General features: G+C 43.2%; 2 protein-coding genes across 6 annotated transcripts in view; both read right to left on the bottom strand.

The window, feature by feature from the left end:
• Positions 1–573: 573 nt before the first annotated feature.
• On the bottom strand, positions 574–147,769 carry LOC134575561 (oocyte zinc finger protein XlCOF7.1-like). Of its 5 annotated transcripts, none has more exons than XM_063434858.1 (5): positions 147,709–147,769; positions 119,617–119,780; positions 89,763–89,951; positions 47,054–47,177; positions 574–2,491 (listed from the first exon to the last, which is right to left on the bottom strand). In XM_063434858.1, the coding sequence occupies exons 2-5, from the start codon at positions 119,698–119,700 to the stop codon at positions 1,386–1,388; spliced, it is 1,503 nt and encodes a 500-aa protein (XP_063290928.1). In that variant the 5' UTR covers positions 119,701–119,780; positions 147,709–147,769; the 3' UTR covers positions 574–1,385. The 5 variants fall into 5 exon arrangements, with proteins under 5 accessions (XP_063290928.1, XP_063290930.1, XP_063290931.1 ...); XM_063434860.1 differs by lacking the exon at positions 147,709–147,769 and adding an exon at positions 109,823–110,163 and having other exon boundaries at positions 119,617–119,689; XM_063434861.1 differs by lacking the exon at positions 89,763–89,951.
• A 46,786-nt stretch (positions 147,770–194,555) lies between these two features.
• Positions 194,556–288,358, bottom strand: part of LOC134574785 (T-box transcription factor TBX1-like) — a 129,014-nt gene continuing 35,211 nt past the window's right edge. Inside the window, exons 4-8 of the mRNA XM_063433863.1 lie at positions 277,471–277,642; positions 273,943–274,098; positions 218,435–218,502; positions 217,477–217,535; positions 194,556–195,136 (exon numbers count right to left, since the gene is read on the bottom strand). Of these exons, the coding sequence (XP_063289933.1) occupies positions 195,015–195,136; positions 217,477–217,535; positions 218,435–218,502; positions 273,943–274,098; positions 277,471–277,642 (577 nt within the window). The 3' untranslated portion in view covers positions 194,556–195,014. The remainder of the gene's footprint in view (positions 195,137–217,476; positions 217,536–218,434; positions 218,503–273,942; positions 274,099–277,470; positions 277,643–288,358) is intronic.

Raw genomic sequence — 288,358 nt, forward strand, 5'->3', positions numbered from 1 at the left:
AACTATCAAACAAGTGTATCATAGTTTAACCTTACATAAAACCTTTTCAAGATTACATACAGATGGTATCTTACCCCACATAGAATTAAAGATTTCAGGCACAATTACTCAGTTTGTTGGAGATGTTCAAGAAATATAGGAACATTATTCCATATGTTGTGGGAGTGTACAAGTCTAAATGAAATAAGTAAAATGTCTTATATACGTATTGACTTGGGAATACGGACACAAGCAATATCTCCCCAAAACTTTTTTCTTCCACTTAGATTTTTCCAAATTGTAATATTGAAATTAACATTTTACAATCTCATATTTTACTTGCAACTAAAATTATAATAGTCAGAAACTGAAAAATAGCCAAAGTAATAACAAGACCAGAAATTGCCTCACAGATTAATTACCAGCTCCAAATGGAGGAAGGCTTTTAGAAAAATGCAAGTAAAATTTAACTTCATAGGAAACTTTGGACCAAATGGAAGGACATATACCCACAGGGAAACATGGTTTAATCAGAACATTGAAAACACGTAAATACAGTGAAAACGATACAATAACAGCCGCAAGAGCCCGACACAAGGCGTACACCAAGTTTTATTACTCCCTGTACATGCTACCCTCAGGGAAAAAAGCAAGTATAGTATGTGTGAATGCAGATTGAAGTATGCAGTTATTGATACAGCTTTGATATATCAAGAAATATAATTAAACCATTATTTAAAGCAATAGAAGCTTAATTTTATAAATGTGACGATTAACCTTAAAAGTAAATTCAGAATTAACTAAGACGGTACACAAGCCATCATAAAATAGTTTGACTACTTACACTGCTAGGGCACTCCTGGCATCATAATTACTTGGAGTGTTTCTTTAAGCAAATGGCATATTGAATAAAAAAAAACCTGCAGCTACCTAAACTAAATTTATGATACATATACTTAGCACATACAGTGCCATTCAGAAAGTATTCAATTGTTGTTTACATTTTTTCATATCAAACTACACTCAATACCCCATAATAACAAACAAATTTTTGAAAGCTTTGCAAACGTATTAAAAAGAAAACATTGAAAGTGCCAGCTTATGCTAGCAGTAGCTCCCCATTTTAAAACGGTTAAGTTCTTCAGCTACATCCAGTTTCAGGCTTTCTGACTGAAGTCTCAGATATTGAGTGGAAGTGCTGGGGCAGACTGATTGAGCCTGGTAGGCCTGACAGTTTTATCAATTTAGATAAGCCTGTGCCCGGGACCTCCTCTCACCATAACAACTTCATTGTGTCCCTTTAACTTATCATGAAAAATACAAAAGTACAAATTTACTGCTTATTTTTTTTTTCTTCAGATAATCACTTGTATGACTTTTCCAATGCCTAATTACGTTTACAATGGTTACTGCACAGTGTGAATCCTGAGATGTGAAATAAGATGGGAGCTCCGAGTAAAACATTTCCCACATTCAGAACACGAAAATGGTTTTTCTCCAGTATGTATTCGGTTATGCTTAACAAGGTCTGATCTACGGCTAAAACACTTCCCACATATGGGGCAAGAAAATGGTTTTTCTCCTGTGTGAATCCTCTGATGGGTAACAAGATGGGAGCTACATGTAAAACACTTCCCACACACCGAGCAGGAGAAAGGCTTTTCTCCTGTGTGGATACGCTGATGGATAACAAGATAAGATTTGTAAGAAAAGTGCTTCCCACAAACTGAACAGGTAAGTTTTTTTTCTTTATGAACTAGCCGATGTTTAGCAAGATCTGACTTGCTAATAAAATATTGATGACACTCTGAGCAATTGTACATCCTCTGAGTAGTGTGTGTTTGCTGGTGAGATAAAAAAGCAGACACTGTAGTAAATATTTTGCCACATTCATTGCATATGATTTCCGAGAAATGCTTGCTCGTGTTTTGTGTAATGCTGTTGTTTCCTTTGACTTGTTCTGTGTAATAATAATCATCAGTATTTGAACATTCTGTTTGTGTGCAAATGTGGTTTTCACAATTTTCTTCTTTAGTGAAGGTTAAATTAACATGAGAAGACACATAGTTTGTCTGTGTATTTTCTCTTGGTGTGTATATATGAACATCTGTGAGACCTTCATGCGACAGTTTTTGCGTAGTATGTAGAGTTGTATGTTCTGTGGGTATATATGTGTTGGGGCAAGATGTATAGTGTGTCTGTGTATGTCCTATGGGATTAGGAAAGTTCATTTCATTGAGATCTAGGTCTTCATTAGAGTCTGATTCCTCTTTAATATAAACAGTTCTATAATTCACGTGTGAATATTCTGTGTCCGTATAAACGTTGGTGTCTGTGAGATATCTTTCTTGAGATAAAGTAGATTCCTCTGCCACATTTCTGACCTGCTCGCTTTTTGAGTCACTCTGTTTTATGCACATGGTTTCTTTAACAGGTTCAAGAACTGTATCCGTATATGCGGAAGGAGCAGGAGTGTGCAGTTCTTCTGATCCCCTACAGGTCATTGTTCGTTCTACAGGAAATAGACAGACCGATTAATGTTTCAATACATAGACTGGAAACCAACTAACAACAAATAAAATCATATGATCATTAGCAGGCAGAGAATCTAATCAATAATCATTAATAGTATTTATCTTTTCAAAACCATACTTTTTTTTAAAGCATTTACAGTTTTCATTTGTTTTTTATTATTTTATAGAATAATATTTTATAAAAAAGTACATGGTGTAATTAGAAAAACACAATTACAAAAATCTTGAGCTATAAAAAAGGTATCAAATATGTACAGATTTTGTTCCTCAATAATATAGCATACAATGTGACAATATGGTAAATCACATCACCTATATTATTATCATTATGATATTTATATAGCGCCGTCAAATTCCGCAGCGCTTTACAATGGGTGGACGCAGGGGTGTACCTAGAGCATTTGGCACCCGGGGCGGATCCTGGGCTTGGCACCCCCTCCCCCCCCCCCCCCCAAAAAAAAAACCCCCAAACAAACCTGTAACAATGTTTTCCTTTTTTTATGTATTGAACACATTTGGAAACTTTGCAAAACCGCTGTCAGCCCCCTTCTACAAAACCCTTGTGTGCCCCAGCCCCTCCTACAAAACACCTGTCCCGCCCCATCTACAAATCCTGTACTGCCCCCCGTCTACAAAACCCCTGCAACCCCCATCTACAAATCCCCTTCTAAAGACTCCTGTCCCAATACAAAACCCCTGCCCCCTTCTACAAAATCCCTGCAGCCCCACACACACATTTACAGGCAGACAGTCATGCCCACAGTTACAGGCAGACAATCACATATGCATTCACACACACACGCTCAGAGGCAGACAGTCACACACAGTAAAAGGCAGCAGCAGACAGTCACATGCACACAGTCACAGACAAATAGTCACACACGGTTACAGGCAACATCAAACAGTCACAGGCAGACAGTCACACATACATAGTCACATGCAGACAGTCACACACACAGTTACAGGTAGTCACACATAGTCATAGTCAGGCAGTCACACACATAGTTATTGGCAGACAGTCACATATACAGTCACACATAAACACACAGTCACAGGCAGAGAGTCACACACACAGTTACAGGTAGTCACACATAGTCATAGTCAGGCAGTCACACACATAGTTATTGGCAGACAGTCACATATACAGTCACACATAAACACACAGTCACAGGCAGAGAGTCACACACACACATACACAGTTACAGTCACACACACAGTTACAGGCAACATCACACAGTCACAGGCAGGCACACACACACAGTTACAGGCATGCAGTCACACACACACACAGTTACAGGCATGCAGTCACACACACACACACACACACACACACAGTTACAGTCAGGCACACACACAGTTACAGTCAGACAGACACACACACACACACATACACAGTTACAGGCAGACAGACACACACATACAGTTACAGGCAGACAGTCCCACACACACACACACACACAGTTACAGGCATGCAGTCACACACACACACACACAGTTACAGGCAGATAGTCACACACACACACAGTTACAGGCATGCAGTCACACACACGCACACAGTTAAAGGCAGACAGTCACACACACACACACACACAGTTAAAGGCAGACAGTCACACACACACACACACACAGTTAAAGGCAGACAGTCACACACACACACACAGTTACAGGCAGACAGTCACACACACACACACAGTTACAGGCAGACAGTCACACACACACACACACACACAGTTACAGGTAGACAGTCGCACACACACAGTTACAGGCATGCAGTCACACACACACAGTTACAGGCAGACAGTCTTACACACACACAGTTACAGGCATGCAGTCACACACACAGACACACACACACACACACAGTTACAGGCAGACAGACACACACACACAGTTACAGGCAGACAGACACACACACAGTTACAGGCATGCAGTCACACACACACACACAGACGATAGTTGGATGGGGAGTTAGGGTCAAGATTGGGCTTCTTTAGAATTGGGGTTACAGTTGCATGTTTGAAGGGCAATGGAAATATACAGGGAGAGAGAGATCGAGAATTTTAGTGAGAGGTGGAGAAAGAGAAGAAGACAGAGTACGGATGAGATGCGAGGGAATTGGATCTAGGGAGCAGGTGGTGGGGTGGGAGGACTGGAGCATATAACAAGAGTTTTAAAAAAAAAAAAAAGAAAAGAAAGAAAAACAATGGGTATATACTGGGAGACACAGAGTCAATGTGTATATTAGTGTAGTTGTGGATGCTTCTAATGGGCGTTTAAGTGCAGTATGATGAGAAATTAAGAAGAATTGAACTATATAAATTCCAATAAAAGGACATTTATTTTGTCATCTCAGCTACAAGTCATCATAATCTCCAATGGTGTTTAAGCCAAGCAATGTAATGACCCATCCTAATGATCTGAAGGAGTTAAAGCTTGTTTAACTCTACAAAGGTATGTTGTTGCTTTTTCTCATGAATGGTATGAAGTATACCTCAAGAGATTGCAAACTGGTATTTTCTCATTTCTATAGGCTTAATAAAGTACACTGTGATATTATCAAAGACTTCTCTCTTCATTTCCCTAAAACAGAATGTAGAAAAAGAACATGAAATAGTTAAAACACCATGTAGCATTGTAATACAACAACAAATCACATAAGACGAAAGGGTATAAATGTCTGATGTAGTCCACCCTCCTCCTCTTTCATTGCTAAAAGTATTTAGAACCCTTAATACTGTGTGAATACCTGCTTTGTGTTATTGGATACTGAATTTGCATATTTTAAAGTTATTTTTATTATATTTATTTGTGCCTTATTTTTCTTTTTACGCCTCACATTGCAGAGTTTCCCCCGCCCCTTTTCATATCGCACTTGAGGTTGTCCTTTCTAGTGCTGTCTCTTTTGCTTTTCATGTGAAGTACCACTCAACTTTCCCATCAAGTGATCATCCGAGGCCTTTGTTTGGGCTTTACATAGATATATAAAATTATGGATAAGCGCTATGTTAACCACAAAGGATTTGAAAAAGGCAGTCAACACTTGTGAAGACTAGGAACTCCCTTATCCTCACCAAGGTATAACCAAACACAATAGAGGGAAAAAAACAAAAAACACAGGTTGCGCAAAACACCATACAAAAGGGATAATAGTCCAACTTATAAAGTCCACATTATTCTTGTATTCAGAATTCCAGTGAAATGGGGCAAGGCCCACAGGCGTATATAGAAATATAAAAATAGAAATAATAGTGCAGATTGTAATATGCAAAGGGACAGTGAAAAATGCACTCATGAAAGTTCGCTCACATTTACTAGAGCTTATGGCGCTCTAGTGTTATTAGTATGCAGTTAAGTATATACAACAACAGGTGGGTATTCCTTGTATTTGCCAAACATTCAGCCACAAGCAGAAAACACAGGCCCTCTGCCATGGATGCCATGCCCACCTTCATTTCTGATTTTATTATACATGTACTATTCCAGGCACACCTAGCCTGCCACCCATGTGGTTGTCCCTCCTATTTATCCCAAGCCTAAACTTACTGGTGTAAGTAAGGCTGTAGCCAAATCTAAACATGCTTCTAGAACAGTGGACAATGCTATATCTGTCAAATATGGCAGGCAGCAACGAGCAAGATAAACCCTAGTTGGGCAGAATCAGCTAGATGATGGAAGAGAGCTAAAGCACCGATATGTCTGATTCTGAGATTAGTAACAATTAGATGGCGTTTTGAAGAGTCTTACATAGACCCTCTTAACGGCTTTAGAGCCGAATGTTGTGGACTACATCTCCCATTATGCTCTTACAGCCACAATTCTGGCAAAGCATCAATGGAGATGTAGTCCACAACATCTGGAGTGACAAAGATTGCCTACCCATGCTTTAGAGGCTCTCTCTAGTGAACCTTAAACCACCTTTTGAGGAAATAACCTCTGTGACAAACCCATCCCTAGCCAGGGTTTCTCAGGGGGAACCCCTCATTGATCCAGATGAAAAACGCCATCAGCATTTTGCAGAATGGTCACCATGAGAGCATCTCTCTCAATACCTGGCTCTGTGTATTCAAACAAGATGCAATAAGCTCAGGGCAAAATATCACATTCTTGATAATGTGAGGCAAGCCAAATTGGAAAGCTAGAGAGGGGCTAGAATTTTCAAAGAACCAGGCCTCTGAAGAAAGTATGGTTTTCAGGTATTCATTTGTAAAAGACCTAGAACTTTACTGCCTTGGACAAAGCACAGAGTAATATGCAAAAACTGTTTTTGCCCAAGCATTTTGAAAGGGCTGGAAAAGCAAGGAGCAGTCTGTCCGGTTGCAGTACATAAAGCTTGAGACATAATTAAGACTCTTTCCCTGCACAAAGGTTAACCCTGCTCTTTTCCCAATCCAGCGTTATATCCCTTGCTTGTTCCCAACAGGACAGTGGCCCCATTGCCGAGGAGATTTTATATCTGACAAACAATGAAGCGATTTGGCATAACCCAGTGTTATTTTTTTTTCTGATTTCCAACAAGGGAGGTTGATATAGTTAGCTGATCAATCTCATCACATATTCAGATGACATTCTGATTAAGTCCCAAAGTGTTCAGCTTTTTCAAATCCAATTCTCCTGAACCCTGCATCTGTTACAGAACCTGGGTTTCCTCATAAATTGGGAGAAGTCGATAAGGCTCTCATTAATTCTCATCTCATCACAGACCATGCACTTACCTTCAAGCAAACCAAACTATCAAAAAGGAGATTAGACACGTACTGTCCCATGATCATCTCACTCTCAAACACCTGGCCCAAATGATTGAATTACTGGCAGCTATCATCCATGCCATTTTCCTGGTCCAATCCAATATTGAGCTGAAAAAAAAAATCATACTTAAAAGATGTCCTTTCTTATGAAGAACAATTCACGTTAGATGTGGAACCTAAGGATAAGCTACACTCGTTGCTCCATCACACGGCAGACAAACAACACAGTTATATTCAGGGTGGTTTCAGACCTGGTCAAACAGTCAGACGAGAGCACTTACAGTTGGGAAGTACAATGCAGGAACGTTTCTACAGGCGGTGTGTGGTCCGACAAGGAGTAATCTTTTCACATCAATTGACTAGAACCATCAGCCAGGTCCTGTGCCATTTGCAGTCTTTCCCTCAAGGGATCACAATGTTTCATATTGTTGAAGATGGAGAATGTCTCTGCAATCCAAGGTTTTCATAAATCTAGTTCTAGATAATTTGCACTACTGCCTTCAAAACAGCAATTCAGTCATAGTGGAACATGTACCAGGACTGTCCAACACAACAGCAGATTAGAATCCCAAACACCTCAGGGACCGCGGAGATTGGTGGCTTAAAGGCTCAGTATTTTTTAAGATTGTCGATCTTTGGGGCCTTTGCATCTCCTTTAAATGCATGGCTCCCCAGATTTTTTTAGATGGAGATCTATAAATCTTAGCAGTAAAGACTGTTTTACAAGATGGTTTTTGGACAGACATTATGCTTTTCTGTAATTTGTTCTACTATCACATAACTTAACTAAGGTGTCATAGCTTAGCTCTTGTATTAAAGATCCCCTTTTGCCTGTTTCAGCTGTGGTTTACTCTTTTTTTTTTTTTTATAATGTTTTCCTTGATTGCTTCCATCCTTCAACACTCTCCTCTTGGATCTGGAAAGGGACCTTCATGTATTGATCTGTCATGGCCTCCTAGGATTGCTGGTTTGGTTGATATAACGGAACTCTGGACAACTTTTTAGCTTCTTGCAGTCGCATTGGCACTAGGAATAAGATGATATCTCACTGCTTGGAATGTATGGACTTGTTTGTGTGGACAGTTATAATTTATCGGTTCTTTTAGATTAGATTTTTTACTTTGATCTCACTTTTTGATTCAGGCTGTGCCTTATAACCAACATAGGGCTGCAATTTTTGCCAGACATAAGTGTTTGTACCCAGTTGGATGTCATCCTTTTGTCTGTCTTCTGCTTAAAGGTATTTCTTTTTTTAGGCATCCTAGACATAAATACATGGCCTTGTGTGATGTCAATCTTGTCCACTGTCATCTAAGTATTGATCAGATTATGCCAAACTTTGAAACAACTTTAAGTCAAACTGGTTATGCTTTTTTTGCTTAATTACCAGCAAGAAATTGTCAGATTGTTCATGCAATGGACAATGATGCTCGCTCATTTTCTCCAGAAGGTATTTGGAATAGTGTGCAAGTAACTTTTTTAATATATATAGATCCAATATAGAATGGCTGCTCACCGATCTCTTAAAATGTAGATTCTTTAATAGATAAAGTTTTTAAAAAAACGACCAACATTTCAGTCCCCCGTTCGGGACATTCCTCAGGGTCAAATAACATGACAACCATGGGTTGGTTGTCCTGTTATTTGACCCTGAGGAAGGTCCCGAGCAGGGACTGAAACGTTGGTCGTTATTTTAAAAACTTTATCTAATAAAGAATCTACATTTTAAAAGATCGGTGAGAAGTCATTCTATATTGGATCTGTCTCTTTGGAACTCAGGCTTATGCACCAGGCAGTGAAGGAGTTAAAGTGTGAGTGCAGGGGATTTTGTACTTTTTATATTTTATATATATATATATATATTTTTTTGTAGACAATGGTACAAAAACTCAATTACAAGTAAAATGCAAATCTTATACCTTCAATAATTTGTTATATATGACAACAGCCAAGCACCAGTACATAAGTATTATATTCTTTAATAAAACACGTGGGCAAAGCACCCATCAAACAGAGGTAATAAATAAATAAATGAATGAATAAATAGGATAAACAACATGGAGAGAGGAAAAGGATTCACCCCGCTTCCACACAGCAAGATAAAGAGCTATCAAACATGAGGAAAAAGGCTCAATTACCAAAGTTATTTTTCTGTGACTGCTAAACCATATGAAATTATGCCATTGTGATTTGCACGAGTCACTAAGCTATCCATGACGTAATTATCTTTCATCTTAAGAAGGACTATATCTTCTAGGGGTACAGTATCCTCCAACCAGCATTGAGCCAAAGCTCCTTTATCTGCAAGCGTAATTTTATTGAATAATTTCTGATTGGGAGAGGGAGAGAATTAGATAATAAAAAAGGACCACACATCTAGAACTTTCTTCAAAATACCTCGGATTTGTTCCCAAAAGTGTACCACTTTAGATCAAGCCTAACACTTGTAGCCATACATTCCTTTCTCCCCACACTAGGGGCGGGCAGGGAGGAAATTGCCACCCGGGGCCATCTTTTAGCATGGGGATGCAGGGCAGTTGATCTCCCCTGCCGGCCCAGCTCTCTTGCCGTGGGCCCTCTCGGGCCAGTGGGAATTTCAAAGATCACTCTCACTGGCCCAAAGGCCCTTCCAGAGAGGGGAGAGAGAGGGCGGGAGGACCCAGAGGCAGATCGCTCATCCAGTGAGCATGCTGTGTGGTGCGATGCATTAGCGCTCAGCTCGGGAGGAGTGAAGACCTCCTGCATCCAGAGAAGCTGCAGGCTATATAGAGCACCACTGGACCACCAGGGCATGCAGATTTATTTTTACGTACATTTAGAATAAAAAAAAACCAAGAAAACATTTGCTCCAGGCACCCCCCACATGCAACACACAAACACCATCCACAGCACCTCACACACCCCTCACTTACAGCACCTTCCACACACACAGCACCCCTCGTACACAACACACACATCAACCCTCGTACACATCACCCCACACACAGCACCCCTACACACAAAGACTCCACCCTCATTGCAGTCTGTGTGTATTCAGCAGTCTCTGTGTGTGCTTGTGAGTATTCAGCGGACTGTGCATGTATTTAGCAGTCGGTGTGTGGGTATTGCATTTGTTGGAGGCACCAATATAGATAAGCTTAACTTTATCGATAAGTAAAAATTTTATTGCTGTGAGTTGTTGTGTAGGCAGGGCTCAAGTGGACTGCTTTGCCTGGGGGCCCATAAAGCTGTTAAGATAGCACTGAGGCCGCCCTAAATGATGCTTGCCTGCCACAGAGGCAGAGACAGGATCTTTTGGCCAGAGGCGGCTCTCTAATTAGGCGATTTAGGCAGCCGTCGCGTTAAAAGGGGCCTTGCAGCCACCTAAATTTAGTAATGTAAAGCTGCAGTGCTTCACCAATATTAACTTACTGCCGGCAGTCTTTCCCAGTACAAAAATATAATGTAAGCCTTCCATGCCACTGCGCTACTAATACAACATGAAACCCCTCACATGGGTTCCATCCATGCTGCAGTCCCCTCCTCCTGCATGCTAAACCTTCTGGCAATCTGCCAATCCGCGTCTTGTCGCTACGCGGATAGTGCCGTTTGCCAGCTAATTGCAGAGCATACTGTAACACCGATGACGTGACACCGCAACGCAACCCCTCCCTGCGGTGCCCAGAAGAAGGAGAAAAGAAGAAAAAGAGAGAAGTAGACTAGCTGAAGTAAAGAAAAGGAGAGCAGAAGGAAAGGAGAAGAAAATGAAAGGAGAAGAAAAGGAAAGGAGAAGAAAAGAAGAGCAGAGCAAAAGGAGAGGAGAGCAGAGCAAAAGGAGAGGAGACCAGAGCAGAGCAAAAGGAGAGTAGAAGGAAAGGAGACCAGAGCAGAGCAAAAGGAAAATAAAAGTAAAGGAGACCAGAGCAGAAAGAGAGCAAAAACAGAGGAGAGCAGAGCAAAAGGAGAGCAGAGCAGAAGAGAGAAAAAAAGGAAAGGAGGGAACAGCAAAAGGAATGAAGGGGGAAGCAGAAGGAGAGCAAAAGGAGGGGAGGGGGAAGCAGAAGGAGAGCAAAAGGAAAGGAGGGAAAAGCAGAAGGAGAGCAAAGGGAAAGGAGGGGAAAGCAGGAGAGCAAAAGGAAAGGAGGGAAAAGCAGGAGAGCAAAGGGAAAGGAGGGAAAAGCAGGAGAGTAAAAGGAAAGGAGGGAAAAGCAGGAGAGCAAAAGGAAAGAAGGGGAAAGCAAAAGGTAACAGGGAAAAAGCTCAAGGAGAGCAAAATGAAAAGAGGGGGAAGCAGAAGGAGAGCAAAAAGAAAGGAGGGGAAAGCAGAGCAGTAGGAGAGAAAGAAAAGGAGGGAAGAGCAAAGCAGTAGGAGAGCAAAAGGAAAGGAGGGGAGTGCAGAAGGAGTCAACGAGGAGAAGACAGTGTAAGAAAAAAGGCAAAGAAAACAAGATTGGAGCAGAAAGGACAACTTGGAAGACAAGTGATCCCTCCACTTCATCCTGGACACTGGGCTGAGGCTCTGGTACCTGACAGGCAGACTTTGGACCCTCTCATCATCCCATGCAAAATAAAAATAAAAATAAAACAATGTATTTAATTTTTTGATTATGTGAGATGTAGACCTATTGGTTATTTTTAAAGGAACACTGTTTACCATATCAATTTAATCTAATCCTAGATCTTCAGGTCCCCCAGCAGGAACCAGCTTCTGAAACTAAGTTTCAGAAAGGTCAGAGTGCCGCTGCGTAATGGCACCGCAGATTGGGTATGGAAAAGAGCTACTGATTAGCATAACATCAATATCCGTTATAAAACCAGGAAAAGGTTTGCATGGATAGTGAGCTGACTGGATTTGCCCCCCAGGCCTAAGGATTCCAGCCCTCCCCTGCCCCCCACTACTTTACATTTTAATTATTTTTTATTCTTTTTCTACATTCTGTCTTTGCTGCTGAAGGAAATACAGAAAGTGAATGATATTATACTCACCTCAGTGTCATTAATAAAATATTTAAAAAACAAAACAAAAAAATTCAGTGATTATATAAAACCCATGGCAATAGATGTGCAAATGATTGATACTAAAAACTTGCAGAATAACTGTAATTGGTTAACTCAAGACAAGGTGCTGCAGCAACTAAAGAAAGTTAATATAAACAAAGCACCAGGGCCTGACGGTATCCATCCGCGAGTACTTAACCCTTTAAGTCCGGAGGACGTACTATTACGCCACGCAGAAACCGGCTCTAAACGCCGGCGGGCGTAATAGTACGTCCTCGCTTTTATTGCCGCCCACGTGGCCGGCGGTATTCTCCCGCTGCAGATCGCGGTCGGGGGGGATGCCTGGCCCCCCGGGCAACCCCCCCTGTGGCCGGTGACCGCGATCTGCAGTCTCTGATCGCAGTGACAGGCTGTCACTGCGACCAGTATTCAACATGTGTCAGCCGATTTCAAATCGGCTGACACATGCGGCCGGCGGCTTTCCCCTTGTGCAGATCGCGGTCGGGGGACTTACCTGGCCCCCCAGGCAGTCCCCCTGGGGTCAGTGACCGCGATCTGCTAAGTCTGATCGCAGTGACAGGCTGTCACTGCGATCTCAAAGCACTCTGATCGCAGTGACAGCCTGTCACTGCGATCAGTGTTACATGTGTCAGCCTATTGGCTGACACATGTAACTGGCACAATGATCCCCCTGCAGATTGGAAGGGGGGAGTGCTTGTACCACCCAGGCACTCCCCCCTGTGGTCAATTACCCAATGGGGTGATCCACGCACCTCCTTACCAAGGAGTGAGGAAATTGCAAATGTTCAGGCTCCACAATTCATATATTGTTGGGTGAACCCCAAACCAAACAGGCCCTCCACCCTTGACGGGTGCGGCCCACTTATACGACCGCTCATCCCGGTCGCACAGAGGGTGACCCCCTCTTCAGGCCACTCAACCCCTTGCGACCTGAGGGTCTCGGGTCAGATAACACTGGGTGACCCCCAGTCATTAGTGGAAGCCGACTGTACTACTACTCACGTACTTCAGTACCTCACGTACTCACGTACTTCAGTACCTGTCTTTCACAGAGAGGAATACTCCACTACTTCATGTTGAGTGACTCACCACAATCACCACCATCTGACTTCCAGTCAATGATAAATTCGGCGGTGGCTGCCTCAGTGGAGAAGGCTATTGCCACTGGTGCAGATCCCCAAAACAGACACCGACACCGCAACGGCCACTGATACGGAAGACACTGACTTCCTTAGAGAAGTCCCCAGAATAAAACTATCCAAACGTTATTTTCTGTGCACTTTATTATTGGGGCGACCCCCCTTACTACTGGGGTGACCCCCACACTTAAAGATGTGCATTCACCAATGGATTACTGTGCACTTTTTTATTGGGGTGACCCCTTTATAGGAGGCGACCCCCACAGGCTCAAGTGTCACAGTGCAAGCAGGCTCATCCCCTGCTATACAATTAAGAGTCACAGTACAAGCAGGCTCATCCCCTGCTAAATCATTAAGAGTCACAGTGCAAGCAGGCTCATCCCCTACTACATCATTAAGAGTCACAGTGCAAGCAGGCTCATCCCCTGCTATACAATTAAGAGTCACAGTGCAAGCAGGCTCATCCCCTGCTATACAATTAAGAGTCACAGTACAAGCAGGCTCATGCCCTGCTATATCATTAAGAGTCACAGTGCAAGCAGGCTCATCCCCTGCTATATCATTAAGAGTCGCAGTGCACGCAGGCTCACCCCCTGCTATATCATATGTATATATGACTCTATGCATGGTACCCACAATACGACTAGGGTGATCCACATACTCCTCACTGAGGAAGGGGAAACATTTTGCAGTAATCAGGCTCCAACACTCGTCTGCGGACTTCTGTGCACTTTATTATTGGGATGAACCCCTTTACTACTGGGGTTATTCCCCCACTCGCAGATGCGCATTCCACATGGAACTATGGCCGGAGGTGCTCTAGGTGTCCTAACACATTTACACATGTACCTAGTCCATATATATAGATATATATACACTCAACAGACGGAAAGGTCAACAGACGACCTCTCACTCAAGACTTTCAGCCTAGGTTAATTGCAGTGGCAACCTCAATGCAGACAACAATCCCCAATAGGCTGGGTCAGGGTCTTGCAGAGACTGTGAACCATGGTACCCCATCTGCCTATGAATTCATGAGCTACTAGGCACGGGGCCAAGCACCAATATACAAAGGTCAAGTGCAAGTATTCCATCACGGACCCTCCAAATAATTACATCAAGCCTGGGAACAGAACCTCGATGTGCCGGAAAGTTATCCAAACAACATATTAAGGAAATCTCCGGAGACTCCACGGATTTGACCGCTGCACGGTCAGACAACACACAGAGATCGACGAAATGGGGGTTGCCAGGCCTTCATCCACGATCCATACAATTGTAGCCACAAAACCTAGGACAAGGAGACTGTGTGTTCGACTCCAGGTCGCATGCCCTCACTCACTTCACCCCAACAACAGAACATTACTGAGAAACAGCTTACATTTCTCCGGTTTCAACGCTCTCATGGTGTAACCATGGGCAGCGGTCTACCTTGTTATGAAATAAGGAAGCTACTCGAGTAGGGAGGCTAGAATACTCTGGTTGGCCGAAGGATAGGACATAGGATTCCTCTATACTCCTGGGCTGAATGACCCAGTAGGGTAACTTAGCTCCATGAACTAATGCTTAATCTGGATATCTGGTCGACCATTGGGGGTCAAAGTCCACATCTTCCAGTACCACCCCTCTACAGGTACTGGAGGACCACAAATCTCACATATGAGGAAACTTACTTATTTCCAAGAAGCGCTGGGCATTCACTCCAGACGTCACTGATTAACTCGAGGATAATTTTATGCTCACAGTAGTCGGGAGACTAGCATTCTGGCACCATCCTACAGCTTCCCCACACCTAGGTGGGTTCAATCATTAGGATTGGACGGACACATACCCGTCCAGGATAGTCACACCAGGGACCCATTTGTCCATTTTGTTTTTTCATCGACGGGACCAAACGAATCAATTCACATGTCTATCATTAAGGTGCGTAATGGCACCGCAGATTGGGTATGGAAAAGAGCTACTGATTAGCATAACATCAATATCCGTTATAAAACCAGGAAAAGGTTTGCATGGATAGTGAGCTGACTGGATTTGCCCCCCAGGCCTAAGGATTCCAGCCCTCCCCTGCCCCCCACTACTTTACATTTTAATTATTTTTTATTCTTTTTCTACATTCTGTCTTTGCTGCTGAAGGAAATACAGAAAGTGAATGATATTATACTCACCTCAGTGTCATTAATAAAATATTTAAAAAACAAAACAAAAAAATTCAGTGATTATATAAAACCCATGGCAATAGATGTGCAAATGATTGATACTAAAAACTTGCAGAATAACTGTAATTGGTTAACTCAAGACATGACTTTTATAACCGGTCATGGCGCGCTTTGCCACAAGGGAATCCACTACCTCACCTATCTGGACTACAAGACGTTGCTTACTACACACGTAATCGACAATCAGTCTCTAGGGCTGGAAGGCTCGCTGCACATACCCCTACCAGAGAACCATGATCTGGAGAAGAGACGGCCGGCGTCGAGATTACCGACAACCTACAGCTAGCCTGGGACAGATCCGATAGTTGTATTCTCCTACATTTGGACAATATCTCGGCAACCGACTACACAAAACACCTAGACGGAGTCTGGTATCGGACTCTAATAATATCGGAGGACATTTACCATTTCTAAATTATACACAAGGTTACCCTAAGACTAGGGTTCCCTCAGAAGATTACCTATATTATGAACTGGGTTTCGTGACAACAACTGACAACGGGACTCCTTGGTCACCATCGCATCACGGAGATCTGGGTGACACGCACCTCGCCACTACAGCAGAATCGAAGGGGCTCCCGATCCTATTGACTCCATTCTGGGCTATCCACTGCCCTTCCACTGTCTCCCATTTAACGGACAACCCACAAGATACCATCGGAGACTTTGGCGGCTCATGTTCCACGACAGGACTTTTCGTATGCTGCGAGGCGTCATACGCTCCAGAACCAGTATCGGAATACACTCGGTTATGGGTCTTAGTTGTGGTTCTCTCTATTCCTACGGGTTTGTCCTAGGGATTTGGATATTCACTCCAACTAACCCTCGAGGAATCTCACAATCGAGACAGTCTCTCTCTCTCCCTTTGTATACTATACCTTTCACACCAGTTATGGCCACCACCTTACCGAGTGGGCACATTGACCATTGCTCATATGGTTGCGGTGATCGATTGGTTATCAGTCATTCGGGTCATGGATGCGTCTTAGACATCCACGACGCATCTTCCTTCGCCGATGTTCATTGGCCGGGTCACGAGAAGAGAAATTCAGGGTGTTCTACTTCTTTGGACTCTTCACACATCCTGTGTTGTTCAATAGCGTTAAAAATGCAAAATATGAAGCCTCCTGTCCTGTTATAAAATTGTAGATTATGCTAGCGCAGTGTACCTATAATCTTAATTTTATTAAGGACAGGAGGCGAGTATTTTCCCACCCTGTTTTTTCCCTCCCTAATTATCATTCCTTGGGTTGTACTTCAATAAAAGATTTGAATTCAGGGGGTGTGGTTATCTCTTTATTACGTGGTTTATTTCATATCACATCTTGAAATTACGACTGCTATCTGTTATGATTTCCTAATACATACAATTTGACTATATTAATGTCTCTATCATGGCTACCTATTTCGGTTAAAATATTCTTGTCTCATCTGATAAATTTCTTTTACGTAAAGTACTACGGAATAAACTGGCGTTTTATAAACAGTAATATTGATTATGCTAATAATAATAATAATAATGAGGACAAACAGTTCATTTCCAAATCCCTTTCACGTCTTTTGTTTCTTTTCAGTTTGATTCTTCTTCATGGATCAATACATGGGATCGTCTTCGCACTCTATGACAATCTTCCAGTCGGGATTTAGATAATTTACAGTCTGATTCTTCGTCGTTATCATTATTTATTGTAATAGCAGGATATGTTTATGATTATCACGCACCAAAGAAAGAGGAAATGATGCAAGAGGAAGGGCCTTTTATACCCAATGGCAATGTTTTTTTCACTAAACTTTATTGTTAAACGGGGTCCTGCTGGAGTTTTAGTAAAGAAAGATTATGCAAAATACTCGCCTCCTGTCCTTAATAAAATTAAGATTATAGGTACACTGCGCTAGCATAATCTACAATTTAATGTTGAAAAATGCAAAGTTATGCACTTCGGCATAAGAATACACAAGCAACGTATACCCTTAATGGAAGCGAATTAGGGATAACAACACACGAAAAGGACTTGGGAATTGTTATAGACAACAAACTATGCAACAATGTGCAATGTCAATCAGCAGTGGCCAAGGCCAGTAAGGTATTGTCATGTATGAAAGAGGGCATTCATTCTCGAGACAAGAATATAATTGTGCCTCTTTATAAATCACTGGTAAGACCATATATTGAATATGCTGTGCAATTTTGGGCACCTGTTCTAAAGAAGGATATTATGGCACTAGAAAAAGTGCAGAGGCGGGCTACAAAATTAATAAAAGGAATGGAACATATTGTCAGGGTTTCTTTGCTGTTTTAAACAGCAACCCTTTCTGTTTCAGTGATTGAGTTTTCAGCTGCAATTACTATGAGCTGCTTCTGCTTGTTGCCACGGTTACTCACCTGTGAGTAGTAATCAACCCTGCTGCTAATCAGTTCTGCCTATTTAAGCAGCTAAGCCCAGAACCTCCTTGCCCTTGCGTGGTTTCCTGTTTCCCAGAAGTCTCCTTGTTCCTGTGTTTCCTGTTTGCTCCTGGTTCCTGACTCCGGCCTTGTTCCTGACTCCGCTGCTCTCCGTGCTCCTGATCCTGGCTTGTCTGACTACCCGCTCTGGTGACTGACCCCTGCTTGATTCCTGGACTTTGCTTTTGTTATTTATTAGTTATTTATTAATAAAGGTGTGTTTGCATCTACTTCTTTCTCTGTCTGGTTCCTGGTTCCTGACATTACGCAAGGGCCATGAATACAGATGGTACAGGCAAGACACCTATACCTAACCTATTTACCCGGTGGGACCAGCAGAACCACCTTTTGGACCAGTATGCCCATCTGGATCCAGTACCCGTCCAGCCTGCGATTGCGGCCGCCTCTGCCTCACTTCCTGTTCTAGCACCGGTTGTAGCCTCCAAACCTGTAGCGGCTAGAGAAATGACTGGGTCTGTCCCGCTCCCTCAGTATTTTGGGGGCGACCCAGCACAGTGCAGAGAATTTATAAATCAGGTTAAAGGATACCTTGAAACCCTGCCCCAGGCATTTCCTACAGACAGTGACAAAGTTCACTTCATGATTTCTTTGCTGTCTGAAAAGGCCCTAGCTTGGGCAAAACCTCTCTGGGAGGCAGAGAAGCCTATTATTTACAATTACCCTGAATTTGTTGCATCCTTCAATAGGGTTTTTGATATTCCAGCTCGCTCCACCCCTACTGCCGAACTACTCATGTCTAATTCTCAGGGCACAAAAACTATTGTCGAGTATGCCAGTGAATTCCGTACCATGGCAGCAGAGGGTGGCTGGAACAACGAGACTCTCGTGGCTGCCTTTGCACAAGGTCTCTCCGATGTGTTTAAAAATGAGATTGCAGCCAGAGAATTACCTAAAGATCTCGAGGAACTGATATCATTTGTCACCCTCATTGACATCAGACTCCGAGAGAGATCCTCATCCAAGGAGCGCCTGCGGAGGCCTCTTGTAAATTTGGCACCGAGCTTTTCTTGCCCACCCGAACCTCCCTCACCTCCCATGCCTCCTGGTCCTGAGTCCTCTGTCTGTGTGGAGCCAAAGCAGTTAGGCTTCTCACGCCTCTCGGTCGAGGAGAGAGCCTTTAGGAGGAGGGTGGGTCTGTGCCTATACTGCGGACACCATGGTCACTTGTTAAAATTTTGCCCGATTCGTCCGGCAAAGGGCCCGCACCCAAGATACTGTCAGGGGCAGATCTTGGGTGGTCTTTCTGCAGACCCAGAGATATGTGTGCGCAAACCCTTGGTGCCTGTTATCCTCTCCTGGCCTGATTCATCCATTGAAACCCGGGCGTTACTTGATTCTGGGGCCGCAGGCTTGTTTATAGATTGTGCATTTGCAGCAAAGCACTCTATACCCTTACAGTCTCGCAACTCCCCACTAGCCTTCGAAGCCATCGATGGCAGACCAATACAGCCAACCCACGTGACCCAAGAAACCGTGCCCATATCTCTGGCTGTAGGGGCTCTACATCATGAGACGACCCAATTCCAGGTAATTTCCTCTCCATATTACCAGGTTGTTTTGGGATACCCTTGGTTACAGAAGCATAACCCCACAATTGATTGGCGCAAAGCTGAGATATTATCATGGTCCCAGCAATGCACATTGTCCTGTCTCCAGAAACCGGTCAAAGTTTTGGGCGCATGTTCTGCCTCTTCCTTACCCGCTGAGTACCAAGAATTCCAAGATGTATTTGACAAGGGTCAAGCCAGCGTTCTGCCACCACACCGTCCGTATGACTGTGGTATCGAACTCCAACCGGGTACCAATCCTCCCCGGGGCCGGATTTACCCACTGTCTGTAGCAGAGAATCGAGCCATGGAGGAGTATGTTACCGATGCACTGTCTAAGGGTTTTATTCGGAAGTCATCTTCTCCTGCCGGGGCCGGCTTTTTTTGTAAAGAAAAAAGATGGCGAGTTGAGACCCTGTATCGACTATAGGGGTCTCAATCGCATTACTATTAAGAATGCCTACCCCATTCCATTAATCACGGAATTATTTGACCGCCTCAAGGGAGCAACGGTCTTCACCAAACTTGATCTGAGAGGGGCATATAATCTCGTCCGGATAAAAAAGGACCACGAATGGAAAACCGCATTTAACACCAGGAGCGGCCATTACGAATACCTAGTAATGCCCTTTGGTCTTTGCAATGCTCCGGCGGTTTTCCAAGAATTTATAAATGACGTCCTGCGAGATATGCTGCAGCAATGTGTGGTGGTTTATCTTGATGATATTCTGATCCATTCCACATCTCTCGAGAACCATCACGCAGACGTTTCTCGTGTTCTACAGAGACTTAGAGAAAATAGTCTGTTCTGCAAATTGGAGAAATGTGAGTTTCACTGCAAACAGGTTACATTCTTCGGATATGTTATCTCAGATACTGGATTCTCTATGGATCCGGAGAAACTTTCGGCTGTACTAAAATGGCCTCGACCTACGGGTCTTCGCTCTATACAACGGTTTCTGGGCTTCGCCAATTATTATCGGAAGTTCATACGCAACTTTTCTTCCTTGGTTAAACCTCTCACGGACATGACCAGGAGAGATGCTGATCCACAGCATTGGTCACAGGAAGCCATTACTGCCTTTGAGTCTCTCAAAGTCGCCTTTGCTGCTGCTCCTATACTGGCACACCCTAACCCTGCCTTACCATTCATTCTTGAGGTCGATGCGTCTGAGACAGGAGTGGGCGCCCTCCTGTCTCAACGTCCTAACCCAGAGAGCTCCAGGCATCCGTGCGGGTATTTCTCGAGGAAATTGAACCCGGCGGAATGCAACTACCAGATTGGTGATAGAGAACTTCTAGCCATAATTTTAGCTCTCAAAGAATGGAGGCACCTTCTTGAGGGTACTTCAGTGCCAATCCTCATACTCACAGACCGCAAGAATCTAACATATCTTTCTGAAGCTAAGCGACTTTCCCCCCGGCAAGCTAGATGGGCTCTCTTCCTATCAAGATTCAATTATGTGGTTTCTTACTTGCCCGGTACAAAAAACATTCGGGCTGATGCCTTGTCTCGACAGTTCTCCCCTCCATCTAGAGAGGAGATAACCCCTACTCCTGTGATTCCTCCGGACCATATACTGGCAACCATCCGTACTAACCTCACCTCACCCCTAGGCGAGGAGATTCTGGCTGCACAAAGTAATGCTCCTCCAGAGAAACCTAATGGCCGTTGTTTTGTACCTATTAACCTCCGTACGAAACTATTGAGTACATACCACGACCCCAAAGCAGCTGGACATCCAGGCAAAAACCAGTTAATCTGGTCCGTATCCCGGCAATTTTGGTGGCCTAGTCTCCGTTCGGATGTCACCGCTTTTGTAGCTGCCTGTCCTGTGTGCGCTCAAAACAAAACCCCACGACGCCCTCCAGTGGGTCTCCTGCAAACCATACCTAATGGTGAACGACCCTGGACCCACTTGTCCATGGATTTTATCGTAGATCTTCCGGTCTCCCGTGGCAATACAGTCGTTCTCATGGTTGTTGACCGATTCTCGAAGATGTCGCATTGCATTCCCTTGAAAAAACTACCAACTTCCCAGGAACTTGCAACAATTTTTGGTCGGGAGATCTTTCGTTTGCATGGGTTACCCAAAGTGATAGTCTCAGATAGGGGTAGCCAGTTAGTGTCCAGATTTTGGAGAGCTTTTTGTACGCAAATGGGAATTCAGCTTTCCTTCTCCTCGGCCTACCACCCGCAATCCAATGGTGCAGCGGAACGAGCTAACCAAACACTGGAACAGTTTCTGCGTTGCTACATTTCTGACCACCAGAACAACTGGTCTGATCTGCTACCCTGGGCGGAGTTTGCCCACAATAGTGCGATTAATGCCTCTTCCCGGCTATCCCCGTTCCTGGCAAACTATGGGTTTCAACCGTCCATGTTGCCTGATACGTTCTTGCCACAGGAGATACCGGCATTGGAGGAACATCTCAGGGAACTCCGTTCCACTTGGGTGCAGGTTCAGAGTTCTTTGCAACGCGCAATGCAGAACTACAAACTCTAGGCCGACCACAGACGCCTTCCTGCACCTACCTATCAGGTCGGAGAGAGGGTCTGGCTGTCTTCCCACAACCTACGCCTCCGTGTTCCCGCACAAAAACTGGCACCCCGATACGTTGGGCCATTTCGTATACTTCGAAGGGTTAACCCTGTAGCTTACGCACTTGACCTTCCTGCTAACATGCGCATCTCAAATGTTTTCCATGTTTCCCTCTTGAAACCGTTGGTTTGTAATCGCTACACCACCTCAGTGCCACGTCCATGTCCTGTTCTGATTGACAATCATGAGGAATATGAAATACGCAGCATCATTGACTCACGGGTCTTCAGAGGACAGATCCAATACTTGGTGCACTGGAAAGGATACGGTCCAGAGGAACGCTCCTGGGTTCCAGCCTCTGATGTCCATGCACCATCCCTCCTTCGTTCCTATCGCGCCCGCTTCCCCATGAAGCCCGGACCCACCAACAGAGATGGGGGGAGTCGTTGAGGGGGAGGTACTGTCAGGGTTTCTTTGCTGTTTTAAACAGCAACCCTTTCTGTTTCAGTGATTGAGTTTTCAGCTGCAATTACTATGAGCTGCTTCTGCTTGTTGCCACGGTTACTCACCTGTGAGTAGTAATCAACCCTGCTGCTAATCAGTTCTGCCTATTTAAGCAGCTAAGCCCAGAACCTCCTTGCCCTTGCGTGGTTTCCTGTTTCCCAGAAGTCTCCTTGTTCCTGTGTTTCCTGTTTGCTCCTGGTTCCTGACTCCGCTGCTCTCCGTGCTCCTGATCCTGGCTTGTCTGACTACCCGCTCTGGTGACTGACCCCTGCTTGATTCCTGGACTTTGCTTTTGTTATTTATTAGTTATTTATTAATAAAGGTGTGTTTGCATCTACTTCTGTCTCTGTCTGGTTCCTGGTTCCTGACACATATCAACTATGAAGAAAGGTTAACAAATTTAAACCTATTTAGTTTAGAAAAACGTTGCCTGAGAGGGGCTATGATAACTAAGCTAAGATTTTTTTTTCCTAGCTTGTTGCAAAATTGGAAGTGCTTCAAACTGTTTTTTTTTTTGCCTTCTTTTGGATCAACAGCAAAAAAGAAATGCGAGGAAGGCTGAACTTGATGGACACAAGTCTCTTTTCAGCAAAGTAACTATGTAAAACAGATACAGTTCAAAGGCAGCTCAATCACCAAAGACAGAGTCTCTCTTATCCAAACAAAACAAAAGGTAGGTTTAGCACCTAAAATGTCCTCATGGAGGTAAATGTAACAGAATATGACGGCCGATATTCAGCACATCTAGTCTGCTCAATTTTCTAAATACTTTCATTAGGCCCAGGCCTTTTCTTAAGTCTAGGATAGCCGTATGCTTATCCCACGCTTTCTTAAACTCTCTCACTGTGTTAACCTCTACCACTTCAGCTCTAGGGCTTTTCCATGCGTCCACTACCCTCTCTGGAAAGGGTAGGCGCTACATCCTTTACCCCCCCAGTGGTACGTATTAGAATAAGCAATAAGTGCCCCAGATTCAATAACAGAACTTCTCTGGGTCCCAACACAACAGTAGCCACATAACGTTAAATTGTTGGACACAACAAAACTCATTATTACTATGGCGCAAATGGGTTTCAAAATTGGTATCGCTACCGATAGGCATGTATGCCACTTTGCAGAGTTTGCAATACTGCCCACGTGACCTGTCTCTAGGTAATTGGAGTCAGAGGGGTATAAAAAGAGTAATACAGATACTGGGGAAAGAAGGGATTCATCAATTTTCAGACCTGCAGTCTACTTATGCATTGCCAAGCAAAGAATTGTTCACATACCTTTGTATAAAACATCTTAGAGAAGGATAAACTAGTATGCCGGGTCAACTCCGTTCTGTACATTTGCGCATGTGTGACGGCACGCCGACGTGATGACACACCACCCGCTGGCGTTCGTCACGCATGTGCGTTCCTGCCTGAAACGCAAGCGAGCTTTATTGATCTAAGCATTATGGACAACAACCAGATTCATACGAAAGATCGGTTCGTGCCCCAATGCTATTATATATTGGGTGCACTTATTAAAACATATGAAAAATATGAAAAAAGAGGCAGCTAAAACAATACCTGTATTGATAATTTTCAAATATGCCATATTGTTTGTGAGTGCTATATTTTATTTTAGTTTTTACTGTTTGAATTAAAGTTTGCACTATGTTTTTTTTTTCTCTTTTTTATGTACTGACCAAAAAGAGGGTAAATATACCAACCACTAAGCTTGTGATAAGTGGCGCCCTATTTTCTGTACTAATAATTTGTTATTGTACAGTTTTGTTTCTGTGCACTGTTTAAGGAATAAAGGGAGTGTTTTACCACCTATAGTGGCTTGCCTGCACAATTGTACTACCCAGCTGTCCTACTATCTGTTCTTTTGCTATATTAGACATCAGTTTTTTATATATTAGCAGCCTAGGCCGAACGTGCATATAACAACGCTAGTTGCGCTGAGGCTTATATAGCGTTGCATTGTTGAGGAAGAAAGCTTCTATGTTTAAGGTGTGCGTTGCGCGTTGTCAACCATAAAGATATACCAGCAGCTTTACCGCTAATTTTAAACAAGCTTAAGTTGCCCCATTAGATAGGACTAGTTAATAAAATAATGCATGAGTGGTTAAAGTAAACACATGTAAGGAACTACGGCAAAAAACTCTGCGAGAGGTGAAATAATGACATATTAAAGACTGTTGCTTTACGATTAGATAATGTGCAGAGAGCAGTTCTCATGATAGAAGGCATGGTGTGGAAGTCCAGCTATAGCGTGACATGCCTGACAGACTCCGATCTCCAGCCTGTGCTCATCCGATCCCTTCTGGGCGCCAAATACAGTCCCCGGGAACCCCTGTCACCTGAAATGTCAGAGGCATGTATGTGGCTTAGTACCAGGTATCAGTCTTGTGGTGGTGAAGGTTTACTTTTTCGGGTGGTCGGCGCTGTCCTGGTGGGCAGGGTGCCTCTGGCCCAGTGCCGGGTTGCAGTGGCTTAAAGTGGGGGTGAGTGCTTGATTGGGGGCAGGCTCTTAGTTTCTGCTTGTGCCGCCAGTCCCGCTTTCGGTGCCTCTTTGGGGAGCCTCTAGCGGTTATGATTCTGCGTCCGCCCTTGGGGCATGGGAGTGCCGGGGGTGTAAATGCAGGAATAGTCCGCTTGGCTGTAGCTGTGTTCAGCGCCCTCTCTGAAATCCTGGCCCAGAATGCAGCAAGAATTATGTCCAGCTTGATCAAATAGTTATTCATCCGCTCCCCACATGCCCCCATGCTTGCCGGCTGGCGCATGGCATCCACCATTTTGGAGTTAGTGACTCCTGATATATGCAGTCTCTGGGACGTGAGTGTCAGCGGTAGGTGTGCTGCTGGTGCCTGGATATCCCCCACCGGCGGGGGGAGGAGGGTGGGAGGAAGGCCCGTGGGTGGTCATCCACAGTTTTAGTGTCTGCTTTCAGGGAGCTCCAGGCTGGGTGATCGGCCGCCTCACCCGCGCCCTTACCTCCGTTTAAGGCCGCAAACCAGGCCAGTCGTCGCTGCGGTAGGCCCCAGTGATGCAGCCCGTGTTCCCGGTGCCTCAGCGTTTCAAGAGTAGTCTCGTTGTGATCTCCCTTGCAACCCCTACGTGGGTGGTGCAATTTTGGGCGATTCTGTAGCATGAGAGCCAGGTTTATTTCACTTAAAGTAGGATTTCAGGCGGAGCTCGTGCTGCACGTGTCTGATCAGTTCCACAGCCAGGCTCCGCCCCCCCTCGCCACCGTTCTTTTTTGCTGGACGGTTGGCACCTTTATGAGATCCCATGGTACAGTGCTACGGAACTTTGCTGGCGCCATATATATTTAAAAAATAAAATAATAATCTATCCCGGAGCCAACAATAGGCAGCCCATCTTCATCCATGACACTCCAACACACTTGCTGTACAAGCAGCTGTCAAATCATGTGATCCCATGATGATTCCCTTGTACCATAGAGGATTAGAGTAAAAATAGAGCGACCATCATCGGATGCCAGCTTTCGCCATCTTTGATTAGGGTACACGGTTCAGTTAATTAACAGTGTCAGGTTTATGTAAATACGCGTTTTGTTCAATCATATTACTGCTTTAATGCTTATATAGGGGAATATTCATTAAATACCAAACATTCTTATATAGGGGACTATTCACTAAATACCAAACATTCTTATATAGGGGACTATTCACTAAATTCCAAACATTCATTTTTTTCTGCATTCAAAGTGGTTTTAATCTGGTCATATAATATCCCAACGCCCTTAATTTGTTGATCTACTCTGATTGCAATTGCCAGAGGTTCAATTACCATCAGATATAAAATAGGCGCAAGTGGGCAACCTTGCCTTGTTCCATTTATTATTTTAATCCAGTTGGAAGTAAAACCATTCCAAATGACACGTGCAGAAGGAAATGAATGTATTGCATTTAGAATGTTACCATGTAGACCAAAAGCTTCTAAAGCTTGCTTCAGATAATCCCACCTGACTCTGTTGGTGGCCTTCACTGCATCCAATGACAGTCAGGAGGGGTATCTTCTCTCTACATGCCATATTCACCACATCCATAAGTCTTCAGATGTTTAACATAGAAGATCTAGACCCTATAAAAACCTGCCTGATCATTGTGTATAATAGAAAGCATCAATGCATTTAATCTAGAGGCAAGAATAGAGGAATACATTTTAACATCTTCATTAAAGAAATTGGTCTTTAACCCCTTAAGGACACATGACATGTCTGACACGTCATGATTCCCTTTTATTCCAGAAGTTTGGTCCTTAAGGGGTTAATTTGCTGTATATTCTGGGATTTTATTCTGATTTTGGATTGGCATAATATAAGCTTGAAGCATTTCTTTGGGGATTTGACATGTTTGACAAAAATGATTAAATACCTTTGTAAGAGAGCCTTTAATATTGTCTTTGAACATGGAGTAGAAACAACTATTAAAGCCGTCTAGTCCTGTAGCTTTCTTTGCTTTAAGGTTTTTTTTATGACCTGTTCCACTTCACTATCAGCTATAGGTTCATTTAACTTGGTCAATTGATCTATTGTCACTTTTGGAAAATTATATTTTCGAAAAAAGTGCTGTAAAACTACAGGGGGTAGTCTCTCGGGAAGATTGTATAGTTCACAATAAAAACATTTAAATGCTTGACAGATTTAAAGTTGCAAACCTTAGCAAATCTATCTAAAATAGGGCCTCTATCTTGCCGATCCATATTATTATTATTATTATTGCCATTTATATAGCGCCAACAGATTCCGTAGCGCTTTACAATATTATAAGAGGGGATTTAAATATAAATAGGAAAATTACAAATAAACTTACAGGAACAATAGGTTGAAGAGGACCCTGCTCAATCGAGCTTACATTCTATAGGAGGTAGGGTGTAAAACACATTAGGACAGGAACACACATGGGACTAACAAACCACATTAATAGCATTAATAATACACAACATACAGTGCATATAAACATAAAACACAGATAAACTCCTCCCTATGGTCTCCGGGGGGGGGGGGGGGGGGGGGGAGAACAAAAAGTTTTTCCCCTTTGAAAGTATTTGCCTAAAAAAAAAAAAAAGAATAACCTCGTAGGCGGGTAAGTTGTAGGATTATGCCAGCAACAAATCAAATCAATGCATTCAATGAACTTGAACTTCCCAGCCAAACAGGGGAAGAAACTAAACAAAAAAAAACACATTTGTCCTTTTATATGGGAGGTTAAAGTGTAGGTATACACTTTATATGTTATTTATTGAATTATCAAATGATAGAGAAGCCCAGCCAGAATATTTATGTTGTTGCTTGGATTGCTCATCGTCATAAAGAGAAGTATCCAAAGAATATGTATCATACTTCCATTATCTCTCTATCATTTACTTTTTCTATTAAGACATAAAGGAGAGAGGAAAAGGATAAGAAATTTCCTGTACTTCTCATTATATTTGAAAGTTATACCAAAAAGGTAATTCATCAAAATTGATTATTATGCCTTTGATCATAGTTATATTGAAATACAATTTCTATATTCCTCTGTATTCATTCTGTGATGCCCAATCACTATCCTAACCCATCAATATATAATAACTTTAAAAGTGTTATAAAATAATTTATTTTGTGATTGTCAAGTGTAAGATGCTAATAATATGTTTTGAAATGTGCCACTTTTACATAGTTACATAGCTGAAAAGAGACTTGTCTATCAAGTTCAGCATTCCTCACATTTGTTTTTTGCTGTTGATCCAAAAGAAGGCAAAAAAAAAACAGTTTGAAGCACTTCAAATTTTGCAACAATTTTGTAGCTGTTTGAACATCTGTATGGATTCTGATAAAGCCACTTCTTCAGGCAGAGCATTCCTAGACGCAATCTACAGGCCTAACTGCCAACTCGAAGCAAGCTACCTGAAACAAAATGGCGGCGGTGTCTTGCCCTCGAGAAGATACACACGTGCAATCAGGACTGTCTCCCTGTTGCGCCGTAGAGCGATGTTTACAGCGACTTGACGAGCACTTTCAGCACTTCTGGGAAGCTCTGGAGCACCAGGTGGCACTGCTGCAGCCTCAATTGCGTGTGAGGGTGCGGAGGGGTGCGAACCGGAGAGTGCAGGAGACCCCCTTGGGCCTAGTTGCTCCGGCTACTGGCCTACCTGGGCTTAGGGACACCAAGGGCTTGATCCTGAGATATCAGTCACATCGACAGAGGGCCCACCGCTATAGGCGAAGACACACCATTGGAACCCCCCGCCGCTCCCCACCATGGAGGGATCCGGCCCATCCAGACTACCGGATCCGTGGCATGAAGATGTCGGCCTCCTCACCGGCCCGGGGTTGGAGGGTGCGATTACCTCGCTCCCAACGTGCCGCCACCTCAGGTGGTGTGAATGGGTTTTATATGGGCGGCGACTAGGGTGAGATTGGGTTAGAGCAGGAGAGAGAGAATAGAGAAATGAGTGCAGGGCTTGAGATGAGAGATGGGGGGAGTGTAGCAAAAAGGGATTAATGTAAATGTGAGTGTGTTGTTGAGGGAAGTGGGTGGAAGAGGATATTTTGATCCTGAGGGAGATGAGAGAGAAGGAGAGGAGGAGAATATAGAGCATGGCTCTGATGGGTAGGTAATTAGAGGAAAGGAGAATGAGCAGAAGTAAGGAGAAGGACTGAGTGTTAGGGGTTAAGAAGGTGGATCGTGCTCATTACTGGTAGTGTTTGCAGCTGCTATTTGAAATGATCTAAAGTTGTATGTGGGATTCTATCTATATCTGTAGTAAGGAACTTGGGGTCGGGTGGGGTTGGGGTGGTGAGGGGAGGGGTGGGGTGGTGAGGGGAGGGGTGGGGTGGGCGGGAATCTGAGCACTGTTCAGGTTTGCTAGAAGTGGTCTTTTAAAACTCAGACTGTGGAAGACAGAGATGATGGGGTCAAAACAGGACTGCAATAAAAGCTATGGAATGGAGATGCACAGAGGAGGTGAGGATTGGTCAAGCAAGGGTGGGTATCAATAAAATAAGAGGGGGGAGCAGAAATAACAGAGAAAGTCTTTAGAGATCAGCATAATGTTGAATAACATTTAAGTTAACAAACCAATGATGAGCAGGGCAGGGAGCAACTAGCTTTAGCATGCAGGACAAAACAAACTGCAGAATATATGTATGTATGAACAAACACACACACACACATATATATATATATATACATATATATATATATACACACACATACACACATATATATTAAAGAACAAGCACACCCAGTTAAGATACAATGACAAAGAAATGGTGGTTAGAGATACATAGTTTGAAAAATATGCAAGTGGTTAAAATTCAATACAATTATAGTGTCCAGTATTAAGGGTAGATAGTTTCCTCCATAGTCTACCTTGCAAAAACTCAGACATGAGTTTCCATTACATTGTTCGCTGGCTTTAACCTACACTGCCTGAATGCCTGCAACCCTATTTTGAATGCCTAGACCGCTTTAGCAGCCAACATACCCTATATACCCACTCAATCTAGGCATACTTGACTAACACGTTGACCAACAGTGCGATCATTGCTCTATGGAGCCTCCTTTATACTTCATGGCAAAACCCCTATCTTTAGGCGAAACACATATAGCCTGCACCAATCACCGTACAATCACACTATAAATGTTATGCCTACACATTAGCCTGGCAGAAGATTGCTCTAACACTGAGGCACGTTACCTCTATCCTAATGTTACCCTACATAGCACTGTAATATCTTAAAAATAATACCTTTCATCACAGACATGGCGAGGCGCACACTCTGATCTTACACATGTTTATACACACTCACCATGTCTGCGTTCTAGAATCTCCTCATGTTACTCTTGCTACTCAAACAAAAAAACAACTAATAATTGTATATGCATTAATATTGCATGTAAGGTATTGACTAATATGGCCTCTGGGGGTCTTATTGTGTTTTCTACATAAACTCTTGATGTAATAATTATTTTTTATATATAATGTAAAGCAAAGCTTGTTTCAGTGCCAGCCTATGAAGCAATGCATTTGGCAAATTTGCAAAAAAAAAAAAAATGAGTAATAGAACCCTCCCAAAGCCCCTGTGCTTCACAGGTAGTCTTAGTACCGAAGCGGGACGGTACGACCTGCTTCTGTATTGACTACCACAAACTAAACGACTGGGTAGGTTTTATTACTTATATGATTTTCTTAATATTATGAAAATATGTACTATGCATTATATTCTATTAAGCAAAGACTGTTCTTACAAATGATTTGAGATTAAGGATTAACTGCAAAGAAATAGCGATATATAAATGAGACACTTTCGGACACACCAATCAGAACAACTAGATAGGATTCACTGAGCCCTCAAGTACCCTACTCCAAGATGGAGATAAAGGCATCATGTCCTGAGGAAGCCGGCACCACCTGGTGAAACGCGTTGACGTTAAATGTGGGGTGCGGAGTTTCTGGAGCTCGTCCTGTAAGCGGAATACTGTCCGAAAACTGTGGAATTTAATTGACCGCAATATAAACACAACAGTCATTTCGACCCTACCGCCGGAACCCATAACTGGATGCACCTTACTTATCAAGCTTGCCAGTGAGTAACGGCGTATGCTGTATCTACTCACAACACTATCTTCAGTGAAATAAAACTTGTTTGTTTTGTTTCACTGAATTGTAATAAAAAATTTTTTTTTATCGATTTGCACTTTATAAAGATTAACTATTGAACTTTTTAAAACAACATGACATATCATTAAATATATTTGTATTGAGCTGTAATATATACGTTTGTGGAGCTACATATTTAAACTGTCTACACTATCAATTATTTTTTTTGCCCATACATGTAATGGGAGTTTCGTTTTGACGACATCTGCTGGTTAATAAGTCTAATCACAGTACTAGTTTATTCCAAGCTGCTTTAGCTCTTGTTGGTTCTCACCTAAACACATTATTTTTGTCACTTGGATAAACATCAATTCAGGGTCATGCCTTTTGGGATGAAGAACACTGGCTACTTTTCAAAGGATAGCCAACCGGCTCCTGGAGATATTTCAGGACTTCACAAAAAGCTAACTTTCTCTTCCTCAGACATCCCCAAGCCGACCCACTGAGGTCTAGCAGGGTATGCCAAACCACTGAACTGGGGGAGCAATGTAAAGAACCTGTACAAAAAAAAAGACAAAGATATTTCATCGTTCCAGACTATTTTCCTCCATTTTGCCCCGCTTCACAATGTTTGTCCCAGCCAGCGCCCCTTCCCTTGCCTGTTGACAGCTGTCAGAGAGTCGGAGTAATCAAACACCACCAGCAAGAGCTACCTAGTGTTTGCACTGGGACTCCGGCTCAGCTACTTTCAGTGCCTCGATCCAATCCTATTGGCCCCTTATTTTCAACCCCTTCCCAATGGACTGGGAGGGCCACCAATCCCAATGGACCATCAGGACAACCAATTTCTCCCCACAAGTAGGAGAGAGCTCCCCTGCCTCGAGCAGCTAGAGCTTCTTTTAAAAGACCTGCATGCGACACTTGCTGCATGGAACTATTTTCAGGGGTGTTAACCCTGTGGCGTTTGGACCATATCCCATGGAGCCAAGCACTTTTTTTGAAAGAATGGGCACTCAGAACAGACTTAGCCAGGTATACACAACATGTGGGGGTACAATGTTATTTTATGCATGTTTTGGAGTTTTTCTATATTGTGCTCTCTGTATCGGGGAGATAAGTTTAACCGAGAACGGACACAGTTTTCTCTCAGACACAGAGGTGCCTAGGCGGGCTTACTGTGTGTTGAATAGAGACCCCATGCTGGTGGTCTGTGTATATAAACCTGTATTTTTCCAATAAAATCAGTTGTTTTACCCTTCATCAAGTCTCGACAGAGCATGAGCAATGTTCACTATTTGCCTTGTGTGTTCTGGGAGAGATTTATAACGGGGGTAACACTATATTAATATATATATTATGTATATTATATATATATATATATATATATATATATATTATGTATTATTATGTATTAATATATAGTTAATACAATGTTAAACAAAAATCTGCACACCAGTCATGCCATAAGACTTGCCTTTCCCACAGAAATAACAAATTTGCAGTGATGTTACTACCACAAAGGATTCTTGGTGGGCAAATGCAAATTAGTTGAACAAAGAATCACATTTTAAACCTGGATTCCTTTGAGTCTGTGTTTGCTGTATACAACAGCTTTGAAGCACAACTTAGGAAAAGATGCAAAGCCAGTGAACCACTCATGGACCGCTGTTTCATTGTTAATGCAAATCATCAGCAGGAGGTTGGTTACAGTTTTGCTATTGAGGCTTGGTAGTGCTTGGGAAGCAAAAACAAAAAAGGTTATGGTGGGGAAAAAGTTGTGATTGAAAACCCCTTCCACCTGAAGTCTGTAATCGCTTCAACTAATAAGAACACATAGAAGGCTTATGATGTTATGAACAAGATATACCAAGTTAATAATGAATCCCCATATGGATGCTTGGCACCGTGCTATGAACTATACTTATGAGCATTATAGCTTTTAGCCTACGGTCAAAGACAGTGACATATACCTTTTCACAAGTGTTGGTCAATTGAAAATGTAAATGGAAAGAAAAAACAGGTTTGAGCTTGCAGAGTTTCTCCTTTGTCACACTGCAAACAGAGATTAGAATAGTTTGGTGAGTTACATAGTTACATAGCTGAAAAGAGACTTGCATCCATCAAGTTCAGCCTTCCTCACATATGCTTTTGCTGTTGATCCAAAAGAAGGCAAAAAACCCAGTCTGAAGCGCTTCCAATGTTGCAACAAACTAGGAAAAAAATCCTTCTTGACCCCAAAATAGCAGTCAGATGTCTCCTTGGATCAAGCAGCTATTACCCCACTAATTAGAAATTATATCCCTGTATGTTATGTTTTTGCAAGTATTTATCCAATTGCAGTTTAACCCCTTAAGGACCAAACTTCTGGAATAAAAGGGAATCATGACATGTCACACATGTCATGTGTCCTTAAGGGGTTAAACATCTGTATAGACTCTGACAAAACCACCTCTTCAGGCAAAGAATTCCATATCCTTATTGCTCTTACTGTAAAAAAAACCTTTTCTTTGCCTTAGATGAAATCTCCTTTCTTCAAGCCTAAATGTGTGACCTCGTGTCCTATGTATAGCCCTGTTTATGAATAGATTTCCAGATAATGGTTTTGTACTGGCCCCGAATATATTTGGATAATGTTATCATATCCCCTCTCAGGCGCCGTTTTTCCAAACTAAAGAGATTTACATTTTTTAACCTTTCTTCATAACTAAAATGCTCCATTCCTTTTATCAATTTTGTAGCTCGTCTCTGCACTTTTTCTAGTGCCATGATATCTTTCTTTGGAACAGGTGCCCAAAATTGCACAGCATATTCAAGGTGTGGTCTTACCAGCGATTTATAAAGAGGCAAAATTATATTTGCATCTCGAAAATTTATGCCCCTATTAATGCATGACAAAACCTTACTGACCTTAGCAACGGCAGATTGACATTGCATATTGCTACCTAATGTATTGTCTATAATAATTCCCAAATCCTTCTCGTGTGTGGTTATCCCTAGTTCACTACCATTTAGGGTGTAAATTGCTTGTGCATTCTTAACCCCGAAGTGCATAACTTTGCATTTTTCTACGTTAAATTTCATCTGCCATTTTAGTGCCCAGTCCCCCAATCTATCCAAATCCCTCTGCAGCAAGGCAATATCCTGCTCACATTTTATTACTTTACAAAGTTTTGTGTCATCTGCAAACACTGATACATGGCTTTCAATGCCCATTTCAAGATCATTTATAAATATGTTAAATAGAAGCGGTCCCAAAACAGAACCCTGAGGCACACCACTTACCACTTTTGTCCAGCTTCAAAATTTACCATTTATGACAACTCGTTGTACACAAGAATATTCATCTAGACCAATTTCTCTTAGTTTGACGACTAACCTATTGTGAGGAACCGTATGAAATGCCTTGGCAAAATCCAAGTAGATCACATCCACTGCAACACCCTGATCTATATTCCTACTTACTTCTTCGTAGAATGCAATTAGGTTAGTTTGACATGACCTATGTTTCATAAAACCATGCTGATTATTGCTAATAACACAGTTCTTCCCAATGAATTCCTGAATATTATCCCTTAATAGCCGTTCAAATAATTTCCCAGTCACAGAAGTTAAGCTCACAGGTCTATAATTTCCAGGCAAGGATTTTGAACCCTTTTTAAATATAGGAACAACATCTGCCTTCCTCCAATCCTCCGGTACAATACCTGAAACAAAAGAATCTTGAAAAATTAAATACAGAGGTTCACTTATTTCCCCACTTAGCTCCTTAAGTACTTGTGGGTGGATACCGTCAGGCCCCGGAAGTTTATTTACATTAACCCCTTCAGGACGGAGTCAATAGTGCACGTTCTGATCAAAACAAAATGTAAACAAAAACTGGAATTTGCGCTATGTCTGTTCAACCGTAATTCACCTCTTTCATATTAAATGCACCCACACTTATTATATATCATTTTGTTCAGGAGAAACAGGGCTTTCATTTCATATAAAATATTTATATATGAAACAATTTATTATGAATAAAATTAAAAAAAACTGAGATTTTTTTTTTTTTAATTTGTAGTTCCGCCTCACATTTTAGCTGTAAATGTCATAATACGGTTAGGTTTTACTGCAACAAAATGCACATATTTGTAATCAGCGATGTCTCACGAGTACAACAGTACCCTCCATTAACAGGTTTTATGGTGTTTTGGAAAGTTACAGGGTCAAATATAGAACGTTCCATTTTCAAATTTAAATTTGCCAGATTAGTAATGTTACCTTTGAGGCGGTGTGGTAGCCCAGGAATGAGAATTACCCCCATAATGGCATACCATTTGAAAAAGTAGACAACCCAAGGTATTGAACGTGGGGTATGTTTAGTCTTTTTTAGTAGCCACTTAGTCACAAACACTGGCCAAAGTTAGCGTTCATATTTGTTTTTGTGTAAAAAAGCAAAAAACGAATATTTGGCCAGTGTTTGTGACTAAGTGGCTACTAAAAATGACTGGACATACCCCATTTGCAATACCTTGGGTTGTCTACTTTTGCAAATGGTATGCCATCATGGGGTTAATTCTTATTCCTGGGCTACCATACGGTCTCAAAGGCAACATAACTAATCTGGCAAATTTCAATGTCAAAAAAATTAAATGCAAGCCTTATATGTGACTCTCTAACTTTCCAAAACACCATACAACCTGTACATGGGGGGTACTGTTATTCTCAGGAGATTTCACTAAACATAAATATTAGTGTTTTAAAACAGTAAAACATATTACAACAATAATATAGTCCATAAAAGTGCCGTTTGTTTGTAAAAAATGCAAAAAACGTAATTTTTACTTAAAATATCATCGTTGTAATACAATTTACCAGTTTTAAGCACTAATATTTGAGTTCAGCGAAGTCTCCCGAGTAAAACAGTACCCCCTATATACAGGTTTTATGGTGTCTTTGAGAGTTACAGGGTCAAATATAGTGCTTGCGAATTAAATTCTCTGCACTTTCTCCCTGTGTTGTCAGGCATGTCAATCAAATTTTAATTAATCAAATGACATAATTATGTTAAAAAATTACTTAACACAATCCCGGAATTTACACCCCGCACGGCCCAAGCTTCATTGTCGTCCAGAGACTTAACCTGACTCCAAGGCTGAGAATGCCGACAGGGAGACAACCTGGCTGAGAAGGCCTCTCTTTAATACGGGACATACCCAACTATACCACCGCTGTTACTTTCTACAGTCTAATGTTTATTTTAATTGTTGTTTGTTTGCTTTTTTAATTGACCATCACTTATTGACGTGCTTTATTGTTTTTGCCCAGCTACTGAGATATTTTATCTCTATGCTCACTCCTCGACTAGGCTAATCAGAGCTAACCCTCGCTGAGTCATATGACCACACACTACCGGCGACCCCGGCCATACGGTACTCCGGCAGGTACCCTGCTTAAAATCCCACCCAGATAATCAATTAGCGCCCTGGTCACCGCCAGAAATGCCCCACAGGTACTTTAATTACCCTCCCCCCCCTCCCCCAAGAAAACTTAAGCAACTCGCAAACACCCTATGGTGTCACTAACCCTCTATGGGGGATAACACTACATGGTCTGTTTCCCGACGCTCACCTTTTTTTAGCCACCCCTGTGTAACAGACCATATTTTATTTAAGCACACCCAACATGTGTCGCTCGCTTTACTGCGAATGCCGGTTCTCTTTGCTGTTGTTGACATTATGAAGCTCCCCCCGGCTACTGTTAAAATGTCTGTTCCAACCGGGCGACACACATGGGTGCTATACCTTTTATAAGTGTTCCGTATCAAATTATAAAAATGTGCAAGTTCCTCGCTAACCATAACAAAACGATGTATCACCTGTCTTTATACTGTCTATCACCGCTGTTGTGGCGATGTATACTTTTCTGTTAACCCTGGCACGCAAAAATAAAGAATTATAAAAAAAAAAAAAATTACTTAAATATACACGTAGAATTTTAATATATAGGTAGAATTTATAGGTATTTAAATTCTACGTGTATACTAATGTAATCTTTTATGTAATTATATGTATTTATCTATATATATATATATATATATATATATATATATATATTTGCGGTTATTTGTATTTTATATATAGATAGATATATATAGAATGTCATTCTAAGTGTATTCTGTTTCCAATATATATATATTAATAACAAAATACAGTTAGAATGAAATTACATATGAATATATAATTTATTTTAAATTTTGTTTCAATATTTTATTTATTTATTTTATTTATTATTGTAATTATACGTATATATATTTGTGGTCGTGGCCATATAGCCGTATATGAGATCATAACATATAATAACATAAATACCAATTAGTTGGAATTAGTCGGTTGTGGTGTGCCGAAACCGACAGAGCAGTAGGCCTGTAAAAAGTGGGCAAAAATAAAATACCATAAGACATAATACGTTGACCAAACTTTATTTAGATAAGTCACAGAAAGCTAGTCTTAATTCTTTAACAGGATTGGGTATATAGAGAGTATAAGCGGAAGATTTCCAGCGTCCCATTGTTTTGATGATGTGCGGAGGTATGTGGTTAGCAGAGGCTGTAGATGCTGCACCGATTCGAAAAGAATGACCTGAAAATTGACTAGGGTTCAAGCCGAGTCTAGTCAACAGCAATCTTACATAGAGCATAAACCTTGCTGTAGTTAGAACGTTACCGTGCAGTTCTAGCAAAGGTTGTAATGGTTGTTTGTGGAGTGATTGCAGATAATTGTCAACATTTTGTACCGGGCACCATTTGTTATGAGTAGGGTACAAAGGGATCGTAACTGTATGACCCATGGTGCTGGTTTTTGAGTGTTTAAGTATGAGTAGGTAATGGTCGTTATGTTTCTCTAAGTCCATGGTTCTTAAGTAATCAGTGGTCGTAATAGTCCTGGTTGTGAATTCGTTGGGACGGAGGAATCCATACAAAGCTAGATATATGGCTGTCTTTATGACCGTGTTTGTCCTGGGCTCAAACGGGGAGGAATCTAACAAGTTGATTAGTGCATGAAATATACGGTTATCTATAGGTAGTCGTTTTGCTGGGACATGTGTGTCTAATTTTTTAATGCCTCTAAGAACTGTCTTGATTTGATGTGATGACAGGAAACTAGTGGCTTTGGGTTGTTGAATAAGCATGTGGTGTTGAATTCCCGTGAGGTATAATTTAATAGTGTTGAATGATAGTTTTAGGTTGATGTGGCAAAAAGAAGTAAAACCCAAAATTGATTCTATCGTGAACATGTCGTGAATGTGAAAATCAGTGATAAATTTCCTGAATATGTGAAATGCTCTGTCGTAAGTGTTTCTTGTATTTACAGAAAGTGCAAGGTGAGAAATGTGACGTGCGTGATTTAACAAAGCTTTTAATCCATTATCATGTCTGTGAAAAGTGGGGCTGGTGTTGCCCGTCTGGAAGCGGTGGGCAGTGTCGTGAAGAATTCCTGAAAACGAAATCGAGACAAGTGATCAGCACTGATGTTTGTGCACCCTGGAACGTGAATACATGTTAGAAAGAATTGACAAGTGGCTGCTACCCATGTGAGTCGTCTCAAGAGCCTCATAATTACCAGTGATGATGACCGGCCTTTATTGACAATATGGCAAGTAGCCATATTGTCAGAATAGCACCAAACCGTGTGACCGGACCACTGGTGGCCCCAGGTAACGGCCGCTGCCACGATGGGGTACAACTCAAATAAAGCTGAGGTCTCTGTGAATTTTGTGAGAGCTTTCACCTCAGTTGGCCACGGCCCCCCAAGCCATTGGTCTCCCCATATGGCTGCGAAACCTGTGTTTGCTGCAGCGTCTGTCCATAGTGTAGGTGAAGTGTCTGAGTGAGGTGGTATAAACATGGCACGCCCGTTCCAAGAAGTGAGGAAAATTCTCCACATGCGCAAATCGGATGTTGCGTGGTTGTCTAATGAAATGTAAGATGTGTCTGAGGTAAATTGTGGAAATAGTGACAGCAAATGTGAAATAAATGATCTCCCCTGAGGAATGATTCTCATTGCAAAATTAAGCGATCCCAGCAATGATTGTAGATCTTTTTTTGTGCAACAACCTTGCTGTAGGTAATGGTCAATGCTCGCCAGGATACGCTCAATTTTCTCATGAGGGAGGCTAGCCTGCATGTGTACTGTGTCTAGTTGTATCCCCAGAAATTGCATCTGAGTGTCAGGCCCCAGGGTCTTGTGTGGGGAGACTGGGATAGAAAGTGACTCGAATAATGCCAATATGTGTCTTAAACTTGTGGGTGGAAGTGTGTTGTTCTCAATTGTGAGGAAATCGTCTAAATAGTGAATCACTGAGGGACATTTGCATACATTGAGTAACAACCAACATAAGGCTTCTGCAAATGTGTCGAAAATACGCGGGCTGCTTTTAGAGCCAAAAGTGAGGCGAGTGAAAAAATAGTATAACCCTTCCCATTTAATGCCGTGAAGGTGCCAAAGTGTAGGGTGCATAGGAAGTAATTTGAAGGCGTTCACTACATCCGTTTTACTTAACCATGCCCCTGTGCCTGCTTTAATGATAGCCCCAATGGCATGGTCGATAGTGGCGTAATGCAGTGAAAACTCTTCCGATGGTATGAGGGAATTTAAGCTGGGGACTGTGGAGGAATGTGGTGCGGATAAATCAATGATCAGCCTGGGTTTAAGTGAGTTTTTCCCCGTGACAATCCCAATGGGATTGGTTCTCCAAGAAGTAAAAGGTGGTGAGTGGAAAGGACCCAGCAAAAACCCTTGGTTCACCTCAATTGTGATAAGTTTATGTACCAGCTGTGGGTCATCTCGTGTGGAAAGTAAGTTGTCACATTCCAGTGTGCCTGTAGGTAAATGTATCAACCCTGTGTGAAAACCCTCCGATAGACCTGTTATGAGGTAGTCACTAAAATGTCGTGATGGGTGTAGATGTAGCAAATCGGTGAATAAGCTGAGGTTCACGCATGTGAGATAGGGTTTAGGGAAAGCTTTATTTGGGCACATTGTCTTGGAATGAGCCCTAAAACAATGTGAACAGACATGCATTAGTCTACACGAACTAAACCCACAATTGCCAGCATTAAAATTGTTGCATACTTGGGATTTCCCTAAGAAGACAATATATCTTCCTAATTTGTCTTTCAAACCTTTATTTGACCTTGAGGGGTTAGTAGTTGCTTGGTTTTGTTCTACCTCAGCTGTATTAGGGCAGAAATTAGTGCTGTGGTTTGCTGATGAGCATACTGCACAAGTTGGGGGCTTGAGGCCTGCAAAGTGCCTACAGAATAGCTCAGTGTCCAACTTATTCCACTTAATGCTTAAATTGAACTGAGCCAGAGCTGCGGCCACCTTTGCAGAGAAGGAACGGTGGTAATCGTAAAACGCTGTACCACCGTATTTGTGCCCCAAATCCACCAACTTGTGCATGTACGCATCTAGCTCGGCTCTTTTCCCTGGGTATACAGTGCAATATACGTCCCTATAGATGCCAAAACCTAACACAAATTCTGGTATATTCCATTTTTTGTTCAGGCGAGGGTCCCTAGCTTTAAGGACTACAGAAATGTCCCCACAAGCAAAGGTCCTGTTCTCAAGGACATCCTGGGAGGCAATAAGCAATGAAGCTAGGTTAACGTCCTTGCCTTCCAGAATGTCCTTTTTAAGGTGAGCTGGGACCATGTGTGAGGGATCAATAGATTCTATGTCAGCCGTGGCTGGTAGGGTATTACCGGGTAAGGTATCAGCAAGAGGCTGAGTGGTGACCGTTGTATTTGTAGTGGAGTGAGTAGCACTACCGGCCTCCAATTTGTCCAGCCTGTCGCTGATTTTCCCCATGGATGTCATAAGGGACGTCATCATTGCATGAAATGCTGGTACTTGAGACCCGCTAGGGCCTTCCCCTGCCTCGGAGTTGTCAGTGGTAGTGTTCAGTAGCCTATACAACTCCGCCTTTCTAGCTGTAGCTGGGAAAGGGATGCAGCGTCTTCTTAGTTCAGCTGTAAGACGTGGTATGGTCCACGATCTAAGGGATGCCGGGCTATTCACGTCTGTACTTGGACCAGGGGTGGCAGGCCTAGCGGGTGTGCTAGGTAGTGACAGTTCTTCAGGAATATCTGGCGTTAGTGACATAACTGAAATTATAAATATATATAGTCAGTCGTATGAATTGTTTTGTGGGTGGGTACTGGTGGGCTAACAAAATACCAAGCGGTGAAACAATTAAGCTTTTTTGAACGTGACAGATGAGGCCCTGCTAGTTGCCAAGCGGCTTGAGAGGCACTATCTATGTGTGGGACCGAGGGGACATTTTGAGGCCACCGAACGTTGTGGCAGGGTGTTGGCCTCTCGGTGTCATTTAAAGCATAAGAAAGATTGGGAGTGACAGGTGAGGCCCTCTCTTTACATTGATGCGAGGCGGCTAGCTATGATTTGGCCCGAGGGACGTATTGATGTAGAATTTTTAAAAATCTTTATTGAACCTGTATTGAATTATTGTACCAACTCCATTTTAATCTCACACTATGACAGACCCTCCATTTTGTCCACATTACCTGACAGATCCTCCATTTTAAACTACATTACATGACAGAATTTCCCAGCAACATTTAGTATAATGAACAGAGACTGTATTTTCTATAAAGACATGACTAACACCGGAATTGCTGAATCTCCTGTAATTTGCAACATAGTATAATCTGAAGGCCATGAGAACACTGTACTAATGAAATGTTCTATTCATAAAAGAACCTTGCACCTGATCACGAGACTGACATCACTAACTACGTAAAATGACGCCCAAGCCCCCCTTTCCACCGTAAACCTCATGCTCTGAAAGATGGCGCTTGAGCCATCCGTCCACACCCGTGTCCAGAACAATACCACCTCTCGGTGGGAGGACACCTAGCTAACCACTTAGTTTTTGAGCCAATTAATCATATTGATGGGTGGACACTGACACAGACACTTAACAATTAATCCAATTAATGAAGTTTATTTACTGATATCTCGATAATCAATGATGATGCAAAATTCCCCTTAAAAGGGCCTGCGAGCCCGCTCTTTCCTCAGATGCCAATAAATTTCCTCGAAGTTATTTTAACCTGAACTCCGTGTGTCAGTCTGAATTACTTCTGCGTATACGCAATTTAATCATCTCAAATTTGGACAGGAACAGATAGACATTTAAACATCTTTGTTTATTTCTAAATTATACTATAACAGTATCACCTCCGAGTGTGAGGTTAGGGATGTTGGCCTCGCGGGACCCCTAGCCTATGGATTAAGACCAGAAAATATTTATCTAATTGGCCCACCTAACATGGGACCAGTACCCCTCAAATAATATTTTTAGGAAATAGTGGGATCTGGCGTAGTACCTGAAAAGTGAGTCAGGCTTGACCTCTCAATTGAAGAGAATCTGTGATTTTGTCGGTAGGTTAACCTGTGGGTATAAGATGATATATAAATATCTGAATCTGGGGTACCTAGATGGAGAACCTACCCGATAACTGCGGAGGAGATATAACCGAGAGAAACCGGCTTCTTGCTTGTAAAAGCTACCGTTCCAATGACTAAACCTAGGAGAGTAAATTATATTTTAACTAATATCATATGTTTATACGGTCATTTACATGGGTCATATGACAATGTTACCAACCTATAACGTATAAATGATACCGATCTCAGGGTTCCCAAATATTAATATGAATTCTGGTCAGAAAACCTGTTGGAAGATATCAGAAATCAGGAATCTAATTAAATGTAACATAAATTTAATTTATTTAGGTGTAATATCGTTATTGACCGGTAGGGGGCGAGATTCCACCTAAGAAGTGGATGCAGGATCGTGTATAAATAGTGAGTAAAAATGTGAATTTAAATAGTGTGATTAAATTATAAATGAAACCGTTTCGTTTAGTAGCATAATTTTAAATATATAGACGAATGCAGTGATTGTTTAAAACGTTTCAAAGATAGGGATTATTTTGCTTAGCGGCGGAGTGATTGCCACGAAAATAGTTCCGGATGCGGTTAAATGTGAATAGGGGCTCCGCCGTGTAAGCCGTGAATGTGAAACGGTTTGCTTTACGGCGGGCCCAACTTACGGTTATTTTGGCGGCAGTGAGTACCGGAAAGCTGTGCGGACGGCGGCGGCGGCAGCGGCGGGAAATAGCACTGGAGAACCTGGACCACTCAGGAGGGCACCGGACCCGGAGACCACGATGAACAGGTAAGAGGAAATCCAAGATGGCGGTCAGAACCGGAAGTAACGTTTCTGACTCGCCAGACCATTGACGGTAATGTGAGAGTGGATTGGTAGCCCTTTTATAGGGAAACCAAGCCCCTCCCACAACTACAGGCCAAGCCTTTATATATATAATATATATATGTAGATCTATTATATATATACTATATATACATATTATATATATGTAACGTCATTCTAAGTGTATTTTAATACTAATATATATACTAATATTAATATTAAAATACATTACGTATGACGTTACATATATAGAATATGTATATATATTATATATATAATATATATACATATATTATATATATATATATATATATATATATAAATACTTTTATTTTATTTTAACATGTGTATTTAATTTTTTTTATACTTTCCTACCAGCAGGGGGACTGTCTAATATTTTAGACAGTCCCCCTGCTGGCAGATCCATAGCCAGCTATAGGGGGCCATGTGATCGCTCTTTGAGAGCGATCACATGGCCCCCGGGGGCCTCATTTGCCGGAGGGGGGCTGCCTGGGCTCTCAGGCAGCCCCCCAGAAGAGGATCGCGGCGGAGGTAAGTATAGCTTACCTCCTGGGGGCTTCAGCCGTTACGGCGTTCTATGCCGCCGCAACGGCTTTAAAGCCCTTTAAAGCCGCGACGGCATAGAACGCCGTAACGGCGTTAAGGGGTTAATTTTCTTTAATAGCTGTAGCACCTTGTCTCGAGTTATCCAATCACAAGTTATCTGCAAGTTTGTTGCAGCAATCGTTTGCATATCTCTTGCCATAAGATCCTCATTAATAAATATTGAAGAAAAAAAGTTATTTAAAATTTCTGCCTTTTCCTGGTCTTCATTGACTAACAGACCCATCTCTGTTTTCAGTGTACCTACACTTTCATTTTTTGTTTTTTTAGAATTAATGTACTTGAAAACTATTTTGGGGTTGGTTTTGCATTCTTTGGCTATCAATTTCTCATTTTCTAGTTTAGCCACTTTAATTGCCTTTTTGCAAGTATTATTGGCTTCCTTATATCTTACATAGTACATAGTACATACATAGTTAGATAGCTGAAAAGAGACTTGCGTCCATCAAGTTCAGCCTTCCTCACACCTGTTTTTTGCTGTTGATCCAAAAGAGAAAAAAAAAAAAAAAAAAAAAACCCCAGTTTGAAGCACAATTTTGCAACAAGCTAGGACAAAAAATTCCTTATTGACCCCAGAATGGCAGTCAGATTTATCCTTGAATCAAGCAGTTATTACCCTACATTGAAAGATTATATCCTTGAATATTCTGTCTTTGCAAGTATGCATCTAGTAGCTGTTTGAACATCTGTATGGACTCTGATAAAACCACTTCTTCAGGCAGAGAATTCCACATCCTGATTGTTCTTACAGTAAAAAAAACCTTTCCTTTGCCTTAGACGAAGGGCTTCCCCCTTCCCCATCTCCACCTCCTTTGTTCTGAGCTAAAGCCCATCTCCTTTCTATCCTATCTCCATTTTCTAGATTGCTTTGACCCTCCCCCCCTACTACTAGTTTAAAATCTCCTCCAACCTTCTAGCCATCTTATATAGGATGCCTCTGATTTGTCCAATTTAAATGCTTTAAAAGCCCTTTTATTATTTTTAATCTCTTGTTTTACTTCTCTACTAAGCCACATTGGTTTTAATTTGTTTCTTTTATATTTATTACCCAATGGTACATACTGTGAAAGGTACCTTTCTAATATTTGTTTGAATAGTTTCCATTTATCCTCAGTGTTTTTATCACTAAGGAGTTTATGCCAGTCGATATGTTGTAGAGCTGCCCTAATATTATTAAAATTGGCTTTTTTTAAATTATACGTTTTAATATACCCCACGTGCTTTTGCTTTTTTGAGTTTATTTCAAAAGTTACCATATTGTGATCACTATTTCCCAAATGATCCCCTACTTGAATGTTGGTTAAAAGATTAACATTGTTTGTTATAACGAGATCCAGACAAGCATCCTTTCTAGTTGGTGCTTGTACCAGTTGTGACATAAATGTGTCATTTAACACATTCAAAAAACGGATTCCCTTTGCTGAAGTACTAGTCCCTCTATCCCAATTTATGTTCGGGTGATTAAAATCTCCAATAATTAACGTGTTATCCCGATTTTCAGCTTTACCAATTTGCTCTAACAGCAGTTCTTCCTCATTAATATTTACATTTGGTGGTTTATAACATATCCCAACCAATAACGTATTTCCCTTTGTTTGCCCCAAGCAGATATCTACCCATAAAGCTTCCACATTTTCCTCGTCACACTCCACATGCCTAAGATTTGACTTTAACGCATGGCTGACATACAAACATACCCCACCACCCTTCTTGTTTTTCCTATCCTTCCTAAATAACGTGTACCCATTTAAGTTAACTGCCCAGTCATGTATCTCATCCCACCATGTTTCTGTTATGCCTATTATATCGTATTGTTTAGTTTATGCTATTGCCTCTAGTTCCCCCATTTTTTTATATAGGCTCCTTGCATTAGTAAGCATACATTTAAAATTGTCATGAGTCATTTGTACTTTTTGTGAATTTTCATCAATATTACATACCTCCTCTGTTCTGGGCTTCCCCCTTCCCCATCTCCACCTCCTTTGTTCTGAGCTAAAGCCCATCTCCTTTCTATCCTATCTCCATTTTCTAGATTGCTTTGACCCTCCCCCCCTACTACTAGTTTAAAATCTCCTCCAACCTTCTAGCCATCCTATCCCCCAGCACAGCAGACCCTCTTCCGTTTAGGTGCAATCCATTACGACTATACAGGTTGTACCCAAGCACAAAATCGGCCCAGTGCTCTAAAAACCCCAAACCCTCTTTCCTGCACCAAGATTTCAGTTGTTATGCTTAAATGGATATAAATAAATTCTAAAATACGAGCAGTTTAAAAAAAAATAAACAAACAAAAAAATAAATAAAACCTTTTTATGAAGTGAATGTGAATGCAAATACCTGTATATCTATATCGAGAGAGAGAGAGCACAAGACACACACAGACAAAAAGAGTGTCCCAAGCACAGCTTTAAATTTTAAGTCCTATACTACTAGACAGGCCCTTAAAGTCACTTGCCACTGTAAGCATGGAGAGTCCATGTCATACTCACCAGACAACATTTACACTTGCCACTGGCTAGTGGGACATGATCCAAGGATAATTACAAAGCTAAAATGAAAGTTCAAAAGTAAAAGTATAAGTAAAAAAAATAGCAATGACATTTTATTTCTTGTTTTGGAACCTTTTATGGTCTGCCTTTGTGAGAAGTCAGAACTGCATAGAGACAATGGAAAACTACCCACTAACAAAAAAGGATGTAGGCAGCTGAACAGGCCTGATTCCCTCTTTTTTTTTTTTTTTAATTATAGTCTATTAAGAAAAAAAGAAGAACAAAGATGGAGGACCAAGACAGAATCCATAAATGTCACTTTGGATTTCAGTACTAATAAAAATCCTAAAGTGAATATCTGTAACATGAGTGAAAATATAGCTCCCTCTTACCCGTTGAATGGAGAGGTTGATGAATCTCCAACTTCGCATTCTCATAAATATCTTTATGTTCTTCCAAATACTCAAACTCCTCCATGGAGAAATATACTGCAATATCCTCATCTCTTATAGCAACCTGAGACAATGACAACGTTAATTTTACATACATGAAAATGCATTAAAATTGGTTTTCAAAATAAAGTCACATTTTCAGGTACAAAAACACAAAAGGGAACGGGCAATACAGACTATACAAGCACACTTGGACCTTTGCGGATGATACTAAGATATGTAACAGGGTTGATGGTCCAGGAGGGATAAGCCAAATGGCTAATGATTTAGGTAAACTAGAAAAATGGTCAGAGTTGTGGCAACTGACATTTAATGTGGATAAGTGCAAGATAATGCATTTTGGACGTAAAAACCCAAGGGTAGAGTACAGAATATTTGAGAGAGTCCTAACCTCAACATCTGAGGAAAGGGATTTAGGGGTGATTATTTCTGATGACTTAAAGGTAGTCAGACAATGTAATAAAGCAGCAGGAAATGCTAGCAGAAAGCTTGGTTGTATAGGGAGAGGTATTAGCAGTAGAAAGAGGGAAGTGCTCATGCCATTGTACAGAACACTGGTGAGACCTCACTTGGAGTACTGTACACAGTACTGGAGACCATATCTTCAGAAGGATATTGATACCTTAGAGAGAGTTCAAAGAAGGGCTACTTAAACTGGTTCATGGATTGCAGGATAAAACTTACCAGGAAAGGCTAAAGGATCTTAACATGTATAGCTTGGAGGAAAGACGAGACAGGGGGGATATGATAGAAACATTTAAATACATAAAGGGAATCAACACAGTAAAGGAGGAGACTATATTTAAAAGAAGAAAAACTACCACAACAAGAGGACATAGTCTTAAATTAGAGGGACAAAGGTTTACTGAGAGGGTAGTGGATGCATGGAATAGCATTTCAGCTGAAGTGGTAGAGGTTAACACAGTAAAGGAGTTTAAGCATGCGTGGGATAGGCATAAGGCTATCCTAACTATAAGATAAGGCCAGGGACTAATGAAAGTATTTAGAAAACTGGGCAGACTAGATTGGCCGAATGGTTCTTATCTGCCGTCACATTCTATGTTTCTATGTTAGATTCCTATGATAAACTTAGAAACATTTAATTCCACTTCTGGAAAAGTAACTCTGGTCTCTTACAAATGTAAATTATTTCTTTATTTTAGTCTTGAGAAATCAAGACTAGGACCTTGATTAGAGATCACGTTTATCAGCAGTAAAATAGTGCTCGATAACCCATTTAATGGTTTGGATCGATTAAACTACGGTTAAAGGCTTATCAAAAGCCAATAAATATTAGTTTGAATTTAGAAAACGGTATCTGGCAGCACTAGCAGGCAATGACAAAACTCGTTCAAAGAATCCTATGTAGATCAATATGACCCCCATATAAGTTTTACATCTCACTTCTGCTGTTACCCACCATGCTTATCCCACAGTTATTGCTACCCAGTGATTAATAAAATACAGGGAGTACATGGAGGTGTGACAAATTACTGGTGGGGGCAATTTACTGAAAAGAGCAGGGTTATGGGCTATGATTAAAATAAACAGGTGGATATTAGGCTGTAGACAAGATGCAAAAAAAGGTATACTCCAATACTCTGGCATTATAAATATATATATATATTTATATTCACGCACATTATATGTATGTATACACACACATACATACACATATACAACTGCCAACAATTTCCAAAGGTAAACTACACACAAACACCCGGCCATCCACCTGACCTAAAAGAAAATGTTATTCATCAGACCAGGATACCCTTCTTCCACTGCTCCAAGATCCAATTATGATGAATTGAAGGCACTTTTTGCGGTGGACATCATGTGCAATCTGACCGCACTGCGTCTGCACACAGGGCCGCCATCAGGGGGTGACAACCATGACGGTTGTCACGGGCCCGGACTGCTCTGGCAGTCCTGGGCCCCCACTTTCTTTCTCTGCACACATAGATAGCGAATATCGCTATGTGTGCAGCCGCGGGCCCCCGGCTCCCTGTTACTGCAGAGGGGGCCCAGGCAGCCCACACCTTCTCCTCTCTGCTAGTAACTCTCGCGAGACCCGGTTGCCATTGCAACGCTCGGCGGGTCTCGCAAGAGTTATTGGAGGAGAGAAGAAGCTGTGTGCTGCCTGGGCCCCCTCTGCGGTAACAGGGAGCCGGGGGCCCCCCACCGGACCACCAGGGATCATGGAATCTCCCCCCTCCCTGGACACAGGTAAGCAGGGAGGGGGGAGAAACATTTAATTAAATTATTATTATTTTTTAATTTATGCACATTTACACACACACACACACACACTCACTACATACACTCAATAACAACGTGAATTATCTAATATGGTTTAACAAGCAACATAAGCTAAAAAAGATGGGATAGCACATAAATAGAGGATACAACCTTTGGACAGGACGTGATCTTGAACAGATCTAAAACATAATAATAAATGATATATGGTGAAGTATGAATGAACAAGAAGGAGAATATGCATGAGGTAGAGAACTTACAAAAGAAATTGGTGTTCTGCGCTCATCTCCCTTTAAGGGTATCTGTAGCAGATCAATGTGTGGTATAAACGGCAAAGTTTCTTATTATTGTATGTATTGTTGAGTGAGTGAGGTACACTCTTGGTGATAGCACATTCTACACTTTGGATTAACGCTATAGTACACATCTTTATACACTACATACACTGACACAACACACACACACTACATACACTGACACAACATACACTGACACAACACACACACTGACACAACACACTCTGCATACACTAACAACACACACACTGCATACACCGACAACACACACACACTGCATACACCGACAACACACACACACTGCATACACCAACACACACACACTGCATACACCAACACAACACACACACACATACACTGCATACACCAACACAACACACACACACACTGCATACACCAACACAACACACACACACACTGCATACACCAACACAACACACACACACACTGCATACACCAACACAACACACACACTGCATACACCAACACAACACACACACTGCATACACCAACACAACACACACACACACTGCATACACCAACACAACACACACACACTGCATACACCAACACAACACACACACACTGCATACACCAACACAACACACACACACACTGCATACACCAACACAACACACACACACACACTGCATACACCAACACAACACACACACACACTGCATACACCAACACAACACACACACACACACACACTGCACACACCAACACAACACACACACACACACACTGCATACACCAACACAACACACACACACACTGCATACACCAACACAACACACACACACACTGCATACACCAACACAACACACACACACTGCATACACCAACACAACACACACACACTGCATACACCAACACAACACACACACACTGCATACACCAACACAACACACACACACACACACTGCATACACCAACACAACACACACACACACACACTGCATACACCAACACAACACACACACACACACACACTGCATACACCAACACAACACACACACACACACACACTGCATACACCAACACAACACACACACACTTCATACACCAACACAACACACACACACACTGCATACACCAACACAACACACACACTGCATACACCAACACAACACACACACACACACTGCATACACCAACACAACACACACTCTGCATACACCAACACAACACACACTCTGCATACACCAACACAACACACACTCTGCATACACCAACACAACACACACTCTGCATACACCAACACAACACACACACTCTGCATACACCAACACAACACACACACTCTGCATACACCAACACAACACACACACTCTGCATACACCAACACAACACACACACTCTGCATACACCAACACAACACACACACACTGCATACACCAACACAACACACAAACACTGCATACACCAACACAACACACACACACTGCATACACCAACACAACACACACACACTGCATACACCAACACAACACACACACACTGCATACACCAACACAACACACACACACACACTGCATACACCAACACAACACACACACACTGCATACACCAACACAACACACACACACTGCATACACCAACACAACACACACACACTGCATACACCAACGCAACACACACACACTGCATACACCAACGCAACACACACACACTGCATACACCAACGCAACACACACACACACACTGCATACACCAACGCAACACACACACACACACTGCATACACCAACACAACACACACACTGCATACACCAACACAACACACACACACACTGCATACACCAACACAACACACACACACTGCATACACCAACACAACAAACACACACTGCATACACCAACACAACAAACACACTCTGAATACACCAACACAACACACACTCTGCATACACCAACACAACACACACTCTGCATACACCAACACAACACACACTCTGCATACACCAACACAACACACACTCTGCATACACCGACACAACACACACTCTGCATACACCGACACAACACACACTCTGCATACACCGACACAACACACACTCTGCATACACCGACACAACACACACTCTGCATACACCGACACAACACACACTCTGCATACACCGACACAACACACACTCTGCATACACCGACACAACACACACTCTGCATACACCGACACAACACACACTCTGCATACACCGACACAACACACACTCTGCATACACCGACACAACACACTCTGCATACACCGACACAACACACACTGCATACACTAACACAACACACACTCTGCATACACTGACAACACACACTGCATACACTAACACAACACACACTCTGCATACACTAACACAACACACACTGCATACACTGACACAACACACATTGCATACACTAATACAACACACACACACACTGCATACACTAATACACTAATACACTAACAACACACACACACTGCATACACTAACAACACACACACTGCATACACTAACACAACACACACACTGCATACACTAACACAACACACACACTGCATACACTAACAACACACACTGCATACACTAACAACACACACACTGCGTATACTAACACAACACACACACTGCATATACTAACACAACACACACACACTGCATACACTAATACAATACACACACTGCATTCACTAATACAACAGGTACTCTGCATACACTACGCACTAACACACTCACTGCATCCACTATACTGACACACACTCTGCATTCGCTACACATTAACGCACTCTGCATACACTAACACAACGCACTCTGCATACACTAACACAACACACACTGCATACACTAACACAACACACACTGCATACACTAACAACACACACTGCATACACTAACAACACACACTGCATACACTAACACAACACACACTGCATACACTAACACAACACACTCTGCATACACTGACAAAACACACACTACATACACTGACAAAACACACACTACATACACTAATACACACACTGCATACACTAATACAACACACACACTGTATACACTAACACACACACACTGCATACACTAACACACACACTGCATACACTAACACACACACACTGCATACACTAACACACACACACTGCATACACTAACACACACACACTGCAAACACTAACACACACACTGCATACACTAACACAACACACACACTGCATACACTAACACAACAAACAAACTGCATACACTAATACAACACACACACTGCATACACTAACACACACACTGCATACACTAATACAATACACACACTGCATTCACTAATACAACATGCACTCTGCATACACTACACACTAACACACTCACTGCATCCACTATACTGACACACACTCTGTATTCGCTACACATTAACACACTCTGCATCCGCTACACACTAACATACTCTCTGCATTCACTACACATTAACACTCTGCATTCACTACACTAACACACACTCTGCATCCGCTACACACTAACACACACTGCATACACTAACACAACACACACTGCATACACTAACACAACACACACTGCATACACTAACACAACACACACTGCATACACTAACACAACACACACTGCATACACTAACACAACACACACTGCATACACTAACACAACACACACTGCATACACTAACACAACACACACTTCATACACTAACACAACACACACTGCATACACTAACACAACACACACTTCATACACTAACACAACACCCACTGCATACACTAACACAACACACACTGCATACACTAACACACACACTGCATACACTAACACGCACACTGCATACACTAACACACACACTGCATACACTAACACAACACATACACTAAATACGCACGACGTACAGAGTAATGTACTCACATTTTAAAATTTAATGTAACCTTTTTCTTATTTTCCATATTGGATACCTCCAAGGATAACTGCCCCAGCTAAGGATTCATGTTTATTCCAGAATAGAAATGAGTTGCACTTTAACAGGTATCAGTCTGCGTTCACCATGCTATAACAACTGTTTACATCAAGGTTTACAAGCCAGCAGAATGCTACTGTTTTTATAGGATACAGTCTTTCCCCGAAAAGAAGACCTTTCACGAACACAGATTAGTTTACTTGTGAATGGAATCCCGTGAATCTATGTTTGGGGAAAATTCTATGCAAATCTATGATGCAAACCGAGCTTAGATATAGGTACCTAAGCATGTTCGTATTGTCTTGTGTCTATAATCTTGATTCTATTATAAAAATATGCACGTCTATCTAATACCCCAAGTTGTAATACATGAAACTCGTGTTCCTAGGATGGACACTTTAGATTAGCATATTTATACACTATAATATAATCATTCTGTTTACTGATCAGCGTGCTAAGTAGGTTTTGTTTTAAAACTTTTTCGTTATTTCTATAACTTATAAAAATTAGGCAATTGTCCTCAGGAGTTTATATCACTGTTAATATCCCTTGCATTTTGGGGGCGTGGCTTGGATGCCGACCAGGATGGATGCTTAAGCTTCGAGCTCCGCTCCACCGGTCCCGACAAAGCCCTTTTAATTAGCAAAAACTGCTCCTAATGGGAAGGAATCGCAGGGGGGACCCTCCGAGAACCCCAAGGGGACCCCAGACACAACAACCGGTGGGTCCGATGGACGATTTCGTTCACTCTCCAGCGGACTCACAAAAGGAAACCGGAGGCCCCAAAATGGCGTCTGCCTCCTCCACGCCAGGAACGCCATCCACCTCCACTCTGGACGGGGTAATGGATGAAATCCGCGCCCTAGCAGCCAACATGGTCACCAAAGCTAACCTGCTGATTCAGACCACAACCATCCAGGACGCCCTGCGAGCTGAAATGGCCGGTATCAGAACGGAAGTAACGGCACAAGGTACCCGCGTGCAAGGCCTGGAGCGCTCCCACGAGGCCCTTACCGCTAGACTGACCGCCACAGACACAGCAGTGGCCCGTCAAGGCAATATGCTCCTACACCTGCGGAGAACGGCGGAGGACCTGGACAACCGCGGGCGCCGATGTAACATACGGGTACGTGGCCTGCCAGAAGCAGAAGGCGAGGAACGTGTTGAGGCCGAGCTGACGGCCCTATTCCGCCTGATTTTGCCCGACACCAACACCATGGAGATCAGGTATGACAGGGCACACAGGGCACTCAGACCCCGCTCCTTAGAGGACAGCCCAAGGGACATCATCTGCTGCTTACACTCATTTGCCGTCAAAGACGCCATCATGAAAGCGGCCAGATCCCAACACACATGGGAATACAAGGGGGCTCATGTATCTTTATTCAATGACTTGTCCCCAATGACCCTGGAGGCTAGAAGAGCATTAAGACCCATCACCACACTCCTCAGAGAACACAATATAGCGTATAAATGGGGCTTCCCTTTCGCCCTCCTGGCGAGACACCAGAATGGGTGGATAGCAATTCACTGGCCGGAAGAGATCCCCAAATTCCTGGAGGACCTCGGCCTACCGCATGTCACTGTACCGGACTGGGTATTGGGTCCGCTGGAGGCAGGCCCGAGACCACCACGAGCGTCACGTCGACGCAGGGGTCGGTCCCCACTGGAACTACCCCACCACCGCCGAGAAGACAGAGGAGGACAAGACTAATGACAACCAGCGACAACGTTGTCCCACCGGGTGGTCCCCGCCCCACACAACCTGGATTGACCCCTACCCCGTAATGTCACAAGGCCCACTAACCAAGAGCTGCACACCTCACCGATGTCTCTACGGAGCCACAACACGACATTGGACTTCCGTTATCAAGTGTTCTGCCTTGCCCGACTCCTGCCACAAACACGATGCTGGTGCTCCCGGTTGGGAGCTGGAAAATTCGTCTCCCCGGAACTGTGGACTTACCTGGCAATGACCCCATCTCATATGATGCATCGACGACACCGCTATTCATGCCCTTCTGCGGCCCCGGACACCCAAACTCCCCATTCAAAGCATTTGCAAAGGCCCAAGGGTTCCACCATGTTGGGGTGGGAGGGGATGGGGGGGAATAGGGGTTCATAGACTGCCTGGTCCATATCCAGATGCTCTTACTATTGCCCGTCTTTCCACCATTGCAACATGGGACGCTGCTACACATGAAACAACCTTGAACACTGTTGCTTTGACAGACCTATGAGAAATTTTCAACAGCTAGACCCAGAGACTATCCGCAACTGCTAAGTACCCACAAATACCATTTTATTGTATACATGTTCTGCTAATGTGTCTCTTTATATACCTATCTGTTCGTCATATCTACTGCTGTTGATATACACCTCCTACTCGCTGAAAGGGGATGTCAGACTGGGTACAGAAACGGACACCGGGACTATTAACACTGGTTTAAAGTCAGAGGGTTACAAACAACTTGATCACTACTATAGATACTACGGGGAGTGACCCGAGTGCAGTGGGTTTCACGGGACAGACACATGGAATCCACTCATACACAGCCCCCAGCGAGAAGCACATTTATCTTGGGACTAGGATAAAACACTTGCAAATCACAGTCAACCCACACCTTCAACAATTATATAGACAAAGAGCTACACCCCTTACTGGCACGCAACACTGGGTGGGCTACAAGGGCAGCAGCTACGGGGGTCGATCCGGGGGGAGGGGAACTGGAATAACTACCTGGTGGGTGGCTTCTACAGATGGGGTGGGAAAGGGATGCTACCGGTTGATGTTGTTGTTGTTATTGCTGCTATTGTAACTGCATATCCTTATGATGTTTGAAATGCTATGATATTGTTTGATTCCCCCTGCGATACCCTTACCCACGACTACACACTAGGGCAGGGCACTGGACGGAGCGTAAAGAACTGAAACCAGACTTATCTTTAACACCCAGACCATACCAATCCTGGACTGAAATCCAACCACTGCTCTACACTACCACTGGCGCAAAACCCCCAGAGGACATCCAGGTTTTTCACCCACCGATCCGTCCATCGGAGGGACACCTGGCCACTCCTGCTGTGGCGCTAGTGACTCTCCTCTTGTAGGAGCTCGCGGGGTACCTTCACCCCCGCTGGGGACGCTCCCCTGAGGGCGAGCACACCTGACTCGCCCTTATTTTATCTTATCTCACCCTAATTCTTCCCTTATACTCCCTCCCCCACTCCACTACACCTCACTGCATACCTCCCCCACACCCCCCCCCATATACACCTGCACATACTTACTCTCACCCAAAATATCCCTGGTGGCGGCTGCACACGTCCCAGCCAAGCAAAGATAACTAGCAGGGACATCCCCACGGGAACCGACCTCACACCAAGACACGAGAGATCCCTATCCCCCCCTAGCTGGACTCAGAACTAAACTAGACACATAAGACGGTACGTCTCATAGTCACATACCTGACCCTACTGACTGGCATTGCTTTCCCGACTGCCCGTCTCACCTGGACCCTCCATTTGAGGACCGAACAAGGGACCACGAAGGCACTATGGCATACAGCCGTGCACCCCTGTCCGTCATGACCCTCAACTGCAGAGGACTAAATATACCGGAGCGCCGCTCCCACCTTTTACGATCCCTGCGACAAAAACACATTTCGATAGCAATGTTGCAGGAAACTCACTTCAAGGAGAACGCGGCTCCCAAACTTAGGAGCACCCACCACCCGGTGAGCTACTGTAACAACCACCCGTCGGCTTGCCGTGCGGGGGTCGCGATCTTACTGGCTGCGAACCTGGGCTTTCAGGAGCTGGATAGAATGGCTGACGAAAACGGACGCTACCTCTTTCTGAAAGGTACAATAGCCGACAGGCTATACACCCTTGCCACCATTTATGCCCCCAACTCGAAACAATCGCAATTCCTACGTGGGACACTGGACAAGCTCCACGGATTCTCGGAAGGGGCGTTAATAGTGGGAGGAGATTTTAATGCTCCCCTGGACCCTCTCATGGACTCCTCTACTGGCCACAGTTGCCTATCTCAAGCCCGCATCAGGACCATCCGCAAATCTTTGGACAAACTGACATTAGTAGACTGCTGGAGAACGACACACCCCTCCGTCAAAGACTATACGCACTATTCGGTGATACACAACCGTTACTCCCGAATAGATTACATATTCGTCAAACAAGAAGGACTCTCCCGTCTACGGTCGGCCAACATAGAACCGGCCACATGGTCGGACCATGGTTCGGTCCGAGTAGAACTGGAATCCCCACTATTTAAGCCAGCAACTTGGACGTGGCGTCTGAACGAATCCCTACTCCAAGACGTCAGTGTGAGAGAGGAAGTCTCACGGGCTTTGGACTCTTATTTCACTGAAAACGGAACGGATGAGATGTCCCCAGTAACGGTGTGGGAAGCCCATAAGAGTGTGATTCGTGGTACCCTAATCAGTATTGCAACGCGAAAACGAAAAGACCTGACCAACGCGATGGCAGAAGCGTATAAATCCATCACACGCCTAGAACTGCAACATAAACACTCCCAGCTGTCAGCGACCTACGATGCCCTGACAGAAGCCAGGCAAACTTTGCTGACCCTACTCACACAAAGATACCACCGATCGCTCCAGAGATCTAAATCATTCTTCTACACCCATGCGAATAAAGGTGGAAAGCTCCTCGCACACCTTTTAAAAGGAGACACACCTCGCACCCAGGTAAGAAAGTTGCGGCTAGCAAATGGCAACACATCCCCGTACCCAGAAGAAATAGCGAACGAATTTCGGGAATATTACAATGCTCTATATAACCTCCGCACCTCGGAAAGCCCGACACGCAGACGAGAAACATCGACGCTCACCAGAGCATACTTGGAGAATACCGTGCGAAAACGGCTGAATCCTGAGGCGGCAGCCACACTGGACGAGCCGATTACTACAGAAGACCTGGCTGCAGCGCTGAAGAGCACGAAAACCGGACGAGCACCAGGTCCGGATGGATTCTCCACGGGGTACTATAAACACTTCGCAGTGACACTCTTGCCCTGGCTAATGAAGGCGGTCAACAAAGTCGCAGACGGAGGCAACTTCGGTACGGAATCCCTGACGGCGACAATCACAGTCTTGCTTAAACCCGGCAAAGACCCGGAACAATGCGGCAGTTACCGTCCGATTTCCCTACTGAATGTAGACACAAAACTCCTGACGAAAGTACTGGCAACCAGACTCCAAAGGACGCTACCGAGCCTGGTCCATGCGGACCAAACAGGGTTCATCCCAGGCCGGGAAGCGCGAGACAGCACGCTACGTCTATTTTCCATTCAACACCATGCACAGAAACATCAGAAGCAGCTCCTACTGTTGTCTACAGACGCCGAGAAGGCATTTGACCGGGTCAACTGGGACTACATGTTTCACACACTTCAATATTTGGGAATTGGTCAGAGGACCATGGCGTGGATCACGGCCTTATACAGTAAGCCGAAAGCGGCAGTTAGGGTCAATGGAGCACTGACGGCTAGCTTCGGTATCACGAATGGGACCAGAAAGGGCTGCCCCCTGTCACCGCTTCTGTTCGCACTCGCATTGGAACCACTCCTACAGGCGATCCGGGACTGTCCAGACATCCACGGCTACACATGGCAGGGCACGGAACATAAGGTGGCCGCCTATGCGGACGACCTTTTGTTCTTCATCTCACAACCTCGTATCACATTGCCGTGTGTACTCTCGGAGATGGACAGGTTCGGCCGAATATCGGGGTTCAAACTTAATCTGGCGAAGTGTGAAACGCTCAACATCACCATTCCCGCGGCGGAATACTCAGCCCTCAGTTCGCTATTCCCATTTCGGTGGTGCACAGAAGCGATGAGATACCTGGGCATCTGGGTCACCACGGACCACCGGGACATATACCCACGCAACTTTACGAAACTATTGTCGTGCATTGAAACCGACTTACAGAAATGGTCCCACCCTTACATCTCGTGGCACGGCAGGATAGCGGTCCTTAAAATGAATATCCTGCCAAGGATCCTATACCTGTTCCAGACTATACCGATAGCCCTACCAGCCAAATTCTTTTCGTCCCTAAAATCTGCGGTTATCAAGTATGTATGGAGAGGGGAGAGGTCCAGGATACGCCACGACATTCTATGCATGCCTAGACACAGGGGGGGCTTAGCACTTCCCGACTTCAGAAAATATCACCAAGCAGCTACGTTACAGAGGATCCTGGAGTGGCATGAAACCGAGACGACCAAACAATGGGTGTTACTGGACCGAGAAGGCAGGGACGCCAACCTGAAAGCGGCAATCTGGAAGAAGCAAACGACGAGAATCAACAGGAATGCAGATAACGACCCAGTCACACAAACCCTCCTCACGTGGGAAACCCTCAGGGAGGCGACACAAATATCCCCTACCCCCAGCCCTTTATTACCAATCGCCCATAACCCCGACATAGGTGGCGGACTACCGCCAAACACCTGGTCCTTCATGGGCGAAGCAGACTACATCCCAATCTATAAAGCTACTAGGAACGGCAATCTGAGATCCTTGGACTCCTTACTAGACGCACGGCCACGCTCACATATGGCAGTCTTCCGTTACATGCAACTAAAGCACTACTATGACGCAATCCCACACAGAGATAAACTTCATAGAGACCTAACCTGGTACGAGAAGTTATGCTCTCAGGGCACCCCATTGGAAAATGCTATTTCGAAACTCTACCAACAACTACTAAACGGCCCCGAACTGGAAAATAACACCTTTAAACGACACTGGGAACAAGCCATGAACAAGACCTTTACACCGACACAATGGGACAAGGCCTTGATATGGCAGCATAAAAGTTCCTCTAGTTCCCACTACCAGGAGGTAAATTATAAATTACTCTCCATGTGGTACCGCACACCGGTGTTATTACACAGGATTTTTCACACTACACCACCAACATGCTGGAGGTGCCAAGAGGACAGGGGAACCATGCAACACCTATGGTGGGATTGCGAACATATTGTTCCCTACTGGAACCGAACTAAGTCCGACATCCAACTAATCCTAGGAGATAACTTTGACTGGTCGGAAGAATTGGCTTCATTACACATCTCCTCCCAGCCGGTGTCTACCTACAAGAAGTCTATTCTACGCCACTTACTCAACGCAGCCAAATCGCTCATACCAGTATACTGGAAGAAAACAAGCATTCCCACACGGGAAGAATGGATCCGTAGAGTCGAGGACATCAGATCAGCTGAAGCTCTAAAGGCGGAACTGACGGGCAGGGAGACACAATTTGCTGAAGCCTGGTCACCGTGGTATACCTACCGTGCACGACCATAGGAGAGATACGGGATACAGACGGGCCGTGGGACAGTAACACGTCCACAACACCCACGATACACACAATACACTCCGAGACCACTGCACCACACCCACTCAAGCAGACTAAGACGCTAACACACCACATATATGACGCAAACGACCGAGAGACGAGCACGCCCCTATCGACTGGACGAGCGCCTGAGCCTATACCCCTTAGACCTCAATTAACCAAGGCCACGGGAAAGCCCCTAGAGAAAGAGCCCACACCCCCGCAGGGAACACAACGAAGGGCACCCCGCATGGACATCACCGGGGAACCTACACCACCGATGAGAAGACTTTGCGACAAGGCCCTGGGACGTGTGCGGCCGTCCTGAGGATCCATAACATACACACACCAGACTTCCACATCACCCCTCACCGAAACACCATGAACAAGTTTGGCCCAAGATCACACCGTACCAAGCAATTGACAGGCATTACTCCTCACCCTTCACCCCCGTCATGCCGCAACACAACCACGGAAACCTAGTTAGTACTTCTACCTGAATACTGACCACCCATCCCGGCCATATAACTACTACCGAACTAGTTCTTGTACTAGGCCCCCTGCACCTATCCACCTATGCCCACCTCTGGGTGGGAGACGCAACCGCCCTAAGAGCGAAACCAATACATAATGGAATGTAGCGAGATAGGAGGACACTGATCACACAGCGGCCTCGATCCACACGGATCACCCCCCCCCCCACTACTTCCCCTGTCCCCACACAAACACCTAACAACACCCCAACACTACCCATACTCACCCCCCCCCACACGATCTCTAGGTAGATCACCCTTCCTTTTTAAAATTGACCTGCACGACATACCCTCACAGACGACGGTCTGGGAACCCAATTTGTCCAACGAACACCACATGTTTAACAAACCTACGGCCACTATTATGCCTGCCTCATCCTAAAACACTAGGACGCTACCGGCCTCAAAACATGTTGACGCTCAGACCCTTTGAACTACACCCTATAGTACAGGAACAATTACCGCAATATTATTGTTACGTAACGATGCTATGGAACAAAACCTTGTGTACACCTGCACGTACCTATGTTACATGTAAAAATGTTAACCTATTACGTTTTTTGTTTGCCAAAGGTTCCTTGGGGGCCTGCGTGCCCACCTTTAACCCTGCTTTTCTATCAATAAAATCTTGATTTTCAAAAAAAATATCCCTTGCATTTTTGACGTACGTTTTTTTTTTTACTGATATAGACCCATTTCTTCTTTCTGTACTGTGCTCCTATTGCTTCAATAAAACAAAGATTGACAAAAAAATAAAAGTATAAATCATTACATGGGCCCTGCATTTCTGTTAAAATGGCTAGACCATGGCTACTTTTGAAAATGGTACATGGGGGTACTGTTGTATTTAGGAGACAATGTTAAAGGGACACTATAGTCACCAGAACTAATACAGCTTATTGAATTTGTTCTGGTAAGTAGAATCATTACCGTGTTTCTCCGAAAATAAGACCGGGTCTTATATTAATTTTAGTCACAAAAAACACACTAGGGCTTATTTTCAGGGTAGGGCTTATTTATTTACGGTACCGGTATGTACATTGAACCCCCCTTTAATCCACCCCCCCTTTAATTAATCCACCCCCTTTAATTAATCCACCCCTTTAATTAATCCACCCCCTCTAATAAATCCACCCCCTCTAATTAATCCACCCCCTCTAATTAATCCACCCCCTCTAATTAATCCACCCCCTCTAATTAATCCACCCTCCCTTTAATTAATCCACCCCCCTTTAATTAATCCACCCCCCCTTAATTAATCCACCCCCCCTCTTTAATAAATCCACCCCCTCTAATTAATCCACCACCCCTTTAATTAATCCACCACCCCTTTAATTAATTCACCACCCCTTTAATTAATTCACCCCCCCTTTAATTAATTCACCCCCCCCTTTAATTAATTCACCCCCCCCTTTAATTAATTCACCCCCCCCTTTAATTAATTCACCCCCCCCCTTTAATTAATTCACCCCCCCCCTTTAATTAATTAAGTCCCAGACATAAAATACCGGTATCTACTCACAGTTCAAAGAGTCCGACCACTGGGTGCCTCACCGCCCGGAATGGATCCTTCCGCTGAAGATCCGTGAAGGCAGACTGACGGCGCTGCGCACGTCGTCATCACGCTGCGCGATGCCGCGGCCCGCAACGCTCCTCCCCCTCCTCCTCATAGAAGAAGGAAGTCCCGCCGGGCCGCAAAGGTAAAATGCGTAGGTCTTATTTTCGGGGTAGGGCTTATATTGCAGCCCGCAGCCCACCCCGAAAATTCGGCTAGGGCTTATTTTAGGGGTAGGTCTTATTTTCGGGGAAACACGGTACCTTCAGGCTTTTTGCTGTAAACACTGTCTTTTCAGAGAAAATGTAGTGTTAACATTACAGCCTAGTGATAACTTCCCTGGCCACTCCTCAGATAGTTGTTAGAGATCCTTCCTGGGTCATAGCTGCCTAAAATGCATCCAAACATTCAGTGTATCCTCCCTCTGCATGCAGATACTGAACTTTCCTCATAGAGATTCATTGAGATTCAATTCATCTCTATGAGGAGATGCTGATTGGCCAGGGCTGTGTTTGAATCATGCTGGCTCTCCCCCGATCAGCCTCCTTGTCAGTCTCAGCCAATCCTATGTGGAAGCACTGTGATTGGATCAGGCCACCACTTCTGATGATGTCAGCAGACAGCTTGTTTTTTTTTTTTTTTAGGCAAACAGCATGCAGAGTTACAGCTTCTGGCTTGAATACAGTAAGATTTTTCTATATGTATGCATGAGGGGCCCAGGGGGGCTAGATAGTTGTGTTAACACAATAGGGTCAGGAATACATGTTTGTGTTCCTGACCCTATAGTGATCATTTAAGGGAATACAAAAGCATCAAAGCTTTTTAATAATTTATGCACTATAAATGCACAAGGATTAAATTCCATTTATAAAAGACAGAAACTAATGGATGCACTAAACAAAAAAAAATTGATATTGCACTAGTACAAGAAACACATTGGTTATTGAAAAAAACATTTTTTTTGATAAAAATTATACACATAAATTTTTTGCAAATTATAGTAAAAAAAGAAAAAGAAAAAAGAAAACAGAGGCATTCTGATACTCATTATGAACTAAATATCACTTAAAGGACCACTATAGTGCCATGAAAACAAACTATTTTTCCTGGCACTATAGCATTAATAGGTCCCCCCCACCCTCATGGGACACTATAGTCACCAGAGCAACTGTGGTGGAATCTCGGTAAAAATAAATTTAGTAGGCCGAGATTACCACGTGGCATGTGTACGTGCATATGCTGACGTATCGATCAGTTGGTTGCACGAGGCAAGATACGATCAGTAGTGTACAGAGCATGTGCAAGAATACAGGATGTAGTATTCCCCCTCCTCCATTGTGCTGGACAAGCCATGCGGTCAAGCAGGAAGTTAATTCTTATTTGTATTGATTGGTCAAGAGAATGTGCGGGTGGAGCTTAATATGGGAGGAGTTATGTGCCTATATAAGGAGCCTGCACTATTATCCGGGGCTCAGAACTTGTGGTATTTTGGTGACGCTAGTCCCTCTGAGTCCCGATCGGTGATCCAATAAAGAATCTCTTCCTTCCTGAAGAAACCTGTGTCCATCTCTCTGTGCTTGGCTTCCGTCAGTTTCTCCGGTATCATTTGGTGCATTGGCCGGGAAGCTCATCGTTCAACGGTAGCTGAGAGGCAGAGGCGTGAGACGGTCTATCTTTGCCCACGTTCTCTACGGCTGCACCCCTGAACTTCTGCGTGGACCTCCCTTCGTCTCGGCGCCACTGGTCTGTTGTCCAGGAGATCATCGGCCTCTACGTGAGAAGTGCTGGGGTGTCCCCGTCGATGAGTGTGAACTCAGGTTCAGGAACGAGGAGGTAAGACAACTGCTGTTTTAGACGGCAGACCCACTAGGGGTATACCGATTGTGCGGTAGGCCCATAAGGGGTTATTTGTGTATGGAATCTGCCCCCTCTGTCGGAGGGAAGGAGCGAAGGCGCACCGCTCAATCGAACGCTCTTTAGTCAGACCGTTTGATTTGGTTAGTCAGGCAGGGTTCCTGTGTAAATAGCCCTAGCCGGACACCGGTGTCTTGTCTAGACTAGCGTTCTAGGGTGTATATTACGTTCGCTAGGTCGGAGGGACCGGGAGACTAAGCGGCGCCTGTGTAAATTCGGTTCGCTAGCTCTCAACCTATCTTGGCTAAGTGGGAAGGCGTGTAAATTTGGAACCCACTAGATTTTTGATAGTAATCGACTAAGAGGCGCCTGTGTAAATTCGGTCCTCTAGCTCGCTATATGTGGTGCTTGGGCAGTGTGGCTAACCAAAATGGGTGTATATAGTTTTAGGTAGTCCATCAAGGTACTGGCCAATAGTTTAGTTGGGAATTGTAAATGTGATAAAGATTGTTTAGTAAAGTGTATATCTTGTTAGATAGCGCGAGCTCAGCCGTCTAGCGAGAGTGTTAATAGTGTGTTGCTGTATTATAGTGCACGGTACCATAACCCTGTATATTTACTGACACTGTATATAAGTACTAATCATTGTCGTCCATTGCATGTTTAACACCATAACCACTAATAATTGTATTGTGACCTTAACTTGTGCTTTGACCTATGCTAACCGTACTGTAACCGCTATTTGTAAAAGACGATGTTGCTGGGGTGTGTTATAGACGGGTAATTCATATATTGAGAATTATAGCGTGGGTGACTGTATAGTTACGCCAAAGGGCATAATATTGATTATTTAGTGACTGGTGTAACAGCTGTGTGTGTACGGGAATTCCCTGAGTGTTTATTGTGTTACTGTATACGTTTCACTTGGTAACTGTACCACGTGGTGCTGTTGCCAGAGGAAACGGGTGTGACTGTTGAATAGTACGCGTGTATAGTATTCGTTGTCGACAACGTTCCATTGTTAAGTATGGGTGCGTCGCAGTCAACGATTCCGGATCCCTTAGGTTGTATGGTGAAGAATTTTAAAAAGGGATTTAAAACCTGTGATTTTGGGGTTAAAATGTCTCCTGTACGTTTGGTCACTTTGTGCACTAGGGAGTGGCCTACTTTGGTTGCGGCATGGCCGCCACGTGGCAGTTTGGATCCAACTCTGGTACAGCGCTTACACGTGGCTGTATCGGGTAGGCCTGAACTTTACGGCCAGTTTCCTTATATTGATTGTTGGAGACAGGCCGTAAATGACTCGCCAAAATGGCTCCAGACATGCCACGAGGAGCAGTGTCGCCTCATGGTAGCTAGGACTTGTTTGTCCACTAGGACTGGTGTTAGGCCCATTTTGGACACGCCCCCTGAGTCCGAGATCCCTTTGCCGCCCCCTTACTTTCCGTTAAGAGGAAGTGACGCAAATGCAGGAAGTCCTGCAACCCTCCCCTCATTACCCCCATCCACTTCCGCTTCCTCCTCCAGTACAGAATCCACCCCCCCTCGTACTAAATCTCCCCTTCCGAAATCAGAACCAACCCCCATTAAATCCGAATATCCTGATTTGGCGCCACTTCAGACTTCCGGTCAAGCTTCTTCTAGCTCGGCTCGAAGTGTTTTATTTACAACCTTTTCCCAAAACCAAGCTCCCACATCCCCATACCCTATTTCTCCCCGACTGGAACCTATGACTGACGCCCCTCCACGTAGCCCCATACAGACCCGACAACTGACCGGTGCCCAACAATTAAAACACTATCAGATGCCTCTTCGTCTGAATCCTGGGTCAGCCTATATCGATGCCGCAGGCCAAATGGCACATGCTGACCCGGTCTTTGTATATGTCCCGTTCACGACAACCGATCTCTTAAATTGGAAGACCCACAATTCCTCGTATACTGAGAAACCACAAGCTATGACTGATCTGTTCACCTCAATAGTACAGACACATAACCCGACATGGGCTGATTGCCAGCAGTTATTAATGACTTTATTCAACAATGAGGAAAGGACAAGAATTAATCAAGCGGCCATTAAAGCACTAGAGGATAAAGCCCGTACTTTAAACCAAGCCAATCCATCAGCATGGGCCGCAACACATTATCCCAACACCGATCCCGATTGGAATGTAAATGGTGCTGATATGGTTCAACTCAGAGCCTATAGAGACGCTATAATTGCTGGCATGAAAGCCGGAGGAAAGAAAGCCATTAATATGTCGAAGACAGTTGAGGTGATTCAGAAAAGTGATGAAGCGCCCAGTGTCTTTTATGACCGATTATTGGAGGCATACCGCTTGTATACCCCCTTTAATCCGGAAGACGCAGATAATTCCCGAATGGTGAACTCCGCCTTTGTCAGCCAAGCTTACGGAGATATTAAGCGCAAGCTACAGAAGTTAGAAGGGTTTGCAGGTATGTCCATCACCCAACTAATGGAGGTAGCGAATAAGGTATACATGAATAGGGAAACAGAAAGTAAGAAAGAGGAAGAGCGCAAGATGCGTAGAAAGGCAGACATGCTAGCGGTAGCGATCGCAGGCGTAGATAGACGGGGCCCAGATAGAGGCGATAGTAGATGGAGTAGGGAGCCCTTGAGTAGGAATCAGTGCGCGTATTGCAAGGAAGAAGGGCATTGGAGGAACGAATGTCCACAAAGAGAGCAGTACGAGAGAGACCAACCCAGGGCAGGTTACGGAAACTTTAGAGGCAGAGCGAGAGGTAGAGGAGTAATGGTAATAGAGGGAGCAATGGGAACAGAGGAAGTGTTAGGGAAGATAGGTATATCCCAGCAGCGCAAAGGTCCCGCGATAGAGAAGGCAGGGACTTTGTAGGATTGGTTGACACGGTCATGGAGGACTATTGATACCGACCGGGCTCCATCCCCCTTGGTCGAGCGGAGCCTATGGTCGATGTATCAATAGGGGGAAAAAGGAGTGCGTTCATGATCGACACTGGTGCTGAACATTCAGTGGTGACTAATCTAGTTGCTCCTCCATCTGGAAGGACTATTACTGTAATAGGAGCAACTGGAAGAAGTGCTGAAAAACCGGTTCTTAAAAGTCGACTCTGTACATTGGGAGGCCACGTAGTAAAACATCAATTCCTTTATATGCCTGAATGTCCAGTCCAATTGCTGGGACGTGATATGCTATCAAAGTTACAAGCGCAGATTACGTTCCTACCAAATGGAACAACATCCTTAAAGTTTAATGGACCTTCAGGTATTATGACATTATCCGTACCAAAGGAAGAAGAGTGGCGACTTTATACAGCGTTGACTAGCCAAAACCCTAGGAGTGATGAGTCATTATTCAACATACCAGGAGTTTGGGCAGAGAACAACCCACCAGGACTGGCCCGCAATATTCCACCTATAAAAATTGAACTAAAACTTGGGGTTTATCCAGTGAGCCTAAGACAATACCACATCCCGCAGAAGGCTAAGAAGAACATCCAATCTTATCTGGATAAGTTCATACAGTATGGTATCCTAAAATTCTGTACTTCCCCCTGGAACACCCCATTGCTGCCTGTTCAAAAGCCCGGTACAGATGAGTATCGACCTGTGCAGGACTTGAGAGCAGTCAATGATGCGGTTGTTAGTATACATCCAGTTGTACCCAATCCATATAACCTGCTTGCTTTAATTCCGGGCGGGGCTACTTACTTTACAGTCTTAGACCTCAAAGATGCCTTCTTTTGCCTCCGAATTGCCGCAGAAAGTCAATGTATTTTCGCTTTCCAATGGGAGAACGCTGTAACGGGCTCAAAACGCCAAATGACCTGGACAAGACTGCCCCAAGGGTTTAAAAATTCACCTACCCTATTTGGTTCAGCTCTAAGCCAAGATCTACTGGATTTCGAGTCCATCCCAGGAGAGTGTGTATTGTTACAGTATGTAGATGACTTGTTGATAGCAGCAGTTACAAAAGAAATCTGTCAGCAAGCAACGCACGATCTACTACACATTCTCTGGAAGGCAGGATACAAGGTGTCTAGAAAGAAGGCTCAGTTGTGTTTGCCAACTGTCAAATATCTGGGATTCCATATCTCTGAAGGTCAAAGAATTATGGGGCCAGAGAGAAAAGAAGCTGTGTGCCAAATACCGATACCCAAGAATAGAAGACAAGTGCGAGAATTCTTGGGGGCAGCAGGCTTCTGTAGGATATGGATTCCCAGCTACGCGATACTGGCAAAACCTCTGTACGCAGCTATCAAAGGTACAGAGCACGACCCCTTCTTATGGACCCAAGAACAGCAAACGGCATTTGAAGATGTGAAGAAGGCTTTGATGAGTGCCCCAGCATTAGGTCTACCTGATCACACACGACCATTCTACCTGTATGTACATGAGCAAAGAAGAATGGCTGTGGGAGTATTGACACAGTACTTGGGATCATGGCAAAGACCTGTTGCCTACATGTCTAAGCAATTGGATGCAGTGGCCAGCGGACTTCCACCTTGTCTAAGAGCCGTAGCTGCAGCCGCCCTGCTAGTAGCTGAAGCCGATAAACTCACTCTGGGTCAAGAACTTTATGTACGAGTCCCACATGCAGTACAGACGTTGTTGGATTACAAAGGAAATCATTGGTTTAGTAAAAGCCGTATGACCAAGTATCAAGCAATGTTGTGTGAAAACCCAAGAGTGCATTTAGAGACTGTAAACACCTTAAATCCAGCTACCCTTTTGCCACAACCTACTGAAAGTCAACATGATTGTTTGGAAGTAATGGATGAAGTATTCTCAAGTAGACCAGATCTTCGTGATTTTCCCATCCAGAACCCCGATGTTCAATATTATACCGACGGCAGTAGTTATGTGAAAGAAGGGATCCGCTATGCAGGATATGCAGTGACAACAATAGACAAGGTGATAGAAGCTCGGCCACTGGCGAAAGGAACATCAGCACAAAAGGCAGAATTGATAGCACTGACACGAGCGTTACAATTGGCTGAAGGTTTAAGAGTGAACATCTACACGGACTCCAAATATGCGTTTTTAACCACTCATGCCCACGGAGCTTTGTATAAAGAAAGAGGACTACTGAATTCAGAAGGCAAAGAAATCAAGTACGCAGCTGAAATCCTACAACTATTGGAAGCAGTGTGGGAGCCAAAAGAAGTCGGTATCATACATTGTCGAGCGCATCTGAGAGGAGATGGTGATGTAACCAAAGGAAATCGGATGGCAGATAGTGCAGCTAAGCGTGCTGCTGAATCAGGAAGACAGGAATATGTGGGGCATATAGCTGCTCTTATACCAACTCCACTGTCCCAATGGACTCCAGTTTATACAACTCAAGAAGAGGAGTGGTTAAAGACTGAACCAGGAAAGTATTTGGAGAACAAGTGGTATCAGCTAGAAGATGGAAGAATAGTCATACCAGCATCACTAGCGGTAGAAATTGTCCAAAATTATCACAACGGGACACATTCTGGGAGAGACAGTACAGAAGAATCTCTTAGAAAACATTTCTACATACCAAGATTGTCCAACTTGACTCAGGCCATTGTACGAAGATGTGTAACGTGTGCTAAAAATAATGCAAGACAAGGACCAGTAAAGCCACCAGGAGTCCAGTTTATGGGGGGACTCCCCATGTCCGATTTACAAATTGACTTTACAGTGATGCCTAAATCGGGTGGACATCGTTACCTGCTGGTAATTGTGTGCACCTATTCAGGCTGGGTAGAAGCATGTCCTACTCGTACAGAGAAAGCAGGAGAAGTTGTGAGATTCCTGCTACGAGAAATAATACCCCGATATGGACTACCCTGTTCTATAGGATCGGACAATGGTCCAGCTTTTGTTCATCAGTGCCTACAACAACTGACTCATATGCTTGGTATAAAGTGGAGGCTTCATACAGCATATAGACCCCAGAGTTCTGGTAAGGTAGAGAGAATGAATAGAACTATTAAGAATCAGTTGGCTAAAATGTGTCAGGAAACCCAACTTAAGTGGAACGTTCTCTTACCCATAGCTTTATTGCGAATCCGCAGTACCCCTACCAGAAGGATGGGCCTCTCTCCTTTTGAAATCATGTATGGGCGACCACCTCCCGTACTTGGTAACTTAAGGGGGGACTTGAGTCAGTTGGGAGAAGGAATTACCCGGCAGCAGGTTGTAGAGTTGGGTAAGACTATGGAGGAGGTACAGAAATGGGTACAAGATAGATTACCTGTGAATATTTATCCCCCAGTTCATAGTTATCATCCAGGAGATCAAGTGTGGATTAAAGAGTGGAATAATGTACCGTTAGGGCCCAAGTGGAGAGGTCCTTATGTTGTTCTTTTGTCTACCCCTACAGCGATAAAAGTAGCCGAAGTGACTCCGTGGATACATCACTCCAGGGTTAAACCAACAGCAGTCGATTCTTGGCAAGTTACAGCAGATCCAGAGAATCCCTGCAAGATCCGGTTAAAACGCACTACTCAGTCGGAGTAACGAGGAATTATTGTGGATTACAAATTTTATTATTTTTGGGATTTGGTGCGTGAGTGAGAAGGCCATAATAAAGCCTGTCCGCCCACCGACGTATAGTTTATAAGCCAGGGAAAGTCTCGAAGAGACTCCTGTGAAGACGAGCAGAACTCCATTCCCTGCAGCCCTTACATCCTGGAAGCTGAGGTGCCTTCGCACGGACGAAGACTGAGGATGACGGCGAAAGATGTGTTGATGATAGTGTTTATTTATGTGTATTTTTATATTCAGGAAGGTAGAGGTACCGACACTCCTAGCTGTGAGGTATGCATTAAGACTACAAGAACAGGTAACCATATTTCCCAAACCCTAATTTGGCATTCACAATACGAGTGTAAAGGAGATGTATCGAGATGTAGATACCTAAATATAGACTATAGTGTGTGCCATTTAGGAGTAGGAGAACCTAAGTGCTTCAGTCCAGAGTATCAACCCCGTACAATTTGGTTGACTCTCAGGAATGGAGATCCTCAGGGGACCCTAATTAATAAGACAGTGTTAGAATCCGTACATTCTTCGGGTGTTCTGCTATTTGATGCGTGTAAAGCGATATCAAGTGGTAGAAAGCCGTGGAATGTATGTGGGGATCTTAGATGGGAGAGGACGTATGGGTCTAATGATAAATATATTTGTCCCAGTAGTAAAAATAAATATGTGAGTCCTAGATGCCCAAATAAAGACTATAACTTTTGCCCATATTGGTCTTGTGTGGGGTGGGCGACTTGGGGACAGACAGTAGACAAAGACATGATAGTGACTAAGTTGCCTACCAGCCCATATTGTAAGTCTATGGAATGCAATCCCATCCATATACTTATAAATAACCCCGATAAGTTCTTAGACAAGTATGGCAATTTATTTGGGTTTCAAATATACGGGACGGGTTTAGATCCTGGGACAGTATTGTTTATAGGGATAGAGACTGATACGGTATCCTCCCAAACTCATCAAGTATACCATTCCTTTTATGAAGAGATGAGTATAGATAATAAGATCCCCCATAATGCTAAAAACCTGTTCATTGACTTAGCTGAAAGTATTGCCGGTAGTCTTAATGTTACCAACTGCTATGTGTGTGGAGGTACTAACATGGGAGACCAATGGCCTTGGGAAGCAAAGGAGGTAATGTCCGGTTCTGAGGCAGTTGACCAATTAATATCTACACAAGCCGATTATCATATGAGTGTTAGAGGTAAATCTGAGTGGAGATTAAAGACCTCCATCATAGGTTATGTTTGCATAGCAAGGAAAGGAATAATGTATAATACTTCTGTAGGAGAATTAACTTGTCTAGGGCAAAAAGCTTATGATGATGATACAAAGAATACAACTTGGTGGTCGGCTTCAAATGTCTCAGAACCATCTAACCCGTTTGCTAGATACGCCAATTTAAAGGATGTGTGGTTTGATTTATCCATCACATCTACCTGGAGAGCCCCAGCAAATTTGTACTGGATCTGTGGTAAGAAAGCCTATTCGGAGTTGCCACAGGACTGGGAAGGGGCATGTGTGTTGGGTATGCTCAAACCATCCTTCTTCTTGTTACCGATTGAAACAGGTGAGACTTTAGGTGTTAAAGTGTATGATGTGAATCATAGGAAGAAAAGGGGACCCATAGAGATAGGCGCCTGGGAAGATGATGAATGGCCTCCCCAGCGTATCATAGATTATTATGGGCCAGCCACGTGGGCAGAAGATGGTACCTTTGGTTATAGAACCCCTATTTATATGCTCAACCGTATTATAAGATTACAGGCGGTGGTTGAGATTATTACTAACGAAACATCACAAGCGCTCAATCTTCTAGCGAAGCATAATACCAGGATGAGGACGGCAGTTTACCAAAATAGATTAGCCTTGGATTACCTTTTGGCAGTAGAGGGAGGTGTATGTAGGAAGTTTAACCTGAGCAATTGCTGTCTTCAAATAGATGACGAAGGGCAAGCAATAGCTGAGCTTACTAGCCATATGGTTAAACTAGCGCATGTGCCTACTCAGGTATGGAAAGGGTATAATCCAAGTAGTTGGTTTGGTAGCTGGTATGAGTGGTTTGGAGGGCTTAAGGCAGTGGTAGGTGGAGTCCTACTGATTTTAATGTTGTGTCTACTCCTGCCGTGTCTTATACCCTTAGTAGTTAGGTCTGTGCAAAGCCTGATAGAAAATATAGCAGAGAGGAAGGCTGCTGCACAGATAATGGCAATTTATAAGTATAAGGCTCTAGATCAGGGAGAACCAATGCAGGAAGATGAGTGTTGAAGATTCACATCATAAGATAAGTCTGGTCTGGTTCAAGGTAACTTGCGGTGTATGCAAACTAAGGTTAAGTGATGCCTCAAGTAATTGTGAAATATCAAGAGGCATCAAAGGGGGGAATGTGGTGGAATCTCGGTAAAAATAAATTTAGTAGGCCGAGATTACCACGTGGCATGTGTACGTGCATATGCTGAAGTATCGATCAGTTGGTTGCACGAGGCAAGATACGATCAGTAGTGTACGGAGCATGTGCAAGAATACAGGATGTAGTATTCCCCCTCCTCCATTGTGCTGGACAAGCCATGCGGTCAAGCAGGAAGTTAATTCTTATTTGTATTGATTGGTCAAGAGAATGTGCGGGTGGAGCTTAATATGGGAGGAGTTATGTGCCTATATAAGGAGCCTGCACTATTGTCCGGGGCTCAGAACTTGTGGTATTTTGGTGACGCTAGTCCCTCTGAGTCCCGATCGGTGATCCAATAAAGAATCTCTTCCTTCCTGAAGAAACCTGTGTCCATCTCTCTGTGCTTCGCTTCCGTCAGTTTCTCCGGTATCACAACTACAGCTTATTTAATTTTTTTCTGGTGAGTAGAATCATTACCTTCAAGCTTTTTGCTGTAAACACTGTCTTTTCAGAGAAAATGCAGTGTTTACATTACAGCCTAGTGATAACTTCACTGGCCACTCCTCAGATGGCTGTTAGAGATCCTTCCTGGGTCATGGCTGCCTAAAATGCATCCAAACATTCAGTGTCTCCACCCTCTGCATGCAGACACTGAACTTTCCTCATAGAGATTAATTGATTCAATTCATCTCTATGAGGAGATGCTGATTGGCCAGGGTTGTGTTTTGAATTGTGCTGGCTCTGCCCCTGATCTGCCTCTTTGTCCGTCTCAGCCAATCCTTTGTGATTGGATCAGGCTACCATTTCTGAGGTCTGCAGGCAGTGGGCAGATCTAAAGGAAAACAGGCACAGACTTGTATGAAAGTAAGATTTACTATATTTAGGGAGGCATGAGGGGACCAGGGTGGCTAGATGCATAGGCGTGCGCAGCCTATTGCATTAGGGTGTGCACCCTAAAGCACAAACACACGCCGCATGTGTATGTGTGTATATAAATATATATATACACACACACTGCTGTGTGTGTGTGTGTGTGTGCTGTTAGTGTGCTGTGTGTAAGGGTGCTGCTGTGTGTGTGTATGTGTGAGGGTGCTGTTAATGTGATGTGTGTGTGAGGGTGCTGGTAGTGTGCTATGTGGGTGAGGGTGTTTGTGTGTGTGTGTGTGTGTGTTTGTGAGGGTGTGTGTGTTTGTTAGGGTCCTGTTAGTGTGCTGTGTGTTTGTGAGGGTGCTGTTTGTGTGATGTGTGTGTGATGGTGCTGTTTGTGTGATGTGTGTGGGTGTCGTGTATTTGTGAGGGTGCTGTTAGTGTGCTGTGTGTGAGGGTGTTGTGTGTTTGTGAGAGTGTGGTTAGTGTACTGTGTGTGTGAGCGTGCTGTGTGTGGGTGCTGTATGTGTACTGTATGTGTGCTGTTTGTGTGAGGGTGCTGTATTTCTGTAGGTGCTGTTTGTGTGTGTGTTCTGTATGTTTGGAGGGATTGTGGAGGTGGGGGCAGATTAGTAAATATCCCCCCTCCCTTCGTACCTTAAGTAGGGAGGGGGGGGTCCTTGCTGCCATGTGCCATCCCTGGTGGTCCAGTGGAGAGTTAACTCTCGCGAGATCTGAGCGTTGCCATGGCAACGCTAAGATATCGCGAGAGGAACCTGGCAGAGCTGCTGTCTGGAGTTCCCCGGGTCCTCTCCTGCCTCCCTCCATGCTGCTGTGGGCCGGTGAGGTAGATCTTTAATCTCCCCGCCGGCCCATGGAGGCTTAGAGGAGAGCCGGCACTCAGATAGCGCCGGTTCTGTGTGAGCCGACAGGGGAGAATAAAGTCCTGGGGAATAAAGTGTGGGAACTCTCCCAAGATTCCCCCCCCCACAAAAAAAAATAATATACACTCCAATGTGTGTGTGTGTGTGTGTGTGTGTATATATATATGTGCACACACACACACTGACACGCATACTCAGACACACACACACTCATACATTCACAGACAAACATACACACATTCACAGACACATACACTGACACACACTCATACATTCACAGACACCCATACATACATTCACAGACACACATATACACACACATTCAGACACACCGCTCATACATTCACAGACACCCATACATACATTCACAGACACACATATACACACACATACAGACACATACACTGACACATATACACACACATTCAGACACATACATACAGACACATACACTGACACATATACACACACATTCAGACACACACACTGACACATATACACACACATTCAGACACATACACTGACACATATACACACACATTCAGACACATACACTGACACATATACACACACATTCACAGACACACATACACATTCAGACATACACACACACAGACACATATACACACACATTCACAGACACACAAATTATTATTTTTTAATAAAAAAATGTCCACCCAGCCTCCCTACCTGGAGTGCTGGCGTGGACTTGTCCCTGGGGTCCAGTGGGTCGGGCGCCTGTCTTTATCTCAGCCGCGGCGAGGGTTCACCATTCCTGCAGGCACTCAGCGCCCCCAAATGCCCCCCTTCCTCCCCCTGTCATGGGGGGGGCAAGAGGTGATGGACCCCAAACCCCCTCCTCCCCCGGTCGGGCGCCTGTCTTTATCTCAGCTGCGGCGAGGGAGCTGTGTGCTCTCTGCTCCCTCTCACCGCGTGGGCTGTCTGCTGTAACTGGGAGCCGGAATATGACGTCATATTCCGGCTCCGGCATCAGCAAACGGCGCGCGCGGTGAGAGGGAGCAGAGAGCACACAGCTCCCTCGCCGCAGCAGAGATAAAGATAGGCGCCCGACCGGGGGAGGAGGGGGTTTGGGGTCCATCACCTCTTGCCCCCCCCCCATGACAGGGGGAGGAAGGGGGGCATTTGGGGGCGCTGAGTGCCTGCAGGAACGGTGTTCCTGCTCATAAAAAGTGCAGGAACTCCGTTCCTGCAGGACTTAATCCATAGGCGTGCCGCAGGGATTAGGGTGTGCCCAGGCACACCCGGCACACCCCGTGCGCACGCCTATGGCTAGATGGTGGTTTTAACCCTATAGGGTCAGGAATATGTTTGCTTTCCTGACCCTATAGTGCTCCTTTAAATCAAAATACGGAGGCTTTACTGCAATAACTCATATCAGGAATATGAAATGCCCTGTGAAAATTGAGATAATGTGTGTGAAAAAGCACAAAAAAAAAACTATGACCACTATACGGGTCCTGCATTTCTGATAAAGTGGTTGTACCAAAAATATCAAAATATGGCATTTGGAATACTCTGGATTCCCTACTTTTGAAAATGGTATGCCATAACGGTGGAAATGTTATTACCCAGGCTGTCATGCTCTCTCAAATGTGACATAGGCCCAAAAGAAATCACGTTTTCAAATTTCTAGGTGTAAGAACATAAATTGGGAAGATGTATATTTGACCCCATAAAACCTATACATGGGTTGTACCGTTCGGCCCATTTTGCCTTTGAGACCATATTGGCAGTCCAGTAATGAAATTTACCGCCAACATGGCATACCATTTGAAAAAAAAGACAACCCATGGTATTCAAGATGGGCTACGTGTAGCCTTTTTTTAGTAGCCACTTAGACACAAACTGTGGTCAAATTTAGCGTTCATTTTTGGGTTTTTTTGCATTCTTCACAAATAAACTGCCCTTTCACCTTTCAACTGCCCTTTTCACCAGCATTATAGGTTTTATTGTTCTAAAAACACTCAAATTTGTGTTCAGAAAGATCTCACAAAAATAACAGTACCACCCATTGACCCGTTTCATGGTGTTTTGGAAAGTTACAGGGACAAATATCCTTTGCCCATTTCCGTTTTTGCAAGTTGAAATTTCACATATTGGTTATGTTGCCATTGACACCATATGGCAGCCCAGAAATGACAATTAACCACCATTGCATACCATTTGCAAAAGTACACAACCCAGGGTATTCAAAATGGGTTGTAGCCAGTGTTCTTTAATAGTCATTTAGTCACAAACACTGGCCAAACTTAGCTTTTTATATTAAAAAAATTGTGATTGAAAACCCCTTCCACCTGAAGTCTATGGATAGTTAATAAAATTTAAAAGAAAAATCTGCACACCAGTCAAGCCATAAGACTTGCTTTTCCCACAGAAGTCCCACATCTGCAGTGATGTTACAACCACAAAGGATTCTGGGTGATCATATGCAAATTAGTTTAACAAAGAATCAAATGTTTGCCTCATTCCATTTTAAACATGGATTCTTTTTAATCTGTGTTTGCAGTATACAACTGCTTGGAACACAATTTAGGTTGTAACACCACTGCAGATTTGGAACTTATGGCTTGACTGGTGTGCAGATTTTTGTTTAACATTGTATTAACTATCCACAGACTTCAGGTGGAAGGGGTTTTCAATGACACTTTTTCCCCACCATAACCTATTTGGATCTTGATATATCTATCTATATATATATATATATATATATATATATACAGTATATCGTATTTATCGGCGTATAACACGCACCTCATTTTAAGAAGGAAATTTCCCCCCTCCCATAGTATTCTCCCCTCCCCCCCATAGTGTCCCCCCCCCTCATCCCATAGTGTTCACACCCCTCATCCCATAGTGTCTCCCCCCCCCCTCATCCAATAGTGTCTCCCCCCCTCATCCCATAGTGTTCTCCCCCCCTCCCCTTGTCCCATAATACTTACCTGTCTTGAAGTGTGGGCCGGCTTCACAGCGCGCACCGCGGTACAGGAACTTCAATTTCAGGTTCCGGTTTCCGGCGGGACTGAAAGGAAGTGTGCACACTGAGTGCGCACTTCCTTTCAGTCCCGCCGGAAACCGGAACCTGAAATTGAAGTTCCAGTACCGCAGGGCGCGCTGAACACCGGCCCACGCTTCAAGACAGGTAAGTAAACCTTCACATTCGCTCCATAAGACGCACAGACATTTCCCCTCACTTTTGAGGGGAAAAAAGTGCGTCTTATGGAGCGAAAAATATGGTATATCGGCGTATAACACGCACACATCATTTGCCCCCTATTTTCAGGGAGAAAAAGTGCGTGTTATACGCCGATAAATACGATATATATATATATATCTATATTAGCTATCTCAATATCAAAATACATTCATTATGAAATTATAGATTTTTGTTATTTTTATTTTGCTTAAAGGAACACTATAGTCACCTAAATTACTTTAGCTAAATAAAGCAGTTTTAGTGTATAGATCATTCCCCTGCAATTTCACTGCTCAATTCACTGTCATTTAGGAGTTAAATCATTTTGTTTCTGTTTATGCAGCCCTAGCCACACCTCCCTGGCTATGATTGACAGAGCCTGCATGAAAAAAAAAACTGGTTTCACTTTCAAACAGATGTAATTTACCTTAAATAATTGTATCTCAGTCTCTACATTGAACTTTAATCACATACAGGAGGCTCTTGCAGGGTCTAGCAAGCTATTAACATAGCAGGGGATAAGAAAATCTTAATTAAACAGAACTTGCAATAAAGAAAGCCTAAATAGGGCTCTCTTTACAGGAAGTGTTTATGGAAGGCTGTGCAAGTCACATGCAGGGAGGTGTGACTAGGGTTCATAAACAAAGTGATTTAACTCCTAAATGTCAGAGGATTGAGCAGTGAGGCTGCAGGGGCATTTTCTATACACCAAAACTGCTTCATTAAGCTAAAGTTGTTCAGGTGACTATAGTGTCCCTTTTACTAATATTTTATTTTCATTTTCTGACCATTAGGGTGACTGCTGGCAGATCCTAACCCAGCTATACGGACTCTGAAAGAGCGATCAGATAGCCCCTAGGGCCTAATTTTCCAAGGTAGGGAGGGGGGGGAGGGGGGGGAGATAGATTTTTTCAATGGTAGCATAATGTCATCTACAAATAGGCGCATTTTGTGTTTCTTATCTCCCACGATGATGCCCTCATTTTCTGCACAACCTCTTATATTTTCCGCTAAGGGTTCCATTGCCATCACAAATAAGAGTGGTGACAGTGGATAACCCGGTCTTGTCCCATTGGTCAAGGAAAAAAGGATATTAATCCAGTTGCAGAAACCTTGGCTGTTGAATTAGAATATAAAACAAACACAGCTCTGATGAAAGGTTCTGGTAAGCCAAATATCGACATAACCTCCCTACGATAATCCCAATGAATTCTATCAAATGCCTTCTCCGTATCTAAAGAAAGAAGCAGACACGGTGCGCGTCCCAATTTTATTTAATTAAATTAATGTACCTTCTAGTACTGTCTGGGGCCTGACTATTTAATACAAAGCAGACCTGGCAATTATTAATTAAAGAAAGAAGAATTTTTGATAATCTTATTGCCAAAATCTTTGAATAAATCTCTGTGTCGTTATTAACCCCTTAAGGGCCAAACTTCTGGAATAAAAGGGAATCATGACATGTCACACGTCATGTGTCCTTAAGGGGTTAAAGGACCACTATAGTGCAAGGAAAACACACTCGTTTTCCTGGCACTATAGTGCCCTGAGGGTGCCCCCACCCTCAGGGTCCCACTCCCGCCGGGCTGAAGTTGGAGGAAGGGAGTTAAACACTCACCTTTCTCCAGCGCCGGGCTCCCTCGGCGCTGGGGACTCTCCTCCCTCTTCTGATGTCATCGGCAGAATGTGCATGCCGCGCGCATTCAGCCAGTCCATAGGAAAGCATTCTCAATGCTTTCCTATGGACGCTGGCGTCTTCTCACTGTGAAAATCACAGTGAGAAACGCCGAAGCGCATCTAGCGGCTGTCAATGAGACAGCCACTAGAGGCTGGATTAACCCTAATGTAAACATAGCAGTTTCTCTGAAACTGCTATGTTTACAGCAGGCAAGGTTAATCCTAGATGGACCTGGCACCCAGGACACTTCATTGAGCTGAAGTGGTCTGGGTGCCTATAGTGGTCCTTTAATTAATGGTATTTGGTGATAATTCACCAGGTTTAGGCAGTGTTATGATCTGAGCACACATGTTTTCTTCCGGCATTGTACCAGTATTCCAATAACGGTTACATTTATTTAAGTGATGGACTAATACACCGGAGAATTTCTGTAGTACAATATTGTAAAACCATCAGGTCCCGGAGGAATACTATATATTTTTTTTTTTTAAGTCTCACCCAAGAATGAACATATTTTTTCATATGTGGGCTGATTAATGTTAGAATACCAAGCCACATTATATAGTTTTTGTATTTTTACAGTAATCAGCGAATGTATTTTTTTTTTTGTGGGGAGGGGGTGATTTTAGTACCATCTACGATCACTAAATGTTCAATTCTTGTTTGGGAGAGATTATGTAATCATTTAGAGGCCAGTAATGAGGCCTTGTTTCCTTTTGAATAAAACATTGCTTCTAATCTTTTTTAACATCAGGGCTGTATGTTCCAGTTGAATTGAATCAAGTTTAGTTTTAATTTCCAGAATTTTAGCAGTGAAAGACAAAAAAAAGATAACATTTATTTTTCAGGTTTAAATTGGCTGTGTATGGTACTGGAGATGGTGATGGACATCATATATCGTAGGCCGTGTAGCCTCAGTTCATTTGGTTTTCACAGGATACTTGTCTTGTGATTCATTGTGTGCAGTTTGTGTAGAAAATAAGTATTTTAACCCCTTAAGGACGGAGGACGGTTCAGGACCGTCATCGGCATTTTTGCGTTGCCGACCGGTGACGGTCCTGAACCGTCCTAACCGTCCAATGTACTTACCCGATCGCCGTCGTTCCCCCGGCGGCGATCGGCGGTGCTCCCGGTGTGGGGAGACTGCCTGCAGCCCAGGCAGTCTCCCCATGGCGGTTTAGGACCCCTGTGGCCATGTGATCGCCCAACAGGGCGACCACATGGTCACAATAGGTGTCCTAGTCTCTGCCTGCAGGGGGACTGTCTGTGCTGACAGGCAGTCTCCCTGCAACTGTAAAATCAAAAAAAATTTAAAGTGAAAGTTAATAAAAAAAAAATATTATTATATATGTGTTTATATATGATATATAGACATATATTATACCTATATAATATATGTCTATATATCACATATATAATGTCATGCTAAGTGTATTTTTATATTAATATGTACATATATTAATATAAAAATACACTTATAATTAATTTACACACGTATATATATAATATATATAATAACTATATATATTGTATATATATATATATTATAAAATATGAATAATAAATAATTTAAATTAAATTAAAAAAATTAAAAATAATAATAAAAATTAAAAAAAATTATATATCTATACGAAATTTTATTCTAACTGTATTTTGATATTAATATATATATATATTTATATCAAAATACACTTAGAATGAAATTGTATATATATCTATGTATATAAAAATGAATAAAAAGAATGCGAACTATTCATATGTCCATATACAAAATTACATAAATAATTATATAAATATACACGTAGACTTCAAATATATAAATATGCATATATATTTAAATTCTACGTGCGCATTTATGTAATATTTTTACATAATTAAGTTATTTTATTGATTGCAATTTAAGGGACCTGCCTGCCAACCCAGGCCGAAAGTCCAGAGAATTTAATTTGCTATCACTGTATTTTACCCTGTAACGTTCTACGACACCCTAAAACCTGTACATGGGGGGTACTGTTTTACTCGGGAGACTTCGCTGAACACAAATATTAGTGATTCAAAACAGTAAAACATATCACAGCGATGATATTGTCAGTGAAAGTTACTTTTTTGCATTTTTCACACACAAACAGCACTTTTACTGATGATATAATTGTTGTGATACATTTTCCAGTTTTGAAACACTAATATTTGTGTTCAGCAAAGTCTCCTGAGTAGAACAGGACCCCCCATGTACAGGTTTTATAGCGTTTTTGAAAGTTACAGGGTCAAATATATGGGTCGAATATTTTTACATTGAAAATGGCCAGGTTGGTTACGTTGCCTTTGAGAGCGTATGGTAGCCCAGGAATGAGAATTACCCCCATGATGGCATACCATTTGCAAAAGAAGACAACCCAAGGTATTGCAAATGGGGTATGTCCAGTCTTTTTTAGTAACCACTTAGTCACAAACACTGGCCAAAATTAGCGTTCAATTTAGTTTTTTACTTTTTTCACACACAAACAAATATGAACGCTAACTTTGGCCAGTGTTTGCGACTAAGTGGCTACTAAAAAAGTCTGGACATACCCCATATTGAATACCCTGGGTTGTCTACTTTTAAAAAAATATGTACATGTGGGGTGTTATTTAGCAATTTATGACAGATAATAGTGTTACAATGTCACTATTGATACATTTTAAAAATGTATGTTTTGAAACCGCAATATCCTACTTGTACTTATAGCCCTATAACATGCAAAAAAATAGCAAAAAGCATGTAAACACTGGGTATTTTTGAACTCAGGACAACATTTTGAATCTATTTAGCAGTTTTTTTCATTCGCTTTTATAGATGAGTAAAAGATTTTTCACATAAAATTCAAAAAACGTGTATTTTTTTCAATTTTTCATCATATTTTTTCATTTTTTCAAAAATTAAATTACATGAGATTATATAAATAATGGTATGTAAAGAAAGCCCCTTTTGTCCTGAAAAAAACAATATATAATTTGTATGGGAACAGTAAATGAGAGAGCGGAAAATTACAGCTAAACACAAACACCACAAAAGTGTCAAAAAGATGCCTGGTCGCAAATGTACAACATCGCAAAAAAAGTCCGGTCCTTAAGGGGTTAAGCATTAATTTGCCAATTTTTTATTTTTATAATAATATTTGTTTAGATTTATCTCTGATTACGTCCTGCTCACAGTCCAAGATAAATCTGTCAACAATAGTAAGAATGACTGTGTGATAATTAGAAATAGGTATTTTACTATAAAATCAAAAGAAACACTAGACCATGTTTTTTGGGGGTATTTTGGGCAATAAACCACATGGTAAAGTGTGAGGTAGGCATGTGCATGGGGAAAACTTTCGGTTCAGTTCGGCATTCTGAAATTCGGGACTTCGGCATTTCGTGACTTCTATTGCAGCCGCTTAGTAGATAACTCCCTAATTCCCACGGTATTAGGGAGTTATCTACCAAAAGGCTGAAAGACCTAATTTGGTCTTTCACCCTAATTTACTAATACGAAGTAAAAATTACTTAATATTAGTACATTTTGACCCTACTCGCTATACCGCGAGTAGGGGTATGTCTAGTAAACAGTGAGCAACCTGTGGCTGCTCACTGTTAAAATAAAAAAATAAAAAATAAAATTTGACTCATAACCCTCTGATTGGTTACTTAATCTACCATTCAGAGAGTTATGAGTCAAATTACACAGCGTGGGAAAATTCCAAAGTACTTTCCCACGTTGTGTAAAATGACACAGAGCACTCTAATTGGTGGATTTCAAACCAACCAATCAGAGCGCTGTGACAGGTAAATGTAGAGACTTACCTGTCAGTCTCTTCATTTACCTGTCAGAGCACTCTGATTGGATGGCTTAAACCCACCAATCAGAGTGCTCTGAGCCTAATTGCAGGGCGGGGCAAGGCTTTATAAGCCTTCCCCCGCCCTGCAGAGCTCAATCTGCGCGGAGCCCTCGCCGGGTGAAGATGGATTATTTTTTTTCCGCTAGTTTTCTTTTTTACAAATTGCGTCGGTTATTATATTTTTTTATTTGGCTTTTTGGGGGGCTGAAAACAGAAGATTTTAGAAGAAAGAAAACATTGAATGGTAATTTTTTTTTTTACAGGTACTTAAAGTTCCCCCCTCATTATTTTTAGGGTGAGGGGGGTAGGTAGGGGAATATTTTTTTTGGGGGGGGGGAGGGGGTGACTAGGGGTTTGGGAACCCCTAGTCACTTGGGGGGGACACTTTTTTTTAGGGCCCCCACCCGCCGCTATGGGGTGGGGGCCGGGGAGGAGGACAATAGCCCCCCCCCTTATTAGTATTTAGGGCACCCACCCACCGCTCAGGGGTTGGGGCCAGGGAGAGGACATTAGGTTCCCCCCCTTATTATTAGTATTTAGGGCCCCCCCACCGCTCAGGGGTGGGGGCCAGAGGGGAGGACATTAGGTTTCTGATATTAATCTGATTTAGGGCCCCCACCCGCCGCTCAGGGGTGGGGGCCAGACAATAGGTCCCCCCCCCCCCGATTTTTTTACATTAGGGCCCTCACCCGCCACTCAGGGGTGGGGGCGGGGGCAATAGGTCCCCCTTTAGTTTAAAATCTTTACTTAGTATTAGTAAATTTGGCTGAAAGACCAATTTAGGTCTTTCAGCCTTTTAGTAGATAGCTCCCTAATACCGTGGGAATTAGGGAGCTATCTACTTATTCATTCATGTCATTACATTGACTGACCAAGTAACTTACATTTTAAATGAATGTATGTTACTTGATTGTTGTAAGTGTTGCAAATGCTTACAGCTGAATCCTGGCTATGTTTGTATACTTTTTATTTAAAATTGTATACAATGTAACATTCTTCTTCTTTCACTGGGTAAGTATATTAGTACTTAGGCAATACTGTGCTTCGGAACTTCGATAATTTCGGAACTTCGGTACCTCGGCAATACGGCCATTCGGAAGTACCCGAATGTCCGAATTGCCCGAAATTCGTCCGAATTCATATTCGGACCGAAACGAATTGCACATGTCTAGTGTGAGGTGTCTTGGATTGGACACACACATTACAAGCTTGTAAGTATTCTTTGACATCAATGGACAAAGAAGGCCACCAGAACTGAAAAGAAAAAAGAGAGGCGGTCTTTTTTTATTCCCGGACGTCTTGCAGTTTTATTATCATGACTCAATGATAACACATTTTATCTTAGATCAAGGGGAACATATAAAGTGTTTTGTGGGGTTTGACTATGTGCCTTATTTTGTTTCTCTCTTAGAGTATTGAATAACTCAGAAGTAACTCGGAACTGGGTGGCTGCTATTACTTTATCCTTAGGAATGATGGGAGACACTTCAACTTCGGTGTCATGGGCTCAAATTTACGTGACAAGGCATCTGCTTTAATATTCTTAGTACCTGGTCTATAGGTTAGTACAAAATTGAAACATGAAAAAAATAAGGTCCAACGGGGCAGTCAGTCTCTTACTCTCCCCTATATAAAACAGATTCTTATGATCAGTAAGAATGGAATTAGTCGTGAGTAAACCTTCACGCAGAGGACGCCATTCCTTTAAGGCTAACACAATGGCCAACAATGCTCTATCCCCGATCTCTAAATTTCTTTCTGTATTAGACAATTTTTTTTAAAAAAAGAAACCGCAAGGATGAAGAGGTTGGTCTGGAGCTTTTTTTTGAGACAGTATAGCCCCTATACCCGAGTCAGAAGTGTCTACCTCCAAAAGTAATGGAAGGAGCATAAATCAGAATGGGAGCAGAATCAAATGCTTCTTTGAGGGAATCAAATGCATTCAATGGAAAAGGATAGAAATAAACCCCTTAATGAATCTCCTATAATAATTGGAGAATCCTATAAATCTCTGGATAGCCTTTAATCCATTAGGAATAGGCCAATCCCTAATGGCCTTTAATTTCTGTGGATCCATTTGGAACCCTGATTCTGATACAACATAACCCAGGAAATGCACTTTTTCTTTATCAAAGAGACATTTCTCTAGTCTGCAGAATAAACCATTCCTTAATGTTTGGAGTACCTTTCTGATATGTTTGTGATGTTGTTCTATACAAGAGGGGTATATCAAGATATCGTCAACATATACTATGACAAACTCATCTAGATACTCGTCATTTATAAAATGTTGAAAGATGGCCGGAGCATTGCATAAACTGAATGGCTTTACTGTGTATTCATAGTGGCCATATCTAGTGTTGAAGGCAGTCTTCCATTCAGCTCCTTGTTTGATTCTCACTAAATTATTGTCAGGGTATTTATATCGGCAGACATTTTGTGCTATGATAGAAATTAAAATGTATATTGTCAGAATCATTCTGAACAGAGCAGACTCCATTTTGTTATCTTCAAGCTAACAAAAGACACAAGATTTCTATCCCTTCTGTAAAACTAACCACTTTGCCAGAAGCTAAGGAATGCTTAGTATATACAAACCTGGTGATAAGAGATGAGAACAGGGGATGGACAGACTGTCTAAATGCTAATGGAATATAATCAATTCTAAACCCAGACATTTGTGACAGAAAAGATTAAATAATTTAATTTTACTTTCAATATTGTATAGAGTCCCATTGTAATTTAAGGGTCATACTTAGTTATAACTGTCATATTAGAAATTATAGCCGAATTTGGAGACACATAGTCTGAAGAAAGCCCAAATAAACTCTTTGAAATGACAGAAAACTTAAATTATGAACAACCATAAAGATAAGCTAAATGACGTCAAAATAGCCACCAGGAAAAGTTAACTCTTTCCTGGATAGGAATGTTTAGTGGGACGAGACTGCCCTCTATAGACCAAATACTTAAATTTCTATCTGGAAGGTAACCACACCTCCAATTTTTCTATTGGTCTATCACCTAGTGAATTTTCCTTTAAAAGTTAAGACAAAGGGAAGAGAAAGGTATGCAGAGATGCAAAGAGGTATGCAGAGGAAGCAGTTGGAAGCAGGCTTAGTCAGGAGACAAAGAAAGAGACCCATGACATTCAAATTCCTGAGAATACCTGAGAACATCTGATGAGAACATCTCTTTAACTGGTAATTATACTGGTTTCATTTAATTAATCTAAATTAATTAACATTTTCTAATAGCATGATATATGACTGGATAAATCACGATCAGATTTCGATATTTAGAAATCTTAGTTAAATAAGAAGTACATAATTAAGCATTCTATTCTGCAGATAGAAAAGAATAAATATGTATTAATGTGATATATCACATGTTAGCATATCGTGATATTTATCCAGGTGTATTGATTTGCTCTAAAATAAGATAAAATATCTGTTTAGGCAAGTTAAAATTCTGCTTATAGAACATGGTAGATTACTCTTATTGGATGGTTCCAGGAAATGACTAATGAGCTGGTTTAAATGTTATTTTATTTAAAATTACATGAGAATAGATCTTAATTACCTAGGAGGTCTAGCCAGCATTGAAAGGGTTATTCTAACTGCTAGCTAAAGTTTTTATGGCTATTCGCTGGAAGCTTTCTCTGTGTGAAACTTTCACTTTCGTTTCTCTGTGAACTACCGTCATAAATCTTGTCTTGACAATTAAGGCTGTTAGCCATTGGAAGATGTTTTTACACTGCCATTGTATTGCATACTATGTTATACTGAATATTCATTGATTATTATCACGCATGTTACATATTATTATTTAAATTGTCACAATAAATTGTATCTATTTTTATAACAAATTGTGATTGTATTTATATGAAATACATTTCACTTACATGATAACGATCTTTGGGATCTGAGAATTGAAATAGTGGGCAATTCTCAACTGTTTACTATTATTATCCCATAAATATCCTGACATTACATGCCCCTCACAAATCTAATTTAGTAAAACTCCTGGAACTTTTGAGCTTATCAAAAAGTTCTGTAATAAGTGGTATAGGATACACATTACGGACTGTTATCTTATTGAGTCCACGATAATCGATGCATGGCCTAAGATGACCTTCCTTTTTAAAAATGAAAAGGAACCCAGCTCCAGCAGGTGAAGAAGACCTGCGAATAAAACCTTTAGCCAGATTTTCTTGTATGTACTCATCCAATATGATATTCTCCTTCTGAGAAAGAGGATATACAGGATATACAGAGGATATACAGTACCTGGAAGTAACTTAATGGCACAATCGTAAGAATGATGTGGGGGTAACTTATTGGCTTCCTTTTTATCAAATACCTCCCCTATATCACAATACATCTCTGTTATCTTTGTGGATAAAGGGGGCAACGTGGGTACATTGATAATGCCGAGGGGTTTAATTTCAGAAACACGTCCCTTAACACAAGAAGAACTCCATTTCACTATTTCACCCTTCTCCCAATCTATCACAGGGTTATGCTTTGTTAGCCATGGATAACCTAGAACAATGGGAAAAGAAAGTGAAGAAATGGCTTGCAAAACTATTACTTCCTTATGAAGAACACAGACTGTCATAAAAATAGGAACAGTTTCTATAGTGATAGTGGGTTCAATGGCCAAAATATGTAGTTATTTCTCTGAGAGTAAGAGAATATTTTTGAGCAAAAGTTTTATCGATAAAACTTTCTGCAGTCCTAGAATCTAATAGAGCAGACATATGTATCTAATTTTTCTCAAGTGTCAATGTGATGGGTATATATTGGCTGAGCTTGTCAAGAAGGCAGATCAGGGGCAGAGTCAGCACAAGCCAAACACAGCCCTGGCCAATCAGCACCTCCTCAGAAATGCATTGAATCAATGCATCTCTATGAGGAAAGTTCAGTGTCTCCATGCAGATGGTGGCGACACGGAATGTCCGTGCTGCAAACCGTGCATCACTGCCCCAGGAAGCACCTCTTGCAGCCATTTGAGGAGTGGACAGTGGCGGTATCCCCAGGCTGTAACGTAAACATTGCATTTTCTCTGAAAAAACAAGTGTTTACTGCAAGAAGCCTGAAGGGAATGAATATACTTACCAGCATAAATACAATAAGCTATAGTTGTTGTGGTGACTACAGTGTCAATTTAAATCCTAAGAATTGGCATCAGCTGATCATTCCCACGATTAGTAGTGGAGATGTGGAACAGTACCAGGTGTTCTAAAACGGTGCCACAGAACTCCTGGCACCATAACCACTACAGTAAGTTGTAGTGGGCATGGTTCTTCGAGTGTTCCTTTAAAAAGAACAGTGATACTTTAGTAAATGACGCAAATTATCTTCACACACTTGATTGCCCAAGCTGTTAAAAATTAATGGCCTAGTACCATAACCACTCACCTCCCCAGTCAGAAGATGCATCATCTTATAAGTCAGTTTCAAAATCTTTTCCTCACAGTTCTTCATATACATTGTTGCATGACATGGAGAGTCCATAGTAGAGTACTGGGTTCTGCACAATTTTTCTGGCACATAGTCACTTCTGTCACGTTTGGCATGGTTATTAGGCCGCTTTGTAATCATATAAGCCTATGTAGAGAGATTTACAAAATATATGATGCTGTATGAAAAGTTAACTACTAAACAGAACAGAACTTTTAGAGTTATTTACTAAAGTAAGAATTCAAAGTGAATTTCAAATTTAAGGTCAAAAGGCTACTCTGGCTTCAAATTTTAAACTCACTGAGAATTCTTACTTTAGTGAATAACCCTATTAGTAGAAGTATCATGCTGGATGGACAACCATGTCACCGTTTAAAGAATCACACAATCAAAATGTTCATTTAGACAAGCAGGGCTGCTTACTAAAGTGAGAATTCAAAGTGAATTCCAAATTTAAACCAGTAGTTGCTGGAAGCATAACGGAGTAGCAGAGTATGAGTATTTTTTCCAGTATAGCTATTTTGACCTTAAATTTGAAATTCACTTTCACTTCAGTGAATAATCCTGATTATCAATTACATCCTAAATGCTCAAGAATTCAAAGTACCTTTCTATTAACCCCTTAAGGACGCAGCTTCAAAAACTGGACTTACCCTTAAGGACACAAGCATTTTTTTGCATTTTTTGCTGTTTGTGTTCAACCACTGTTTGCATTTTTCTTATTAATTACACCAACACATGTTATATATCGTTTTTTAAAGGACAAAAAGGGCTTTAATCTGATGTGACATATACATATATAAATTCTTATTTATTATTAAAAAAAACAAAAAAACGAAAAAAAATGAAATAAATTGTTTTTTTTTCACAGTTTAGGCAATAATAACGTGTGTATAATAAGTGCAGCTTAAGGAAAGTAATTTAAAAAATATTCAATTAGTTGTTCTGATTTTCAGAGTACATAATATGTCTAGGATTTCAGCTTATTTTGAAAGTTACAGGTCACAAAATTCAAGGAGTAAAAACTTTTTTTAATGTGGAGCAATTTTAGAATTTGGCATGTTTGTCTTGTAAGCTTAATAGCCATCACAGAAAGCAAAATTGCTGCACAAAAGTATATATTTATATAAAGCACACATCACAGGCTATTTGCCAAAGGGTATTCTGACACTTTTTACGTAGCCATTTCGCTGCCAATCTCTGCTAAATCGTGTAGTAAAATTGTGTTTTTTTCAGATTTCTAACATACACACATAAAACAAGGATTTTTAATGTGTATTTCATAAAGTTGATATATACTACTGCTGTAGAAAACCCCATATTGTTTTCAGCCATATCAACAGAGTAAAATGATACCCCCGATCTATGTCCTTGCCACTATCCTGTGAAGTTATAGTGCCATAAAAGAGACCTGACCATTTCAGTTTTCACAGTGATAATTTTGATAGATGAATTTGATGGAGCAAGTCTCATTTTGGGGTATTGTAGCAGTTTAACTGTTGAATTTATCCCTCAATGACCTACCATTGGTGAAAGTAGACACTACAGTGTATCTCATATGGTATATATTGTGCCTTAGCGTGATGCCATTTTTTCACCAGTTTATGTCAAACTTTGTGGTAAAATATTTTTTTTTTGCATTTTTTACATACACATTACATTTTTGGGGGTCATTTTTCAAGTCTGGTATGTGCCACTGTGATCAAAACCCCATAATTATGCTCAGCAAACTCTTCTGAATAAAACAATACCCCCAATGTATGTCTTTGACACTATCCTGTGAAGCTACAGTGCCTTAAACAAGTCCTGACCATTACAGTTTTTACAATTAGAATTTTGATAAATGGATTTGGTGTGTCTATATCACATTTTAGGGCATTGTAGCAGTTTGACAGTTAAAATTACTCCATAAATGCATACTGTAACGGATCGCCTGGCACCCCGACTTGGTACCTCCGTTAATGGATGCTCCTAGCGCTTCCTGAGGACTCCAAGCACTCTGGCAGACACCACAATCACCGAATCCGAGAAACCTTTAAATTCTCCCAAGCATATGAATGCTGTAGACCATTGAATAGGAACCATACGAATAGGCTTGTACTCCTAGCAGTCAACTGGAACAGCATGCAATAAATCCTTCCCCCAATAATGAGACGACACATCACTTTGAGGGTAAAACAGGAACTGAGGACTGGCTCATCCAGCCTGGCTTTTATTTCCAACTCACACATACAGGCCACACCCAGGGGGAGGCATAAAAGAACCAATGACATAGATGTTACATCCCACACATCCCCTCCCCTTAGTGTGACACATAATCCCATTATGCATACAGTTTAAAATATACTTTCCACACACACACTGTAACTTTAAAACTATACACCACATTCACATAAAAATACATATCCACAATCAATCCATTCAGGGGAGCAACATATTAAAAAATGGCATGAATCAGACCAGGGGTTCAAAAGTTAGCAAAAGTATCTTTTGGGCCCTGGCTGGCAGCATGGAAAGTAAAACATCCCCACAATGCATCATGGCTTCCTCCCTTCTGCCCTGGAGATAATTGGAGAAGTAATCCAATTATCTCCCAGGTCAAAGACAAAACTCCATTACACATGTGGGGACCTAAATACAGAATTATGTTTTAAAATATATAAAGTTACTTTTTATACATTAAACACAGACATGTAACATATCCCCAGATAGCTCAGGTCTGCGTGCACATTATTAGGTGAATGGCACGCAGACCACACAAATACAGTTTAATTGCCATGGAGCCAAAGTCTTTCCCATAGTCTTTCATTATATGAATAGGCTCCACGGCATAGCTATCTGGGGGTATCACTGCTCACACAGGGCAAGTACCGAATGACCCCACTGTGTTTAAAGGGCCAGAGTGACATGCACTCTGTTAGGGCCGAATACGTTTTGTAAAAGGGCCCAATCTCCCAGGGCCATAGTCCAAAGGCAAGAGGCGGGCAAGCAGCCCCCTCCAAGGACACGTGGCGAGGTCGGTTTCGCCACACTTCTCCCCTTTACCCCCCAGACTAAAAGGGTATCTGACCTCCTGCCGGTCAGTGCCCTGGTTAGTCCAGCAACCCACCCACAAAACAGAAAAAGCAGTACAGCCCACCCACAGTAACTGGTTACTACACCTGGGTAGAGGAGAACTTTGTCCAGGTCCAGGTGTCTCACCACGGCTGCGTGGGGGACTGGTAGTCTGCCTTGGTGGGTTGCTGAGTGGGCAGAGACCAGCGGTACTCTGCCCTGGTGCCAGTACTACCGCTGAAGTAGCCTGGTTGGAGCCTGGTTGCTGGAGACCGACTGTCTCCCCTTTGGATATATCGCTCTGTGGCTGGGGGACAGGACCGACCGTCCCTACCCCTGGTGCTGTAAGTGCAGAGACTACGGTCCCATCTGCACAGATGTGGGGCTTAACATCTCCCCTTGGTGGGTTAGGCTGCCGCTGGAGAGAGGGTGTAACAAGCTCCTCTCTCTGGACGGTAAACTGCAGCTGGGGAGGGGGGTTAGCAGGCTCCTCTCCCTGCCACTCTCTCTGCTGGTGGAAAGGGAGACCAGCTGTCTCCCCTTTCCTTCTCTTGTCCTGCTGCTGGGGTGCGAGACTGACTGTCTCTGCTCCCTGCAGGACACACTGCCGCTGGGGAGGATGGACGACACCATCAGCTCCCTGGGGTACACACTGCCGCTGGGGAGGAAGGACGGCACCTTCGGCTCCCTGGGTTACACACTGCGGAGGATGGACGACACCATCAGCTCCCTGGGGTACACACTGCCGCTGGGGAGGAAGGACGGCACCTTCGGCTCCCTGGGTTACACACTGCCGCTGGGGAGGATGGACGACACCATCAGCTCCCTGGGTTACACACTGCCGCTGGGGAGGATGGACGACACCATCAGCTCCCTGGGGTACACACTGCCGCTGGGGAGGAAGGACTGCACCTTCGGCTCCCTGGGTTACACACTGCCGCTGGGGAGGATGGACGACACCATCAGCTCCCTGGGTTACACACTGCCGCTGGGGAGGATGGACGACACCATCAGCTCTCTGGGGTACACACTGCCGCTGGGGAGGAAGGACTGCACCTTCTGCTCCCTGGGACACACACTGCCGCTGGGGAGGATGGACGACACCATCAGCTCCCTGGGGTACACACTGCCGCTGGGGAGGAAGGATTGCACCTTCAGCTCCCTGGGATACACACTGCCGCTGGGGAGGATGGACAACACCATCAGCTCCCTGGGGTACACACTGCCGCTGGGGAGGAAGGACTGCACCTTCTGCTCCCTGGGACACACACTGCCGCTGGGGAGGATGGACGACACCATCAGCTCCCTGGGGTACACACTGCCGCTGGGGAGGAAGGACGGCACCTTCGGCTCCCTGGGACACACACTGCTGCTGGGGATCTGGGCCGACTGCCCAGCATCCCTGTAGGGCCGGTAGAGAGACCTCGGTCCCATCTCCACCTGCCTGCTGGGGGCCTTTCCAGTACCACTCCATGCAGTCCTCTACTTTGGGTTTCTCTGGTTTGTGTTGGAGGAGGATATCGGCTACCTCATCTCCTTGACCATGTCTCACCATGACCAGGATGAAATCGTGCTCGAGATCACGTGACCTCTGGTTCTCTTGAAGTAGTTGCTGCACAGCTGCATCAACAATCTCCTTCCGGGGATTCGGGCCATATTTGGCTATTCTCCTCAGTACCTCAGTATCAAAATCTACGCCTTCATATCGATAGAACATGACTGCTGGTGGGGACGCTGTACGGGTACTGGCGTTGCCCTCACTTTGTAAATCCAGGGGATGGTGTTACCTGTAGCTGTCCTTCTGGTTGTAGGAACGATCCCGCCGCTGCCACCAATTGTAACGGACCGTTTCACTTACAAGAGGATAAAACCCAGTTTAGGCGATATCCCCCTTTCCAGATGCACAGGCAGCTACTGCAAACACCGTTCTCCCGACTGGAACCACACGAACACTCCGAACTGGAACAGCTGAACAAGAAAAGCATACAATCCGCTTACACTCCTGGCAGTCAGCTTACAATCCAATTCCCCCCAAGAACGAGACGACACTTCATTTTGAGGGTTAAACAGGAACTCTGGACTGGCTCATCCAGCCTGGCTTTTATTTCCAACTCACACATACAGGCCACACCCAGGGGGAGGCATAAAAGAACCAATGACATAGATGTTACATCCCACACATCCCCTCCCCTTAGTGTGACACATAATCCCATTATGCATACAGTTTAAAATATACTTTCCACACACACACTGTAACTTTAAAACTATACATCACATTCACATAAAAATACATATCCACAATCAATCCATTCAGGGGAACAACATATTAAAAAATGGCATGAATCAGACCAGGGGTTCAAAAGTTAGCAAAAGTATCTTTTGGGCCCTGGCTGGCAGCATGGAAAGTAAAACATCCCCACAATGCATCATGGCTTCCTCCCTTCTGCCCTGGAGATAATTGGAGAAGTAATCCAATTATCTCCCAGGTCAAAGACAAAACTCCATTACACATGTGGGGACCTAAATACAGAATTATGTTTTAAAATATATAAAGTTACTTTTTATACATTAAACACAGACATGTAACATATCCCCAGATAGCTCAGGTCTGCGTGCACATTATTAGGTGAATGGCACGCAGACCACACAAATACAGTTTAATTGCCATGGAGCCAAAGTCTTTCCCATAGTCTTTCATTATATGAATAGGCTCCACGGCATAGCTATCTGGGGGTATCACTGCTCACACAGGGCAAGTACCGAATGACCCCACTGTGTTTAAAGGGCCAGAGTGACATGCACTCTGTTAGGGCCGAATACGTTTTGTAAAAGGGCCCAATCTCCCAGGGCCATAGTCCAAAGGCAAGAGGCGGGCAAGCAGCCCCCTCCAAGGACACGTGGCGAGGTCGGTTTCGCCACACATATCATTTGTGAAAGTAGACACCACGGGCTATGTCATATGGTATATTTTGAGCTTTATTATACAGTTATGTTAGCACCAATTACTTTCAAATGTTATCATATTTTTTTATTTTTGCATTTTTATACACACATGTTGTATTTTAGTAGTTAATTTTGGAAACTTGATATATGTTACTGTAAATTAAATCACAAAATTATTCTCAGCTATATTTCCTGAGTACAAAATTACCCCCTTTGTACACCTTAGCCAGGTTTTTGTGAAAAAATACAGGGCTAAAATCATACCCGGCCCATTACATGTTTTTTTAAATGGCAAATTGACGAATGGTCATTGTTTCATTTTAGGGCATTTTAGTCGCTCATATATTTAAATAACGCTCCAATGCATACCATTTACAAAAGTGGACAACATGGGGACCCTCATATAAAATATTATAAGCTTTATTGAAGTGACATTTTGTTACCATTTTGTTTCAAAGTTTGTGGTATTCATTTTTATTTTAACATTTTTACATACACATAGTATTTCTGATGATTATTTTTTAAATATCCTGTTTCCCACTGTCATAAAATTATCTTAGCTGTACTCAGCAACATCTTCTCAGTACAAATATACCCCATATGCATATCTTCGGAAAGTAGCGATCTTAATATTAATCTAAATCTCTAATCCCAAACCAAGCCCTAATTCTAAACCAAATCCTAATCCTAAATCTAACCCTCAATCTAATAATAAACCATTACCACAATCCTAACCCATAACGTAATCCCATGTGTAACCCTAATTATAACCTTAATCCAAATCTCAATCCTACCTTTAGCAATAGTGTTAAAATGATTCCCCCTGCTGGTGTCAGCCGAGGAATTCCCTTGCTATATTCAGCAAGGGATGCCCGTGCTGACCCTAATCCTAATCTGAACCATAATCTGAATCCTAATCTGAAACATAATCCCAATACTACAATTAATTATAAACCTAATCTCAAACATAAACTTAATAATAAACCTGATAATAAATCTAGTACTTATGCTAAACCGAATAATAATCCTTAATTGTAATCTTAATCCCAAAGGTTTCCCTCTACTAATATCAGTGCTGATATTAGTAAAGGGATTTTAAACTAAAACACAGTGGTATATTTTCAGTATTGCAGTCTCCCATCTCTTACATTGAAGACATTATTCCCAATGCAATGCGATCTGTGCTGGGCAACTAAAAATGCCCAGCACTGATCAGAATGGCATTTGGGCATAGAGGGTGATCCTCCAGGGTTTGTTCAGACCCTGGGGGTCTCCCAAGCACCAGATCACTTGAGAGAATGACTGTAGCTGAGCTTGATCGCTCAGCTGCAGTGTTCTTTGTGGATTTAAATGGCTACATGCAATGCTAACTTTCAGCACTGCATGCGGCTCATCAAAAAGTCTGGGGCCACTAAAAATGGCCCCAACTGACAGAGGGGACACCCAGGTTTCTAATGATACCTGGGTTTCCTAGTGTGATCAGGGATTTAACCCTGCTCACACTACATTGCTGTCTATGGGGATTTAAATCCCCATTAAAAAAGCTGCTTGCCGACCTCACTTTGAGCTCTGCATGCAGCTCATCAAAAAACCTGGGGCCACTAAAAATGGCCCCAGCTGACAGAGGGGACACCCAGGTTTCTAATGATACCTGGGTTTCCTAGTGTGAGCAGGGATTTAACCCTGCTCACACTGCATTGTGCTCTATGGGGATTTAAATCCCCATTTAAACAGCTGCATGCCGATCTCACTTTGAGCTCTGCATGCAGCTCAGCTGTCAGTCTGTGGACATTAAAAATGACCCCAACTGACAGAGGGGAGACCCAGGTTTCTAATGATACCTGGGTTTCCTGGTGTGAGCAGGGATTTAACCCTGCTTACACCACAATCTAGATATAGGCATTTAAATGCCTATTTAAGCAGATACATGCCGCGCTGACTTCCAGCACTGCATGTAACTCATCAAAAAGGCTGGGGTCACTAAAAATGTCCCCAGCTGATAGAGGGGAGCCCCAGGTTTCCATTGATACCTGGAACTCCCTTGTGTTAGCAGGGATTTAACCCTGATCACACCAAATTGTAATAGTGGGGATTTAAATCCCCATTTAAATGCTTGTTTGCAGCGCTCTTTGAGCTCTGCAAACAGAGCAGTCAGTCAGTCTGGGGACACTAATTCTGGCCCCAGGTGAGAGAGGGGAGCCCCAGGAATCAAATGATACCTGGGGCTCATAGTTACCAGCAAGGTAATAGACCCTGCTGGAAAAATACTGCATGACGGAAATGTTCCGTCATGCGTCCTTAAGGGTAGGACCAGCATGACGGAAAATTTGCGTCATGCGTCCTTAAGGGGTTAACAGGGCATGATAGTCCACTCATAAAATGTTTAGACAGCCATCCTTGCTTTTAGTTGATTTCAAACAATTTATGAAAAAGATCACACTTGAATAGTTAATAATCCCCAGAGGAACCATATTCAGATCTATTTCTATAATTCAAAGAAACAGTCTATTAGGAACTACATAAAACATACAGTTGGGGGGCGGAGCCTGACTGGCAAGCTGGCTGGACGTGCTCTATAGGAGCTCCTGCCACAAGAGCCAAAAATCTGCCAATTACACAATCCTCCTACAAAGGAGCCCATGACATGGGGGTCACCTACTGGAACCCGGTGAGACCAAACCCGACGACCGTGAAGATCGGACACCAAAACGGCAGCATGGGGCCTACCTTGGGAGGTGGCGAGGGAAGACGGCCGCTTCCCCGCCAAGTGCAAACAGCCGCAAGCGACAATGAAACACTTCCCCCCCCCCCCCCCCTATGGACCGGTGAGGGAGATCCCGGTCCCCGCCCGGAGGAGAAGCGCTGACTCCATGACCCACGACCAAGCCTGCGACTCTACCAAACAAGGTGGGAGTTGGGGCATCCAAAATGGCGGACAACGCTGACTCACTTACACGAGGCTCCACACAGTTAACAGAGACTCTAAAGCGAATCGACGCACTTTTTAAAGGCTTTCTGGAGGAAAATTGGTGAGCGACAAGCCGCTACAAGCGACCCGGCTCAGAAACTAACGCTGGCAGTGCCTCCTCAAGCTTACCTCAAACAGGCTCCACGCCTAGACAAGCGTGCCAGAAAATGGCATCGCGGCAGGCGCCGCCTCCCGCCAACGAGAAAACCACCGCAAACGAGCCAGACTGCAACAACTGTGTTACGGGAGAAACAGACAGCCACCCTCAAGCCTCAACACAAACCGGGACACGTAAAGGACCGGCAGGCCTGCCCAGGCGGTGTCCGACCAGCGTGGGCAATTGCACAACGGGCAGCCAATAGCAGATCATACCCAGATTACCCATCAGCATTCCAGCACCAACCCGAACAAACAAGCCCGACAACTGGGCCCTTACACTCGAGAAGAGGGATGGTGGACACACTATTCAGACAACCGAGCCATTGTCCCAGGTATACAGACAAGGCTTCCAGGAAGGGCATAGGCTAAGGCAGACTGGACTGTTGCAGAGCGCTGCCCACAGCCGGCGACCCTGCTTGTCAGGCAGAGACTCTCTCTCCCATTGACCGGACACTACAAAAGCTCACCCGCTCACAGGCACTGGAGAATCCTATTAAACCCGGCAAGCAGCAACCAACATATTACTCACTACTATATTATAGTCTTGCATTTATTGTATGTATTTTATTTGACTGAAGTGAATCATCCCCAGCCTAAATTGTTAGCATAGAGCCTTTATTTAATTTAAATACCCCTGTTATGCTGTGGATCAGAGATCCTGCATTACTCTTGAGCCTCTATCTTAAATAACACTGTCTTTACCTGGCATAGATTCCCTACGACACTGTAAACCACTTACTAGATTAACCCCTTCAGGACGGAGTCAATAGTGCACGTTCTGATCAAAACAAAACGTAAACAAAAACTGGAATTTACGCTATATGTCTGTTCACCCGTAGTTCCCCTCTTTCATATTACATGCACCCACACTTATTATATATCATTTTGTTCAGGAGAAACAGGGCTTTAATTTATCATTAACTATTCATATATGGAACATAATTCATTATGAATAAAATTTAAAAAAAAAATTGAGAAAATAAGATTTTTTTTTAAATTTGTATTTCCGTCTGACATTTTAGCTGTGAATGTCATAATACTGTTAGGTTTTACTGCACAAAAATGCACATATTTGTAATCAGCGATGTCTCACGAGTACAACAGTATCCCCCATTAACAGGTTTTATGGTGTTTTGGAAAGTTACAGGGTCAAATATAGAACGTTCCATTTTCAAATAGAAATTTGCCAGATTGGTAATGTTACCTTTGAGACGGTGTGGTAGCCCAGCAATGAGAATTACCCCCATAATGGCATACCATTTGAAAAAGTAGACAACCAAAGGTATTGAAAGTGGGGTGTGTTTAGTCTTTTTTAGTAGCCACTTAGTCACAAACACTGGCCAAAGTTAGCGTTCATATTTGTTTTTGTGTTAAAAAAGCAAAACAAGAATATTTGGCCAGTGTTTGTGACTAAGTGGCTACTAAGAAAGACTGGACATACCCCACTTGCAATACCTTGGGTTGTCTACTTTTGCAAATGGTATGCCATCATGGGGGTAATTCTCATTCCTGGGCTACCATACGCTCTCAAAGGCAACATAACCAATCTGGCAAATTTCAATGTCAAAAAAATGAAATACAAGCCTTATATGTGACTGTCTAACTTTCCAAAACACCATGAAACCTGTACATGGGGGGTACTGTTATTCTCGGGAGACTTCACTAAACACAAATATTAGTGTTTTAAAACAGTAAAACATATTACAACAATAATATAGTCCATAAAAGTGCAGTTCGTTTGTAAAAAAATGCAAAAAACGTCACTTTTACTTAAAATATCATCGTTGTAATACAATTTACCAATTTGAAACACGAATATTTGAGTTCAGCGAAGTCTCCCGAGTAAAACAGTACCCCCCATGTACAGGTTTTATGTTGTCTTGGAGAGTTACAGGGTCAAATATAGTGCTTGCGAATTAAATTCTCAGCACTTTCTCCCTGTGTTGACAGGTATGTCAATCAAATTTTAATTAATCAAATCACCTAATTATGTTAAAAGATTACTTAAATATACACGTAGAATTTTAATATATATGCATTTATAGGTATTTAAATTCTACGTGTATACTAATGTAATCTTTTATGTAATTATATGTATTTATCTATATATCTATATATATATATATATATTTGCGGTTATTTGCATTTTATATATAGATAGATATATATAGAATGTCATTCTAAGTGTATTTTGTTACCAATATATATATATTAATAACAAAATACAGTTAGAATGAAATTACATATGTATATATAATTTATATTAAATTTTGTTTCAATATTTTATTTATTAATTGTATTATTTTATTTATTTATTATTGTAATTATACGTATTTATATATATAATATATGTGTATATATCTATTATGTACTTATATTAGTATTAAAATACACTATGTATGACGTTAAATATATATAATATACATATATATTATATATATAATATATATACATATATTATATATATATATATAAAAATGCATTTAATTTATTTTATAACCTGTCTAATATTTTTTTTTTTTACACCTCCTACCAGCAGGGGGACTGTCTAATATTTTAGACATTCCCCCTGCTGGCAGATCCACAGCCAGCTATAGGGGCCATGTGATCGCTCTTTGAGAGCGATCACATGGCCCCTGGGGGCCTGATTTGCCGTGGGAGGGCTGCCTGGGCTGTGAGGCAGTCCTCCCGAAGCGGAGCGCCAGTAAGGTGAGTATACCGGGCGCTCCAGGGGCTTCAGCCGTTACGGCGTGCTATGCCGTCACAACGGCTTTAAAGCCCACTTAATCCGTGACGGCATAGTACGTCGTAACGGCGTTAAGGTGTTAAAGCCACAGGGGACCTCAGGTGTTCTCATTAGTGACAGTACTAAGTTCAGGCTTGTCCCCCAGACCCGAGCAATATTAACTCCCCAGATGCCATTGCAAAAAGCGTTAACTGTTACTGTACTTTAGCTTCAATATGCTGTTTATTAAGCCTGCATAAATAATTCATAATGTGCAACATATATCCTACCATTATAGCTGTCGTTACTAGTGATGCAATATCTTGGACATACATACTTCAGCGCTACTAGTCAAGACAAATGCACGTTCACTCTAGCATGCTAAACGCTACTATTTTTATGTTTAACTACCTGTATTCCTCATGTCATATATATATTAAAAAATGTGCTGTCTACACTGCAAACTGTTATGAAAATGTGTGCAGAAGCTGTCGTGGCTCTGCACATGAAAAATAAAGAATAAAAAAAAAAAAACATACAGTTGTAATAACTGTATTAACATTTCTTTAAAGGGACATTCTGGATCCCTAACGCACTTTAGCTTGCTAATATGCTCTATGTGTAAAGACTGTGTCTCCTTCTTTCATTTTACAAAAAAGTGCAGATTTAAATAGATATTGGCACTTTTATATATTAACCTTATTACACAGACAACCTGTCCTGTTACTTACTAGTGTTTAGCTTAGTGGAGCTAAACTGAAGAGGCAGCAATTACCCAGAACACCATCTTTGCAAAAGACTTCTTATAAAGTCTGATTGGACAGCCAGTTAAAGTCTTGGCTGGGAAAGAATGAGAGGGCTTATGAAAGCAGCAGCAGACAAGAGAATTGCAGCTTTTGCAAGAGGTTTCAGATATACACCCAATTAAAAAAGAAAGTGATTTTTTTTTTTGCAGTTAAGTTTCCCTTTAATCCAAACTAATTAAGTAATAAGTGACAAATAAAAAAATAAATAAAATATGGGTAACTCTTCACTTTATTTTTTTGTTAATATTTTGTTAATGGATATCTTATCCATTTGAGTCTAATACTTTGTTGCAATCACCCTCTATTATTACCCATTCCAGTTTGATCTGATCTATAATGTTTCTTATAAACTTAATGTTAATATTATTTGGAGCGTAGACGTTCACAATTCTATATATCTGATTTATTGAATTTACATATAATTATTTTACATATTGCTTGTAAGTCGATTACTTGATATATCAGTTGGCCATCTTTTGGTTTAAAAACAGCTACACCTCTTTGTCTGCTAATGAGGCACAGAGATTCATAAAAAATCTACCTGATATGAACCTTAATATGTCTGATTTTAACCAATGGGTTTCCTGTAAGAAGGTTATTTGTATACATTCTTTTAAAAATGCAAAAAGGGGGGGGGGGGGGGCGGGGCCGGGGCCTGGCTGCTGGCTGAACAGGATGCAGGGTGAGGGAGCTCCTCAACCCTACAGCCTTTTCTGAACAAAAAAGGGCAATCAGCCCCACAAAATCACTCAGCAAGAACATACCTCGAATCACAAGCATGCAGGCAACAAACGGGCGTGAATGCCAGATGGCGGTTCATGCCCGTGGAGAAGAGGGCACCTTGCGGCCTACCAATAGGTACCGGGCGGGAGGCGCGGCCGGCCTCCTGTCCACAAATCGACTCGCATGTATCCCGCTGGGACACATGCTGAGGTCCTCCCAGGCTATTATGAGCTACCCACACGACAACCAGGATGCCACGCAAGGGCGCCCAAGATGGCGGATGCGGCTACAACCCAAATAACGTCGCAGCATCAGGCCGACCTCTCCGACCCACTCGGCCACTTTGAAGCGCGACTGGAGGCAGCCTTTAAAAAATTCTGGGCCAACCTAATGAAGCGGATGAATAGAGTGCCCCCAGCAACGTCGCCACAGGTGAGAACGCAGGCACTCAGCGAAAAGAGGCGCAAGAGACCCCCAAAAGGCAACCCGACCACATTAAAGGCACACCACGCTACCTTATGCCCTCTCAGGCCTAGAGCCAACCGGGGAGCACCCCCAAAGCACAAACCACATTTGCGGAAGGGAGCAATACGCCAAGCTCAACGTGGAACAGATTTCTGCAATCTCCCGGCTGGGAAGAATTTGGACTCAAGGAGGACCCAAGTTCGTGGCACCGTAGTGCAGGCTCTGAAACAGACCTGGGGCAAGGGGAGTACCTCGCTCACGATAAACAGCACGGCTCACCACAGTGGACTATACACGTCTGGGAGACAGATGCCTAGCCAGGGCATCGGCTAACTCTATGAATCCGGAGCTGGCTGCAGGCCAAGATAAGTAACCGGACAGGGACTCTGATCTAGGACTGTGGACCCAGCGGCATAAAAAGCATGCAATTCTGTTTAATTTTGCGTTGCAAAATATTTGTTGCTTTACTTAATGCTATTTAGATGAATAATCACCTTAGTTAAGATGTCGTTACTAGTGATGCCATATGTAACTATTTAGATGAATAATCACCTTAGTTAAGATGATATATTCTGCTTCAGACCTTAAGCATCATATGGGCAGAAGGCTTCAGACTAAGCGATGACCCCTCTTACCATAAGCAATAGGATTAAACAAGCTCAAAATGTCTAATGTTCAGAATATGCACCAGGTTAAAACCATAAACGAGCATAACTGTATAAGGCTTAGCATGTATAAAGAGCATATACGCCTAATGATTAGCATGTGCAGCGATTGTAAACGTATACTATTCAAAATGCTATTACTTTACTTAACCTACTCTTACAGAATATTGTTCGGACCTAACGTGTGTACACACCTTGTGCCCCAGCATAGCACATCGTTTAACCTTACTCGTACACCCAGTAGACATACTCTCAACTGTCTGCACAGCGTTACTCAGTATAATGTCACCTAAGCTTGTTTCTTACCATGTTCACACTCAATTACCTTTAATTATAAAATTTGTGCTAGCTATCTCATGTACCTCTCTGTTCAACTGTTTATAATGCGTTGGAGGACTGCCTTTGGGGTACCTCACAACCGACTGTTCAAAGCTTATGCACTACAAAAATAAAGAATTAAAAAAAAAAAATGCAAAAAGGCAAGATCTCTTGAAACGTGAGATTAGACATTGAACATTCAAGGATATGACTTTAACCATTTACTATATATGTAGATATCTTTTTTCCTCCCTCTTTATTCCCCTAAATCTATTTTTCTTTTAATCTTTCAAGAATCTCACCTTTCTGGGAGTTTCTTTTACAATAGGTATTTTACTTTTATATTATGCTTACAGAAAAAAATCACATACATCATATTTAAACACTTATAACAGTCTACCAATAGTAGTGAACACAACTCTAATACCAAAATTGTTGGGGAATCATGGACCATTTTCCAGTTGTTGTAGCCACTGGGTCATTTAAATCTTTATACATCTATTATGAAGACTAATACTGCTGAGTTTATTACTTCATCTCAAATCTGTTTTCTGTCTCTCCCCTCCCTCCTCTCCTCTATCCCTACTTTCTGCAAAGAAGAGAGGTTTAACGAGAAAGGAGAGAGAAAGAAAAGAACAAATACATTTTTATTTTATTTTTTAGGTATAATTTCGTATATTTGTGTATATAAAGACAATGCCTTATTTGTCAACCTTTAAATATTTTTTTTGTATTTCTTAATGTTATCTTTTTCCCTTCTCCTTTCTATTATTGTATCTACCATCTTGTCAATCTTTTTTCTAAATTTCTCTTTTCATTGTTAAATTCAGGTTTAGAAAATCTGTATTATTTTTTTGTTTTTTTCCCCTCTATTTTAATCACGTGAAATAAAATATCAAATCCACTGTTCTCTGTACATGGTCTATATCTATATTATATTTGTGCTATAAAATCGTGATATTACAAACTACTATATCTATATTATCTTTACTTCCTTTAGTCTGCATTTATATTTTACCTTCTCTGCTTTACCCCTTCCACTGGTCAGTTATATTTAACAATTATCTGTTTCTTAAATAGCTGTATATAAAAAAAAAATTAAAAAAAATGTGAGAGCCAATTTAGGGCAGCTTATACAGAGTCTACGGATTTTCTTTTGTCTTCAAATGTTATCTGTAGTGTGTTATAGAAGACCCATTTGTACTTTATGTTAGGTTTCCTTAAAATGGATTTAACAATATAGTAGGATTTTCTTCTCTTTCTTGTGTGGTAAGATATATCTTGGAGTATTTTAACGTTGTAATATTCCCTTCTTGTCTTGAATTTCTTGTGAAGCTAAGGTTCCTTTCTCTCATTAAAAAAGAAATTCAGCATACAATTATGTCTCTTGGGGGGCGGGGCCGGGCCGAGCTAGCTCCGGCAATGGGCCGCAATAATATAAAGAAATAATGCTTTAAAAGCCCACCTGGACCCGAGACAGACATGGGCATTGAGTGAGAGGTGGAACGGGAGCACACCGCATGAGCCTCAGCTGGATCACGACCGAGTTATCCGCATGACTTGCAGGATGAGCCCACGGGGCCTACGCACATGTGGCGACGACCTGAGGCGAGAGATAGCACAGCAGAGGGAGATAGGGGGACCCGGCCCCGCTACCCCCCCCTCGGGCCGGAGGGGGAGATCACGGCCCACAAGTCGAATCTCTGGAGCCTGGAGGCGAAGGGCCCATATAATGAGGAATCCTTCCTCATGAAGTGCCAAGATGGCCAAGAGGGAGTTACGCGGGGTCGCCTAGGCCTTCGGTGTGGCGGATCCCACGGATGGACCCCTCCAGGCGGCAGAATGGTCGGCACGGAGCCGGCCCTTACCCCAGGATTTGGTGGTGGTCCAGGGAAGGATGCCCCCAACTTTGTGAGTCCTGTGTCGTTGGGGTGAGCTGGACCCCCGGTGGACTGGTGGCCGGGGAGGCGAGCGCCGGCGACATGCATGAGACCGAAGAAGGGTGAGGCACCATGGGGCTGGAGCTCCGACGGGGTACTGCAGGAGTTGGGGAGATGCAGAGGACAAGGGGCCGAGGACTTTTCAGGGGTGGGAGTCTGCCGGACTGCCAACATCCCTGAATGCCCACAGCACCGCAGTGTTCCCGGTTGCACGGCCGGAGCAGGCCTGGAGGGGAAAAGAGGGGGACGGATGCACCAGAGGTGCTAGAGAGACCTTGCAATGACCGACTGACTTGACACATAGGAGCACCCTTGGCATGAGCGTACCAGAGGCCACGGTAGGGAGCAGCCTGCACAGTTACACCTTATCTTGCCAGGCACTGCTATGCCACCTCCAGCGGAGAGACTTAATTATTATTATTTACTTTGTCTGAGCACTGTCCCAAGCAAAGAATAAATAAAACAACGAAGGACAGATAAGGATAAAGGGACTGTTTCATGATAATTCGTTTGAGAAACCGTTCTTTATGCAATTTTAGTTTTTCCTTGCTTTGATTATTTGATACTCGTTGGTCCTTATTAAGTTAGCTTAAAATGCTAAAGGAATTCATAGTTTATGCTATAATACCCATAGGGGTCAATGATTGATGTTGTTTATAGCTGCGTATATAATAGCTGCCAGCTACGTGACAAGCTGTGGAGTAGCTTCTTTCTATATACCTGATTACCAGATAGCTTTATTATATATTAAGCCAGGCTATTACAATGCGTTCTACATGTTTGTAGCTTTAACTGTACTGCTTATGTACTACCTGACCATGCACTGACTTATTTAAAACTGCATGATCTGCTTGCATCAGGCCTCCGATAGATCGGGAAGCCTTAATATCTGAGATTAAGTTATCAGGCCGTTATACATCGCAATATATCTTTCATCGCATTACATATATGACTGCATATATAATGAACATGCTCGCCTCATATAATTAGCATCATGAGCATTACCAACACGGTTCTTAAACGACAGACTGCTGATGGGACTATTATCAGAATAGCCTTGAACCAGTTATAGACACAGGCACGCTGACGGCTGTAAATACATTAAGCTTTTAAGTCCCGCGCAGCGGAAAATCAGATTCTTATATTTACATGCCAAACCAGTGGCATGCACGGCTACCGGATTATACTTAGGCCACATTTAACATTAGAGAATACATACAATTATAGGACGCAACCAGGTGCAGACGTTAATGTTACCGCAGTTGACAAACTAACAGTCTTTCATTGCCTTTTTTACTACATTAGCTCGCTACGACATGCTTTTGTGTGTGATGCTTAATTTTGAAAAGCCTATGTATACTTAATATATGTGAATATGTGCATACATTGACCTATACGCCTCTGCGCAGGCAACCGCATGTTAGTCAGATGAAACCATAATGTGTTTGTCTCATGTTAACTATAACTTTCAAACGCACGCTTCAACGTAGGCGACTAACCGTATTAACTGTACTACACTTGAAACACGTTGATACGGTGAAAACAATAAAAACATTTAAAACAATTATGTCTCTTGGCATATCTTTTACTATTTCCTTTGTTTTTTCTATCCTTTGGAACCTCTCGAAGAATTTTGTTTCTTTATAGAATCTGAGACCCAATTCCTTGATGTAATCTTCTAGGAATCCCTATAGTTTGTCTTGTGTGACTTCCTTTGGGACATTTCTTATATGTAGACTGCATCATCAGGATTTATCTTCTAGATATTAATTTGATTTTGATGCGGTTTTTCCTTTTCTTAGATCTCCAAGTTCTCCATTTTATTTCTTCTTTCGTTTCCAGTGGTTTTTTTTTTTTTTTTTTTTAAACCTTTGTTGAAATGTAACCTTTATTTGAACAAATAATCTAAGCAGGATTTAATAGGTCAGGTGTAACTGATTGTTGTTCTATATCCCACGATTTTTGTAAAATGGGTATAGTGTCTTCTAATGTTTTATCTTGAAGATCACTTTGCATTACCTCATTTTTATTTTTTCTGCTATTTTTTAATAGCTTGAGGTGAGAAAAAGTTACTGGATACTCTCCTTTCCTGTTGATTTTGTGTGTGTGGGGGGGGGGGGGGGGGGAGGAAGGGGAGGGTTCCTTTCTCTTTTTTTGTCTGGCTCCTCTGATCTGTTTCTTTAGTTCCAATATTGGTTTCTTTAAATTACCTTCCCCTTCTCTTACCCCCCCGCCGCCTTTTTTTTCCTCTTTCTCTTTCCGTTTCTTTTTATCTTGTATACAAGTTTAATCTTTTTGCCAATGTCTGTTACTTTATGCAGAGATTTATTTTTGTTTGCTTTTTAATATATTTTTATCTCCATCATATTTTTCCCCAAATATACCGTATATACCCGTGTATAAGTAGAGGAGTTTTAGTTGTACATTTTCATGAATTCCCGGTGGGCCGCGCAGTACTCTGATTCTTCCATCCTACAGAGTTCCTCTTTATACGAGGGAAGAATCAGAGTAGTCCCTGGGGTCAGCTTCAGTAACATCGCGGCCGCAAGTACATTACGTGCAGCCGGGTGGCCGGTTCGGTGGCACACTGATGGGGCTGGCCGCATTCCATAGTTTCCTTGCGGTCAGTGGCCGCTACTCCTGTAATGCATCATGGTTGTGCCGCCAGGTCGGGTGGCCGCCTAGCCAGTCTAGCGGCACACTCACCAATACCGACAGCCATGCAGCTGTCCGATACCACATGAGGAATGAGGGAGGGGGCAGAGCTGACTTTCATGCTCCCTCGCGGTTCCCACAATTCCCAACACAGCCACATCATACAGTAATCACTACTCTATGATTTGGCTGTGCTGGAAATTGTGGGAGCATGATAGTCAGCTCTGCCCCCTCCCTCAGTCCTCCTGTGGTATCGACAGACTGTCAGACAAGGTCAATCTCAGGGGGTGGTGAAGGGGAGAAATAAACACAAGGGGAAGGGGGGGAGAGAGAGAGGGGGCAAGAGAGAGAAAGAGACATAGGGGCAAGAGAGACAAAAGAGAGGGGGAGAAAGAGGCAGAGGGAAAGAGAGACACAGGGGGAGAAAGAGGGAGAATAGAGACACAGGGGAGGGGGAGAGGGAGAGGGAGAGATGTGTGGGAGAGAGAGACAGAGAAAGGTAAAAACCTGACAAAATTATAAGAATCACAGAATTTTAAAGCCCCAAGTTGTTGGTCAAAAAACTGCACTCGACTTATACACGCGTATATATTGTACCTTTTGTAATACTTTATGGGAGCGCCTGAGTTTAACGGGTTTCCCCTTCATGCTGCTTTAAAGATTCTCTCCTGTCCACACAGCACCCCCAGGATCTTCTATCTTGTTGCCAGGGCTCTTTACAAGCATCGGCGTTCTATTACCTGGATCTTCAAGTTCTGTGCAGCAGGGTTTGCCTGCCTTTTGGCGCAGGTCTCAGCTTTCTCCTTGTGGATTGTGAGCGTTTGATTCACCGCGTCTCATCTCCCTTTAGGCATCAGTTTCACGAGGCGGACCACTCTGTAGTGTTTTGGTGTTGCTCTCAGCGTGGGACCGTAGCATACAGACCTACGTCATCATACCTGCTCATAAATCCTAACTTAGCAGCCTTACTTAACATCAAGCAGGACATTTATACAGTTCAAGCTACTACATAAAGGAGGGACATACAAGTAAAAACTGTGTGGGGAAGACACAGTGGGAACCACACAGAGCGATGGGCATGTAGCCAACCATGGTTCAAGGATGTTTGAAATGGCGTGCCGGTCCTATTTTTCTAAATTGAGGTGTGTATGTTTCCATATTCATCTTGTGTTATTTATGGGTGCTGCTGTTGCTTTGCAGTTTTGTATTTGAGTGCATGTGGGCTGTTATATTGTGTAGTTTGTGGTATTGTGTATGATACTTATGAATGTGGACTGTACAGGGGGCTTCTTGTAGAATTGTGTATGGGTTATATGTCACATTGTGTGTATGGTGGTGTATGTGCATGTATGGGGCTGCTTGTGGTATTGCGTGAGAGATGCAGCTTTTTTTAAATGTTATCAAAGAGTCACCACCCGTGGCCAGTGATTTCTTATTGTAAACTCCCCTGCCTGATACCCATGCTTTCCCATCCATTGTATTTTCAAAGGCCCACATCCCACACGCCTTTTCAGCATCTGTGGAGAGCAGTAGGAGGCCCTCGTCGTTCCTCTGGGAAATTTCTAGTGACTGGGCAGCAATGGCTGCTTAGTTACTGGTTTTAAACAGTTTGCAGATATCCCCTTACCTGCCACATGGCAGGTAAGGGCATAGGGAGATTTAAAATTTCCATTATAGTAATATGGTGGTCTTACAGCCCCATTGGCTTTTTATTTAATTTTTTATTTTAATGTGGCCACATAACCAAGGGTTATTTAACTGCCTTTTAAGTTTGTTTTTTCAAATAAGATTTTATTTATCAGACATGCAAATATTTTGAACAACATTTGTGGACTAGCAGATCTGCATCAGCAACTGTTTATAGGTCTCGAAGGACCAACATTATCAGCCTGTCCGGACACGCGCAGGTCCATAGTTAGCAAGTTAAAATCATCTGGTATATTATAGTACTATGTAAAACCCAATGTCCCCCTTCTATGTTTCAGGTGTGGGATTGTACTGGTCAGTGGTGAGTGTAAATATTTCAAGCGTGTCGCCCTATTCCCTGTCCCTGCGTGAGTCCCTCCTGAGTTGGTATGGACACGTTGTCATGTCCCCCTTGCACCTGCCTGAGAGGGAGTTGAGGTTCATTTCATGGTCATCAGTAATACCCTCTCAGGGGAGGTGTCAACAGCTTGAGGGACGGAAAGACAGAGGTCAGAGTGTGTGAAGAGCATTGTATCTTTCATTACGTTAGGGCAACTCTCGAGTTCTCGTTCGGCGGACCAGGACCCCTCTTTGCGGCAGCCCCCTTTCCTGTTCCCCCCCATGTTAACTGCTCTCATTGTGTCTCATATGTCAGTAGCTTTTGAAAGTCAGTGTCATAAGCAGTTGTCAGCCAGTGTGTCCAGGTAAAATAAAATTGAAAGCGGTCTTGTGTGGAGTAAATCAGTTCTTCCAGTTTCCTCAAGTCCTCCATCTTGTCAAACTAGACCGTGACGGGCGGTATGAGGTCTTGTTTCCAGGGTAAGGGGATGACTTGTTTGGCTGTATGACTTCGGGCATTCCCACCATATGTGGAAGACCGAACCAGTGGTCGCATGGCAGCGCCAGCAATTCCCATCCAGTGACAGGTTTATTTTCTGGAGGGCCTGCGGGGTTCGATACCACATAGATAATATTTTAAATGCAGTTTCTTGGGTCTTACTTGCTAAGGCGCAATGCTGTACTAGATCACATATCTTCCCCCCACTGTTGTAGTGTGAAAGACTCCCCAATTGCTATTTCCCATTTCCCCATGTATGCTGGTGCTGGGAGATTTAAGTTTTGTTGTAGGAGGGGATAGTGGATGGAGATCGCGTGAGGTTGCGGGTCTGGGTCCACACACATTCGTTCAAATGGGGTTAAAGCTCTGAACAAATTTGGTTGTTGAGGTATTTGGTGTATGAGCGGTCTCAGTTGTTCATATTTCAGGCTATGTAGGAACGTGCCTGGGGTACCTTGTAAGAGGTCGGGGAGGTGTCTGAGTGTGTTGTCTATCGTCATGTGCCTAATCTGAACCTGTTTGAAAGCAAAGAAGCAAGCGAATGCTCTGTCAAGTCAAGGCAGTTAATGACTGGGCCTGTTCTACTCCCTTCCATAATTTATCTATCCCGTCTTTAGCCCACTCCAGTATTCTCTGCATGTGGGAGACGCGGTAGTATAGTAGGAAATCAGGACAGCCAGTCCACCCTTTGCCTTTGATCTGGAGAGTGTCTGGTAGCTTATTCTGGGTCTGCGAGGACTCCAAATGTAATCTAACGTCTGGATTCTGCCTCACCACATGGAGGAATGGTTTGAGAGCAAGGACAAAGTGCAGCGTCAATAGTGGACAACCCTGTCTAGTACCACGCCGTATTTGGAAAGTTTCCATGTAGGCGCCATTAATGCACACTCTGGCCGTGGGGTTATCATATATAGCGCTGTAATTCAATGATGCATGTTCGGTCCCATTACGATGGCTTGCAGGGTCTGCATAAGGAAGCCCCAATCTACTCTATCAAACGCCTTTTCAGCATCTGTGGAGAGCAGTAGGAGGCCCTCGTCGTTCCTCTGGGAGTGATGAATCAATGCTAGGGCCCGTGTCGTGTTATCTCTGCTTCTTAGTAGGGTACAAAGCCCACCTGATCCTCCTGTACTAGGATAGGCATTCTGGTTGCTAGTATCTTTGCAAACAGCTTGAAGTCATTGTTTAGGAGTGATCTGGGTCTGTAATTAGCGCACTGCTCAAGGTCCTTGCCCTCTTTGGGGATAAGGGTGAGGTTTGGGTGGGCAGTCTCTGTCTCTATGTGAGCGAGTTATAGGCTTTTTAGGAAGTGCGGGTACAGGACGCCTGTGAATTGCTTATAGTAGTGCAGCGTGAGTCCGTCTGGGCCCAGGCTTTTATCCGTGTTTGTGGATTTAACCACCTCAGCCAATTCTTCTATAGTCAGAGGTGTTTCTAGGGCTTCTATTGCTTCCCCTGTTAATTTCGAGTGGCAGTTAGTTTCCAGGTATTCTCGCACAGACGAGGCGGCTCTCGGGAGTATAGGCTCTCATAGTACGAGCACGCTATTGTAGCGATCTTGTCTGGCAGCCGTTGGGTCAAGCCTTGATGATCTCTACATAAGATCTGTTCTTCTTATTAATGAGTCGAGCCAGCAATCTAACGCTTTTGTCACGGTTAACATAAAAGTATGCTTTCGAGCGTTGAAGTTGTCATTGATAGCGGCCACGCAGGAGGGTAGCTAGCTTGTCTCGCAATGCGGCTAGTTTCTGGAAGCTGGTCAGAGTTTGGTCAGCTTTAGGAGTCGTCTCTATTATGTGAATGTTGTTGATAAGATCGTTAATTTCCTTTTCCCTGGTCCTCTTCAAAGCAGCCCCTTTGGCTATAAAAAAAACCTCTGATCACGCATTTATGCGTCTCCCAGACCATTGGAGCTGACATATCAGCGGTCTCATTGTGTGTGAAGTAATGGGTGAGTGTCTTGTTGGCGTCCTGTAGGACAAGTGGGTTAGATAGAAATGTTTCATTGAGTCTCCAGTTTACAGTGCGAGGTCGGCAGAGGGGTGACTAAGATAATGGTCAGTGGGGCATGTCTATGTGTTGTACTAGGTGAAGTTAGTAGTGTGGAATAAAAAAAAAAGTAGTCCAGTCTGGAGTATCTGACATGTGGGATGGAATAATTAGTGTAGTCCCTGCCTTCGGGGTGTAGAGCCCTCCAGCAGTCAGACAGTTGGTGGGAATGGAGAAGGTTTTTGAGCAGCTGTAAAACATGGTCTGGGATAGTGGAGGTCCCCACGGAAATCAACCTTAGGGTTTAAAGTGATGTTAAAGTCTCCATCCCACCCCGAGAACTAGAAGGCCCTCTATGAATGGTACTAGTGTGCGGAGTGTAGCCTTTAGAAACTTGCCTTGGGAGGAATTAGGAGCATAAATGTTGGCCAGGGTATACATCTGACATAAGATTGTCCCCTTAATAAATATGTATCTGCCTATGAGGGTGTCTTTGTGTTGGAATGGGATCGATTTATTTATGAGGATTGCGGTTCCTTTCGATTTACTTTCCAAGTTATTACCATAATAGCCCTGTGGATATAAGGGATTGGTCAGTTTCGGGGCACTAGCCCGCAGAAAATGTGATTCCTGGATGTAAACTATATGGGCTTTGTGGGACTTAAAGTCTCTTAGAGCCAGATACCTTTTCTCAGGGTATTGAGGCCTCTTGCATTAATGGACAAGAGTTTTAGGTCAGTAGTCCGAGAGTGGGACCTGGGGGGGTGACTGCATATTCCAATCTGTTGGGCCGCCGCTAGGGCCACCAATAGGTCCCAAGACACCCGTCAAACCCAGAGGGCGAGAGAATTAGCGGTAGGCAGCCTACCCAGTACAATCTACGTATAGATAGTTAAAGGGCACCTGAAACACGTGGGAATTAAATGTATTCAATATGTTACAGAGATAGTCTGGTCCCAGACTAAAATAATTCTCAATATGTCGGCAGAAGTGATGGAACAAGGTCAGGGTCCAGACGCAGACCAGCAGGGCCTGAGAGACCTACCTGCTCTATTTAGATAGAAAGAATGTAGCGGGATTATAGAAGGCAAGGTTTGGAGGGGGTCAAGATACTGGTCAAGGAGTGAGTTAAGAGTGTATTCAAGTTTACTAAGCTCTCACTGTGTGTGTGCTCCACGGCCACAGTGTATGGAGTAAAGCGTAGAGGTGAGCTATCCCCTATGTTGAGGTGAAGGTGGTGGGGGTAAGACTATGGGTAGGGGCACCACTGAGCCCAAGTGCAGCAAAGACCATAAACAGTATAGAGAGGGCTCATCCACACGCCCAGCCCCCCGCCTGGGAGGGGCAAGTCTCCCACAACCAGCGGGCGATGCTGATATAGTAAAGAGTCCACAAGCCGGTGCGTGTAGAGGAGGAAGAAGAGGAGGAAGAAGAGGAGGAAGAAGAGGAAGAAGAGGAAGAAGAAGAGGAAGAAGAGGAAGAAGAGGAGGAAGAAGAGGAGGGAGAAGAGGGAGAAGAGGACACAGAGACACTACGGACACAGAGACACTACGGACACAGAGACACTACGGACACAGAGACACTACGGACACAGAGACACTACGGACACAGAGACACTACGGACACAGAGACACTACGGACACAGAGACACTACGGACACAGAGACACTACGGACACAGAGACACTACGGACACAGAGACACTACGGACACAGAGACACCAGGGACACTGGGAGACATGGGGCACTGAGATGCTAGGGACACTGGCTGGGAGATACTGTGATACATAGGGGACACTGGAGACTTGATAAAGACCTGGGTACTGGTCGAAACTTTGCGGTGTCCAATAAACCTGCTTAAACAGTGAGTGCCTGAGATTTTTTTATTTTGTACTAGGAGACACTGGGAGACATGGGAACACTGGGAGACTATGGGACTTTGGGAGACTAGGAAACACTGAGACACTAGGGACATTGAGAGACATGGGGATACTGAGATGCTAGAGACACTGGCTGGGAGACATGGGGACACTGGGAGTGCCCCATGTCTCCCAGGTGTCAAAGTCGCCCAGTGTCCCCATGTCTCTCGGTGTCCTCTAGTGTTTCAGTGTCCCCATGTCGCCCAGTGTCCCCTAGTGTTTGTATCCCCATGTCTCCCAGTGTCCCAATGTCACTAGGACACTAAGGGACATTTAGAGACATTGGGACACTGTGAGGCATGGGGACACAGACACTGGGAGAGACATGGGGACACTGAGATACATAGGGACTCTGGGAGACATAAGGGTACTGTGTCGCTAGTGTCTCAGGGTCCCAAGTTCCCCAGTGTCTCTATGTCTCCCAATGTCTCAGCGTCCCCAAGTCTCTCACCGTCCCCATGTCTTGCAGGCTCGGAGCTGCTGTCTGCACTCTCCGTGCAGAGCTGCTCCCCCGCGGATCAGTGAGTAGAGAGAGGCAGGGAGTGAGATGCTGTAACTTCTTATCTTAACTTATCTTATCTTAGCTTAACTTCTACACATAGACAGCGACCCCTACTGGCCAGCGCTTGTATTGCAGAATAATCTCTGTTTATACTGAGACAGACATTTGTATTGCCGGTATTACTGCAATACCGGCACCGGCTAGGCAGTTTTAAATACCTGAGGAATACTTCTGAGAAATACCTGGCAACCCCAAGAGTTTTTTTTAAATCAATGGGCCTATTCCATGGGCCTGGAGCTGCAGCTCCATCAGCCCCTATGTTAATCCGGCCCAGACTAGAACCGCTGGCTTCTCAGATTAGAGATAACAGGATTAAAGGGTTCAGAACAAATTCTGGCGAATTGAAACTGAACCTTTATGCAGATGATGTGATAATGACCTTGGAAGATCCCAAAAATTATTTGGAGGAAACGGTTAGGGTCATAGAACAATTCACTGAGGTGTCCGTTTATAAACTAAATTTTAACTAAACAGCTTTAATAAACAATGTTTCGGTTCAAACTAAAGAGCTATTGGAAAATAAATATAGATTTGTTTGGTCATCAAGTATGAAATATTTGGGTATAATGATATCTTCGGATCGAAATAAGAAATTGTAGATCATATGTCCTCCCCAGATGGCTATATCTCTTTCATATGGTACCACTTTCTGTCATCAATAGCTGGCTATCTACGATTCAGGCTGCATTTAGGAATTTTGTATGGCGTAGTAAAAAAAAATTGAGGTTAATATTAGATTGTCTTAAATTGAGACCCGCCCAAGGGGGTCTGTCTATGCCAGATATTTATGAATTTCATAACAAAAGCATGCTGATGCATACATGTATGACACAAAAGGAATCATCAAGAGAAGAAAACTGGTACAAGGTGGAAAAAGACCTAACACAACAGAAAGACTTAGTGTATGGATTTTGGACAACAAGATCATCAAAACCTCAATAGTGGGATGGTGTTTAATTATGAGGCACATTTTAACTAATTGGCAGAAATTTAGGAAGAAAACAAAATTAAATAACAAAGTTCTAATAAATACTTCTCAGGGAATTTTCACGAATAATATAAAAGATTAATTTGAGCCAACGGCATAGTAGTTGGCTAAGGACAATAAACAATCTAATGGATAAACATATTAAAACTTTGACAGAATTTTCTGAAAAAGCACAAGATCTTAAAGGAGAAATTTTTACTCATTTATGAATAAAGGATACATTAGGAAACATCTATGCCTAGAACCCAAATAAATAATTACCCACAACACAATTAGACCCCTTTACCCTCCCCTCCCTCCCCCCCTCCCCCCCACCCCGGTTCCCCTCTCCTCTTCCTTAACCACTTTTCTACTCTATAACTATAAGCACACATAGTGGGATGGGATGGTACTAAACACATGGGCCCACAGACCATCACCAAGGAATTTTGTACATTCTACTCCGTGTTATATAACCTGCACACAGACCAGACTGTTCACACACCAACAGATCAGGAGGTCATAACCTTCTTCCGGCCCCTTAAACTACCTCAGATTGACTAGAGGCAGAAGGAGACCTTTCTACATCCCATCACTACAGAAGAAATAAGACACTATCAAAAGGCAAATTCCCTGGAGCTGATGGGCTCTCTAATTCGTACTACAAAAACTTTGCCAAAACACTTGCACCCCACTTGCTAGAGGTGTACAATAGAGCGACCAGACAAATCCTCGGAAATATGTAAGAACTACCGCTCCATTTCACTTCTGAATACGGATGCGAAGATTTATGCTAAGATCCTAGCGAACAGGCTGAGTACAATATTACAGAGCCTAGTTCATGATGACAGACTGGCTTTGTTCTGGGAAGGTCATAACCTTCTTCCAGCCCCTTAAACTACCTCAGATTGACTAGAGGCAGAAGGAGACCTTTCTACATCCCATCACTACAGAAGAAATAAGACACTATCATAAGGCAAATTCCCTGGAGCTGATGGGCTCTCTAATTCGTACTACAAAAACTTTGCCAAAACACTTGCACCCCACTTGCTAGAGGTGTACAATAGAGCGACCAGACAAATCCTCGGAAATATGTAAGAACTACCGCTCCATTTCACTTCTGAATACGGATGCGAAGATTTATGCTAAGATCCTAGCGAACAGGCTGAGTACAATATTACAGAGCCTAGTTCATGATGACAGACTGGCTTTGTTCTGGGAAGGCAGGTTGTTGACAACACCCGCAAACTGTCCCTACTTCTCACGTAGTTGAGGAGGTCTGACCGAATCGGTCTCCTATAAGCACTAGATTCAGAAAAAGCATTTGACCGTCTCGGTTGGACCTTCCTGAGACAAGTTCTGATCAAAAACGTGCCCCCCCCCAAACAATGTGGCAAATCTTTGCTCTATATGCTTCCCCTTCAGCGCAAGTTCTTCAAGGAGACTTCCTATCAACACCGTTCCAAATTACTAATGGTACAAGACAGGGCTGTCCTCTTTCCCCGCTCCTCTATGTCCTGGCGTTAGAGCCTTTACTGCACCTCAATTCATGGAATTCAGATGGGAGAGTGGGAGAGTCCCAAATAAAATTAGCACCTGTGCAAATTATATCTTAATCTATGTTACTCACCCAGCAAAAACACTACTGGCTTTATTATCCCTGATTAAAGATTATGGTATGGTTTCTTGCTATACACTTAATGCCAGCAAATGCCAGGCCCTGCTTATAGGGCTCTCAGCCACTTTGCTGGTTTCACTTCACACATGATATCCTTTTGACTGGAGAACAGATAACAGAAATCACACATCAAATACAGGAAATCACAATCTATAGGAGCACTAAACAAGGATCTAACAAGAAACCACAATAGGGATAAGAATAGGGGCCAAAGCAAGCCTTAAATAGGTTTACCTGTGTTCTGATTGGTCACGTCATCACTGTGATATATATATATATATATACACACACATCCACACACACACATATTTTTATACACACACACGTAAAAAAATCTAGGTTGAAATAAAATTAAAAGTTGCAGAGTGACTTATTTTCCCTTCATGTAGCTTAGAGTTAACTCTTTTACAGCTGAAGAAGGGTTTCACATCCCAGGGATAAGAAACTAGCCTACTAATCCTATGCCCCAATAAAGGATGTAGAAACCCAGTGATGCTGCAGTGGTGCCATCCTTACCTTGCTGCCTCATTCACTCACAAATGTTGCACATCTCAAAGAGGTTAAAACACTAAATATAACCAAATATTTCCACCATTCTGTGTGATAAATGCATGTTACCGGTCTCATGGTTTGCAAGGTATGTTCTTCATTAAGATTACCTGTCTCTACTGAAGTGAATTTAGGAACTAGTACAATCTCAGTGATGATTATACCAGTTACTATGACATAGTCATAGTGACAATCAGGGTCCTCACCTCTCCAGTCAGCAGGTAAATGATCTCCAGAGTTAGATTCAAGATCCTCTCCGACATCTCATTTTTATCTTTGTTCATCATCATGGTATCTTTCACTTGTTTGTAGTGGAGCCTCCAGTAGGTAGTGATTATGATTTGTAGTTTTCCAACATGAAAGCATCAATCTAAAATTGTGAAACACAATTCTTACTTCAATTATAATAATTTGTAATATTTGCATTGACTGTGACATTGCCACTAGGGATCTGGTGGCTGGCGGAGAGGGGGTGGGAGCTAAAAGTGAGTTTTACATATCTGAACCTGTCCCTTGTTACCCATCTTTTTTCCAGCAGCAAATTTAGAGAACAGCATTGAGGTCTATGGAGGATCCTGCAAGATCATCCATAGGTAAAGCCAATTACTGGTGAAGGCGCGGGGGATATAGATATACATATTATATATATATATTTTTTAAAATGGTGTCCAGTAACGGCTCTAGATTCCTACCTTTCACTTACCACATCACCACCATCACTACACCTATTCTCACTAAAAGGCTCTGTACTCACTACCACGACTTTCATGAAATACATCCGATCAATGTTAACCATACTAGGTTTTAACCCTTCGCACTACTCAGGTCACTCCTTCCGCGTAGGGGCGGCCTCCACAGCTTCCAGCGCTAACATACCGGTACATATCATTAAATCACTGGGGTGGTGGAAGTCATCTGCCTATACAACTTACATACAAAAACCTACACAAGAATTAAGAAATGCTTTTAAAGACATGTCTGGATAATTGTATATATTTGTTGACTGTATTAAATCTTTGGTTATTCAATTTTTGCCCTCTTTATTTACAGGCCTACCATATCGTCGGTATCGGCACATCACAACCGACTTTGCTCTTTTATTCTATCCTACGTTCTTACTTGAACCCTACTCCATATACGGCTATTTGCCCCTTACACAAATATATATATACACTGATAGAGATAGAGATAGAGATATATACACACTGCTCAAAAAAAATAAAGGGAACACACAAATAACACATCCTAGATCTGAATGAATTAAATATTCTTCTGAAATACTTTGTTCTGTACATAGTTGAATGTGCTGACAACAAAATCACACAAAAATAAAAAAATGGAAATCAAATTTTTCAACCCATGGAGGTCTGGATTTGGAGTCACACTCAAAATTAAAATGGAAAAACACACTATAGGCTGATCCAACTTTGATCTAATGTCCTTAAAACAAGTCAAAATGAGGCTCAGTAGTGTGTGTGGCCTCCACGTGCCTGTATGACCTCCCTACAACGCCTGTGCATGCTCCTGATGAGGTGGTGGATGGTCTCCTGAGGGATCTCCTCCCAGACCTGGACTAAAGCATCTGCCAACTCTTGGACAGTCTGTGGTGCAACGTGACGTTGGTGGATGGAGCGAGACATGATGTCCCAGATGTGCTCAATTGGATTCAGGTCTGGGGAACGGGCAGGCCAGTCCATAGCATCAATGCCTTCGTCTTGCAGGAACTGCTGACACACTCCAGCCACATGAGGTCTAGCATTGTCATGCATTAGGAGGAACCCAGGGCCAACCGCACCAGCATATGGTCTCACAAGGGGTCTGAGGCTTTCATCTCGGTACCTAATGGCAGTCAGGCTACCTCTGGCGAGCACATGGAGGGCTGTGCGGCCCCCCAAAGAAATGCCACCCCACACCATTACTGACTCACTGTCAAACTGGTCATGCTGGAGGATGTTGCAGGCAGCAGAACGTTCTCCACAGCATCTCCAGACTCTGTCACGTCTGTCACATGTGCTCAGTGTGAACCTGCTTTCATCTGTGAAGAGCACAGGGCACCAGTGGCGAATTTGCCAATCTTGGTGTTCTCTGGCAAATGCCAAACATCCTGCACGGTGTTGGGCTGTAAGCACAACCCCCACCTGTGGATGTCGGGCCCTCATACCACCCTCATGGAGTCTGTTTCTGACCGTTTGAGCATACACATGCACATTTGTGGCCTGCTGGGAGGTCATTTTGCAGGGCTCTGGCAGTGCTCCTCCTGTTCCTCCTTGCACAAAGGTGGAGGTAGCGGTCCTGCTGCTGGGTTGTTGCCCTCCTACGGCCTTCTCCACGTCTCCTGATGTACTGCCCTGTCTCCTGGTAGCGCCTCCATGCTCTGAACACTACGCTGAAAGACACAGCAAACCTTCTTGCCACAGCTCCCATTGATGTGCCATCCTGGATGAGCTGCACTACCTGAGCCACTTGTGTGGGTCGTAGACTCCGTCTCATGCTACCACTAGAGTGAAAGCACCGCCAGCATTCAAAAGTGACCAAAACATCAGCCAGGAAGCATAGGAACTGAGAAGTGGTCTGTGGTCACCACCTGCAGAACCACTCCTTTATTGGGGGTGCCTTGCTAATCGCCTATAATTTCCACCTGTTGTCTATCCCATTTGCACAACAGCATGTGAAATTGATTGCCACTTAGTGTTGCTTCCTAAGTGGACAGTTTGATTTCACAGAAGTGTGATTGACTTGGAGTTACATTGTGTTGTTTAAGTGTTCCCTTTATTTTTTTAAGCAATATATATGTGTGTATATATATATATATATATATATATATATATATTATATATATATATATATATATATCTCCTAAATCAATTCAGTTTGCTGAGATTGTATTTCTTATTTGTATATTCAGAAGACAGGGGTGTCTTCTTACAATCTAAATAACAGTTTAAGGGTATTTTTTTATCTATTAGATTTTCACATTCTGGTGTGCATGTGTGTTATATATAAATATTTCAGTATATAAGGGATTTAGATCGGCTTATTTATTTTTCTTTTGCTCCTTTTATAGTTTTAATTATTCCCTTGTACGTTTGCAGTACTGTGATATATATATAGGAAGTCATAATAGTATCAAATATTTATTGTTTATTTATTATTATGTTCACAGTACTAATTGTTATGCTGTCTCACTTAGATAATTCTTATTCATTAGGGAGTCATCTACTCGCAGCACAAATAGGATCGGAGTTTAATTCATTCAAATGAAATTCCAATCCGAACAAAAAGTCCCGAACTGCGTCCTAACACGAATGGACAAACTGTTCTCATTCTGTTAGGACGAAATTCGGTAGTTTCGCCAGCATTCGAATGCCGAATTAAACAGCACAAGAACACAGGGGAAGAGGTGAGTATTGTGGGAAAATTGCTTTGACTACAGGAAATGGAGCGGACTTTGCTCCTCCCCTGGGTCAAAGCTGGGTATGCGTAGTAAAAACACATGAAAAAAATAAATAAAAGAATAGTCCCTACTTATGTTTTAAAGAAAATTAGAGCAGATAGGAAGAAAAGGAGAACAGATCCTGAGAGAGGGAGAGAAGAGGAGAAGAGGAAGCGGTTGAGGAAAGGCAAGTTTGGCAGGACAGTGCCGCTTTAACCCTGTAACTTTCCAAGACACCATAACACCTGTACATTGGGGGGGGGGGGGGGGACAATTTTACTCGGGAGACTTTGTTGAAAACAAATATTAGTATTTCAAAACAGTAAAACATATCACCAAGATGATATCGTCAGTGAAAGTGCCATTTTTTGCATTTTTCACAAACAAAGGGCACTTTCACTGACGATATCGTGATACGTTTTACTGTTTTGAAACACTAATATTTCTGTTCAGCTACGTCTCGAGTATAACAGTACCCAATTTGTACAGGTTTTATGATGTTTTTAAAAATTACAGAGTCAAATATAAGGCTTGCATTTTTTCACACACAAGCAAATATTGTTTTGATCTGAACTTGTACAACTGCCTCAGTCCTTAAGGGGTTAAATCCACTAAGATGGTCTTTTCTGGAATAGTCCTCTCACTTGTTAGGAAATATTTTTTCTTTTATTTATCAAAAAATATTTCGATACAACATTTTCATATTAGATTTTCAATATATCTCATATATGGACAAAAACATTTACAATATTATCTTATTTCACCAACATCAAAAATAGAAATGAAATGGGAGATATTGAGGCCTGTTGTGATTGATTCATCTTAGGGTTTGAGGGAAGTTATCAGGGAACAGTATCTTGATATTAAATACCCTTTTCTTCTTTCCTTTTCTTTCCCCCTTATTGTTAGGAACACTTTAAATGTATTCAAATGGCCTTGGCGGTGGCTAGAAAGTGCATTCTATATAAATGAATGCATACAGAGATTCCGACAAACTCTTGATGGATATATTCATAAAATAGTGAGTCAATTGATCAAGCCTTCAAGTTTCAGATATAGAAGACACTCCTATTCACTAATTGGCAGGGCCGCCACCAGAAATTTTGGGGCCCCTAATTCAGCTCGGGGTCTGGGCCCACTGGGGCCCGCCTCCAATCCCGCCCACAGGGTCCACCTCCAAATCCCGCCCACAGGAATACACACACACAGACACAAAAGCACACACTGATACAAAAGGACACAGATACACAAAGATACATACTAACAGACACACATACTGAAACAGACATACACGCATATAGGCATACGTACTGACACACACATACTGAGACATACACACATATACAGACATACAGGCATTCATAGTGACAGATAGACACATACTAACATACATACAGACACACATGCATGAGGACATACACAGACATACATACACACATTCATACTGGCATACATACAGACATACTGATAAACATACATTCATACAGACACTGACATCCATACACACATACATACACAGACATACATTCATAATGGCATACACGCATATATACAGACATACATACATTCATATATACTGACATCCATACACACAGACATACGTTCATAATGACACGCAGACATACATTCATACTGACATACATGCATAGATATAGACATACATTCATACATAATGACAGGGGTCCTCAAACTTTTTAAACAAGGGGCCAGTTCACGGTCCCTCAGACACTGTTGGGGGCCGGACAATAAACAATATGAAAAAATTCCTATGCACACTGCACACACACACATATACTGACATACATACATATATAAACAGACAGACACAGACATATACATACATATTGAAATACATACAGATACATACACATACTGACTTACACACAGACATACATACTGACATACACACACAAAGACACACATACATACATACATACTGACATACACACACAAAGACACACATACATACATACTGATACACATACATGCATACTGACATGCATACTGACATACATACTGACATACATACTGACATACACACAGACATTCTGACATACACACAGACATACATACAGACATTCTGACATACAGACAAACATTCTGACATATATACAGACATACATACATACAGACAGACATACACACTGACATACACAAATACAGCTAATTTTTCTTACCTTTTTTTTGCAGGTGGAAGGCTGTGGCTGATGGGAGTTGGTGTGGCTCCCGTGGCCTGGCTTTCTTCCCTCGCACGCGGAAGAGAGGGAGCTGGGAGGAAGTGACGGCCACTTCCTCCCAGCAGTACTTTGCGGCTGCGTTTTTTTTTTAAAGGGGCTCGGTCGCGCTTTTGCACGGCCGCAGCGTTGACCGGGCCCCTGAAGATATAGGGTCCATCTGGTGACCCTAAGTACATGGGCCACCCGACAGGCCCCATCAGCGTGCGGGCACCGGTGCAACTGCACCGGCGGCAGGTCCGCCGCTACATGTGGGGTCCCGGGCGGCCGGGCCCATGACAACCTTTATGGTTGTCACCCCCTGATGGCGGCCCTGTTAATTGGTACCTACAATGTTTAGCAACAAGACAGTGACCAATTTCTCTCACATAAAAGGATTCCACCTTGGTCTTCAAAACGGCCAAAACGTTGATATTTTATATGCAATTGTGAATACATTTTATTTCACTTTACAAAACCATTGAGTGCTCTCCTCATTTTTGGAGAGATAGAATATTAAAAACAAAAATACAAAAATAAAGTTACACCTAAGTTGGAAGCACAACTTATCGGGCAAAGATATTCACAGGTAAATGAGTTAGAGTGCGATCACAATTTCCATAAAATGGGGAAATCTAAGCAACAAATTATTTTTTGCTTAATTAAGCAGGTTTGGTATACATGGCATGCCTATGTAGTTTCACAGCTATATTCTCTGCCATGTAGGCAGTTAAATCACCATTTTTTCAGTTTATGCAGATCTAGAAAGGTACCTTTCACAGTATGTACCATTGGGTAATAAATATAAAAGAAACAAATTAAAACCAATGTGGCTTAGTAGAGAAGTAAAACAAGAGATTAAAAATAAGAAAAGGGCTTTTAAAGCATTTAAATCGGACAAATCAGAGGCATCCTATATAAGATATAAGGAAGCCAATAATACTTGCAAAAAGGCAATTAAAGTGGCTAAACTAGAAAATGAGAAATTGATAGCCAAAGAATGCAAAACCAACCCCAAAAATGTTTTCAAGTACATTAATTAAAAAAAAAAAAAAAAAAATGAAAGTGTAGGTACACTGAAAACAGAGATGGGTCTGTTAGTCAATGAAGACCAGGAAAAGGCAGAAATTTTAAATAACTATTTTTCTTCAGTATATATTAATGAGGATCCTATGGCAAGAGATATGCATATGATTGCTGCAACAAACTTGTAGATAACTTGTTATTGGATAACTCGAGACAAGGTGCTACAGCTATTAAAGAAAATTAATGTAAATAAAACTCCGGGGCCTGACGGTATCCACCCACGAGTACTTAAGGAGCTAAGCGGGGAAATAATGCCTTGTTTCCACTGAGCAGATCGGTTCGGTACGCTATTTTGAGTGTTTCCATTATGAAAGTGGCCCATACAACCGAACCAAACTGCACCATTCATGGTCCCCCTTCAGATGTAGGGCCATAGGAAATGGTACGGTACGGTTAGGGCGGAGCTACTGGCGTCACACAATACATTCCACTGATTGGCGGACAGAAAAACGTCAATGCTCACGTCAAAGGCAAGCGCGAAACAAACACCACGTCGCCGTTTAGTCCAGATAATAGGAGAAGGATGCCTGCAAACAACAGCAAGGTCTGGTCGGCTCAGGAACTATCCACTTTCCTAACTATAATTGGCGATAGCGTTATTCACAGTGAACTTGATGGATCAGTGAGAAATGAAAAGGTGTATAAAGATATTTCTCAGCGGATGGCAGCTGAGGGATTTGAACGGACATCGGGTCAGTGTAGGGCAAAGCTTAAAAAGCTGAAAGGCCAATATAAAAAAATTAAGGATGCCAACAGCCGTAGTGGAAACAGTCGAAGTACTTGGAAGTGGTACGACGCCATGGATGCCATTTACGGTCATAGGCCGGCAAACCAAGGCAGGGAGGGCGGTCTGGACTCTGCATCTACACTTCTCGAATCCATGATAGAACCCGTTGGCAAGATTTTTTGTTTCTTAATTTGCATTGGCTTTCGCTCTGCTAACCATTTATAAATTCACTGCACAAAACCATTAACTATTTGCACCAAAAAACACATTTTATTTGTACAGTGTACTGAACTATTGATCTGTGCATTTTCAGATACAGTTGAAGGACTCTCCAATGATACCTCAAGCTTTTCATATGTTTCTGACGATGGTCCATCAACGTCGTTCAGCAGCACCAGTACGATGACGTCAACACCGACCCAACCACAGAGTATGCCCAATGCACCCCGGCACACTGGTAAGACATAATGTTCAGAGTGAACATTGTAATTGTGCATTTTCCTAACTTAATTTATAGCAAACTGTGAACTCACTCAAAATGCTTCTATATGTAGTTTGTTTGCATAATTAAATCCATAATCATAATTGTACATTGTCTGTATATACTGCAGACATTTTAATTTAAATTTCATTGTATTTTGAGCTTATCTTAAGTAAGTGTTTAGTGTGTTTATTTTACTTTGTGCTTATACTGTTCTTATGTGTTACATCTTTTCCTTATTTACATTATGTTAAATAATATATATCCACCTGTTTTTTGTACCAATTGCTAAAAAAATAAAAATAAACACTATTATGGTCTTTTGTATATTCCAGGTGCTAGGAGACGGTTTCAGCTGGATTTGCGCACAGTCATGGAGGATATGCAGGCAGCAGAGGAAAGGCAGCAGGAAAGGATGGAGAACCTTTCTGAGCGGCGCTTTCAGGCACTGCGTCAGGATGCCCAGGAAGCGAGGCGCCAGGAGGCAGAAATCGCCCGGCAGCAGATGGAGCAGTTGGCTACCTTCAACCAGGCCTTCCTTGGTGTCCTTGGGCAGCTTGTTCAAGTGCTGGAAGGCAGTCGTGATCTCAGGTCACCACCCAGGCAGCAGTGCCTTTCAGCTAGCACAGGACCTGTACACTTCTTTCTTTTCTTTTTTTTTGATAATTAAATTTATTTTTGCTTTTTGAAAAAAATGTTTATTTGTAAATATATTTTTTTACTCTGTACTTGTGAGTATATTTTGAAAGATCACTTTTTTATTAGAATAAAAAACAGGAGAGACTTTTTGTGTGTGTCTGATTAAATGTAAAACTTTATTAAAACTTTATTAAAACGTTAATAAAGGGGGCGGGGCATGCAGGTCGCATGCAGGAGAGGCTCCGGAGAAATCTGGCCTCTTAGGCTATTCCTGCAGTTCTGTCATCCGCAAGGAGCCCAAGAAACTTGTTCGCGGCGGTGGACTGGGTGGCAGACCCCGAGATCGGGAGCTTTTGGACGCTGAAGGGCTGAGTAAAGCTTCGGGGACTGCGGCCTACTTGAGTTGGGAGCGGGGTGGATGGCCGCTGCCCTGTCTCCCTACTTGGCTGCCGAACGCCGACCCTCTGAGATGCCTGCCGGACCCGTTCCCCCCCCCCTGTGGGCCGGGGGGGTTATCCCGGTCCCCACTGCGGAGAGCTCGGGAGAGGTGGAGAATGAGAGGCTCGGCACTCCAAAGACCTACCTCCCAAGATGGCGGCAGCGTGGATGCCTCACGAGGCCCTAGAGGATAGGAGCCGTACAGCACACTAACCAGCACAATCATAACGCAAGCCCAGCGATGCTGGCTTAAACTAAGAGAGCGGCAAAGAACATCGGAGTTGAAGCTACAGGCAGAATGACTCAGTAGCACGGTGGAGAAAATCCCCTCAGGGCAAATCTCGCCAGCAAAGGCCTACCTATTCTGTAACCCGTCCTCCTGGGAAAAGAGCCTCACGGGCCTTAGCCTTAAAGCACCGACCACACAGGCCGAAGAAACACCACCACTCTGGCACTGCACTATGGACGCTAACAGGGACTCTCACACATGTTCCCCATCCTTGTCACCTACGGGGATATGCTGAAGCAGAGACCAGAACCATCGTATGAGCAATGTCACATATAATTTGTTCTGCAATATTAGCAATATGGCTGTTTTTCTTTTTTTTTTTTTTTTCTTGCTCTCTTCTGGCTCCATCTTCTTTATCATTTTCATTACTCCCTTTACTTTGATCCTGGAAGGTGCAGTAATCTACTCATGTACATCAACTAAGCAGAAACCATATAGGCTAGTTAAGCTCATGTAATTCTTTGTACATGTTCTCTCAATGCCTTCTCTTACTCCACAGGCTCCATGTCTGCAGAGGCTCTTTTATTCGTATCTTACATGTTTCCTTTGTTTAGATCACCTCAAATCTATAACCATATTTTCACACATGCTTGTTATATGCTTCCTGCCCTGCAACCACTTATTCCCAGCCTAGCCAGAGAACTAACCTAACGTATACTACATTGTAAAGCCGTGTTCATACAATGCTTGCACATGTCATACTTCGTATCTATGTCACTCCTCTGTTTACCCTTTCCTGACATGTGCACCTCGCTAACCCACTTAAACGAGAACCTAAACTATTGAAATACTATTCACATAAAAATGTGCCTGTTTAGCAAATGTCACAAATTGTATAGCGAATGTTCATCAATTCACCCTGATGTCGCTGTTGTGGCGCACCAAGGTTATTTGTTAATATTGTGCACAACAAAAATAAAGAATTAAAAAAAAAAAAAAAACGTTAATAAAACCGTAATAAAACGTTAATAAAACCAGGGTAAGAAATTAAATGTTGAGGTGACGCATGAGAGCCTGACGTATTTCACTGCACTCTTCTTCGCTATCCTGTGTAATTACCCGTCCTGGCTCTTCTGCAGACATATTCCAATCCTGGTGGAAGTCTTCTCCATGTCTTTCACAAAGATTGTGAAGAGCACAGCAAGTAAGCACCATGGATTTGACAAGTGCAATGTCACTTCCGAATGCATTTTCAACTACGACCCGTGCCCTGGATGTTTTCTTGTTGTAGGTTTGTTGTTCTAGTGTCAGGCGGCCATTGTCAGGAAATGGTTTCAGGAGCCAATTTTGTAAAGGGTAGGCAGAGTCCCCGAGCACATAATAGCCAACATTCACACCCCCAATGTTCTTAGTGCAAACAGGATACAGGCCTCCCTGGCCAACCCAATCCCAAAATGTGGACAGTCGTAGAACCCGAGCATCATGCAAGCTCCCAGGCTTTTCTACATTCACACTCCAGAATAGTCCTTTTCCATCCACTACTCCTTGGAGGATGATGGAATGACACCCTTTTCTGTTGAAGTAGTCAGTGTGGTATTCTTGTGGTGCTATTATTGGTATGTGTGACCCATCAATAGCACCAACACACTGTGGAAGGCCCCACCTGTTCTCAAAGTAGTCAGCCATGTCTTTAAGCTTTTGCCAGTCCGGAAAATTAATAATTTCAGGAGCTAGCAATGTGCATACAGCCTTACAGAAGTCCTGCACACACCGGCACACTGATGATTTACTGACACCAAAAAGATGACCTATACTTCTGTATTCACTGTTGGTAGCCAGCTTCCACAGTGCAATGGCAACTCTTTTCCTCACAGGCAAACAGGCTCTGAAGTTGGTGGTTTGCTTCTCCATCGCTGGACGTAGCTTTGCACAAAGGTATAAAAATGTTTCCTCCGACATTGAAATTGTGCACCCACTGTGTGTGTGTAAATCCAGGGACGGTCACATCCCACCACTCATTGGCGCGGCGGAGAGCCCAAATGACTGGTCGGCGGCGCTGTTTTGACAAAAGGAGAAGCATCTGAAAAAAAAACAAAAAGGACAGATGTTACCATATCACTATTAATACAACATAAAATACTTTACACGGACAGGTAGCATCATGTATAAAAGCGAGCAAATAACATAAGGAGTATTTATGTATAAGGTGTAATTCTTGATTTTTACATATGTGTGCAACATGTATGCTGTTAAATACATAATGTATATCCTTCCCATCTTATATTCGATTTTTTACATATTCTGTATTATTTTTATTTTTTAATACGTGTAGAACTACATGACAAATGGCATAAAGTTGCTTACCCTATAGCGCTGCCGTCTTTGTCTTTGCCGCACAAAGGTGTACTTCTCCTCCCGGCTCAAGACCCAAGCCATAAGTTTTCTTCTCTTTTCTGCTGTGTTTCTCTTCGCCGCTCGCAACCTTCTCTCATAAAGTGCGGCATGTACTTTGATTTCAAAGAACCAAAAGCCAAATAGAGCAAAGACGAGCTGCTGGATGACCTCTATTATTGTTATTTGTAGCGTCACTTATATTGTCGCCCTAGTGTGAAGCCACACTAGGCATTTGGCGTAAACCACGTAAGCCTCCAGGCGTTCCAACTTGCAGTGGAAACGCTCGCTGGAATAGGCCGGACCATTCAAAACCTTCCAAACTGTACCGACCCGAACCGATCCGCTCAGTGGAAACGAGGCATAAGTGAACCTCTGTATTTAATTTTTCAAGATTCTTTTGTTTCAGGTATTGTACCGGAGGATTGGAGGAAGGCAGATGTTGTTCCTATTTTTAAAAAGGGTTCAAAATCCTTGCCTGGAAATTATAGACCTGTGAGCTTCTGTGACTGGGAAATTATTCGAACGGCTATTAAGGGATAATATTCAGGAATTCATTGTGAAGAACTGTGTTATTAGCAATAATCAGTATGGTTTTATGAAACATAGGTCATGTCAAACTAACCTAATTGCATTCTACGAAGAAGTAAGTAGAAATATAGATCAGGGTGTTGCAGTGGATGTGATCTACTTGGATTTTGCCAAGGCATTTGATACGGTTCCTCACAATAGGTTAGTCTTCAAACTAAAAGAAATTGGTCTAGATGAATATTCTTGTTCTTGGGTAGAACATTGGCTTAAGGATAGAGTACAGCGAGTTGTCATAAATGGTAAATTTTCAAGCTGGACAAAGGTGGTAAGTGGTGTCCCTCAGGGTTCTGTTTTGGGACCTCTTCTATTTAACATATTTATAAATGATTTTGAAATGGGCATTGAAAGCCATGTATCAGTGTTTGCAGATGACACAAAACTTTGTAAAGTAATAAAATGTGAGCAGGATATTGCCTTGCTGCAGAGGGATTTGGATAGATTGGGGGACTGGGCACTAAAATGGCAGATGAAATTTAACGTAGAAAAATGCAAAGTTATGCACTTCGGGGTTAAGAATGCACAAGCAATTTACACCCTAAATGGTAGTGAGCTAGGGATAACCACACATGAGAAGGATTTGGGAATTGTTATAGACAACAAATTAGGTAGCAATATGCAATGTCAATCTGCCGTTGCTAAGGCCAGTAAGGTTTTGTCATGTATAAATAGGGGCATAAATTCTCGAGATGAAAATATAATTTTGCACTCTTTATAAATCGCTGGTAAGACCACACCTTGAATATGCTGTGCAATTTTGGACAACTGTTCTAAAGAAAGATATCATGGCACTAGAAAAAGTGCAGAGACGAGCTACAAAATTGATAAAAGGAGTGGAGCATTTTAGTTATGAAGAAATGTTAAAAAATTTAAATCTCTTCAGTTTGGAAAAACGGCGCCTGAGAGGGGATATGATAACATTCTACAAATATATTGGGGCCAGTACAAACCATTATCTGGAAATCTATTCATAAACAGGGCTATACATAGGACACGAGGTCACACATTTAGGCTTGAAGAAAGGAGATTTCATCTAAGGCAAAGAAAAGGATTTTTTATAGTAAGAGCAATAAGGATATGGAATTCTTTGCCTGAAGTGGTGGTTTTGTCAGAGTCTATACAGATGTTTAAACTGCAATTGGATAAATACTTGCAAAACCATAACATACAGGGATATAATTTCTAATTAGTGGGGTAATAGCTGCTTGGTCCAAGGAGACATCTGACTGCTATTTTGGGGTCAAGAAGGTATTTTTTCCTAGTTTGTTGCAAAATTGGAAGCGCTTCAGACTGGGTTTTTTGCCTTCTTTTGGATCAACAGCAAAAGCATATGTGAGGAAGGCTGAACTTGATGGACGCAAGTCTCTTTTCAGCTATGTAACTATGTAGCCACAACTCCTCCTGGCTGTGACTCCCACAGTCTCCATTAAAAAAATCAGGTTTAATTTTTAATCAAATCTTACAGCACAGTATGTTTACTTTAAATTAACTTCTCCAGATCTGTTAAATTAAGGACATTAGGACATAAAAGATTTTATAAATAAATGCCATGAAATCCTACAGAGTGGACTTTAACGTTACATAGCTGAAAAGAGACATGCATCCATCAAGTTCAGCCTTCCTCACATTTGTTTTTTGGGACAGATCTGTATCTCATTCCGCAATCACACAGCAAAGGGTGTTTACAAAGCACTCTGTACTGTGTGACCTTATTGGGCATTAGTGATTAGATTGTCGTTCACCTGTTAAAGGAAAGAAAAAAAGAAAAAAAAATCCATTTCCAGGCGAAGTTCCTTGCATGGTTTTCCATGCCAGTTCCATTATTGGACTTCCAGTGGTCCAATAAAAATTTCTCATAGAGAAGCATTTGATTGAACCGAATATCTCAACTAGAAGATGGAAGGAGGGAGAAATTTAGAGAGAGAGAGAGAGAGACTCAGGGAGTGGGCGAAGGGAGGGGAATTAAAAAATAAACCCTCTAGGAATATGTGGTGAGTCTGAACGAAAACAAAAATTTTTTGCATAAAATTAGCCTCCCCCTTTACCGTGCTTATTTAAAATTAACCCCTTACCTGCCAATTGATCACAGACTTCAGTGATCAAAATAAAGATCACCGTATTTTACTGTTATATGACTTGTTTTAACCCCTGACTTTTAATCTTCAGGGGTTCAATTTTTGTTAATTAAATATTTTAATGATATATTAAGTTAGCTGTGGTGGGTAGGAGTTAGCGGGAAATTGTGGAATTTACTCTTAGGCTAGTTAGGGTTGAAAAAGTTTATAAAAATGTTAAAAGCGGAAAAAAAGAAGTTTAAAAAAAAGTTTTACAAAGTAAAAAATATTTTTTAAAAATGACCACTACACCTGGAACAAACTAGCGAAAACATGATCCCCCACGTTAAGGTTAAAAATATGCCTTTTGAAATATTCTGGGATGCATAAGACCCACTCGGTGCTGGAATAAAAGGTAAAATTTATACTTTTTTCTTTAAAGAGTGCCAAGGGAGTCCGGGGACCTTAATACAATATTGACAAGAATTCCTGTCACTATAGTGTTCCTTTAATTTTTTTTTTTTTTTTTTCATTATTACATGTTAAGGGGATTTGCCTGACAACTCAGGCAGTACACCTACATGAGGTGCTTTAAACTGCTGATCTGGTCATGTGATCAAGTTTTTGGATAGTGCCCTCGATAGGGATTGTCGCTGAGGGTAACTATGTAGGCTGGGAAGAGGGTGGGGAGGGCTGCCAATTGTTAGATTGCAGGAGCATAATATATTCACCAATACTTCTTAATTAAGCTGTAATTATTAACATTTTCTAAAAACTATTTCAAACTAATTTACATATTTATCGGAAACAAGCAGTATATATTATTTTTAATTTTTAAACAGGGACCACCACTTCCATCAAGCCTAAGCATGGCAGGAATTGTATTCCACAGATCTTCCTGCATTGGATGCTGATGAGCACAGCTACCATCACACATAGGCAGACAGACACTGACAATCTGGGATGACAAAAGCTGATGTGCCAAAGTTTACCTGCACCTACCACTACAGCTGTTGTGTTTATGTCCCTTTAAGTTAATTAACACGTTTATTCATTTCACACTAAACTTTTACATTTTCCAAATCTGTGGCCTAATTTTTGCACATATCATTGACTTGGTCTTGGTGCAGTGTCCCAGTTCCACTTAGTCCTGCATTGTAAATCATTCCAGTTTTTTTTAGCAATTGCAGTAATTACAATGCAGGACTATGATTGCCTCTAGCGTTTCTCGCCGTGCATGCACACCTTCCAGCATCTGATGACATTGGCGCTGGAATCGAGTAAGTGGCTAAATGGTTTTAAATCCTTTAATTGGTCGGGATAGGGCAGGTGAGGCGGGGATCAGAGGGCTTTTTAGTGTTAGGAATACAGATTTGTATTCCTAAGACTATAGTATCTCTTTAACCCCTTAACGCCGTTACGGCTTTCTATGCCGTCCCGCATTAAAAGGGCTTTAAAGCCGTTGCGGCGGCATAGAACGCCGTAACGGCTTGCAGCCCCTGGAGGTCCAAATTACTTACCTCCGCCGCGATCCTCTTCTAGAGGGCTGCCTGACAGCCCAGGCAGCCCTCCCCGGCAAATGAGGCCCCCGGGGGCCATGTGATCGCTCTCAAACAGCGATCACATGGCCCCCTATAGCTGGCTGTGGATCTGCCAGCCGGGGGACTGTCTGAAATGTCAGACAGTCCCCCTGCTGGTGGGAAAGTAAAAAAAAAAAAAATAAATAAAAAAAAAAAAAAATATATATATATATATATATATATGTAACGTCATACAAAGTGTATTTTAATAATAATATAAGTACATATATTAGTATTAAAATACACTTAGAATGACATTACATATATAATATGTATATATTATATATAATAGATATATACACATACATTATATATATATATATATATATATATATATATACACACACACGTATAATTACAATAATAAATAAAATAAATAAAATATTGAAACAAAATTTTATATAAATTATATATTCATATGTAATTTCATTCTAACTGTATTTTGTTATTGATATATATATATATACAGTGGTGTATCCTGGTTTTGTGCTGCCCTAGGCAGGACAAAACTCAGGCGCCCCCTCCCCCCGCGCCACCCCCACCCAACCTTTCCCCCCGCCCCGCATTCTAAATACACACACACACACTCGCTAACAGAAACACACACACACTAACAGACACACTCACTAACAGACAAACACACTCAGTCACTAGCAGACACAAACTAACATACACACACACTAACAGACACACACACTAACAGACACACACACACACTAACAGACACAAACACTGACACACACACACTAACAGACACACACACTAACAGACACAGACACTAACAGACACAGACACTAACAGACACAGACACTAACAGACACAGACACTAACAGACACAGACACTAACAGACACAGACACTAACAGACACAGACACTAACAGACACAGACACACACTCACCCACCCACATTAACCCTTTTTTTTTAATTTATTTTTAACACATTTTTATTTTTTTTTAACACATTTTTTTTAAATTTATTTTTAACACATTTTTTTTAAATTTATTTTTAACACGTTTTTTTAAAATTTATTTCTAACACTTTTTTTTTTAAATTAATTTTTAACACTTTTTTTTTTTTTTAATTTAACCCCCCCAGCCTCCTTACCTTTGGGAATGCTGGGGAGGGGGGTGTCTCTTCCTCCCTGGTGGTCCAGTGGCTGCTGGGCGATCGGGCGGCACTGCCTGGCGGGCGGCCGGCCGGCGAGGGAGCACTTCCCCTGAGCTGTCTGCTCAGCTCTCTCGCGCGCCGCAGAGTGAGGCTGGGAGCCGGAATATGACGTCATATTCCGGCTCCGCCTCCCAGACTCACTCTGCGGCTGGCGAGGGAGCTGAGCAGACAGCTCAGGGGAAGTGCTCCCTCGCCGGCCGGCCGGCCGCCCGCCCGCCCGCCAGGCAGTGCCGCCCGATCGCCCAGCAGCCCGCCGGCATGTCTGTTAGCCGCAAGGCTAACAAGACATTTGCCTTGGGCATTTGGGGGCGGCTTTTTTTGCCGCCCCCTGGAAAATGCCGCCCAAGGCAAATGCCTTGTTTGCCTCGCGGCTAATACGCCCCTGTATATATATATATATATATATATATATATATATAACAAAATACACTTAGAATGACATTCTATATATATCTATCTATATATAAAATACAAATAACCGCAAATAAATATATATATATATATATATATATATATATATATATATATATATATATATATATAATTACATTAGTATACACGTAGAATTTAAATACCTATAAATGCATATATATTAAAATTCAACATAAAATAAAAATAAAATGGAGGGTGCGCCTTAATACAGAAGTATTTATGTAAATAGTAAGCATAAAATAATTACAAATAAAAGTCCAGAGTAATAGTCCACAATAAGAGAAGTTCCTGTAGGATAACGGTGTATCGTCTCGGATGTGGGTGGTATTTTTTTCAGTGCGCCATATGGAAAAAAAGAACAAGAAGAGAGGAGATCCAATGGTACAGTATGTAGATGTAAATAAGTATATTAAAGTATATAAATATCACTCACAATTTCCAGAGCTAAAATCCAGCTCTGGTATGAAATGCGTGAAGTAGAATGATCCCCACTCAAGGATATATGGAGTAACAGCTTGAGATTCAATGGTCCAACGTTGGTTTCAGCCGGAAATAAAAGGATAAAATATATAGTGCTCTCTGCTTAACTTGAGTATGAATTAAAGGAAGGTATAAAATGTACTCACAGTATATTGAGCAGGCTTATACTGCTCGGTGTATTGCATTTGGGTGGTATAATCCCAACCTAAGGATTCTTTTGGCGTGGTCTTTAAAATGGTAAAATCGAAGAGGCCAGGTTAAGGTAAAAATAGATAACTAAAAAAGGAAAATGGCAACCAAAATGCCTTTATTTTAACAATAGTAAAATGTATAAAACAAACTCTAAACGCGTTTCGCCAGCAAAGGCTTTTTCAAGTAGAGTATAAATGAAAAGACATAAACCTGACTTACAACGCTTTATATAGGGTACCATAATAGTATTGAAATTTAAAAATTCCCGCCAAAAATGTAAATTAATTTAAAATTTCAATACTATTTTTATTATTTCTATTTTTACTTTTATTTCTATTTTTATTTTTATATTTATTTTAATTTTATTTTAATTTTTTCTTATTTCTATTTATTTTCTTATTATCTTTGCCATCTATTTTTTGTGCAACTAACCAGTGGGATATGGTCCTTATAGTCCAGCTTAACTGATAAGCATTTTGGATTCTACTTCCTTCCAATAATTAGTAGCATGCAGATTGTTATGATCCTTGTCTCTGTCTTTTCTAAAACTGCTTGCAAGATATTTTAATTGTTATCAAAAACCAATATAGCATTAGCTCTTTAACCTTGAAGATAATAACAATAATTCTGAACACATTGTATGGTATAACAACATTGTTTTTAACTTTTAACTTAATATTCTGTATATACACAGGTTTGTCACTTTGGGGTATATAACGTTTTTCACAGATGACCTTATGTGTATAGCTTTGCACCGATTTCTTTGTTGCACTCACTTATTTATAAGACTTGTTACACTACACTGGTCCCCTAATTGACTTTCACGCTGTACATAGTATCAATGTTGACAGATTTGATTAGTTTTTAAAAGTTTTTTCAAAAACACCTAATCTAGGCAAAAAAAATAATGGGGAATTTTTTCCCAAGTAAGTGGTTAATCTCATAAGAGCAGACATTAGACTGTGAGAGTAGGACCTGCCAAAGATGGGGTACATTGACGTTGTGGCAGGCTTATGCAATGTATGATCATATAATGTAACTAAATCCCCATTATTATTTTTTGCCTAGATTAGGTGTTTTTGAAAAAACTTTTAAAAACTAATCAAATCTGTCAACATTGAAGTTGCTGTTTAGTAGATAGGAGAGTGCGCTGGATCTTGTGTATTGTTTATTTTATATATATATATATACAGGCAGTGCAGAATTATTAGGCAAGTTGTATTTTTGAGGATTAATTTTATTATTGAACAACAACCATGTTCTCAATGAACCCAAAAAAACTAATATCAAAGCTGAATATTTTTGGAAGTAGTTTTTAGTTTGTTTTTGGTTTTAGCTATTTTAGGGGGATATCTGTGTGTGCAGGTGACTATTACTGTGCATAATTATTAGGCAACTTAACAAAAAACAAATATATACCCATTTCAATTATTTATTTCTACCAGTGAAACCAATATAACATCTCAACATTCACAAATATACATTTCTGACATTCAAAAAGAAAACAAAAACAAATCAGTGACCAATATAGCCACCTTTCTTTGCAAGGACACTCAAAAGCCTGCCATCCATGGATTCTGTGTTTTGATCTGTTCACCATCAACATTGCGTGCAGGGCCGGTGCTAGGATTTTTAGTTACACAGGCGAAGATGCATTTTGGCGCCCCCAACCCTCATTTAAAAAAAAAAAATGCATCTTCACCTGTGTGTCTTTCCTCCCAAGCCACAGGCACACAGGCATCATTTTTCAGTCACACAGTCAAAGTCATACAGGTACACTGTCATACAAAGACAGCAATAATCATACAGAGACATACAGACACATACAGTCAGAGACATACAAGCAGAGACATACATGCATACATACCGTCATACAGACACATACATACAGGCATACAGAAACATACATACAAAGACATACAGGCATGCAGACACATACCGTATATACTCGAGTATAAGCCGAGTTTTTCAGCCCATTTTTTGGGCTGAAAAACCCCAACTCGGCTTATACTCGAGTCAGAGTCTGTATTATGGCAATTTGCATTGCCATAATACAGACTGGGGGGAGAGGGGTGCTGGCAGAGCTGTACTTACCTTTCCTGCAGCTCCTGTCAGCTCTCTCCTCCTCCGCGCCGTCCGTTCAGCACCTCGGTCAGCTCCCAGTGTAAGTCTCGCGAGTCAGTGGGAGCTGACAGAGGGAGCTGCACAGACCGCGCGGAGGAGGAGAGAGCTGACAGGAGCTGCAGGAAAGGTAAGTACAGCTCTGCCAGCCCCCCTCTCCCCCCACTGAACTGCCAATGACACTGGACCACCAGGGAAGGAGAGCCCCCCTCCCTGCCATATATCAAGCAGGGAGGGGGGACGAAAAAAAATATATAAATAAAATAAGAAATAAAATAATAAAAAAAAAAATTAATAATAAAAAAAGGGGTATAAGGACCACTATGGGAGGGAGGGGGTGGGTTAAGGACCACTATGGGAGGGAGGGGGGTTTAAGGACCACTATGGGAGGGAGGGGGGTTTAAGGACCACTATGGGAGGGAGGGAGGGGGGGGGGTAAGGACCACTATGGGAGGGAGGGAGGGGGGGGGGTAAGGACCACTATGGGAGGGAGGGGGGGATAAGGACCACTATGGGAGGGAGGGGGGTATAAGGACCACTATGGGAGGGAGGGGGGTATAAGGACCACTATGGGAGGGAGGGGGGGATAAGGACCACTATTGGAGGGAGGGGGGTATAAGGACCACTATGGGAGGGAGGGGGGGTATAAGGACCACTATGGGAGGGGGTGGGATAAGGACCACTATGGGAGGGAGGGGGGGTATAAGGACCACTATGGGAGGGAGGGGGTGGGATAAGGACCACTATGGGAGGGAGGGGGGGTATAAGGACCATTATGGGAGGGGGGGGGGGTATAAGGACCATTATGGGAGGGGGGGGGTATATGGACCACTATGGGAGGGATGGGGGGGATAAGGAACACTATGGGAGGGAGAAGGGGGATAAGGACCACTATGAGAGGGAGGGGGTGGGATAAGGACCACTATGGGAGGGGAGGGGGAAGTAAGGACCACTAGGGGAGGGGTGAGTCAGGACCACTGGGGGGGGGAGTGAAGGAACACGGGGGTGGGGAGGTAAGGACCACTGAGGGAGGAGGAGGGGAAGTCAGGACATATGGGGGGGGAGGGGGCGGCAAATTTTTTTTTGCCTACGGCGGCAAATATCCTTGCACCGGCCCTGCACACACTGCATTCACACACTGCATTCATGCACACACACACTGCACTCATACACACACGCTGCACTCATACACACACGCTGCACTCATACACACACACATACGCACACACTGCATTCATTATACACACACTGTAAATAAATATTCAATTAATATATTTTTTTTAGGATCTAATTTTATTTAGAAATTTACCAGTAGCTGCTGCATTTCCCACCCTAGTCTTATACTCGAGTCAATAAGTTTTCCCAGTTTTTTGGGATAAAATTAGGGGCCTCGGCTTATATTCGGGTCGGCTTATACTCGAGTATATACGGTACATACCTCCCTCGCAGGCTGTTTTCTGATGCCGCGGGAGCCGGAATATGACGTCATATTCCGGCTCCCGCGGCATCAGCAAAAGGCGCGCGAGGGAGCCGGTCAGAGAGATCAGAGAGCTCCCTCGCCGCCTCCTAATCAACTTCAGCCGCACGCCTCCCAGCAGCTCCGGGGAAGCAGGAGGTGACCAGGCAGGAGGGAGCACTTCCATCCTGCCGGTCACTGGAATTTTGCGCCCCCAGAGCCGGTGCGCCCTAATGCGGCCGCCTGGGCCGCCTTATGGACGCGCCGGCCCTGTATACCATGTTATGTTTGTAATACCTGTCAAAGAAATGCTTGCAACAGCTGTTGGAGCTGTGCAAGCCCAATGTTATTTTATGCACAACCAAAATAAAAATAAAGAACTTAGAAAAAAAATAATAATAAAGAATTAAAAAAAAATTAAATATATAAAAAAAAAAAAATTAAATATATATATATATATATATAAAAAAAAATCAATCTTACCCCCTTCAAGTGCTGGCAGACAGTTCTAAAGTGATGGGGATCTGAGGAGACTGCAGGCACTCCAACACGATGGGGAGCAGTCTTGCAGAAGAGGCAGCTCTCCCAAAGTAAGTCTGCTGCCGCCTGCCTGCAGGACTTTGACAATATGGAGTCAGGGGAAAGGGGAAGGGGCGGAAGTCAGGCCACCTACTCGGCTCACCATATTAAACTAAAGTCCGCCTGGGCCTATCTGCCTATCTGCCTATCTCCCCTTCCCTTCCCTTCCTGTTTTCATGGGCGCCGCCATATTGGAGCCAGCAGAGGGAGCCCGGCCCTGATGCATCCGACGGTGGACCGCAGGGGACTCTGGGGGAGGTGTAAGTCGCGCCCTCCTCCTGACATCATCAGGAGTGGGCGGCGCGGCAGGAACTTCACCTCCGGTCCGGAAGTAAGGGAAGCAGGCAGCCTCAGCAGGGCAAGTAAGGCTGCGGTATTATAAAAATCAGAATCCCTAGCCGATGGCTGGGGATTCGGATTTTTGCGCCCCCCCTGCTCGGGCGCCCTAAGGCGGCCGCCTGGGCCGCCTTATGGACGCGCCGGCCCTGATTGCGTGCAGAAGCAACCACAGCCTCCCAGACACTGTTCAGAGAGGTGTACTGTTTCCCCTCCTTGTAAATCTCACATTTGATGATGGACCACAGGTTCTCAATGGGGTTCAGATCAGCTGAACAAGGAGGCCATGTCATTAGATTTTCTTCTTTTATACCCTTTCTTGCCAGCCACGCTGTGGAGTACTTGGATGCGCGTGATGGAGCATTGTCCTGCATGAAAATCATATTTTTCTTGAAGGATGCAGACTTCTTCCTGTACCACTGCTTGAAGAAGGTGTCTTCCAGAAACTGGCAGTAGGACTGGGAGTTGAGCTTGACTCCATCCTCAACCCGAAAAGGCCCCACAAGCTCATCTTTGATGATACCAGCCCAAACCAGTACTCCACCTCCACCTTGCTGGCGTCTGAGTCGGACTGGAGCTCTCTGCCCTTTACCAATTCAGCCACGGGCCCATCCATCTGGCCCATCAAGACTCACTCTCATTTCATCAGTCCATAAAACCTTAGAAAAATCAGTCTTGAGATATTTCTTGTCCCAGTCTTGACGTTTCAGCTTGTGTGTCTTGTTCAGTGGTGGTCGTCTTTCAGCCTTTCTTACCTTGGCCATGTCTCTGAGTATTGCACACCTTGTGCTTTTGGGCACTCCAGTGATGTTGCAGCTCTGAAATATGGCCAAACTGGTGGCAAGTGGCATCTTGGCAGCTGCACGCTTGACTTTTCTCAGTTCATGGGCAGTTATTTTGCGCCTTGGTTTTTCCACACGCTTCTTGCGACCCTGTTGACTATTTTGAATGAAACGCTTGATTGTTCGATGATCACGCTTCAGAAGCTTTGCAATTTTAAGAGTGCTGCATCCCTCTGCAAGATATCTCACTATTTTTTACTTTTCTGAGCCTGTCAAGTCCTTCTTTTGACCCATTTTGCCAAAGGAACGGAAGTTGCCTAATAACTATGCACACCTGATATAGGGTGTTGATGTCATTAGACCACACCCCTTCTCATTACAGAGATGCACATCACCTAATATGCTTAATTGGTAGTAGGCTTTCGAGCCTATACAGCTTGGAGTAAGACAACATGCATAAAGAGGATGATGTGGTCAAAATACTAATTTGCCTAATAATTCTGCACCCCCTGTATATATATATATATATATATATATATATATCTCAAAATACCGTATATACTTGAGTATAAGCCGACCCGAATATAAGCCGAAGCCCCTAATTTTACCCCAAAAAACTGGGAAAACTTATTGACTAGAGTATAAGACTAGGGTGGGAAATGCAGCAGCTACTGGTAAATTTCTAAATAAAATTAGATCCTAAAAAAATTATATTAATTGAATATTTATTTACAGTGGGTGTATATAATGAATGCAGTGTGTGTATGAGTGCAGTGCGTGCGTATGAGTGCAGTGTGTGCGTATGAGTGCAGTGCGTGCGTATGAGTGCAGTGTGTGTATGAGTGCAGTGTGTGTGTATGAATGAAGTGTGAGTGTGTGTGATGCAGTGTGTGTTTCTGTATGTGTTGGTGGGGGGTGGGCATTTTGATTATTGTCATTTTTTATTATTATTTTAATCATTTTTTAGATATATTATTTATTTTATTAATTATTATTTTAATTTTTTTTGTTATATTGTTATTTTTATAATTATTATTATTTTTAATATTTTATTATGTATTTGTTTTTTTCGTCCCCCCTCCCTGCATGATACATGGCAGGGAGGGGGGCTCTCACTCCCTGGTGGTCCAGTGGATGGGCACTGTGTAGGAGGGAGCTGTCAGAGAGTTTACTAACCTCTCCTGCAGCTCCTGTCAGCTCCCTTCTCCTCCGCGCCGGTCCATGCAGCTCACAGTGTAAGTCTCGCGAGAGCCGCACTATGACCCCGCGGCTCTCGCGAGACTTACACTGGGAGCTGACAGAGGTGCTAAACGGACCGGCGTGGAGGAGAAGGAAGCTGACAGGAGCTGCAGGAGAGGGTAAGTAAACGCTTCCCCCCTCCTACACAGCCCCCTGTCTGTATTATGGCAATGTAAATTGTGTATGTGTGTGTGTGTTGCAGAGCCTTGGTGGGGGGGTGGGCAATTTTGTTTTTAAATTATTTTAATAATTTTTTTTATTATTATTTTTTATTATATTTATTATTTTTTATTTTATTTAATTTTTTTTTTTTTTATTATTTTTTTTTTTTCCGTCCCCCCTCCCTGCTTGATACATGGCAGGGAGGGGGGCTCTCACTCCCTGGTGGTCCAGTGGATGGGCACTGTGTAGGAGGGGGGCTGGCAGGAAGCACTTACCTCTCCTGCAGCTCCTGTCAGCTCCCTCCTCCTCCGCGCCGGTCCGTGCAGCTCCCTCTGCCAGCTCACAGTGTAAGTCTCACGGCCGCACTATGACCCCGCGGCTCTCGCGAGACTTACACTGGGAGCTGACAGAGGTGCTGAACGGACCGGCGCGGAGGAGAAGGGAGCTGACAGGAGCTGCAGGAGAGGTAAGTAAACGCTCTGCAGCCCCCACAGCCCCCAGTCTATATTATGGCAATGTAAATTGCCATAATACAGACATTGACTCGAGTATAAGCCGAGTTGGGGTTTTTCAGCACAAAAAATTTATATACGGTACACGTACAATGATATTGATTAAATATATATATATAATTTTCATTATATATATACATATATTTATATATAATAAAAAATAAATACGTTAAAAAATAAAATAAAAAAATAATAAAAAATAAATAGATAAAAAATATATATGCATGCGTAATTTCGTTCTAACTGTATTTTAAAATTAATATATATATATTGATATCAAAATACATGTAGAACAAAATAATATATATATCTATATACATAAGTATATACGTATATATCACTATATATATATACCTATAGATAAATAAAAAAAATTAAAAAAAGATATACATATACACACACATATATATATATATATATATACATACACACACACACACACACACACACACACACACAATGAAAATTCATGGGGGTAATTTTTTATTCCTGGGCTACCGTACGGTCTCAAAGGCAACCTGGCGAATTTTAATGTGAAAAAATGTAAACGCAAGCCTTATATTTGACTCTGTAACTTTTGAAAACACCATAAAACCTGTACATGGGTGGTACTGTTTTACTGGGAAGACTTCGCTGAACACAAATATTAGTGTTTCAAAACATTAAAATGTATTACGACGACGATATCATCAATGACAGTGAATTTTTTTGCATTTTTCACACACAAATGGCACTTACACTGACGATATAATTGTTGTGATACGTTTTACTGTTTTGAAACACTAATATTTGTGTTCAGCAAAGTCTCCCGAGTATAACAGTACCCCTCATGTACAGGTTTTATGGTGTTTTCAAAAGTTACAGAGTCAAATATAAGGCTTGCGTTTCAGTTTTTTCACTTTAAAATTTGCCAGGTTGCCTTTGGGACCGTACGGTAGCCCAGGAATGAAAACTACCCCCATGATGGTATACCATTTGCAATAGTAGACAACCCAGGGTATTGCAAATATGGTATGTTCAGTTTTTTTTAGTAGCAACTTAGTCACAAACACTGGCCAAAATTTACGTTCAAATTAGTTGTTTGCATTTTCAAATATTAACACAAACTTTGGCCAGTGTTTGTGACCAAGTGGCTACTAAAAAAGACTGGACATACTCCATTTGCAATACCTTGGGTTGTCTACTTTTGCAAATGGTATGCCATCATGGGGGTAATTCTTATTCCTGGGCTACCATATGGTCTCAAAGGCAACGTAACCAATCTGGCGAATTTCAATGTAAAAAAACTGAAATATGTAACACGCTATATTTGACCCTGTAACTTCCCAAAACACCATAAAACCTGTACACATAGGGGGTACTGTTTTACACGTGAGACATCGCTGAATACAAATATGTGTATGTTACTGCAGTAAAAGCTAACAGTATTTTGACATTCACAGTTAAAATGTCACGTAGAACTAAAAGATTTTTAAAAATTCTTATTTTCTCCCATTTTTTTTATATTTTTTTCATATTAAAATTATGTTCCATACCTAAATATTTGATGTTAAACGAAAGCCCTGTTTCCACTGAATAAAATTATATATAAGTGTGGATGCACATAATATGAAAGAGGTGAATTACGGTTGGACAGACATATAGCGCAAATGCCAGGTTTTGTTTACATTTTGTTTGGATCACAACTTGTACATTTGGCTGCGGTCTTAAGGGGTTAAAGGAAAGGAAGTGCCAGGAAAACATACTCGTTTTCCTGGCACTATAGTGCCCTGAGGGTGCCCCCACCCTCAGGGACCCCCCTCCCGCCGGGCTCTGGGGAGAGGAAAGGGGTTAAAACGTATCTTTCTCCAGCGCCGGGCGGGAGATCTTCTCCTCCCATTTGGCTGAATGCGCACGCGCGGCAAGAGCTGCGTGCGCATTCAGCCGGTCTCATAGGAAAGCATTATCAATGCTTTCCTATGGACGCTTGCGTGCTCTCACTGTGATTTTCACAGTGAGAATCACGCAAGCGCCTCTTGCGGCTGTCAATGAGACAGCCACTAGAGGCTTTGAGGACTGGATTAACCCATTCATAAACATAGCAGTTTCTCTGAAACTGCAATGTTTATAAAAAAAAATGGTTAACCCTAGCTGGACCTGGCACCCAGACCACTTCATTAAGCTGAAGTGGTCTGGGTGCCTAGAGCGGTCCTTTAAAGCCTTGTTTCTCCTGAACAAAATGATATTTAATAAATGTGGGTGCACTTAATGTGACAGCGGTGAATTACGGTGGAACAGACATGTAGCGCAAATTCCAGTTTTTTTTTTTAACGTTTTGTTTTGATCAGAATGTGCACTATTGACTCTGTCCTGAAGGGTTTAATGAATAAAGCCCAACATAGGATATGCACTAAAATGAGAACTGTCAGGATTTTAAAGTGAACTTTAAAAATGTCATAATAGATTTACTGTAAACATTCTCCCAATCAAACATGCTTCCAATTTGCATACTTTGGCATTAAATTTAAAATGTATTTTGCTTTACAGACATGTACAGTTTAGTGAAAAACCTTTTACAATATTTCAGAGAAATCTGTTACAACACAGCAGTAGTGCCAGGAGTAACTGTGACAGATATCACTCAATGCGAAGTATATTAACGCATACAATCAAAGCTGCCTAAAATGAAATAATTATGAATGACTTTTAATGGACATCCTTGCAATAATGCATGAAAGCAATGCAGCCCGAACACCGGCACTCAATATGCACTTTCATTCCCATTTTAATTGGAAAGCTGATTATCCATTGTAAACCCTCACTGAACGATAGGTAACCCTATAATTTATTGATGATATTCATTTGAAATACAAGTTTTGGGGATTCCCGCTACACAATAAAGTTTCTCATAATAAACTAAAAATAACATTCCGAATTCATACTCGGGTAATAGTATAAAATACACCAGCATTCTTAAACTAACACAGAAACGAACACATACGGTTCGGAAGGGAATGTCACTGTAACAGCATCGCCGATCCGTGAATCCCATATTGAGATACTGCCGGAAGTAGATCGCCGGAAAACACCGTTTGCGTCACAAGGGTTTCATTTGCGTTCCAAAACGCCTAAGGAATTTACCAATCGGATTCGTTGTTATGAAATAGCGGACACGCGTCTAATATGGATTTTGGAGATTAGATGAAATCTGGTGCTGGGTAAAAAGTATGGGGGGGGGGCCTAAAGGCAGTTTCTTCAACTGGTAAAACTACGACTCTCTAAAGGCATCAAGGGGAACTGTAGTGCTATATAAGGGTGTCTATATAATGTATTATCTGTATTATATGTCGCACGTAGGTTCACGGATAACGATACTGCTTTGTCGGTACAGACAATTCCTTGTATTTGATTTTGTTACATTAAATTTTGTATATTTCTTTTTTTTGTATATTTAACCCTTTAATGAGCCCAAGCTTCATTTGCTTTTCACTCTAATGGTTACTCCAACCCTAAAAAAAAAAGATTTGCTTTTCAATTTATAATCCTCTATGGGGCATTACTATTAGTCTCCCCCTCCCCGTAAAGCGACACTGTCATGGCCGAATCCCGTTTTTTTTTTGTTTTTTTTTTACCCCTCTCCCGACTCCACTACATCTAACTGACCCCGTAGACAGCCCCAAATGCCCCCAAGCCCCCCATATTACCTATTTTTAAACTTTATTTTCTGCCCCGATCTATATTCTGGGCGCCACCATCTTTGTGTGGGACACGTCATCTGCCCACACTAGATAGCGCTGTGCGATTGCTGCACGTGCCCAGTTAAACACTTTGGCATGCAAACGGGAATTTCATCTATTCATTCGTCAGAAAGACAAATGAATGACTAGAAATTTCAGCCGAACAAACAAACACTATCAGTGTTTGTTAGTTCGTTCAGTTTATTACAAGGAGGGAGCTACTGGCCCGCAGCTCCCTCCTTGTAATATGTAAAGATAGAAGCGGCAGGGAGCAGTGCTCCCCATCAATTCTTAAGCCTCCCATGTCCTCCCTCACTCTATGGGGGTCAATATGAAAATCTCCCAAATGCCCCTACTCGCAATACCGCGAGTAGGGGCATGTCTACTAAACAGTGAGCAGCGTATGGCTGCTCACTGTTAAAAAAAGCTGCCATAGGCTGCTCACTGTTAAAAAAAAAAAAGCTGCGCGGCGGGTGGGGGCCCTAAATCACAATAAGGGGGGGACCTATTGTCCTCCCCCACCCCTGATCGGTGGGTGGGGGCCCTAAATAAGAATGTAGGGGGAGACGACCTACTGTTCTCCCCCTCGGCCCCACCCCTGCACGCTGGGTGGGGGCCCTAAATACCAATAAGGGGGAGAACCTACTGTGCGGCCCCCACCCCTGAGCGGTGGGTAGGGGCCCTAAATAAGAATGTGGGGGGGGACCTACTGTCCTCCCCCCCAGCCCCCACCACTGAGCGGCGGATGGGGGCCCTAAATGAAAATTTCCCCCCCCCAATAAAGGTGACTAGTCACCCCCCACCCAAATATAAGGGTATCCCCTACCTACAAAAATAGTGAGAGGGAATAAAATAACTAACCTGAAAAGAAAAATAAAACTTACCATTTGATGTCTTCTTTCTTCTAAAATCTTCATTTTTCAGCCCCTAAAAAGGCCAAATAAAAAAACATCATACCCGTCGAACTTAAAATAAAATAAAAAAAAGGGGCACAAAAAAAAACCTGACAAAAAAGAAAAAACCTGAAGCTAAAAAAATGATTTAGCCATCTTCACCCATGGAGGGCACGGCACACACTGAGCTCCACAGGGCGGGGTAAGGCTTATAAAGCCCTGCCCCGCCCTGCAATTAGGCCAATAACACTGATTGGTTGGTTTCTTTGGAACTTTCCCATGCTGTGTAAAATGACACAGAGCACTCTGATTGGATGGCTTGAAATCTAACCAATCAGGGTGTTCTGTGTCATTTTACACAGCGTTGGGAAAGTTCCAAAGAATGTTCCCACGCTGTGTAAAATGATTCATAACACTCTGATTGGTTGACTTGAAATCTAACCAATCAGATTGCTCTGTGTCTGAAAGTGAGAAGATTTTTAATGTGACCTGACAACAGACTTACACCGACAACAGATCTGGGCTGTCTAGGTCACCTGTGCTGGAGCTGCAACCAACCACCAACTTTGCATGTGCATTTTTTGATGCATGCACTTACAGACTTCTCCACCATGACCACTTTAAATTGCTGGAATAACCCTTTAATAACACAAGCAATTTGGGCATTTTTGCTATGCGAGTGTTCAACCACAATTTCCAACTTTATTACGAATTGCACCAACACATATACCATTTTTTTTTAATTAACAAAAGGGTTTTAATATGATGTGACATACAGTCATGTGAAAAAGAAAGTACATCCTCTTAATTCTATGGTTTTGCATATCAGGACAATCATCTGTTCCTTAGCAGGTCTTTAAATTTGGTAAATGCAACATCAGATTAATAAATTTAATTATTTTACCTGATTTATAGAGTATGTTATGTGTCTATGATTACAGTTTAAATTTGGTAGTTACAAGTCACAAAATAAGATGTTATTTATTGATTTATATCAAATTTTACCAGAAAGGATACATTTAGATTTCTTTCGTTTTCAAGTATGTCCTGGTGAAATAATATTTGTGGAGTTATTTTGGAGTTTGGTATGTTTGTCTTGTAAGCTACATGGCCAACACAGAAAACAAAATTGCATACAAAAGTATATGTATTAAGGCCTTTTGGCCTGTAATTGTGGGAGGGACGTATGACACATCTCTTCCCTACTTAAGGGACACCCCTTACCTGGCTCCATACCGTTCGAGGTCAGCGCTGCATGAGGATCCACTTCCGGTTCTCGTACGGCGCCATCTCGGTTTTTCAGAAACCCACGATTTCTCCACGTGTAGCTGTGTCCAGGAATCCTCTTCAAGGTTTTCCGCCCGTCCAGCTCCTCGTGGCTCCGGTCTTCATCGTAGATAACGTCACAGGGACTTCAAAATCGTAAGTCCGACGCCCGGTTTAGTCCCACGGCGTTCCGTTCTCAAACAGGTCCTCAATTTACGGCTTTACGGCCAGGCTGCAATTGCATACGTTAATTTCTCATTTCGGTATCACTTGTCCGTGCCATAATCCTTTCGGTATGTTTCTAAACACCATTTCGTCTCATTTCATTGTCGCTTCATTGTACCGAAGCTCTCATTCATGCTGCCTTCCGTTTCGGCTGTTACATACCTCTCATCTAGGTCGGTAAAATTTTGACGATTTCACTGGTTTTCTTTCTATTCATTCTAAGTATGAGTTCGGCAGTTTGCTCAGTCATGCACACATTCATTTCACATCTGTCATAGGGCAAACTCTGTTTCTGTTGTATATTTAAGCAAATTCGGTTTTACCTATTTTAGGTACTGTCATGAATTCGTATAAATCAGATATACTTGCCATACTTATGCATATGATACTAAGTTCCTATCTGGTTAAAATTGTCTCCCATGTATTGGTTTAGATCATAGTGATTTTAATTTAATAAATTATAGATTTCATGTAATAGTTAGCCTACGATTATGGCTTATTTCTAAGGTTGGTAATCATGCTTTTACTTACAACCATGTACATCACGTTTTTACATGGCATTTACAAACTCATGCCTTTTCTTGACATACTCAGACGACGTAACACGAGTATTCAAGAACACGGTCATATATGTCTCACAAGACTTTCGGGTTTGAATCACACGTTTTGGTTCAACCATTCATGCGTCACGTTACAGCAACATTTTCTGCATATTGTCATTTCACATTAAAAGTCCCTTGCATTTCCCAGATCAGTTTAGTGACATGCATATCATCTGATCACCTTCCATATGTACACATTACACGGCCAAATCCCCTGCTGCTAGGTATCGGACTCAGCGTAACGCTTGTCACCAAGCATGGGCAGTCATGTCACTATCATACTCATAGACTTTTACACCTCCCACACATACTGGTAGAAGCCCTAATCCCAGCCTATACAGATTACACAGGTCTCACATGATCCATTCTCACTCTATCACATTTTGTTTTCTACCCTTTTAGGTTTATCCAGGTTTTCATACCTGTCGCATCTCAAAACTTTATACATACTACCAGGTACGTAAGCCTGCTCACGTTGTAGTTCACATACGTTTCATTCTCATAGGCCATAGAGTACTGGCAAGTTAGGGGTTTAGGCCCAAATAGGTACCTCCCTTCTTGGCATCTCTGCCTATCGTTTAGTGGTCCGCGAGGCCAACACCCCGCCTTAACGTTTCGGAGGCAAACGCCATCGGGCCACACGTGAGTTAGCCGCCTCGCATATTATAGAGTGGGCCTCACCTGTCACTCCCTCCCCCTGTTTTATTTTACTATCACCGAGAGGCCTACGATTCATGCCACTACGACGGGTGGCCTCAATAACCCCTCGCGCCAACTCATAGACAGAGCCTCTCATAGCCACTTGGCAACTAGCAGGGCCTCACCTGTCACAAAACTAGATTAATTCTTCGCCTTTAAGGCCTAGTTAGCCTGCCAGTATCACCCCTGGGTTTTCATACACTAACCAAATATTTTGTCATTTAGTATGTCTCAAGAAGGGGTAGAGGATTTCTCCCTACCGGGCACTCCGGCTAGAGCAAACACCCCATCACAGGGAGGAGAGGTGGCTAGTCCAGCATCTTTCAGGTCATGGACAATCCCTCGCATAACCAACGAACTCAGGAGACGTCAAATCCCATTTCCTGCAACAGCAAGGAAAGCGGAACTCTACAAGTTACTGCACACCTCAACCGATAACATGGACGCTGGGGAAGGGACTAGCCAGTCTAACCCAGGAGATATACATGGCATGCTCTCATCCCTCATGGCATCCATGAGCAAGGTCAATTCTAGGCTGGAGAAACTTGAATCGGTCACTACAGCCCTTACCATGGCTGGATAGGCCGCTGCAACCCCTCCAGTACTGGTCGAGTTGCAATCAGTTTCTCCAGCCATCACCTCGGATGATCAAGAGGTTTACCCTGCCCATTTGATATCTGAGCACCTCAAAAAAGATATCTTGGAAGGTAAAGATATCAACTTGGCTTCATTGCTGATTGCCTCCCAGGATGTCGTGGAACATAAGACATACGCTTATGACGATATTTCTGTGGTGGTCAAATCTAGGGATGCCCGATTAAATAGGAAACTGACTATCCCTGAATTTGTGTTGGCATTTGGCATTTATCGTGATGTTATCTGTGCTGTATATCCCCACAGACGTGAGGAGTTTGACTTGTATATGCACAAGCTGGTGGACCTGGGCAACAAATATGGTGGGTCAGCTTTCTATGATTACCATAGATCCTTTTCTGCCATAGTGTCTGTCGCTTTCTCCCAGTACGGAACAAGGTCCAACTGGAGCATTTTCTGCAGGCACTTTGCAGGTCTAAGAACGCCGGCTTGTGCATACTGCTCCTCCATGGCTCATACGGCTAATTTCTGTCCAACCACTGCGAACGAACCTACCCCCTCCCAGGGCACTAGTTCCGCTGGTTCTGCAGAAAAAACACCCACAGACAAACTGGGACGGCCTATCAAGTTTCTGGGCAAGTCCCAGATATGTAATATTTTTTTTTTTTTTTAATTCTTTATTTTGGTTGTGCTTCATTTGTTGTACTTCATATTCAACATGCCTGTGGTGTCAACAATTTTTCACATAAAGATAATAGGAGCATTAAAATGGTATACAGCACAGTTTTGTATTTTTTAACAATTAAACATATCTAAAGCATTATACTGAGTCTGTCAGCTAGCGTATCGTGTGTGTGTGTGTGTGTATGCGCTGAAGCGTCTCCCTTTGGCCTTTGGAGACATGGACTGTCACACTCTGGGGTGGCACTTGTCTGTCAGCTAATTGTGGGGGAGGGTCACTGTGGCTGTCAGATTTTACGTCAGCTTGCGGAGCCAGAGACTTAGAAAATCAAGTAAGATAAAATGGAACATCAGTAAGAAAAATAAATTAAACATAATTTAGTAAATGAAGAGGTAATCAGAACTAAAATATAACTAAAATATAAACCGCTGGGAGTAGTCCAAGTATTTAAGTCCTTGCGTTAGAGGAGACATGGTGTGTGCAGTTTGGGTTGGCCTGCAGTCCTTTCCAAGAGGGGTGGTGCAACTCCTCAGGTCAGTGCGTTGCCAGGTGGTGCCGCCGTTGCTCGTGGTACAAAAGGTCGGGGTGTTGCCAATAAGGTTCCACTTGGCATTCCCAGCTTGCTGAGTATGGCAGAAGCTTCCGAGAGGTGAGGGAGGGAGTGGGTCTTGCCGTCTTTCTCTACCAGGAGCTTGTGCATCCCCCATTTGTAGGGTATCTTGTGGTCTCGGAGTAATTGGGTAAATGGGCGAAGCGACTGTCTCCACAGGATGGTGTGGCTGTACAAGTCCCTATAGAAGGTGAGGTGGTGGCCCTCAAAATCAACAGCAGGAGTTTTCCTGGTTGCTCCCATAATAATCCCCCTATCGGAGTCCTGGACAAATTTTATCAGCACGTCTTTGGGTGCCTCTTAAGGAGCTTTAGGTGCTTTAGGGAGGCGAAAGTAATAGTCTATTGCTACCTGTTTCGACTGTTTTGGTGATAGAAGCGTTGTCATGAGCCGCCTGAGATAGTGAGGTATTTCTTCGGCTGTAACGGTTTCAGGGATCCCCCTGAGTCTCACATTTCACGCCCTTGTCCTGTCCTCCAGGATAGCCAAACGGTTAAGTATTGGCGTAGTGCTCTTCTGGACCATGTGCAGAGCTGCATCTGTAGCAGATTGTGGCACTTTCACAGTCTCCATATCTGCTTCCGTGTTGGCCACCTTGCTGGCAAGTATGGCTACCTCTTCTCTGACCACCGCCACATCAGCTTGAAACATCGCCCTTATTTCATGGAGTAGGGCTTTTATGTTGGCTTTGGTGGAAGGGGCTGTATCTCCTGGCCCCTGGTGCCCTTGGCCAGCTTTATGTGCCCTCTTGAACTCTGAGATCTGTTCAGGGAAGCTCTCCCCGTCCGAGGACTCCGACATGGAGGCCTCCGCCGGCGCTATTTTGGATGCCTCTGGCCTAGCCATTTGCCAGAGGAAAGTCCCGATATCGCGGAACCCAGGGCTCGGATCGGCCCGGTATTTCTTGCTGCGCTTCCCCATCAGCTTCAGCAAGGTTGGTGTGCAGGGAGAAAGGTGTGCGACCGGGTAACACTGTCGCTATTAGCCAGTTAGTGTGGACTTTGCACGGAGCTCACTTCTCCTGTGTCCGTCCCGTGGGGCTGCTGGCTCCGCCCCCGGTATGTAATCATTTTAATGTTGGAGCATGTAATTACAGTGGATGTCGGTTATTGCATATATGTTCAAAATGTTTCAGGGCACATGCTAAAACTATGTGTCCAAATAAAATGTACCCTAAACAATACTTAACGTCGATAAACATTTCTGTACTTACGGCATTACTGTCACATCATCCATCTAGACATTTGGTAGAATTCATTATCTCAGCTCTATCAGAAGGATTTCACACAGGTCTCATACACATGCCTTCCGGAATCCTGGAATGTCTTAATTTACAATCCGCACAACAAAACCCTACAGCGGTGGACACACTTATAGCCAAAGAAGTGGCAGAGGGCTTTCTATTGGGGCCCTTCCAGTCCCCTCCTTTCACCACATGGCGGACAAACCCCATCGGTATTGTCACGGGGAAATCTTCCCACAAACAGAGACTTATCATTGATCTATCTGCACCTCACACCTCTGCCACTCCTAGTCTGAACTCCCTCATACCCTCTGAGGAATTTTCACTGCAATATTCCACCATAGATCACGCCATTACGGCTATCATGCAGGCAGGGGTCGGAGCATGGCTCAGCAAGACTGATATCACAAATGCCTTCAAGTTATTGCCTATCCACCCTACACTGTGGCACCTGCATGGTGTTAAGTGGGCCGGGAACTACTATTTTTCTCACGCTTAACTTTTGTTTCCAAAAGTAGTCCGGCCATTTTCGACGTATTCGCCGAAACCCTATGTTGGTTGTTATTAAATATAGCCAGATACCCTACAGTTATACATTATCTGGATGATTTCTTACCGGTCGAGGAGAATATTTCCCCTCCCAGTAGCCTCAAAGAAACCATCAGCCTTTTCAAACAGGTGGGCGTCCCAGTCTCCCCCACCAAGACTGAAGGACCAGATACCTTCATCACATTCCTGGGTATCATGCTAGACTCGGCCACTGTTACAAATTTCTATTTGTAACTGGCCCTTTAAATGATAAATTGCCCTGCTTACCTGGATTGTGGAGAAGCCTGTTTGCCAGCCTCCTTCCTCATGACTATGGCCCCTGGAAGATTGTGCCCCTGAAAACTTATGGACTTTTATTGGGTGTGTATGGCCCTTTAAGAACCGTCTGGTGACATCTTGTGACTTTGGTGAACAATGCCCCTTTAAGACTATGTCTCCAGACCTGTAAAATAACTTGTTCCTGGCTTTCTCCCTCTTGGTTCAGTAAATAGGGCTTACTGAACCAAGTACCACACAGGCAGACCTCCCAGAAGTTAAAGTGTGCAGGCAATTTACCTCCCAGGCTGTGAGGTTACTGCAGGTTAATTGCCGACCGCTGGGTGGCCGCCATTCGACAGTCGAACACGTGGCGGCAGCCATCTTTGTTTTTTCGAACGCGGTCAGCTGTGTATGCTAAAGTTTCTGTGGAACTAAAATCGGATGCGCAAATACACGAACACTGCTGACCCTTACCTTCTTCCATACTGAACTTTCAGCTCCAGAGACTAAGTCCCGTTCGAAGATGGGACTTAGTAATTTTTCTGCATGAAATTGACCGACCGCACAGCCCAAATCTATGGAACTGTTTGGGCAGGAAATTGTGCTTGCGGTCGCTCATAAAGGACTTCCACTTAACTTTTGATCCGCTGGAGGGATTTGTATGATTTTTGGAAGTGTTTATGTTTGATGCATGCTGAGTTTAAATATGTAATTTTTATGGAGATTGAATGTATGGTTTTAAAGTTACAGTGTATGTGTAAAAACTGTATTTTTACTGTCTGTGATAATTATGTTAAACCATAATTATATCACAGACAGAAGGGAGAATTTTGTGTGTAATTACTGGGAGTGGTTTCAATGATGTACGTGTATGATTGGTTGTTTTGTCCCTCCCTGTGGGTGGTCCTGTATTTACAAAATGGTAATAAAAACCAGGCTGGGTGTTCCAGCACCTGAGACCTCTTCTTGACCCTCAATACGTAGCCTTGTCTCGTTTTTGGAGGGAACTGCTATATCACACTGGGGATTGCTATGTTCTACATACTCCCCTGAGCTTTAATCACTTAGCTCGTTTAAGAGCTTGTTCCGGATACGCTCTCCTGGAGGAGAGGTCTTCCCCACACGGTCCTGGAGGACAGAAGCCGATCCAGGGTGGAAGTAAGACGGCGAGGCTCCAGTTAAGCTTCGGCGGTTGTGGAGTCTGCGGTGGCTGTGGTGTCCGGTGCGGTGCTTGTGGTCCTCGGCGCAAGCTAGGAAGCGTCCATCAACGGAGGGTACTCGGTCGGAGTACATGGAGCTCCGTTACAGCCACAATGCAAGCTAGCCTGCCACGCACCTTCTTACCAACATAAATCTCTACATACAACTCGGTACTTGCAACCGCAAATAATTACAGTCTCTGCTTGGGTCACTGAATTTTGCCATGTGCATCATACTTCAAGGCCGGGCTTTCATCTCACGACTCCTTTACATGTTCCCACTTTTTAGACATGACGCACACAGGTTACCCCTGGATACCCAAGCCACGGAAGACCTACTTATGTGGAGAAACTTTTTAACCACCTGGAATGGTAAAAGTAAGTTCCTCCCTAAATTGTCTGACACCTCACCTACCATTTGGTCAGACGCGGCGTCTACCACAGGTTTTGCAGCAATTTTCGGGAACGAATGGCTTTGGGGCAGCTGGCCTTCAGAGGTTCAGGACCTGGAGGGTTTTTCCACTACATCAGCTCTGTTTGAGATATATCCCATTGTGGCGGCTGCCGTGGCATGGGGCATTTATGGGCAGGTTCGTCAGTACGTTGCTACTCAGACAACCAAGCAACCTGTCACATTATAAACAAAGGCCAATCCAAATCACTGACTATTATGAGATTCCTGAGAAAACTCACTTGGCTGGCTGCATGTCATAATTTCGTCTTGTTTTGTGTTCATGTTCCAGGTGTATGTAACACGGCTGCTGACAACTTGTCTCGTTTTAATTTCCAGGCTTTTCGGCATATACTCCCGTCACCCGCACTCACAGCCACGACCACTCCACTATTCCACCATCTAGTAATGGACTAGACGCTATCATGCAACATAGCAGGACATTGTCCCAATTAGCACTGTCTACCAATACCCGGAAAACTTACGACAGGGCCTTCATTTTATTTAAAAGATTCCTGTCGGAACACAACATCTTACAACCTATCATCAAGACACCCTTGTTGGGCTTTGCTTCTTTTTGCCACCTCAAACTCAAACTATCATACAACACAATCAAACTATATCTAACAGTCGTCCAACATCACATGCTAACTTTACAACCAAACAACTCAAGTTTCATGTCCTCCTACCAAATTATGAACATCCTTAGGGGTATTCAGAGATCCGAACCCCCACATACCGCCCAGAGGCTACCTATAGACTTCCATATTTTTAAAGACTTATCCAGCTTACTAGATTTAAATCCCTTTGGCAACAACACAAATCTCGTCATTAAAACCGCTATATACGTAGCTTTTTATGGTTTTTTGAGACCAAGAGAATTTACCGCCATCAACACAACACAGTCCACTCACATCCTACTTCATTCACACTTAACAAAACACATGGACTATTATATCTTAACTCTGCCTCACTCCAAAACCAATCAACATGCACCTCCAGTAGAGGTTAAATACTATCCTACTCACAACAGGTGGTGCCCCGTCAAACTACTGGACTCATATACCCAGCATATCAATGCACCACCATCTCAACCACTTTTCCGTCTACAAGGTTCGGTACTCACTACCACCACCTTTATGACACACGTCAGGTCTTTACTTACACAGCTGGGCCTCAAATCAGCTAACTACTCAGGCCACTCCTTCCGCATAGGAGCGGCCTCCACAGCATCCAGTGTAAACATTCCAGTACATGTTATCAAGTCACTAGGGCGCTGGAAATCATCTGCTTACTCTAGATACATACCTAACCCGGTACAAGAAGTAAGGAATGCCTTTCAAGACATGTCTGGTTAAAAGTATGTATATTGCTGGTATGTAATAAATTTGATTTTCTACTTTTGCCCTCTTTATTTACAGGCCTACCTCATCGTCGGTTCCGGCACACCACAACCGACTTGCTCTTTTAATACCATCCTACACTTATCAGTGTTTGTTTCTTCTGTAGTATCATGAGCCCTTAACACAAGTATTAAGGCCTTTTGGCCTGTAATTGTGGGAGGGGCGTATGACACATCTCTTCCCTACTTAAGGGACACCCCTTACCTGCCTCCATACCGTTCGAGGTCAGCGCTGCATCACCCTCCCACCCACTCATCATTAACTCTTTTTCTATTACATTTCTTCTTGGTGGGCCCTCTTTATTTACAGGCCTACCTCATCGTCGGTTCCGGCACACCACAACCGACTTGCTCTTTTAATACCATCCTACACTTATCAGTGTTTGTTTCTTCTGTACTATCATGAGCCCTTAACACAAATTTATATAAAGTAGACATCACAGGATTTTTACCTAAGGTTGCTTTGACACTTTTTACACAGCCGTTTAGCTACCAATCTTTGCTAAATATTGTTACATAGTTACATAGCTGAAAAGAGACTTGCGTCCATCAAGTTCAGCCTTCCTCACATATGCTTTTGCTGTTGATCCAAAAGAAGGCAAAAAACCCAGTCTGAAGCGCTTCCAATTTTGCAACAAACTAGGAAAAAATTCCTTCTTGACCCCAAAATAGTAGTCAGATGTCTCCTTGGATCAAGCAGCTGTTACCGCACTAATTAGAAATTATATCCCTGTATGTTATGTTTTTGCAAGTATTTATCCAATTGCAGTTTAAACATCTGTATAGACTCTGACAAAACCACCTCTTCAGGCAAGAATTCCATATCCTTATTGCTCTTACTGTAAAAAAACCTTTTCTTTGCCCTAGATGAAATCTCCTTTCTTCAAGCCTAAATGTGTGACCTTGTGTCCTATGTATAGCCCTGTTTATGAATAGATTTCCAGATAATGGTTTGTACTGGCCCCGAATATATTTGTATAATGTTATCATATCCCCTCTCAGGCGCCGTTTTTCCAAACTGAAGAGATTTAAATGTTTTAACCTTTTTTCATAACTAAAATGCTCCATTCCTTTTATCAATTTTGTAGCTCGTCTCTGCACTTTTTCTAGTGCCATGATATCTTTCTTTAGAACAGGTGCCCAAAATTGCACAGCATATTCAAGGTGTGGTCTTACCAGGGATTTATGAAGAGGCAAAATTATATTTTCATCTCGAGAATTTATGCCCCTATTTATACATGCCAAAACCTTACTGGCCTTAGCAACTACAGATTGACATTGCATATTGCTACCTAATTTGTTGTCTATAACAATTCCCAAATCCTTCTCATGTGTGGTTATCCCTAGCTCACTACCATTTAGGGTGTAAATTGCTTGTGCATTCTTAACCCCGAAGTGCATAACTTTGCATTTTTCTACGTTAAATTTCATCTGCCATTTTAGTGCCCAGTCCCCCAATCTATCCAAATCCCTCTGTAGCAAGGCAATATCCTGCTCACATTTTATTACTTTACAAAGTTTTGTGTCATCTGCAAACACTGATACATGGCTTTCAATGCCCATTTCAAGATCATTTATAAATATGTTAAATAGAAGCGGTCCCAAAACAGAACCCAGAGGGACACCACTTACCACTTTTGTCCAGCTTGAAAATTTACCATTTATGACAACTCGTTGTACTCTATCCTTAAGCCAATGTTCTACCCAAGAACAAGAATATTCATCTAGACCAATTTCTTTTAGTTTGAAGACTAACCTATTGTGAGGAACCGTATCAAATGCCTTGGCAAAATCCAAGTAGATCACATCCACTGCAACACCCTGATCTATATTTCTACTTACTTCTTCGTAGAATGCAATTAGGTTAGTTTGACATGACCTATGTTTCATAAAACCATGCTGATTTTTGCTAATAACACAGTTCTTCCCAATGAATTCCTGAATATTATCCCTTAATAGCCGTTCAAATAATTTCCCAGTCACAGAAGTTAAGCTCACAGGTCTATAATTTCCAGGCAAGGATTTTGAACCCTTTTTAAATATAGGAACAACATCTGCCTTTCTCCAATCCTCCGGTACCTGATACCTGAAACACAAGAATATTGAAAAATTAAATACAGAGGTTCACTTATTTCCCCACTTAGCTCCTTAAGTACTCGTGGGTGGATACAGTCAGGCCCCAAGCTTTATTTACATTAATTTTCTTTAATAGCTGTAGCACCTTGTCTCGAGTTATCCAATCACAAGTTATTTGCAAGTTTGTTGCAGCAATCATTTGCATATCTCTTGCCACAGGATCCTCATTAATATATACTGAAGAAAAATAGTTGTTTAAAATTTCTGCCTTTTCCTGGTCTTCATTGACTAACAGACCCATCTCTGTTTTCAGTGTACCTACACTTTCATTTTTTGTTTTTTTTAGAATTAATGTACTTGAAAAATTTTGGGGGGTTGGTTTTGCATTCTTTGGCTATCAATTTCTAATTTTCTAGTTTAGCCACTTTAATTGCCTTTTTGCAAGTATTATTGGCTTCCTTATATCTTATATAGGATGCCTTTGAATTGTCCGATTTAAATGCTTTAAAAGCCCTTTTCTTATTTTTAATCTCTTGTTTTACTTCTCTACTAAGCCACATTGGTTTTAATTAGTTTCTTTTATATTTATTACCCAATGGTACATACTGTGAAATGAACCTTTCTAATATTTGTTTGAATAGTTGTAAAACTAAAGATTATGCTAGCTATAGTGTACTTACAATTTTTATAGTGACAGGAGGCGAATATTCAGCATTTATTTCTTTACTAAGCTCCACAGAAGCAAAGAACCAATCAAAAACAGGCAAAGTGTATATTAGACGAAGCAACGTTAAGCACCTACTCTTTCTTAATGCAAAACACAGGAAAACATGAATAAGAGAACAGAAATAAACTTTAACATCGCAAAACAGGCATCAACATCTGTTCTCCCAAACTGAATGGTCCAATCATTGAAGGAAATCAAGATAAAACATTTAAAAAAAAATGCATAACGAGCCTGGCTAGTGAAGTAAACTGGGATCACAAGTACAAGAATCATAACAGCGCAAGTGACAATTCTATACCTCATAATGAACAAGTTAACAAAAACAGAACTGAACAATTAATTTTACAACATGACAGAAGGTTTTGGGAGCCACCGCCTTAGCAAACCTGGGGTGTTTAACAGGGACCTTTCCCTTAGATTTCTTGTGCGTGCATTCATCTTTCCAGTGGCATTTGGGAATGTTTCTTAGCAGAAAAATCTGAGTCCCATGTGAGTTGTGTGTAGAGGCAGGGGGAATATTTGGCAATCTTTTTCACTGTAGAGGCCACGGCCGTATTGATCATGGACTGCCAAATATTAGAGGACACCTTCGACTCCATTACATAAGAATGTATGGCACACTCCTCAGCAAAGGTTCATGCCACAGACAATAGGCCTATTGGCAAGACAAATACAATATTTGAATTGGGCAAATATATAATTGAGGAATAACAAATAACAGGTATACAGGGTTCAACTCAAGTTCTAGAACATATAATAAGTTCCAACTGAGTTTTTTTAAGAGGCTGATAGGCTCCACAAGTAAGAACATGGCAGTAAATATAGGGTCTCACCCAATGGAGTTCATAAAGGGCATGTTTACATTCACAACCCCTCCAAACTGTATAAGTAACTAAAGGGACACTAAGGGCACCCAGACCACTTCAGCTCATTGGAGTGGTCTGGGTGCAGTGTCCCTACTACACTTAGTGCTGCAATGTCAAACATTACAGATCCAGAGAAACTGCAATTCATTGCTTTGCTATGGGGAGGCCTAATGCGCACTCATCGAGGGTCGGAAACTGAGCTGGAATTAGTTAAGGAAAAAAAAGTGTTTAGCCATAGGCGTGCGCAGCCTATTGCATTAGGGTGTGCACCCTAAAGCACACGCCGCGTATATATATATATATATGTATGTATATATATATATATTTGTGTACGGGATTATGGAAAGGGGCGTACATTCCCAATAGGTTTAGTTTTAACAAATAATAGTCGGTTGAGGTGTGCCGAAACCGACGAGAGGCTAGGCCTGCAAAAAAGAGGGCCCGCCTGGTTATGGTGAACTGATAAGAGGGTGTGGTGGGAGGGGAACTTCCGGATCGACGAAGACAGGTGAGTGGGGACTAGTTGGTTTATATAGGGCTATAAATCCCTCCCACAATTTCAGGCATAAGCTATCTATTTGTGTACGGGATTATGGAAAGGGGCGTACATTCCCAATAGGTTTAGTTTTAACAAATAATAGTCGGTTGAGGTGTGCCGAAACCGACGAGAGGCTAGGCCTGCAAATAAGAGGCCAAAAAGAATGTAACGATTATGTCTTTATTAACATCACAATGGTAACATTATTTAGTCATTCTGTGGAAAGCGAGTCTGATCTCTTCCTCTGGGTTTGGAATGTACCGGTTATACACTGCAGATTTCCAGCGTCCCATTCTTTTAATTATATGTGACGGGACATGGCTACTTGAAGCCGTGGTGGCTGCTCCGATGCGAAAAGAATGTCCTGAGAAGGAATTAGGATTGAGGCCAAGTCTAAGTAGTAGTGCACGTATGTACAGCATAAAGTGTTTTGTAGTGAGTGGTTTTCCTCGAAGGGACAAAAGCGGCAGTTCTGGATTCCTATTCGGTTGACTTAACAATTTATCCAGCACCTGAACTGGGCAAAGTTTAGAACCCGTGGGGAAATACTTAATCTCCACGGGGGGGCCTGTTTGATTAGTTTTTGTACGGGGAATTGTTAATATATAATAATCATTAATTTTGTACAAGGTTCTCTGTTTAAGGCAAGTGTCTGTGTCAGTTACCTTTTCTACTGAAAACTCCTTGGGCCGTAGGAACCCGAAAAAGGCCAAGTAAGCTGCGGATTTAATTATCAGATTAGTAGAATTTTCAAAGGGGTTTTTATCTAACAGCTTAGAGATTCTTTCGAAGATGTTACCATCTATTGGGAGTCTTACAAGGGTTTTATGGTTATTTAGTCTCTGTGTACCCTTAAGAGTGTTTTTAATTGGGTATGTGGACAAGAAAGGGGTCTTGTCTGGATAGAGAGTAAGCATGAAGTGTTGTATGCCTGTTAAGTATAGTTTGATGGTATTGTATGCGAGTTTTAATGAGATGTGGCAAAAAGTTGAAAATGCCACCATAGTTTCTACAGAAAATCGATTTATTATGTTGAAGTTGCGTACAAAGTTATTGAATATCTCAAATGCCCTATTGTATGCCTTTTTAGTGTTAGCTGATAACCCGGCCTGAGCTAGAATTCTACTGTGGGCCAACAATAGATTTAAAGCATGACTAGATCTCTGAACTGCGGGGGAGTTTTGGGTTGTCTGTTCGCCGTAGGGTGAAGTCGGAAAAATTCCTGCAAATGGAAACGTGACAAAGCGTCAGCTGCATTGTTGGACATACCGGGAACATGTATACAATAAATGAAAAACTGCAAGTTCGCCGCCAACCAAGTGAGCTTTCTTACCAAGTTCATTATAGACAGGGACTGAGATCGGCCTTTGTTAATTAATTAATTATCTGAATAACACCTAACTGCTTTGCCCCTCCAAACCTCACCCCAAATGTGTGCTGCTGCCACTATGGGAAAAATTTCGAACAACGCTGAGGTTTTGTCGAAGTTATCTAGTGAACTAGTCTCAGGTGGCCAACTATCATAAACCCATTCATCCCCAAATATTGCTGCATATCCAACTGAAGCGGCGGCGTCAGTCCAAACCACTGGAGAATCATCGGAGATGGGAGGAATGAATAACGACCTGCCGTTCCACGAGGATAAGAACAGTTCCCACATAGCTAGGTCAGCCCTTGCAGAACTGTCTAAACTGATCTTAGTGTCATCGTCAGGGAGGCCGTGGAGTAGCGAGAGCAACCTGGAGATGAAAGATCTGCCTTGCGGGATAATACTCATGGCAAAGTTAAGAGAGCCCAAAAGAGACTGTAACTCTTTCCTGGTGCACGACCCGAGGTTGGTGCAGGTGTGAATGTAATCCAGAATCCTATCTACTTTGACCTGAGGGAGGCTGGCTTGCATGGATTCCGAATTGATCGTGATACCTAAGAAGGTGATTTCAGTTTTAGGACCTTCTGTCTTATTAGAGGCTACCGGAACACCCAGTTCCTCGAATAAGGAGAGTGCCTTCTGCAGGCTGAGTGGTGTGCAGTAGTGAGGTTCGACGTACAGAAAGTCGTCGAGGTAGTGGATTACTACTGGGCACCTGCACTCGTTGAGTAAAAGCCAATTCAGGGTCTCCGCGAACATGTCGAAAAGTTTTGGGCTACTTTTGGAGCCAAAGGTCAGCCTGGTTGCAAAATAGTATTCCCCTTGCCACTTAACTCCGTGAAGGTGCCAGAGCGACTGCTTAATGGGTAGCAATTTGAAAGCATTAGAGATGTCCGTTTTGCTTAACCAGGCTGCCTTACCGAGGTTAATGATGGCCTGAATGGCATCGTCTATCCTAGCGTAATGTAGTGAGAATTCCTCAGATGGAATAAGGGAATTTAAACTTGGGGAGGTGGAAGAGTGCGGTGCCGAGAAGTCAATTATTAACCTCTTCTTGTCGTTAAATTTACCCGTGGCTATACCCAACGGACTTGTCCTCCAGGACGTGAAAGGAGGCGTGGTGAAAGGACCTATCATGAAGCCACTACCCACCTCCTTATCGAGGAGATCCTTCAGAGAGGCTGGGTCAGACAACGCTGAATGCAGGTTGGGGCATTCTAGCGTGCCTGGAGGGAGTGCTACAAAACCTGTTTGAAAGCCTTTGGTGAAACCGGAGATGAGAAAGTCCGCCAAGTGCGAGGAAGGATGTGTAGTCAGGTAACGTTGCAAATTAGGTACGTTTATTGGTGTAATTGCCTTTTTCGGAAACAGTTTGTTCGGGCACATTGTTTTTGCGTGAGCCCTGAAACAGATTGAACAAACATGGAGCAATCTACAGGCGCTATAAGTACACCCCCCGTCATTAAAGTTATTGCATACTTGCACTTTCCCGAGAAAAACTATAGGTCTGCCTAATTTGTCTTTAATATCCCTCTGACCAGAGTAGTCTGAGTTAGCAAAACTAGTAGACGGAGCTACTGCGGTATTGGGACAAAAGTAAGATGTGTGAGAAGCTGAAGCGCATATTGCACATGCTGGTGTCCTAAGCCCGGCGAAATGCCTACAAAATAATTCAGTGTCCAACTGACTCCAATCGGTGGGAGTGTTGAACTGTGCCAGTGATGCGGCTGATCTGGCTGAGAAAGACTTATGGTAGTCGTAGAACGCATAACCACCGTACTTGTAGGCAAGGTCCACCAGCTTGTGCAAGTATAAGTCCAGCTCTTCCCTGCGGAGTGGAAAAGAAGAGCAAATTACGTCCCTATATAACCCAAAGGCTAACACGAACTCGGTAATATTGAGTTTTTTGTTGAGCCTAGGGTTTCTAGCTTTCATCACTACGGAGATATCTTCAAAAGTGTAAGACCTGTTCTCGATGATATCCTGTGATGCGATAAGGAGGGAAGCTAAATTAACATCTTTCCCTTCAAGTATGTCCCGTTTAAGGTTCTGAGGGATCAAATGCACCAGATTAATTATGCTAGATTTTTTGGCGGGAATAGTAGTGGGGTTACCTCCGGAGCCGGGCTCTGGTTGTACCAGCGGAACCGGGATTTCAGTAATGTTGGTCTGACCGGAGGCTTCCAGGGTATCCAACCGGTCGCTTATGTTGGCTACGGAAGCCACCAAAGAGGTCATCATGCCTCGCAGTTCTGCCAGACTACTCTGGATAGTACCGTCAGAACTAGGGCCCGGCAAAACCTCCGCATTTTGGGGATTAAGCAAACGGAAGAGTTCTGCTTTCCTGGCAGTAGCCGGGAAGGGAATGCTCCTTCTGTTCAGCTCGGCCGTGATCTTTGAAATGGTCCAGGATCTGTAGCTGGATGAGGCACCAGGCTCTCCTGGCTGGATGCTAGACCTGGACGGGACGCTTGCAATTGACTGTTCATCGTCTTGCGCTGAAGCGGTGGACATGCTATGGGCATGAGAGAAAACGTAGCGTTAGAGAGAGAGAGAAGGGAAAGCTTAATTTATTGTTTATTTATTTAATTATTGATTTTGTTTTGTGAGCTGGTTGGCTAGCTAGTGCCACCGTGGCGAAGCAATTAGACTAGTTTGATGACAGGTGAGGCCCTACTAAGTGCCAAGCGGCTTGAGAGGCTCTATCTATGAGTTGGCGCGAGGGGATTTCGTGGCCACTGAGCGTAGTGGCGGGGCGTTGGCCTCTCGGTGAATTGTAAACATAAGACAGATTGGGGGTGACAGGTGAGGCCCTCTCTATGCCACAATGCGAGGCGGCTAGCTATGATTTGGCCCGAGGGGCGTGGAACCTCCGAATTGAGGATGGGTGATGGCCTCGCGGGACCACTAACCTAAGGCGAAGAAGCCGGGGGAAAACTACCGCTATTGGGCTCCTAAAACCCTGAAACCTGCCACAACTAAACGGGATGGAGAAAATAGCCACGAGACTGAACGTATTCGAACAGAAACGCTATCCTTACCTGAACGATTGAGTTAGCGACAAGTAGTAGCCCAGACGACCCACAGAGTCAAAATACACCCTGTTAGCTTGTACTGCAGATGCCCCGAATAGTAGAGAAGGGACCCAGGTGACGTTTAGAAAATATAAAAATAGAAACAAATTTCAGGTTAGAAACCCCCACCTCTTTTTTTTTTTTTTTATATGTAAGATGAGTGAGACTACCGATTCACACAAGAAACAAGTGAAGCATGCAACTTATAACGGCAGATTTACCCCCTGGAATATGAATGGAGAGAAAGCAGAGGAGACCCAAGAAGTCAGTAACCACGTGAAAATTTAAAGTCCAGAAGGCCAGCCATTAGTAAAACCAATTTAAATGACCAAAAGCATTTATGTAAATTCATGGCAAACAAACCGTTCCCCATGCCTCCCTCACTTGTACCCCATACACATGAAAAAACGTATCAACACAGGAGTTGAACAAAGAGCGATAGGAAAACAGTTCCTGAACCCAGTTAACGCAAAACTGCATTCAGCTATACAAAGCCATCAGGGGTAAAGAACTGTACAGGTACACGTTAATATACATGAACTAACATTTAAATATGCAAATGCGTTATTAAAGAAATCGGGAAGGAAGCAGCCGAAACGGCATGTACCCGTGAGGATGTAAAGGCATGCGTGTGAAACGAAAGGAATGCGACAAATTGGGAAAGCAAGATGATTTGCGAATAGTGATCGTTGAGGGGAACATGAAAGAGTGATGTACGAACTGAAAGACTTACGGTTTGACGAACTAAAGATTGCTAAGGCCGCGTGGGACAGCCAGGAACCGGCGGGCAGCGTGGCGCATGTCGCGGAGGAATGACGTCAGGCGGAATGAAAGCGGGAACTTCCGGATCGACGAAGACAGGTGAGTGGGGACTAGTTGGTTTATATAGGGCTATAAATCCCTCCCACAATTTCAGGCATAAGCCTTCTATATATATATATATATACACACACACACACACACACTGCTGTGTGTGTGCTGTGTGAGGGTGCTGTTAGTGTGATGTGTATGTGAGGGTGCTGGTAGTGTACTATGTGGGTGAGGGTGTTTGTGTGTGCGTGCTTGTGAGGGTGCTGTGAATATACTGTGTGTCAGGGTGCTGTTTGTTTGTGTGTGTGTGCACTTGTGAGGGTGCTGTAAATGTACTGTGTGTGAGGGTGCTGTTTGTGTGTGAGGGTACTGGTAGTGTGCTGTGTGTGTGTTTGTTAAGGTCCTGTTTGTGTTTGTGAGGGTACTGTTAGTGTGATGTGTGTGTGAGGGTGCTGTTTGTGTAATGTGTGTGAGGGTGCTGTGTGTTTGTGAGGGTGCTGTGTGTGTGGGTGCTGTATGTGTGTGCTGTATGTGTGTGGGTGCTGTGTATGTGTGTGGGTGCTGTGTATGTCTGTGGGTGCTGTATGTGTGTGGGTGCTGTGTGTCTGTGGGTGCTGTATGTGTGTGGGTGCTGTGTGTCTGTGGGTGCTGTATGTGTGTGGGTGCTGTGTGTCTGTGGGTGCTGTATGTCTGTGGGTGCTGTATGTGTGTAGGTACTGAGTATGTCTGTGGGTGCTGTATGTGTGTGTGTGCTGTGTATGTGTGGGTGCTGTGTATGTCTGTGGGTGCTGTGAATGTCTGTGGGTGCTGTGTGGGTGGTGGGTGCTGTATGTGTCTGTGGGTGCTGTATGTGTCTGTGGGTCCTGTATGTGTGTAGGTGCTGAGTATGTCTTTGGGTGCTGTATGTGTGTGGGTGCTGTATGTGTGTAGGTGCTGTGTATGTCTGTGGGTGCTGTATGTGTGTGGGTGCTGTATGTGTGTTGGTGCTGTATGTGTGTACGTGCTGTGTATGTGTGTTGGTGCTGTGTATATGTGTGGGTGCTGTGTATGTGTGTGTTGGTGCTGTGTATATGTGTGTGTGGGTGATTGTGGGGGGTGGAGGTGGGGGTACATTACTTAATATCCCCCCTCCCTTCTTACTTTATGTAGGGAGGGGGGATCCTTCCTTGCTGCCTTCCCTGGTGGTCCAGTGGAGGTGGGGGCAGATCAGTTAATATCCCCCCTCCCTTCTTACTTTATGCCTGGGAGGGGGGATCCTGCTGCTGCTGCCATCCATCCCTGGTGGTCCAGTGGAGAGTGAACTCTAGCCCCGCAGGGCTAGAGTTCACTCACGCGAGATCTGAGCGTTGCCGCGGCAACGCTCAGATCTCGCAAGAGGAACCCGGCGGAGCTGCTGGCAATAGCTCCCCGGGTCCTCTCCTGCCTCCCTTCCTGCATGTGGGCCGGTGGGGAGAGAGGCTGAGAGCAGAGCCGGCGCTCGGATAGCACTGGCTCTGCATGGACCGACAGGGGGGATCCTGAGATCTCCCCTGCCGGTCTCAATACATAGGCGTGCCGCGGGGATTAGGGTGTGCCCAGGCACACCCGGCACACCCCGTGCGCACGCCTATGTGTTTAACCCTTTTTTCACATTATCAGAGGGGAGCAAGGAAGGGGGGAGGCAGAGGGAGCTATAGTGCCAGGAATACAGCTTTGTATTCCTGGCACTATAGTATCCCTTAAGTACAGGTTATTTGTCAACAAACAGGCATGTGATTGTATATAAACATGTTTCTCCTGGCAATGCCCCATAGATTATTTATGGGGTTCAGGTCAGGTGAGTTTGCTGGCCAATCAAGCACAGTAATCCCACAGTCATTGAACCAGGCTTTGGTGCTTTTGGCAGTGTGGGCAGGTGCCAAGTCCTGCTGGAAAATGAAGTCAGCATCCCCATAAAGCTCGTCTGCGGAAGGAAGCATGAAGTGCTCCAAAATCTCCTGGTAGACGGCTGCCCTGGACTTAATGAAGCACAGTGGACTTAATGAAGCACAGTGGACCAACACTAGCAGATGACATGGCTCCCCAAATCAACACAGACTGTGGAAACTTCACACTGGACTTCAAGCAGCTTGCAGTGTGTGCCTCTCCATTCTTCCTCCAGACTCTGGGTCCTTGGTTTCCAAATGAGATGCAAAAGTTGCTCTCATCAGAAAAGAGGACTTTGGACCACTGAGCAACAGTTTGATGAGAGAGTTCCTGTAGCTTTAAGGAACACGAGTATAAATTTAGTGACTTATTTTTATAAGGAAAGTTCATAAGACGAATCCATATGAATAAAATCATGTAGTAAATACAATTCTAACTTCAAATTAATCTAAGTAGGGAGACACATAGTGTCCAACAATATAACTTGCGTTTATGATGAGCTTTTTTACAAAGCAGAGAGAATCCAAAGGTAATCCGAGTCAATTGGAAGGTGAATGGAGATCAGCGATTACAACAATCCAGGTTCGGTACACGCAATTTGTAGAAAGAGAGAGCTTGTTTGTAGCCGGTCTGATTGATCAGGAAGCTTCAAAATAATCAAGCACTTTCAATCTGGCGCGGTTCCTCTAAGTAGTGTGAGGAAGCCGCGTCAGAGGAGGCGTGTCAATAGTCTGTGAACCCGGAAGTGTCGGATTGCAGCAAAGCCGCTAGTTAACGTTTATACTCATACAGGGACATACAGAACAAGGCATACAGAAACATACAGACACAGTCATACATAGACATACAGACACAGGCTTACAGAGCAGGGGCAGATCCAGAACATAATCTTGGGAAGGGGACTGGTAGTGAGTTGTAGTGGATGGATAGCAGTTGTAGGGGGTTGGTTGCTGTAATGGGGGTACAGGGGCTGTAGTTGAGTTTTAGGGGCTGTAATTGGGGGCTTAAGAAATGTAGTGTGGGATAGGGGCTGTAGTAGGGGGTTAGGGGCTGAAGTAAGTTGATGGCTGCAATTGGGGACACGGCTGTAGTGTGGGGGATATAGGCAGCAATTGGGGCAGAGGGGCTGTAGTGGGGGGGTAAGGACTGTAGTAAGGGAATAGGGGCTGTAGTGGAGTTATGGGGTGTAAAAGGGGATTAAGGGCTGCATGTGGGGGAATAGAGGCTGTAGTGGAAAGGATGTGAAATAGGGGAGTTAGGGGCTTTAGGGGGGGCATAGGGGCTGTGGTGGGGGAACTGGGGCAATATGGTGGGAAACAGGTGCAGTTGAGGGGACTCTGGGGCAGTATAGTGGGGGCACAGGGGAAGTATGGTGGAGGCACAGGGGCTGTAGAGGGGGACACTGGCTGTAGAGCGGGACACAGAGGCTGTAGAGAAGGAAACATTCAATATGGGGTGGCACAGGGACAGTATGGTGGAGTAAAGGGACAGTAGAGGGGGCACAGAGGCAATATGGGGGGACACAGGGGAAATATATGGTGGCACAAGGGAAGTAGAGAGGGCACAGGGGCAGTAGAGGGGACTCTGGGGCAGTTTAGTGGGGCACAGGGGCTGTAGAGGGGGACACGGCTGTAGAGAGGGACACAGGGGCTGTAGAGAAGGACACTGAGGCAATATGGGGGTGACACAGGGACAGTATGGTGGGGGTAAAGGCAGTGGTGAGATTCAGCTGGTTCGTGCAATCCTGTTACTGAAATAGTTACATAGTTACAAAGCTGAAAAGAGACTTGCATCTATCAAGTTCAGCCTTCCTTACATTTGTTTTTTGCTGTTGATCCAAAAGAAGGCGCAAAAAAAACAGTTTGAAACACAATTTTGCAACAAGCTAGGAAACAAATTCCTTCTTGACCCCAGAATGGCAGTCAGATTTATCCTTGGAACAAGCAGTTTTTACCCTACATTGAAAGATTATATCCTTGAATATTCTGTTTATGCAAGTATGCATCTAGTAGCTGTTTGAACATCTGTATGGACTCTGATAAAACCACTTCTTCAGGCAGAGAATTCCACATCCTGATTGTTCTTACAGTAAACAAACCTTTCCTTTGCCTTAGACGAAATCTTCTTTCTTCCAGTCTAAACGCATGGCCTCGTGTCCTTTGTAAAGTCTGGTTTGTTAATAGATTTCCACACAATGGTTTGTATTGGCCCCGAATATATTTGTATAATGTTATCATATCCCCTCTCAGGCGACGTTTTTCTAAACTAAATAGGTTTAAATTTGTTAACCTTTCTTCATAGCTGATATGTTCCATTCCTTTTATTAATTTTGTAGCCCGCCTCTGCCCATTTTCTAGTGCCATAATATCCTTCTTTAGAACAGGTGCCCAAAATTGCACAGCATATTCAATATGTGGTCTTACCAGTGATTTATAAAGAGGCAAAATCATATTCTCGTCCCGAGAATCAATGCCCTTTTCATGCATGACAAATGTATGACAAATGTAACAAGTTCGCCGAACCGCTGATTAAAATGGCCGACTGAGGTGTCAGCCCTCGGTCCACGACCGAGGGCCGACACCAGGAGGGATCCCAGCGGCTTGTCCTGTATGCCGCTGGGTGCGCGGCTACTCTGTAATCTGCCAGAGGCTCCCTGTCTGCAGTTCCTCCAGGTGCAGAGCTGCAAACTATGGAGTAGAGATCTTGCGATATCTGGGCAGTCACCACACATCGTGTCTCCTGGCGGAGCTGCAGACAGGGAGCCTCTGGCAGACTGGCTACCTACCCCACTGGACCACCAGGGAGAAGATGGAGACCACTGGGACACCAGGAAGGAGGAGACCACTGGACCACCAGGGAATGGATAACAGAAAAAAAAGGTATTTCACTAAGCCACAGCCTCCCCACGTGCTACCAGCCCCCCCCACACACACACACGCTACCACACCTCCAGCTGTCACCATCCCTCACACTGCCACAACTCCCACTGTCACCATCCATACTCCCACCATACCCTCACACTACCATGACCACCACTGCCATCACCCCCTCTCCCCGTGTGACTACTTCCCACACTGTTCCCACCACCCCCATAATATACAAAGTTTAAGAATTTACTGCTCTTTGGCATGATATTCAGGATTTATGCACTTACAGCTCATTGGCATGATATACCAAGTTTTATGTATTTATTACTTCATTGGCATGATATACCAAGTTTATGCATTTGATGCTCACTGGCATGATATACAAGGTTAAGGCATTTATTGCATTAATAGTATTACCCTGCTGCCCATGCGTTTTTGTGACTGCATCGCGTGTGCGCGCATGACTTGGGGGAGGGGTTCGAATCTTGGTCCCAGGCAGCACAATGTCTTTGGCCAACCCTGTGGAGTTGAAAATATAGTCGGAACTGGTTACTAAAATTTTTGAATCCCACTACTGGGTAAAGGGGTCAAGGGAAGTAGAGGGAGGACAGGTACACTAGAGGGGGGCACAGGAGAAATATGGTGGGGTCACAGGGGTTGTAGAGAGGGGAAACAGAGGCTGTAGAGGGTGGACGGAGCAGTAGAGTGGGCACAGGGGTGACAGGAGCTGTAGAAGGGAGACAGGGGCAGTATGGTCAGGGCAAGTGCTGTAGAGGGAAATAGAGTAGAGAGAGCATAGGGGCTAACGTGGAACAGACAATTGGGTTTGTCCTCTAGGAAGTGAAAGGAGGAGTAGAGAAAGGGCCTATCATAAAACCATTGGTGATTTCTTTCTGTAATAGTTTGCGTATGCTGTCTGCATAGAGATGTCCCGAACAGTTCGCCGGGAACTGTTCGCAGGCGAACATAGCTTATTTGCAGTCGCCGCGGCGGGCGAACATATGTGATGTTCGGTCCACCCCCTATTCGTCATGGAGGTGGGAGGGTCTGGGAGGGAGGGTCTGCTGCTGATTGGCTGAAATGTGTCTGCTGACTGTGAGATACAGGGTCAAAGTTTACTCAATGATGACGAATAGGGGGCGGACCGAACATCGCATATGTTCGCCCGCCGCAGCGAACGCGAACAAGCTATGTTCGCTGGCGAATAGTTCCCGGCGAACTGTTCGGGACATCTCTATGTCTGGATCTGTGAGTGCTGACTGTAAGTTAGGGCATTCTAAAACCCCTGTGGGGAGTGACACGAACCCTGTGTGGAACCCATTAGTGAAACCAGCCGTGAGAAATTCCACCAAATGAACAGAAGGATGATTAGACAGGTAGCGTTGCAACTTAGGTACGTTTATTGGTGCGGAAGATTTGTTAGGGTACAATCTGTTGAAGCACATTGTTTTGGCATGTGCTCTGAAACACATTTAGCACACGTGCAACAGCCTACAAGCACTATAACTGCAACCACCTGTATTGAAATTGTTGCAGACTTGTGCTTTACCTAGAAAAACAATAGACCTGCCTAGTTTATCTCTCACTTAACTATGTGTTGTGTTGGATTGGTAACCAGTATTGGTGCTACTGGTAGAAGGGGACGCTACGTTTTAAGGTCAGAAATTTACTGAATGAGCAGCAGAAGAGCAAATAGCGCAGGAAGGGGTTTTAAGGCCTGCAAAATGCATAAGAAACAATTCTGTGTCTAGCTGTGCCCAATCAGTAATCGTATTGTACTGGGAGAGTGATGCTGCGGATCTGGAAGCAAATGACTTATGATAATCATAAAATGCATAGCCGCCGTACTTGTATGCTAACTCAACCACTTTATGAAGGTATAAGTCAAGTTCCTCTCTACGGAGTGGGGAAGCTGTACAGATCACATCTCTGTACAAACCGAATGTGGGGACAAATTCGGGGATGTTGAGTTTCCTATTTAGTCTAGGATCTCTAGATTTCATCACTACTGACAGATCCTTGAAGGTATAGGCCCTGTTTTCTACTATGTCTTGAGATGCAATCAGTAGTGATGCCAAGTTTATGTCCTTCTCCTCTATAATGTCACGTCTTAGAGACTGAGGAATGAGATGAATGGGGTTTATGATATTAGTAGCTCTATTTGCTGGTAGATAGTTATCTTTACCTCCTGAGTTAGTTGTGGGCTGAGCAACGGGCACTGGAATGGTTGTAATATTGTTTGACTCCAGATTATCCAATCTATTATTAATAGTTGCTACTGAAGAAACAAGGGAGGCCATCATGGTGTGTAATTCTGCAAGGCTATTTGCAGAACTAGGGCCTGGCCTTTCGTTGTCTTCAGTAATATTTAACAACCTAAACAGTTCGGCTTTCCTGGCTGTAGCCGGGAAAGGAATATTCCTCTTTTTAAGTTCTGAGGTGATCTTAGGGATAGTCCAGGAACGATAGATGGAAGCTGGACTTGGTAGATTGGGTCGTCTCTGCGAGCCTGATCTGAGTGGGGTGCTGGCCACTGACAAATAATCTACTTGTGTAGAATCGTTAGACATGCTACAGAAGTGAGGCAGGTTAGTATGGTACCGTATAGATTGGTAGTGACCCAGCTTACTAGGCTAGTGCCTACTGGCAAAATATTATTAACTAGCTTATGTTGGTGACAGGTGAGGCCCTGACTACTTGCCAAGTGGCTCTGAGAGGCTCTACCTATGATTTGGCTCGTGGGGCCTTTGTGCCACTGAGGTGGGTGGCGGGGTGTTGGCCTCTCGGTGACACGTAACAGAATGTAATAACGATTGGCCGTGACGGGTGAGGCCCTAACTATGAGTTGGTGCAAGGCTCTAACTATGAATTGGGACGATTGGGCATGAACCGCTGAACGTAATGGTTGATAGTAAGCCTTGCGGGACCACTCGACTGCTAGGCGAAGAGGCCTATGGGTTACCTAACTTGGCGAGAGCTTAAACCTACTCGTAACTTTGCCTGGGTTTGATACTGAAGTGGCGAGAACAATCCTTACTTGAACCTAAAACATGTCACAAATTTAAATTACAACCTAATCCCTGGGAGCAGCCATAGAAAATGTGCCCCTCCAACCAAAAGGTTATTGTAACAGCATCCCCAGACATAAAAGGGTCTTCCCTTCCAGAGACACAGGCACAGCTACTGTAGACACCAATACAGCGAACCGGACAAGCATTTGAATGCCGTAAACAGCTGAACCGGAACCATACGAATGCTGTATGGATGCTCCTAGCGTTTCCTGAGGACTCCAAGCACTGCAGCAGACACCGCAACCACCGAATCAGAGAAGCGTATAAATCCTCTCAAGCATTTGAATAGTGTAGACAGCCGAATAGGAAAAAACATACGAATAGGTTTACACTCCTAGCAATCAAACTGGAACAGCATACAATAAATCCCCCCAAGAACGAGACAAGGCTCCGTTTTGAGGGTCAAGCAGGAACAGACAGAGCTGTGGGTTTATTGTTCTTATATACACATTAGTATCACCCACAGGGTTTTGGAAAACAACCAATAAACACGTACAATACACTCAGACACTCCCACACAAAATCCTCCCCTCTGCCTGTGATACAATTACCTTACACAATGGGTAATGTAATTATCACAGGCAGAGAACTACAGTTTTTCCACATTATTCATAACTTTAAAAGTATGCATCACATTGCATTTTCAGAATCAGCATACTCCAAATACAAACATACGTCAAAATCATACAAATTGGTCCAGTAGTTCAAAAGATAGATCGTAGTCCTTCGTGACCAAATGAAGCATGACTTTTCTGCCCAAATCCAGTTCCACAGAGTCTTCTATCCTGGAGATAATTGGGAAGTAATCCAATTATCTCCAAGGACAGAGGCAAAACTCCATTGAACACATGGCAGCAAAAGACAATAAAATACATAAAAATATATAACTGTGCAGCCATTGCATAAAACAGGTACATTCAACATATCCCCAGATAGCTCAGATCTGAGCGCACAGTATTACTGAATGGTGCTCAGATCACACACATACAGATCACACACATACGAATGCTGTAAACAGCCGAATAGGAAAAACCATATGAATAGGTTTACACTCCTAGCAATCAAACTGGAACAGCATACAATAAATCCCCCCAAGAACGAGACAAGGCTCCATTTTGAGGGTCAAGCAGGAACAGACAGAGCTGTGGGTTTATTGTTCTTTTATACACATTAGTACCACCCACAGGGTTTTGGAAAACAACCAATAAACACGTACAATACACTAAGACACTTCCACACAAAATCCTCCCCTCTGCCTGTGATACAATTACCTTACACAATGGGTAATGTAATTTTCACAGGCAGAGAACTACAGTTTTCCAACATTATTCATAACTTTAAAAGTATGCATCACATTACATTTTCAGAATCAGCATACTCCAAATACAAACATACGTCAAAATCATACAAATTGGTCCAGTAGTTCAAAAGATAGATCGTAGTCCTTCGTGACCAAATGAAGCATGACTTTTCTGCCCAAAACCAGTTCCACAGAGTCTTCTATCCTGGAGATAATTGGGAAGTAATCCAATTATCTCCAATGACAGAGGCAAAACTCCATTGAACACATGGCAGCAAAAGACAATAAAATACATAAAAATATATAACTGTGCAGCCATTGCATAAAACAGGTACATTCAACATATCCCAAGATAGCTCAGATCTGAGCGCACAATATTACTGAATGGTGCTCAGATCACACACATACAGTTCAATTGCCATGGAGCCAAAGTCTTTCCCATAGTCTTTCATTATACGAATGGGTATCACCGCTCAAACAGGGCAACCACTGAATGACCCAGCTTTCGTGTCTTTGCAGGGGAAAATCAAGCGTTTCAACATGGGGCCATAGTCTAAAGGCAGCAGGCGGGCAACCAGGCTCCTCCAATGCACAGTGGTGAGATTGGTCTCGTCACAGTTATATACTAACCGTATACGTGGAAAAGATTTAAGAAGATTTGGCGGGTGAATAACCAGAACGCTAATAATGTAGTAGTTGCGTTTAACCAATAAGGCCCGTTTGTACGCTGTGTCACAAATCGTGTTTCTTAACAGAGGGAAGAAACAACATATAAAACAATGTCATTTAAACAATATTGAATAGTGTAGTTAGTAACAAGAAATGCACTAGACCGTGAATATCTGTCCGTAGTTAATCACTGACATTTAATGTACCCCAAATGAAGGTACAGAGTAAAAAACCTATATATATATATATATATATATACACACATATAATAAGCCTATTAACAGAATGTAGCCGCTCAACCTTGTCAAACCACAAGGTGGCGACAAAGCCAAAACCAACCAGGCTACTCAGCATATAATAGACAATAAATACGTTTAACTAAATGGAACCGTCATAGTAAAAGAAAATGACAGCATGGGAATCTTAATTTAAATGGAGTTTAACTATTACTGCAATATGTGAGTGAAATGCCAGCTTAATACAACGACCGTTTATACCCCACGAAATGCCAGTTTGCACGAACGGAGCTTTAAACTATGTTTTGAGTAAAACAACCGAAAAGCTATTATGAAGTGTGTATATGTAACGAAAGAGTTAATTAACCGAATTTATGTGAACGGACACCTAATAATCCCCTGAGTAGGTGAATGTTTAACCCGAAATGCTTGATTGCACGAATTTGTGGCGGCATGTGTAAGATAAACGGAGGATTATGGCATTAGCAGTTTTTTTTTCAGTTTAGCAGGATAAAGAGACACACAAGAAGTAACAGTAGGTTAAGAGACACATAAGAGAATAAAATGGCTCGACACACAGAAAATGTCAAGCAATATGTACCACACAAAAGTTTAGAACTCAGAGAGGTGCCAACATAATTTTTTAACATATGTATTAAGGCCGTTTGGCCTGTATTTGTGGGAGGGGCTTAAATTAATTCACTCCCCTATATAATGGACACCCCTTACCTGACTCCATATCGCTTGCGGTCAGTATCAGAATGATTTCCACTTCCGGGTCGTCCAGATGCCATTTTACCAACCACAGGCTTTTCCGGCCTACCACCTTCTTTCTTCAATCCATCGCCGTGGATGGTGTCCAAGTGACTCACAAACCGTAAGTCGACCTACCCGGTACGCCAGGCATCAGTCCCACTGCACCATGCACGGGTCAGGTCCTCACTTTACGGCTGCATTTTGTCTAAGTCTGTTCTAAAACCATTGCATGTTCATGCATATCATTAATTTAAACTCGCTTGTTTATATCTGTCACTGGCTCATTTCGAGCATTAGCATACTCCCAAACGTGAACACATTCTGTTTCAATTGCCTAAACATACTAGGCAATTCTGTGCATGCATTTCGAATCTCATTGCTCGTTTCGTTTTGTTTCCCTGACATACCAGGCTCACGGTTCGTGCAATTTTCTACCAAACGGAAACTAGTTCTTGCATTTACTATTGTACTACACACACGTTTCGTGCGTTTACAACCCACGAACAGAACTTTGGTTTGTTACAATGATTGTTATTAAGCTATTATGGTTACATATTGTATATTGTCGAACGGGCACTGTCCGTTTCCCTGTCATACAACTATAATGCTGCGGCATAGCTCACAAACAATGTTTCACATAAACCACACTGACTCTGTCACTCTCAAAATCTCACGTTAACCTTGCATTGGGATTAAAGGGTATTTTTACCATACAACCTGCATTTCTGACCCTACTGGTCAACAGAAAAACTGTCTTCACATGTCATATACAATTTTACTAGCCAACATAAATTACACATAAGATTGTTTTAAACTTAACCATAAACCATAAATTAAACTCCAGCACGGGCTCAACTTCAGATTTACCGTATATACTCGAGTATAAGCCAACCCGAATATAAGCCGAGGCCCCTAATTTTACCCCAAAAAAATGGGAAAACTTATTGACTCGAGTATAAGACTAGGGTGGGAAATGCAGCAGCTACTGGTAACTTTCTAAATAAAATTAGATCCTAAAAAAATTATATTAATTGAATATTTATTTACAGTGTGTGTGTGTGTATGAGTACAGTGTGTGCGTATGAATGCAGTGTGTGCGTATGAGTGCAGTGTGTATGAGTGCAGTGTGAATGAGTGCAGTGTGTGCGTATGAGTGCAGTGTGTGTGCAGTGTGTGTGCATGAGTGCAGTGTGTGTGTATGAGTGCATTGTGTGTGTGTATATATTAATTGAATATTTATTTACTGTGTTTGTATATAATGAATGCAGTGTGTGCGTATGAATGCAGTGTGTGTGTGAGTGCGAGTGCAGTGTGTGTGTATGAGTGCAGTGTGTGTGTATGAGTGCATTGTGTGTGTGTGTATATATTAATTGAATATTTATTTACAGTGTGTGTATATAATGAATGCAGTGTGTGCGTATGAGTGCAGTGTGTATGAGTGCAGTGTGTGTATGTATGAGTGCAGTGTGTGTGTGTGTGAGTGTGCAGTGTGAGTGCAGTGTGTGTGTATGAGTGCAGTGTGTATGAGTGCAGTGTGTGTATGAATGCAGTGTGTGAGTGCAGTGCGTTTATATATGAGTGCAGTGCGTGTATGTATGAGTGCAGTGTGTGTGTATGAGTGCAGTGTATGTGTGCAGTGTGAGTGCAGTGTGTGTGTGAGTGCAGTGTGTGTGTATGAGTGCAGTGTGTGTATGAATGCAGTGTGTGAGTGCAGTGTGTGTATATGAATGAAGTGTGAGTGTGTGTGTATGAGTGCAGTGTGAGTGCAGTGTGTGTGTATGAGTGCATTGTGTGTGTGTATATATTAATTGAATATTTATTTACTGTGTGTGTATATAATGAATGCAGTGTGTGCGTATGAATGCAGTGTGTGCGCATGAGTGCAGTGTGTATGAGTGCAGTGCGTATGAGTGCAGTGTGTATGAGTGCAGTGTGTGTGTGTATGAGTGCAGTGTGAGTGCAGTGTGTGTGTATGAGTGCATTGTGTGTGAGTGCAGTGTGTGTGTATGAGTGCAGTGTGAGTGCAGTGTGTGTGTATGAGTGCATTGTGTGTGTGTATATATTAATTGAATATTTATTTACTGTGTTTGTATATAATGAATGCAGTGTGTGCGTATGAATGCAGTGTGTGCGTATGAGTGCAGTGTGTATGAGTGCAGTGCATGTATGAGTGCAGTGTGTGTGTATGAGTGCAGTGTGTGTGTATGAGTGCAGTGTGAGTGCAGTGTGTGTGTATGAGTGCATTGTGTGTGTGTGTATATATTAATTGAATATTTATTTACAGTGTGTGTATATAATGAGTGCAGTGTGTATGAGTGCAGTGCGTGTATGTATGAGTGCAGTGTGTGTGTGTGAGTGTGCAGTGTGAGTGCAGTGTGTGTGTGTGTGAGTGCAGTGTGTGTGTATGAGTGCAGTGTGTGTATGAATGCAGTGTGTGAGTGCAGTGCGTGTATGTATGAGTGCAGTGTGTGTGTATGAGTGCAGTGTATGTGTGCAGTGTGAGTGCAGTGTGAGTGCAGTGTGTATGAGTGCAGTGTGTGTATGAATGCAGTGTGTGAGTGCAGTGTGTGTATATGAATGAAGTGTGAGTGTGTGTGTATGAGTGCAGTGTGAGTGCAGTGTGTGTGTATGAGTGCATTGTGTGTGTGTGTGTGTGTGTATATTAATTGAATATTTATTTACTGTGTGTGTATATAATGAATGCAGTGTGTGCGTATGAATGCAGTGTGTGCGTATGAATGCAGTGTGTGCGTATGAGTGCAGTGCGTGTATGAGTGCAGTGTGTATGAGTGCAGTGCATGTATGTATGAGTGCAGTGCGTGTATGTATGAGTGCAGTGCGTGTATGTATGAGTGCAGTGTGTGTGTGTGTGTGTGTATGAGTGCAGTGTATGTTTGCAGTGTGAGTGCAGTGTGTGTATGAGTGCAGTGTGTGTGTATGAGTGCAGTGTGTATGAGTGCAGTGTGTGTATGAATGCAGTGTGTGAGTTCAGTGTGTGTGTGTGAGTGCAGTGTGAGTGCAGTGTGTATATATTAATTGAATATTTATTTACTGTGTGTGTATATAATGAATGCAGTGTGTGCGTATGAGTGCAGTGCGTGTATGAGTGCAGTGTGTATGAGTGCAGTGCATGTATGTATGAGTGCAGTGCGTGTATGTATGAGTGCAGTGGGTGTGTGTATGAGTGCAGTGGGTGTGTGTATGAGTGCAGTGTATGTGTGCAGTGTGTGAGTGCAGTGTGTGTGTATGAGTGCAGTGTGTATGAGTGCAGTGTGTGTATGAATGCAGTGTGTGAGTGCAGTGCGTGTATGTATGAGTGCAGTGCGTGTGTGTATGAGTGCAGTGTGTGTGTGTGAGTGCAGTGCAGTGTGTGTGAGTGCAGTGTGTATGAGTGCAGTGTGTGTATGAATGCAGTGTGTGAGTGCAGTGTGTGTATATGAATGAAGTGTGTGAGTGCAGTGTGTGTATATGAATGAAGTGTGAGTGTGTGTGATGCAGTGTGTGAGTGCAGTGTGTGTATGAATGCAGTGTGAGAGTGCAGTGTGTGTATGTATGAGTGCAGTGCGTGTATGTATGAGTGCAGTGAGTGTGTGTATGAGTGCAGTGTGTGTGTGTATGAGTGCAGTGTGTGAGTGCAGTGTGTGTATATGAATGAAGTGTGAGTGTGTGTGATGCAGTGTGTGAGTGCAGTGTGTGTGTGTGCAGTGTGTGCATATGAATGAAGTGTGAGTGTGTGTGATGCAGTGTGTGAGTGCAGTGTGTGTATGAATGCAGTGTGAGAGTGCAGTGTGTGTATGTATGAGTGCAGTGCGTGTATGTATGAGTGCAGTGAGTGTGTGTATGAGTGCAGTGTGTGTGTGTGTGAGTGCAGTGTGTGAGTGCAGTGTGTGAGTGCAGTGTGTGTATATGAATGAAGTGTGAGTGTGTGTGATGCAGTGTGTGAGTGCAGTGTGTGTGTGTGCAGTGTGTGTATATGAATGAAGTGTGAGTGTGTGTGTTTGTGTATGTTTTGGTGGGGGTGGGCATTTTGATTGTTATATTAATTATTTTATTAATTATTATTTTATTTTTTAATATTATTATTATTTTTTATTATTATTATTATTATTATTATTTTCGTCCCCTCTCCCTGCTTGCTAGCTGGCCAGGGAGGGGGGCTCTTACACCCTGGTGGTCCAGTGGCATTGGTAGTTCAGTGGGGGGAGGTGAATGCAGTGTGTGCGTATGAGTGCAGTGCGTGTATGAGTGCAGTGTGTATGAGTGCAGTGCGTGTGTGTGAGTGCAGTGTGAGTGCAGTGTGTGTGTATGAGTGCAGTGTGTGTATGAATGCAGTGTGTGAGTGCAGTGCGTGTATGTATGAGTGCAGTGCGTGTATGTATGAGTGCAGTGTGTGTGTGTGTATGAGTGCAGTGTATGTGTGCAGTGTGAGTGCAGTGTGAGTGCAGTGTGTGTGTATGAGTGCAGTGTGTATGAGTGCAGTGTGTGTATGAATGCAGTGTGTGAGTGCAGTGTGTGTATATGAATGAAGTGTGAGTGTGTGTGTATGAGTGCAGTGTGAGTGCAGTGTGTGTGTATGAGTGCATTGTGTGTGTGTATATATTAATTGAATATTTATTTACTGTGTGTGTATATAATGAATGCAGTGTGTGCGTATGAATGCAGTGTGTGCGCATGAGTGCAGTGTGTATGAGTGCAGTGTGTATGAGTGCAGTGTGTGTGAGTGCAGTGTGTGTGTGTGAGTGCAGTGTGTGTGTATGAGTGCAGTGTGTGTGTATGAGTGCATTGTGTGTGTGTATATATTAATTGAATATTTATTTACAGTGTGTGTATATAATGAACGCAGTGTGTGCGTATGAATGCAGTGTGTGCGTATGAGTGCAGTGCGTGTATGAGTGCAGTGTATATGAGTGCAGTGCATGTATGTATGAGTGCAGTGCGTGTATGTATGAGTGCAGTGTGTGTGTGTATGAGTGCAGTGTGTGTGTGTATGAGTGCAGTGTATGTGTGCAGTGTGAGTGCAGTGTGTGTGTATGAGTGCAGTGTGTATGAGTGCAGTGTGTGTATGAATGCAGTGTGTGAGTGCAGTGCGTGTATGTATGAGTGCAGTGCGTGTGTGTATGAGTGCAGTGTGTGTGTGTGTGAGTGCAGTGTGAGTGCAGTGTGTGTGTATGAGTGCAGTGTGTATGAGTGCAGTGTGTGTATGAATGCAGTGTGTGAGTGCAGTGTGTATATGTATGAGTGCAGTGCGTGTATGTATGAGTGCAGTGCGTGTGTGTATGAGTGCAGTGTGTGTGTGTATGAGTGCAGTGTGTGTGTGTATGAGTGCAGTGTGTGTGTGTATATGAGTGCAGTGTGTGTGTATGAGTGCAGTATGAGTGCAGTGTATGTGTGCAGTGTGAGTGCAGTGTGTGTGTATGAGTGCAGTGTGTATGAGTGCAGTGTGTGTATGAATGCAGTGTGTGAGTGCAGTTCGTGTATGAATGCAGTGTGTGAGTGCAGTTCGTGTATGTATGAGTGCAGTGCATGTGTGTATGAGTGCAGTGTGTGTGTGTGAGTGCAGTGTGTGTGTATGAGTGCAGTGTGAGTGCAGTGTGTGTGTATGAGTGCAGTGTGTATGAGTGCAGTGTGTGTATGAATGCAGTGCGTGTGTGTATGAGTGCAGTGTGTGTGTATGAGTGCAGTGTGTGTGTGTATGAGTGCAGTGTATGTGTGTGTGTATGAGTGCAGTGTATGTGTGCAGTGTGAGTGCAGTGTGTGTGTGAGTGCAGTGTGAGTGCAGTGTGTGTGTATGAGTGCAGTGTGTATGAATGCAGTGTGTGAGTGCAGTGTGTGTATATGAATGAAGTGTGAGTGTGTGTGATGCAGTGTGTGTGTGTGAGTGCAGTGTGTGTATATGAATGAAGTGTGAGTGTGTGTGTTTGTGTATGTGTTGGTGGGGGTGGGCATTTTGATTGTTATATTAATTATTTTATTAATTATTATTTTATTTTTTAATATTATTATTTTATTATTATTATTATTATTATTATTTTCGTCCCCCCTCCCTGCTTGCTAGCTGGCCAGGGAGGGGGGCTCTTACACCCTGGTGGTCCAGTGGCATTGGTAGTTCAGTGGGGGGGAGGAGGGGGCTGTCAGAGAGTTTACTTACCTCTCCTGCAGCTCCTGTCAGCTCCCTCCTCCTCCGCGCCGTCCGTTCAGCTCTTCTGTCAGCTCACACTGTAAGTCTCGCGAGAGCCATTTACACTGGGAGCTGACCGAAGTGCTGAACGGACGGCGCGGAGGAGGAGGGAGCTGACAGGAGCTGCAGGAGAGGTAAGTTACATCTCTGACAGCCCCCACAGCCCCTGTCTGTATTATGGCAATGTAAATTGCCATAATACAGACAGTGACTCGAGTATAAGCCGAGTTGGGGTTTTTCAGCACAAAAAATGTGCTGAAAAACTCGGCTTATACTCGAGTATATACGGTAATTCACAATAATTTAAATTTCACATCAAGACCAACAGTGGTTCTATCAACACTGCCACCTACAAGTCTGTCAAGTACAACACCATGTTCACTGACCCCTACCATTCAATAAGACATACAACAATTCACATAGCAAGTAGTATATCAACATCTGGTATAAATACACATATTATAACACAGTAGCAGACGCATCTGTATATACGTAACTGGTAATATAGTTCACATACATTTTTCACAGCACGCTGCTCACACAACAGACTTTCCCCTAGCAAGGGGACATACAACAAACAAGGTGGGGACAGACCACTTTTTCACTTGTACATACAGCACTTAATGGGTTAAGATTGATACTTATTTAACCAGTATGGCTACGATGTTTAATATTTACACATCACAGCACTTTACTTTTCACATGTACTGTACGTATTAAGATAAGCTTGGTCTATGCCATATTTCCTTATGCCATACGGTTTTATCCATTCAGGTTACAGTTACTACTAAAAAACCTATACGGATTGTCAGGTTCAATACCATACTACCAGGTTCATACACCTGCTCACGTAGTTTTCCATCTCTTACCTTCCCTGGAATAGTAATAGCGTACTGGCAATTAGGGTTCTAGGGCCCAATAGGTATTACCCCCTTTTTTCTCTGCATTACGCTTCGGTTAGTGGTCCTGCGAGGCCAACACCCCGCCTCTCCCTCGGAGGCATACACCCCTCGGGCCACTTGTGAGCTAGCCGCCTCGCATTGTATCATAGAGAGGGCCTCACCTGTCACTCCCCTTCCTATTTTCTGTTTACTGTCACCGAGAGGCCAACATCCTGCAACAACGTTTGGTGGCCACACAAAATCCCCTCGCGCCAAGCATAGATAGAGCCTCTCAAGCCAATTGGCAACTAGCAGGGCCTCACCAGTCACCAAAAAAACACCAAGCCTAATCGTTTCGCCTTACGGCTTAGCTAGCAAGCCAGTACAAGATCCCTGGGTACAAATAATAATTGCAATTTTTATTCTTATTTAAGTATTTCTCAAAAAGATGGTGAAGAATCACCTCTTCCTAGCACCCCGGCTAGAAGTGATACACCTTCAAGCAGAGGAGATGTTGCTAGTCCAGCAGCAATCAGATCCTGGACGATCCCACACATTACCACCGACCTAAGGAGGCAACAAATCCCCTACCCTGCCACAGCAAGGAAAGCAGAGTTATTCAAACTCCTCCATACATCAACGGACAACACGGAGGCAGGGGAAGGCCCAGCAGCACCAACTCAGGTGACACCCAGGCCATGCTAGCCTCACTCATAAACTCATGAGCCAAAAAATTTACGACAGACTGGCAATCTTGAGTCGGTCACCACAGCCCTCACAAGGCTGGGCCTCACGCTACTGTACAACCAGCACCAACCGAAACTCGGTTACCTGGTACAATCAATTCTTTTGACACACAAGACGTTAACCCTGCACATATGATCCCATCACATTGGGGAAACAAGGCATATATATGTATGATGATGTATCTGTGATGGTCAGATCCAGGGATTCCAGGTAAATTCAGAACTGGCAATCCCTTGGTTGTGTTGGCATTTGGAATATGTAGAGATGTTTATTTGTGCAGATACCCATACAGAAAGGATTTTGTCCCAAACAAATGGACAAGCACTCTCAGGCTCCAGGTAACAGCACCTCTACCAGAACTACCAGAGACAATTGGTAAGAGTAGTTGCATTGCATATAGACTGTTGCATATATGTTCAAATGATTCAGGGCACATGACAAACCATGTGTACAAATACAACTTACAAAAAACGTACTTCCCATCTGTACACACCAATGCATTTTCAACACTACTGACTCATCACCCTTCCAGACTTGTAGTAGATTTACTAAAGCTCTGGAGCTTCAAAGGGCTCCCATACAGGTATCATAAATACACCTTCAAGGAATATAGCATGCCTTCACTTACAGTCAGCACAACAGAAACATCGGCTGTAAACACACTCATAGCCAAGATTTGCAGAGGGGTTTTTACTTGGGTTTTCCAATCTCCACCATTTACAGCATGGCGCCAAATACAAACATATTGCTATTGTTACAAGGGAATCTTCCCTTAAACAAAGACTAACCATAGACTTATTGGCACCACACACCTCCGCTACCCCAAGTCTCCACTCCCTCATACCCTCCGAGGAGTTTCCTTACTATACAACACCATTGATCAACCTTTACAGCTATCACTCAAGCATGGGTTGAAGCTTGGTTAAGTAAGACCAACATCATCAACGCAGTAAACGGCTACCATCTACCCTACACACTGGCACTTACATGGCATACAGATTAGCCTACTATCGATATTCGCAGATACTCTGTGCTGGTTATGATAACATATCCAGAGGCCTTACAGTCATACACTATCTAGAAGACTTCTTGTTGATCAAAGATAACATATTTTCACTAGAAGCCTCGCGGCAGCTTAGTCTGGTTGACCACTTGGGCGTCCCAGTACCCCATAAGAAATAGAAGGCCCAGACACTATCATCACATTGCTGGGCATACGACTTGAGTCAGCATCCATACACGCAAGTTACCATAAGACAAATAGGGAACATTCTCAACTACATCAGTCACTACCTCCTGCTTAGTACTTACAACCGCAAGGAACTACAATCCCTACCAGGTTCCTTAATTTTGCCATGCAAATCATACCACAAGACCACGCTTTCACATCCAGAGTACTTTCCCCTTTTTTTCCACACTTCCAACATGGCGATCAGAGGATGTCCCTAGACACCCCAGGCACAGCAGACCTGCACATGGGGGGGGGGGATTTCTTAACCACTTGGCATGGTAAAAGCATGTTCCTTCCAGGATTGTCTGACACTTCTCCAACCAGATGGTCAGACGCGGCGTCTACCACGGGTTTGGCAGCGATCTACCGGGAACCATTGCTTTGGAAGTGTTGGCCATGGCATCCAGGTTTTGAAATTTTTCCACCACCTCAGCCCCTTTTGGGGATTTACCCCATTGTAGCAGCTGCTGTGGCATGGGGTAAATCATGGTCAGGGTTATCAATCCGTTCTTACTCAGACAACTAAGCACATGTCATACCATCAACAAACGCCACTCATCATCCATACGATCATGATATTGCTGGGGAACTCACTTGGTTGGCCACTTATCACATTTCTTTTACTTTCATGTACCAGGCGGGGGTATACAACCCTGCCGACAATTGTCTCATTTACATTCCAGGCATGTTCATCATACGCTTCCTACAGCCGCCCATACAGTCACGGCCACTCTTTCGTTCCAGAGACAAAATCATGGATTAGACATACTCATGCAGCATAGCATGCACTATCCCACCTAGCACTTTCGTCCCATACTTGTAGAACGCATAACACAGCTTTTCACCTGGCTTAACCCCTTAAGGACACATGACATATGTGACATGTGATGATTCCCTTTTATTCCAGAAGTTTGGTCCTTAAGGGGTTAAAGAATCTCATTGGAACACGGCATAGCTCAACCTGTGTCATAACATTTCTCCTAGGTTTTGCTTCTTTTTGCCATCTTAAACTAAAACTCTCTCACGCACCATTAATTATATATTTTGCTGGCATTCAACAACACAGGATAACCTATAGCCAAAACTACCATTACTTCATGCTATCATACCAGACAAGAATATACTCAGAGGTTTTCAGGAATCCATTCCCCCACGTTCCTCTCAGAGATTACCAATAGCCATCCAACTTTTCCATCCTTATCGGACCTATTAGATCTACAACCATTCAATTATACTATCAAGTCGGCCATTACCAGCCATGCACACTGCCTTATATGCCTTTCTCAGGCCAGAGAATCCACTACCATAACCACCACTCAGACAGGTCATTGTCTTCAACGATCCCACGTATGTAAACACATATATCATTGTAGCGGACTGGACCCTGCACCAGAGTCTGCCCCAGTTTCCTGGAGGGGACTGCTTGCTCACCTCCTGCCCTGTGATTATGGTCCCTGGGAGATATGGCCCTTCAAGTACAATATTTGGGCATAATGGATTTTGTATGACCTTACTGGCCCTTTAAGAACCATCTGGGGACATACTGTGTAGTTACTGGGGGACCACCATTTCATGTATCAGAGGCACATGGTGAGAACAATGGATGAAGCACATGGTGAGAACAATGGATGGCGGCCATTTTAACTCACAGACATTGTTGTGACTTTTCTACACGGTGCCATCTCGCCAGTATTTGGCACACAAAGACATCGTGCAGTAGTTTTAAACTATACAACAGGGGACACATTATACAGTAATTATTTTTTATATAATCTGTATATGTTCTGCGGAATCTGCATTAAACTGTATCTTCCAAACTACTGAATGGATCTGGGTGAATTTTGGATATATGGTTTATATGGGGTTATTGCGTGTTTTGGGGTCCCTGTGATATTTTTTATAAAACTGTATTCCTCTGCCTGTGATAATGAGATTACCCATTGTGTTCAGTAATCCCATTACAGGCAGAGGGGAGGATTTTGTGTGGGAGTGTCTGTGTGTATTGTACCGATTGATTGGTTGTTTTGTCCCTCCCTGTGGGCGGACCTGTATTCTCAACAACTGTAATAAAAACCAGGTTGGGAGTGCGAGCCTCAGTTCCTGCTTAACCCTCAAAGTGAAGTGTCGTCTCATTATTGGGGGAGGATTTATTGTATGCTGTTCCAGTTTGACTGCTAGGAGTGTAAACCTATTCGTATGGTTTCCTATTCAACTGTCTACACTATTCAAATGCTTGAGAGGATTTATACGCTTCTCTGATTCGGTGGTTGCGGTGTCTGCTGCAGTGCTTGGAGTCCTCAGGAAACGCTAGGAGCATCCTTCAACGGAGGTACCCGGGCGGGGTGCCAGGCGATCCGTTACAATCATTACCTATTGACTCTACCACATTCCGAAATGAGTCAACATGTACCAACAGTAGAGATAACATACTATCCTACCCACAACAAATGGTGTCCAGTTGCGGTCCTAGATTCCTACCTTCAAAATCCTTCCAGGAATTAAATACCGTAATGCATTTAAGGAAATGTCTGGTTAATTTGTATATATTTGTTGACTGTATTAAATCTTTGATTATTAATTTTTGCCCTCTTTATTTACAGGCCTACCTTATCGTCGGTCTCGGCACACCACAACCGACTTGCTCCCTTTATACTATCCTATGCTTATGCTGGAACCTTACTCCATATACGGCTATTTGCCCCTTACACAAGTATTAAGCCGTTTGGCCTGTATTTGTGGGAGGGGCTTAAATTAATTCACTCCCCTATATAAGGGACACCCCGTACCTGACTCCATATCGCTTGAGGTCAGCATCAGAATGACCCTCCCACCCACTCCTCATTTCAACACTTTCTCTTTTCTTTCCATTTACTTTACTTTCTTACTCCTTGGTGGGCCCTCTTTATTTACAGGCCTACCGTATCATCGGTCTCGGCACACCACAACCGACTTGCTCCTATGCTTATGCTGGAACCTTACTCCATATACGGCTATTTGACCCTTACACAAATATGTATTTGTGTATGCCAAGTGGTTAGTTTCTGAATGCTTTAACCATTCAGATGCTGGAGGCATATCTTCATTCTGTGTGTAACAGTTTATTGTGATAAAGAATTATGCTTTCCCCAGTTAGATACTGCACGTTTGCCATGTTTTGGGTTCAGTATTTTTTCAGTTTGTTTAAAGTGTGCAGAATAGATACTGTTATCAGTAGTTGGAGAAAGTGTGTGGTATTGTTTATAACAGATTAAGCTAGAGCAGCGGAAACTGTACTTTGCTGAATAACTAACGAATATTAGTAATGGATTTATGCGAACGGACTTGTATTACATGATAGTTATAGATAGTTTAAACGAATGCATGACCACATGTAATATTTTAGACGAACGATTACCGAAGGTGTAATTGCCGATAAGAATATGTAACGTACGAATGATTGAGTATTACTCACCGATTAGCCGTTCGTGTGTTAGTAATACTCACGAACGCGTTAGGTATTGACAGAATTCAAAGGCTGACTGCTGGCGGGCGGGAAATTGATCGGGTCCTGTGAACCGGAAGTAAAGCGAAGCACTTCCGGGAACGTTGACGACAGGTAAGCTGGGCTTACTGCGCTTTAAATAGGGAATAATGTACCTCCCACAATTACAGGCCAAGCCATATATATATATATATATATATATGTAACAGACTGCTGTATTTTACTGTTTTGCTTTAAGTTTTGAGATATTGAACTTTGCCATGATTCCCTTTTATTCCAGAAGTTTGGTCCTTAAGGGGTTTAAGAATCTCATTGGAACACGGCATAGTGCTCACACTACAGCCCCTAGTTACACATAGTAAATCATAAATAGACTCCTCTATACACACACTTCACCACAGCCCCTTCTAAACACCATGAAAAATTATCTTGTATCTCCTGAAAAGGTTTTCCAGTTTCCTTTTCACGGAAACTGGAAAACCTTTTCAGGAGATACAAGATAATTTTTCATGGTGTTTAGAAGGGGATGTGGTGAAGTGTGTGTATAGAGGAGTCTGTTTATGATTTACTATGTGTAACTAGGGGCTGTAGTGTGAGCACTTGTTCATGTATAGGAGCTTTTGAGATTATGTGTGTGTGTCTATAATAAGGAAGGGCCCATTGAGTGAACCGTGCAATTAGGGCCACCCAATGGGCATGTGTCTTCAGGGGCCCAAAACAGGTTTTGCACCAGGTCCCACTCTGTTAGTTCCGCCACTGTACAGCAGCTTCCCCGGCACACAAGCTCTGCCTCTGCATGGAAGAACGCAAGCTCGACCCCCATTCTCTGACTGAGACGCACACTGACAGCCATACACACATTCTGAGAGACATACAGTAACAGGCACACAGTCTCTGACTGAGACACATACACACACACGCACACACATTTTCTCACAAATTGCTATTTTTTATTTTAATTTAAATCCACCCAGCCTACCTACTTATGGGAGAGCTGAGTGGATATTTCCCTGGCATCTAGTGTGTCTCCTCTCAATCTTCCTTCAGTTTCTCACTGCTCCCCTGTGCGCTCTCTGTAGTGATGCCGGGGCCGGAGTGACGTCATGTCACTAAACCACGCGCAAGTGAGCAGAGAAGAACTGCAGGAAGGTTCCTACTTCCTCGCACACCGCCTCCATGCTCCCCACGGCAGCCGGCTTTACTGATTCCTGTGCAGCTTAGCAAAGGGCTGACAAATGCCAGGCGCCAAGGCGAAATGTCTTGTCGCTATGGTGACCTGGCGCTTGGACTTTGTTGAGCCCTGTGTATGTATGTGTATGTATGTATATGTGTATATATATATATATATATATATATATATATATATATATATAAACGCACACACATTTTATAAAGCCCCCCTACTTTTGTCCCTGGCCACTTATGTGCCCCCTCTAAGTATGAATCCTGGAGACGCCACTGGCTGCAAGGGATGGAGGGGGTTTAGAGGAACACTGGAGGGGGGGAACACTAGGGGAGGGGGGATAGGAACACTAGAAGAGGGTGGGACACTAAGACAGGGGAGGGAAGAGAAAAGGAACACTAAGAGGGGGACCACTAAAAGGAACACTAAGGGGAATGGGGGGGGCACTAAGGGACAGGGAAGAGAGGGGAGAGGACCGCTAAGGGAGGGGGGGGAGAAACAATAAGGGACAGGGGAGGAAAAAGGAACACTCTCCCCTCCATGTCCCTTAAGTGTTCCTCTCCCCACCCCTCCCTGTCTCTTAGTGGTCCCCCCCCACCCTATTAGTGTTCCTCCCCCCTCCTCTTAATGTTCCTCTCCCCTCCCTTTTACCGGAAAAGGAGGGAGACCTCTGTGTGTAACACTTTATTGTGATAAAGGAGGGAGACCGATAAAAGGGAGGGGAGAGGAACATTAAGAGGAGGGGGAGGAACACTAATGGGGTGGGGGGACCACTAAGAGTCAGGGAGGGGTGGGGAGAGGAACACTTAAGGGACATGGAGGGGAGAGGACCACTAAGGGACAGGAAGGGGAGGGGAGAGGAACACTAAGGAATGGGGAGGGGACCACTAAGGGACAGGAAGGGGAGAGCACCAGTAAGGGCCATGGATTGGAGGGGAGAGGAACACTAAAGGACATGGGGGGGAAGAGTAGCACACAAGGAGGCCTGAGTGGGGAGAAAGACACACAGATGGGGCTGGGGATGTACGAGACACACAGAAGGGCCTAAGGTGATGTAAAATCAAAGTGGATGGGGGGTGAAAGATATACAGAGGGGCTGGAGAAGAGGAAAAAGAGACACAGAGGGGCTGGGGGGAGTCAAACATGCTCGGGGTGAAAGAGAAACACACACAGGAGTTGGGAAGAGTAACGACACAAAGGGGCTGGGAGAGAAGTAGACACACAAAGGGGCTGTGGGGAGTAAGGCACGCAAAGCACAACTGGGGAAATAGGGCATAAGATACACTAAAGGGAGTAAGACATTTAAAAAGGGGAGAAGACACAAAAGGGGGGTTATAAGAGGCACACAGGTGAAGATGCTTTATTTGGGGGTGGGGGTTTTACCCCAAAATCCTTGCACCGACCCTGTCCATTACGATCTGCTCAAGTGATCAGTCTATCTAACTTCACCTTAATTTTATCATTACGCTTAGATTTGCTTTTCAACATATTTATTGTTTAAAGGTATGGATAAGGCAGAAATTATCATAGATCTGTATAGTACATAATGCATTAATCACAATACTTTTATAGTTGACATTACAATGCATGTAGCAATTTGGGATATAGAATAATCAGGTTGCTTCTTGCATTCAGATTTTCTTACATTTTAAAGAAATTAGATGTAGCATCATTTATTACATTTTTCTGATCAAAATAATTTACTACATTTAACAAATTAATTTGCAATAAAAGTAAATATTAGCAGAGCTGTTCATATAAAATCTGGTCCTTTAGTTTAAAAACTTGTTTAGGCAGGGTCCTCTTCACCTGCTGTTCCAGTATGCCTTATACGTGTTGTTAGAAGTCTTCTTGTTTCCTGTTGTACAGCACTGCGGATATGTTGGCACTATAAATAATTTTACTTGATATTTAGAGTGCTTGTCTCTTGTTTTACAGTTCATATTCATGGTAGCAACATAACTGGGGTTCGTCAGATAGGGTACTGCATGAGTTTTGGCTTGAGGACACAGGACTTTGGGAAAAAGATGACGCAGGAGCCCAAATTGTGCCATCTGCAGAGAGAACACTTTATATTAAAAAACATAATAACACACTATTTAAAACACCCAAAAGTACCCTAAAATACATAAAACCCCACAAAAAGCAGACTTTGTGCAATTATGGGGGTGGGTTGAGGAGCATAGCTTCTCCCTTTGATGTATTTAAGGTGAGGTTTTTCTAGATATCTCTACAGTTATAAGTAACGTAGTGCAGAGATACAGGGATATGCCGTTTTACAGTAGCTCAAACTGCCAAAGTATACCAGATCTTGCAAAACAGTCCTGCTTTGAGACTTCTTTCTCAACATTCATAATTAAAGTGACACTACAGTCACCAGAACTACTAGCGACAGTGTTTACACTGCTGCCACTAGAGGGACCTTTTGAACGAGGTCTTGTAGTCTCCACTTTCTGAATGGAGATGTAGAATGCCACCCTTAGCAAAGTTTTAATTTAATGCATCTCTATGAGGAGCTGTTAATTGACAAAGTGCAGAGATTTTCAGAGCATATTAGTGATATTGCAGAAGGTCTTGATGGTAAGGTATATCTTTTTGCTGATGATACTAAAATTTGCAACAGGGTTGATGTTCCAGGAGGGATAAGCCAAGTGGCAAATTATTTAGGTAAATTAGAAAAATGGTCAGAGCTGTGGCAACTGACATTTAATGTGGATAAGTGCAAGATAATGCATCTTGGGCCTAAAAATCCAAGGGCAGCGTATAGAATATTTGATACCCTACTAACCTCAACATCTGAGGAAAGGGATTGAGGAGTAATTATTTCAGATGAATTAAAGTTATGCAGACAATGTAATAGAGCAGTAGGAAACGCTAGCTTGGTTGTATAGGGAGAGGCATTAGCAGTAGAAAGCGAGAAGTGCTCATGCCATTGTACAGAACACTGGTGAGACCTCACTTGGAATATTGTATGCAGTACTGGAGACCGTATCTTCAAAAGGATATTGATACTTAAGAGAGAGTTCAAAGAAGGGCTACTAAACTGGTTCATGGTTCATCTTAACATGTATAGCTTGGAGGAAAGATGAGACGGGGGGATGTGATAGAAACATTTAAATGCATAAAGGGAATCAACACAGTAAAGGAGGAGACTATATTTAAAAGAAGAAAAACTACCACAACAAGAGGACAGCCTTAAATTAGAGGGACAAAGGTTTAAAAATAATATCAGGAAGTATTACTTTACAGAGAGGGTAGTGGACGCATGGAATAGTGGTAGAGGTTAGTACAGCTGAAGTGGTAGAGGTTAATACAGTGAGGGAGTTTAAGCATGCGTGGGCTAGGCATAAGGCTATCCTAGACTTAAAGGACCACTATAGGCAACTTCATCTAGGTTTCCCAGTAATGGCTGCTTTTCTTTTGCGTAAAATCATCCAGAAAGATGACCTGGATGCATGGGTGTCCAAATTTTTCAATCTACTGGCATCTGCCAGTAGGTGGCATTGTGTGTGGAGAGAGGCAAGGATAGAAAGCTACATCTTAACCCTGCTTCTCTCTCCTGACTGAATCCGCAGGGAAGCAGCCCACAGTGCAGCCAGCAACTCCCAGACTGCAGAGACTGCCTACAGATCATGATGTTTAAGTAAGCTTCTTATTCAGCCAGCTTTTATTCACAGGCTGAAGTTAGCTTCTTATTCAGTGATAGAAGATAGCTTCTTATTCATCTAACATTTTTATTCATTCAAAATGTATGTAAATATTACGAACTGTGCAATATAATTATAACTTGATAAATACAATACCCATATCCAAGCCATATTTCTACACATTTCTGATATAATAATGAAAACAATAAAAAGAATACTAAATATTATTAGCTACATATAAATTAAGTTGGCTCATTAAAATTGTCTATTGTTTTTGTAAAGTCGGACATTATATCTTCCGCCTCTAAAATAAATAAATAAATAACACATTTGCCCCTTAACCCCTTAAGGACTGGACTTTTTTTGCGATGTTGTACATTTGCGACCAGGCATCTTTTTGACACTTTTGAGGTGTTTGTGTTTAGCTGTAATTTTCCGCTCTCTCATTTACTGTTCCCATACAAATTATATATTGTTTTTTTCAGGACAAAAGGGGCTTTCTTTACATACCATTATTTATATAATCTCATGTAATCTAATTTTAAAAAAATGAAAAAATATGATGAAAAATTGAAAAAAATACAAGTTTTTTGAATTTTATGTGAAAAATCTTTTACTCATCTACAAAAGCGAATGAAAAAAACTGCTAAATAGATTCAAAATGTTGTCCTGAGTTCAAAAATACCCAGTGTTTACATGCTTTTTGCTATTTTTTTGCATGTTATAGGGCTATAAGTACAAGTAGGATATTGCGGTTTCAAAACATACATTTTTAAAATGTATCAATAGTGACATTGTAACACTATTATCTGTCATAAATTGCTAAATAACACCCCACATGTACATATTTTTTTAAAAGTAGACAACCCAGGGTATTCAATATGGGGTATGTCCAGACTTTTTTAGTAGCCACTTAGTCGCAAACACTGGCCAAAGTTAGCGTTCATATTTGTTTGTGTGTGAAAAAAGTAAAAAACTAAATTGAACGCTAATTTTGGCCAGTGTTTGTGACTAAGTGGTTACTAAAAAAGACTGGACATACCCCATTTGCAATACCTTGGGTTGTCTTCTTTTGCAAATGGTATGCCATCATGGGGGTAATTCTCATTCCTGGGCTACCATACGCTCTCAAAGGCAACGTAACCAACCTGGCCATTTTCAATGTAAAAATATTTGACCCATATATTTGACCCTGTAACTTTCAAAAACGCTATAAAACCTGTACATGGGGGGTCCTGTTCTACTCAGGAGACTTTGCTAAACACAAATATTAGTGTTTCAAAACTGGAAAATGTATCACAACAATTATATCATCAGTAAAAGTGCTGTTTGTGTGTGAAAAATGCAAAAATGTTCCTTTCACTGACAAAATCATCGCTGTGATATGTTTTACTGTTTTGAATCACTAATATTTGTGTTCAGCGAAGTCTCCCGAGTAAAACAGTACCCCCCATGTACAGGTTTTAGGGTGTCGTAGAACGTTACAGGGTAAAATACAGTGATAGCAAATTAAATTCTCTGGACTTTCGGCCTGGGTTGGCAGGCAGGTCCCTTAAATTGCAATCAATAAAATAACTTAATTATGTAAAAATATTACATAAATACGCACGTAGAATTTAAATATATATGCATATTTATATATTTGAAGTCTACGTGTATATTTATATAATTATTTATGTAATTTTGTATATGGACATATGAATAGTTTGCATTCTTTTTATTTATTTATATATACATAGATATATATACAATTTCATTCTAAGTGTATTTTGATATAAATATATATATATATTAATATCAAAATACAGTTAGAATAAAATTTCGTATAGATATATAATTTTTTTTAATTTTTATTATTATTTTTAATTTTTTTAATTCAATTTAAATTATTTATTATTCGTATTTTATAATAATATATATATACAATATATATAGTTATTATATATATTATATATATACGTGTGTAAATTAATTATAAGTGTATTTTTATATTAATATATGTACATATTAATATAAAAATACACTTAGCATGACATTATATATATGATAGACATATAGAATAATATATTTTTTTATTAACTTTCACTTTAAATTTTTTTTTGATTTTACAGTTGCAGGGAGACTGCCTGTCAGCACAGACAGTCCCCCTGCAGGCAGAGACTAGGACACCTATTGTGACCATGTGGTCGCCCTGTTGGGCGATCACATGGCCACAGGGGTCCTAAACCGCCATGGGGAGACTGTCTGGGCTGCAGGCAGTCTCCCCACACCGGGAGCACCGCCGATCGCCGCCGGGGGAACGACGGCGATCGGGTAAGTACATTGGACGGTTAGGACGGTTCAGGACCGTCACCGGTCGGCAACGCAAAAATGCCGATGAGGGTCCTGAACCGTCCTCCTTCCTTAAGGGGTTAAAGGGGGCATCAAGATGCCACCTTTAAATCAATGGCATTTAAACTAAATCCATCTTGGCCATGCTGGCATTGATTTCTATACACTGGAACCCCTCTTTGTCATACAATAATATTTAGCATGGCCAAACCACAATTTTGATTAAAAACTGGCACCAAAGTGGCACCATTAACTCAATGCATTTCAATGGGGATTTCTGAATACGTAACCAAGGGTTTCCTATATGAAAGCCGTCTTGGCTCACCCAAAATGCCATAGATTTCAATACGCTGGGGACACCTCTATGTCATCCAACAACATTTAGCCTGAGCCAAACCACGTTTCATATAAAAACTGGCACATATGTGTTTCCATCAACTCAATGCATTTCAATGGGGATTTCTGAATAAGTAACCAAGGTTTTCCTATGTGAAAACCATCTTGGCTCACCCAAAATACCATTGATTTCAATACACTGGGTACCCTCTATGTCATCTAAATACATGTAGCCTGAGCCAAACTACGTTTCATATAAAATAACTGGCACCATCAATATAATGGGGATTTCTGAATAAGTAACTAAGGTTTTCCTATATGAAAACCATCTTGGCTCACCCAAAATGCCATTGATTTCAATACAATGGGGTCCCCCCTATGTCATCCAACAACATTTAGCCTGAGCCAAACCACATTTTATATATAAAAAAAAAACTAGCACCAAAGTGGAACCATCAACTCAATGCATTTCAATAGATATTTCTGAATAGTTAACCAAGGTTTTACTATTTACTGTGCAGCCCTGAGCCAGGAAGCCCCTCCAGTGACCATCTAAGAAGTGGCCACTTGGAGGTGTCCCCATGGGCAATGTAAACACTGCCTTTTCTCTGAAAAGGCAGTTTTTACATGAAAATGTCTGAAGGGAGCTATTACACTCACAAGAACAACTACATTAAGCTGTAGTTGTTCTGGTGACTATAGTGTCCCTTTAAAGATTGAAACACCTTATTGGAATATAAAAATCCCATAAATGCCAATAATAAAGAAAGGATTGCTTATATATGTGATTTTAGTTGTCTTAGCTACCATTTAAAAAGGATTTTTTTTTTTTTAATATTGGCAGATTTAAAAAAAAAAAATGCACTATTGAACAAGATCCTACAAAAGAACCCTATGATTACTTATAGAGGAGTTCCGAACCTTAAAAGTAATTTACTACGAAACCATATTAAGAACCCAATAAGTAGGAGGAATGCATTTAACCAACAGTTTTTATGGATGTGGAACTTGTGGAGTGTGCAAGAATGCAGGCTTAAATAAGAGATGCATCACATCATTTTGTAACCCCCAAAGTAAAGAAGGCAATTTCCCTATCAAACAACTTATTACATGCTATTCAAAGAAAGTCATCTATTTGATTGTATGCATTTATGGTTTAGGGTATTTGGGGAGAACCACTAGAAGTTTAAATGTGCGGATTCAAGAACACCTACACAACATTAAGAACGTCTTTGAGAAACATAGCCTCTCAGCACATTTTAAACAACAGCATAATAGCAACTCCAGACAATAAGAATTTATGGGTATTCAGAAAGTACCTATGAATTGGAGAGGAGAAGATCCCATTAAGAAAATGGGACAACAAGAAATGAGATGGATTTTTAACCTTAACACTTTAACTCCTCATGGTCTTAATAACGATTTCTAAATGTGCAATTTCTTATGAATTACCTTTTGATCATTGAATTTTATAGTTATTTTAATACTGGAATAATTATAGAAACTTTTAAATTAATTTTGAACATTGAATTTTACAATTATGGCTATGTAAAATTGGGATAACCTATGATTATGGAGACTGCTCAATATCCCCTAAATGTATGTACAGTATATACTCGAGTATAAGCCGACCCAAATATAAGCCGAGGCCTCTAATTTTACCCCAAAAATACTGGTAAATTTCTAAATAAAATTAGATCCTAAAAAAATTATATTAATTGAATATTTATTTACAGTGTGTGTATATAATGAATGCAGTGTGTGTGTATGAATGCAGTGTGTGTGTATGAATGCAGTGTGTGTGTGAGTGCAGTGTGTGTATATGAATGCAGTGTGTGTATATGAATGAAGTGTGAGTGTGTGTGATGCAGTGCGTGTGTATGAGTGCAGTGTGTGTATGAATGCAGTGTGTGTGTGTGAGTGCAGTGTGTGTATATGAATGCAGTGTGTGTATATGAATGAAGTGTGAGTGTGTGTGATGCAGTGTGTGTTTGTGTATGTTGGTGGGGGTGGGCATTTTGATTGTTATTTTATTAATTATTATTTTAATCCTTTTTTTATATTATTATTTGTTTTATTAATTATTATATTAATTTTTTTATTATATTGTTATTTTTTAAATTATTATTATTTTTAATATTTTATTATTATTATGTATTTTATTTTTTCCATCCCCCATCCCTGCTTGATACATGGCAGGGAGGGGGCTCTCCTTCCCTGGTGGTCCAGTGGCATTGGTAGTTCAGTGGGGGGGAGGGGGGCTGGCTGAGAGTTTACTTACCTCTCCTGCAGCTCCTGTCAGCTCCCTCCTCCTCCGCGCCGGTCCATGCAGCTCCTCTGTCAGCTCACAGTGTAAGTCTCGCGAGAGCCGCACTATGACCCCGCGGCTCTCGCAAGACTTACACTGGAAGCTGACAGAGGTGCTGAACGGACCGGCGCGGAGGAGAAGGGAGCTGACAGGAGCTGCAGGAGAGGTAAGTAAACGCTCTGCAGCCCCCACAGCCCCCTGTCTGTATTATGGCAATATAAATTGCCATAATACAGACAATTGACTCGAGTATAAGCCTCGTTGGGGTTTTTCAGCACAAAAATGTGCTGAAAAACTCTTATACTCGAGTATATACGGTAAGTAATTACGATTTTAACTGAAACAGCAACTATGATAAAGTGTTACTAACTAAATTATAAAGGTGTTTATTTATGTACAATTATTACAATAACTATAATGAAAGACAGGATGGTCCCCTGACAATATAACAACCAGTACCTATGGGAGATCTCCAATTTTAAATACTTTATTAGAGATGTCGTAGCAGTTTCCATATTATAGTCATAAGAACAAGATAAAAAAACACACAAAATATCTTATGTTTAAAATTAATAATTCCACATTACATAAAGTATAGAGATGTCCCGAACAGTTCGCCGGGAACTGTTCGCCGGTGAACATAGCTTGTTCGCGGTCGCTGCGGCGGGCGAACATATGCGATGTTCGGTCCGCCCCCTATTCATCATCATTGAGTAAACTTTGACCCTGTACCTCACAGTCAGCAGACACATTCCAGCCAATCAGCAGCAGACCCTCCCTCCCGGACCCTCCCACCTCCATGACGAATAGGGGGCGGACCGAACATCGCATATGTTCGCCCGCCGCGGCAACCGCGAACAAGCTATGTTCGCCGGCGAACAGTTCCCGGTGAACTGTTCGGGACATCTCTATACTTTATGTAATGTGGAATTATTAATTTTAAACATAAGATATTTTGTGTTTTTTTATCTTGTTCTTATGACTATAATATGGATACTGCTACGATCCTCTGAAAAACCATTGCTGTTGCCCTTACAAGGGTTACTACATCCCTATTCCAAGATGGCGATATTGGGCATAACGGAAGTGACGCACACGTTGGATAGTGTCATGTCATTTCCTTTGCCGTAATATTTGCCCATAGACAAAATGGAGATATAAGCCTAGGAAGTGACGCGGCATGGCTTACCACGTCAGTAACGTAACGGGATTGTTAAAGGCAGCTGGAGAAACGTACATAACCCCTGAAGGAAGAGGCCTGATTGCCCACTAATCACGGGGAACCACCAATGAAGTGGAAGATCAGGATATTTAAGAAAATGTCTGGAAGCCAACCACACCGACTGAGAAAACCCTGTGAAGTGGCGAAACACATCTAGGAGAAGGAGCCTGCAGTGGACATTTTAATTGGTTTTACTTGGTTTTAATTGTTTATTATTTCTATGTTTATTTCACAATTATTATTTTAATTTATCAAGTAATAAATTCCCTTTTTAATTTTTAAGTCCAATCCAGGTCCTCCTATTGGTTGCTTCCAAGAAGGGTGGTGTCCTCTTTACAGACACCTAGATGATTATACCCAGAGCCAGGTCCCAGTGGCTCTAGAGAAGGTGAGCAAGTATTTGTACTTTATTATGCAGCACTTTTTTGTCCTGACATACTACACTATAAGTGGTTTCTGTCTTATTCTTGTGAGGAATTCCCCCAAGATACAGAGGGTACAGTGCCACCATACGGCACTAATGCTGATGAGATCTGAGCCTGTCCATTCTGAGGCTCTAATACATGTATAGTCTTCATATGTCACATTTATTCTAACATATTTATGCTATGTGATGTCCTTTATCTTTTTCACATATATGTCTGTATATCGTTTGAACTACACTACCGTTGGAGTCCTCAGTCAAAATTTGTATACTTCCAATTAGGGGTAGGTGGTTATATTTCAACCACGCATGCTTCACTCTTGCGTTATTAGTTCTTTTTGGCTATTCTCCAATTTTCTACTGTGCATGTTTGGTGGGTGAGAGGGATTCCCACAAAAGAGTGTTGAAGTAGATTACATACATTGCAACTATTTGATTTTGAAGCGCCTCTTTTTTACACACAGATCACTATATATATTCTTTATATGAAACGTGGTTTGGCTCAGGCTAAATGTTTTTGGATGACATAGAGTGGACCCCATTGTATTGAAATCAATGGCATTTTGCGTGAGCTAATATGGTTTTTATATAGGAAAACCTTGGTTACTTATTTAGAAATGTAGCAGAGCCCTAGTCCTAGCAGGGACTCTCCTCCACTGGTTACTCCAATATATACTCTGGAACAAGCAACACAATCCAATGGAACGACCAAACACAGTAAAATAATCCAGGAATCTCCCACCTCATCCCCAGCAACTTGACGACACTCAGTTCTGGGGATATAACTGATTCTTATTGTCACATACACAGCTTTTATGCCATCTCCAAAGCAAGGGGTTTCAATCCCAGGATCCTTTGTGCCTGAGAGATAATTGCCTGAGTAAACTCCTCCAATTTAATTATCTCTTAAGAACAAAAAATGCCAAAAGTATCCTGTACCTCAAAAGTCCCCCAGCCATACATAAAATCTCCACAAAAAGTACATTCCCTGATACCCCCAATCTGAGTTACCAACATGTCCAATCTGAGTTACCAACATATTTGATCGGTGGGATAGAACGGGAACGGCATTGTGTGGAAGATTTGACCAGCCAGACATGAGGTGGTAGCCGAAATTAGTTCCAGGAGAATAGGTGCCCTGGCCGGTCTCTATTCGTGAGGTTCCTGTCCAAAAACCATACAAGCTTTCACAATCCAAATGCTCCCCCTGTTCGGTACTTTATATCTCCAGAACGCCATTCATGTAGGTGGTTGGGAAACTGAACCGACAGCAGTCGGCAGTTTACCAGTGTTCGTGCAAGTGCCAAGCCGAAAATAGTTCCAGGCACTCAACGACCAGGTACCGCTGCCCTCGTTCGGGAGACAAGATGGCCACCATTCTCCCAGCCACGTGTCCGGTTATACAAAATGGCAGGCCACCCAGGAGAGCCTTCATTAATTGTTTGGCACTTAAGTGGTTGGTGTTAATGTTCTAATGGGGTACAGGGGTTGTCCTTGTTCGGGTGATGAATGAATTCCGTTCGATGAAGTCTACCGAAGGGACAAAGGAGAACTGTAACGGACCGTTTCAGCACACAAGGGGTTAAAATCCGTTTAGGCGATATTCCCCTTTCAGATATAAAGGCAGCTTCAGTAAAACACCAAACTCCCGAACTGGATACAAGGGAATGCACCAAACTCCCGAACTGCATACAAGGGAATAAGGTAACACTCCAAACTCCCGAACTGCATACAAGGGAATAAGGTAGCACTCCAAACTCCCGAACCGGAACCTCACGAATAGCTGCTAGCAGACGAACAGGAAAAGCTCCCAAGTGGCTTCCACTCCTGGCAATCAGTCTCTAACAGCATACAGTGAATCCCCCCCAAGAACGAGACAGAGCTCCGTGTTGAGGGCCAAGCAGTGGTCTGGTTTATTATGGGCTACCCGCCCAGTATTTATGCAGGTCTCCCACTTGGTGGACACTCCCCTAGGGGACCAAATGGGAGACTGTAACAAAAGACAGACAGGTATCAATTTAGGACATACAGTCACAATACTTTCCCACAATGCATCCTGGCTTCCTCTCCTCTGCCCTGGAGATAATTGAGAAGTAATTCAATTATCTCCCAGGACAAAGGCAAATCACCATTATGCACATGGTGAGCACAAAAACATTAAAACACTTTAAAATACACAAAGTCATATTTTATACATAAAACACAGACATGTCACACATCCCCAGATAGCTGGGATCTGAGCGCACAAAACTACAGAATAGCGCTCAGATCCTATTCACACAGTTCAATTGCCTTGGAGCCAAAGTCTTTAATTACACGAATAGGCTCCATGGCATAGCTATCTGGGTTAACACATTCACATAACAAAAGTACCGGATGAACATGTATTCGTTAGATCTGTACGAATAAGAACCAGGCGGCGGACGGCTCAGCGGTGTTCGTGCAAATAAGTGTCCGTTTTTAGATCCATGGTGTAAGTGCTGAACACCGCTGGCCGCTCGGGACTTTTAAAATGGCTGCCGCCACGTGTTCGGTAAACGAACAAAGACCACCCTGTATTCGTCAATTAAGCTGCGGTTAACCGCAGCTTCAGGGAGGTAAATTGGCGGCACAATCCAGCTCCCAGGTGGTCGCTCCTTCGGCAGTTTGTTCGGTAGATAAAATCTACCGAAAAAAACCCCGGTAGAAAGGCACGAATAAGCCTTTCTGCAGGGAAAATAAAGTCTTTTAAAGTCTGGTCCATAGTCCAAAGGCAGCAGGCGTGCAACCAGGCTTCTCCAATGCAATGTGGCGAGATTGCTCTCGTCACAAGAACCACACAAAATAACTGGCAAAACACATGAAATAACAAGGGACGAATATACGGATAGCCAATATAGGGAATAAAAAGTAACTTGCACATGCCCATTCTTCTACAAGAAATCCCTATTGAAATGCATTGAGCTGATGGTGCCAGTTTTTGATACGAAATGTGGTTTGGCTCAGGCTAAATGTTGTTGGATGACATAGAGGGGACCCCAGTGTATTGGGTGAGGCAAGATAGTTTTCATATAGGAAAACTTTAGTTACTTATTCAGAAATTGAAATGCGTTGAGTTGATGGTGCCACTTTGGTGCACGTTTTTAATCAAAATTGTGGTTTGGTTCACGCTAAGTATTATTGTATGATGCGGAGAGTTGTCCATTTTATAGAAATCAAGGCCAACATGGTGAAGATGGATATAGTTTAAATGGTATTGATTTAAAAGGTGGCATCTTGATGCCCCCTTTAAGTGGCAAATGTGTTATGTATTTATTTATTTTAGAGGCTGAAGATACAATGTACTACTTTAGAGAAACAAGAGCCAATTTGAACGAGCCAACTTAATTTATGTAGCTAATAACATTAATTATTCTTTTTATTGTTTTCATTATTTATTATTATATCAGAAATGTGTAGACATATGGCTTGCATATGAATACTGTATTAATTCCCAGATTTGACTATTAACATGACGTAAAGTCATGATTTTATTAAAGACACGGAGGCGAGTATTATGCATATCTCTTTCTTTATTACTCTCAGCAGCAAAGAAATAGAGATAAATAAATAACTGAAATTAACAAAAAAAAATACAGTGCTCAAGCAACCAATCACATAACACAGGAAGTGACTATAATATGCTTGAAGCACCCACAATCCCCCTCTTTCTTGCGGATAACGAAGACCAAAACGTAGAAAAATCCAACTTCAGCTAACGTAGCCAACAGCATCTCCAACATGGAAATCACGAGAAATTCAGGCTAAAGGAGACATAGAAAAAATATGGTAATATCTGGGCTCCAAACTGTAATTAAATCACTAAGTCAAGCCCAACTCCTCACACCCAAAATATGTTAATATATCAAGCGGTAGCATAAATGTATTTCTCCAATACATATAATGTCAGATACTGAAACATTAGAACCAAAACTTCCAATAGAGAACTTACCATACTTACCCACCATACCAGCCAATTTCCAACCACAACCGGGTGGGTGGGTGGGAATAATACTCGCCTCCGTGTCTTTAATAAAATCATGACTTTACGTCATGTTAATAGTAAAATCTGGGAATTTTATTAAAGACACGGAGGCTCCTATTATGCAAGTTCAAAGCTTAGAAACCACTTTAGATGCAAAATGGTCAATCGGCTTGAAGTAGAAATCACGAAAAGTCGATTCCCGTGACCAATCCGCTGCACATAGAATATCTTCCAAGCGGCAGCCCATAGCCGAAGCCTTGGAGGCCATAGCTCCACGGACTGAATGAGGGGTGAATCTGGACGTATCGATCCCGGCCAGAGTCAACAACTCCCGTACCCATCTTGCCAACATAGGTGTAGACACCGGAAGGTGTGGGGCTCGAAACAAAATGAACAAGGGGCATAAATCCGGGGATCGTAACGGTCAAGTAACCTCCAGATAGGCCTGAAGGCATTCAACTGGACAGAGAGCAGGATTATCCTGGAATCTAGGGTAGACAAACACTTTTGAAGCCGACTTCGTCCTTCTGGATATGTTAAAGGAGATGCCTTCCGGGGTAAACGCAATGGCATTCCAGTCAAGTGCTCGAACATCCGACACCCTCTTACAAGAAATCAAACATAACAGCATGACCACCTTAGCCGACAGCTGTTTCAGTGTCAGATCTTGATTTGGATACCAAGATGACAAAAATCGTAGAACCACATTCACGTCCCAAAAGGCAGTGAATCTCGCACAGGGTGGTCTAGCGAGACGAATCCCTTTGAGTAGCCGGCATACGAAGGGGTGACGCCCTACAGGCAAACCATCCAAACCTTGATGCCCAGCTGATATAGCGGATCGGCATAAATTAATGGTGCGATAAGCCTTCCCAGATTCAAACATCCCAGTAAGGAATTCCATGATCATATGCAAAGGAGCAGATACGGGATCCACTGACCGTCCCACGCACCAACTAGACCAGATTCGCCAGGCGGATCGGTATGCCACTCGAGTACCTGGTGCCCATGCATTGTCAAGGAGGTAGAGAGTTGATTGCGGAACTCCCGCGATAGTCCAGGGTCCCCTGAAAGGGGCCATGCCATCAGACGTAGAAGGCAGCGGTCCCTCAGGAGATTAGGGAAGGTTGGTATTAGTCGTGGGTAATCTGCGGTCAACTCCAGTAACCGAGGGAACCAAGGTCGAGACCGCCACAGTGGTGCGATCAACACCATCGAGCAGCCGTGTCGAGCCAGTTTCGACAGCGTGCGAGCTACCAGATTGAATGGGGGAAAGGCGTAAAGTCGAGCATTCAGCCATTCCTGAAGGAACGCATCCGTCGCCACTGCTGCCAGATCTGGTCTCCAACTGAAAAACATGGACACTTGCGTGTTGAGATGGGACGCGAAAAGGTCCATTTCGAATGGGCCCCAAATTAGATCCAATCCCTGGAAGGCTGCAGCGTGTAAGTACCAATCTCCAGAGTCTTTCAAGTAGCGTGAGTTCCAATCGGCCGTTGAGTTGTCTAGTCCCGGTATATGTTCCGCCTGCACGGAAATGTTGTTTTGCGAAGGCAGAACCGCCAGAAATCTTTCGCCATGAGAGTTAGCATGCGCGATTTCGTGCCTCCCAGGTGGTTGATGTAACGCACCGCTGACACGTTGTCCATCCTGAGCATCACGCAACAATTCGCACGTTCTGGTGTAAGGCTGCGAATAGCGAATGCCCCTGCCAATAGTTCCAGGCAATTGATGTGGAGTGTTTGTTCTTGATCTGACCATCTGCCTCCGGTAGACGCGGTACCACAAGTGCACCCCAGCCGTGTAAGCTGGCATCGGACTCTATCACGATGTCCGGGATGGATCCGAATATGGCTCTCCCGTTCCAGGCGTCCATGTGGGCCAGCCACCAGGTCAATTCATCTCTGGACTCGTCGTCTCGTAAGATTGGCCTGCGCGCAGGTGAGAGCCCTTTAATCGTTGAAGGGCCCGATAATGGAGAGGCCCAGAAAATATCGCCTGTATTGAAGCAGCCAAGAGGCCGATCACCCTTGCCAGATGCCGGATAGAGAGGTCGTCTGCACGTAACGTACATCTGATCTGCTTCTTGATGGCCTTCATCTTGGACTCCGGAAGGAATAGGAACTGTTGGATGGAATCCACTGTAAACCCCAGGAATTCTATCGATTGGATGGGATCCAACACCGATTTTTCCCAATTGATGAGACAACCTAGATTCTGGAGTAAGGACATAGTCCATGAGACATGAACCCGTAATTGCTCTTTTGATTGGGCCATCAGCAAGATGTCGTCTAAATATATAATCAGACGCACTCCACGGCTCCGGAGGAAGGACACTACCGGCTTTATGACCTTGGTGAAGCACCAGGGGGCCAAGGATAGTCCGAATGGCAGACAAGTAAACTTCCATCGTCTCCCTTTCCAGGTGAACTGGAGAAAATCTCTGTGGTCCGTAGTTATAGGAACCGTAAAATAAGCGTCCTTGAGGTCCAGTTTGGCCAGCCAGTCGGACTCCTGTAGGAGGTCTCGAAGACAATGGATGCCTTCCATCTGGAAATGACGATATTGAAGAAAGGCGTTGAGGGGGCGGAGGTTGATGACTGGACGCACACCTCCTCCTTTCTTCGGGACCAAAAAGAGGTTGCTCGTAAACCCCGGTTGAGTAAACAGGACCTCTTGTATTGCACCCTTGGTGCGAAGTTCCATGATCTCCGAGGAGATCAATTCTTCTTGATCTCGAGCGAGTGACAGTTCCCTGGGGACAGAGAGCTGAACAGGCATGGACGCAATGTCTATATGGTAACCCCGCACTGTTTGGAGAACCCAAGCATCTGTTGTCAAGGCAGCCCACGCTTCGTAAAACTGGGCCAACCTGCCCGCCACCCGCTCTTGCGTATGAGGCAAAAAAGGGGTACTCACCATAAGGGCGTCTGCCCGACGAGGCACCTCTCGGATAGCGGGAGTTCCAGGGTCTACCTCTGGAGGAGAAGAAGGAGCCTCTCTGAGCTCTAAACACACCCCGGGATCATCGGCCAGGTGAACGGCACCTGCTGCGCCCGGTCCCTCCAAAAACTCTAGGGGAAAACACCCTCTTCATGTTAGCTTGGGCCTTATCAATGGCGGTGAAAGTTTTTACATAAGACCCCAAGTCTTTGACAAAATTGTCGCCAAACAACATCCCCTGAGCCGAGGGACCTGGTTCTGATATGGCCATGCTAGCCAATTTCGTGTAAATTTTTGGCAGGATTGCTTTCCTGCCCTCAGCGGATACGGCCATGTTGGCATTGCCTAGCAGGCAAATGGCACGCTGTACCCAGCCAATCGCCACATCCAGATCAAGCTCCAACTCACCCGCTTTGGCGGCTTCCAACACCTCATAGGCATTAGACAGTGGACCAAGAGTGTCCATTATCTTGTCCTGGCAGTTTCTCAGGGAAAAATCTAGGCCCTTCTTCTGTTTCCAGCCCGATTTATTAAGAAATGGTGCAATCTGAGGGTCGACCTCGGGCATCTTACACGCCGATCCTGGGACTGAGGGTCTAGGGCATTCCGCCCGCAGCTTACTGCGACCCTCCTTAGAGAGTGGCGTGCGCATCCTGTGCGCATCCTGTGCGCAATATAGCGGGCAATATGCTCGGGTGGTTCCCACTCAGCTGAGCGAGGATGACGCAGGTCATCCGGATCAAACAGGGGGTTACCCTGCGGATCCAGAAGCACCGCGCCGCTGCTCGCCCCCTGGGCAGCAACACCCTTAGCAGGAATAGCGCCCCCAGTATGGGATGCTACGGCAGGGGGAGCTCCCTCCTCCGAGCCGGCCTCATCATAAGAGGCATAATCCATTTCCTCATAGTCATCCTCCTCACTCCGGTCGCTCTCCGACCTTTCTTCACGGGATCTAGCCCGTTTCCATGATCTGGACGTTTTTGCCCGACCAGGGGCTCTTTTGCGCGGTGGTAGCGCGGCATCTGTGACTGCCTCAGGCGAGTCCGTCAGGGCACGTATAACCTGCGTCATGGAGTGGGAGGAGAGGTGTTTGGCCTTCACCTTTGCCTTACGGGCAACAGGTGAGGCAGGGGTAGGGTCAGGACCCACTCCCAGTAGGGTAGGGGTAGCCACCTGGGGCAACAAGAGAGACTGCGCCAGAGTCTGGGAAAAGGAGGAGAACATAGCCCCCATAGCGGAGGTGAGCGCTCTCTGGAGAGAAGATTCCATGGTGGAGTCCAGCAGGGCTTAGTACTCCTCAGACACGGTGTGTTCCTCAGGGACCCCCTGATGGAACTCATCAATGTGGCCCTCAGGGCCATCACCCTTATCCTGCATGATTGCAGGTGGGGAATAAAAATTATTCTGGAGAAGCAAAAGGAAAAGTGGTCAGGGTTTATTAACCCAAAAAGGGGACAGTACAGAAGGAAGGAACAGGAATGAAAAGTGAATGGAAATGAATGCAAATTAATACACAGTAAAGTTCATATAACACAGGAGTAAATGACACAATTCAAAATCATAAACCTACCCCACAGTGGTGTGTCCAGAGATAGAGGAGAGCGGGCACTGCAGGAGTGACCCGCCAGAGGAACGAGATCGGGACGGGGAAGATGGGCGCCGCACAAGGCAGGGAGGTGAGACAGCCGGAGAGAGTGGGGGAAGGTGCGCGCGCGCAGTAGCAGCGCGGCCTGACCTTCACACACTCGGGGGCCGCCGCCGAGCTAAGCGGAGGCTCACCGGTGTGTGCCCGAAGAGGGTCGGGTGCAGGGGGTTCCCCACGGCCACCAGCGGCATGGAGGGGAAAAGGTGGGTGGCGGTACTGCCGTGCGCGGCAATAACAGCCCCCAGGGGAGCACACCACAGGGGACAAAAGTAAAACAAAACGGACAGTAGAAAAACGAATTCAAAATAAAAGCAGTAGGCTCCCAATAAGCCCAAGGGCTAAAATCAGGAGCAAACAATGAATAAACACAAGAAATCAGTATAACACAAATCAATACTAAGCACAGAGCAGAAAATGTGTACTTAACTGGTCTGAGAGCAGCAAAGAAAGAGGGGGATTGTGGGTGCTTCAAGCATATTATAGTCACTTCCTGTGTTATGTGATTGGTTGCTTAAGCGTTGTATTTTTTTTTTTTGTTCATTTCAGTTATTTATTTATCTCTATTTCTTTGCTGCTGAGAGTAATAAAGAAAGAGATATGCATAATAGGAGCCTCCGTGTCTTTAATAAAATCAAGTAATTATATTGCACAGTTCATACATTTACATACATTTTGAATGAATAAAAATGTTAGATGAATAAGAAGCTATCTTCTATCAATGAATAAGAAGCTTACCGAATAAGAAGCTAACTTCAGCCTGCGAATAAGAGGCTGGCCGAATAAGAATCCAACTTCAACATCATCTACAGATCAGGTAAATAGAGGATGGGGGGACAGCCTACAGATCAGGTAAGTGATGGATCATGGGGGGCATCCTAAAGATCAGGGAAGTGCATGGGGAGGGGGGTGGGCAGCATAGGATCAGGTAAGTGAGGCATGGGGGGCAGCCTAAAGATTAGGTAAGTGAGGCATGGGATGCAGCATTAGATCAGGTAAGTGAGGCATTGGGATTATAGAAAATAATTCAGGACTTCATACATGAAGGGGGATCTTGTCTAGCTTTGCTAGTGTTGACTCTGTTGTGCCTCGTGGTTTGGTGTGAGGCCTGGCATCCGCCATCTTGTATTGCTTGAGGTGGTCAGAGTTAAGTTGCAGTTGAAGCTTGTGCGAGGCCACAGTTACACCCATGGATGGAGTGATGATGCCGGGATAACCCCCAACGGCAGGGGGGGTGGAACAGGTTTCTGTGCTGCTTCATCTTTTGTTCAGCAGGGGATCAGTCGGGGAGAGCGGCCGTCTCTCTCACGCCGTTGCCCCCAAGCAGGCCGCAGTAGCGTTGCAGGCTTAATCTGCTTGGGTTGCGTCAGGGAAGCCTTAGATTTAAGCAAAGCTGTTTGCAAGCTGTGTCCAGTCCTCAGATTACAATTGTTTTGCTTGTAAGTGTCGGTATTAGAGCGATTTCGTAGATTCTCGATTGGGGCTCGCTCTGCTCGCGACCGTTCTGTTTATCAGTCAGGCCCCGCCCCCATTATTGGCATTTTTAAGGTGCGGGAACAGTTATGGGTGCACTTTGGTACTGTGGTCACATTCTGGTGCTGTAGCTAGTGCTGTGAGTGTCTCCTTGTACTTTGGCAATTGATGTTCATGCTAACTATTGCTGTGGCAGTAGCTTTATGTGCAGTAATTTGTTTTTCTTTTTTAATTCAGTTATATTGCCTTGATCATGTGTTTATGACTGATGTGGTGCATTGAATAGAGTTAACATAAAAACAGACTAGAAATTGCAACACTCAAATCAGACAATGGCAACTGGATTATTTTATTAAGCTTTTGCATCAGATTTCTTGAATCTTTTGCATGCTTGCACTTTATGTGATAAAGACTATGCCCCTCCCATTCATGACTGTCAAAAAGGGGTTGAACATGATTACAATTAACGCCCCAACCCCACCAATTATTTCCATGATTATTTTACACTGCTGGCAAATCATCATGGCATTTGAAGTTCTACAAGATCTGGCCTTTTGCCAAGCCCTATTTTATAATTTTCACTAGAAAGTTCATCTAATGATTATTTGATTGACTGCTATTAGCAGCACAATGAATGGCAAGTATAAATATTGATGTGTAGGAACAGCATCTAGGCACAAAGACTGCTATATTAAGCTGTAATGAAAAACTGTAAAGACTACTACTACATTAAACGTGGTGTTTAGAGTGTCCTTTTAACCAACCAGTGTTCCACAACTCAGGGGAATACCTAAGAAAACTTTGCAGAGGTTTTGCCTGAGTGTTACTTTGAAGATGCATACAAGTTCATGAGATGAATAAGTTCTGCTTTGCTGTTCATGAGCAGCTGCCTAGTTGGCTGGATGACAACTTGCACACTACCAATTTTTATATACAATTTAACATCTCCTAAATCACTAGCACACCACCTGGGACATGTCATGCATTACTAACAGGTCCGTAAGAAGGATCAGCACTTCACTTAAGTGAGGATTTAGAGCAGATCTGCAAAACACCCTTAATCTTCTTAAGAACATTGCAATCAATGAAGACAGTAACAGCAGTTGCTTAAGTTTAAGTAAATTGATTTATTCCACAAGTGTGCGGACACAGGAACGTTTGGACCCACGCTTTGTAAAGCTTTGCCATTCTTTATTGAGCATCACTTATACTCTACCTGTCAGAAACACAAACTTTCTTGTTCAACATTTTATGGTGACAAAAGTTGACTTAATTTTAAGTGAGGTAACTTATGCAAGGAGCATGCATGTTTTAGTGGCTTTTTCAAGATGTAGAAGTACTGAGGGCAGAATAAGAAATCAGTCTTCATAAAATATGATGTTTCAAATTCTACTGGCTTGAAGGAACTGCCTAGAAACCAAACCAACTGTGACAACCTACCTGCAGATACGATCTTCCCAGGTGCCTGAGAGTGATACATAAACCTGTGATGACAGGTTTACAAATGAAACAATGAGGCCAGAAAGGAGCAGACAGGAAGCTGTTTATGGTCAGGACAGGCAGCAAAAGAGCATGGTCAGATTTAGTCAAGCCAATGGTCAGAAGCCATGGAATCCATGAGCAGAGTGCCAGAGGCCAGAGAGAAGAAGTGAGGTCAGGGTCAAAGAAAATTGTCAAGCCAGGAACAAAAACCGGAGACCAGCATCAGGAACACAAACCGGGAACCAAGAACAAGAATCAAGACACCAGGAGATTGGGGCAAGCACCAGATCAACCAAGCACTGACTAAATGCAGTGCTTGGCAATTTATAGGAGGAACAGATAACGTGATTCGCTCCCACCCCTATGCAAGCAGAGCCCCAATGCCTATATAGAAGGGAAGGAGACTGGGTGTCATCATGGCTATTCCAGAGTCCCTCTCCTCTGTCAAGCCAGGCCACACTCCTACCAGCTCTCCTCAGTCTCTCCTGCATGCAGCTTTGCTTTCGTGTGTCCTCAGCCATCTTGCCATTTTCCCAAAACTCTTCTTGACTGGAAGGTAAACAGTGTTGCACAGCCAGTGAGAGATGAGTGCAAGTTGAGCTGCTGACTTGACTATGCCATTAAGCTAATCATTGCCCTCTTTGTATATGTATAATATAGCAAGGTCATGCTAAGGGAAAAGGGGTTAAATAGTAAGATGATATTGACTGCTGTTAAGACACTCACCGCTTAAATAGATGAAACCGCCGTTTAGCCGATAATTCCCCTTTACAGAAATGCAGGCTCTGCACGGCCGACCGCCAAACTCCCAAACCAAGTGTAAGGGAATGCGGTAACTCACGAACATAAAATCAGCCGAACTCCTTTCACGGCTAAAACAGACGAAATACATCCTTCCAAGTAGCAATCCCCCCAAATACGAGACCAAGCTCCGTCTTGAGGGTAAAACAGGAATCTGTGTAATGAGGGCTACCTGCCCGGTATTTATGCAGGTCTCCCACCTTGTGGACACTCCCCTAGGGGACCAGATGGAAGACTGAGACATATATTGGACAGTAGCCAATCGCAGTGGCTCAGGTTTAAGCACTCCCCTTTACATGCATAAATCCCTCCTCTCTATCCTGGAGATAATTGGGAAGGAATCTAATTATCTCCAGGGATAGAGGCAAATCGCCATTTTAAATACAACTGTAAAAACACATAAAAATATACAATTATACAAATACCGAATGCATGCGCTTCGTGCAACGTATCGCCAGATAGCCTGGATCTGAGTGCATATTTCTACCAAATAGCGCTCAGATCCAATGCGCACAGTTCAATCCCCATGGAGTCAAAGTCTTTCACATGTCTTTCGGTATACGATTGACTCCATGGGATGGCTATCTGGGTTAAGTCCATGCGTACGTTCCAAACTCCCGAACGGACCGGTGTTCGTATGCCTCAACGAAAACGAAGGACGATCGGTAGTTTCAGCGGTGTTCGGTAGATAAAGTGTCCGTTTCTAGTTCCATAGAATGCTCGTCGAACACCGCTCGTCTTACGCGTGTTTAAAATGGCCGCCGCCTCGTGGTCAGCATACGAATGACGACCACCCTGCATACGGATAGAATGGAGAGGTGTCTGCGGTTAACCACAACGTTCTAATTGGGGCCAAGAGGTTAACCAGCAGCACACTTCTCTCTTGGGTGGCCCTCCGTTCGGTAGTTTCAATCGGTATTTCCTGGAACAAACGAACAGGGGCTTACAGACAGGCAAATAAACGAAAAAGGGGCAAACAGACGAACCAGCAATCTCAGTCTATACAGATGGATCTGTCACAACTGCCTCTTGGGAGGAATCATGTCAGTTTGAAGTGCATTCATGCCAGGCTGACAAGCACCTTTTCAGACAGAACCATTGAGGTCTGCGCATTTGCACATGCACACCTGTTTTGCCTGCAGCGTACATTGGCTGTAGGCCTTCTCTGCAGGTGAGTCAGGAGCAGGCCTGTGCTCCCTCATGCACACAATATGGCTTTGTAAATCTCAGTTACGCACCTGCAAGATGTCAATATGTCTCCCTGGAGCATGGCTGAAAATCACAGAGCAGGTAGAGGGAGCACAGCGCAGACTCATCACTCATCAGGTATTGCAAAGTAAATGTGGCACTGTCATAGACGTGGGCAACGTGGTATGGATGCGGACATAATAAAATGGAGGCAAATTTAAATAAATGTAGGCAATGTGGCATGTAGGCAATGCGCCATTTGGGTCTAATAATATATCTTACAATCATACTTGTATTATATTAAACCATGGCAATACAAAACCATGAGAGGGGAGGCACGACAATATCATGTTAAAACTATTTTGGGTTTACATTTGCACAAGCAATCAGAAAATGAACAACAAAATATTTCTGTGTTCATCGACTACTAAAAATTAGAGAGAGCATTGGACCAGTACTGTTTTCAATTTTGCCTTTATGGTATCATCAGTGATGTGAATGGTATCAATATCACCCCCCCAATGACCTCACAACCCAGACTCAATGTGGGGGGTATGGTTTATTGCTATTCAGAATTTAAATCTGGCATATTACCTCTCTCTTCATTGTTGTTCACGTGTAATCGTACAGCTACTGGACTATGGCTGAGTGACCTGTGGGTAAAAAATATTCCCTTATAAAATTGTTTAAATTTTTTGGGAGACAATTCCCTAAATGATGAATTGTGATAAGGTAACATATTTGTAAAATGTAGCTCAATAAAGTCCAGTGGAAAAAAGTCTCCTTCACATTAGCCATTGTGAGTACATTGGTATATTTTGCAATATGCACTAGTTAGATACTTTTTTCCACTGGACTTTATTGAGCTACATATATAAAAGAGATACTAAGCTCAACATATGTGATCACCCCTTCAAAAGGCTACCACGTACAGTTCATTGAAAATAGAATGCCGCCATGTTAATTAGGTTAACTAGGTTGCTGGGTTTAAAGGTTATTGCATAGTTAGTCTATAAGAGATTCACTTGACCTTAGTTCCCTTACCCACCATTTCAAAGCATGAAGGATGTAAAAACAAGATATAAAGGAGTCATAAGAAACAGTGGTTGTACACATGACTGGCTGTGCCACAATGCTAGGATGTTGCTGAGATGGCACAAAGTCTTTATATCTCAGCTTGTATTTTGTGTAGTTTTTATACTTAGAAAATTCACATGAAGTTCTGAGCTATCTAGTGGTGTTATCCAAACACCTGTGTAAACAGATGAGCTGGGTGAAAAAAGTGGACACACACTTTACACATAAAGCATTTCAGCAAGCTGAAGTGCTTCAGGTGTCTGGAGTGTTTCTATAGCCCAACGTATGCCATTTGGGACCTGTCAAAATAATGTTAGGAACCACTGCTGTAAAACATTCTCAACTGTTAAAAATATTGACATTTAAAAAAAAAAAAAATCAAAAATTGTGTGTGTAAATTAAAAACATACTAAAGAAAACAATAGCAACATATAACAAAAATTATAGTGTGTTATGCTATACGTATTATGCTTACCATTCATTGCCTTCTGAGTCTCTGAACCCTTTAGCAAATGGGTTACTGGCAATCTTCAACTGTGTTATCTGTGTAAAGTAAAAAAGCAACAAGGACCTTGGATGTGGAAAGTTAAAAAGCAAAACAAAAGTGATATTAGATTTGTGTCATATACACTTTTCAATATGTCCTTACTTATTCAGCACAACACTGAGATCACTGCCTAGGCTATCATATTGAATATGTATTAATGGGACACTCTACTGTCCAAAAACAAGAAACTAAAAGATCAGTATTTAGTGGATATACTCCCAATAAAATTATGCAGGCATTTAGTTTTTCTAATTTGTGGGATATCTGAAAACAGCTTGCAAAAACTGCAGATCTCTTGTCTGCAACCTCTGCAAGCCTTGTCCTTGTTTCACAGCACATACTTTCAGTCTCTATAGGAGAAACTGTGAATCAGAAACTTCTCATTGAGAAGCCTCTGATTTTGGTTGAAGAGCAAGCATGTAATCAGCCATTGAACTATGGAGGGTGCAGGGACCAGCAATGGAAACAGAGGTATAATAGGCCCTGTGGACATTTTAGGGGAGACAGGATATGTGCTCTGTGGAGCAAATCAGATCTGGAAAATTACCTCCCTGGGTGTCTGATTGCCAGCCAGGGAGGTTATTCTGTAATTATTTATATGTGTTGATTTCAAATAGAAATCAGCATTTTTATTAACTGCAATTGAAATGAGTGTATCCTCGCACATAAAGCACTTCAAAAAGATGCATTTGTTGACACATATTTTTCTGTTTTTTTTTGTTTAGTGGGTTTATTATATAATTTAGATCATCGCTTCACAACTCAGTACCCACTATAGTGGTTCATTGCAAAAATGGTTGTAATATGGACTCATTCCAGGCACTATAACTGGTACTGAGTCCATATTACAACCACTTTCACAATTCCTAGACTGCATTCTGAAACCACTTGTTCTGACCACTAGGTCGTACATATGTGATACAATCAACAAATTGAATAAATAAGCTATTTATTTCTTTTTGAATTCCTTATTTTTGTTGTGCGGGTAGGTACAGCATATATTCAGGCGCTACAACGGCGTGTAGCAAGAATAACATACATTAAGTAGTGGCATGAAAATTCACACATTTTTATAGGTTTAACAAGCTTACTTAGACAATTATGCTTTCAGTGTAATAGTGAGTAAAACAATTGAGTAAAACCAATGCTCAACAGGTTTAGTTTAACTATGTTTTTTCGAGGAGAGTTGGCTTATCATGAAAGGTATGGTACAAGTTTAGATATAACAAAACAGTGTAAGATTAGACACTGCAAGGGGTGTAGCGGTGGTAGTTAGTAATCATTATATAGTAAATCAGCGCGTAAAATACAACATATGGTATAATAAACGGGCTATGAGGCTTTGAAAAACATCCATGAATGAGTCCCAAAGGCTAGGTCTAGACAAAAGTATGCAAGGTTCACGTAGGAAGACCTGTACATGTTGGGGAGTTGGGGAGTCCCCAGGGTATTGCAGTCCTGTCTGTACTTGTGCCGGGAGACAGTCCAGGGCCTTTTGCCTATTCAGCCGATGCCCAGTCTGTTATGTGGTCGTGTTTCCCACCTTCTCTTGTGTCGGGTCGGAAGTGGCTTGACGGCTGCCCTGAGGGCCTGTAGCGGGGCTCCATAGTGGCGACGGCGGGTCACCGGACGGATCCACGTGGCCACCGTCCGAGCCGCTTGAGGGTAGGGCAGTCCCCTGGCGTGCAATATCTCGCAGAAGGCTGAGTAGAGCCAGTCCAGGGCCACCAAGGGGTGGGGGTGTCTTAGCTGCACCTCGTTCTTTCTGTTCGGCAATCGTTGAGTGGCCATCTTAGATACGGTCGACTTGCTCTCTGTCAGTTAGGCAGTCGTCGCACTTGCTTTCAGCCTTAGCTCGCCCGTCTAGTGGGGACCGGGATGTCCCCCCAGGTCCAGAGGGGGGGGTCGGTAGGAGGTCTCCAGCGCTTTCCGGGGACTCAGGTGTCGAGGAGAGCGGCCGCCTCTCCCCGGCTCCAATTCCCATAGGCCACAAAAAGGGTATCCTCCGGTTCTCCGGTACACCCCCCTCGTGGGTGTCGCACCCTGGAGGGGTTCTGGGCAATATAGCCGCTGATTTTGCCTTGTTTAGTGCTCACCCGGCGGGAGCTCCGTCCCCATGCGTCTAGTCAGCTTGGCGGTCAGGCTCCGCCCCATAAATAAGCTATTTTTGATGGGTTTGGTATCAGTATACTCTCTACCATAAATGCTAACAGTCTGTACACATCCATCCCCTATGATGGGGGTGTGCAGGCTGTAAGATAATTTTGACCCGCTGCAAACCCGGTCTGTATTCGACCTCAGGGAGGCAAGCCGCCTATTGACAGTCTGAATAGGGGAGCATAAAAATAATATTAGTAACGATAGCCAGTTATCTACTTTTACATTCATAGTTACATAGGCTGAAAAGAAACATGCGTCCATCGAGTTCATCCTTTTGCTGTTGATCCAAAAGAAGGCAAAAAATCCAGTTTGAAGCACTTTCCAAGTCCTTCTTGACCCCAGAATGGCTGTCAGATCTCTTTGGATCAAAAAAAGTTATTACCCCACAAATTGTAGATTATGCTAGCTTTAGTGTACCTATAATCTTAATTGTATTAATGACAGGAGGCAAATATTTGCTTAAGTCTCTCTTTACTAAACCTCCACAGCAGCACATTAACACAGAGAAAAAACAACCAATCAGAAAAATGTTAGGTACAATAAAACTCCCCTCCCCACACAACTTCCTCTTTCAAGCTGCCACAAAACCGAACAAAAGGCAGAAAAACAATGTAGAGACCTAGGATAGAGATGTAGAGTCCTATGATATAATGAATACAACAATGTCATCCATTTGAGAAATAATGTCAAACATGGCACCACGGACGGATTGCAAACTGAAATGAGAGAAACAGAAGCGAAAGGACTGGTTAAATAATGAAATGTACTCTGAACAAACATGCAGGCACCCCGTGCAACAACCAGAATTACCGTAATATACAGAGATCCCAAACCTTATGTAGAAAGCGGAAACATGAGCAAGTGACAGGTAGCAGAGACAACAAGCAGATTTGTATACATACCTGATTACCTCAAATATCTGACAACTAACCAAACAAGGGAGGGAGGGAAATATTTGCCTCCTGTCATTAATACAATTAAGATTATAGGTACACTAAAGCTATCATAATCTGCAATTTTATAACATGACAGGAGGCTTCACATTTGCTGTTTTAACGCTCAGCAAACAAATCAAATGATGCTTGTGTCGCTGGTAAGTAATCTCAGGTATAAAAAATAAGTCCAGCATGGACCCATCAACCACGAGATGTGACGGTAGATTGATCGAAGAAGATGCCCGTCGTTGATGATCCTCCAAGTACGGACAAAAACCCAAAATGCTGTTAGATTCACTGTACTTGGGAAGCTGTGATCTGGTTCCATCAAGGAGGTCGATGAACTGTAATGTTGTCATGTTGACCATTCTCAGCCAGACGCAATAGATTAAAAGGCACTAGCTGGCTTGGGATTGTGAAAGAAACTGCTATTAGTATCGACCCTTGATGAAGAAGGCGGCTTCTCCGAATGTCCAAGGGTCAGTCGTCGATGTTGGCGTGCAAGCAGTTCTCCAATCCCCAAGATGCGCATCCGAATCCACTATAAAGAGTGGAACCTTTCCATTACCCCTTGATCTAAGAAGCGAGTGGCCTCATCTGAGAAAGAATCTACCACGCAAGCCAGTGTGTGGAGGGGCCCTTGGCCGCACCCTAGATGTCTCCGGTATTCTAAGCGGAATGAGGAAACCTGTGACTGTGGTAGACAAAGAAAAGGGTGCATCTATCCAGATTTCCAGGAACTTCACCCTTGGGGCGAGGTGGGGCTTGATTTCCTTGGTAGGCTGCAAAGCCTCGAGAGATGACCAAGGGGAGTGAAAATAGAGGTTGAAATCTTTGTCCGAAGGCGTCGTCGTTGAAGAGCGATAAGAAGTCCAGATCCATGCGGTAATGGGAACTTTTGTAACCGAAGTGGAACTGACACTGGTCATAGCTGCATGGTCGAACACAAGGGTCGAATTCTTAGGGCTGAAGGGTAGTTCCACAGGGAGTGTAGCAAACATTGGTAAATGGTACAGATGCATACAGAATCCGGTGAGTTAGGGCAGTGTGTAAGTTCGCCCGCCTTCTTTCGAACCAGAAGGTTGGAGCTGTAGACGAAAAAAAAAAATCCTGGTGTCCAGTGAGAGGCTGAATCAGTTGTTGTTGTATGGGGTCTGGGTTCTGGTGTCTACCAGTGGGACTGTTGTCTGCATAGGGAGAGAGTGGAGTAGTCCAAACTGCTGGATACACTACCTTGCTGTCGTTACTCCCTACCAAAAAGGGACCCGAGGAGGGTCTGATGGAATGCTTGTCACACTGAAGATAGGACATAATTGAGTGAGGTATATAGGACCATGTGTTTGTGAATTTTTTTCTCTAGAGTCAGTTCCCTGAACTTGAAGTCTAATATCTCGGCCTCTATACGAATGCTACCTATCTTCGTTCAGTACATAGAGAACGTAAGGTCCCTTCTAATGACTGATGAAACTAGGGAAGAGTTTTGCGAAAGGGCATCGTGATCCAGAGGCAGGATCCGTGTCAGGGTTCGAGGACGTCGGATAGCTTGATGTGCGCCAGCATCAGGCCTTGATCAAAACCCCAGCGGAGGGTCGCATCCTGACCTTGCAAAGTCTGTGTCGGTCCTGATATCATCACTGTGACCTAATCAGGTAGTGATGGTCTGAGGTACACCGCTCGTCATCTTTCATGCGCTGCCTGGTTTTGGATCTATAAGTCCCCTAATGGCCTGATGGGCAGGGGCCAGCTTTAATGGCCTGGGGTGTCAAACAGAATGCAGACCGAAGAGAGTTATCCCTATTGAATCCACACGGCTGTCATTGTCGGTAACGAATTAGGTGGGTGATTCGTGTACAGAGGGCAAGTCTTGCTCTTTATCTTCATCCATGGAGGTTCTAGAGGTCCTCCTGCCATTTATCACAAAATTGCTCATAGCCAGGGGGCACAGTACTGGCCAGGGGGCTCCATTCTTTTCTCGCGCCTAGTGCGTACCATTTACTTTCAGACCTGGGGATGTGGATCTACCCGCTTCTAGTAGCGCTTGCAAGGGAAAGCATGTCTGCTTTGAAGGCATCAGAATCTTCAGTTTCCTCCGGTGGTAGAAACTGCATGCGGGGGTTGTGTGTAATGGCATAAATAGTAAAACCATTGTGAGATTGCCTGCTCAACATTGTGTTTGCATATACGGAAGAGGGATGCTGTAGCAGGCTTGCTGAACAACTTAACAGCAGACTTTAGTATGAAGAAATAAGATTATCTGTAGCAAGACAGGTACAGCTGAACTTGAATAATACTTGATTTGAGGAAAGCTGTAGCAGGATTGCTGGACAACTTGATAGCAGACTTTAGTATGAAGAAATAAGATTATCTGTAGCAAGACAGGTACAGCTGAACTTGAATAATACTTGATTTGAGGAAAGCTGTAGCAGGATTGCTGGACAACTTGATAGCAGACTTTAGTATGAAGAAATAAGATTATCTGTAGCAAGACAGGTACAGCTGAACTTGAATAATACTTGATTTGAGGAAAGCTGTAGCAGGATTGCTGGACAACTTGATAGCAGACTTTAGTATGAAGAAATAAGATTATCTGTAGCAAGACAGGTACAGCTGAACTTGAATAATACTTGATTTGAGGAAAGCTGTAGCAGGATTGCTGGACAACTTGATAGCAGACTTTAGTAAGTTGAAATAAATCTTTAGCATTGTAAGCTCTTAACTCAGAGACTGTAAGTTACTTAACTTATAGAAGTAGAGGGATTGTGTCCCCAGCTCTCCTCAGAGGCGGTTGCTTCAGTGAATGGTTTCCGAGAGTGCTGGTAGTTGTCTGTGATGAGGAGAGATGATGGGGACTTGAATATTCCTCCAGTCTGGTCTAGTAGCGAGTGGTCGTCTCAGCGAGGTATGTGAGCCGGTGAGTTTGGCGCGGTACGCGTTTCAATAATCCAGCATCTATCAGCTGGTGCGGTCGCATTAAATAGCAGACCGCGGCAATGGGGTGTGGCTAAGCTCCGTCAAACCCGGAAGTATGAGGAGACATCGGGAGGCTTAAGGCCTGACAGTACCCCCACCTTAATGAGCAACCTCAGGGTGCTATTTCAACATGGTTTAGAAGGGTAGCGTCTATGAAAAGCAGAAATCAATTTATCAGCATTGATTTCAGAGGAGTTTTCCCAAGTATCTTCATCAATTCCATATCCCTTCCATCTAATGAGGTATTGTAAAGAGCCACGATGAATCCTTGAATCTAGAATTTTCTGAATCTCGTATTCTTCTTCACCCTGGACTAAAACAGGATCAGGAGAAGTAGTTCCATCTCTACGGAAAGGGTCAGGATGATGAGGTTTAAGCAAGGACACATGAAAAATAGGATGGAGTTTCAAAGTAGATGGAAGCTTCAATTCAACAACATTACAGTTGATTATTGACTTAATCGGAAATGGACCATGCAAAAGGGAACTTAACTTCTTAGATGGCCAATTTATGAAAATGTCCTTTGAGGAAAGCCAGACAAGATCCCCAATCCCGTAATCGGGGGAAGAGTGTTCTTTAATATCAAATTTTTTTCTTTGAGTGGATGATGCAAATTCCAAAAGTTCATGTAAAAATTTGAATAAGGATGACATATGAGAGATTTGATTCGAAACAGAAGAATTAGACGAAAGATTTGTTTGAGCAGGAAACAAGGAGGGATGAAATCCATAGTTGGAGAAAAATGGAGTCATCTTGCTATTAGTATGATAGGAGTTGTTGTATACGAATTCTGCCATGGGCAACCATGTAATCCAATCATCTTGTAAGTGAGAACAATAACATCGTAGATATTGCTCTAAGCATTAGTTGACTCCTTCAGTTTGTCCATCAGTTCGGGGATGATATGCAGATGTCAGTTTACGTTGGATATGAAGAGAAGTACATAATGCGTTCCAGAATTTGGAGGTAAACTGAGTCCCTCGGTCTGAAATGATTTCGTCAGGTAATCCATGAAGTTTTACAATATTGTCAAGAAATAATTTTGAAAGTTCAGAAGATGAGGGTAACATCTTTAAAGGGATAAAATGGGACATTTTAGTGAAGCGGTCCACTACCACTAGAATGGTGGTATGCTGTTGAGAAGGGGGAAGATCCACCAAAAAGTGCATAGAAATGGATTGCCAAGGTTTTCCAAAAATCGGTAGGTTCAATAATTGACTACTTAGGTACTGAGGTCCTTGTTTGGATCCTTGGCAGATTGAACAGGTTTTAACATGTGATTTAACGGTTTTATCTTGATGAGGCCACCAATAATATCTCTTGGACAATTCAAGGGTCTTTTTTATACCTGGATGATCTGCTAGGTTAGAATCATGAATAAAATTGAGCACTTGATTTCTGAAGGCAGGAGGTACATAAATTTGGTCCTTGAAATAGAGACCGTCTTTCTTCGATAGTTTAACTGTCCAGTTTTTGTCCTAGCTTGTTGCAAAATTGTGCTTCAAACTGGGTTTTTTTTATTTATTTTTTTCTCTTTTGGATCAACAGCAAAAAACAGGTGTGAGGAAGGCTGAACTTGATGGACGCAAGTCTCTTTTCAGCTATCTAACTATGTAACTATGTAACTGATGTAGGAAGATTAAGAGTATCTTTACTGAGTCCTTTTATGTCGTCGAGAAGGGAAGATAAAGTCCCAACGACTGTATGAGGAGGAGGTTCCAGTTCTGTGTCCGAATAACAAGAGGTTATAGCTGGTTCTTTAGTAGGCTGAAGGATTGGAATATGTTGCAAGCATGTTTCCTTGCAATAATCGGAGTTAAAGGTAAGAGAAAAGGGGGACCAAGAGATTTGAGGGTTGTGGTTCCTTAACCAGTTGATCCCTAATATAATAGGAAAAAACGCTGATGGGATAACATCAAATATAAGATTTTCAGTATGAGTATGATTGGTGGTTACTTTTAGAGAGATGGTTTCATGAAGTATTGGTCCCGATGAAATGAGGGACCCGTCAATCACTCTAACAGGAACAGAAGTTCTTTTACGAATACAAGGAATTTTATTCTTTGTTACAAAGGCTGAGTCGATGAACACTCCATTTGCACCGGAATCGATGACAGCCTTAGTCATAATTCTTTTATTGTCCCACTGTAATATGAGAATGATAGGGGACATTTGAGTATTTGCTGTAGAGGGGAGTGCACTTAGGATGGAAGAGGCATGAGTCTGCCTACTGCCCTTTATCCTTTTCAATAAAGGGCAATCAGAGACTAAATGAACTTGAGAGGCACAATACATGCAGAGGTTTAATATACGTCTTCGATTTTTCTCTTCAGGAGTGAGGGGACTTCTTATTACCCCTATTTCCATAGGTTCGGTTGGCAAGGATGAGTTGTCAGAAGGCTTTGGAGAAGTGATTTTTTCCCAGTTGAAGTTGAGAGAGCCTTTTCGGCCTTTCTTTCTCTAAGCCTTCTGTCAATGCTGATCGATAGATGAATCAGAGCATTCAAAGTAGTAGGGAGTTCTATTCTAGATAGTTCATCTTTTACAGCTTCAGATAAGCCGATTCGAAATTGGTTGCGCAATGCGATGTCATTCCATTGCGTTTCTACTGCCCATCTTTTAAACTCAGCGATATAATCTTCAACGGGTCTATGTTTTTGCAGCAAGGTTCTAATTGTTAATTCAGCAGTATTTTGTTTGTATGGATCTTCATAGAGAAGAGACATGGCTTTAAAGAATTCCTCCAGTGAATCTAAGATGGGGTCATCATTGTCCAAAAAGGAATGGGCCCAGGACATAGGTTCACCTCTCAGAAATGAGATAACTGAAAAAACCTTAGATCTTTCTGTGGGATAAGATCTAGGTTTTAAAGCAATCAATAATTTGCAGGAATTAAAAAACTCCCTATATTTGGAACGATCACCATAAAATTTTTCAGGGTTACATACAGCAGGATCGCTAGTTGAGTGCAGAACAGTATGAGGAGAATGCGTTTGTAAGTCTCTGACATAAGTGAGAAGTCTTTCATTTGCAACCTGCAGGTCTTGCACACCTTGGTTAAGTGAATCGACTCGTTGATTCAGCAAAAATACTTTAGAATCGAAATCTGCTGGTTCCATTACAATGGCTGGATTATTCTGTCACGTTCACAGTAAATGATGTGGAACACAACTGCAGATTTCTTAGGACTTTGATCTTTTATTAAGACACTTAGATGGAACTGAGACTTCAGTTCCAGAATTACAATTACTGTTTCTTTAAATAATAAACGGTTTGTTTCATTTAGCATTGACAAGGTTCAGAATTCATTAGAGTCCGTTATTCTTTTTAACAGTTCAAATTATAAGAGATTAAATACATTGGAATTCTCAGTAGCAAGAATGGTGCAGCAAAACTTAAATAGTACTTGTTTTGAGGGATGCTGTAGCAGGCTTGCTGAACAACTTAACAGCAGACTTTAGTATGAAGAAATAAGATTATCTGTAGCAAGACAGGTACAGCTGAACTTGAATAATACTTGATTTGAGGAAAGCTGTAGCAGGATTGCTGGACAACTTGATAGCAGACTTTAGTATGAAGAAATAAGATTATCTGTAGCAAGACAGGTACAGCTGAACTTGAATAATACTTGATTTGAGGAAAGCTGTAGCAGGATTGCTGGACAACTTGATAGCAGACTTTAGTATGAAGAAATAAGATTATCTGTAGCAAGACAGGTACAGCTGAACTTGAATAATACTTGATTTGAGGAAAGCTGTAGCAGGATTGCTGGACAACTTGATAGCAGACTTTAGTATGAAGAAATAAGATTATCTGTAGCAAGACAGGTACAGCTGAACTTGAATAATACTTGATTTGAGGAAAGCTGTAGCAGGATTGCTGGACAACTTGATAGCAGACTTTAGTATGAAGAAATAAGATTATCTGTAGCAAGACAGGTACAGCTGAACTTGAATAATACTTGATTTGAGGAAAGCTGTAGCAGGATTGCTGGACAACTTGATAGCAGACTTTAGTAAGTTGAAATAAATCTTTAGCATTGTAAGCTCTTAACTCAGAGACTGTAAGTTACTTAACTTATAGAAGTAGAGGGATTGTGTCCCCAGCTCTCCTCAGAGGCGGTTGCTTCAGTGAATGGTTTCCGAGAGTGCTGGTAGTTGTCTGTGATGAGGAGAGATGATAGGGACTTGAATATTCCTCCAGTCCGGTCTAGTAGCGAGTGGTCGTCTCAGCGAGGTATGTGAGCCGGTGAGTTTGGCGCGGTACGCTTTTCAATAATCCAGCATCTATCAGCTGGTGCAGTCGCATTAAATAGCAGACCGCGGCAATGGGGTGTGGCTAAGCTCCGTCAAACCCGGAAGTATGAGGAGACATCGGGAGGCTTAAGGCCTGACAGTGAGGTGATGACGGCAGGGACAGGCATTCAAACCACCTTTCTGCTTGATGTCCAAAACACACATGTTTACCTTTACCCCTCCAATGCATGGGCACTGCGTGAGAGCTGGGGACACAATCCCTCTACTTCTATAAGTTAAGTAACTTACAGTCTCTGAGTTAAGAGCTTACAATGCTAAAGATTTATTTCAACTTACTAAAGTCTGCTATCAAGTTGTCCAGCAATCCTGCTACAGCTTTCCTCAAATCAAGTATTATTCAAGTTCAGCTGTACCTGTCTTGCTACAGATAATCTTATTTCTTCATACTAAAGTCTGCTATCAAGTTGTCCAGCAATCCTGCTACAGCTTTCCTCAAATCAAGTATTATTCAAGTTCAGCTGTACCTGTCTTGCTACAGATAATCTTATTTCTTCATACTAAAGTCTGCTATCAAGTTGTCCAGCAATCCTGCTACAGCTTTCCTCAAATCAAGTATTATTCAAGTTCAGCTGTACCTGTCTTGCTACAGATAATCTTATTTCTTCATACTAAAGTCTGCTATCAAGTTGTCCAGCAATCCTGCTACAGCTTTCCTCAAATCAAGTATTATTCAAGTTCAGCTGTACCTGTCTTGCTACAGATAATCTTATTTCTTCATACTAAAGTCTGCTGTTAAGTTGTTCAGCAAGCCTGCTACAGCATCCCTCAAAACAAGTACTATTTAAGTTTTGCTGCACCATTCTTGCTACTGAGAATTCCAATGTATTTAATCTCTTATAATTTGAACTGTTAAAAAGAATAACGGACTCTAATGAATTCTGAACCTTGTCAATGCTAAATGAAACAAACCGTTTATTATTTAAAGAAACAGTAATTGTAATTCTGGAACTGAAGTCTCAGTTCCATCTAAGTGTCTTAATAAAAGATCAAAGTCCTAAGAAATCTGCAGTTGTGTTCCACATCATTTACTGTGAACGTGACACTCACAAATAGACCTGCAGAGTGTCATAGTACCAGTGAGATACTCCAGACCCAGGGAGCCGCACTTCCCGTGGAGAAGGATCCCCAGCTGGGGTAGGGGCAGTGGTACCCACGCTCTCCCCCTCCGCTCGGGTGCACGCGGGCCGCGGCAAATGCCAGCTGTGGTTGTTCAAGCCGGTTCGGTAGGGGAGATAGGCTCTGGCCGTCGGGATCTTGCGCAATAGCGCAAGGTCCAAGGAAGCTGCAAATAAACACGTGGGACCGCTGGAGATAAACTCCGCTTCCCGGGGCTCGGAAGGGTAGGGAAGGCAGCTAGGAGGACGCCTCCCGAGGCTCCAGAGTGGCTAAAACCCCTAATGGGGGGAACAGCTATATGGAAAAGAAAGCATAAGGGAGTATTACCGGTAGGTAGAATAGTAAAGCCAAAAAAAAGGCCCCTAGAGAGGCCCAGTGGCAGAAAAAACAGGTAACAGAAAATGGCAGGGGGAAACAGAGTAAATAAAGGCATGAACAATCCCCCTAATATAATTATCAAGCAACCAGAAATAGACTAAATAAATCAAAGTAAGATAAAGTAAAATTCCGCAGCCACTCACAAGAGAAGGAGGCAGTGGTACTCTGACCTGTTCTGATGTAGAGCAGCAAAGAAAGAGAAAGTTATGTGTGGGGAGGGGAGTTTTATTGTACCTAACTTTTTTCTGATTGGTTGTTTTTTCTCTGTGTTAATGTGCTGCTGTGGAGTGCTAGTAAAGAGAGACTTAAGAAAATATGAAGCCTCCTGTCACGTTATAAAATTATAAATTATATCCTTGAATATTTTGTTTTTGAAAATATTCATAAAAAAGAGATGTTCATACTGTTCTTAATTTACCGGTACTTACTGTAAAAAAACTTTTACTTTGCCTTAGACTAAATCTACTTTCTTCCAGTGTAAATGTGTGACCTTGTGCCCTTTGTATAATCCTGTTTAAAAATAGATTTCAAGTCAATGATTTATATTCGCTGAGCGGTGACGCTAGCCCTACTTAGCTCCTTAAGTACTCGTGGGTGAATATCCAAAACTTTGTTTACATTAACCTTCTTTAGTTCCTTCGGCACCTTGTATTGAGTCATCAAATCACCATTTTTCTGCAGGTTTTTGGCAGCAATTAATTGCATATCTATTGCCATAGATTTCTCTTAAATATATACCGAGGAAAAATAGGTCTTTAAAAATTCTGCCTTTTCCTGGTCTTAAGTAACTAACACACTGATTCCAGCAAACCTACACTTTCATTTTCATTTCTTTTTTTTTAGAATTCATGTACTTACAAAGTTATTGGGGGGTCGTTTTGCTCTCTTTGGTTACCACGTTCTCATTGGCATTTTTGCATGCATTATTGGCTTCATAGTTACATAGTTACATAGCTGAAAAGAGACTTGCGTTCATCAAGTTCAAATTTCCTCACATATGTTTTTTCTGTTCATCCAAAAGAAGGCAAAAAACCCAGTCTGAAGTGCTTCCAATTTTGCAACAAACTGGGAAAAAATTCCTTTGTGACCCCAAAATAGCAGTCAGATGTCACTTTTGGATCAAGCAGCTATTACCCCACTAATTAGAAATTATATCCCTGTATGTTATGTTTTTGCAAGTATTTATCCAATTGCAGTTTAAACATCTGTATAGACTCTGACAAAACCACCTCTTCAGGCAAAGAATTCCATATCCTTATTGCTCTTACTGTAAAAAAAAAAAACCTTTTCTTTGCCTTAGATTAAATCTCTTTTCTTCCAGCCTTAATGTGTGACCTTGTGTCCTATGTATAGCCCTGTTTATGAATAGATTTCCAGATAATGGTTTGTACTGGCCCCGAATATATTTGTATAATGTTATCATATCCCCTCTCAGGTGCCGTTTTCCAAACTAAAGAGATTTAAATGTTTTAACCTTTCTTCATAACTTAAATGCTCCATTCCTTTTATCAATTTTGTAGCTCGTCTCTGCACTTTTTCTAATGCCATGATATCTTTCTTTAACCCCTTAAGGACACATGACGTGTGACATGTCATGATTCCCTTTTATTCCAGAGGTTTGGTCCTTAAGGGTTTAAAACAGGTGCCCAAAATTGCACAGCATATTCGAGGTGTGGTCTTACCAGTGATTTATAAAGAGGCAAAAATATATTAATTGACATTGCATATTGTTGCCTAATTTGTTGTCTATAACAATTCCCAAATCCTTCTCGTGTGTGGTTATCCCTAGTTCACTACCATTTATTGTGTAAATTGCTTGTGCATTCTTAACCCTGAAGTGAATAACTTTACATTTCTCTACGTTAAATTTCATCTGCCATTTTAGTGCCCAGTCCCCCAATCTAGCCAAAGCCCTCCGCAGCAAAGCAATATCCTGCTCACATTTTATTACTTTACAAAGTTTTGTGTCATCTGCAAACACTGATACATGGCTTTCAATGCCTATTTCAAGATCATTTATAAATATGTTAAATAGAAGCGGGTTCCAAAACAGAACCCTGAGGGACACTACTTACCACTTTTGTGCAGCCTGAAAATTTAACATTAATGACAACTCGTTGTACTCTATCCTTTAGCCAATATTCATCTAGACCAATTTCTTTTAGTTCGAAGACTAACCTATTGTGAGGAACCGTATCAAATGCCTTGGCAAAATACAAGTAGATCACATCCACTGCAGTGATTATAGCTCTGCTGGGGCTCGCGCCTCTCTCCGGTGGCTGCCTCCACTTACGCAGCCCTGGGGAGAGCGCTACTTGGGCAGCTCAGAGCCTGGCCTCACAGCTCCCAGGAGCTCTGTTGGGAGCAGGCAGGGCGATCTGAACCACCAGTACCCCAACAGTGTCCCCACCAACCTCAGGGACCCATTCGTAGAGTCCTGGTGCGAAGATCCCGCAAGGGAAGCGTCTCCTTTCTGGACACAAATGCTACCCTTAGGTGGCGTTTGCCTATACGAATGGCGGCCACCCAGGGGAGCACTCATTAATTTCTTTCCTTGCGGTTTCACATTTATATTGCAGGCGCATACTGGGTGTGGTCTGCGTTCGGGAGATAAACGGGTTCCGTTCACATGAGCGCTCCCAAATGGTCTACAGGGCATATTACGCAAAATACATAGCACTACATGGGGAAACATTCAATACACAGGGTAAAACACACAAATAAGCAGTGGGCGTGGTACTCAGTGACGGCGGTCCATCACAAATACCTAGAGTCCCAAAGTCTATTGAGGTTAAGCAGCAGCAGGTCTTTGTAAGGTAAGTAAATTCGACAAATCCTTGTCACAGGATATGGAGTGGATGGCTTCGTAGTACTCAGAGGGTGCGCATCTCACATGGAATATATAAATGTGGAAACAAGAGCCAATAGTACAATCCAGTAACAGGATCTTAAAATATTTACTACAATTAAGTAAAATACACTTACAAGTAAAGAGCTTCAAATTCAGTATAGGCATGAAGCAGTATAATCCCTGCTCACGGGTGTTTCTTGGGGTGAGTATTCTTCCGTATTCAACAATAGGCATATAACGAAAACAGAAACAGAAAATAGTGCTCTCTGTGTCACGGCAAGGATGCATAACTTATTATTACACTTTGGAATATTATACTTTAACCCCTTAAGGACACATGACATGTCTGACATGTCATGATTCCCTTTTATTCCAGAAGTTTGGTCCTTAAGGGGTTAATGTAATTTATGTAGTAAATGCCGTGTATTGTTGAGGTCAAAACGGGTTACATCTTTTGAAGCTGGGGCCCCCACAGAGGTCAGATAACATAAGGGGCAGTATGAATGGCATAGCAATGTGAAAAGGATTTTACTATATGGATGTGAAGTAATCAAGGCTCTGCAAGGTGTGAGGTTCTACACTTGGAAAAAGTCTGAATGTCTCTTCATCCATTTGGGATGAGCCAATCTCTTTGATATGTAAATTACATTAGCCTTGTTCCAGTATCATATCCAAAGGAAGAACAAAAACATTCATATTTACCCTCACAGAATAATAATAAAGCCTCATTTTTGTTATATTTGGAATAGGACAAGCCCGATCTTTTAATTAAGCCTAAACATTAGTTGCACAACTTAAACTGTATGGCAGGAATTGTGATGTCTGTCCTATTGGATCACGGGTGGGGCGTGCAACATGTCTTTCGGATGGGCAAATAATAACAAATTCATAGAGGCAATTAATTTTTCTGTGGCGGGTACATAAGAGAAGATAAAACCAAATGTTTCCATTTGGATTGATGTGGGTCTGGACACAAGGAGGTGGTCACTTAGTATCTCTATAGATACGCCTTAACTCCACCTCTGGGTGAGGCGTGGTAATCCACAGGGTATATCTCGAATGATCCTGAAGGGTGCTAGTGTACTTGCTTGGGGCCAAGATCTAATTTTGAGTGAGTCACCATCTTTCCTTGCCAGAGACCCCCTGGACAGAAGTTGTACTTTGAAAACCTAAGTGAGTATGTATTTTAGCCTTTTTGTTTTTATCTGTTGTTGGTGTAAATAATTTGTTTATCATATATTGTTATATGCACTGTGACTATTTTTTGCTCATAATAAACATTAATTTATTAAGTTCTGCCTTTGTCTGGTTAAGAATCACGTTACCTGAAGAGACTAGTTAGTATTTTTGTAATTCCTTAAATATTGTACTAAGTAATATTTGGTGGGTTTTATTATTGATTTACCTGGGGGACCAAGGCACCCCATTTATAAATTGTCTTGGTGGTGGCAGCGTTAAAATAGTAATAGTTATATTATGTTTAAGTGTGGGTGGTGTTAAAAAGGGGGATTTTGTCATCATTTCCGGTCTAGTGCAGACAAATAGTGTACTTTAACCCTTTCACCACCACAACTACGTCACGCACACTCTTGGAGTAGGGTGCGTTTGTGACACTCTGTATATAAGAATGTTTTATTTATAAGTAGGAGGAAATTTTCTTACATTTAGTGGAGCATACATATGCTCGTTGGAAACAGCGTGGGTGGTACAATCCCAACCTGCGATATGGAAGGACAAATAGGAAAACATGGACAGACTCAGGGAAACAGCATTTCGTCTAAATATTTGTGTGTTTGGCTATTTCGTGTATTTGTAAAAAAAAGCCGAACAAACTCCCAAACCACCCGACCTCCTACCAGGGTTGTGTGCAGCTCATTTACCACCCAGACCTTGCAGTTAACCGCAAGGTAATTGATGAAAGGCTTGGTGGTCCGCATTCGTGTGCTGAACACGTGGCGGTCGCCATTTTAAAATCGTCGAACGCTCAGCGGTAGATGGTCATCGACCCTCTAGAACTGTTTTCGGACACTTATTTAGCCGCACACCGCTGAAGTGTACCAAGTTCCCGTCCATTCGTTTAATAATTCACGAACACCTTACCGTTTGGGACTTTCCTACTATACGGGCTAAACCGACCCCGGGTAGCTGCAGTTATGAAACTTTTTTCGGATTCAATTGCCCGAACAACCGGTGAACTAAAAACTTTACTCGACGATATTGAGAACTGTGTTCGTGGGATCTGAGCGCTATTCGTTTATATTGTGCGCTCAGATCCCAGCTATCTGAGGGTATGTGGAACCTGGAGACTACGTTCGGCGACATATAAGTTATGGATTTTAATACAGTTTGGTCCATATGTAAAAAGAACATGTTTTTCTCTACCTGGAGATAATTAGGTTCTATCCAACCACTTAAGTTAATTATGTCCAGGATAGAGAGGATGGGTTTCACTGTTACTGTGGGTGTGTTTAATAATTGTACTGTAAACTGGTTGGTTCTGTATATTTTGTCACAGTTTTCCACAAGGTCCCCTGTGGGAGTTTCCTTGCTGGGAGACCATCATAAAAGACCATCAATACAGCAGATCGTTTTACCCCTTCATGAAGTCTCGACTCATGTTTGGGGGAATTGGGAGCTATAATCACTATTTTGTTATTATTCTGCTGGGAGTTCGGGAGAAGCTGCAAGGATTGGTACTACAGGGATAACAGGATCCTTTACAATAAGTAAAAACAGGACCAAATAAAATAAGTCTGAATGGTAAAATGTAATTTTACGTTATCAAAAACGTTAGTTACATTCGTTCATGTCAATTTGTGCACTTTCCTGTTCTATGGTTAGGCTAAGTGAATGGAAGGCCACTGTTAAGAGAGGGATCTCTCTAAATTAAACAAACTAATACTATATTTAAGAAGTTACCTTTTAATTTTTTGCTAAACTTCAGCATATTATCAGTTAAATTGATCTGAATAATTGGGCATTCTAATACTGTTAATCGGCACTAGTTAGCCAGCCAGTTCTACATAAGCTCAGCGGTGTTTCATTAATCAGATCATTGTTGTTGTGTTGTTCTTTCTTGCTCTATCATGACTAGCACTGTATAGTAGTGCATGCTACTTCAATCAGTGCTGGACTTGTTACATACAAGTCGCTACGGTCATTGTATATTGCAACATTTGAACCTTTTTTTCCCTGCTACATTTTCGAGTGATGTATCCAGCCACATCTATTAGTAATTACACCCCTATACTTAGAGCTAGACACTGACACTTTAATTCTGTCTGTCTGCAGTGACATTTCTATCAATGTCAACTAGAAAAAGTGCAGAGACGAGCTACAAAATTGATAAAAGGAATGGAGCATTTTAGTTATGAAGAAAGGTTAAAAAATGTAAATCCCTGAAGTTTGGAAAAACGGCGCCTGAGAGGGGATATGATAACATTATACAAATATATTCGGGGCCAGTACAAACCATTATCTGGAAATATATTCATAAACAGGGCTATACATAGGACACAAGGTCACACATTAAGGCTTGAAGAAAGGAGATTTCATCTAAGGCAAAGAAAAGGTTTTTTTTACAGTAAGAGCAATAAAGATATGGAATTCTTTGCCTGAAGAGGTGGTTTTATCAGAGTCCATACAGATGTTAACACTGAAATTGGATAAATACTTGCAAAAACATAACATACAGGGATATAATTTCTAATTAGTGGGGTAATAGCTGCTTGATCCAGGGAGACATCTGACTGCTATTTTGGGGTCAAGAAGGAATTTTTTCCTAGTTTGTTGCAAAATTGGAAGCGCTTCAGACTGGGTTTTTTGCCTTCTTTTGGATCAACAGCAAAAGCATATGTGAGGAAGGCTGAACTTGATGGACGCAAGTTTCTTTTCAGCTATGTAACTATGTAACCAATTTAATACTTTTTTAACTCCACATACTATCTCTCTATAATCCCTTTATATGTATATGGGCTTTCTGAGAGTACGTTTTTACATTACACACTATTTACTGATTTTTTTGTGATTAAAAGTTATGTTTTAACTATCTCCATTCAGGACAGTGTTTCTCTTCTCCTGTTTCTATATTCCTAATTAGGGTTAACCCGTTCACTGCCCTATAGATTTTTTTTTTCTATATTAAGCTTCTATTCTGTTAATTTTCTCGAATTAGATTTATATTTGCACAAAGTGGTGGACTTAGGCCACAAGTACGGGGATTTCATGTTTTACGACTTCCACAAGTCTGTCAGCAAAAGCAGCTGCAACCCTGGCCCAGTTTAACATCCGCACTGACTGGAGCCTGTTGGACACAGATCTATTTTGCAGACATTTTGCAGGCTTGGTACCCCCGTCTTGTGCAGTCTGCTTATCAACCTCCTCTACCACTAATCTTTGCCCCTCAGAAGCTGATCCCTCCTCCTATTCGAATCTCTCAGGGGTTTGAACCCCATACAAACCTGGTCATAAAAACCTCTATGTACTTAGCATTCTATGAATTCCTGAGACTTAGAGAGTTCACGATTACAGCCCAATCAGACAGTCAATCTTGTCTCTCCATAAAAGACTTAAAAAAGGTGAACGATCACTACCTCCTGTCACTCCGACATTCAAAAACCAAACAATTAGGCCATCCAGTAGTAATCCCCTTCTACCCTACCAAGAATCACTGGTTCCCTGTTAAAGTCCTAGACACTTACCTAGTTCAGGTTAAGGATAATGCCAGCCACACTCCACTTTTTTCACTACTAGGCAGTCCCCTAACTACTTCTAAATTCATGTTGTACATTAGAACTCTGTGCATTAAATTAGGTTGGGACCCTGCCTCTTATTCGGGACATTCGTTCAGAATAGGGGCTGCCTCAGCTGCATCCAGTATCAATACTCCAGTACACATCATTAAAAAATTAGGACGTTGGAAATCCACAATATACAACAGATACATACCGCAACCAGAGAAAGAGTTAAGGCAAGCGTTTAAAAATCTTGAATCATAATCATGTTGATAATAAAGTGTGGGTTTTTTTTTTGCATCTCCTTTTGCCCTCTTTTTTTACAGGCCTACCCCTACATCGGTTTTGGCACACCACACCGACTTAATCCAATCACAAGGTATTTCACGGTCCATATATTAACCGACCACAAGTTTTAAGGCCGCAGGCCTGTATTTGTGGGAGGAGTTAACGTTCCTATAAAAATGCTACCCCCCCTTCTTACCTTTGCCGTGATGTACGCTGTTTACCCCACCTACTTCACCCTCTTCATACCTATACAATCCCTTCGGGGGGCCCTCTTTTTTACAGGCCTACCCCTATGTCGGTTTCGGCACACCACACCGACTTAATTCAATCACAAGGTATTTCATGGTCCATATATTAACCGACCACAAATAAATATATATATTGTAACGGACCGTTTTGCTCAAAAGGGGATAAAACCCAGTTTAGGCGATAATCCCCTTTACCATAGACCAGCAGCTACTGTAAGCACCAATTTCCCGAACTCCAAACTGCACGTATTCACCAACTCTCGAACAGCAGACACACGAACCCTGGAAGCAGCCGAACAGGAAAAGCAATACGAACAGCTTACACTCCTGGCAGTCGACATACAGTCAAATTCCCCCCCAAGAATAAGACAACACTTCAGCTTCAGGGTTAAGCAGGAACTCCTTTACTCAGGGCTACCTGCCCAGTATTTATGCAGGTCTCCCACCTGGTGGACACTCCCCTAGGGGACCAAATGGAAGACTGTAACAAAGGACAGACATAAACCAATTACAGACACACAGCAGTAAACATTCCCACAATGCATCCTGGCTTCCTCCCTTCTGCCCTGGAGATAATTGGAGAAGTAATCCAATTATCTCCCAGGCCAGAGACAAAACTCCATTACACATGTGGGGACCTAAATGCAGTATTATGTTTTAAAATATATAAAGTCACTTTTATTACACCAAACACAGACATGTTACATATCCCCAGATAGCTCAGGTCTGGGTGCACATTATTAGGTGAATGGCACCCAGACCACACGAATACAGTTTAATCGCCATGGAGCCAAAGTCTTTAATCACACAAATAGGCTCCATGGCATAGCTATCTGGGTTACTACAATTCACATGAAACAAACTACCGTATGAACGGCTGTTCGGCTACATCCCCACGAATAGGAACCAGGAGACGGACGGCTCAGCGGTGTTCGTGCAAATAAGTGTCCGTTTATAGTTCCATAAGTTAGGTGCCGAACCCCGCTGGCCGTACGGTACTTGTAAAATGGCCGCCGCCACGTGTTCGGTCGGCAAACAAAGACCACCCTGCCTTCGTCAATTAAGCTGCGGTTAACCGCAGCTTCAGGGTGGTCAATTGGCGGCACACTCCAGCTCCCCGGTGGTCCCGCATTCGTTAGTTTGTTCGGTAGATAAAATCTACCGAACACCTTGGCAGAAAAGGCACGAATAAGCCTTTCTGCAGGGAAAATAAGCTTTTTAGAGTCTGGTCCATAGTCCAAAGGAAGCAGGCGAGCAACCAGGCTTCTCCAGCTCATAGTGGCGAGGTTGGTTTCGCCACACTTCTCCCCTTTACCAATTAGACTAACAGGGTACCTGACCTCCTGCCGGTCAGTGCCCTGGTTAGTCCAGCAACCCACCCACAAAACAGAAACAGCAGTACAGCCCACCCACATTAAACGGTTACTACACCTGGGTAAGGGAGAATCTTGTCCATGTCCAGGTGCCTTACCACGGCTGTGTGGGAGACTGGTAGGCTGCCTTGGTGGGTTGCTGAGGGGGCAGAGACCAGCAGTACTCTGTCCTGGTGCCAGCACTACCACGGAGTAGTCTGGTTGGAGCCTGGTTGCTGGTGACTGACTGTCTCCCCTTTAGGTGTATAGCTCGGCTGCCGGAGGGGGAGACCGACTGTCTCCCCTTTGGATACACCGCTCTGTGGCTGGGGGACAAGACCGACCGTCCCTACCTCTTGTGCTGTAAGTGCAGAGACTGCGGTCCCATCTGCACAGTCGTGGGGCTTAACATCTCCCCTTGGTGGGTTAGGCTGCCGCTGGAGAGAGGGTGTAACCATTCCTCTCTCTGGATGGTAAACTGCCGCTGGGGAGAGGGGTTAGCAGGCTCCTCTCCCTGCCACTCTCTCTGCTGGTGGAAAGGGGGACCAGCTGTCTCCCCTTTCATTCTCTTGTCCTGCTGCTGGGGTGCGAGACTGACGGTTTCTGCTCCCTGGGACTCACACTGCCGCTGGGGAGGAAGGACGGCACCTTCTGCTCCCTGGGGCACACACTGCCACTCGGGAGGAAGGACGGCACCTTCTGCTCCCTGGGGTACACACTGCCGCTGGGGAGGAAGGACGATACCTTCTTCTCCCTGGGATACACACTGCCGCTGGGGAGGAAGGACGGCACCTTCTGCTCCCAGGGGTACACACTGCCGCTGGGGAGGAAGGACGGCACCTTCTGCTCCCAGGGGTACACACTGCCGCTGGGGAGGAAGGACGGCACCTTCTGCTCCCTGGGATACACACTGCCGCTGGGGAGGAAGGACAGCACCTTCTGCTCCCTGGGGTACACACTGCCGCTGGAGGGGAAGGACGATACCTTCTGCTCCCTGGGATACACACTGCCGCTGGGGAGGAAGGACGGCACCTTCTGCTCCCAGGGGTACACACTGCCGCTGGGGAGGAAGGATGGCACCTTCTGCTCCCTGGGACACACACTGCCGCTGGGGAGGACGGACGACACCATCAGCTCCCTGGGGTACACCTTTGATTCCCTGAAACGCACTCTGCCACCGGATAGGGCAACCGATACCCTTGGCTGGGACTGCCATGAACCGCAGGTACTCGTCTACCTGGCTCCTTACGAACTTTACGTATTTCTCCTCTGGGTTGGGTCCAAAGTACGCCAGCCGCATGGCAACCTCTCTGTCAAACTCCTCCTGAGTGTAGCTGGGTGCCATGCTTGCTCTGCTGCAGTTGGTTCCTTGTAGATAGGGGCGCTGTACGGGTACTGGCGTTGCCCTCACTTTGTAATCTAGGAATGGTGTTGTCTGTAGCTGTCCCTCTGGTTGTAGGAACGATCCCGCCGCTTGCCACCAATTGTAACGGACCGTTTTGCTCAAAAGGGGATAAAACCCAGTTTAGGCGATAATCCCCTTTACCATAGACCAGCAGCTACTGTAAGCACCAATTTCCCGAACTCCAAACTGCACGTATTCACCAACTCTCGAACAGCAGACACACGAACCCTGGAAGCAGCCGAACAGGAAAAGCAATACGAACAGCTTACACTCCTGGCAGTCGACATACAGTCAAATCCCCCCACAAGAATAAGACAACACTTCAGCTTCAGGGTTAAGCAGGAACTCCTTTACTCAGGGCTACCTGCCCAGTATTTATGCAGGTCTCCCACCTGGTGGACACTCCCCTAGGGGACCAAATGGAAGACTGTAACAAAGGACAGACATAAACCAATTACAGACACACAGCAGTAAACATTCCCACAATGCATCCTGGCTTCCTCCCTTCTGCCCTGGAGATAATTGGAGAAGTAATCCAATTATCTCCCAGGCCAGAGACAAAACTCCATTACACATGTGGGGACCTAAATGCAGTATTATGTTTTAAAATATATAAAGTCACTTTTATTACACCAAACACAGACGTGTTACATATCCCCAGATAGCTCAGGTCTGGGTGCACATTATTAGGTGAATGGCACCCAGACCACACGAATACAGTTTAATCGCCATGGAGCCAAAGTCTTTAATCACACAAATAGGCTCCATGGCATAGCTATCTGGGTTACTACAATTCACATGAAACAAACTACCGTATGAACGGCTGTTCGGCTACATCCCCACGAATAGGAACCAGGAGACGGACGGCTCAGCGGTGTTCGTCAATTAAGCTGCGGTTAACCGCAGCTTCAGGGTGGTCAATTGGCGGCACACTCCAGCTCCCCGGTGGTCCCGCATTCGTTAGTTTGTTCGGTAGATAAAATCTACCGAACACCTCGGCAGAAAAGGCATGAATAAGCCTTTCTGCAGGGAAAATAAGCTTTTTAAAGTCTGGTCCATAGTCCAAAGGAAGCAGGCGAGCAACCAGGCTTCTCCAGCTCATAGTGGCGAGGTTGGTTTCGCCACATATATATATTATTTATAAATTATTTTTAAATGTATCGCGCTTAAAAGCACGCGCAGGACTGTGCCACTGTCGGCACAGACCTTCTTTTGCTCCTGCGCGCTGTTTCCCGCGCAAGTGAAGAGCGGGAATAATATCTCCGCCTTCAGCTCTTTGCATGTGTTAGTTGGCGAGGAGCGGCTGAGCAGTGAACACGCAACCCAGGTAAGTGTTTATTAATTACTTTACCAGGCTGGCTGTCTCTGGCTGGGGGTACCGGGCTGTCATGCATATAAGATGCATGTAAGGGGGGGGAGTAAGGGAGGGAGGCAGAAGGAGAGGTGATGAGGGGTGGAAAGGAGAAGTAATGAGGGGGGAAAGGAGAAGTAATGAGGAGGAGTGATGAGGGGGGGAAGGAGGAGTGATGAGGGGGGATGAGGAGGAGTGATGAGGGAGGATGAGGAGGAGTGATGAGGAGGAGTTTTAAATTAAATACAATTCAATCAGTTGTTTTATGAAAATATCTAAAAACTAGATCTTTCTTTTAGCCTTGGCTATCTCTGTTTTTGGCTGACATTAAAATGGCAAAACTTTGATTTTGGCGCATGATGATAAAATTCAATGTATTACAACTGAATCCTAAACTGTATCATTATTTATGTTTCATGTAGAGCCATGTGGCATCTCTGTAGATGAGTTGTGTCAATCTGAGCCGAAAGGTTATTTGTGATAAACATCATGTTGTTTATTGGTATGGCAGGATACTGGTTAAGTTGGCAATTAGTATAGTTTACATAAACATATACCACCGGGGGGCGCCACAATCACACACGTGTGAATATATTTACCAGATGTTGGGCACAAGTATTCATGAAAAGAGATAAAAACAATAAAATATAGTGAAGTATTTAATAACAGAGATACAAATAATTTAAAAGTAAAAAATCACACTCACAAATATAGTGGCACAATAGGGACATATGTCTAAATTGTGCTAAAAAGGCTTGTCAGCCCCTTCCTGGGCTAAATTCGCCTTTATGATCTGGATCTCGTTTACCCATTTCCAAGGTAGTCAGTCCGTATCTGGATAATCTCCAACCTTGTAATATGGTCCAATCTTTCTGTGGGGGTGCTGGCAAGCTTCAAACTGCTCGACGCGTTTCGTCTCACCGACTTTATCAAGAGCTGGTTCTTTCTTCCTGCTTCCGGCTTTTAAGTCCATCATTTTGCGCGTTTATTTCTATTACACGCATGCGCACTGTGGCTGGCGTATCTACACATCCAGCCGCGCATGCGTGTACCACTTTGGAACGCAAATAACTTTATTGTTAATCTCTGCCGATACACACTTCCGTATTCGACCACCTGGTCTTACGGACAAGTGTGGAAGCATTAGGGGCCATAACATTGACCCAATTTTTCCGTTCAAACACTGTAATATTCTTTATGATTTAAAAAAACACATGTATTCAGTCCGTTCTAATATACCTGTTATACCCTAACATATATGAATAATTTGAAGAACATATATTTTAAAGACATGTACTCTATCAGTTCTAGTCCATCTGTTATACCCATAACATTTCAATAACGCTTAAAGGTACAGATCAAATTGCGCATAGTAATACATTGCAAAAGAGTTTTTTTTCTCCACATATTTACAGAAACATAAACAAAGAAATTAATAGTGCATATTACTGTAATATATTCAAAAAAATAGAAAAATTTATATTATATAACATCATCGTTCCTTTATCCTTTTTGTCGTTTATTTTTCAAGAGGTATGGCAAGGGCACCTTCGGATTCTTTTAGGAATCTCAAAGTCTCAAAAAACTTTTTGACTATTTATAAAAATAAAAATAAATAAAAATAACTTTTTAAGCTACTAAAAAATGGGATTATAAAAATAATAATAATCCCATTTTTTAGTAGCTTAAAAAGTTATTATAATCCCATTTTTTAGTAGCTTAAAAAGTTATTTTTATTTATTTTTATTTTTATAAATAGTCAAAAAGTTTTTTGAGACTTTGAGATTCCTAAAAGAATCCGAAGGTGCCCTTGCCATACCTCTTGAAAAATAAACGACAAAAAGGATAAAGGAACGATGATGTTATATAATATAAATTTTCTATTTTTTTGAATATATTACAGTAATATGCACTATTAATTTCTTTGTTTATGTTTCTGTAAATATGTGGAGAAAAAAACACTTTTTTGCAATGTATTACTATGCGCAATTTGATCTGTACCTTTAAGCGTTATTGAAATGTTATGGGTATAACAGATGGACTAGAACTGATAGAGTACATGTCTTTAAAATATATGTTTGTTAGGGTATAACAGGTATATTAGAACGGACTGAATACATGTGTTTTTTTAAATCATAAAGAATATTACAGTGTTTGAACGGAAAAATTGGGTCAATGTTATGGCCCCTAATGCTTCCACACTTGTCCGTAAGACCAGGTGGTCGAATACGGAAGTGTGTATCGGCAGAGATTAACAATAATGTTATTTGCGTTCCAAAGTGGTACACGCATGCGCGGCTGGATGTGTAGATACGCCAGCCACAGTGCGCATGCGTGTAATAGAAATAAACGCGCGAAATGATGGACTTAAAAGCCGGAAGCAGGAAGAAAGAACCAGCTCTTGATAAAGTCGGTGAGACAAAACGCGTCGAGCAGTTTGAAGCTTGCCAGCACCCCCACAGAAAGATTGGACCATATTACAAGGTTGGAGATTATCCAGATACGGACTGACTACCTTGGAATTGGGTAAACGAGATCCAGATCATAAAGGGGAATTTAGCCCAGGAAGGGGCTGACAAGCCTTTTTAGCACAATTTAGACATATGTCCCTATTGTGCCACTATATTTGTGAGTGTGATTTTTTACTTTTAAATTATTTGTATCTCTGTTATTAAATACTTCACTATATTTTATTGTTTTTAGCTCGTTTCATGAATACTTGTGCCCAACATCTGGTAAATATATTCACACGTGTGTGATTGTGGCGCCCCCCGGTGGTATATGTTTATGTAAACTATACTAATTGCTGACTTGTATTTTCTTGGGATTGGGAGTGATCCCTAATTTGGAGGGGCTAACCTGCACTGTTTAAAGCACTATTTAAAGCACTTTGTGTTCCCACTTACCGCCCCCTTGTCTATATTTGTATACTGGTTAAGTTGGAATGGGATAACTGAATGTTATGTTAAATATCTTCATTATAATGCTTGGCATAAATACATTCTTATGGCTTTAACTCTGGTGTGGTTTTGTATGAATGTTTTGAGACATATTTCCCACTGAGATTCTACAAAGGATCAAAAATATTGACATAAATAAAATAGAGGAATATGATAAGCTACTGACTGTGGATTTCCCCCCTAATTATATCTGGAGAGGTTAATGCACGTATCCACATCAGAAATTAGATCATTGAGAGCAGTGTTCATTTATTCACATGGGTTCTTGTGAATTAAATTCTTTCAACCCATTACAGCTTAACCAAACTGGGCAAAATTCAAATAAACTGTAATTCCCTTGGAAATTTTAACCTTAAATGGAACATTGAAAATCACCAATAAGTTGTATTAATCTTTTTTCATGAGATGCTGTTTTCTTTTCTTTTAAATATATATTAAATATTTTGTGGGGAAAACATCATATTACAATCCAGACAAGGCCAGGGCAAAACATTGCAAATGAAGAGTAGAGATTAAAAACATTATGTATGAAAAGTGGTGCAACATGGAAAAGGGGTGGAGTCACCAATGCAATGTGCCTGCTCGTTCCAGTGGTTTCCATGGTGACTGCCACACTTATAGTACTTAAGACCACTTTTCATAGCACAATACTTTTCATAAATAGCCCCTAATGTTGCATTTCTCCTCGTTTCTACAACTTGCAGTCTGTGTAGAGAAAGCTTACAATGGAAAAGGCATTAGCAAAGATTAAGAGGGACCTAACATCAGGCACACAGTTGCACGATAAAGAGGTGTGGATTTCTACATTTGATTAAATTGTTCATACTTTACAAATATATATTTGTTAAATGTAGGGCTACATGTACACGTTATAAAAATTATTTTTCTGTAGTTCAACATATGCATGGGGGCATGAGTGTACTCAGGAGGCTTTGAGAAAACAACCTGGAGTGTTTTCTTGCAATAACCAACAGGCTCCCCTAAATCACACAAATGTGTGTAAAAATTAAAATTGAGAAATTACCACCACACACTTTCTCCAATAGTTTGGGCTAAAACTGTTGCATCAAAGGCATCAAAACACTCCATATACAATACCTTCGGGTGTCAACTTTTCAAATATATGCATGTTCATGGCAAGAAAATAAATTGTGATATATAAAAAGGCCCCCAAAAAGATTTGAAAAACACGTCAGAAATTCGGCATTGCACCCAGGGGCATACCGTGGGGCGCAAAAATCAAGTGTCAGTGGGACAGGTGACTTTTGCAACCCCCGTTCGGCCTGTGCCCCGGCACCCCAGGGATGCGTGCGGGTCCATAAGGGAACCGCATGCACAGTACTCACTAGGAGGGGGAAGCTGAGAGGCCGCCCCCTTCCCTGCTCTAAGAGGTAAAATGGCAGGGAGAGCGGCCATCAGAGAGACACATGGGATGGGGGACAGAAAGACAGGGGAGGGGACATAGGGAGAGAGAGATAAACATGGGAGGGGGCATGGGGAGAGAGAGTTATGGGGAGAGTGTGACATGGGAGGGGACATAGGGAGAGAGATGATGGGGAGAGAGTGACATGGGAGGGGACATGGGGAGAGAGAGTGATGGGGAGAGTGTGACATAAGAGGGGGTATGGGGAAAGGCTTTCTGTGAAATGTCTAAATAATGATCTGCTGAAAATATGTATCTGACTTGTAAGAATCACTTCTTATATTTTTGCCCATTTTTACAGGTCTAACCTCACGTCAGTTTCGGCACACCTCAACTGACTTTGCTCTTACTACTATTGCTTCTTTATTATTATTGTTTCATACGTCCTTGGAATGTGCCGTACACAAATAGAAGGCTTGGCCTGTAATTGTGGGAGGCACAATCATCCCTATTTAAACCCAGTGAGCCCCTGCTTACCTGTCATCGACGATCTCGTAAGTGACCCTCCCACTGCACCCTCTATTTATTCTCATATCACCTAGGTGGAGCCCTCTTTTACAGGTCTAACCTCACGTCAGTTTCGGCACACCTTAACTGACTTTGCTCTTACTACTATTGCTTCTTTATTATTATTGTTTCATACGTCCTCGGAATGTGCCGTACACAAATATATAAAATATCGTCCTAGTGCACTATCACGAACAAGTGTATGAAGTCCCTGAAGACTTCATTGATGAAATCTTGGAAAACTGCCGGAGGATTACATAGGCCGAAAGGCATGACTGCATATCCATAATGCCTGTGTTAAAGGCAGTTTTCCACTCATGCCCCTCTTTTATGCGTACCAAGTTGTATGCACCCCTTAGATCCAGCTTGGAATAGACCAAAGCCCCCTTCAACCTGTACAAAATCTCTGTGATAAGGGGAATAGGATACTAATGTTTACCGTTATTTTGTTTAACCCTCTATAGTCTATACAAGGGCGTAGATCTCCCTCTTTTTTGGATACGAAAAACAAACCAGCCCAAGCCGGAAAGGAAGAGGCACGTATAAAGCCCTTTGCCAAAGATTTACTAATATACTCCTCCATAATAGTACTCTCCTAAACGGACAAAGGATAAACTCTTCCTTTGGGTGGCATAGTACCAGGTAGGAGTTCTATGGCACAATCATGAGCTGGTAATCGGTCTGCTTTCCTCTTTTCAAACTCCGCCTTAAGTCAATGACAGCATCAACCTCATATTCCTCAACCCTCCTATGTCTGTAGACAGTGGTGGAGTACATTAATGCTATGAACAGGTGTAACCTTTTTTATACATCTCTCCTGACACATACCACTCCATGATATGATCTCTCCCTGTCTTAAGTCAATCGTGGGGTTATGCAGACATAACCATGGATAACCCAGCACTTTTGAGGAAGAAGGAGAGGTTATCATCTGAAAACATAAATTCTCTGTGTGTAACAGACCAGAATGCATGGTCAATCATTTAGTCTCATGAGTGATTAACAGAGAATATAAAAGGTCTACCATATATGGCCTCAACAGCCAAGGATGTCTTCTTTCTTAGGGGTGGTAAGTGGGTCCTGACAAAACCCCAGGCTATAAAGTTATCAGCTGCTCCAGAATCTATGAGCACTAGAACATCTATAAAATGTTCTCCCAAAGTAAAGGTCATAGGGAGGAGTAGGCGTTTATGAGGTAATATAGGGGATTCTGATGTCACACACAAGGCCGGTTCCCTGAGTGACCTTAGGTGAAGTTTACCGGACGCACCAGACAAATCAATCTGATATGCCCCTTCTGGCCACAATATAAGCAGATCCCCTCCTTTCTCCTATATTGTTTCTCTGCCTCAGACAATTTGGTCACCCCTACTTGCATGGGCTCAGTATCCATAGACAAAGAAATATCAGGTACTGAGGCCCTAGGAGATACAGCAACTGGAGGACGTCTAACACGATTCCTTTGTTGGGCTCTCTCCCTTAACTGGTTATCAATGTTGATAAGATAATCGATAAGGTCCTCTAGGAGGACTGGAAGGTCTCTGGCTGATACCTCATCCAGGATGTTATCATTAACCCCTTCCATGAATGCATATACTAAACCACTATTGGTCCAATCCACCTCCGAGGCAAGAGTGCGGAAATGAATAGCATACGCCGTTATAGATCTAGTACCCTGCTTAATCCTCATAAGAGATTCAGCGGCACACCTCTCTCTGCCAGGTGGATCAAACACCTTATGGAAAGCTCTTAAAAAGGTTTTATAGTCATAAACTTGATCTTTGTTTGCCTCCCATAAAGGATTAGCCCATTCCAAGGTCTTGTCAGTTAATTGATGCATAAAGAAACTAACCTTTCTGTGGGAAAAGACCTGGGAGACATTTCAAAGTGAAACTCTATTTGGTTTATAAACCCTCGACAGATCTTAGGATTGTCACCGTATCTAGGAGGTGATGTCAGATTTGTGGTCATACTGTTCTGATCAGAAGCTTCAAGCACCACAGGCACAGGTTGGGGAGGTAGCAGCAACCACGTACCTCTCAGGAGAGAGGTGAGCTGTTCTGGCTAACAAGGCTTGGAAGGCCTGAGCGAATTGGTCCCATTCTATGGTCCATTTCCTCAAATGTAGCCTGGCAAGACAAAGCAGAGTCAGGATACCAGAAAATACAAGGTCAATACGAAGCTGGGTCAGGATATCAGAAGTCACAAAGTCAAATACGAAGCCGAGGTCAAACACAGAAAATTATGTTTATTGGGCCACGTCATTATCTGTTATTCTATAACTGTGTATAATTGAATCAATCCTCAGCTGCTTCACCAAAGTATGTATTTATGACAGCTGACTTCATTTAAATGTACCAGTTTAGAGATTCACAGTGGTAAAAGTTTAAGCATACTGGCTGCATGAACGGTCATTGTACCTACAGACAATGGCGAAATGCATGCACAAAACAAAAATGTCAAAGGCCCAATATTTCAGTGAAAATTTGAACAACAACCTATCAAACCCAAGAATCTTTTTGTAAATAATAAATACCATACAAACCCCCACAATCAACTCCCAACCTTCCACTGTCGAAATGGACAACCAAACACTACAACACCCTCTAGATATAGCAAATACCTTTAATAAATATTTTGTTGGATGTGCTACCGCTCTGGTTGCTAAGATAACACTCATTGACACATGATGACACTCATTTTCAGACCGCAAATAAAGATCAGGCCCTGACAAATCTTCAAAATCCTTATATAGAGAAAATCAATTTTAGACATGTGCCTGTTAGTGTCGTTAATAGACATCTTAATAATTTAAAAATGAAAAACCAGTGTGGACCAGATCAAATCCCAGCAATGTTGCTGAAGCTCAGTGAGCCAACAATTTCTAAACCTGTCACTACCCTTATCAATGAGTCCCAGGTGTCAGGATACATAACCAAACGTTGGCATACTTCAAAACTTGTACCTATCCATGAAAGTGGTGAAAATACTTTGGTATCTAACTATCACCCCCTATCATTGCTTCCAGTATTGTCAAAAATCTTCGAAAAATGTGTCCACAAGCAACTATGTGAATATTATCAACGATCAAATTATCTGACCCCTGATCAATTAGACTTTCCTCCAAATCACTTCGACTACCCTCTTAAAAGTTTGCAAATGACATCCAAATTAGCATGGAACAAGGAGACTTAACTGGAGCTATTTTACTTGACTTTACAAAGGACTTTGACAGAGTAGACCATGGCATTCTTTTACAAAAACTTAAAAACTCGGGGGGCGGAGCCAAGCAGCCCAGACATGCTGGGTAAGAGCTCCCACGTCTGGGAACAAAAACCGGGGCACCCTGCCCAGCCATCGAGTCCACAGGCTGCAAACCGCTACAATCGTTACCGAGAGAGGCTACCGCACCAAATGGTACCTCTCTCAAACCTCAACTCAGCCTAACAGACACGCCGAGGCTTGCGGCATATCAGACACTGTGCAACAGAGAGACGGGCGCTCCCTGAGCACGAAAGCATCTAGGACCCCAGCAAAGCACCTTCCCTCCCCCCCCCTAGGACCGGTGGGGGTCATCCCGGTCCATACAACTCGTCGGAGACCACCCAGCTACAAAATACCCCTGGGAGGGTGGCAGGCAAGCGGGGAACACAAGGCATAATCAAAATGGCCGACAGTGGCGTTACTCACTCAGACCGCCAAAACCCCAGTGACTAGGCAACAGACTTCAGCGCCAGGTTGAGGCCATTTGCAGGCAGTTCTGGACACACTTGGAGCAGAAACAAAAGACCCTACCACCAATACGGATCGGTGCTGAACCCAGGCCACACAAGGAACGATACGCGACCAGAGGGGAGAGCGCCAAAAAATGCAAGGACGGAGCACGGCAGGTGGAGACCTAAGCAGATACAGCTCCCAAAAAAGGTCAACCCAGCATCAGAGCGACAGGGAGTGCAACCTACCCAAGCCACCAGTGCCAGCGTAGACACCTGTGGGTGCCCTGGAATGCAGCCCGATGCAACCACTCACCCCCCGCAGCTAAGGGCCTCGGGCCTGACCCAAAAGTTCCAAAGCAACAAAGCAAGCCCATACCAAAGTGCCGGAACAAACAAGACTGGACATTCATAGCATGTCTGCGACCTAGTCTGCCCGGAACCCGTTGCAGTACTCCTAACCTGAGGGCCTCGAGAAGTATAACCACACAGCAACTCCCACATCCACGGAGAATGTACCGACGCTGCCACTCTGGGAACACAGACAACCGAGATACAGCTTATGGTGACACAACGAGCAGAAGCAATGGGAACTGTAAACTGGCCCCTACTGCAGCCTGGGATCAGTGGAGAGGGCACAAAAAGCTGTTGGGACTCAGTCTCGATATGAGACGCTAGTAGCAAGCATGGGTATCGGGAAAACTCTCTGAGTTTCATTGATCAGCAACAGCCACTGGGTGTCACACTTACTGGCTCTACATTATGTGCAGGACAACCCTTACTAGTATCTCTCCTCTGTTGTTGCAGACCCTGCACACTATTCTTCTTATTTATTTGCCTTGCTTAATCAACTCCTATTATTTTAAATGCCTCCTGAGAGCATTATCTACCTACCCTAAATGCAGTTGGCTCGACCCCAGGGGTCAATACAATATATTAGAGCGCTCAACTATATGCGTGCTAAGCCACAATAGCCCCCACTGTAGTCTAGAATGTTCACATCTACTGCCGTTAGACCTACTAATACTGTCATTAATATGTATAGCACAGACGAGGTATCATTGCCATTTTAAGAGCCAGTTAGTCATGCATACTGTAACACTAAATACACATATAGATGTCATATATATTATGTAGCATGGAATTTCTAGCACAACTAACTAGAGAAGCATAGCCTGATACCTACACTATCTACAAGCAATGTATCTACAGAAATACCCCGCAATGTAATGCTACAGAATAGATAATACCACGAACATAGTCAGCTGATCTAGCTCGAAAGTCTACGCTCTCACACCACCGACTATCAAATTACTCTCTTTTGTTAACCTTAACACTTAATGCTAACCTGTTAAGCAAGTACTTGTATTATCTTATTACTTAACCTTAATGTCAGTCTGCATTCTGATCTTCAACGTTTTATGTTGCCGGTTATACTGACATAGCTACTGTTTAACCCTGAACCAAGCATGAAACTTATAAAAACAAATGTGCAGATGTCACCTATGTCGAATAAACCCAAAATGGCCGGTAACTGCTGTTGTGGCAGTGCCGGCATGTTTGTCATAACTATACACGCCAAAATAAAGAATTAAAAAAAAAATTAAAAACTCAGGCATTGGTGATCATCCGCTAACCTGGTTTTGAGCGTATTTTTCAGACCGATTGCAATATGTGGCCATTACTGATAGCGCTTCCCTCTCTCTTCCAGCCACATGTGGTGTTCCCCAAGGCTCCATACTCGGCCCCCTGCTATTCACATTATTTATAAATGATCTGCCTAACGTCTGCAAATCCTCAACTGTACACATGTATGCAGACGACACTGGAATCTACGCTAGTAAACCCAAGCTACCGCAGCTTGAGGCTGTGCTCCAAAACCAATTCATAGAGGTAGAAAAGTGGATAGCGGATAACAAACTCCTCCTAAACACTGACATAACAGTTACAATGATCTTTGGAACTGTATCTAAATTATGTAAACTACAAAATCAACACTATATCAAAACAAATTCAAAATGCACACTGACAGAAGTCTGCTCTTTTAAATATTTGGTACGTTGCTAGACCCCAATCTATCCTTTGGCCTTCACATTGAAAAAATCTCTTCAAAACTTTAACCAAAACTAGGTTCCCTGTACAGAAACAAATCCTGCCTAAGCCCTACAGTAAGGAAACAGTGCAACAAATGCTAATGCCGTTCATTGATTATGGGGATGTAGTGTATGCACCCACACCGCAATCCCACCTTAATAAACTTTATACGTTATATAATTCATTCTGTCGCTTTGTACTAGAATGTAATTACTTTACCCACCACTGTGACATGTTAAAAGACCTAAACTGGCTATCGCTGGAATCCCAACGCACTCTTCATCTTTCCAGCCTTGTGCATAAGAGCATTTCTGGGAAGCTCCCACCCTACCTGAAAAGAATGCTCTCCACAGCTGTTCCCACCTCCTCTAACCTCCTATCCAGCACTAGCATGATATTTTGCATACCACAATACAAAAATAAAGTGTCTCAATCCACATTTTCCTACAGAGCACCACAATTATGGAATAACCTCAGGGACACAGTCAAATCTTCATTCAATCTAAAATCTTTTAAGAGATCTATAGAAATATACCTCAGCACAGAATGCACCTGTCATGGTTGAATATATTTAAAAGATCACTATAGTGTCAGGAAAACAAAGCGGTTTTCCTGACACTATAGTGCCCTAAGGGTGCCCCCACCCCCAGGGTCTCCTCCCGTGGCGCTGAAGTGGTAAAAACCCCTTCAGCAGCTTACCTTATTCCAGCGCCGGGCTCCCTCTGCGCTGGTGACCTCTCCTCCCCTGTCCGACGTCAACGGAGCCGAATACACATGCGTGGCAAGTACCGCGCGCGCATTCAAAGTGTCCATAGGAAAGCATTTCTCAATGCTTTCCTATGGACGCTCTACGTGATGGAGGCGAGATGTGCCTCCAGCGTCGGAGATGCGCCTCTAGTGGCAGTCCGGAAGACAGCCACTAGAGGCTGGAGTAACCCCAAATGTAAACATTTCTCTGAAACTGCTATGTTTGCATCTGAAGGGTTAAAACCTGAGGGACTTGGCACCCAGACCACTTCATTGAGCTGAAGTGGTCTGGGTGACTATAGTGTCCCTTTAATACCTGTTATGTAATATATATATATATAGTTTGTATATTGTATTTTTGTAATATTGTATTCTATTGTAACAATGTAATGTTTTGTGGACCCAGGACATACTTGAAAACAAGAGAAATGTTAATGTATCCATTCTGCTAAAATGTTTTATAAATAAATAAGTTGATGGTCCAGGATATGTACATGTGGGGCAATCTGTCAGTTTTATAATACAACACTTGCTGACAAAAAAACTCTAGTTATATATTTTTTTCACATACATGCCTACAATACATGCCTTACAATATTGTAATTGCATTGTGGGTTACATCACTTGGATGCAGTACTACTCCCAAGTTAAAGTTTTGACAGTTTTACTGTAGTATAAGAGGAGAAGGATTTAAACAGGCTCAAGTGAATAGTGATTGGTTGGGGAAAAACTGGATAATAAACAATGATATAATAAATGTGTTTAGCCTACAAATATTTGTGCTGTACTGTAGCTTTAACATAGGATGGCAGTAGGCGTTCTGCATCATAGTTTATGGTATGTTAACATGCATGCCCGCTAGCACATGCAAGCATTTTGGAATTGGCAGATCAAGATTATGGCCGAATGAAAAAGGACAGCTTACTGAGGTGTGATGTAGGTTGAATGAAGGGGGAGTGGCATGATGAAAGCAAGGGTCAAGAGGAAGTATGACAGGAACTCACTTCCATCATGAAGAGAGAAGAGACTGGAATGGGCTAACTACAGAAAGTGCTCCCAAAAGCAGTCTCTATACGCTTAATATAACTGCTCCACCAGTATGAAGCAACAAATTGCTAATCATAGAGCATTAATGGAATAAAAAAAAAAAAATGTATTGACCACCCTTAGGGGAAAAAATAAATATATATCGAACGTGAAAAGTGTATAAACAGTAATAATGACAAAAACTAAATAATAAAATAAACTAAAATAGGTTCATCTGCTAATCTGCGATATAAGCAGTAATTACACACCGTATCTGATGGCCACTAAAAATAACTGTATGTCAGCAGCTTCTTTATTACAAAGTGTCTGTGGGCCAGCAACATAGGATACGAGGTGTGAACGAAAAGAAACTCTTAATAAAGTAATGTGCATATGATTGCACATATAAATGTTGTCTAATGAAGATAGCCCCAGCAGATATATTCACGGTACTTGCTATTATCAGGGGAGCTCCAGAATCGATTGTGCGCAAAGGTGGTAAAGGAGCCTTTGGGGAGATAAACAGCAGTATTGAGCCAAACTAATAGTAAAGGTCACATACTGACCGTCAAAAGAATCATAAACCCTGATTATAACGCTCCATTGATCACCCAATTTTAAGCTGAAAAGTGCCTTGCTGTGAAAGAGAGACGAGTAGTATGATTGGTCCGGCCGGACACCAATAAATGAAAAAGTAAGTCTCTCTTAACACTACACTATGAACATCTAAGGTGTCCCTGCAAGAAGAATTATATAAATTGAAAAGAAAACTGTAGTATAAACTAGATACCAAGTGCTCAATGAACAAAAAGATACTATGTAGATCAGTGTACCATATATCGATACACTACACCATTCCCGCCAGCCTATACTAAGAAAACTAGAGAGTCTCAATGTATGATGTACGGCTGGCTATTAATACGGTAACCTAGATATAATAGTTCCTAAATAATAAATAAATAAGGAGACCCCCCCAATCCCAATCAAATTATTATAAAAAAGAGCAGATTTCCTAAATAAAGTACATAATGTACTAGGTAATGCTCAACGCGCGTTTTGGCGCCTACGTGCGCCTTTGTCAAGAGCTAACCCGTTGTGTGAACGTTTTGGCGCCTACGTGCGCCTTTGTCAAGAGCTAACCACTTTTTAAACCCTCTAGTGCCGGCCCATTTTTCGTGACGTCATGATGATATTCAGACGGCACTATTTGTGGGCGGGGCTAAGGGAGTGACGATAACCAAATATTGGCATGAGGAGGGTAACCCCTTCAATGCCAAAAAGTAGTGTAACTACCACGTATTCCTAAACAGGGAATCAATGGTGAGTGTGTATAGTTCATATGAAGAACAAATTGAGCTGATCATGAATATGTGTATATATAAAGGATGGACAAAAAGTGAATATAAAAGAATATATATGAGAGTCTAGAATGGAACAACTAGGAAGGGGATGATGATAGTAATAAGATTCAAAAACAGGACACTAGGATAAGCAACTCTAAAATGTGTATAAATTAGACATATCCTAGTCCACAATGTCTTGGATAGTACATATTAGTCAAAGATCCCACAGTGGGTTCAGTGTTATATGTGGTGTTAATTTATATATATATATATATATATATATATGTGATAGATTAGGGTATCATTCTGCATAAACCAGACATCAAGGTAACTTATAAATTAAAGAGAGTATTGTAATGAAAATATACCCCAACACGCAGGATTCAACTAAACAGAAGACAACAGAGGGGAGATACGTCTACCGGACCTTAGAGTGGCCGGACTCGACGTATATAGGAGAAGTACAGAGTCAGGAGCGATCCGAGGTCAAGGGCACAAAGAGACAGCGTAAACTAGGACTAGCCGGGGTCTGGTACACAGTAAACAGCAAGCCGGTAAACAGAAGAGATAAGGATAAAGAGATAACGTAGTCAGAAAACAAAGCCAAGGTCAAGTACGAAGGAACACAACTGAATACAACAAGCGCTAAAGGGAACTGAAACAGAAACCACGATAGGGCAAGGAACTAAGGGAAAGAGGTGAGGATATATATCTTAACATCTATTTTGATTGGTCCCTGTCACATCCACGCCCCCAAAAGGTAAGTGTATGGGGAGTGTGGCATGACAGGGACCAATGGGAGGCCTTTGCCAATTTAGGCTCCCACTGTCCCTTTAAGAGCGCGCCCGAGACCCGCGGCGCGCTCTTAGAGTCAGGCGGGACACGTGACTGCTTCTCGCAGTCACTGCCCGCCTTCCTGTTGCAGCCGTCGGACGAGCCGCGCACGGCTCATGCAGCAGCAGGGCCGCGCGCGGCTTGAACAGAGGACCCCAGCCGGCCCCTGGAAAGGGTAAGTACCGCTAAAAGTATGAACTGAACATCTAAACTGTCTATTAGATTAAATGATCCATTCTAAATAATTACTCAAGTCCATAAATCATAAAGATTACACAGGTAATTTAGATAAAATGTGCAAAGGAAAAGCCTTCATTCATCCCTTTGGGTTGTAGTGTTTTGAGTCTGTAGATCCAGAAACTCTTGCATTGTCTTAAGACCCTGTCATAGTCACCCCTTCTTTTATCTCGTTTCACTAGTTATAAACCACAAAACCATAGACCATGTGGTTTACCTGAATGATGTTCCTTCAGGTGGCGAGCGATCGGAGTTTCAATGCTAAGTTTCGGTGACCTGACATGTTCTTTAATCCTTTCTTTGAAAGGGAGAAAAGTTTTTCCTACATACTTGCAATCACATTCACAGGTAAGTAAATACACTAAAAGTGAGGTGTTGAAATTAAAAAATGAAGTGATATTGAAAAGTTGTTTATTTTCACTGTCAGATACGGTTTTAGAATCTCGTTTAATGTACTTACAGGCAACACAGCGCCCGTATTGAAAAGAGCCGAAGATAGGTGTATTAAGCCAAGTCTTCGTATTGAGGTGTTGTGATTGGAAATGACTAGGGACTAGGAGGTCTCTTACATTTTTGCCTCTTTGTGCTGTCATTTCCACACTTGGACCTAAGATCTTTTTAAGATGGATGTCGCCGATTAGAAGAGGGCAGAATCTCTGAATGCCCAATTTTACTTTATCCCATCCTGCGTCGTATGTTGCAATCATACTTGGGGGAGGGTTTTTAAGTATTGGAGGTTTATTATTAGTCAGAAGGGTCTCTCCAGGGCTCTCCTGTATGCTTTTTTTCAAGCACCGATTGGGATAGCCCTTATCCTTGAATTGTTGTCGAAGGATGTTAGCTTGGGTTTTAAATCCCTGGATAGTTCTACAATTCCTACGTGCCCTTAGATATTGACCGATAGCTATTCATTGTTTCAAGGGCTTTGTTATTCATTGTTTCAAGGTATTGCAGGTATTCATTGTTTCAAGGGATAGCCCTTATCCTTGAATTGTTGTCGAAGGATGTTAGCTTGGGTTTTAAATCCCTGGATAGTGCTACAATTCCTACGTGCCCTTAGATATTGACCGATAGGTATTCATTGTTTCAAGGGCTTTGGATGGAAACTATCCCATGTCAGGAGGCTGTTGGAGGCTGTAGGTTTTTTAAAGAGTGTTGTCTATCCCAATCGGTGCTTGAAAAAGCATACACTTTTCACGTTGGTTATATATATTTTTTTTTCCCCTAAGAGGGGTCAATTTTTTTTTATTTTTTTAGTTCCATTAATGCTCTATGATTAGAAACTTGTTGCTTCATACTGGTGGAGCAGTTATATTAAGGGTATAGAGACTGCTTTTGGGAGCACTTTCTGTAGTTAACCCATTCCAGTCTCTTCTCTCTTTATTATTACTTTGGGTTATACCCTTCAACCAATACATCCTCAGTGATTGATTTTTCTGATCATTCACTCTGGTTGTACTCTTTTTTTTATCACTTCCATCATGATATACTCTTTAGAAGTCATCAAGGTATTCTTAGCATAGGAATACATAATATTTAAATCTTAAAACTTTTTTCTTTTTTTTTTAAGCATATCAATGTATACCTTAGCCAAGTTTGAGGAATGTCATGCCAAATTATAGACATGCTCTCCTTTTATGAACTCCTTATGGTGGAATATCAGACCCAAGAACTTTAACATGTTTGTTAACTTTAGTGTAATGCCTGTTACAGTCCTGTAATATGATATATCATGCTTTTGACAAGGATAGTTACATTTTCATAGCCTTAATTAGTTATCAAACTTGGTTTACAGAACAACTGTCAATTTTCATATGTAAAAGAACAGCTCGGATAGCTTCAAAATAAATAAAAGAGCAAATTTATTTTAAGAAATGCATTTGCATATAAACAACATTTCAGTCCAACTACCTTGACATATTAAGAAATGTTTGGTAATGAGACTGAAATGGTGAATGTATGCTGTTCCACAGCTGTAAAAAACAAATTACCTTATCTTTTTTATTTTGAAGTTCTATGAGTGTGTTCTTCACTTTGGCTTAGATCAAACTTGATGATCTCAGCCAATCCAATGCTTTCCCGTAGGAAAGCATTGGGAGGCTATTGTGCATGTGTGGCAAAAAGCTGCGCAGCCAAACAGCATCTCCATGGAGAGCATTCAGAGCCTCCATGCAGACTCAATCTAACACACTGCCCCTCCTCCCACTCTAATACATTGCCCCCAAATCCAACACACTGCCCCTCCTCCCTCCACTCATCCACTGCTCCCTTCACCCAATCTTATATATTGCCCCTTAATTTAATACACTGCCCCTCTACTCTAATTGAATAGACTGCCCCCACTCCCACCACTCTACTTTAATACACTGCCCTCCCTCCCCCCAATTTAACACACTGCCCCCACCACTCTAATGCACTGGCCCCCTCCCTATCACAAATAAATACACTACCCTCCCTTCCCCAATTTAATGCAATGGTCCCCTGACTTCCCCAAATTAACACACTGCTACCCCCCTAACATTAATACACTGTCAACCCTCCCCAATTTAATACACTGGCCCAAGTTAATACACTGCCCCCTCCCTCCCTCAAATTAATACACTGCTCCCCCCCACAATCACCATCACTCTGCACTGTCCTCCCCCCAATTTAACACACCAGTCCCCTCCCTCCCTCAAATTAATAGTGCCCCCTCAAATGAATACATTGCCACCTCCTTTAAATTAATACACTGCCCTCCCTCCCTCAAATCAATACAGTGCCCCCTCCTTCAAATTAATGTAGTGCCCCCTCTCTCCCCCAAATTAATACAGTGCCCCCTCCCTCCTCCGAATTAATACACTGGCCCCCTCGTTAATACACAGGGCCCTCCCTCCCCCAAATTAATACAGTGCCCCCTCCCTCCCCAAAATGAATACAGTGCCCAATCCCCCCCAAATTAATAGGGTGCCCCCTTCCTCAAATTAATACACTGTACCTTCTCCCCCAAGCCCCTCTTCTCCTACCTTACAATTTGCTCTCCGTCCTTCAGTTCCAGCTCCAGCGATGCTGAAGCAGGCCAGACGCTCCTCTGGCACTGCGAGCAGGAGGGAAGGGCGAGTGGCTGCTCTAGTCTGCTCAGCAGACACACAGCCACTCTGCCCTCTTGTTGCCGGAGAGCAAGAATCAGGAAATATTTTTCCTGTCTTGCAGGTCGCAGCCACAGCTGAAAGCGACCCCAGGGCAGGCGGGCCGCAAATATGTTCACTGTGGGCCCTACATGTTTGACATACTTGATATACAGAGTGGTATGGTTGTGAGACTCAATCTTTCAAGCTCTGGAATATAAAGACATTTATTTTTACACTCTCCTAATAAGGACACTTTTGATACTAGTTCTTGACATGATCTCTTCTAAGGTACAATATAGACAAAAGTGAACAGGTGCATGATTTCCAGTGCACGCAGGCACCTCACCTTTGACTGCACATGACTCATTTAGTGACCTGTCACATTTAGTCAGCTACATGATTCTGTATGGTGGGATCCTGTCAGCAAGCTGTCTGTCAACCTGGCATGTTGCCTGGCTGACACACCCCATCAATACAACCACTTTCTGGGCAGGCATGTCTATTATTGGTGTCACCAGTGACGCAGGTTTTCATTGTTGACACCCTCCCAGAAGGCCTGCCCACCCAACCTGAATCCATATATACCATACTTCCCATATATGTTGGGAAGTATGGGAATGGGATGTGGAAAAACAAATCTTGCTATATCCATATAGGACACTGAAAAATCCTGCATCAGGTGACCCTGGGTTATCCATGAATATAGATAGAACTAAACAGGACTCAGAAATTTCTAGACATCATAAATGACAATACCACATCCAAAATTAGGGACCTATTAGTGAGAAAATACTAGTCCTGTATATACACAACACAAATTGATAGATGGATAAAAGTACAGTATAAAAAAGGTAAGTGCATTTTTTTTAAGTAAGAACATAATTTTGTTCCTTAGAATAGGGTAGTGAGGAAAGAACCCTCGAGTGCACTAACTTTGGGAACCTAAGTGTTCTATGTGCCTTACAAACTGTGGAATATTTTTACATTCTATGCTTAATCACAAATAAGATTTAGTGCTGACTCTATAACATAATATTAATTTTATTAAAGACACAGAGGCTCCTATTATACTTTCTCTTTCCTTCAATTTCCCTCAGAATCGAAAAGAGAGATGTATACAAATGAGAAAAATAACATAACATTGCAAACTAACAGTGCTACCAATTAGCACCCAGTATATAAGGTGTAGCACTCCATAACTCTTCCGCTTTCTTTGCTGCTCCCTCAGACCAGCTAAGTGCATTCCTTTTTTCTACACTACACAACTGTATTTTTATTACCAAGAGTCATATTATGTTAGCCTAATTGCTACTTCTGTGTGATTGTTTTTTTACTGTCTGGGGAGTTTGCCAGCTAGTTTCCCCTCTATACATATCTGGGTAGGTTTCTACCCCCCTCCCTTCCCTTAGGGACCCCTTTCCCTGCCTCCCTCTTGGCAATCATTTGCCTGGCAGAGGGAAGGCAACAAGGGCTCCCCCTTTCTCTTCCCAACCTTTCCATCTCACTACTGCGGGAAACCGCGTTCGCTGGGACCTGCCTGTGGCTTTCGTCGCAAGTTTCTCAGTGAGTATAGTGCTGTTTATGGGACTCTTGCGAACAGTGAGCTCTGCTTGGATCCCGATAGCCGCACATGTGCAGTGCGCTCACGACGGCCATTTTAATGGTTTCCGTCATCGCGGGAATCTCAGTGTGGGTCTGGTTATTAGGTGGAACACGGCTCCTATTCCTCTGACACACTGGTATTGTTGAAATTGTCTGTGTATGCTATAGTTTTCTTTGCTCCTATTGACTCCTTAGCTTAGTGTGGCTGGATTAAGCAACATTTGCCTAATTTTTTTTTTTTTTTTGTGTCAATCTTTCTTTTATTGAAGCATTTGTGATGGGGTACATAAAAGAAGAGGGAAACGTATAAGTCGGTTACAGTATGGGGTTAAGACATTGTCAGCTTTGAAATAGTACATTTCCGGCATGGCTATGCTTCATTTTTTCATTTTTATCTTGTCGTTTAGCAAAAACATAGTAGAGCCAAGAGCAATGCCTATCATGTCAGGCTGTCAAAGGAGTAACAGTATACAATACAATTTAAATATATATAGCGTGAGTCAGGCTGGGTTCTCTCCCAGAGCACCCAAACAGAACACAACAAAACACAACCAAAATAGCGTTACAGGTATTCATAGATTGTAGGCGGGTATAGCCGTTGTATGGGCTAAGTTAACTGTCACACGACTTCCATGAATGTCTAGTGCCTCCCTTCCGTTAGTGTCTCCCACATAGGCTATTGCTTACACGATTGGGTGTTTGACATAAAGACAATAGTAATATTTCTATATGTACTGGTTCCCTGTCTGTGTAGTTCAGTACTCCTACGTTGAACAAGTACTATGGTCACCAATGTACATATATACATCATGTTTATGATTCAAGTGCATGTGAGCGTGTGCCCTGAGTGTGTACTAGGTTTGTTGGCAAGAGTGTGTCTGTATAGGTATGTGGTCTAACCTCTAGTAATCGTTTGCTTGAAGCAAGTGGTATGTGTCATGGCATAATACAGTTTACCTGTGTAGCAAGGTATAAGGCAAGCATAATATAAATCTTATTGTCCACAAGCGTGTCCAACCTTTCGGTAGGATCTGCAATTTCGCTGTTAGAGCATGTCAGCGCCCAAGATACTCGGTGCTAGCAGTGTGACAGTGTCCCATATCAGCGATTACATGTGGCCCCCATCCGATTCTCCATCACCCGATGCCGTCTCTGCATAGGCGGTGCGTGTCTGTTTCTGGGTTCCTGTGGCCCGTTGCAATATAGGTGTCGGAGAGGGCGTCCCCCCAGCCCCAGGCTGGAGTGCAGGTCTGCATCTTCTTGCCACAAACTCGGTTGCCTCTGGGGTCCGGGTTTACTCCACTTGCGGGAGTAAGGGGGGGGGGAGGAGCAGAAGTAAGTGCTTGAAGGGGTTGATGTCTGGCTTTACCATCCAGGAGAGCAGCCGTCTCTCCCTGGCTCTGGCTCAGGTAGGCCCCATTAACGTAGATCGGGTTTCCGGGCGATTTGCGACTCGTGTGTTGATTCTTTCGATGCCCCATGGTTACCCTGCTTCGCTGAGTGCACCCCGGCTCCAGATCGTGTCCGTTATCGGGGTTTATACCCCTGTTTTCGTCGCTTATTGCGGGAGCTGCTGTACAGCACGTCTGGTCTGCTCGGTGGTTAGGCTCCGCCCCAACATTTGCCTAATTTATCCATTTTTTTCTCCTTGTTTCTAACCTTAATAGGACCCCAAGTGGCTCTGCTGGGCTTTATACCTATTTAACACCCTTGTGGGAGGATGCCGTTCCTGCTTTAACTTCAGCATGCAGTCTGCTGGCGATGGGCCTTCTGGCCACCCACTGCCACTGTCTGGGGCCCCTATCTCTGACCTCATAGGTGACGCCAATCTAATGGGTTCAGAAGAATTTCAATGCCTGTTAGACGTAACAATGTCTAACTCCATTAGCAAGGCCATAACATCGGCCGTGGGAGTTATGTCCTCCACTATTACCCACACTATCACACAGGCTCTGATGCAGGCACACCCTGCCCCTCTAGCCACCTTGCAGTCTTCTGCCACTTCTAGTGTAGCCTTGCTGGGCTGGAAAGCCCTGAGCAAGCGTAAACACGCGCGTCCCTCCTCACACCCAGGAGACCCCCGGTTTGACCGACACGCCTCAGGCTGTCTATGATGGCGAGCAACAACTACGCAATGGTGCCACTGGCTGGGCAAAAGTGGCCAGAAGTTGGAAACAGATGAGGGCCCAAGATATGCTGTCCGATTGGGATAAAAGTGAGGAGGAGGGATCAGACGTGCCATACTCGGATGCTTATGAGGACGAAATTTGCAATTTGCATCCGCAACGGCCAAGGCTGCCCAAACGTTTGCGCTGTCAGACATAACAGGGTCAGGCGAAATCCGGGACACGAAGGTGACCAATTTGTTCAATCCGGATAACCTACCCCACCCTTGCTCCGCAGAGTGGAAACCACCGGAGCATATTGCGCAATACCTGGCGCTGACAGTTCGTAAGAGGGTCGTAATAAGCAAAGGACCTGTCATACCAGACATGGTAGCAAAGACCCCTGAGGTGGACCCACACATCGTCAATTTTTAGCTTAAACCTAGGTGGCCCTGAAACTACACAGAATTCGACTAATCATCTAGTTAGACGATATCCTCCTACTTTTACAAACGCGAGAACAACTGACTGTCCATCTGACATGGACCGTACATCTCCTTCAAAACCTAGGTTTCCTGGTTAACTGGGAAAAATCAGTACTCCAACCATCCCAACATATAGAGTTTCTGGGATTTCGAGTCGACTCCATCCAACAGGTCCTATGTCTTCCAACAGAGAAAATATCAAATATCAAGAAGGAGATAAAACAGTTGATGAACCATTTTAAACATATCCCTGCGTCAATTAGCGAGGGTCATCGGCTTGTTGGCCGCTTCCATCCAGGCGATTTTCCCGGGCCCATTACACTACCGTGCTTTGCAGAGACTGAAGGAATCCTGCTTAAAGGACCACTATAGGCACCCAGACCACTTCAGCTCAATGAAGTGGTCTGGGTGCCTTGTCCATCTAGGTTTAACCCTTTTTGCAGTAAACATAGCCGTTTCAGAGAAACTGCTATGTTTACTTTAGGGTTAATCCTGCATCTAGTGGCTGTCTCATTGACAGCCGCTAGAGGCACTTCCATGTTTCTCACTGTGATTTTCACAGTGAGAAGGAGCCAGCGTCCATAGGAAATGTAACGGAATGCAGTAGTATAGTCCACGATCTCCGTTGGTATCATAGGTAATCCACAGTCAGAGTTAGAAAGCACGGCAATATCCCCAATCCTCCCAATAACCGGACGAAACACAGTTTGGGAGTCAACTAACTTGCTTTATTCACAGACTTCCATATTTATGCAGTTCCCCTTGCAAGGGGTTTCCTTACAGATGTTACAGGGGATTTCTCCCATCAGGCAGTATAATTATCCCAACAGGCATTGCTGCATGAGAGGGATCCTCCCACTAAAATGGACGATTAAGTGGATTATCCCCTCATGCAGCAAAACTGGCAATTCACATAGAAATCCATATTTCGCATAATATTACTCGCTTTCATACGAACGACCGTTCGGTAGATAGCTGGGGTCTGCGGGCACATTTAGTGAGAATACCACTCAGATCCCAGCTAAACTAACCGAACGCCGCACAAAATACACTTAACCATCGAGTTCGGTTTGAAACTACCGAACATCGATGGGGAACAGAATGTGGTGAACGCGGAACTCCCGAACGCTCTGGAAGTCCAGCGGTGTTTGGATCATTGAGTAGCCGTTTTCAGTTCCAGGCTCTCGACGACCGAACACCGCTGCAGAGACAAAGGATCCAAGATGGCCGACCGCCGCATGGTCGGTAGCCGAACGACGGCCACCTAGGAGAGCCTTCAATTACCGATTGCAACATTGTTGCAATCGGTTAATTAGTGCCACACGACTGTGAGTGTGTGGTCTACCTGGGGAGCCCGTATTCGTTTGGCGAACGGCCCGGATAGCCGTGTTTCGTCAAACGAAAGGTTTGCATGCTGGTAGCGTACGGCTGCCAGCATGCGAACGGCCATAATATAATACGTACACAATCAAGATACACAGTACACATTCAGCCTACGGACAACCTCTAGTAAATATAGTCCAAAAGTGGCTAGGTTTGCCACAATGCTCCCCCAGAACCAAGCCGGCATACACAGTCTGATCCCAACGGATCGGCTTGGGGATGTCCGGGAGAGTACTCACAGATCACTTTTCGAGTTCAGTTTGTCTGGATAACCCGTCGGCGTTACCGTTTTGTTTCCCTGGGCGGTAATGGATGGTGAAGTCGAAGGGCTGCAGCGCCAAACTCCAGCGCAGCAGCCTGGCATTGTCCCCAGCCACACGGTTCAGCCACACCAACGGGTTGTGATCTGTGAGTAAGGAAAAAGGTTGTCCATACAAATACGGCTGTAGCTTTTTAAGGGCCCACACCACGGCCAGGCATTCTTTCTCAATGGCGGCGTAGCTCACTTCACGGGGCAACAACTTTCGGCTCAAGTAAGCTACGGGATGCTCTCCGCCATCTGCTCCCACTTGGCTCAGCACTGCCCCCAATCCAAACATGGAAGCGTCTGTGTGGACAAGAAATCTTTTAGTTGGATCAGGAGCAGTTAATACAGGAGCATTAGTCAGAGCAGTCTTGAGTTGTTGGAATGCCTGCTCACACTCTGGGGCCCAGACAACCTGTCGGGGAAGGTTCTTTCTGGTCAGGTCCATCAGGGGTTTGGCCAGGGCGCTGTAGTCGGGTACAAATTTCCTATAATACCCTGCAGTCCCTAGGAAAGCTAGCACCTGAGTTTTGGTCCTTGGGGTAGGCCACTTTGCCACGGCCTCAATTTTGGCTGGCTCGGGTCTCTGCTGCCCACACCCCACTCGGTGCCCCAGATACTGCACTTCAGCCATCCCTATGTGGCACTTACTGGGCTTTAAGGTTAACCCTGCCTCCCCAATACGGTCTAAAATAGCCCCTATATGGCGTAGGTGTTCTTCCCAGGTCTGGCTAAATATGGCTATGTCATCTAAGTAGGCACAGGCATACCTTTTTTCATTCCGAAGGGCATGACCTTGAACTGATACAGGCCAAACGGAGTGACAAACGCCGACTTGGGGATGGCGTCATCGGCTAGGGGAATTTGCCAGTATCCCTTACACAAATCAATGGTAGTGAGATACTGGCCCCGTGCCATCTTATCTAACAGCTCGTCTATCCGGGGCATCGGGTAGGCATCAGACACCGTTTTGTCGTTTAGCCTCCGGTAGTCGACGCAGAACCGGGTTGTGCCGTCCTTTTTAGGTACCAGGACTACCGGCGATGCCCAGGGGCTATCTGAGGGTTCGATAACCCCTAGCTGTAACATCTCGTCTAATTCTGCCTTCATATGGGTCCGGACTGACTCAGGGACCCGATATGGAGCCTGTCGCATAGGTAGCTGTCCCGGGGTTTCAACTCAGTGGGTGGCCAGCGGAGTGTACCCAGGTAAATTGGAGAAGGTAGCCCCTTTAGCTACAATCAGCGCTTGTACCTGTGCACGCTCTTGAGGGCTTAGCCGCTCCCCCAGCTGAACCCCCCGGGAGGGCTCTATCGGCTCTTCCGGTTCTAGTAAGTCAGGTAGGGGCAGATTCTCCTGATCTTCTGAGGCTGAGGCGCAGATCGCCGTCACATCCTCTATCCTCTCATGGTAGGGTTTGAGCATGTTCACGTGGAGCATGCGTCTCTTCCCTACCCCTGAGCAGGGGCCAATCACATAGGTGGTGTCGCATCTCTGCTCTACCACCTGATATGGGCCTTGCCAGATGGCCTGCAGCTTGTCTGTGCGGACGGGTTTTAAAACCTTCTGCCCCACCTGAAAGCTGCGGTCTCTGGCTCCTCTATCGTACCAGCGCCGCTGGCGTTGCTGGGCCGCCTGGAGGTTGGTGCGCACAGTCTGAGTCAGCGCCTCCAGACGGTCCCGGAACTCCAGTACGTATGATACGATAGGGGTTCCATCTGTATTACTCTCTCCCTCCCAGTGTTCCCTAATCAAGTTCAAGGGTCCCCACACCCTCCTCCCAAACAGCAACTCAAACGGGGAGAATCCTGTCGATTCCTGGGGGACCTCTCTATATGCAAAGAGCAGGTGAGGTAGGAACCTCTCCCAGTCCTTGTGGGTTTCCCCAAACGTACGAAGCATCTGCTTCAGCGTACCGTTGAACCTCTCGCATAGTCCATTGGACTGGGGGTGGTAGGCGGAATTGACTATTGGCTTAATGCCACATACTTTCCACATATGTTGGGTGACCTCGGCAGTGAATTGGGTGCCCCGGTCAGATATTATTTCTTGGGGAAACCCTACCCTGGAGAATACCTTCATTAAGGCCTCAGCTACGGTTTCAGCATGAATGTTAGTGAGGGCTACAGCCTCTGGGTACCTGGTGGCGTAGTCCACTATAGTTAGGATATACTTTTTGCCAGAGGGGCTGGGCTTTGGCAGGGGCCCCACTATGTCTACGGCTACCCTGCTGAAGGGCTCTGCAATAATGGGTAGGGGACATAGCTTGGCTTTGTGGCGGTCCCCTCGTTTACCTACTCGCTGGCAGACGTCACAGGAGGTGCAATACTGTCGCACGTCCTTAGAAATTCCGGGCCAGAAGAAAGCATGCGTTAGGCGATATCGGGTACGGGTCATCCCTAGGTGTCCGGACAAGGGAATATCATGAGCGATCCTAAGTAGCTCCTGCCTATATTTCTGTGGTACCACTAACTGTTTGGTTGTCAGGATGACGGACCCTCCCACTTCCCTCGCCGCGACGCGGTATAATAACCCTTTCTCCCACGTGTACCGCTCCCCCTCTAGCCCTGCCTGGTCAGTGTGTACCCGGTCCCTATATACTTGTAGGGTGGGGTCTGTCTTTACTTCTGCCACAAAGGTAGTCGGGGTATCCCAGGACATGTGAGTCGTGTGGGGTTCATCGTCTCTTACCTGAGCCTCAGAGTGTATCGGTGGAGCCGTGGTGCGAGCCTGCTGCCGTGTGGTCACTGGATGGGCTTCCTGGTACAGAGCCTGGGGTATAAAAGCAGAAGTCATCTGGCCCAAGTCATTCCCCAGTACAACATCTGCGGGTAAATTTTGCATAAGCCCCACTTCCACAGTTCCCTCTCCCACACCCCAATCCAAATGTACCTTGGCAGTGGGTAGCCGGTATACTGCTCCCCCTGCCACCCGTACTGCCACTGATGTGAGTTGAACCTGGGACACCGCCAGTGTGAGTTGAACCTGGGACTAAATGCGGTGCAACCAAAGTTAGAGTGGCCCCCGAATCTCGGAGCCCTTGTACCTCCTTCCCTTCCAGGGTCACTAGCTGACGATGATGCTGCCGGTTGTCGGTGGCTCGGACCGACATCACCTCGTGGAGTACTCCTAGAGGCTCCTCGGTCTGGGCGCTCAGCATTTCCTGGGTGGCCGGTGCTACTTGATAGTGATGCGCAGCAGCCCTTGGTGTCAAATTTTGTCGCACCTGGTTCCACGCTTGTCTGCTCCGGTTTTGCGTGCACTCTCGGGAAATATGTCCCCACTGTTTGCAGGTGTGACATTGGATGTTAGCCCGGCCATTGTATCGAGAGGGGGGTGATGGATTATTTGGTTTCGGGCCTGGACAGGGTTACTGTGGGGCCGGTAGGAGAAAAGTTACTGGGTGGCCCGGTAAGTCGAGGAAAAGTCTTACTTTGGAGTCCGTGATGTCTCCTGGCATCAAAATGTTGATCCGCTAGTCTAGCCGCTTCGGCTAGGGTGAGTGGTTTTCGATCTCTCACCCATTCTTGTGCTTCTGGGGACAAGCCATTAAAGAATTGCTCCAGCAGCATTAACTGCCGCAATTCTTCCATATTGGTAGCGTTGCTGGCTTGTATCCAGCCTTGTGATGCTTGATCCAGCTTGTGCGCCCACTCTGCATGGGAATCTTTCTCAGGTTTGCGCAAGCCCCTGAACTTGCGCCGGCACGCCTCTGGGGTAATGGCATACCTCTCCAAGATCGTCCTTTTTACTTTTGGGTAATCTTTGCTGTCCTCTCGGGGCACAGCGCGGTAGGCTTCGGCCGCCCTACCCGATAATTTGCCTGCCAGTAGGGGTACCCATACTGCGGGTTCCAAGTCGTGCAAATCACACAGCCTCTCGAAATCTTGTAAATACCCGTCAATCTCATCTTTTTCTTCACAAAATACTTTAAATGCGTGATGTGGGACTTTGGGTTTTACCGTCCGTATATGGAGGCAGTAACAGACTCTGCCCTAGGCGGTGTCTCTGGTGTGCGGTTTGCCATCAGATAATCATGTACATCTGACATCAGCACGGTCATTATCTCCATGGGTACTGGCTGTGGCAGAAACGCCATCCTGGTTCTCAGCTCTCTCTGGTATGGGGTCTCTTCCATGGCTGGTGGAGGTGTAATGCTGCGAGCTCCGTCTCCCTCCATCAGTTCAGCGATCAGCACAGCTTTGGATTTGTTGCTGGCTATCTTACCCCTGGCTTCCAGTAGCTCCTTTAAAGTCTGCCGTTTCAGTACGGTATAATCAATCTCCATACGAATTGCCCTTGCTTTCCTTGTTCGGTAGTTTCAGTTTACACGAACACTGCTTTTCGGCTGTAAGGTTCGGATCCCACTGCTGCCACCAATTGTAACGGAATGCAGTAGTATAGTCCACGATCTCCGTTGGTATCATAGGTAATCCACAGTCAGAGTTAGAAAGCACGGCAATATCCCCAATCCTCCCAATAACCGGACGAAACACAGTTTGGGAGTCAACTAACTTGCTTTATTCACAGACTTCCATATTTATGCAGTTCCCCTTGCAAGGGGTTTCCTTACAGATGTTACAGGGGATTTCTCCCATCAGGCAGTATAATTATCCCAACAGGCATTGCTGCACGAGAGGGATCCTCCCACTAAAATGGACGATTAAGTGGATTATCCCCTCGTGCAGCAAAACTGGCAATTCACATAGAAATCCATATTTTGCATAATATTACTCGCTTTCATACGAACGACCGTTCGGTAGATAGCTGGGGTCTGCGGGCACATTTAGTGAGAATACCGCTCAGATCCCAGCTAAACTAACCGAACGCCGCACAAAATACACTTAACCATCGAGTTCGGTTTGAAACTACCGAACATCGATGGGGAACAGAATGTGGTGAACGCGGAACTCCCGAACGCTCTGGAAGTCCAGCGGTGTTCGGATCATTGAGTAGCCGTTTTCAGTTCCAGGCTCTCGACGACTGAACACCGCTGCAGAGACAAAGGATCCAAGATGGCCGACCGCCGCATGGTCGGTAGCCGAACGACGGCCACCTAGGAGAGCCTTCAATTACCGATTGCAACATTGTTGCAATCGGTTAATTAGTGCCACACGACTGTGAGTGTGTGGTCTACCTGGGGAGCCCGTATTCGTTTGGCGAACGGCCCGGATAGCCGTGTTTCGTCAAACGAAAGGTTTGCATGCTAGAAGCGTACGGCTGCCAGCATGCGAACGGCCATAATATAATACATACACAATCAAGATACACAGTACACATTCAGCCTACGGACAACCTCTAGTAAATATAGTCCAGAAGTGGCTAGGTTTGCCACAGGAAAGCATTGATAATGCTTTCCTATGAGACTGTCTGAATGCGCGCGTGGCTCTTGCCTCGCATGCGCATTCAGCCAGGGACGTCAGAAGAGGGAGGAGAGTCCCCAGCGCCGAGGGAGCCCTGCGCTGGAAAAAAGGTAAGGGATTAACCCCTTCCTCCCCCTTCAGCGCCACAGGAGTGGGACCCTGAGGGTATGTTTTCCTGGCACTATAGTGGTCCTTTAAGAAGTGGCCACTCATACGAAACATGCATTTCGCTAGACAAGAAATCCAGGGAAGAATTGAACTGGTGGCTGGCCCACATGGAAGCATGTGGCATGGGCATGAGCTAGCGATGTTCGGATCCACCCCAGATCTCATGATAGAATTGGATGCAAGCTTAAATGGCTGGGGCGCGCGTTGCAGTCCCATATCCACCGGAGGCAGATGGTCCATAGACTAATCCTTTCTGCATATCAATTGTCTGGAGCTGCTGGCAGCCTTGTTTGCCATTCTCTCCCAAGGATATCTCCTGTTCGATCCACCTCAAACTAGACAACATTTCCGCCGTCCACTACATCAATCATCCGGGGGCACCAAATCACAAATCTTAGCGGTATTGGCTTGAAACGTCTGGCATTATTGTCTACGACACAGCATATCCGTGACTGTGGAGCACATACCAGGTCTGGAGAATTACACGGCGGACTGAAACTCCCGTTTCCTGAGGGACATTGGAGATTGGAGACTTCAACCTTCTATATTCAAAAAGATTACCCACATCAGTTATTCAGCTCCTGGAAGCATTGGAGCTTGGATTGGCAAGCCCAGGTGTTCACCCCAGAAGGAGTATCCTTCGATATCTCACGAAGGACGAAGCCTGCAACCAAGAACGTCTTTTACCATAGATTACCAGGACAACCAAATCTTCGCCAAATTTTATGTCTGAAGGAACATAAAATTCCTTACTATTTGGAGCTGGGCACATGGAGCTGGGCACATCTCCATTGCACCCGTCACAAGACGGCCCATTATTCATCTCATTCACCCACCAGTGTCTACACCTACTCTCGCTCGCTGGGCCAAATAGTTGTTAGCCTCAGTTGGAATTGATACCATGGTTTTCTCCTCTTATTCAGTCAAAGGAGCTATGACTTCGAAGGCGTCGACAATAGGCTGTAGACTGGAAGACATATTGAAGGCTGCAGATTGGTCTATGGAATCCACTTTCTGAAACTACTACTTTAGACCAATCCAGCACTTCTCAAAATTAGTTGTGGCTCAGCTTTAAAATAGCATTATAGGAGTCTCCGTGTCTTTTAATAAAATTCTCAGATTTTACTATTAACATGACGTAAAGTCATGATTTTATTAATGATACAGAGGTGAGTAGTATTCCCTCCCACCCTCCCTCAGATTGGGATACTGGGATGATAATTTTAAGGAACGACAACATGGATTATGATATGTGATTAGAAGTACACATAATAGGTTCAGGACATGTAATCTCAGGTAACACATTTGAGTAACTATATCATATGAATAATTTGTGAATAATAAAGTGTTTTTCTTGATGATACGTCACAGTGTTTTCATATATACGTTGAAGTCGAGTCACAAATTTTGTTATTATCATTTTTCTCTTTTTTTTTGTTTGAATGCATCTGTCAACATTCAGAGGCTTTGAGAGGGGATAACAGTGTTATCCCATGGAGGATGGACATATGGCTTCTATCCAGTTTCCAGTTCAGTTCGGTTTTACAGTTTTCGGTTCTGCTGGTCTTTGGATCGCTACGGAAAGAGGAAGAGTTATGGAGTGCTACACCTTATATTCTGGGTGCTGGGTGCTGTTTGGTAGCACTGTTACTATGCAATGTTATGTTATTTTTCTCTTTTGTATACATCTCTCTTTTTGCTGCTGAGCGAAATTAAAGGAAAGAGAAAGCATAATACTCGCCTCCGTGTCATTAATAAAATCATGACTTTACCTAATTTTAATAGTAAAATCTGGGAATTATCTACCAAATCCTGATAGTTAAAACCTGAATTATGTGTGGGCCTTAATAATGTGTAAAGGTAGATATTCAGAAATGTGTGGTCCAAATAGGTCAAGAAATAGAAGTTGAGTAAAAAATTAGTGCTTACCCTCTGATTTTGATAAGCTGTAACAGCTGTGAATTGGGTTTCAGGGAATACAAAAGTGACAAAGTTCTGATCAGCACGTGATTCCCCACCTCTGTGGCGATCAGAGAGCAAGACATGGAGCCTTGGTTGGTATCGGTGCATGGAGTTCAGAATTATCTGTATAATTATATAAAAGAATAACACACATAGAATGGATTTGAATTAAATGTTCTTTTAACTTTTGAAATAATATCAGTATGTGAAATGCGTTGTTGGCATCACCTTTATAATATAGTCACATAACAACCACAAATTAGCACTCCACACTATTTCACCATTTCATTGCTACTTTATTGATATGTTCAAAGGAAGTAATGTAGCAAGTGTATGTGATTACAGAGATTACACTAATTTAAATAATTATATTGTCTATAATTTCCATAAGTGGTAATTTGCTTTGCTCTGTTTTGTTTGAAAGCCAAACTAAGCATATCATGATTTTTGTGTGTATTATAAGATGCCCGATGCCATCTTTTGCCATTGTATTGAGTCATCAGATTTTGCATGCCCTAAAAGACAGACAATTTTCCTTGGAAAAATAATAATAATAACAAATAAATATACAATAAAAAAAAGAAAAGACAGGCAAGTACAGTGGCTTGTTTCCTTTGGCTGTCATTGGTTAACTGCACCAGGCAGTATGGTTGGCAAACCTTTTCTTCCCCTGGTGCCCTGTAGCAGCCCATCTAGGCCCTATAAGTCTCCATGTGACTAGGAAGGTTGGCTGGACTTGATGGATATAGTGAACTGTGCTAATTCAGTACACAAATCAGACTCAGATAGCCCTCCTAAGCACAGGATGCCTATTCAAGCCCCAGCCTTGCTTCCCACCTCCACTATTAAAGCCAAAGACACAGAAGTTCCCAAGCAGAAATTTCTGGTAGCTCTCCTGAACTCTCCTGTGATCTTTGGTTGAGAGTTTCAGCTGACCTGCACGGCTTGACTAATTACACACAGGGGGTACCTGGGTACTTCTGGCAGAATAACCACTACAGCTTGCTTGGAGCGTTCATTGATTGATCTCTTCTAAACTAGGAAGTAGTTGACAGCTTTCCTATTGTTTTCACCTTACTGCTACCATGGCTGTTATTACCTTACTGATAACTCCATTCACATTTTTTTAAATGGAGCTATACACACAATCCCTAGGACTTACTTAAAGTATATACATCCTGATTACATAATTTAAAATCACTCTTATCTCTAAATTATTCTAAAAGAAATGTGGATTAAGGAAAATACTTTAAGGGAGACTCCACTGTCCAAATACAATAAAAATAAAAATACTGTATATACCTCCAGTAAAAATATGCATGCATTTAAAGCGGCACTGTCATGCCGAACTTACCTTTCTTTAATCGATTCCTCTTCTCTTCCTCTCTCAGGATCTGTTCTTAATTTCTTCCTATCTGCTCTAGTTTTCTTTATGGAGGTTTCCTACGCCTGACCATCTCTGACCAGTGGAGGAGCAAAGTGTGCTTCATTTCCGGTGGTCAGAGAAATTTTCCCACAATTCTAAGCTTTCCTTCCTGTTCCCATGATACTTCCTGTCAGAATTCACGAACATCCTGTCATTTAGACAGGACGGAGGCGAAACTGCCGAATTGCGTCCTAACAGAATGAGAACAGTTTTTCCATTCGTATTAGAACGTAATTCGGGACTTTGTTCCCTGCTCTGTGTCATTTTACATAGCGTGGGAAAATTCCAAAGAACTTTCACACACTGTGTAAAATGACACAGAGCACTCTGATTGGATGGATTTCAAGCCTTTATAAGCCTATACCCCAACCTGCGGAGTTCAGTCTGCGCTGTGCCCTCACCGGGTGAAGATGGATTAATTTTTTTTGCGCTCGTTTTTTTTATTTTATTTTTTACAAGTTTGACGGGTATTATGGTTTTTATTTGGCCTTTTTGGGGGGCTGAAAATTGAAGATTTTAGAAAAAGAAAACATCAAATGGTAAGTTTTATTTTTTTACAGGTAGTTAGTTATTTTATTCCAACTCACTCATTTATGGTGAGGGGTAGGTAGGGGATTCTTTTTTATTTGGGTGGGGGGGATGGCTAGGGGCTTGGGACCCCTAGTCACTTTGGAAGGGGGAGGGGGACATTTTAATTTAGGGCCCCCACCTGCCACTCAGGACAATAGCCCCCCCCCCTCATTGTTATTTATGGCACTCACCCACCACTCGGGGGGGGGGGGAGGACAATAGGTCCCCCCCCTCATAACCTTTAGAGCCCCAACCCACCGCTCAGGGGTGGTGGCCGGGGGGGGGGACATTAGGTCCCTCCTCATTGTTATTTCTGGTCCCCACCCACCGCTCAGGGGTGGGGGCCGGGGGGAGGAAAATAGGTCCACCCCCATAATCCTTTAGGGCCCCCACCCCACCGCTCTGGGGGGGTACTAGGGTTTTTTTTTTTTAACAGTGAGAAGCCCCAAGCTGCTCACTGTTTAGTAGACATGCCCCTACTCGTGGTATAGCGAGGAGGGGCATTCAGGATATTTTAATCTCACTTATGTTATTATGGTGGTCATATTGACCCCCATAGAGCGATGGGTGACATGGGGGGCTCCCTGCTGCTTCTATCTTTACATATTACAAGGAGGGAGCTGCGTACCGGTAGCTCCCTCATTGTAATAAACTGAATGAACGAACAAACGAACACTGATATTCAGTGTTTGTTTGTTCATCTGACATTTCTATCAGAAAGACGAATGAATGAATGCCCAAGTGTTTAACTGGGCATGTGCGGGAATCTCACAGTACTATCTACTATGGGCAGATGACGTATCCCACAGGTACTTCATCTACCCACACAAAGATGGCGGTGCCAAAAACACATGTCCAGACACAAAATAAAGATTCAAAAATAGGTAATAAGAGTGGCTTAGGGGCATTTGGGGGTGACTAGGGGTCAGTTAGATGTAGTGGAGTCGGGAGGGGGGTTAAAAAAAAATGGGATTCGGCCATGACAGTGACGCTCTTTTTTTTTTTCAACCTTTGCAAGCCCTTCCCTCTTCCCCAGCCCAGAATTTTTGTGGCTGTCCAATCACAGACTTCCCAATGCCACTCAATGAGAAGTCTTTGCATGACAGGTGTTCTGGGCAGTTGTCTGCCTCTTAAGTTTATCTCTACTGAGCTAACCAAACCAGGAAACAACTTAAGCAGCTGTTTAACAGAGGTGTGTAACAAGGTTAATTTATAAAAGTAACAATTTCTATTGAAACTTGCACATTCAGCAAAATGACAAAAGATGACATCCTTCACACATAAAGCACTTCATGTCTGCACACATAAAGCACCAAGTGCTTTAGGGGGTCCGGAGTGTCCCTTTAGAAAGAAGAAGAGAATAATATTCCAATAATGGTTTTGGCATTGGCAAGTTTGAAATTCACTTTGAATTCCACACAATTCACACTAAAGGTAAATAACGCTGCTGATTTTGTTGTCCCCCTCCCACACACACATCCCATACTTAATTCTCTTACATGTCCTCTCATATCTTGTGCATTGTTGGTAATTTTAAGTCTGTCAAAGGAAACAGTCTGCCTCATCCAGTGTGATCCTCTTGCTGGGGAGTCTGGGTGGAAGTGAAGACGACCAGGTGGTGCTGGATCTGCTGGACCCGAAACTAGCCAGGAAGAGGAGTGAAAAGCATATCTGCGGGGAGACAAAAAAGAAATTATTTGGAGAGAACAAAAGAGCTTGTCTGATTAAGCAGTTTCAATTCTGTAATCCTCAGGTTCATATTGCTTGTTAAACATAAATAACTCCAGTGGGTTATTGGGTTTTCTAACTAATATAGTCAATCACAGTAAAAGGACTGAGGAAAAGGAATATCTAGACTGAATATGTAGAAATGGCCCTGTCCCGATGAAATAGTGACTGCAACATTAAAGGGAGGTGCACTATGTATCATTTTCCATTACACCATTAACAATTTGGGCCTGAAAGGTCTCCAACTTTATCAATTTATGATAGTGCTACCTACCCAAGTGCATTACCAGGTATATGACATCCAAGAGAGATATATTTGTGGCAGCTTTTACAGAATTAAACATGCATTAATTTAATGAGTTCTATGGGTTTAAACTAAGGTTTTTTTTTTTTTAATTCTAGATTTTCATGTATCTGTGGGTGCATGCTAACTTAAAGCGGCACTGTCATGCCGAACTTACCTTTCCTCAATCTCTTCCTCTTCTCCCCCTCTCTCAGGATCTTCTTTTCTTCCTGTCTTCTTTAGTTTTCTTTAAAATCATAAGACAAAGTAGGGACTCTTTGCCTTATGGAGGATTCCTCCGCTTGACCAGCTCTGACCAGCGGAGGAGCAAAGTGTGCTTCATTTCCGCTGGGCAGAGCAATTTTCCCATGATCCCTAGCTTTCCTCCCTGTTCCCACAATGCCTCCTGTCAGTATTGCCGAACTTCCTGTCACTTAGACAGAACGCCGGCAAAACTGCTGAATTGCATCCTAACAGAATGAAAAGAGTTTCTCCATTCGTGTTAGGATGCAATTCGGTACTTTGTTTGGATCGCAATTTCATTCGAATGAATGAAACTCCGATCCTATTCATTGCCGCGGCTGCATCTTGCAGCCGCTTAGTAGATAGCTCCCTAATTCCCACGGTATCAGGGAGCTATCTACTAAAAGGCTGAAAGACCTAAATTGGTCTTTCAGCCAAATTTACTAATACTAAGTAAAGATTACTTAGTATTAGTAAATTCAGCCCCTACACGCTATACCGCAAGTAGGGGCATGTCTATTAAACAGTGAGCAGCCTGTGGCTACTGTGGCTACTGCTCTTCCCCGGCCCCCACCCCAGTGCGGTGGGTGGGGGCTATAAATCACAATGGGGGGACCTATTGTCCACGCTCCCACCCCTGCGCGGCGGGTGGGGGCCCTAAAAAACAATAAGGGGGTGGACCTACTGAGCGGTGGGTGGGGGCCCTAAAAAACAATAAGGGGGGGACCTACTGTCCTCCCCCCCTGAGCGGTGGGTGGGGGCCCTAAAAAACAATAAGGGGGGACCTATTGTCCTCCCCCCTGCCCCCACCCCTGAGCGGTGGGTGGGGGCCCTAAAAAACAATAAGGGACCTACTGTCCTACCCCCTGGCTCCCACCCCTGAGCGGTGGGTGGGGGCCCTAAAAATAATGAGGGGGGGGATAAAATAACTAACCTGTAAACAAAAATTAAACTTACCATTTGGCGTCTTCTTTTTTCTAAAATCTTCATTTTTCAGCCCCCCAAAAAGGCCAAATAAAAAGCCATCATACCCGTCGAACTTAAAATAAAATAAAAAACCCGAGCGCCAAAAAAAATCCAGACAAAAAAAAAAAAAAACGCTGCAAAAAAATTTAATCCATCTTCACCCATGGAGGGCTCCGCGCAGACTGAGCTCTGCAGGGCGGGGGAAGGCTTATAAAGCCTTGCCCTGCCCTGCAATTAGGCTAAGCACACTCTGATTGGTTGGTTGAAGCCAATCAGAGTGCTCTTTGTCATTTTACAGAGCGTGGGAAAATTCCAAAGAATGTGTAAAATGACACAGAGCACTCTGATTGGGTGGCTTGAAATCCATCCAATCACAGTGCTCTGTCATTTTACACAGCGTGGGAGAGTTCTTTGGAATTTTCCCACGCTGTGTAAAATAACAAAGAGCACAGTGATTGGTGGGCTTGAAATCCATCCAATCACAGTGCTCTGTGTCATTTTACACAGCATGGAAAAATTCCAAAGAACTTTCCCACGCTGTGTAAAATGACACAGAGCACTGTGATTGGATAGATTCCAGATGGATTCTGTGTCATTTTACTCTTTGGAATTTTCCCACGCTCTGTAAAATGACAAAGAGCACTCTGATTGGCTTAAACCAACCAATCAGAGTGTTCTTAGCATAATTGCAGGGCGGGGCAAGGCTTTATAAGCCTTCCCCCTGTCAGGGCTCCGCGGGCAGCGGTGAGGGGAGGCTGCAAGCCGCTCGCAGCACTCACCCTCGGTCCATCGCTGCCCGCGGTCCCCCCTCCTCTTACTGTTCGGCGAGCGGCGTCCTCTCCTCTTGACACGCCGCTCGCGTCCTCTCCTCCTCCTTCCCCCAGCGGCAGCATGTCTAACGCTGCACGCTGGGAGCCGGCACCCACATCAGTACGCCGGGGTCACTCACGTGACCCGGCGTTAAAGCGACAGTACAAAAATCACAGTGGGGGGTATAGATACCCCCCACGTGTGTTTGTTAATTCTGATTGGAAGCTATCCAATCAGAATTAAGGCTAGGATATTTATACTTACCTTTCCTGCCTCTCAGTGCCCTGTTGTGGTCTTTGCTTTATGTATTGATACTGAACGTGTGCTTTCTGGTTACGTACTCTCTGGCTTGTTATTCTGACTTTGTGACTTTCTCCTACCCTTTGACCTCGGCTTGTTTATCGTTATTCTGTTTTCTGGTTCCTCTTACTCGGCTTATCTCCTGACTATTCTGTGTGTGCTTAGCCCGGCCACTCTAAGGTCCAGTACTGCACACTTTCTGTGTGTGTGTCTGTTTGTGTTAGCGTGTTGGGTTCCCCGGAATCGTGACACCCCCGCCCTGCAGAGCTCAGTCTGCGCAGAGCCCTCCATGGGTGAAGATGGATTAATTTTTTTTGCGTCGTTTTTTTTTTTTCGTCTGGATTTTTTTTTTTGCGCCCGGGTTTTTTATTTTACTTTAAGTTCGACGGGTATGATGGCTTTTTATTTGGCCTTTTCTGGGGCTGAAAAATGAAGATTTTAGAAAAAAGAAGACGCCAAATGGTAAGTTTCATTTTGTTTACAGGTTAGTTATTTTATCCCCCCCCCTCATTATTTTTAGGGTGAGGGGGGTAGGTATGGGATAGTTTTATTTGGGTGGCGGGTGGTGACTAGGGGCTTGGGACTAGTCACCTTGATTGGGGGGGGGGTTTAATTAGGACCCCCACCCGCCGCTCAGGGGTGGGGGCCGGGGGGGAGGTCAGTAGGTCCCCTCCTTATTGTTTATTAGGGCCCCCACTCACCGCTCAGTGGTGGGGTCCGGGGGGAGGACAGTAGGTTCCCCCGCTTTTAGTTTTTTAGGGCCCCCACCCACCGCTCAGGAGTGGGGGCGGGGGGAGGACAGTAGGTTCCCCCCTTATTGTTTTTTAGGGCCCCCACCCACCGCTCAGGGGTGGGGGCCGGGGGGGAGGACAGTAGGTCCCCCCCTTATTGGTTTTTAGGGCCCCCACCCACCGCTCAGGGGTTGGGGCCAGGGGGAGGACAGTAGGTCCCCGTCCCCCACGATTTTTATATAGGGCCCCCACCCACCGCTCAGGGGTGGGGTGGGGGGGAGGACAGTAGTTCCCCCCCTTATTGTTTTTTAGGGCCCCCACCCACCGCTCAGGGGTGGGGGCTGGGGGGGGACATTAGGTTCCCCCCTTTATTGTTTTTAAGGGCCCCCACCCACCACTTAGGGGCCGGGGGGAGGACAGTAGTTCCCCCCCATTCTTATATAGGGCCCCCACCCACTTTTTAGGTGTGGGGGCCATTGGGAGGACAGTAGGTCCCCTCCTCCTTATTGTTATTTAGTAGGTTAGTTTTTAAACAGTGAGCAGCCAGAGGCTGCTCACTGTTTAGTGGACATGCCCCTTCTCGCGTTATAGCGAGTAGGGGCATTGGGGAGATTTTAATCTCCCTTATGCTAATATGGGGGTCATATTGACCCTCATAGAGTGAGAGGGGGACCAGGGGGGCTTAGGAATTGGTGGGGAGCACTGCTCCCTGCCGCTCTATCTTTACATATTACAAGGAGAGAGCTGCACGCCGTTAGCTCCCTCCTTGTAACAAACTGAACGATCAAACGAACACTGATACTCAGTGTTAGTTTGTACGTCTGATTTTTCTATTCATTCATTTGTCTGTCTGATGAATGGATGAATAGATGAAATTCCCGTTCGCATTTCCAGGTGTTTCACTGGGCATGTGCGGGAATCTCAGTGCTATCTAGTATGGGCAGATGACGTGTCCCACAGGGACTTCCTCTACCCACACAAAGATGGTGGCGCCCTGAATAAAGATAGGGGCAGAAAATAAAGATTAAAAAATAGGTAATATGGGGGGCTTAGGGGCATTTGGGGGTGACTAGGGGGTCAGTTAGATGTAGTGGAGGCGGGAGGGGGGTTAAAAAAAAATGCGGGATTCGGCCATGACAGTGCCGCTTTAAACTCTTATTTTAATGTAATTCATTTGTAAAATTTTTAAATGTATTTCAGAAGTATCAACTAAACACCATATTTATTTTTTTATTTATTTTTTATAAAGTCCTTTCTAACCTTGAAATTTTAGTCTGTGCAAAGCACTTAAAATGTGAAGGTATTTTTGAGGCTCTGTATTTATTTTGTCATTGTGTATTGATATTTTTATGTTTAATAGTTGTATTGCTTATTTTTGAATTTCATCAGGCTGTTTTTTTGTAGGTTAAAATAATAAGATTTGGAAAAGATGGTAAGTATTGGAAGCTTTATCACCTGACAATAGCTGCCCAGTGGAACTGCGCTTCCATGTCATCTGATGCAAAATGAAAAGAGACCAGTCTCCATCCTAGAGTTACTGAAACTGTGCTGTGCAGATTTATAGAGGTGTAACCAAGTATGCATAAATGTTTGATAATTGTTTAACACTGTTGGAAAGTTTTGCTCTAAAATCTGTGTTTTAGGTGGTGGAATTGTTTTGCTTGTAACTTAATTAATATAGCCTTACACTTTGTTTGTTTTGGTGGTGCACCAACACTCTTGCACAAGGGTTGTAATTAAACATGCATGTTATTGTTATTGGTAACTATTCCAAATCCTGTTACTCTTATTGGTTGTTATATTTTATGGTTCCCTATATAAGCAGATGTCCCCTTCAATAAAATGTACATATCTCACTTTTATCTGTTTTTTTGGGAGGGGAAGAGATACAAAAAAGCTGTTCAACACTCCCTCAAGTGACTGGTTTAGGGTCATGGGAGAAAAAAATAAGCTAATGTAGGTTGTTTTACAATGCCCTTGTGGACAGCAAGAAGGACATTACAGTAGCAGGTTTAGCTCTTGTCCTCAAGCCTGAGATCAGTCTACCTGTTAAAAGCATATATATATTTTCTAAAGGTATCTTAGCTGTATTGCCCATACTCACTATTATTTGTATGACCAGACCATGGGTACCCATAGCCATCGTGGGATGGACATAAATTCAAGTAGGGGTGAAAAATGGTATGTTCACCCTCTCTTGTAGTAATGCTTCCCAATGCCTATGAGTGAGGATGGGATGGGGCAATGGCATATTTACCAAATTCACCCACGTCCTATTTCTCAATTCCTTCCGGCATGCCTCATTGCCTCTAAACTCTCCTTCTATTTCTAATTTACTCTTCCACCCCTCTTCTAAAATGTTCTCCACTTTATTATTTTCTTTATCGCTCTGTTTTGTGTATTTTGTCATTCCATTTCCCTCATGCATCCAATACCTCCAACATGTCCTATTTAGGAGGGATAGACCCTATGGGGCTTTAAATCCCTCTGTCCCTCTTTTTTATCCTAATGCCCATCTTTTCTAGGTGCTCTATATTGTTATTATGACTGAGTGCATATCAGAGATCCACAGCTATAATACTCACAGTAATGTGTCTTTAACCCCTTAAGGACACATGACGTGCGTGACACGTCATGATTCCCTTTTATTCCAGAAGTTTGGTCCTTAAGGGGTTAAACTACAATAAATGTTTTTAGAAATTAGTCTGTGTAAATAAGACACATTGTTCTTTTTCTAAATTACATTTTAGTTGCATAAATTATTATTAAGTCACCTAAACTTCTCAGAAAAGCCTACTCACACCCCTGAAATTAAAGTGTCCCTCTTTGACCATATGAAAGTTGAGAAGTATGCTTCGTACCCTTTTCCCTTTCTTATACATTCGCCCCTTCTTGACACCCAAGCTCTCCATTTCCTCCTCCTTTCTCATTTTACCTGCTCTACTAGGTCTTTAAGCCTTCTTCCAAACCTTCAACAGTCAGACTCACTTCATCTCACTTTCTCTTCTTTTGCTCCTGGCAGCTGAGAAATATTCCCTAACCCTCGCCCTACTCCCTATTCATTATCTTTCTCCTTTTAATATACACATTTTCTCTGGCTCCACCTCTGCTCACCTTTACACTGCACCATCTGGAAAGCTCTCTCTGCCTGTAGCAATGCCAATTCAGCGGTCTTTCATGAATGCTTTATTATGTGCTACTCCGACTTCCCTGTATCATGGTGGCCTCCCACACACTCCCAGACCTGGTGACCGCAGGAGTGGTGGTGTGGGTCTCCTTTTATCTTGCTGTATCTTTCAACTTCTTCCGTCTGTGCCTTCACTTTCATATTCAGCACATGTTGTATAACTATAACTATAACAATAGATAAATACATGAGACCACATCTAATTTAAAACTACACTGTAACCCCCTCACCTGAAAAATGTGTATTTCATGAAGATAGAATCTTCATAAATACTCATTTTGACTGTGTTGTAATTTCACTGAAATTCCAACCCAGTGAAAAGTTATACTGAGGCAAAGTAGGTACTTTTTCCTACACCTGACACTGAATTAAACAACAGCGGTCAAGTAGTTTAATTTCTCACAGCCGTCTTCAATGAGAGGCAGCCGATCTCCCATGGCGGTGCTTGCGAGTTACAGGTACACATTTGAAGCCCCGTTGCCCTCCCCTCCTGGTGTCAGTGGGGGTTATCTCGGTCCCCACTAGGACGGCGGAATCCTGTACTTCAAGCTGACAACCTGGTGATTTTTGAAACAGCGTGGAGCGCCCAAAATGGCCACCTCGCTGGACCCTCCTCATGACCATGCTGACCTGGTGGGCCAAGATTGGAAAGAGCACTTCCTAAAGAGATTTGATGCAGTCTGCCAGAAGTTTTGGAATCACATCTACAGCAGAGCCTCTATACTCACCCCCCAATGGCTGCACAGCCGACCCGGAGTGATGTTCTGGCTTCTTGTCTCTCTACTGGGCCAGAAACCCATGTGGAGGTATCTCCAGCTCATCATCCACATACCCGGGGTTTACTCCACATTCCAGTGAGCCCACGGGCCCTACTGCTACAAGGAAGGTGATCCGTGGACATGGAACACGGGCTCCCACACAGGCCTAGGGCCAAGAAGACACAGAGCTGCCAATTTTCGGTACCAGATATGCGGTGCAGGGGGACATCCAGCAACATCAAGCAAGCCTGATGGAGGAGAGAGGGGGACACAAACACCCCAACATGCTCCAATCTTGCAAGATAGGCGTCTTCAGCCCCCTTCTGTTCTGTTAAGCTTACATCATGCCTCACATCAAGGCATATTAATGCATATCTACATCTAGAATGTCTAGTAAATTTTACATGCCAGCTAGCATATATACACGCTGCTTCACTAGACATGTGTATTATACCAAGTATACCAAGTATTCTTGACCCTATCTCTACTCTTAAGAATGTCCATGTCTTAGTTACACTAGCTGTCGACTAACTATAGGCAGTAATTTGCTTAGACACGTTAAACTTAACTGGATTACTAATCTATTACAAAAAGTGTGCTAACTTACTCTGAACAAAATTATAAATGCAACACTTTTGTTTTTTTGACCCATTTGTCATGAGCTATGAACACAAAAGGCCTATTTCTCTCCAATATTGTTCACAAATCTGTCTAAATCTGTGTTAGTGAGTACTTCTCCTTTGCCGAGATAATCCATCCACCTCACAGGTGTGGCATATCAAGATGCTGCATGATTATTGCAAAGATTATAGACAGCATGATTATTGCAAAGATGTGCCTTAGGCTGGCCACAATAAAAGGCCACTCTAAAATGTGCAGTTTAACTGTATTGAGGGGGTGAGGGGGTCTGAAAACCAGTCAGTATTTGGTGGGACCACCATTTGCCTTAGGCAGATCAACACACCTCCTTCGCATAGAGTTGATCAGGTTGTTGATTATGGACTGTGGAATGTTGGTCCACTCCTCTTGTCACGACTGCTAATGTGGTCCAGCACACAGAACTATGTAACATCTACATATAAAATAGAAAGGAAACTAAAGGATAGAACGTAAACCGGTCCTTAGAATGGTCAGACTAATACGTTAGAGACAGAGAATGGTCAAGGGATAGCCGAGGTCAAGAAAGCCATAAATACACAAATACCTTTTAACAAGCCAAGACAGGGAACCAGAAATCAGCGTAGTCAGGAATAGCCAAGGTCAGAATACCGGAAATCACAGTAGAGCAAGGATAAACGCACTCTCGGAAACCAGGACAGGAAACCACAAGAGGGCAAGGTACTGGGGTGTTTCAGGGAATTAAATATCCCTCTCTAGGCTGTAATTGGTCAGAGGGTGACCTCTGACCCCAAAACGTGCGTGTGTGTTGGCGTCGTGACGTTACACGCACATTCGTATAACCCTGGGTGGCTGAGCCATTGATGGCCGTGACCACATGGTCGGTGCTATTTTTGTTTTGAGCAAACTGCCCAGAGGATCCGGAGGAGCGGTTCCCGGCTCACTGCCAAGCATGTAAGCTCAGCTTGTTGGCGCGGTCGTGCTGGTCAGGCACAAACGCGCCATGCGGCGAGCCAGGAGCCGTGAGAGTACCCCTCACTCGAAGATCGCTCACCGGACAGGAAGGAGACTGCTTGAGAGGAAAGCGGTTGTGAAACGACCGGACAAGACAGGGAGCATGAACCCGGTCTGCAGGAACCCAGCTACGCTCCTCCGGGCCATATCCCTTCCAATCAACTAAATAAGAAAAAACACCCCTAGAAATCTTGGAATCCAATAAAGAGCTAACTTTGTACTCCTCCGATCACCAAAGGCAGAGGAGGAGTGACCAGTTTCGTGTATCGATTACAAGTGAGGGGCTTAAGCAGAGACACATGGAATGTATTAGCAATTCTCATATGCGCAGGTAGTGTCAAAGAATAATTCACGGGGTTAATACGTCGAAGGACACGGAAAGGCCCTATGTATTGAGGAGACATTTTCATGGAAGGAACTTTGAGCTTAACATGACACGTGGATAGCCAGACCCTGTCTCCCAACTGATAGACAGGATTGGCACCATGCCGCTTGTCGGCCTGGACTTTGGTACATTTAGAGGCTTCCTGTAGTGCCATATGCACTGAATCCCACGTGGCACGGACAGAAGCTAAATGGGCGTCCAAAGCAGGAATATCATTGCCCGAAAATCTGAAGGTAATACAGTGGGGTGATAACCATTATTCACAAAAAAAGGGCTATGATTGGAGGATTCATGAGTTGCATTATTCCTGGCAAATTCAGCCATGGGCAAGAGTTCAGACCAGTTTGAGGTTTACAGGCTGCACCATTGGTCTGAGGGTGAGACGAAGAAAGTTCTATGCCCAATTGCTTACAGAAAGCACGCCAAAACCTAGAAATAAATTGGGTACTTCTGTCGGAGACAATGTTTTTCGGTACCCCATGTAACCAAAAGATTTCTTTCAAGAAGATTTGTACAAGATCTTGAGAAGATGGCAATTTTTTAAGAGGTATAAAATGTGCCATCTTGGAGAATCTACCCACAACCATGAGGATAGTGTTATACCCATTTGAACTGGGGAGATCCACAATGAAGTCCATGGCTAGATGGGTCCATGGAGCGTCTGGTATTGGAAGTGGCTGCAACAACCCAGGAGGAGATTTATGAGGGGCTTTAGAGACAGCACATATTAGACATGCCGCTACATAATTGACATCACACCTAAGCGTAGGCCACCAAAATTTCAGCAGAGAGGGTTTTATGTATTCCAGGATGTCCGGCTGTCAGATTATCATGAAACAACCCAAGTACTTTTGCCCTTAATAATGGTGCAACGAACAGTTTGTCCGGTGGTCTCTCCACGGGTGCCTGAGTTTGATCTGCTATTATGGTACATAAGAGTGAAGAAGACACTTCGGAAACCGTAGTAGCAACAAGACACTCGGGAGGTACAATCGGGAATACCTCTTGTTCAGGAAACTCATCTGTCTCAAACTGTCTAGACAGCGCATCTGCCTTTGTGTTCTTGGTACCAGGCCTGTATGTAACGACAAAATTGAAACAGGAGAGGAATAGTGACCATCTAGCCTGTCTGCAAGACAATCTCTTAGTGTCCCCGATATAAGCCAAGTTCTTGTGATCGGTAAAAATCAAAAGTGGCTCTTTGGAACCTTCTAAGAGAGGCATCCATTCTTTGAGGGCAAGGACAATGGCAAGTAACTCCCTATTCCCGATGTCATAGATTTTCTCTGTAGGAGTTAGTTTTCAAAAGAAAAACTCACAGGGATGTAAAGGTGTATCAGGACTCTCTCGTTCAGACAGAATGG

The sequence above is a fragment of the Pelobates fuscus genome, chromosome 10 (assembly GCF_036172605.1).
Source record: "Pelobates fuscus isolate aPelFus1 chromosome 10, aPelFus1.pri, whole genome shotgun sequence".
NCBI lineage: Eukaryota > Metazoa > Chordata > Amphibia > Anura > Pelobatidae > Pelobates > Pelobates fuscus.

Bases quoted from the DNA above. Each gene is read 5' to 3' on its own strand.
- LOC134575561 (XM_063434858.1), bottom strand. From the start codon at position 119,700: ATGATGATGAACAAAGATAAAAATGAGATGTCGGAGAGGATCTTGAAT. The intron at 89,952-119,616 runs GTGAGGACCCTG...CTCTCTACATAG, and splicing joins TTTACCTGCTGACTGGAGAG to GCTTATATGATTACAAAGCG. The intron at 47,178-89,762 runs GTGAGTGGTTAT...TCATTGTCTCAG, and splicing joins TGCATCTTCTGACTGGGGAG to GTTGCTATAAGAGATGAGGA.